Source organism: Chiloscyllium plagiosum, unplaced genomic scaffold (assembly GCF_037043375.1).
Source record: "Chiloscyllium plagiosum isolate Xiang-an unplaced genomic scaffold, Cpla_swu_hap1 HiC_scaffold_37, whole genome shotgun sequence".
NCBI lineage: Eukaryota > Metazoa > Chordata > Chondrichthyes > Orectolobiformes > Hemiscylliidae > Chiloscyllium > Chiloscyllium plagiosum.
The window spans coordinates 43,885,959-44,129,898 of NW_028270175.1; the positions used below are offsets into that span (position 1 = coordinate 43,885,959).

The window sequence follows — 243,940 nt, forward strand, 5'->3', positions numbered from 1 at the left end:
CTGCTCCGGGACTGTTTCCCTTTGTCTCCCGCCGGTCCACGACTGCTTCCCTTTGTCTACTGCTGCTCTGGGACTACTTCCTCTTGTTTACCGCTGCTCCGCGACTGCTTCCCCTTGTCTACCGCTGCTCCGCGACTGCTTCCCCTTGCCTTCCCCTGCTCCAGGACTGCTTCCCCATGTCTACAATGCTCCGGGACTGCTTCCCCTTGTCTACCGTTGCTCCAGGACTGCTACCCTTTGTCTACACCCTCCTCCGGAACAGCTACCCCTTGTCTACCCATGCTCCGGGACGGCTTTCCCTTGTCTACTGCTCTCCGGGACGGTTTCCGCTTGTCTACCCCTGCTCTGGGACTGCTTCCCATTGTCTACACCTGCTCAAGGACAGTTACCCCTTGTCTACCGCTGCTCCAGGACTGCTACCTCTTGTCTACCCCCGCTCTGGGACTGCTACTTCTTGTCTAGCCATGCTCCAGGACTGCTACCCCTTGTCTACCCATGCTCCAGGACTGCTACTCCTTGTCTACCCCCGCTCTGGGACATCTACCCCTTGTCTATCCATGCTCCAGGACGGCTTTCCCATGTCTACTGCTGTTCCGGGACTGATTCCCCTTGTCTACTGCTGTTCCGGGACTGATTCCTCTTGTCTACACTACTACGGTACTGCTTCCCCTTGTCTACCGCTGCTCCGGCATTGCTTCACCTTGTCTTCCCCTGCTCCAGGACTGCTTCCCCATGTCTACAATGCTCCGGGACTGTTTCCCCTTGTCTACCGCTGCTCCGGGACTGATTCCCCTTGTCTACTGCTGTTCCGGGACTGATTCCTCTTGTCTACACTACTACGGTACTGCTTCCCCTTGTCTACCGCTGCTCCGGCATTGCTCCACCATGTCTTCCCCTGCTCCAGGACTGCTACCCCTTGTCTACCCATGCTCCGGGATGGCTTCTACTTGTCTACCGCTGCTTCGGAACGGCTTCCCCTTGTCTACCCCTGCTCTGGGAGTGCTATCCCTTGTCTACCCATGCTCCAGGTTGGCTTCCCCATGTCTACTGCTGCTCCGGGACTGCTTCCCCTTGTCTACCACTGCTCCGGGACTGCTTCCCCTTGTCTACCACTGCTCCGGGACTCCTTCCCCTTGTCTACCACTGCTCCGGGACTGCTACCCCTTGTCTACCGCTGCTCCAGGATTGCTTCCCCTTGTCTACCCATGCTCCGGGACGGCTTCCCCTTGTCTACCCCTGCTCTGGGACTGCTTCCCATTGTCTGCGCGTGCTCCAGGACTGCTATCCCTTGTCTACCGCTGCTCCAGGGTGGCTTCCCCATGTCGACTGCTGCTCCGGGACTTCCAGCCCTTGACTACACTGCTCCAGGACTTCCAGCCCTTGTCTACACTGCTCCGGGATTGTTTCCCCTTGTCTGCACTGCTCCAGGACTGCCTACCCTTGTCTACCGCTGCTCCGGCATTGCTTCCCCTTGTCTACTGCTGCTCCGGCATTGCTCCACCATGTCATCCCCTGCTCCAGGACTGCTTCCCCTTGTGTACTCCTGCTCCAGTATTACTTCCCCTTGTGTACCGTTGGTCCAGGACTGTTACCCTTTGTCTACCCCCCGCTCCGGGACTGCTACCCCTTGTCTACCCATGCTCCGGGACGGCTTCTACCTGTCTGCCGCTGCTCCGGGACGACTTTCCCTTGTCTACCCCTGCTCTGGGACTGCTATCCCTTGTCTACCCATGCTCCAGGATGGCTTCCCCATGTCTACTGCTGCTCCGGGACTTCCAGCCCTTGTCTAAACTGCTCCAGGACTTCCAGCCCTTGTCTAAACTGCTCCGGGACTTCCAGCCCTTGTCTACACTGCTCCGGGACTGTTTCCACTTGTCGACACTGCTCCGGGACTGCTACCCCTTGTCTACCGCTGCTCCGGGACTGTTTCCACTTGTCGACACTGCTCCGGGACTGCTACCCCTTGTCTACCGCTGCTCCGGGACTGCTTCCCCTTGTCTACAGGTGCTCTGGGACTGCTACCCTTTGTCTACCACTGCTCCAGGATGGCTTCCCCATGTCTACCGCTGCTCCGGGACTGCTACCCCTTGTCTACCCATGCTCCGGGACGGCTTCCCCTTGTCTACCCCTGCTCCGGGACTGCTTCCCCTTGTCTACCCCTGCTCTGGGACTGCTTCCCATTGTCTACCCTTGTTCCAGGACTGCTACCCCTTGTCTACACCCGCTCCGCAACTGCTTCCCCTTGTCTACTGCTGTTCCGGGACAACTTCCCCTTGTCTACACCGCTCCGGGACTGTTTCCCTTTGTCTCCCGCCGGTCCACGACTGCTTCCCTTTGTCTACTGCTGCTCCAGGATGGCTTCCCCATGTCTACCGCTGCTCCGGGACTGCTACCCCTTGTCTACCCATGCTCCGGGACGGCTTCCCCTTGTCTACCCCTGCTCCGGGACTGCTTCCCCTTGTCTACCCCTGCTCTGGGACTGCTTCCCATTGTCTACCCTTGTTCCAGGACTGCTACCCCTTGTCTACACCCGCTCCGCAACTGCTTCCCCTTGTCTACTGCTGTTCCGGGACAACTTCCCCTTGTCTACACTGCTCCAGGACTGCTTCCCCATGTCTACAATGCTCCGGGACTGCTTCCCCTTGTCTACCGCTGCTCCAGGACTGCTACCCTTTGTCTACACCCTGCTCCGGAACAGCTACCCCTTGTCTACCCATGCTCCGGGACGGCTTTCCCTTGTCTACTGCTCTCCGGGACGGTTTCCGCTTGTCTACCCCTGCTCTGGGACTGCTTCCCATTGTCTACACCTGCTCAAGGACAGTTACCCCTTGTCTACCGCTGCTCCAGGACTGCTACCTCTTGTCTACCCCCGCTCTGGGACTGCTACCTCTTGTCTAGCCATGCTCCAGGACTGCTACCCCTTGTCTACCCATGCTCCAGGACTGCTACTCCTTGTCTACCCCCGCTCTGGGACATCTACCCCTTGTCTATCCATGCTCTGGGACGGCTTTCCCATGTCTACTGCTGTTCCGGGACTGATTCACCTTGTCTACTGCTGTTCCGGGACTGATTCCTCTTGTCTACACTACTACGGTACTGCTTCCCCTGTCTACCGCTGCTCTGGCACTGCTTCCCCTTGTCTACTGCTGCTCCGGGACTGCTTCCCTTTGACTACCCCCGCTCCGGGACTTCTACCCATTGTCTATAATGCTCCGGGACTGTTTCCCCTTGTCGACCACTGCTCTGTGACTGCTTCCCCTTGTCTACTCCTGCTCCGGGACTGCTTCCCCTTGTCTACTCCTGCTCCAAGATTGCTTCCCCTTTTCTACCGCTGCTCCGGGACTGCTTCCCTTTGTCTACCCCCGCTCCGGGACTTCTACCCATTGTCTATAATGCTCCGGGACTGTTTCCCCTTGTCGACCACTGCTCTGTGACTGCTTCTCCTTGTCTACTCCTGCTCCGGGACTGCTTCCCCTTGTCTACTCCTGCTCCAAGATTGCTTCCCCTTTTCTACCGCTGCTCCGGGACTGCTTCCCTTTGTCTACCGCTGTTCCAGGACTGCTACCCCTTGTCTACCACTGCTCCGGGACTGCTTCCCTTTGTCTACCGCTGCTCCGGGACTGCTTCCCTTTGTCTACATTGCTCCGGGACTGCTTCCCTTTGTCTACATTGCTCCGGGACTGCTTCCCCTTTGTCTACTGCTGCTCTGGGACTACTTCCTCTTGTTTACCGCTGCTCCGCGACTGCTTCCCCTTGTTTCCCGCTGCTCCGCGACTGCTTCCCCTTGTCTACCGCTGCTCCGCGACTGCTTCCCCTTGCCTTCCCCTGCTCCAGGACTGCTTCCCCATGTCTACAATGCTCCGGGACTGCTTCCCCTTGTCTACCGCTGCTCCAGGACTGCTACCCTTTGTCTACACCCTGCTCCGGAACAGCTACCCCTTGTCTACCCATGCTCCGGGACGGCTTTCCCTTGTCTACTGCTCTCCGGGACGGTTTCCGCTTGTCTACCCCTGCTCTGGGACTGCTTCCCATTGTCTACACCTGCTCAAGGACAGTTAGCCCTTGTCTACCGCTGCTCCAGGACTGCAACCTCTTGTCTACCCCCGCTCTGGGACTGCTACCTCTTGTCTCGCCATGCTCCAGGACTGCTACCCCTTGTCTACCCATGCTCCAGGACTGCTACTCCTTGTCTACCCCCGCTCTGGGACATCTACCCCTTGTCTATCCATGCTCCAGGACGGCTTTCCCATGTCTACTGCTGTTCCGGGACTGATTCCCCTTGTCTACTGCTGTTCCGGGACTGATTCCTCTTGTCTACACTACTACGGTACTGCTTCCCCTTGTCTACTGCTGCTCCGGGACTGCTTCCCTTTGTCTACCCCCGCTCTGGGACTGCTTCCCCTTGTCTAACCATGCTCTGGGACGGCTTTCCCTTGTCTACCGCTGCTCCGGGGTTGCTTCCCCTTGTCTACTGCTGCTCTGCGTTGCTCCACCATGTCTTCCCCTGCTCCAGGACTGCTACCCCTTGTCTACCCATGCTCCGGGACGGCTTCTACTTGTCTACCGCTGCTTCGGAACGGCTTCCCCTTGTCTACCCCTGCTCTGGGAGTGCTATCCCTTGTCTACCCATGCTCCAGGTTGGCTTCCCCATGTCTACTGCTGCTCCGGGACTGCTTCCCCTTGTCTACCACTGCTCCGGGACTGCTTCCCCTTGTCTACCACTGCTCCGGGACTGCTTCCCCTTGTCTACCACTGCTCCGGGACTGCTACCCCTTGTCTACCGCTGCTCCAGGATTGCTTCCCCTTGTCTACCCATGCTCCGGGGCGGCTTCCACTTGTCTACCGCTGTTCCGGGACGGCTTCCCCTTGTCTACCCCTGCTCTGGGACTGCTTCTCATTGTCTGCGCGTGCTCCAGGACTGCTATCCCTTGTCTACCGCTGCTCCAGGATGGCTTCCCCATGTCGACTGCTGCTCCGGGACTTCCAGCCCTTGACTACACTGCTCCAGGACTGCCAGCCCTTGTCTACACTGCTCCGGGATTGTTTCCCCTTGTCTACACTGCTCCGGGACTGCTACCCCTTGTCTACCGCTGCTCCGGCATTGCTTCCCCTTGTCTACTGCTGCTCCGGCATTGCTCCACCATGTCATCCCCTGCTCCAGGACTGCTTCCCCTTGTGTACTCCTGCTCCAGTATTACTTCCCCTTGTGTACCGTTGGTCCAGGACTGTTACCCTTTGTCTACCCCCCGCTCCGGGACTGCTACCCCTTGTCTACCCATGCTCCGGGACGGCTTCTACTTGTCTGCCGCTGCTCCGGGACGACTTTCCCTTGTCTACCCCTGCTCTGGGACTGCTATCCCTTGTCTACCCATGCTCCAGGATGGCTTCCCCATGTCTACTGCTGCTCCGGGACTTCCAGCCCTTGTCTAAACTGCTCCAGGACTTCCAGCCCTTGTCTAATCTGCTCCGGGACTTCCAGCCCTTGTCTACACTGCTCCGGGACTGTTTCCACTTGTCGACACTGCTCCGGGACTGCTACCCCTTGTCTACCGCTGCTCCGGGACTGCTTCCCCTTGTCTACAGGTGCTCTGGGACTGCTACCCTTTGTCTACCACTGCTCCAGGATGGCTTCCCCATGTCTACCGCTGCTCCGGGACTGCTACCCCTTGTCTACCCATGCTCCGGGACGGCTTCCCCTTGTCTACCCCTGCTCCGGGACTGCTTCCCCTTGTCTACCCCTGCTCTGGGACTGCTTCCCATTGTCTACCCTTGTTCCAGGACTGCTACCCCTTGTCTACACCCGCTCCGCAACTGCTTCCCCTTGTCTACTGCTGTTCCGGGACAACTTCCCCTTGTCTACACCGCTCCGGGACTGTTTCCCTTTGTCTCCCGCCGGTCCACGACTGCTTCCCTTTGTCTACTGCTGCTCCAGGATGGCTTCCCCATGTCTACCGCTGCTCCGGGACTGCTACCCCTTGTCTACCCATGCTCCGGGACGGCTTCCCCTTGTCTACCCCTGCTCCGGGACTGCTTCCCCTTGTCTACCCCTGCTCTGGGACTGCTTCCCATTGTCTACCCTTGTTCCAGGACTGCTACCCCTTGTCTACACCCGCTCCGCAACTGCTTCCCCTTGTCTACTGCTGTTCCGGGACAACTTCCCCTTGTCTACACTGCTCCGGGACTGTTTCCCTTTGTCTCCCGCCGGTCCACGACTGCTTCCCTTTGTCTACTGCTGCTCTGGGACTACTTCCTCTTGTTTACCGCTGCTCCGCGACTGCTTCCCCTTGTCTACCACTGCTCCGGGACTGCTTCCCCATGTCTACAATGCTCCGGGACTGCTTCCCCTTGTCTACCGCTGCTCCAGGACTGCTACCCTTTGTCTACAATGCTCCGGGACTGCTTCCCCTTGTCTACCCATGCTCCAGGACTGCTACCCTTTGTCTACACCCTGCTCCGGAACAGCTACCCCTTGTCTACCCATGCTCCGGGACGGCTTTCCCTTGTCTACCCCTGCTCTGGGACTGCTTCCCATTGTCTACACCTGCTCAAGGACAGTTACCCCTTGTCTACCGCTGCTCCAGGACTGCTACCCCTTGTCTACCCATGCTCCGGGACGGCTTCCCCTTGTCTACCCCTGCTCTGGGACTGCTTCCCATTGTCTACCCTTGTTCCAGGACTGCTACCCCTTGTCTACACCCGCTCCGCAACTGCTTCCCCTTGTCTACTGCTGTTCCGGGACAACTTTCCCTTGTCTACACTGCTCCGGGACTGTTTCCCTTTGTCTCCCGCCGGTCCACGACTGCTTCCCTTTGTCTACTGCTGCTCTGGGACTACTTCCTCTTGTTTACCGCTGCTCCGCGACTGCTTCCCCTTGTCTACAGCTGCTCCGTCATTGATTCACCTTGCCTTCCCCTGCTCCAGGACTGCTTCCCCATGTCTACAATGCTCCGGGACTGCTTCCCCTTGTCTACCGCTGCTCCAGGACTGCTACCCTTTGTCTACACCCTGCTCCGGAACAGCTACCCCTTGTCTACCCATGCTCCGGGACGGCTTTCCCTTGTCTACTGCCTTCCGGGACGGTTTCCGCTTGTCTACCCCTGCTCCAGGACTGCTACCCTTTGTCTACACCCTGCTCCGGAACAGCTACCCCTTGTCTACCCATGCTCCAGGTTGGCTTCCCCATGTCTACTGCTGCTCCGGGACTGCTTCCCCTTGTCTACCACTGCTCCGGGACTGCTTCCCCTTGTCTACCACTGCTCCGGGACTGCTTCCCCTTGTCTACCACTGCTCCGGGACTGCTACCCCTTGTCTACCGCTGCTCCAGGATTGCTTCCCCTTGTCTACCCATGCTCCGGGGCGGCTTCCACTTGTCTACCGCTGTTCCGGGACGGCTTCCCCTTGTCTACCCCTGCTCTGGGACTGCTTCTCATTGTCTGCGCGTGCTCCAGGACTGCTATCCCTTGTCTACCGCTGCTCCAGGATGGCTTCCCCATGTCGACTGCTGCTCCGGGACTTCCAGCCCTTGACTACACTGCTCCAGGACTGCCAGCCCTTGTCTACACTGCTCCGGGATTGTTTCCCCTTGTCTACACTGCTCCGGGACTGCTACCCCTTGTCTACCGCTGCTCCGGCATTGCTTCCCCTTGTCTACTGCTGCTCCGGCATTGCTCCACCATGTCATCCCCTGCTCCAGGACTGCTTCCCCTTGTGTACTCCTGCTCCAGTATTACTTCCCCTTGTGTACCGTTGGTCCAGGACTGTTACCCTTTGTCTACCCCCCGCTCCGGGACTGCTACCCCTTGTCTACCCATGCTCCGGGACGGCTTCTACTTGTCTGCCGCTGCTCCGGGACGACTTTCCCTTGTCTACCCCTGCTCTGGGACTGCTATCCCTTGTCTACCCATGCTCCAGGATGGCTTCCCCATGTCTACTGCTGCTCCGGGACTTCCAGCCCTTGTCTAAACTGCTCCAGGACTTCCAGCCCTTGTCTAATCTGCTCCGGGACTTCCAGCCCTTGTCTACACTGCTCCGGGACTGTTTCCACTTGTCGACACTGCTCCGGGACTGCTACCCCTTGTCTACCGCTGCTCCGGGACTGCTTCCCCTTGTCTACAGGTGCTCTGGGACTGCTACCCTTTGTCTACCACTGCTCCAGGATGGCTTCCCCATGTCTACCGCTGCTCCGGGACTGCTACCCCTTGTCTACCCATGCTCCGGGACGGCTTCCCCTTGTCTACCCCTGCTCCGGGACTGCTTCCCCTTGTCTACCCCTGCTCTGGGACTGCTTCCCATTGTCTACCCTTGTTCCAGGACTGCTACCCCTTGTCTACACCCGCTCCGCAACTGCTTCCCCTTGTCTACTGCTGTTCCGGGACAACTTCCCCTTGTCTACACCGCTCCGGGACTGTTTCCCTTTGTCTCCCGCCGGTCCACGACTGCTTCCCTTTGTCTACTGCTGCTCTGGGACTACTTCCTCTTGTTTACCGCTGCTCCGCGACTGCTTCCCCTTGTCTACCACTGCTCCGGGACTGCTTCCCCATGTCTACAATGCTCCGGGACTGCTTCCCCTTGTCTACCGCTGCTCCAGGACTGCTACCCTTTGTCTACAATGCTCCGGGACTGCTTCCCCTTGTCTACCCATGCTCCAGGACTGCTACCCTTTGTCTACACCCTGCTCCGGAACAGCTACCCCTTGTCTACCCATGCTCCGGGACGGCTTTCCCTTGTCTACCCCTGCTCTGGGACTGCTTCCCATTGTCTACCCTTGTTCCAGGACTGCTACCCCTTGTCTACACCCGCTCCGCAACTGCTTCCCCTTGTCTACTGCTGTTCCGGGACAACTTTCCCTTGTCTACACTGCTCCGGGACTGTTTCCCTTTGTCTCCCGCCGGTCCACGACTGCTTCCCTTTGTCTACTGCTGCTCTGGGACTACTTCCTCTTGTTTACCGCTGCTCCGCGACTGCTTCCCCTTGTCTACAGCTGCTCCGTCATTGATTCACCTTGCCTTCCCCTGCTCCAGGACTGCTTCCCCATGTCTACAATGCTCCGGGACTGCTTCCCCTTGTCTACCGCTGCTCCAGGACTGCTACCCTTTGTCTACACCCTGCTCCGGAACAGCTACCCCTTGTCTACCCATGCTCCGGGACGGCTTTCCCTTGTCTACTGCCTTCCGGGACGGTTTCCGCTTGTCTACCCCTGCTCTGGGACTGCTTCCCATTGTCTACACCTGCTCAAGGACAGTTACCCCTTGTCTACCGCTGCTCCAGGACTGCTACCTCTTGTCTACCCCCGCTCTGGGACTGCTACCTCTTTTCTAGCCATGCTCCAGGACTGCTACCCCTTGTCTACCCATGCTCCAGGACTGCTACTCCTTGTCCACCCCCGCTCTGGGACATCTACCCCTTGTCTATCCATGCTCTGGGACGGCTTTCCCATGTCTACTGCTGTTCCGGGACTGATTCACCTTGTCTACTGCTGTTCTGGGACTGATTCCTCTTGTCTACACTACTACGGTACTGCTTCCTCTTGTCTACCGCTGCTCTGGCACTGCTTCCCCTTGTCTACTGCTGCTCCGGGACTGCTTCCCTTTGTCTACCCCCGCTCCGGGACTTCTACCCATTGTCTATAATGCTCCGGGACTGTTTCCCCTTGTCGACCACTGCTCTGTGACTGCTTCCCCTTGTCTACTCCTGCTCCGGGACTGCTTCCCCTTGTCTACTCCTGCTCCAAGATTGCTTCCCCTTTTCTACCGCTGCTCCGGGACTGCTTCCCTTTGTCTACCGCTGTTCCAGGACTGCTACCCCTTGTCTACCGCTGCTCCGGGACTGCTTCCCTTTGTCTACATTGCTCCGGGACTGCTTCCCCTTGTCTACCGCTGCTCCGGGACTGCTTCCCTTTGTCTACATTGCTCCGGGACTGCTTCCCTTTGTCTACATTGCTCCGGGACTGCTTCCCCTTGTCTACTGCTGCTCCCGGATTGCTTCTCCTTGTCTACCGGTGCTCCGGGACTGCTTCTCCTTGTCTACCGGTGCTCCAGAACTGCTACCCATTGTCTACCCCTGCTCCGGGACTGCTTCCAATGTTTACCCCTGCTCCGGGCCTGCTTCTCCTTGTCTATCCCTGCTCTGGGACTGCTACCCCTTGTCTACCCCCACTCCGGAACTGCTACCCCTTGTCTACCCATGCTTCAGAATGGCTTCCCCTTGCCTACTGCTGCTCTGGGACTTCCAGCCCTTGTCTACACTGCTCCGGGACTGTTTCCCCTTGTCTACCGCTGTTCCGGGACTGCTTCCCCTTGTCTACACTGCTCCGGGACTGCTTCCCCTTGTCTACACTGCTCCGGGACTGCTACCCCTTGTCTACCGCTGCTCCGGGACTGCTTCCCTTTGTCTACATTGGTCCGGGACTGCTTCCCCTTGTCTACCGCTGTTCCGGGACGGCTTCCCCTTGTCTACCCCTGCTCTGGGACTGCTTCCCATTGTCTGCGCGTGCTCCAGGACTGCTATCCCTTGTCTACCGCTGCTCCAGGATGGCTACCCCATGTCGACTGCTGCTCCGGGACTTCCAGCCATTGTCTACACTGCTCCGGGACTGCTACCCCTTGTCTACCGCTGCTCCGTGACTGCTTCCCCTTGTCTGCACTGCTCCAGGACTGCTTCCCCTTGTCTACTGCTGCTCCGGCATTGCTCCACCATGTCATCCCCTGCTCCAGGACTGCTTCCCCTTGTGTACTCCTGCTCCAGTATTACTTCCCCTTGTGTACCGTTGGTCCAGGACTGTTACCCTTTGTCTACCCCCCGCTCCGGGACTGCTACCCCTTGTCTACCCATGCTCCGGGACGGCTTCTACTTGTCTGCCGCTGCTCCGGGACGACTTTCCCTTGTCTACCCCTGCTCTGGGACTGCTATCCCTTGTCTACCCATGCTCCAGGATGGCTTCCCCATGTCTACTGCTGCTCCGGGACTTCCAGCCCTTGTCTAAACTGCTCCAGGACTTCCAGCCCTTGTCTAAACTGCTCCGGGACTTCCAGCCCTTGTCTACACTGCTCCGGGACTGCTTCCCTTTGTCTACCCCCGCTCCGGGACTGCTTCCCCTTGTCTACCGCTGCTCCGGGACTGCTACCCCTTGTCTACCGCTGCTCCGGGACTGCTTCCCCTTGTCTACTGCTGCTCCGGGACTGCTTTCCCTTGTCTACCCCTGCTCCGGGACTGCTTCACCTTGTCTTCCCCTGCTCCAGTACTGCTTCCCCATGTCTACAATGCTCCAGGACTGCTTCCCCTTGTCTACCGCTGCTCCGGCATTGCTTCCCCTTGTCTACTGCTGCTCCGGCATTGCTTCACCTTTTTTGCCCCTGCTCCCGGACTGCTTCCCCTTGTGTACCTCTGCTCCAGTATTACTTCCCCTTGTGTACCGCTGCTCCAGGACTGTTACCCTTTGTCTACTCCCTGCTCCGGGACTGCTCCCCCTTGTCTACCCCTGCTCCGGGACTGCTACCCCTTGTCTACCCATGCTCCGGGATGGCTTCCACTTGTCTACTGCTGCTCCGGGACTTCTAGCCCTTGTCTACCGCTGCTCCAGGACTGCTTCCCTTTGTCGACCCCTGCACCGCGACTGCTTCCCCTTGTCTACCCCTGCTCCGGGACTGCAACCCCTTGTCTACCGCTGCTCCAGGACTGTTTCCCCTTGTTTACCGCTGCTCTGTGACTGCTTCCTCTTGTTTACCGCTGCTCCGGGACTGCTTCCTCTTGTTTACCGCTGCTCCGGGACTGCTTCCCCTTGTCTACCGCTGCTCTGTGACTGCTTCCCCTTGTCAACCTCTGCTCCGTGACTGCTTCCCCTTGTCTAACGCTGCTCCAGGACTGCTACCCTTTGTCTACCCTCCGCACCAGGACAGCTACCCCTTGTCTACCCATGCTCCGGGACGGCTTCCCCTTGTCTACTGCTGCTCCGGGATGGTTTCCGCTTGTCTACCCCTGCTCCGGGACTGCTACCCCTTGTCTACCACTGCTCCTGGACTCGACCCCTTGTCTTTCGCTGCTCCGGGACTGCTACCCATTGTCTCCCCCTGCTCCAGGAATGCTACCCCTTGTCTACCGCTGCTCCAGGACTGCTTCTCCTTGTCTACACTACTCCGGGACTGTTTCCCCTTGTCTACCACTGCTCCTGGACTCGACCCCTTGTCTTTCGCTGCTCCGGGATTGCTTCCCCTTGTCTACCGCTGCTCCGGCACTGCTTCACCTTGTCGTCCCCTGCTCCAGGACTGCTACCCATTGTCTACCCCTGCTCCAGGAATGCTACCCCTTGTCTACCGCTGCTCCAGGACTGTTTCTCCTTGTCAACACTGCTCCGGGACAGCTACCCCTTTTCTACTGCTGCTCCGGGATTGCTTCCCCTTGTCTCCCGCTGCTCCGGGACAGGTTCCCCTTGTCTACCGCTGCTCCGGGACAGGTTCCCCTTGTCTACCGCTGCTCCGGAACTGCTACCCCTTGTCTACCTCTGCTCTGTGACTGCTTCCCCTTGTCTACCGCTGCTCCGGGACTGCTTCCCCTTGTCTACCGCTGCTCCGGGACAGGTTCCCCTTGTCTACCGCTGCTCCGGGACTGCTACCCCTTGTCTACCTCTGCTCTGTGACTGCTTCCCCTTGTCTACCGCTGCTCCGGGACTGCTTCCCCTTGTCTACCCCTGCTCCGGGCCTGCTACCCCTTGTCTACCACTGCTCCGGGACTGCTTCCCCTTGTCTACCGCTGCTCCGGGACGGCTTCCCCTTGTCTACTGCTGCTCCGGGACTGCTTTCCCTTGTCTCCCCCTGCTCCGGGACTGCTTCACCTTGTCTTCCCCTGCTCCAGTACTGCTTCCCCATGTCTACAATGCTCCAGGACTGCTTCCCCTTGTCTCCCCCTGCTCCGGGACTGCTTCACCTTGTCTTCCCCTGCTCCAGTACTGCTTCCCCATGTCTACAATGCTCCAGGACTGCTTCCCCTTGTCTACCGCTGCTCCGGCATTGCTTCCCCTTGTCTACTGCTGCTCCAGCATTGCTTCACCATGTCTTCCCCTGCTCCAGGACTGCTTCCCCTTGTGTACCTCTGCTCCAGTATTACTTCCGCTTGTGTACCGTTGGTCCAGGACTGTTACCCTTTGTCTACTCCCTGCTCCGGGACTGCTCCCCCTTGTCTACCCCCGCTCCGGGACTGCTACCCCTTGTCTACCCCCGCTCCGGGACTGCTACCCCTTGTCTACCCCCGCTCCGGGACTGCTACCCCTTGTCTACCCATGCTCCGGGATGGCTTCCATTTGTCTACCGCTGCTCCGCGACAGCTTCCCATGTCTACTGCTGCTCCGGGACTTCTAGCCCTTGTCTACCGCTGCTCCAGGACTGTTTCTCCTTGTCAACACTGCTCCGGGACAGCTAACCCTTTTCTACTGCTGCTCCGGGATTGCTTCCCCTTGTCTACCCATGCTCTGGGATGGCTTCCACTTGTCTACCGCTGCTCCGGGACAGCTTCCCATGTCAACTGCTGCTCCGGGACTTCTAGCCCTTGTCTACCGCTGCTCCAGGACTGCTACCCCTTGTCTACACTGCTCCGCAACTGCTACGACTTGTCTACGGCTGCTCCGGGACTGCTTCCCCTTGTCTCCCGCTGCTCCGGGACAGGTTCCCCTTGTCTACCGCTGCTCCGGGACAGGTTCCCCTTGTCTACCGCTGCTCCGGGACTGCTACCCCTTGTCTACCTCTGCTCTGTGACTGCTTCCCCTTGTCTACCGCTGCTCCGGGACTGCTTCCCCTTGTCTACCGCTGCTCCGGGACTGCTACCCCTTGTCTACCACTGCTCCGGGAATGCTTCCCCTTGTCTACCGCTGCTCCGGGACGGCTTCCCCTTGTCTACTGCTGCTCCGGGACTGCTTTCCCTTGTCTCCCCCTGCTCCGGGACTGCTTCACCTTGTCTTCCCCTGCTCCAGTACTGCTTCCCCATGTCTACAATGCTCCAGGACTGCTTCCCCTTGTCTACCGCTGCTCCGGCATTGCTTCCCCTTGTCTACTGCTGCTCCAGCATTGCTTCACCATGTCTTCCCCTGCTCCAGGACTGCTTCCCCTTGTGTACCTCTGCTCCAGTATTACTTCCCCTTGTGTACCGTTGGTCCAGGACTGTTACCCTTTGTCCAACCCCTGCTCCGGGAATGCTCCCCCTTGTCTACCCCCGCTCCGGGACTGCTACCCCTTGTCTACCCATGCTCCGGGATGGCTTCCATTTGTCTACTGCTGCTCCGGGACTTCTAGCCCTTGTCTACCGCTGCTCCAGGACTGCTTCCCTTTGTCGACCCCTGCACCACGACTGCTTCCCCTTGTCTACCCCTGCTCCGGGACTGCAAACCCTTGTCTACCGCTGCTCCAGGACTGTTTCCCCTTGTTTACCGCTGCTCCGGGACTGCTTCCTCTTGTTTACCGCTGCTCCGGGACAGCTTCCCCTTGTCTACCGCTGCTCCGGGATTGCTACCCCTCGTCTACCACTGCTCCGGGACTGCTACGACTTGTCTACGGCTGCTCCGGGACTGCTTCCCCTTGTCTACCGCTGCTCCGGGACTGCTACCCCTTGTCTACCGCTGCTCCGGGACTGCTTCCCCTTGTCTACCGCTGCTCCGGGACTGCTTCCTCTTGTTTACCGCTGCTCCGGGACAGCTTCCCCTTGTCTACCGCTGCTCCGGGACTGCTTCCCCTTGTCTACCGCTGCTCCGGGACTGCTTCCTCTTGTTTACCGCTGCTCCGGGACAGCTTCCCCTTGTCTACCGCTGCTCCGGGATTGCTACCCCTCGTCTACCACTGCTCCGGGACTGCTACGACTTGTCTACGGCTGCTCCGGGACTGCTTCCCCTTGTCTACCGCTGCTCCGGGACAGGATCCCCTTGTCTACCGCTGCTCCGGGACTGCTACGACTTGTCTACGGCTGCTCCGGGACTGCTTCCCCTTGTCTACCGCTGCTCCGGGACTGCTTCCCCTTGTCTACCGCTGCTCCGGGACAGCTACCCCTTGTCTACCCATGCTCCGGGACGGCTTCCCCTTGTCTACCCCTGCTCCGGGACTGTTTCTCCTTGTCTACACTACTCCGGGACTGTTTCCCCTTGTCTACCACTGCTCCTGGACTCGACCCCTTGTCTATCTCTGCTCCGGGATTGTTTCCCCTTGTCTTTCGCTGCTCCAGGATTGCTTCCCCTTGTCTACCGCTGCTCCGGGTTGCTTCCCCTTGTCTACCGCTGCTCCAGGACTGCTACCCTTTGTCTACACCCTGCTCCGGAACAGCTACCCCTTGTCGACCCATGCTCCGGGACGGCTTTCCCTTGTCTACTGCTGCTCCGGGACGGTTTCCGCTTGTCTACCCCTGCTCTGGAACTGTTTCCCATTGTCTACACCTGCTCAAGGACAGTTACCCCTTGTCTACCCCTGCTCCAGGACTGCTACCCCTTGTCTACCCATGCTCCAGGACTGCTACCCCTTGTCCACCCATGCTCCAGGACTGCTACTCCTTGTCTACAGCCGCTCTGGGACAGCTACCCTTTGTCTATCCATGCTCCGTGACGGCTTCCCCATGTCTACCGCTGCTCCGGGATGGCTTCCATTTGTCTACCGCTGCTCCGCGACAGCTTCCCATGTCTACTGCTGCTCCGGGACTTCTAGCCCTTGTCTACCGCTGCTCCAGGACTGTTTCTCCTTGTCAACACTGCTCCGGGACAGCTACCCCTTTTCTACTGCTGCTCCGGGATTGCTTCCCCTTGTCTACCCATGCTCTGGGATGGCTTCCACTTGTCTACCGCTGCTCCGGGACAGCTTCCCATGTCAACTGCTGCTCCGGGACTTCTAGCCCTTGTCTACCGCTGCTCCAGGACTGCTACCCCTTGTCTACACTGCTCCGCAACTGCTACGACTTGTCTACGGCTGCTCCGGGACTGCTTCCCCTTGTCTCCCGCTGCTCCGGGACAGGTTCCCCTTGTCTACCGCTGCTCCGGGACAGGTTCCCCTTGTCTACCGCTGCTCCGGGACTGCTACCCCTTGTCTACCTCTGCTCTGTGACTGCTTCCCCTTGTCTACCGCTGCTCCGGGACTGCTTCCCCTTGTCTACCGCTGCTCCGGGACTGCTACCCCTTGTCTACCACTGCTCCGGGAATGCTTCCCCTTGTCTACCGCTGCTCCGGGACGGCTTCCCCTTGTCTACTGCTGCTCCGGGACTGCTTTCCCTTGTCTCCCCCTGCTCCGGGACTGCTTCACCTTGTCTTCCCCTGCTCCAGTACTGCTTCCCCATGTCTACAATGCTCCAGGACTGCTTCCCCTTGTCTACCGCTGCTCCGGCATTGCTTCCCCTTGTCTACTGCTGCTCCAGCATTGCTTCACCATGTGTACCTCTGCTCCAGTATTACTTCCCCTTGTGTACCGTTGGTCCAGGACTGTTACCCTTTGTCTACCCCCTGCTCCGGGAATGCTTTCCCTTGTCTACCCCCGCTCCGGGACTGCTACCCCTTGTCTACCCATGCTCCGGGATGGCTTCCATTTGTCTACTGCTGCTCCGGGACTTCTAGCCCTTGTCTACCGCTGCTCCAGGACTGCTTCCCTTTGTCGACCCCTGCACCACGACTGCTTCCCCTTGTCTACCGCTGCTCCGGGACTGCAAACCCTTGTCTACCGCTGCTCCAGGACTGTTTCCCCTTGTTTACCGCTGCTCCGGGACTGCTTCCTCTTGTTTACCGCTGCTCCGGGACAGCTTCCCCTTGTCTACCGCTGCTCCGGGATTGCTACCCCTCGTCTACCACTGCTCCGGGACTGCTACGACTTGTCTACGGCTGCTCCGGGACAGCTTCCCCTTGTCTACCGCTGCTCCGGGATTGCTACCCCTCGTCTACCACTGCTCCGGGACTGCTACGACTTGTCTACGGCTGCTCCGGGACTGCTTCCCCTTGTCTACCGCTGCTCCGGGACTGCTACCCCTTGTCTACCGCTGCTCCGGGACTGCTTCCCCTTGTCTACCGCTGCTCCGGGACTGCTTCCTCTTGTTTACCGCTGCTCCGGGACAGCTTCCCCTTGTCTACCGCTGCTCCGGGACTGCTTCCCCTTGTCTACCGCTGCTCCGGGACTGCTTCCTCTTGTTTACCGCTGCTCCGGGACAGCTTCCCCTTGTCTACCGCTGCTCCGGGATTGCTACCCCTCGTCTACCACTGCTCCGGGACTGCTACGACTTGTCTACGGCTGCTCCGGGACTGCTTCCCCTTGTCTACCGCTGCTCCGGGACAGGATCCCCTTGTCTACCGCTGCTCCGGGACTGCTACGACCTGTCTACGGCTGCTCCGGGACTGCTTCCCCTTGTCTACCGCTGCTCCGGGACTGCTTCCCCTTGTCTACCGCTGCTCCGGGACTGCTTCCCCTTGTCTACCGCTGCTCCGGGATTGCTTCCCCTTGTCTACCGCTGCTCCGGGACTGCTTCCCCTTGTCTACCGCTGCTCCGGGACTGCTTCCCCTTGTCTACTGCTGCTCCGGGACTGCTTCCCTTTGTCCACCCTCCGCACCGTGACAGCTACCCCTTGTCTACCCATGCTCCGGGACGGCTTCCCCTTGTCTACCCCTGCTCCGGGACTGCTTCTCCTTGTCTACACTACTCCGGGACTGTTTCCCCTTGTCTACCACTGCTCCTGGACTTGACCCCTTGTCTATCTCTGCTCCGGGATTGTTTCCCCTTGTCTTTCGCTGCTCCAGGATTGCTTCCCCTTGTCTACCGCTGCTCCGGGACTGCTTCCCCTTGTCTACCGCTGCTCCAGGACTGCTACCCTTTGTCTACACCCTGCTCCGGAACAGCTACCCCTTGTCGACCCATGCTCCGGGACGGCTTTCCCTTGTCTACTGCTGCTCCGGGACGGTTTCCGCTTGTCTACCCCTGCTCTGGAACTGTTTCCCATTGTCTACACCTGCTCAAGGACAGTTACCCCTTGTCTACCCCTGCTCCAGGACTGCTACCCCTTGTCTACCCATGCTCCAGGACTGCTACCCCTTGTCCACCCATGCTCCAGGACTGCTACTCCTTGTCTACACCCGCTCTGGGACAGCTACCCTTTGTCTATCCATGCTCCGTGACGGCTTCCCCATGTCTACTGCTGTTCCGGGACTGCTTCCCCTTGTCTACCGCTGCTCTGGCACTGCTTCCCTTTGTCTACCCCCGCTCCGGGACTGCTTCCCCTTGTCTACTGCTGTTCCGGGACTGCTTCCCCTTGTCTACACTACTCCGGAACTGCTTCCCTTTGTCTACCACTGCTCTGTGACTGCTCCTCTTGCCTACCGCTGCTCCGGGACTGCTTCCCCTTGTCTGCACTGCTCCTGGACTGCTTCCCCTTGTCTACTGCTGCTCCGTCATTGATTCACCTTGTCTTCCCCTGCTCCAGGACTGCTTCCCCATGTCTACAATGCTCCGGGACTGATTCCCCTTGTCTACCGCTGCTCCAGGACTGCTACCCTTTGTCTACACCCTGCTCCGGAACAGCTACCCCTTGTCTACCCATGCTCCGGGACGGCTTTCCGCTTGTCTACCCCTGCTCTGGGACTGCTTCCCATTGTCTACACCTGCTCAAGGACAGTTGGCCCTTGTCTACTGCTGTTCCAGGACTGCTACCTCTTGTCTACCCCCGCTCTGGGACTGCTACCCCTTGTCTACCCATGCTCCAGGACTGCTACCCCTTGTCTACCCATGCTCCAGGACTGCTACCCCTTGTTTACCCCCGCTCTGGGACAGCTACCCCTTGTCTATCCATGCTCCGGGATGGCTTTCCCATGTCTACGGCTGTTCCGGGACTGATTCCCCTTGTCTACTTCTGTCCCGGGACTGCTTCCCCTTGTCTACACTACTCCGGAACTGCTTCCCTTTGTCTACCCCCGCTCCGGGACTGCTACCCATTGTCTATAATGCTCCGGGACTGTTTCCCCTTGTCTACCACTGCTCTGTGACTGCTTCCCCTTGTCTAACCTTGCTCCGGGACTGCTTCTGCTTGTCTACCGCTGCTCCGGGACTGCTTCCCCTTGTCTACTGCTGCTCCGGGACTGCTTCCCCTTTGTCTACCCCCGCTCCGGGACTGCTACCCATTGTCTATAATGCTCCGGGACTGTTTCCCCTTGTCTACCACTGCTCTGTGACTGCTTCCCCTTGTCTAGCCTTGCTCCAGGACTGCTACACCTTTTCTACCGCTGCTCCGGGACTGCTTCCCTTTGTCTACCCATGCTCCAGGACTGCTACCTCTTGTCTACCCCCGCTCTGGGCGAGCTACCCCTTGTCTATCCATGCTCCGGGACGGCTTTCCCATGTCTACTGCTGTTCCGGGACTGATTCCCCTTGTCTACTGCTGTCCCGGGCCTGCTTCCCCTTGTCTACACTACTCCGGAACTGCTTCCCTTTGTCTACGGCTGCTCTGGCACTGCTTCCCCTTGTCTACCCCCGCTCTGGGACTGCTACCCATTGTCTATAATGCTCCGGGACTGTTTCCCCTTGTCTACCCCCGCTCCGCAACTGCTTCCCCTTGTCTACCGCTGCTCCGGGACTGCTTCCCCTTGTCTACCCCTGCTCCAGGATTGCTTCCCCTTGTCTACCCATGCTCCGGGACTGCTACCCCTTTTCTACCGCTGCTCCGGGACTGCTTCCCTTTGTCTCCAGCTGCTCTGGGACTGCTTCCCCTTGTCGACTGCTGCTCCAGGATTGCTTCCCTTTGTCTACCCATGCTCCAGGATGGCTTCCCCATGTCTACTGCTGCTCCGGGACTGCTTCCCCTTGTCTACCGCTGCTCTGGGACTGCTTCCCCTTGTCTACCGCTGCTCTGGGACTGCTTCCCCTTGTCTACCGCTGCTCTGGGACTGCTTCCCCATGTCTACCGCTGCTCCGGGACTGCTTCCCTTTGTCTACCCATGCTCCAGGATGGCTTCCCCATGTCTACTGCTGCTCCGGGATTGCTTCCCCTTGTCTACACTGCTCCGGGACTGCTACCCCTTGTCTACCCATGCTCCGGGACGGCTTCCCCTTGTCTACCCCTGCTCCGGGACTGCTTCCCCTTGTCTACCGCTGCTCCGGGACTGCTTCCCCTTATTTACCGCTGCTCCGGGACAGCTTCCCCTTGTCTACCGCTGCTCCGGGACAGTTTCCCCTTGTCTACCGCTGCTCCGGGACTGCTTCCCCTTATTTACCGCTGCTCCAGGACTGCTTCCCCTTGTCTACCCCTGCTCCGGCATTGCTTCACCTTGTCTTCCCCTGCTCCGGGACTGCTTCCCCTTGTCTACCGCTGCTCCGGGACTGCTACCCATTGTCATCCCCGGCTCCGGGATGGCTTCCCCATTTCTGCCTCTGCTCGGGACTGCTACCCCTTGTCTACCCTTGCTCCGGAATGGCTTCCCCTTGTCTACTGCTGCTCCGGGACGGCTTGCCCTTGTCTATCGCTGCTCCAGGACTGCTTCCCTTTGTCTACCCCTGCACCGCAACTACTTCCCCTTGTCTACCCCTGCTCCAGGATTGCAACCCCTTGTCTACAATGCTCCGGGACTGCTTCCCCTTGTGTACCGCTGCTCCGGGACAGCTTCCCCTTGTCTACCCGTGCTCTGTGACTGCTACCCCTTGTCTACCCCTGCTCCAGGACTGCAACCCCTTGTCTACAATGCTCCAGGACTGCTTCCCCTTGTATACCGCTGTTCCGGGACTGTTTCCCCTTGTCTACCGCTGCTCTGTGACTGCTTCCCCTTATCTACCGCTGTTCCGGGACAGCTTCCCCTTGTCAACCGCTGCTCCGGGACTGCTTCCCCTTGTCTACCGCTGCTCCGGGACTTCTTCCCCTTGTCTACCGCTGCTCCGGTACTGCTTCCCCTTGTCTACCGCTGCTCTGGCATTGCTTCACCTTGTCTTCCCCTGCTCCAGTACTGCTTCCCCTTATCTACTGCTGCTCCAGGACTGCTACCCCTTGTCTACCGCTGCTCCAGGACTGTTTCTCCTTGTCAACACTGCTCTGGGACTAGTTCCCCTTTTCTACTGCTGCTCCGGGACTACTTCCCCTTCTCGATAGCAGCTCCGGGATTGCTTCTCCTTGCCTGCCGCTTCTCTGGCACTGCTTCCCCTTGTCTACCCATGCTCCGGGACTGTTTTCCCTTGTCTACCACTGCACTGTGACTGCTTCCCCTTGTCTAGCCTTGCTCCGGGACTGCTTCCCCTTGTCTACCGCTGCTCCGGGACTGCTTCCCCTTGTCTACCGCTGCTCCGGGACTGCTTCCCCTTGTCTACCCCTGCTCCAGGATTGCTTCCCCTTGTCTACCGCTGCTCCGGGACTGCTTCCCCTTGCCTACCGCTGCTCCAGGACTACTACCCGTTGTCTACCCCTGCTCCAGGATTGCTTCCCCTTGTCTACCGCTGCTCCGGGACTGCTACCCCTTGTCTACTGCTGCTCCAGGATTGCTTCCCCTTGTCTACCGCTGCTCCAGGATTGCTTCCCCTTGTCTACCGCTGCTCCAGGACTGCTTCCCCTTGTCTACCGCTGCTCTGGGACTGCTATCCCTTGTCTACCGCTGCTCCAGGATGGCTTCCCCATTTCTACTGCTGCTCCGGGACTGCTTTCCCTTGTCTACCACCGCTCCGGGACTGCTTCCCCTTGTCTACTGCTGCTCTGGGACTGCTTCCCCTTGTCCACCGCTGCCCCAGGACTGCTTCCCCTTGTCAACACTGCTCCGGGACTGCTACCCCTTATCTACCCATGCTCCGGGACGGCTTCCCCTTGTCTACCGCTCTACGGGACTGCTTCCCCTTGTCTACCGCTGCTCCGGGACGGCTTCCCCTTGTCTACCGCTGCTCCGGGACTGCTTCCCTTTATCTACCGCTGCTCCGGGACAGCTTCCCCTTGTCTACCATTGCTCCGGGACTGCTTGCCCTTGTCTACCCCTGCTCCGGCATTGCTTCACCATGTCTTCCCCTGCTCCGGGACTGCTACCACTTGTCTACCGCTGCTCTGGGACAACTTCCCCCTGTCTACAATGCTCCAGGACTACTTCCCCTTGTCTAACGCTGCTCCGGGACTGTTTCCCCTTGTCTACCCCTGCTCCGGCATTGTTTCACCTTGTCTTCCCCTGCTCCAGGACTGCTTCCCCTTGTCTACCCCTGCTCCAGGAATGTTTCTCCTTGTCAACACTGCTCTGGGACTAGTTCCCCTTTTCTACCGCTGGTCCGGGATTGCTTCCCCTTGTCTACTGCAGCTCCGGGATTGTTTCCACTTGTCTACCGCTGGTCCGGAATTGTTTCCACTTGACTTCCCCTACTCCGGCATTGCTTCACCTTGTCTTCCCCTGCTCCAGGACTGCTTCCCCTCGTCTACCCCTGCTCCAGTATTACTTCCCCTTGTCTACCACTGTTCCAGGACTGCTACCCATTGTCACCCCCGGCTCCGGGATGGCTTCCCCTTGTCTACTGCTGCTCCAGGACGGCTTGCCCTTGTCTATCGCTGCTCCAGAACTGCTACCCCTTGTCTACTGCCGCTCCGGGACTGATATCCCTTGTCTACCCATGCTCCGGGACGGCTTTCCCTTGTCTACACTGCTCCGGGACTGCTTCCCTTTGTCTACCCCTGCACCGCGACTACTTCCCCTTGTCTACCCCTGCTCCAGGACTGCAACCCCTTGTCTACAATGCTCCGGGACTGCTTCCCCTTGTCTACCGCTGCTCCGGGACAGCTACCCCTTGTCTACCACTGCTCCGGAACTGCTACCACTTGTCTACCGCTGCTCTTGGATTGCTTCCCTTTGTCTACCGCTGTTCCGGGACTGCTTCCCCTTGTCTACCACTGCTGCGGGACTGCTTCCCCTTGTCGACCGCTGCTCCGGGACTGATACCCCTTGTCTACCACTGCTCCGGGACTGCTTCCCCTTGTCTACCGCTGCTCCAGTACTGCTTCCCCTTGTCTCCCGCTGCTCTAGCATTGCTTCACCATGTCTTCCCCTGCTCCAGTACTGCTTCCCCTTGTCTACCGCTGCTCCGGGATTGCTCCCCCTTGTCAACTGCTGCTCCGGCATTGCTCCACCATGTCTTCCCCTGCTCCAGGACTGCTTCCCCTTGTGTACCGTTGGTCCAGGACTGTTACCCTTTGTCTACTCCCTGCTCCGGGACGGCTACCCATTGTCTACCACTGCTCCAGGACTGTTTCTCCTTGTCAACACTGCTCTGGGACTAGTTCCCCTTTTCTACTGCTGCTCCGGGACTACTTCCCCTTCTCGATAGCAGCTCCGGGATTGCTTCCCCTTGTCTACTGCAGCTCCGGGATTGCTTCCCCTTGTCTACCGTTGCTCCGGGACTGTTTCCCCTTGACTTCCCCTACTCCGGCATTGCTTCACCTTGTCTTCCCCTGCTCCAGGACTGCTTCCCCTTGTCTACCCCTGCTCCGGGACTGCAACCCCTTGTCTACAATGCTCCGGGACTGCTTCCCCTTGTCTACTGCTGCCCCAGGACTGCTTCCCCTTGTCTACCGCTGCTCCTGGACAGCTTCCCCTTGTCTACCGCTGCTCCGGGACTGCTTCCCCTTGACTACCGCTGCTCCGGGACTGTCTCCCCTTGTCTACCGCTGCTCCGGGCTGCTTCCCCTTGTCTACCGCTGCTCCGGGACAGCTTCCCCTTGTCTACCGCTGCTCCGGGACAGCTTCCCCTTGTCTACCGCTGCTCCGGCATTGCTTCCCCTTGTCTTCCCCTGCTCCAGGACTGCTTCCCCTTGTGTACCCCTGCTCCGGTATTACTTCCCCTTGTGTACCGTTGATCCAGGACTGTTACCCTTTGTCTACTCCCTGCTCCGGGACTGCTACCCCTTGTCTACCCATGCTCCGGGACGGCTTCTACTTGACTACCGCTGCTCCGGGACGACTATCCCTTGTCTACCCCTGCTCTGGGACTGCTATCCCTTGTCTCCCATGCTCCAGGATGGCTTCCCCATGTCTACTGCTGCTCCAGGACTTCTAGCCCTTGTCTACACTGCTCCGGGACTGCTACCCCTTGTCTACCGCTGCTCCGTGACAACGACCCCTTGTCTACTGCTGCTCCGGGACTGCTACCACTTGTCTACCACTGCTCCGGGACTGCTTCCCCTTGTCTACTGCTGCTCCAGGATTGCTTCCCCTTTTCTACCCATGCTCCAGGACTGCTTCTACTTGTCTACCGCTGCTCCGGGACGGCTTCCCCTTATCTACCCCTGCTCTGAGACTGCTTCCCATTGTCTGTGCCTGCTCCAGGACTGCTATCCCTTGTCTACCGCTGCTCCAGGATGGCTTCCCCATGTCGACTGTTGCTCCGGGACTGCCTACCCTTGTCTACCGCTGCTCCGGGATTGCTTCCCCTTGTCTACTGCTGCTTCGGCGTTGCTCCACCATGTCTTCCCCTGCTCCAGGACTGCTTCCCCTTGTGTACCCCTGCTCCAGTATTACTTCCCCTTGTGTACCGTTGATCCAGGACTGTTACCCTTTGTCTACCCCCTGCTCCGGGACTGCTACCCCTTGTCTACCCATGCTCCGGGACGGCTTCTACTTGTCTGCCGCTGCTCCGGGACGACTTTCCCTTGTCTACCCCTGCTCTGGGAGTGCTATCCCTTGTCTACCCATGCTCCAGGATGGCTTCCCCATGTCTACTGCTGCTCCGGGACTTCCAGCCCTTGTCTAAACTGCTCCGGGACTTCCAGCCCTTGTCTACACCGCTACAGGACTGTTTCCACTTGTCGACACTGCTCCAGGACTGCTTCCCCTTGTCTACCGCTGCTCCGGGACTGCTTCCCCTTGTCTACAACTGCTCTGGGACTGCTACCCCTTGTCTACACTGCTCCGGGACTGCTTCCCCTTGTCTACAACTGCTCTGGGACTGCTACCCCTTGTCTACCGCTGCTCCAGGACTGCTTCCCCTTGTCTACCGTTGCTCCAGGATTGCTTCCCCTTGTCTACCGCTTCTCCAGGACTGCTACCCCATGTCTACTGCTGCTCCAGGACGTCTTCCCCTTGTCTTCCCCTGCTCTGGGACTGCTTCCCATTGTCTACCCTTGCTCCAGGACTGCTACCCCTTGTCTACCGCTGCTCCAGGACTGCTACCCCTTGTCTACACCCGCTCCGCAACTGCTTCCCCTTGTCTACACTGCTCCGGGACTGTTTCCCTTTGTCTACATTGCTCCGGACTGCTTCTCCTTGTCTATCACTGCTCCAGGACTGCTACCCCTTATCTACCCTTGTTCCAGGACTGCTACCCATTGTCTACCTCTGCTCCGGGACGGCTTCTACTTGTCTATCCCTGCTCTGGGACTGCTTCCCGTTGTCTGCCCTTGCTCCAGGACTGATACCCCTTGTCTACCACTGCTCCAGGACTGCTACCCCTTGTCTACCCCCACTCCCGAACTGCTACCCCTTGTCTACCCATGCTCCAGAATGGCTTCCCCTTGTCTACTGCTACTCCGGGACTTCCAGCCCTTGTCTACACTGCTCCGGGACTGTTTCCCTTTGTCTACACTGCTCCGGGACTGCTTTCCCTTGTCTACCGCTGCTCCGGGACTGCTTCCCCTTGTCTACACTGCTCCGGGACTGCTTCCCCTTGTCTACACTGCTCCGGGACTGCTACCCCTTGTCTACACTGCTCCGGGACAGCTTCCCCTTGTCTACCACTGCTCTGTGACTGCTTCCCCTTGTCTACCGCTGTCCGGGACAGCTTCCCCTTGTCTTCCACTGCTCTGGGACTGCTTCCCCTTGTCTACACTGCTCCTGGACTGCTACCCCTTCTCTACCGCTGTCCGGGACAGCTTCCCCTTGTCTTCCACTGCTCTGGGACTGCTTTCCCTTGTCTACACTGCTCCTGGAATGCTTCCCCTTGTCTACCGCTGCTCCGGGACAGCTTCCCCTTGTCTACTGCTACTCCAGGACTGTTTCCCCTTGTCTACCCCTGCGCCAGCATTGATTCACCTTGTCTTCCCCTGCTCCAGGACTGCTTCCCCTTATCTACCCCTTGTCTACCGCTGCTCCAGGACTGCTACCTTTTGTCTACCCTCCGCTCCGAGACTGCTACCCCTTGTCTACCCATGCTCCGGGACGGCTTCCGCTTGTCTACTGCTGCTCCGGGATGGTTTCCGCTTGTCTACCACTGCTATCGGACTATTTCCCCTTGTCTACCGCTGCCCCAGGACTGCTACCCCTTGTCTACCCATGCTCTGGGACGGCTTCCCATTGTCTACTGCTGCTCCAGGACTGATTCTCCTTGTCTACCCCTGCTCGGGGACTGCTTCTCCTTGTCTACCCTACTCCAGGACTGCTTCTCCTTGTCTACACTACTCCGGGACTGCTACCCTTTGTCTATCTCTGCTCCGGGGTTGTTTCCCCTTGTCTTTCACTGCTCCGGGATTGCTTTCCCTTGTCTACCGCTGCTCCGGCATTGATTCCCCTTGTCTACCCCTGCTCCAGCACTGCTTCACCTTGTCTTCCTTTGCTCCAGGACTGCTTCCCCCTGTCTACAATGCTCCGGGACTGTTTCCCCTTGTCGACCCCTGCTCCGGCATTGCTTCACCTTGTCTTCCCCTGCTCCAGGACTGCTACCCCTTGTCTACCGCTGCTCCAGTACTGCTTCTCCTTGTCTACCCCCACTCCGGGACAGCTACCCCTTGACTACCGCTGCTCCACGACTGTTACTCCTTGTCAACACTGCCCCAGGACTAGTTCCCCTTTTCTACTGCTGCTCCGGGAGTACTTCCCCTTGTCTATAGCAGCTCCGGGATTGCTTCCCCTTGTCTACCGCTGCTCCGGGATTGCTTCCACTTGTCTACTGCAGCTCCGGGATTGCTTCCCCTTGTCTACCACTGTCCCGGGACTGTTTCCCCTTGACTTCCCCTGCTCCGGCATTGCTTCACCTTGTCTTCCCCTGCTCCAGGACTGCTTCACCTTGTCTTCCTCTGCTCCAGGACTGCTTCCCCTTGTCTACCCCTGCTCCGGTATTACTTCCCCTTGTCTACCGCTGCTCCAGGACTGCTACACATTGTCTACCCCCGGCTCCGGGATGGCTTCCCCATGTCTGCCTCTGCTCGGGACTGCTACACCTTGTCTACCCCCGCTCCGGGATTGCTACCCCTTGTCTACCCATGCTCCGGGATGGCTTCCACTTGTCTACCGCTGCTCCGGGACAGCTTCCCCATGTCTACTGCTGCTCCGGGACTTCCAGCCCTTGTCTGCACTGCTCCGGGACTGTTTCCCCATGTCTACACTGCTCCAGGACTGCTTCCCTTTGTCTACCCCTGCACCGCGACTGCTTCCCCTTGTCTACCCCTGCTCCGGGACTGCAACCCCTTGTCGACAATGCTCCGGGACAGCTTCCCCTTGTATACCGCTGCTCCGGGACTGCTTCCCCTTGTCTACCACTGCACCATGACTGCTTCCCCTTGTCTACCGCTGCTCTGTGACTGCTTCCCTTTGTCTACCGCTGCACCACGACTGCTTGCCCTTGTCTACCGCTGCTTTGGGACTGCTTCCCCTTGTCTACCACTGCACCATGACTGCTTCCCCTTGTCTACCACTGCACCATGACTGCTTCCCCTTGTCTACCGCTGCTCCGGGACTGCTTCCCCTTGTCTACCACTGCACCATGACTGCTTCCCCTTGTCTACCGCTGCTCCGGGACTGCTTCCCCTTGTCTACCACTGCACCACGACTGCTTCCCCTTGTGTACCGCTGCTCCTGGACTGCTTCCCATTTTCTACTGCTGCTCCGGCATTGTTTCACCTTGTCTATCCCTGCTCCAGGACTGCTTCTCCTTGTCTACCCCTGCTCCGGTATTACTTCCCCTTGTCTACCGCTGCCCCAGGACTGCGACCCTTTGTCTACACCCTGCTCCGGGACAGCTACTCCTTGTCTACCCCTGCTCTGGGAATGCTTCCCATTGTCTCCACCTGCTCAAGGACAGTTACCCCTTTTCTACCGCTGCTCCAGGACTGATACCTCTTGTCTATCCCCGCTCTGGGACTGCTACCCCTTGTCTACCCATGCTCCAGGTCTGCTACCCCTAGTCTACTGCTGCTCCGGGACGGTTTCCGCTTGTCTACCCCTGTTCTGGGACTGCTACCTCTTGTCTACCCCCGCTCTGGGACTGCTACCCCTTGTCTACCCATGCTCCAGGACTGCTACCCCTTGTCTACCCTCCGCTCCGGGACAGCTACCCTTTGTCTACCCATGCTCCGGGACGGCTTGCCCTTGTCTACCACTTCTCTGGGACTGCTTCCCCTTGTCTACCGCTGCTCCAGGACTGCTATCCCTTGTCTACCCATGCTCCAGGACTGCTACCCCTTGTCTACCCATGCTCCGGGACTGCTACCCCTTGTCTATCCCCGCTCCAGGACGGCTTTCCCTTGTCTTCTGCTGCTCCAGGACTGATTCTCCTTGTCTACCGCTGCTCCGGGACTGCTTTTCCTTGTCTACACTACTCCGGGACTGTTTCCCCGTGTCTACCACTGTTCCAGGACTGCTACCCCTTGTCTACCGCTGCTCCGCGACTGCTTCCCCTTGTCTACCGCTGCTCCGACACTGCTTCACCTTGTCTTCCTTTGCTCCGACACTGCTTCACCTTGTCTTCCTTTGCTCCAGGACTGCTTCCCCATGTCTACAATGCTCCAGGACTGCTTCCCCTTGTCTACCCCTGCTCCGGGATTGCGTCCCCTTGTCTACCGCTGCTCCAGGACTGCTACCCCTTGTCTACCCATGCTCCGGGACGGCTTCCCATTGTCTACTGTTGCTCCAGGACTGATTCTCCTTGTCTACCGCTGCTCCAGGACTGATTCTCCTTGTCTACACTACTCTGGGACTGCTACCCTTTGTCTATCTCTGCTCCGGGATTGTTTCCCCTTGTCTTTCGCTGCTCCGGGATTGCTTCCCCTTGTCTACCCCTGCTCCGGCATTGCTTCACCTTGTCTTCCCCTGCTCCAGGACAGCTACCCCTTGTCTACCGCTGCTCCAGGACTGCTTCTCCTTGTCCACCCCCACTCCGGGACAGCTACCCCTTGACTACCGCTGCTCCAGGACTGTTTCTCCTTGTCAACACTGCCCCGGGACTAGTTCCCCTTTTCTACTGCTGCTCCGGGAGTACTTCCCCTTGTCTATAGCAGCTCCGGGATTGCTTCCCCTTGTCTACCGCTGGTCCGGGATTGTTTCCGCTTGTCTACTGCAGCTCCGGGATTCTTCCCCTTGTCTACCACTGTTCCGGGACTGTTTCACCTTGACTTCCCCTGCTCCGGCATTGCTTCACCTTGTCTTCCCCTGCTCCAGGACTGCTACCCCTTGTCTACCCCTGCTCCGGTATTACTTCCCCTTGTCTACCGCTGCTCCAGGACTGTTTCTCCTTGTCATCACTGCTCCGGCGGGACTGCTTCCCCTTTTCTATAGCAGCTCCGGGATTGCTTCCCCTTGTCTACCGCTGGTCCGGGACTGTTTCCCTTTGTCTACCACTGCTCTAGGACTGCTTCCCTTTGTCTACCACTGTTCCAGGACTGCTTCCCTTTGTCTACCGCTGCTCCGGGACTGCTTCCCCTTGTCTACCGCTGCTCCAGGACTGCTACCTCTTGTCTACCCCCGCTCTGGGACTGCTACCCCTTGTCTACCCATGCTCCAGAACTGCTACCCCTTGTCTACCCATGCTCCAGGACTGCTACCCCTTGTTTACCCTCCGCTCCGGGACAGCTACCCTTTGTCTACCCATGCTCTGGGACGGCTTCCCCTTGTCTACCACCGCTGTGGGACTGCTTCCCCTTGTCTACCGCTGCTCCAGGACTGCTATCCCTTGTCTACCCTTGCTCCAGGATTGCTACCCCTTGTCTACCCATGCTCCGGGACTGCTACCCCTTGTCTATCCCCGCTCCAGGACGGCTTTCCCTTGTCTTCTGCTGCTCCAGGACTGATTCTCCTTGTCTACCGCTGCTCCGGGACTGCTTCTCCTTGTCCACACAACTCCGGGACTGTTTCCCCTTGTCTACCACTGTTCCAGGACTGCTAACCCTTGTCAATCTCTGCTCCGGGATTGTTTCCACTTGTCTACCGCTGCTCCGCGACTGCTTCCCCTTGTCTACCGCTGCTCCGCGACTCTTTCCCCTTGTCTACCACTGCTCCGACACTGCTTCACCTTGTCTTCCTTTGCTCCAGGACTGCTTCCCCATGTCTACAATGCTCCAGGACTGCTTCCCCTTGTCTACCCCTGCTCCGGGATTGCGTCCCCTTGTCTACCGCTGCTCCAGGACTGCTACCCCTTGTCTACCGCTGCTCCAGGACTGCTGCCCCTTGTCTACCCTCACTCCGGGACAGCTGCCCCTTGTATACTGCTGCTCCTCGACTGCTACCCCTTGTCAACCCCCACTCCGGGACAGCTACCCCTTGTCTACCGCTGTTCCAGGACTGTTTCCCCTTTTCTACTGCTGCTCCGGGACTACTTCCCCTTGTCCATAGCAGCTCTGGGATTGCTTCCCCTTGTCTACCGCTGGTCCGGGATTCTTTCCACTTGTCTACTGCAGCTCCGGGATTGCTTCCACTTGTCTACCACTGTTCCGGGACTGTTTCCCCTTGACTTCCCCTGCTCCGGCATTGCTTCACCTTGTCATCCCCTGCTCCAGGACTGCTACCCATTGTATACCCCCGGCTCCGGGATGGCTTCCCCATGTCTGCCTCTGCTCGGGAATGCTACCCCTTGTCTACCCTTGCTCCGGAATGTCTTCCCCTTGTCTACTGCTGCTCCAGGAAGGCTTCCCCTTGTCTATCGCTGCTCCAGAACTGCTACCCCTTGTCTACCCATGCTCCGGGATGGCTTCCACTTGTCTACCCCTGCTTCGGGACTGCTTCCCTTTGTCTACCGCTGCTCCAGGACTGCTTCCCCTTGTCCACCGCTGCTCTGGGACTTCTTCCTCTTGTCTACCCCTGCTCCGGGACTGCTTCCCCTTGTCTACCGCTGCTCCAGGACTGCTACCCATTGTCTACTCCCGGCTCCGGGATGGCTTCCCCATGTCTGCCTCTGCTCGGGACTGCTACCCCTTGTCTACCCTTGCTCCGGAATGGCTTCCCCTTGTCTACTGCTGCTCCGGGATGGCTTCCCCATGTCTATCGCTGCTCCAGAACTGCTACCTCTTGTCTACCCCCGGTCCGGGACTGCTACCCCTTGTCTACCCATGCTCCGGGATGGCTTCCACTTGTCTACCGCTTCTCCAGGACTGTTTCCCCTTGTCAACACTGCTCCAGGACTGCTACCCCTTGGCTACTCATGCTCCAGGACTGCTACCCCTTGTCTACCCTCCGCTCCGGGACTGCTACCCCTTGTCTATCCCCGCTCCGGGACGGCTTTCCCTTGTCTACTGCTGCTCCAAGACTGATTGTCCTTGTCCTCCCCTGCTCCGGGACTGCTTCTCCTTGTCTACACTACTCCGGGACTGTTTCCCCTTGTCTACCACTGCTCCAGACTGCTACCCCTTGTCTATCGCTGCTCCGGGATTGTTTCCAATTGTCTACCGCTGCTCCGCGACTGCTTCCCCTTGTCTACCATTGCTCCGACACTGCTTCACCTTGTCTTCCCTGCTCCAGGACTGCTTCCCCCTGTCTACAATGCTCCAGGACTGCTTCCCCTTGTCTACCCCTCCTCCAGGATTGCGTCCCCTTGTTTACCGCTGTTCCAGTACTGTTTCCCCTTTTCTACTGTTGCTCTGGGACTACTTCTCCTTCTCTATAGCAGCTCCGGGATTGCTTCCCCTTGTCTACCACTGTTCCGGGACTGTTTCCCGTTGACTTCCCCTGCTCCAGCATTGCGTCACCTTGTCTTCCCCTGCTCCAGGACTGCTTCCCCTTGTCTACCCCTGCTCCGGTATTACTTCCCCTTGTCTACCGCTGCTCCAGGACTGCTACCCATTGTCTACCCCCGGCTCCAGGATGGCTTCCCCATGTCTACCTCTGCTCGGGACTGCTACCCCTTGTCTACCCTTGCTCCGGGATGGCTTCCCCATGTCTATCGCTGCTCCAGAACTGCTACCCCTTGTCTACCCTCTGCTCCGGGACGGCTTCCACTTGTCTACCCCTGCTTTGGAACTGCTTCCCTTTGTCTAACGCTGCTCTGGGACTTCTTCCTCTTATCTACCACTGCTGTGGGACTGCAATCCCTTGTCTACCCATGCTCCAGGACTGCTACCCCTTGTCTACCCCTGCTCCGGGACTTCTACCCCTTGTCTATCCCCGCTCCGGGTCGGCTTTCCCTTGTCTACTGTTGCTCCAGGACTGATTCTCCTTGTCTACACTACTCCGGGACTGTTTCCACTTGTCTACCGCTGCTCCGGGACAGCTTCCCCATTTCTACTGCTGCTCCCAGACTACTTCCCCTTGTCTTCCGCTGCTACGGGACAGCTTCCCCTTGTCTACTGCTTCTCCAGGACTGTTTCCCTTTGTCTACCCATGCTCCAGGACTGCTACCCCTTGTCCACCCATGCTCCGGGACGGCTTCCCCTTGTCTACCCCTGCTCCGGGACTGCTACCCCTTGTCTATCCCCGCTCCGGACGGCTTTCCCTTGTCTACTGTTGCTCCAGGACTGATTCTCCTTGTCTGCACTACTCCGGGACTGTTTCCCCTTGTCTACCACTGCTCCAGACTGCTACCCCTTGTCTATCGCTGCTCCGGGATTGTTTCCCCTTGTCTACCGCTGCTCCGACACTGCATCACCTTGTCTTCCCTGCTCCAGGACTGCTTCACTTTGTCTTTCCCTGCTCCAGAACTGCTTCCCCTTGTCTACCGTGTGTCCAGGACTGCTACCCCTTGTCTACCGCTGCTCCAGGACTGCTACCCCTTGTCTGCCGCTGCTCCAGGACTGCTACCCCTTGTCTACCGCTGCTCCAGGACTGTTTCTCCTTGTCAACACTGCTCCGGGACTGCTTCCCCTTTTCTATAGCAGCCCCGGGACTGCTTCCCCTTGTCTACCACTGCTCCGGGATTGTTTCCCCTTGTCTACCACTGCTCCGGGACTGCTTCCCTTTGTCTACCGCTGCTCCAGGACTGGTTCCCCTTGTCTACCGCTGCTCCGGGACAGCTTCCCCTTGTCTACCCCTGCTCCGGGATTGTTTCCCCTTGTCAACACTGCTCCGGGACTGCTTCCCCTTTTCTTCTGCTGCTCCCAGACTACTTCCCGTTGTCTACTGCTGCTCTGGGACTGCTACCCCTTGTCTAACGCTGCTCCAGAACTGTTTCCCCTCACTGGCCGCTGCTCTGGAATTCGTTTCCCCCTCACCCGGAGCTGCTCCAGGATTTGACTCTGGGGTTTGCCAGCTCCTCCGTTCCTCTAACTCATAAAGACGAAAGACATCAAAGAGAGAACAAGGGAGAAAAGGCACAGGTGGGGCAGAGGAACTCTGGCTGGAGTGCCTTACTCTGTCACCATCTTGCAATCCCAGTTACACAAACCCAATCCAATCACATTAATTGAATGTGCTACCCTTGTAGGTTTTGAGCCCATCTCATGAGCATTAACTCAAGCTTTTACATTGCAGATCAGTGATATTACCACAATATCACGTACATTTAAACAACTATAAATGATTTTTACAAGGCAGAACCAAAGGTACCTATAGAATGAGGACTTTAGTTGATTTCTTAGAAGGAAATGGAAAAGTATCCAAAGGTTGTAAATGTGTCTCGGAGTGTTTTTGGGCTGTGGAATACCAACCTCAATTTTAGACTCTTCTGAAAGGGTGTCAAACAATAATAATTAGTGGTAAGTCACCATGTGATAAATTTGACCTGGAGATGGGGGAGTGGCCAGCTTAGTTCAGTGCTCTGGGCAATGCTTTTTGTACCAGCGTGATGATCTTCACATCGGAGGAGTCACTGGACTCAAAACATTAACTCTGTTTCTCTCTCCACAGATGCTGCCAGTCTTGCTGAGTTTCTCCAGCATCTTATGTTTCAGTAGCAATGATCTCTTGGGGCTGTTTTGGCCAATTTGTTCTGAATTGCGAATAATAAAGCCACACAATTGGGTAGAATGCCCGAGGGCAATACGTTAATCAGTCATTTCATTCAAGGGGTTTATAAGTTACTTGGCAAGTCTATTTTGATCATACTTTAGATGATTTTTCACATGCTAATTACTGTGTTATAGATGGAGTAATAATGTAATTGATTCTTCACCTGGTTTCAGTGAATTTCTATTTTGTATTCAAACTGATTTCTGCTGTCTAAAGGTTAATAGTTTTATATCAGAGGGTTTTAATAATATATTATTTCATCACAAAGAACTGATGGGAAAATGTGACACAATGCAACATTAATTTGTGTAAAATAAATGAATTTCCATCAGCACCCCAACTCCATTTCAGATTTAATCTAAAATATTCTAATTTGGAAGTTTGAAATTCCCGGTGGTTTGCTGTGACCAGCTGCTTTAATTACTTGGTGTGGGTAGTGAGAGACTTACTAATTTTACTGATTGGAGGTTTTCAGGACAGGTTTCACAAGGGAATCAACTCCCTAATTATTTTAATATAATTTTTTATTAACGTATTAAAGGAAATGTACCCTCCTGAGAAACAAGGTACATCAAATTTACATTTATAAGATCTGGCCGAGTTGCACCTCCTCTGAAACGGTCGTCTTGCTGTGTGTATTGTCTTGTTAAATTGAGAAGCAAGGAGAAGCTTAAAGCTTGGCATATCCCACATTTAATCACCCATTCTGTCTGTAATCTGGTGAGGCTGACTACAATTACACAATTACCAGATTAGAACCTTTCATATCAACCACATTAGGTGGTATAGGTTTCTGTCCCTGCAAAAATGTCACACACTCTAGGATTGCCACAATCCTTTCATACCCATGTGATAATACTCTTCCCTCTGGTTTAGATGTTTGTAAGTTTGAGAGAAGAAAGTTGAGTCACAATGCAGTGCAGAGGGCTGCATTGTCAGAATCATTCCCTTCTGAATGAGAGATATTACATTTGAGAGTCAGCTTTCAGTACCCATGACCATTCCAGCCAAATAGAAATAACATTGCATGGACAGGACAAATTCTCTGACCATGCTTGACTCTCTCAATCCAGTGCTGGGCTAAGCTTTAGTGCTCAAAATCCAGGAATAAATCTTGAAGTCACAACCTTCTGACTCAGAGATGGAAGTAATCCCAACTCATTATCATCAAATGATGACACTGACCCATTTAGGGAGATGGTCAACCAGGTAGGTTTAAGAAGTGTCTGAAAGAGGGAGAGAGAAAGGTAGTGGGGAAGGAAGGTTTGTGGTGGCTGGGACTGGATGATGGTAATAGAATGGCTTGGGCTTACCCGTGCAGCTCTGAGAGTCAAATAGCTGTCACACAGGAAATCAAGGCCACAGTTTACTGTCAAAATAATGCCAATCTTCCAGCACAAACGTTGCAAATATTTCAGGTGAGGGGTAAAGGAATGGTTAAACTCAAATATCCACCAGTTGTTACCTGAGTCATGATGTGGGTCTGTGGCTGCCTGTCAGAAATTTAACAATTGGTCTGAAATTCTGACAGATGCAAACCATAGAATGCATCTTACAGCCAATAACAATGGCGCAGATATTCTAAAGGGAAGATCATCACACCAGTAGTGACGACTATTAAATGATTAAACTATCTCCTGGTCAGTATAGACCACTCTTCACCTACATCCCTGACACACCCTTGCCCTGACATACATTCCATTAATCTCCACACATTCCACCCCTTCCAAATTACTGACACTGTGCCCCCACCAGCTTGACATTAGCTCCTTGCAACCTAACCTAGTCCCTCGCAACCTCTTGCACATTCTCATCGATCCAACACCTCCAAATTCCTGCAAGCACTCATCCATTTACCTGTCAACTACCTGCCACACTACCCTCCTGCATCCACCTGCCATGCTACCTTGCCTCACCCACCTGCCACCCTACCATCCCTCACTCATCTGCCAGTCTACCCCTCCTCACCCACCTAACATCCTGCCCTCCCTCACCCTAATTCCACACTCCCCTTCAGCTTACCCTTCCCAGCAATTAAATGTCTGTGGTACTGGATATGTAAGCTCAGACACAGCACATTGTAAAATAGGCCATTGCTTTGACAATCATCTTTGCCCCTGTTGATTGTGAGGATTCCTGGAAACTCTCAACTGATTTGTAACAGGAGGCTCCTGTCCAAGACGTTCCAAAGTAGCAATCATCTGAACGTATCTATAATGTTTTGCCTGATCTGGTTTGGAAATAGGGTTTCTGGCCTGCATCAGAATTTCTGGACTAATGTGACATATTATTAATGAAAAATCAACCTCATTGTCACTTGCATTTAACTACTGTCAATGTGAAGTCTTATATCTTTAGGTTTTAAATATTGATGATTTTATGTACAAAAGTTTTAGCTGTTGAGTATGTTTTCCTTTTCATCTCTGTTTATTTTTCTTCCTACATCTGAACCTGATCTATCACTGAATTCACTCACATCAATTTGCGTTTCCTTCACAGCCTTTAATTCCAACAACAACACTTTGCAGTTATTTAGCACCTTTAATGTGGTAAAGCCTTCCAAGGCCTATATTAGAATTGTTTTGAATGAAAATCTAACACAAAGACTTGCATTTTTAATCAATCAGATGGTCAAGGGCTATGTGGAAAAAGTAGGAAAAAAAGAATTGACTATTATCAGATCAGCCGTGGTCTCATCGAATACTAAAGCAGACTCAATGGCCTGAAAAACACACCTTCTGCTTCTATGTCTTGTGGCTTTGTGGTCTTATGTTATGGAGATATCAGACAAATAGTCCAAATTTTGCTCCCTGAGATGGTTCTTGCAGATGATAGAAATGCAGAAATAAGTAGTGGGTCAGGGAATTCTAGAGCTTATGTTCAGTTAATGAAAGACAGAGCTGCTAGTGTGGAGTGATTAAATTGGGGATTGCTTACCAGGGCACAATTGCAAAGGGTAGATATCTTAAACAAATCCAAAATGAAAACTCTTCTTCAGAACAAAAGTCAAATTAGACTCAAAACATTGACTGTTTCTCGCTCCATGATGCTGCCAGACCTGCTGAGTTTCTCCAGTCATCTCTGTGTTTGTTTCAGATTTCCATCATCGGCAGTACTTTGCTTTTAGTTAAGAACTGATATCTGGGTGGGTTGGAAGACATTACAGAGAGGGGAGAGGATCAAGGGGATTGGAGAAATTTGAAAACACAAATGTGAATTTTAATTTCAAAGTATTGCTACATCTGGAGTCAATGTAGATCAGCTTAAAGCTGTACACAGGTTCATGCCATGTTATCACACCATACTCCCACTAACTTGCCAAGAAAAAAAAACCTAAATGAGCAAGAGCATGTTTAACTAACAGATACCGTTAAAAACCCTGGATAATAAAATATAGCTCAGCTGGTATTTGGACAATTCACAGAAAGTATTTATCAAAAGAACTGTACTCTGCAAATGAGTCAGCACCTTGTGGCAAAGTAGGGGAAAGGGTGAATTGAGAAAAACAGATGAATAATGGGTTATTGAAATGTTGGCAAAGGAACATTCAGTGAATTTGGGGTCTATCCATTATTGCATTGTAGCTGTCAAGCCATTGAACTGTGAGGTGTCAGGGAAAGACATTTAACTTTGGTCAATTTTCACAAGCCAGCATTTCTATGTTATTTGCCTCACTTTACTTCTCAAACTAATCATCACAAGCTGCCTTTCTGGTGGCAATCAGTGGTGATTTTGTACAGGTGCCATTACGAAGTATTGCACTGTTTTCTATAAATTTCTTGCGCAACTCTAATGAGATTTCTTTCAAAAAAAAACAACTGTTTCTATTTCTCTGCTATTTCACGCTTAGCAATTTCCACCTTAGAAACAAGGCAACTGTTTTTTTTAATGTCACATTTCTCATCTTGCAGTTTCTCTGCTGCTTTCAGGTGAATGGACATCCATTTTCTGTACACTGATGTGCAAATTATAAACCAGGGAGGAATATTTTGCTTGTTGAATATTTGTTTAAAAAGCAATATGACAATTTGATGATGCACTGAATGATATGTATCATATTTGGATGATTTTGTGACATTATTCCATATTTCAGGCTTCATGAAGTAGCATAAAGTGATTGAATTTTTTTAGATTAGATTAGATTAGATTACAGTGTGGAAACAGGCCATTCGGCCCAACAAGTCCACACCGACCCGCCGAAGCGAAACCCACCCATACCCCTACATTTACCCCTTACCTAACACTATGGGCAATTTAGTATGGCCAATTCACCTGACCCTGCACATCTTTGGACTGTGGGAGGAAACCGGAGCACCCGGAGGAAACCCACGCAGACACGGGGAGAACGTGCAAACTCCACACAGTCAGTCGCCTGAGGCGGGAATTGAACCCGGGTCTCTGGCGCTGTGAGGCAGCAGTGCTAACCACTGTGCCACCGTGCCACCCAATTGTATTCTTTCTGGTATCTGAAAGAATGCATCACAATGGACATGAAAGCCAGTGCAATTCAGGATGTAAAATAAACAGAGAATCTGAGGGGCTGTGGAAGGAAAAATTGAAGGGTTCAAGTAGTCAAATTCCTTATTTTCCAACTTTCAATAAACTAATCTCGCATTGTTCATCATTCCAGACATCCTACCTAAATGAAGCAATCAGCCGGACAATTGTACGGCATTCTCCTGCAGTTTCCTATGCCTCCACTGGCATTGCTCATGGTGACCAGTTAGAAAGTTTCAGTCACGGCTCAGTTGGGTATGCACTTGCTTCACAGTCAGCAATCCATGGGTTTAAACTCTGCTCACAAGGTTTGAGCACAAAACGTATCCTGACACTTGATGCAAAACCTCTCCTGACACAGGTGTAGCATTGAGCAAGTGCCATGCTGCTGGAAGTGCCAATTTTTAAATGGTGTATGAGGTTCAATGGCCTACATTGAAAAATAGCAGTGGAGATCTCATTGGGAATCAAGACAATATTTAATCTTCAACTAAGACCAAAGACCATTTGCTCGTAATCATGTTGGTCTTTGAGCAGGTCTGTTATGTGCAAATTGGCTGCTGCATTTTCCATAATGCATCAGGGTCAACCTCTTGAAAGAATTTCATTGGCGGTAAAGTGCTCTGGAACATTGTCATTACTGAAAGGCGAATTGTGAATACAGTTCTTGCAATTTTGCATTTTTCAGGTACACTGATTTTGGAAGGCAAATGTTTTTTCTGCACATATAGCATGGTGATTTGACAGGTAGTTTGAGATATAAGCTCCTATTTGGGTAATGGTACTAAGTATGTACCTGAGTTGGTGGGTCTGAAGTGTTTTGCACACTGTCTAATTTCCTTTCTAACTGCCAGAAGGTAAAACAGATATCCAATACCTGTCACTTAACTACATTTTTACTCTACTTTTGTTCAGAAAAGAAGTAGAGCTTTTCGGCCTGCTCCGCCATTCAATAAGAGTATGTCTGATCTGGTTGTGTTTTGAATTCCACATTTACATTCATTCCCCCCAGCAAAATATTTGAATCCCCTACCTGACAAGAATCTACTTAACTCTGTCCTAAAAATATTTAATAACCTTGCCTCTAACATCTCTTGAGCCAAACTCACAACATTGTCTGAGGATAATTATTCTCCTTATCTCAGTCCAAAAATGAGAATCTCTAATATATCGAGTAATCTCTCACTCTTCTAACACCGGTGGAAATAAGCCGAGTCTGTCCAACCTATCCTCATGAGACAATGCACTCAAATTGGGTATCAGTCTCGGAAACCTTTTCTGAACCATCACCAACATATTAATATACCTTATAGTTGATATATAAGTTTGTATTTTATTGGGCCATTATACTCTAAAGCACAGATCTTACAGTTTTTAGCTAATTTACACAGCTCTGTGAGAGCACCTATTCCTAGTGCACTATGTTTCTACTCACTAAACACAAAATACTGAGAATGTTGAAGTTGTGAAATAAAACAGGAAATACTGGAGAAACTCAGTGGATCTGGCAGAATCTGAGGAGAGAAAAACAGAGATAGCATTTAACCTACAGTATGATGCTTCTTTCAAGGTGAAGGGATTCTGAAGAAGCATGTTGTTGAACAGGAAGCATCATTAACTTTGGTTTCCTCTCCACAGATGTTGTGAGACCTGTTGAGTTTCTCCATCATTTTGTGATTATTTTATTTTCCATTTGCTGACATGTGAAATGTAGGATTTTATACAGGGACTAAGGATTCTGCAAGGTCATCTCAGAGCAAGGTGGAGCAAATACCAAATGTTCCTGGCTTATTCCAGAGGAGGTTTCGAATGAGAGCTGAATATATATTTGAAAGTAGTGAAGTTAGAGGGTAATGGAGATAGGGTTGGAGAGTGGAACCAGCTGTGCAGCTCTATTGGGAGCTGGTAGAGACATGATGCATTGAATAGCCTCTTTGGATTGTAAAATTCTACGTTTATATTATTCATGGATATGAACGTCACTGGCTGGGCCAGCATTTATTGTCTGTCCCTATCTACCCTTGAGAAGATGGCAATGAGCTACTTTCTTGAACTGCTGCAGTCCATGTGCTATAAGTTGACTCACAATGCCATTAGAGAGGGAATTCCAGGAGTTTGACCCAGTGACAACAAAGGAATGGTGATATTTTTCCAAGTCATGATGGTGCGTTGCTTGTAGGGGAATTTGCAGGTAGTGCTGTTTCTATGTATCTGCTGCCCCAGTCTTTCTAATTGGTAGTGGTCATGAGTTTGGAGGATGCTGTCTATGGAGCCTTGGTAAATTTCTGCAGTGCATCTTATGGATGGTATACACTGCTGCTTCTGAGCATTGGTGGGGAAGCAATAAATGTTTGTGGATGTGGTGCCAATCAAATGGACTACATTGTTCTAGATGGTGTCAAGTTTCTTGAGTGTTATTGGAGCTGCACCTATCCAGGCAAATGGGGAGTATTTAATCACTCTCCTGACTTCTGTCTGTCAGTAGTCCACAGGCTTCCGGGAGTTGAGAGGTGAGTTACTCACTGCAGCATTCCAAGCCTCTGACCTCTCTTGTAACTATTGTGTGTATATGGCGAGTCCAATTGAGTATTTGGTTAATGTTGAACCCCAGGATGATGTTAGAAACTGATTCATTTGGTATCTGTGGACAAGTGATGTTTTGGTCATCATTATCGCATTATTAAACTTATAATATAAAAAGTATCATTAAAGACTTCTTTTATTTTGGAGTTTATTTACATCTACACATTCAGGGCATTCTATATTTGACTCCATGGCTCTCTGTCCTCTCATGTCATCTCCAGTGAATCCAAATAGAAAAATAACAGCAGATTGATGATAGTGTTACTGCCACTCAAACAAGGGATAGGGAGACAGTAGGGAGAATGTAGAAGAACAGCCATGTTTGAATGATTGTATGAATAAATTATTTATTGTTGCATATATCTTGAAAATACAGTAAAAAGCATTTTGGTCATTTTGGTCAGCATGGACCAGATTGGGTCAAAGGGACTTTCTCTGTGCTGTTGGACTCTAAGACTCTAAGAATACAGGTTCTGGGCCTATCACCACCATGTAGTCCACACCATGTGACTATAGTCACACAGACCCAACTCTGGCTACCTGAGCAATTGGGTTTTTAAAAATTCATTCATGGAATGTGGGCATTTCTGGCTGGGCCAGCATCTCTTGCCTTCCCATAGTTGCCCTTGGGAAGTTGTTGAAGAGCTGCCTTCTTAAACCACTGCAGTCTATGTACTGTGGGTAGACCCGCAATGCCCTTAGAGAGGGAATTCCAGGATTTTGACACAGTGAAGGAATTGTGATATATTTCCAAATGGTGAGTGGCTTGAAGGGGAACTTGCAGGTGGTGGTGTTCCAATGCGTCTACTGCCCTTGTTCTTCTAAAATTTAATGGTCATAGGTTTGGAAGGTGCTGTGTAAGCAGCCTTGGTGAATTTCGGTCATACATCTTTGCTTTGCTTTGCTAAGTGTCAATGGTGGAGGGATTGAATATTTATGGATATGCTGCCAATGGCGTTGATTGTTTTGTCCTGGATGGTGTCAACCTTTTACAATGTTGTTGGAGCTGCACTTATCCAAGCAAATGAGGAGCATTCCCACACACTGGTGACTTATGAAGGCATGACTCCATGCATATGATTATGCCAAGCTGTTGCTTGACTCGTTGGTGAGTCAGCTCTCCCAATATTGGCACAAGCCCTCAGATGTTATTGTTTCGGTGCCTTAGCCAATACCTGATGGTTCATCAGCTTTAACTCCTACTTTGACACTTTGTCAACTGTGCGCCTCTCCAGGCCCTTTCACAGGTCAGTTAAGAGTCAACCACATCTGAGTCTGGAGTCACAAGTATGCCAAACAAGGTAAGCATAGCAGTTTTCCTTCTCAAAGGAAGAAAAATCATCCATAGTTTGTGTTCATTATTAGAGTTTTAATTCCAGACTTTTACTGACTGGATTCAAATTCCACCCTCTGCTATGGTGGGATTTAAACCTTCACTGTTACCTGAGTTTCTGGATTACTAGTCCAGTTAAATTAACATGATGTCATTGCTTCTCTCTCTTTTCTTCATTTCTCCATGTACTGCAATAACCAGGGTGTTGTGAATACAATACATTGAGATATCCGGCTATGGCCACCTGACACCCTGGAGAGAAGGCAGCTTTCTGTTCTAAATGTTATCTATTAGAGTCAAACATCTTTCCACCCACATTTGCAGAAGATCAGACATTGATAAACATCACAGTCAAAATTCTGCACCACTGATGTGTTGATAAGTTGTGTCAACTCCACATCCTGCAACTATTAATTTTGTCAGTAAGATTTGTGACAGGAGTTTCTGCCCAGATTAAAAAGAAATGGATAAGACAAATTAACTGAAACATAATTTAAAGAAAGAAAGCTAAAATAAAGGAATGTGAATAATATAGTTTTGATCAAGTTTGGAAATCCCCAGTTGCTGAGATAATCTACCTTTACTGGTCTAGATCAGATACTTCATTAACTGGTAGTGTTGTATCGATGCGCTGCACACCTGGAATGAAAAAGAGGCTTCAGCATCATAACAATATACAGCTGCCTCTTGCAGGAGTCAAGTCCTTAAAATGTAGAATGTGGGATGGCAGGATCATACCTGTCACATTAATTGTGTTTAGTTCCACCAATATTGCAGGAGAACCAATCCTGCCTGTAATGAAATTAGACATTTGAAGAATATTCGAATCAGTTCACAAAGCAAAAAAAAACAAAACTTCTCTTTGCATAACTCTCACTGATGAGGTATCAGTTATTACTTTGACTTTTCTTAATAAGTCTATTTACTAATGGAATAAGATTAAGGAGATGAGGCAACAATTCCCATTGCTTGCAATTCCTATTGACAATTGCATTGCTTCTTTGTTCCACAGAAATTCAATTCTCTTAACATAAAGGAGTTCATGTCTCTTGTGACTCAACTAATTTGTTTTATAAATTGATAGTTTGAAGCTTTATTTTATTCGAGTTTTAAAAGAAAATAAGCAAATCATTTCCTCACTTAAACCTCCTGACATTTCGCAGTGCAACTTTGCGTATTAATGCTCCCACTGTGAGCTGCGATTTAATTGTAAAAGGTTGAAGGGAGTCTCCAAATTACCTAATTACCTCACACAACATTGAAATGGTGTACCATGGAAGACTGAATTGCTAGAGAAGCTAAGGATGGAAGTTGATGCCCTTCCCTGTAATGGGTTTGGTGATGGAAGGGGACATTCAATCAGGTGGGTGGGTAGTGAATACAGATCCACTCTCCATTCTACCCTGATTACATTCATTGTATTATGTTACCCCTAACTATTAATCTAACTCTAAATCTGACCCATGCTTGGCCTCCATGTTCTGTCATCGATTAAGGTCCAGAAGTGCTCAATTAATGCTTCACCCTCATTTACTGATATTCACCTGGTGTGGGGAGGGAGCCTGAAAAGCAAAACCCTATTGAAGCAGATTGTGGGTTTCTGGTGGGGGTGGGTGTGGGGGTAGATGGAGTGGGATATGAGTCTCTGGATCAAAGTTCATGGATCAAGGAACCTGGCACTGTTACCTCCAATAGATATCATCAATAGAATAATTACAACACACTAGGAGGCCATTCAACCCATTCAGCCCATGGGCTAGCTCTCTATTGAGTAATTCAGACAGCCCAGCTCTATTCCTGTGACCCTGAAGTTTATTTCCTTCAAGTTCATATCCCAATCTATTTTGAAATTGTTCATAATTTCAGCTTTCATCGCCATCACTGACAGAGAGTTCCAGATCATTACATTTACTGTGTAAAAATATTCCTGCATTCACCACATCGCTGCCTAAATCTTAAATCCAATTCCCCTGGTCCTTGTACCATAACCCAATAGAACAGCCTTTCATTGTCAACATTATCTAAACCTGTCATAATCTTCTATACCTCTATCAAACCTCTCCTCAATCTTTTTTGTTCAAAGGAGAACAATGTCAGACTATCCAACTTAACCCCCATCCCTGGAACCATTCTGTTAAATCACCTCCGTACTCGGTCAATGGATCTCCCATCTATCCTAAAACATAAAAACCAAACTGAATGCAATGATTTAATTCAGCCCTAACCAGAGATCTATAAAGCACCATGTTCCCACTTTTAAATTATCTCTACCCCTAATCCCTTTCACAACCAAGGATGAAAACCATCTGGACCAGGTGACTTATGGATTTGAAGCATAGTCAATCTTTCCAGAACATTCTGGTTGTTACGTTTCACTCCTTTCATGACTTCTACAATCCCCACTTCTATTGATATTTTTTCAGCGGCCCCTTTCTTGGTAAACATAATATGAAATACTCAAGAAGTACTCGCCTTGTGCTGTGTCTCTATCAATCTTTTCGTCCCTACTTGGGCCCAGTCTGCCTCTTACCATCTGCTTATTATTTGTGATGGTAGAAGATTTTGGTTTCCCTTTTTAAATTGATATCTATTCTCTCCTTGCTAATCGTATTCTCCTCATCACCTTCCCTCTAAACTTGACCTACTTGTTGCAGAGTATCATTAATGTTTTGGTATTTTTGAACTGCCATACTTTATAAAATCATTAAAACCTCCACACAAAAAGATAATTCATTGCATCCTGCCTATGTGTGATTGATTTAAAAAAGGATACATTAATAACTGCCAATTCACCCATGCTAGTGTTCACAGTGCAGGAACTTTTAAGGCCTGCATTTTTTTAACTTTCATTGTAACTCTTAAACAAGGTTTAGGAAGCAGTGCCTTCATACAATACATGTTTGATTAAGTTCCTTTTGAAAGACAGAAGAAACAAGGATTTTAAATGAGTACAACATTATTTTCAAATTTCGCAGTCATGGGTTTTACATCAATGTATACATTTGTGAATCAGTTGCAAAAATGGGCATTACACATTTGTTTGAAGATTTAAGTTGAACTCAGCCCATCAAAGCTAAAAGACAGCATAGTGTTTTAGTTTGGATTCTTTTGTTTTTCAAATGTGTAGAGGCTAGACCTTCAGGTTTCTTTAACAATATTTATTGACAAGATATATATGGTGACATGGCACGCAGGCATCTCTACGTACAGCTATTCCAATTCTAGTCTATTTTAAAGTAAAAATAAGGAAGTCTTGCTAAAACTATCCAAGGCATTAGCTAGACCGCACCAAGAATACTGTGAATGGTTTTGATCTCATTATCTAAGGAGATATAAACTATCATTGGAGGCACTCCAGAGAATGTTCATTTGAATAATCTGGATTTTCCTATGAGGAGAGTTTGTGTAGGTTCGTACATTCATAGATTCATACAGGGCAGAAGAGGCCCTTCAACACATTGAGTCTGCATCAACATAACTATCACCAAACATGCGCTAATCCCAATTCCCTCTTGTCCCATATCTTTGAATGTTATGATATTTGAAGTGGTCATCCAAATAAATTTTGAAGGTTATAGATTCAGCCTGTACTCATTGGAGTTGAGAAGAATGAAAGGAGACATTATTAAAACATACAAGATTCTTAGTGGACTTGACAGGGTCGAGACTGAGAGGCTGTTTCCTACTGAGAGAGAGAGTCAAGAAGCAGAGGACATAATCTCAGAATAAGGCATCACATATTGAAGACAGAGATGACGAAGCATTTATTCTTTTCGAAGGTAGTGAATCTTTAACATAGAGGGCTTTTACGATTGGATCACATGCCTACTGAGGTGACAGTTCTCTGCAGCATACCATAAAGGCCCTTTAAATCAATGCCTAAAACTGAAACACTTATCGTTGTAATTTCAGTAACATGAATGGATGACAAAGTTCAGTTTTGTTAGAGGGGTTAGAGAAATTGTGATAGTTCTCCTTAGGCAGAGATGAGGAAATGGTTTGAATGGAAATGTTCAATATTATGTGGAGACTTACTGGAATTAATCAGGCAAAACTGTTCCACCAGCAGAAGGTCAGTAACCAAAGGCTATAGTTTAAAATAGAAATTGCTGGGAAATCTCAGCAGATCTGGCGGCTTCCCAAAGAGAATGTAGAGTTAAAAGTTTGAGTCCAGTAACTCTTATTTAGAACTGCTTATAGCTTGGAAAAATTTGGGAAGTATAGAACATAGAACATAGAACATTATAGTGCAGAACAGGCCCTTCGGCCCTTGATGTTGCGCTGACCTGTAGAACCAATCTAAAGCTTATCTAACCTACAATATTCCATTTGCATCCATATTTTTATCCAATGACCATTTAAATGCCCTTAAAGTTGGCGAGTCTACTACTGTTGCAGGCAGTGCATTCCTCACCCCTACTACTCTCTGAGTAAAGAAACTACCTCTGACATCTATCCTATATCTATCACCCCGCAATTTAAAGCTATGTCCCCTCACTCTAGCCTTCACCATTCAAAGAAAAAGGTTCTCATTGTCCACCCTATCGAACCCTCTGATTATCTTTTATGTCTCACGTAAGTCACCTCTCAACTTTCTCTCTAATGAAAACATCCTCAAGTCCCTCAGCCTTTCCTTATAAGATCTTGCCTCCATACCAGGCCACATCCTAGTGAATCTCCTCTGAACCCTTTCCAAAGCTTCCACATCCTTCCTATAATGCTGTGACCAGAACAGTACGCAATACTCCAATGCAGCTGCACCAGAGTTTTGTACAGCTGCAGCATGACCTCGTGGCTCCAAAACTCAATACCTCTACCAATAAAAACTAAAACACCATAAGCCTTATTAATAATCCTATCAACCTGGGTGGCAATTTTCAGGAATCTATGTACCTGGACACTGAGATCTTTATGCTTATCTACAATACCATAAACTTAACATTAGCCCAGTACTGTGCACTCCTTCCAAAGTGAATCACCTCACACTTTTCTGCATTAAACTCCATTCGCCACCTCGCCCAGCTCTGCAGCTTATCTATGTCCCTCTGTAATCTGCAACATTCTTCAACAATATCCACAACTCCACCGGTCTTAGTATCATCCACAAATTTACTGACTCATCCTTCCCTCATCTAGGTTATTTATAAAAATGACAAACAGCAGTGGCCCCAAAACAGATCCTTGCAGTACACCACTCGTAACTGAACTCCAGGATGAACATTTCCCATCAACCACTACCCTCTGTTTTCTTTCAGCTTGCCAATTTCTGATCCAAACTCCTAAATCACCCTCCATCCCATGCCTCCATATTTTGCGCAATAGCCTAATGTTGGGCACCTTATCAAACACTTTACAGAAATCCATATACATCACATCAACCACTTTACCCTCATCCACCTGTTTGGTCACCATCTCAAAGAACTCAATAAGGTTTGTGAGGTATGACATACCCTTCACAAAAATGGTGTTGATTATCCCTGATTAACTTATTCTTCTCTAGATGATTATAAATCCTATCTCTTATAACCTTTTCCAACACTTTACCCACAACTGAAATAAGGCTCACTGGTCTATAATCACCAGCATTGTCTCTATTACCTGGACCGTCTCAGACTCCTCCCTCCCCTTCCTAGACCTCTCCATCTCTATCTCGCACTCAACACGGATGTATACTATAAACTAACCGACTCCCACAGCTACCTAGATTACACCTCTTCCCACCTTGCCCCCTGTAAAAACGCCATCCCATATTCCCAATCCCTTCGCCTTCACCGCATCTGCTCCCAGGAGGACCAATTCCAATGCCGAACAACCCAGATGGACTCTTTCAAAGACCGCAATTTCCCCTCAGACATGGTTGACGATGCTCTCCACCACATCTCCTCCACTTCCTGCTCCTCCGCCCTTGAACCCTGCCCCTCTAATCGCCACCAGGACAGAACCCCACTGGTCCTCACCTACCACCCCACCAACCTCCAGATACATCGGATCATCCTTCGTCATTTCCGCCACCTCCAAATGGGCCCCACCACCAAGGATATATTTCCCTCCCTACCCCTATCAGTGTTCCGAAAAGACCACTCCCTCCGCGACTCCCTTGTCAGATCCACACCCCCCACCAACCCAACCTCCACTCCCGGCACCTTCCCCTGCAACCGCAAAAAATGCAAAACTTGCGCCCACACCTCCCCCCTCACCTCCCTCCAAGGCCCCAAGGGATCCTTCAATATCCATCAGAAATTCACCTGCACCTCCACACACATCATTTACTACATCCGCTGCACCCGTGGCCTCCTATACATTGGGGAGACAGGCCGCCTACTTGCGGAACGTTTCAGAGAACACCTCTGGGACACCCGCACCAACCAACCCAACCACCCCGTGGCTGAACACTTTAACCGCGTTCTTGACCTGCAATCTTCTTCCCGACCTCTCCGCCCCCACCCCCTCTCCGGCCTATCACCCTCACCTTAACCTCCTTCCACCTATCGCATTCCCAACGCCCCTCCCCCAAGTCCCTCCTCGCTACCTTTTATCTTAGCCTGCTGGACACACCCTCCTCATTCCTGAAGAAGGGCTTATGCCCGAAACATTGATTCTCCTTCTCCTTAGATGCTGCCTGACCTGCTGCACTTTTCCAGCAACACATTTTTAAGCTCTGATCTCCAGCATCTGCAGTCCTCACTTTCTCCTAGCATTGTCTCTATTCCCTTCTTGACCAAGGGAACAACATTTTCTATCCTCCATCTTCTGGCACTATTCCTGCAGACAATGACAACATAAAGATCAAAGCCAAAGACTCTGCAATCTTCTTCCTGGCTTCCCAGAGAATCTTAGGATAAATTCCATTTGGCCCAGGAGGCTTATCTATTTTCACATTTTCCACAATTGCTAATACCTCCTCCTTATGAACCTCAATCCCATCTAGTCTAGTAGCCTGTATCTCAGTATTCCCCTCAACAACATTTTCTTCTTCCAAAGTGAATACTGACAAAAAAAATTCATTCAGGTTCTTCCCCTATCTCCTCAGACTCCATGCACAACTTCCCACTAATCTCCTTAATTGGCACTAATCTTGCTCTAGTCATTCTTTTATTCCTGACATATCTATAGAAAGTTTTAGGGTTTTCCTTGATCCTCTCTGCCAATGGCTTCTCATGTCCCCTCCTGGCTCTTCTTAGCTCTCTCTTTAGGTCTTTCCTGGCTAACCTGCAACTCTCAAATGCCCTAACTGAGCCTTCATGTCTCATCCTAACATAAGCCTGCTTCTTCCTCTTGACAAGAGATTCAATGTCTTTAGTAAACCATGGTTGCCTTGTTTGACTGATTCCTCCCTGCCTGACAGGTACATACTTATCAGGAACGTGCAATAGCTATTCCTTGAATAAGCTCCACATTTCAATTGTGCCCATCCTCTGCAGTTTCCTTCCCCATCCTTATGTAACCTGAATCTTGACTAATAGCATCATAATTGCCTTTCCCCCAGCAATAACTCTTGCCCTGCGGTATATACCTATCCCTTTCTATCGCTAAAGTAAACATAACTGAATTGTGGTCACTATCACCAAAGTGTTCATTTACCTCCAAATTCAACACCCTGCCAGTTTCTTTACCCAGTACCAAATCCAATGTGGCCCCACCCCTTATTGCCCTGTCTGCATACTGTGTCAGGAAACTATCCTACACAGATTGGACAAAAACTGAACCGTCTAAAGTATTCAAACTATTTTATTTCCAGTCAATATTTGGAAAGTTAAAGGCCCCCATGACAACTACCCTGTTATTCTCACACCTATCGTGTATCATCTATGCTATCCTTTTCTCTACATCTCTGGAATTACTCAGAGACCTATAGAATACTCCCAACAGGGTGACCTCTCCTTTCCTGTTTGTAACCTCAGCCTATACTATCTCATTTTACGAGTCCTCAAAAGCCCTTTCTGCCAATGTAATAATTATGCTGGAGAAGGAGTGGAGACTGAGGGAAAGAGCAAACAAAACATTGAGATAGAGTCCAGAGAGAGAGAAAAAAGGTGGACAGACAAAAGAATGGGTAAAGGTCAGTCTGGGAGAATGAATAGCTGCAAATTGAGACCACTAGTGGCTGAGAATGAATTGTTTATGGTAGCAGCCCATGTGATGCCTGGTGTGGATATTGGATTAAGGACAAAGGAGAAGGTGCTCAGGCCCTAAAATTATTGAACTCGATATTGAATGCAGAAGGTTGCAGGGTTCCCAAGCAGAAAATGAGGTGTTGTTCTTCCAGCTTGCACTGAGCTGCACTGGAGCACTGCAGCAAGCCTGCAGCACAGATGGTGGTCAGGGATTACAGTGGTGTATTGAAATAGCAGAGAACCAGAAGCTCAGGGTGATTTTTATGGACAGAACATAAGTATTCTGCAAAACGGTGTGCGCTTTGTCTCCCCAATGTACTGGAGACCACATTATGAGCTGCGAATACAGTAGATGCATTAGTGAAATGTAAGTAACTGTTGCCCTGGATAGAGAGGAGGGAGGAGGTAAATGGGCAGATGTTATACCTTCTGCAGTTGCATGGGAAACTGTTGTGGGGGTGTGGGGAGGTGTTGGGACCAAGGTGTCCCAAAGGAAACAGTCCCTGAGGAAGGATGACAATGGAGAAATATGTGTCTGGTGTTGGCATCCTGCTGAAAGTGATGGAAATAGCAGCTAATGATCCTTTGGATGTGGATGCTGGTGGGGTGGCTGGTGAGAATGAGGGGGAATCCTATTGCTGTTGTCGGAGAGAAGGAAAGCTGAAATGTGGGAAATGGGTCAGACTTAGTTGAGACCCTTGTCAACCACGGTTGAGGAGAATCTTCAGTTGAGGAAGAAGGTGGACATTTTGAAGGCCCCCTAGTTGAAGTTGGCATCATTGGAACAGATGCGACAGAGATGGAGAAACTGAGAGATTGGAATAGCGTCTTTATAGGAAGCTAGATGTGAGGATGCATAGTCGAGGATTGTGGGAGTTAATGGGTTTGTAGTGGATATTGATGGCCACCCTAATCCCAGAAATAGAAACAGATGTCGAGGAAGGGAAGGGAGAAGTCAAAGATGGATGGCATGAATAAGAGAGGGAGATGGAAATTGGAAGCAAAATTGATAAATTTTTCCACTTCTGGAAGAGGGAGGGAAGCAAGCACTGATGATGTCATCGATGTCCCAGAGGAAGAGTTGTGGGTGAGGGCCAGAGTAGGACTGGAAAAATGAATGTCCCACGTACCCCACAAAGAGACAGGCATAAATGGGGCCAATGCAGGTATCTTGGATCTGATAGGAGAGAGAGGAGACGTTGTTCGAGTTACCTCAACACTTTTTCTACCCTTGCCCAGTCCCTTCCCACTACATCTGGGATTGTTCTGATGCTTTTAGAATTTCCAGTTTGCAAGCTTCAGCTGCATCCTCTTTACCATGGTCCTTTTACACGTCCTTTCCCCCTTCTGAATAGCCTCAGGGCTCTCCACATCTTCCTGGAAAAAAAGCCTGAACTGGCCTCATTGACCATCAACCTCTTCCCCCGGCTGAGCTTGTCACTAATTTGAACAATTTCTTTCTCAACGTAGATGCTTCAGACTTGCTGACTTTTTCCAGCAATTTCTGTTTTCTTGTTTCTGATTTTCAACATCCACAATTTTGGGGGGGCTTTTTTTATTATCTTTGAATGTCATTGATAAATGAACTACAGAAGACGTGAGGATCTCCTTTATTTTATACAGGATTATGATGATGTGGAATGCATTCTGCGAAAGTGTGATGGAAGCAGCTTTGGCAGTGAACTGGCTATAATATTGCATAAGAACAGGTGGCAGTTTGAGATCTTTCTGTCACTCAGTTACACCATTTACTGAATGTTATGAAGCTCCATGAACCAACTCTTGCCCTGTAAACTGCAACACCTTTGCTCAACAAAATTCCATCAATCTCAAATTTAAAATTAACAAATAGTGATAATAGCAGAAGAGAGTTCCAATTTTTGCAATGGTTTTCAATGCTGTTGTGTTTTCTCAATTTTCTCCTCAAATGTTTGGCTCCAGTTTTTAAATATGTTCCCCTCATGTCCTGGACTGTCCAGTGTGGAGACAGTTTCTCCTTATCTCTCTCTACCAGCCTCTTAATATCATGAAAAATTGATTCAAACCACTACCAATCTTATACATTCTAGCCTGCACGAATTGATCTTTCTAACTTTATACTTGGAGTCCCAGTATTATTTTGATACTGCACTCCCTTCGAGGTGAATGAATCCATCATAATGTGTACTAGGAAGAAATGCACAGACTAGTTTGGGTGTGGTCTAACCAGAAACTTTGTGCAGCTATCTCTTGACCGCTGGACATAAAGACCAGCAGTCCATTAGCCAGTTTGATTATTTTCATTTCCTGGTCATGGCATTTTAATGATGCATGGACATAGACCTCCAAATCTCTTTAGACGTCCATTACTTCATGCTCCACATGTTCTTAAACAATGTGTTCTGCTCATGCACATTTTGGGTTCAATCTATATTTAATGTTAGATTGATGTTCCCTCTAAAAAAAAAGTTTCTTTGAAAGACAATTATTTGAAAAAACAATATGCTTCCAGAAACTGATCATGTGACCATGTTGCTTGGAATATATATAATAGTAAAGGTAGCAAAAAGAACTTGATTATAATGGGAGAAGATTGTGAGTATGATCTGTTTAGAAACAGGATTAAATTGATAGGCTATGGACTGGCTAAAAGGATTTAAAACTCCTGATAACTCTTAATAACTGTTGGACTCTACTAACAGTGAGTTGAACTTCAAAGATAACCAAGCTGAGAAGGAAGAGAGAGCTATTATATTCAAGTCTACACTTAAAAAACATAAATAACTTTGAAATCATTACATTATTACATGGGGTCATTAATTATTAAGATGCTAGAAACACTTGAACTAAATGGAGAGTCTACAAATGTGGGACAATTAGAGAAAATTGAAGGAAAAGCCTTTCTGGAAGTAAGCAAGCAGTTCAAAATATCTAAAACCTAATATAAATCTTTGAAATAGCATTCAGAGCAAATGGTTGCATTTTTAAATTCCACTAAGTACCTCATAGAATCATAGAGTCAGAGAGTAATACAGCATGGAAACAGGCCTTTCAGCCCAAACTGGTCCATGCTGACCATGGTGCCCACTCTAAACCCTTCCCATCCGTGTGCTTATCCAAATGTTTTTTAAATGTTGCTATTATACCTGCCTGAACCATTTTCTTTGGCAGCCCATCCATTTACGCATGACTCTCTGCGTGATGAAGTTGCCCCTCAGGTCCTTCTTAAATCCTTCTCCTCGCACTTTAAAACTATGCCCTCTCATTTTCAAATCCCCATCCCTGGGAAAAAGACTATATGCATTCATTTTATCTCCACCCCTCATGATTTTATACACCTCAATAAGTTCACCCCTCATTCTCCTACATTCCAAGGAATAAAGTCCTATCTTGGCCAACATTTCCCTATAACTTCAACCCCAACTTGTCTGCGCCAACCAGACATTGCAAACTGATTTAGTCCCATTTGCCAGCATTTGACACATATCCCTCTAAATCCTTTCTATTCATATACAATTGAAATTTGTAATTGTACTAGCCTCCACCACTTCCTCTAGTGACTTGTTCCAGACATGGACATCATGTGCATGAAAAAGTTATCCCTCAAGTCCTTTTTATACCTTTCCCCTCTAACTTTAAAACTATGCCCTCTAGTTTTGGACTCCTCCACCTTAGAAAAAGACCTGGACTATTCACCTTATCCATGCATCTCATGATTTTATAACCCTTTGTAAGGTCACCCCTTAATCTCCAACGGTCCAGGGAAAAAAGCTCCAGCCTATTCAGCCTCTCACTATAGCTCAAAACCCTGCAGTTTCAGCAACATCTTTGTAAATCTTCTCTGCACCTTCTCAAGTTTAACAACATCCTTCTTATAGAAAGGCGATCAGAACAAAATGCAGTATTTCATAAGTGTCTTCACCAATGTACTGTACAGCTGCAACATGACATACCAACTCCCATATTCTATATTATGAAGGCTAGTGTGCTAAATGCCTTCCTCACCCCTGTCTACCTGTGACTCCACTTTAAATGAAGTATGCACCTGCACCCCGGGTCTCTTTGTTTGCCAACATTCCCTAGGGCCTTACCATTTACTGTCTAAGTTCTGCCCTGGTTTGCCTTACCAAAATACAACATTTCACAATTATCTAAATTAAACTCCATCTGTCACTCCTTGGCCCACTGGCCTATCAGATCAAGGTTGTACTCTGAGATAACCTTCCTCACCATCCACTACATCAGTGATTTTGGTGTCATCTGCAAACTTACTAACCCTATCTCCTATATTCACATCCAGATCATTTATACATTGTGAAAAGCAGAGGACCAGGCAGTGATCCTTGTGGCACACTGCTGGTCATAGGCCTCCAGTCTGAAAAACATCCTCCCACCACCACCCTCTGTCTCTGACCTTCATGTCAGTTCTGTGTGCAACTGGCTAGCTCCACAGGATCCCACATGATCTAACCTTACTAACCAGTCTACCATGCAGAACCTTGTTAAACATTTTCCTGAAGTTCATCCGGCAGCATCTACTCTTTGTCACCTCTTCAAAAATCTCAATCAAGTTGGTGAGACATGATTTCCCATGCACAAGGCCATGCTGACTATCCCTGATCAGTCCTTGCCTTTTCCAAATGTATGTAATTCCTGTCCCTCAGAATCCCCTCCAAAACCTTACCCACCACGGACCCCAGCTTTTCATTACCACTTTTATGGACTTGAGTTTTGGAAGGATATGGCAGATTGGTATAGAAAGGACAATGGCAAAATACTGGATGCTGGAAATCTGAACAAACACAGAGAATGCTGGAAAAACTCAGCAGGTCTGGTAACTTCTTGTGGGGAGGGAAAGAGAGTTAAACTTTCATGTTTGGTATGACTGTCCTTCAGAACTGTGTGGCCTCTGCCAGGATGATCTGATTCAATAATTTACTGCTTATTATTCACTAATTATAAGGGAAAGATCAAAGTTTGTGAGAAGATTTGTAGCTCGGGTGCTTGTTGCTGTGGTTCTGTTCGCCGAGCTGGAAGTTTTTGTTGCAAACGTTTCGTCCCCTGTCTAGGTGACATCCTCAGTGCTTGGGAGCCTCCTATGAAGCTCTTCTGTGTACAAAATCCCATGCAAGGACTGCACAAAACACTATATAGGACAAACAGGAAGACAGCTAACGATCCGCATCCACGAACATCAACTAGCCACGAAATGACATGATCAGCTATCCCTAGGAGCCACACACGCAGACGACAAGCAACATGAATTTGACTGGGACAACACTACCATTATAGGGCAAGCGAAACAAAGAACAGCCAGGGAATTCCTAGAAGCATGGCACTCATCCACAAACTCCATCAACAAACACATAGACCTGGACCCAATATACTGGCCACTACAGCGGACAGCTGAAACTGACAACCGGAAGCGGCAGGGACAGGCCACTATAAATGCCGGAGGAAACACCACAGAAGCGCTTCACAGGAGGCTCCCAAGCACTGAGGATGTCACCTAGACAGGGGACGAAATGTTTGCAACAAAAACTTCCAGCTCGGCGAACAGAACCACAGCAATAAGGGAAAGATGCTGTGATACAAAATGTTGTATTCTGCTGTTCAGTTGCTTAATCATGCTTATTGCTGTTAAAGTCATAGAGTCATACAGCATAGATACAGATTCTTCAGTCCAACTCGTCTATGTGTATCAGGGTACCCAAACTAAACTAGCCCCATTTGCTGTGTTTGGACCATGTCCCTTTAAATCTTTCCTATCCATGTACTTGTCCAAATGCCTTTTAAATGTTGTGACTGTACCTGCATCGACCATTTCATCTGACAATTCATTCTATGTATGAACTACCCTCTGTGTGAAAAACTACCCTCGATGTGCCTCAGATTCCTTCGTTCCTGATGAAGGGCTTTTGCCCGAAACGTCGATTCTCCTGCTCCTCGGATGCTGCCTGACCAGCTGCGTTTTTCCAGCACCACACTCTTTGACCCTCAGATCTCTTGTAAAGCTTTCTCCTCTCACCTTAAAATGATGCCCTCTAGTTTTGAACTCCCCCACCCTAGGGAAAAGACTATTGCTATTCACCTTATCTATACCTCTCATGATTTTATAAACCTCCATAAAGTCAATCCTTAACCTCCTGTGCTGCAGGGAAAACAGTACCAGCCTATCCAGCTTCTCCTTATAACTCAAACTCTCTGGAGGACAATTGCAAGTGGCTGATGAGGAAGGTTTGCTGATCTTCAGGCAGCTAAAAACTTTGGATCAAGGTCAAATTGGCATCTGTAGGATTGGGAGCAGGAAGCCCCAACAGGCTTCCCAGACAGCAGACCAAAGCAGAGGAGACTGAGCCCTTGCAGGAAGAAAGATTGTTGAACTTCTACCTTTATTACTTTATTTTTCCACTTAATACTAGGAAGGACAGTGAAGGTAACTTTCCAGTTTAACTAAGAACAACAATAATGTTTTACCTTTAACTTTGTTTCTCTATATTATTACTTACACTCCTTATACTACTTTGTATGTAGGTACCTTTGTACCTAAGATGTCAATCTATAATAACATAATACACTTTTGACTGTACTCCTGTACTTAAGTACATGTGTCAATAAATCTTAAATCAAATTTTTAAAATCATATTCGGCACACCAGCAACACCAGTTACCTTTAAGTTACTACTCCAAGCAATTGCACAATGAAGATTCCAATAGAACAGTACTGTGCGCAGACTGGGACACCCCTGCTGTGAGAGTCTGCTTTAAAATGGCAGTCCTGGGAGCACTAAGAGGGATTATATTTTATTTAAAGGATTAGAATTTATTATTGATTGTCCAGTGACTGCTGATGGTTTTTGACAATGAAGTTTGTCATGTTGAGTGAGTGAGTTAGCAAACAATTGGAGCATCCCATTTGCTTTTTGATTAAATATTCAACACCAATCAATAACCTGAATGAATTTAACTGAGGCAGATCAAGGAGCTAACTCTTACTTATTTCTGGAAGTGAAAATTGCCATGGAAACAGCAGGATTTTGGGCCTCCGCCAGTCAGAAGCCACTTCACAGAACTAAAAAGAGTTGCTTTATTTCACTCAATGTCAATTCAGGAAGCCAAGATTGTAGGTTAAAGGAGTAATTTGTCAAAATATCTCCAAAAAGAGAGAGAGGGGTGATGGGAAGAAGTTCCCATGCTTAGGCCCTAAGGTGATGAGATGATTGATAACGTGAGCAAAAGGAAGATTCGGATGAAACCCAAATACCTTCCACAGTCATAAGGCTGGAGGAGACAGCAGAGAAACGGAGAAAGAAGTGAAACCATAGAGGAATCAGACATGAAGAGAATTTAAATTCTGATGTATTGTTGAATCTGGAGACTATGCAAGTAATCAAGAGCAAGGACAATCAGTCAATGAGCCAGTATAATACAGGCAGCAGTGTTTTGGATGCGCTTTGCTTATGGAACTTGAGTGAGAGATCAGCCAGGGCAAGGTTGCAGTAGCTGTAATATTACATAAAATGATGGAAGTACTCATCAGATATCAGATATTAATCGAACGAGAAATTGAGTTAATGGGTTTACATCGAGTTCAATCCAATGTCAGGGATCTTGGGGAGAGGGGCAAGGCCGGACAATAACATGCTGGTTAGAATGTCTATTGTGGTCTACCATTTTCAGAACTGGTTTCTTCGGAAAGCATGGTCTCTTGGGAGATGCTATCCATCAGATGGACGGTCATTAGGTTCATGAAGAGGTGTAAATGAGGGATGAAGGAGACAGAATCGGGACTTTTGGCTTTCAGTCTCCCTCTACAATGGGAAACAGATTAACCTACAAGAGGTGGCAGCCTGCAGCAGACTATGGTGTTGACCCCTCGCAAGTCCAAAGATTAAAGCCACCAAGAAGTGTTCCGCTACCCATCTCACCTAAATGACCCTCATCCTTCCAACCTCCAATCCACAAAGGGGTGGCCTGGCTTTGTTGGTGTATTTAATTAAAGTTGTTAAAAAGTTATTGAAGACCCCTCCCAGTTATGTATCTTGTCCTGTAACTGAGAGGTTTCCTGAAGATGGTAGGCATGGGATTGTGCCCCCAACCTCGAGAGCTCACCCATCTCCATGAGATCCATGTGAAAATCTGAAACTTATCTCCTTCCCCAGCAGCTGGGTTTTGTGCCAAAAACAAATCCTCACTGGGCAAAACAAAACCCAGACTTTCAGGTACGTGACTATTCTTCAGAGCTCCGACACTGCCAGACCTGCTGAGTCTTTCCAGAACTTTCTGTCTTTATTTCATATTTCTGCAATTTGTGTTGGAGTAGCATTTTTTTGAATTTAACAACAGCCAAACAGGTTTTCAAACGTAGGGTTCAGCTGAGGTAAATGTGGGCAATATGATGGAGTAGTTTTTAAAGCTCAGAAATTTAATAACCAAAAATGAAGATATTCATGACAACTATAATCTGAGTCTAGTTCCTCGTGTACGCTGAATGGGGCTAACAAATGAGAGAACCTCTTCAATTCATCTCAGTAACTTAACAAAGTTATTAAATCAGTGAGGATTCCTGTTCCTGATATTGAATCTGATATTCCAACCTGCTAAAATCACAGAATCACAAAGCTGTTACAGCAAAGAAGTTGAAGGGCATTTGCCCGAAACATAAATTTTCCTGCTTCTTGGATGCTGCCTGACCTGCTGTGCTTTTCCAGCACCACACCAATCTTGACTTTCATCTCCAGCATCTGCAGAACCCACTTCTACCACAACAAAGAAGAAGACTACTCAACCTATCAAAGCTAAACCAGCTCGTTAAATTAGCATCATTACCTCGTGCCAAGATCCTGCTCATATATTTGCACATTATTTCTATCCAAATAATCATCCAATGGTCTACTGAATGCCTCAATGGAACCTGCCTCTACCACATTTCCAGGCAGTGCAGTCCATACCCTAACTACTCGCTGAGGGAAAAAGTTTTCTCACATCACCCTTGATCATCTGTACATCACTTTAAATCCATGCCCTATCGCTCTTGTTCCTTTTACAAGTGGGAACAGCTTCTCCCTATGTACTCTTTCTAGACTATTCATGATTTTGAAAACTTCCATTAAGTCTCCTGTCAGCCACCTTCTCTCCAAGGAGAACAGTCTTAATCATCAGAAATTAGGTCTCACAGAAAATGAATTCTTTATTTTCACAATTTCAGGATTGTTTCACAAAACGTGATGTACCATTTGAAGTGTAGTCACATTGTCTGGCTGTCATGTCACGCTTGTAAACTTAATTAGAAAGTTGACACATTATATAAAAACTTATGTTCATAAGAACTTTAAAAAAAATGAATTCTGGAAAGTCAGGTGCCTGTGTTTTGATTTCTGGATAGACAGAGATTGTCTGAGACAGAGGCTGAATTGTACTTTATTTGACTAAGGCAGAGTTGCATCATGTTTTTTGGAGGTTTTTTTCACCAGGAGCCCTCATGGATTTTCTCGCTGTATCTTACCAAACTTGTCACAGTAATGACCTACCCTGCCCCTATTGTATCCCTCATGTGTGATTCTGGATCTGTCTTCTGCACAGTCCAGGCCCTGCTTGGAGCTGTCAGATCCTAGATACTTCCCACATTAGGAGAGTCAGGCATATCACCCATCCTGACTCTTCCTGTGAGCTGTGAGCTGCTTTCCTGAGTGAGAGGCAGGAATTTGGGAGATAATAGTGACTGGCACAGCTCTTACTTCCCATCTAGGTGGTGAGTTGACCAAATGACCAAGTAGGCCATGCAGAGGCACTGTTCCTGGAACAACTTGCCACTCAGCAGATATCCTGGAATTCACCTGCATCCCTTGAATCTGAACCATCTTTAAAATCCAATTGTACGCCCAGGCTGGTATTTTCAATCCAGAGCTGCCCTGAATGATTCCTGACATTTGCCCCACATGTGGCAGATAAGGGAAATCAGTGCCCAATCTGTGGGCAGGAACCTGAAACTCCTGTTGGATGGAGTGGTGCAGATGTGGGACTTACTTCCTCCTCCCCAAAACCAGCAGCAGAGCCAAGAATACCAGACCATGACCAGCCTGGTCAGAAGGTCGCGACCCAGGTCAGTGCAGTCTTAGCTGTCTGCAGGAATGCTCAGCACCATAAGGAGAAGGTCAATGACTTCCTCCACTCTGCCAATGTGGGTGTCATCATTGTCTCTCCAATACCTCAGTCACTCTATCTCAGCTAATGTGCTCACCTCCCACCAAGGATTATGCTCTATCACTCTCACTATTGCCCACAACATCTTCCCTTACTCATTCTCACTCACCCCAACCCCCAACACAACTAACCCTGCATGGCCTCTGCATGGTCGACTCGGTCATTTGGGAAACTCACCACCTAGATGGAAAGTAAGAGCTGTACCAGTCACTATTATCTCCCAAATTCCTACCTCTTGCTCATTCTAGGAGGAAAGCAGCTCACAGAAGGACAGGAAGAGTCAGGACCGATGACATGCTACCTGCCATTTAGCTCCTCTCTCCTAATGTGGGAAGTATCCAGGCTCTGACAGCTCCAAGCAGGGCCTGGACTGGTATCAGAGGCTGCCCCTATCTCAATGTGCTAGGACCGCCTGAGCAAAGGCTACCTTCTTTACTGCACTGAGGCCTGCAGGAAATAAGCACAAGCTTTCAGGCTCTGTTTTAGTACCAACCAACATGATAAGACAGCAATAGTGTGAGCCTGACATCTTTGGCTGAGGGACAAGGTGAACAAAGGCACTGATGTGAGCATCCTGATAAGCTCAGAGTGACTGAGCACTGTGATAATGAGCAAGAGATGCAGCCTTATCAAGTCTGAGCTGAGTGTGTCTCCCCAAACACACAGTATTTAGGGACACACACTGCAGCATTACAGTGAGAGTTACTGGGGCAGTCCAAGGTGTAGCATTGAAATATCGAAATGCCCTGTCAGTGGGTTGGAGATGTGCCATGCAGGTTTATCTATGCCAGCACATATTAAATGCCAACATCTAGGGGTGAGGGATGTGTGTGGCTGGTGCTTATAGATGTGAATTGAGATGTTGATGTGTAGTGTCCAATACTGGGGCCATCCAGAGAAAGTGATGAGTGAAACTGCCAGATCCTTGTTCTGGTTTCTATGTTGAGTTTCCTCAATGACGAGCTTGTTTGCCACATTCAATGAGGTAGGAAGCTGAGTATTAATGAGGTGAGTTGGACACTTGACAAGCAACCCCCATTAATTGGCAACTCATTGCTGCTGAGTTGGAAACTGGCCTTGCTGCTTGTAGAACATGTAAAAGGTGGAGCGAGATGTTGACATGGGCCTTGCTGGACTTCTCGTCCAATTCTGTCTCAAATCCTACTGTAGCCCACATCACTCAGATGCTAATGCAATTTTGTCCATTTAGCCTGGATTGTCTCGTCACCAGATAGTCAGAGACTGAACAGAGGCTGGAAGATGCCTGTCAGGAACCTTACAAAAATGCCCCAAATAGAGCAAGAGTCTTCAGAGGTTTCCAGCTTGTTTGAACAGATTTCCAAGAAATGTTCAAAGGAGAGAAAACTGTTCTAACTTCTGGGTAATTGTAAAATTGACCCTCCTCCTCTTCCAATGAACTACTGACACCACCAACAACCAGCTAACCCAACCCAATTACCAGCACCCTTTACCACACCTACAAATCCCACTGACGTAAGCTTCACCCACTGACCTGATAGATGCCATATCTGACCAATAACCCCTGTCTCTCTGCACAACCTGACCACTCAGCACACAGTCAAACCAATACCCCACCTGTCCTGACACCCTCCCATCCAGACAACTCTCTGAACCCACATATTACCACCCACAGCTACCCTGACCCTACCAACTTAGAGTAATACAGCATGGAAACAGACCTTTCCGTCCAACCAGTCCACGCCAACCATAATCCCAAACTAATTACCCCACCTGCCTGCACTGGCTCTTATCCTTCCAAACATTTCTTATTCATCTAAGTGTCCTTTAAATGTTGTAACTGTAGCTGCATTCACCACTTGCTATAGAAATTCAATCCACATACCAACTACTTTTTGCATAAGAAATTGCCACTCATGTCTTTTTAAAATCTTTCTTCTCTCACCTTAAAAATGTGTCCCATAGTCTTGAAATTCCCCACCCTAGGGAAAAGACACCTGCCATTCATCCTGTTGATACCCACATGATTTTATAGACCTCTGTAAGGTTACCACTCAACCTCCTATGCTCTAATGGAAAACGTTCCAGCCTACCCAGCCGCTCCCTATAACTCAAACTCTCTGTTCTCGGCAAAATCTTGGTAAATCTCTTCTGAACTCTCTCCAACTTAGTAATATCCTTAATAATATCCTTCTGGAGACCAGAACTGGACACAGTAACATTACTGTGGCCTCACCAACAGCCTCAACATAACATCCCAGCTCCTACACACAAGATCTGAGAAATCAAGACAATTTGCAATGTGATAATTCCAAAGAATTTTCAATGCGATAATTTCAAAGAATTATCTCCCAAACTGACACCCAGCAAACTGCCCTCCAAGCCACCCTAACCCCTCACCCACCTACCATCTGACATCTTATGCCCCTATTCACTTTTAACAACCAAAGCTAATTTTTCTCTGCAGCTTCCCAAAGAGACTTTGGACTTTAAACTACAGAAGGAAGGGCTGATGATGTCACATACATGGACTTTAGTAAGGCATTGGATAAGATTCCCCTGGTAAACTAATGGAGAAAGTGAAGTCACATGGTGTGCAGGGTATTCTAGCTAGGTGGATAAAGAACTGGTTGAGCAATAGGAGACAGAGCGTAGTAGTTGAAGGGAGTTTCTCGAAATGGAGAAAGGTGACCAGTGGTGTTCCACAGGAATCAGTGTTGGGGCCACTGTTGTTTGTGATATACATAAATGATCTGGAAGAGGGCACTGTTGGTATGATCAGTACATTTGCAGATAACACGAATATTGATGGAGTAGCAGAAAACATAGGGGACTGTCAAAGAATACAGGAGAATATAGATAGACTGGAAAGTTGGGTGGAGAAGTGGCAGATGGAGTTCAATCCCGGCAAATGTGAGCTGTTGCATTTTGGAAGGTCTAATTCTAGAGTGAGTTATACAATGAACGGAAGAGCCTTGGGAAAAGTTGATGAGCAGAGAGATCTGGGAGTGCAGGTCCTTTATATCCTGAAGGTTGCTGCACAGGTGATTAGAGTGGTCAAGAAAGCATATGGTATGCTTGCCTTCATCAGACAGGGTATTGAGCATAAGAGCTGACAGGTCATGTTGAAATTGTACAAGAGTTTGGTTCAGCCGCATTTAGAATACTGTGTTTGCCACATTACCAAAAGGATGTGGACACTTTAGAGAGAGTGCAGTGAAGGTTTACGAGGATGTTTCCTGGTATTAAAGGTGCTAGCTATGAAGAGAGGTTGAATAGGTTAGGATTGTTTTCATTGGAAAAAAGGAGATTGAGGGAAGACCTAACTGAGGTCTACAAAATCATGAAGGGTATAGACAGGTGGATAGAGGTAAGCTTTTTCCCAGGGTGCGGCATTCAATAACGAGAGGTCACGCATTCATGGTGAGAGGTGAAAAGTTTAAAGGGGATACATGCAAAAAGTACTTTACACAGAGTGGTAGGTGCCTGGAGTGTGTTGCCAGCAGATGTGGTAGAGGCAGGCACAGTAGATTCAGTTAAGCTGTATCTGGACAGATGCACAAGTAGGTGGGGAGCAGAGGGATACAGATGCTTCGGAATTGGGCGATAGGTTTAGACAGTGGATTTGGATCGGCACTGGCTTAGAGGGCCGAAGGCCCATTCCTGGGCTGTAAATTTTCTTTGTTCTTTGTTCTAATACTGCAGTTACTGCTATAAAAAGACTTCTAGCCTCCATCCTGCAGTGTGCTGGTAGACTAAATGAACTGCACATTCTGCTGATCTGAAAATGCCCATTTCAGAAATTCGAGCCCTTACTCAACCATTACCATCAAAGCCAGGGATCAACTCTGGTTCAATAGAGCGTGCAATAGGGTCTGCCAGGTGCAGCAGCAGGCATACTGAAAATTGAGGTGTAAACCTGGTGAAGCTACCAAACAGGACTACTTCCACCGAGAGTCCTGCCCACCTTCTGAGGACCCCTTCTCATGCCTCCAACACATCCTATCCACCTGGACACCCCGTGCTGGTCTGTTACCCACCCTCGATCTCTTCATATCCATCTCCAACTACTGCCGGGACATTGACTGCCTCAACCTGTCCAAACCCTTCACACACTCCAACCTCTCACCCTCACAATGTGCAGCCCTCCACTCCCTCTACTCCAACCCCAATCTCATCATCAAACCATTGGACGGTGGGGGTGCACTGACCTCTACATCGCCAAAGCCAGGTGCCAACTCGAAGACACTTCGTCCTACTGCCCCCTTGACCATAATCTCACCCCCCTCATCAACAAACCATCATCTCCCAGTCCGTACACAACTCATCAGTTCAGGGGATCTCTCACCCACAGCTTCCAACCTTATAGTCCGTGAACCCTGCACCGCCCATTCTACCTCCTACCCAAGATTCACTAGCCTGACTAGCCTGGCCGACCCATCGTCTCGGCCTGCTCCTGCCCCACCAAAGTCATCTCCACATAACTTGACACTTTCCTATTCCCCCGGTCCTGGATCTCCCCACATACATTTGGGACACCAGTCACGGGCTCCACCTCCTCCAAGACTTTCATTTTCCTGGCTCCCAATGCCTCATCTTCACCATGGACAATCTCTATCTACCATGGCCAGGGCCTCTAAGCTTTCTGTTTCTTCACCTCCTGATGTTCCCACTAGTCCCCCTCCACAGACACTCTCATTTGTTTGGCTGAACTGATCCTCATGCTCAATAATTTCTCCTTTGAATCTTCCCACTTCCTCCAGATGAAAGGATGAATGGGCACCCGCATCGGCCCCATCTATGCCTGTCTCTTTGTCGGTTACGTGGAAAAGTCTATCTTCCACAGCGACACCAGCACCATTTCCTAACTTTTCTTCTGCTACATTGATGACTGTATCAGCCGGCGCCACCTCGTGCTCACACATTAACTTCACCAACTCGTTCCACCCTGACCTCAAGTTCACTTGAACTATCTCAGACACCTCCCTCCCCTTCCTGGACCTCTCCATCTCCATCAATGGTGACCGACTCAACATGGGCCTCTTCTACAAACTCATTGACTCCCACAGCTACCTGGACTATACCTCCTCCCACCCTGCCTCCTGTAAAAATGCTATCCCTTATTCCCAATTCCTCCAACTCTACCTCTGCCACATCTGCTCCCAGGAGGACCAATTCCACCACGAACATACAAGATGACCGCAATTTCCCCTCACACGTGGCTGATGATATTCTCCAGCGCACCTTATCCACTTGCCACACCTCCACCCTCAATTCCCACCCCTCCAACCGCAACAAGGACAGAAACCCAGGTCCTCACTTTCCACCCCACCAATCTCCATATACATCACATCATCCTCTGCCATTTCCACCACCTACAAACGGACCCCACCATCAGAGATATATTTCCCTCTTCACCCATATCCGCTTCCTGTAAGGACTGTTCCCTCTGCGACTCCCTCATCAGGTCCACGCCCCAGAACAACCCACCCTCTCCTCCCGACACCTTCCCCAGCCACCATACAAATTGCAAAATCTGCGCCCACATTCCACCCATCATCCCCCCCACACCTCCATCCAAGTCCCGAAAGGAGTCTCCCCCATCCTGCACTTCCACACATCATTTACTGTATCCGTTGCTCCCAATGTGGTCTCTTCTACATTGGGGAGACTGGACGCTACTTGCAGAGCGTGTCAGAGAACATCTCCAGGACACCCGCACCAACCACCCCACTGCCCCTTGGCTGAACATTTCAACTCCCCCTCCCAAACCACCAAGAACCAAGGGCCTCCTCCATCATCACTCCCTAACCACCTGATGCCTGGAGGAAAAACGCTTTATCTTCTGCCTCAGGACCCTCCAACCCCATGGTATGAATGTAGATTTCACCAGTTTCCTCAATTCTCCTCCCCCTACCTTATCCCAGTTCCAACCTTTAAACTCTGCACTGCTCTCATGACCTGTCCTACCTGTCCATCTTCCTTCCCACCTATCCGCTCCACCCTAGACCCCGACCTATCACCTTCATCCCCACCTCCATCTACCTATTGCACTCTCAGCTACCTTCCCCCAGCCCCAACCCCTCCCATTTCTCTCTCCACCCCTTCGGCTCACAAGCCTCATTCCTAATGAAGGGCTCTTGCCTGAAACGTCGATTCTCCTGCTCCTCAGATGCTGCCTGACCAGTTGTGCTTTTCCAACACCACACTCTTGACTCTGATCTCCAGCATCTGCAGGCCTCACTTTCTCCTAGGACTACTTGCATGACAAATTATATAAGCCACAAGCGATAGAAAGAGACAAATGATTCCACATGCAAAAGACAGCTCCAAGCTCTGAAATTTTACCACACCCAGTCGTGAATGGTGATTGTCAATTGAACAACTCAATGAAGGAGGAACCTCTACAAATATCTACCAAATACAAATGGGGGAGTTCATCATATTAAATCAAAAGATAAGGCTGAAGCATTTGCAACAAATTTCAGCCAGAAGTGCTGAGTGGATGATCCATCTCGACCTCCTCCACTGGTCCCCAGCATTACAGCTACAAGTCCTCACCCAATTCGATTCACTCCACATGATATCAAGAAATGGTTGGAGGCATTGGATACTACAAAGGCTATGGGTCCCAACAACATTCTGGCAATAGTTCTCAAGGTGTGTGCTCCAGAGCATGCCACATCCATTACCAAGCTGTTCCGTACGGTTGCAATACTGGCATCTACTGAACAATGTGAAATTGCTAGAAAATCTCAGCAGGTCTTGCAATGTTCATAAAGAGAAAGCAGAGTTAATAGCTTGGGTCTAGTAACCCTTCTTCAGCACTGTTTGTACTTTGGAAAAGGTTGGTGTATCTGCTAAAGATGAGGTATGGTGGGGGCTTGGGAGGGTTAGGAATAAATAAGAGGTGGAAATGGAGTGCAGAGAGAGAGAAAACAACACTGATTTGTTTGTGGGAACTGGCTGGTGTTTTGGGTTAGCAGACAGCCAGATGCTCTGGGACATTTCTGTCGATAGAACGTTGGTGTTCTGCAAAGTGATCACTCAGTCTGCACTTTGTTTCCTCAATGCAGAGGAGACCATATGGGGCTGCTACCAGAACCAACCCATTGTCAGCCATTAATCATCCCCAATAGCCGCTATTCATCCTTGCAGACTGACCTACATCCATTACCTTGTCTGCCCAACTGTTTCTCTCTCTCTCTGGGCTCCATCTCTCCCTATCATTTATTCCTGCCCCTCTCCTCAACCAATCTTTAACATATACACCAATCTTTTCCTAGCTACGATCAGTTCTGAAGGATCGTTACAGGACCTAAAACTCTGCTTTCCCTCCACAGATGCTGCCAGGTATGTTGGATTGCTCCAGCAATTTTTGTTTATGTTTCTGATTTTCAGCTTTCACAGTTATTTAATTTTTTTATTAATGTACACAATTGTCCAAACATATCCTGTAGATAAACAAGCAGGACAAATCCAATTCAACCAATTCCCACCCCATCAGTCTCCTCTTAACCATTAATAAAGTGATGCCGAGTTTGGGTTCCGCCAGGACCACTCAGCTCCTGATCTCATTGCCACCTTGATTCAAACAATGGGAAAATGAGCTAATTCCAGAAGTGAGGAGAGAGTGACTGCCATTGACATCAAGGCTACATTTAACCAAGTGTGGCATTAAGGAGTCCTAACAATACAGTAATCAATGGGAATTCGAAAACTATTTGCAAGTTGGAGTTATACCAGGCACATAGCAACTTGGTGATGGTTGTTGGAGATCAGTCATCACCTCAGCTCCAGGACATCTCTGCAGGGGTTCCTCAGTCAAGAATCACACAACACCAAGTTCGAGTCCAGCAGGTTCAATTGGAAGCACAAGCTTTGGGAACGCTGCTCCTTCATCAGGAGTAACCACTGCCCCTTACCATTCAATGGCAATCACTGAATCCTCCATTATCAACATGCGGAATTTACCAGAAACGTAACTAGACTTGCCATATAAATGGAGTGACTACAAGGCAGGTCAGAGTCTAGATTAGATTAGATTACTTACAGTGTGGAAACAGGCCCTTCGGCCCAACAAGTCCACACCGCCCCGCCGAAGCGCAACCCACCCATACCCCTACATTTACCCCTTACCTAACACTACGGGCAATTTAGCATGGCCAATTCACCTGACCCTGCACATCTTTGGACTGTGGGAGGAAACCGGAGCACCCGGAGGAAACCCACGCAGACACGGGGAGAACGTGCAAACTCCACACAGTCAGTCGCCTGAGTTGGGAATTGAACCCGGGTCTCTGGCGCTGTGAGGCAGCAGTGCTAACCACTGTGCCACCGTGCCGCCCACACCCCAAATGACTAGGAAGAATAGTTTTGCAAAAGTAAGCCCTTTTCTTTGCATCAAATAAATCTAAAACAGACTTGGGAAAACTGCAATGGTTTCCTAAATTTTGCGTAATCCATATCACACAGCATCAAATTATTGATCATTGCGTCTTAATTATTATTGTGTTTTACTTGTTTTGAGAAAGCCAGCACTTTGTGCTGTGTTTTTATTTTCTATGCACTGATTGATTGATTGTTTTCTGGAAATAAAAAGTAGATATTTTATCTCAACTAACCAGGTTTCTGTGGATAATGGGTTAAAGCACAAATGCTTCTGTAACAATCAAAGCAAACTGGTAATTCATAACTGTGAAAACGTACATTTAAATATCATCAAAACACAATTCTGTCTTTCTTCATGAATGAATGGATCAGTAAAAGGTATTTTGTACTTTCCTATCCTTTCATGCACCCATAAGAAAGTTCTGTAACAGTCGGATATGTGAATGTTAATATAATATTTTTAGTGTTTTGGATATTAAACTTTCTCAAAATTTGAAACCAGATCTGCTGGGACTCTGGTAAGCGAACAACCAGTTTTAAATTGTATTTTCTTATGATTTGAAAATAAAACCTATATTTTAGGTCTAGGAAGCCTGCAGCGAGTAACTCATCTCCTGACCCTCCAAATCCTGTTCGCCATCTACAAGGCACAAGTCACAAGTGTATGGAATACTCCCCACTTGCCTGGATGAGTACAGCTCCAATAACACTCATAGAGTCAGAGAGAGTCAATTATCTGGCATTCGATTTTCCGAATATCAGATTATCCGGCAAGGGCGCAAGGTCCCGATGCTTGGCTAAACTATGTTATCCAGCATTCAATTGTCCAGAATTCGATTAACCGAATGAAATATTCCCTGCCTGTGTCCTTCGGATAATCAAGGTTCCTCTGTATACAGTAGGAAAACACACTTTTTGGTCCAACTTGTCCATGTCAACCAGATACCCTAAATGAATCAAGTCTCATTTGCAAGCATTTGCCACACATCCCTCTAAACACTTTTTATTTATACACCCTTTGATTCCTTTGATAAAACCTTCCAAACTCCCAATCACTAATATTTAGAAGGACAAGGGCAGCAGATACTTGGGAAGTACTCATGTTCAAATCAAAAACAGAAATTGCTGGAAAAGCTGAACAAGCATGGCAAATTCTGTGAAGCGAAATCAGTGTTAAGGTTTCGGGTCTGGTGACTCCTCCTCAGAAGCAGCCCTGAACAGTTAACTCGGATTTCTCTTCAGAGATGCTCCAGACCTTCTGGGCTTTTCCAGCAATTTCGGTTTTAGTTTCTGATTTACAGCATGAATAGATCTTTTGGTTTTTATTTGTTCCTCTCCAAATCACTGGCCATCTTGACCTAGAGGTGTATCCGCATTTCTCAGTGTCACTGGATCAAAACCCTGGAAATTCCATCCTCATGAAATTGTCGATTTGCCAACACATGGACTACAGCAGTTCAAGAAGACACTTCACCACCACCATCGAAAGCACAAGTATGGACAGAGAATAAATGCTGCCCTAAACAGCAATGGCCACACTCTCCAAATGAATAAAGGAAAAACTGGAATGTTTATGGTATATCATTAATCATTTCATTGCGTCTGAATTCCATCGGCTCCCATTCATTGTGTGGTCAATGGGAAACAGCAATACTGCTGTCACATGACAAAAACTTGCTGGGGATGTGAGTCAACACCACATTAATCCCCAAGTCAGCCAGTAAGGCAATCTGAGATGAGTGTTGAAACTTTATTGCTGGAACAGCACAGCAGGTCAGGCAGCATCCAGGGAACAGGAGATTCGACGTTTCGGGCACAGGCCCTTCTTCCTGAAGAAGGGCCTGTGCCCGAAACGTCGAATCTCCTGTTCCCTGGATGCTGCCTGATCTGCTGTGCTGTTCCAGCAATAAAGTTTCAACTTTGATCTCCAGCATCTGCAGACCTCACTTTCTCCCCCAATCTGAGATGAGGACAAGGAAACATCATGCAGTAAACTAGAAGAACTATGCCTTGAAAGGTATGTCATCCCCAGGCAGTGCAAAGGGGCAAACTTATTCTACCAGCAAGATCATACTGCATCATTACAGAATAGTGGCCAAACTTCATCTACAAAAGTCAGAAGCTTCCAACCATCATTTTCATTAAGGAACCAAAAAGGAATCCTTCATGTCTGATAAATGTTTATAATCCTTACTTTTACGATTGGTTAACAACTGACTTTATTTCTTGTTACTGTGCAATCCAAGTTCATGTTACCTTTCGAGAAACTATCTTTTTTCTTATATGTGTGTGTGTGTGTGTGCATGTATGTGCGTGTATGCAGGTGTGCATAGGACTGTGTGTGTGTGAGAGACAGAGTGAGTCTATATGCATTTGTGTATGAGAGTCTGCATGGGCACGTGTTGTTGTCCCCCCACCCCCCCAATTCCCATTGGGGAAAAGTTCTGAGACCTACCATGGAAGCCCAAAATCGCGGTGAGAGCGAACCCATTCATTTCAATGGGAAACATAACTTCCTGGCAGCCTCCTGGTCCCTGGTTCCATAAAATTCCCTGTACAGGGCTAATATGTTCCAGCCGCGGGTAACTGAAACCGCGGAAAATGATTCTGTGGATATGGGGTTCACCCTGTAACATTCATCCATTATTTTGATTTGAACTTCAAAAAAAACCCTGTTCTTTGACACTTTTAATATGACTTAAAAGGATTAAAACACATTTCTCAAAAATCCATGTTGATGCAGTCAACTGAGAGGTGAGAGATGGACTAGTTATGTCACCATCTTATCAGTCTGTAATTGATATAAGTTTAGAAATGGCAGCTATTTTGTGCACAGCAAGCTTCCAGCTAACTAGAATAATCTGTTTCAATGGTTGAGGAATAAATATTTGCTAGCTCAACCAGGAGAAAAATCCCCAGGATTTTTGGATTCTTCTCTAACCTGTGCTGCTGACTTTTTAATCTCTTCTAAAGTTGAGTCTACTTAAATAACCTTAGTTTAACATCTTGTCCAAAACAAAACACCACTGAAAGGGCAGCCCTCCTTCTGTACTGCACTGAACATGTCACCCTGGATATCTGCTCTTGTCTCTGGTGTGAAACTTGGACCCACTGCCTATTGGCTGAACAACAAGTATGCTAAGTGAATTGACAAGATAATGAGATTTTGTTAAGAAGCTATACTATAGGTCCAGTGCACAGTCTTTGCTGAAGCATCAAACTATTCTGTGATCGTCTGGTGTTTCTCTTCAGGATTTTTTAAGCTAGTGATCACTTCTATTTTATTCCAGACAGGCCCATCTCATTGAGGCAGAAATAAACTGCACTCTGACAGTGAGAGAATGCAATGGAGAGAGAAGATTTTACATTCAGTTTTATAATAGTGGCTACCCCATGATCAAAATCGTACAAATAACAGCTACCAACAGAAAGTCTGCAATTTATCCTCTAACATTATGTGATTTGTGTAATTCCAGACAGGAGCACAAAAAATATGTGGAAAATCTATTACTGGTCAGTTAGTGAAGGCCTGAGGAAAAGAGGGAGGGAGGGAAGGTACAGGCATTGCTTTTGCTGACACAGTTTAGCAGCTATCAGGAAGTAAATCTGAGGCAAACAAGAGAAAACAGTACAGAGAGGCCCAGAGAGAGTCACCTGGGCTAACAGCAATGGGTGGCAGGTCTGGATTGGCACTCAGCACCAGAGGTCTCAAAGTCTGATCTCAAAGATAGATTGCAAAGACTAATCCCAAAGAGAAGTCCTAAAAACCACTCCACAGGATGTTCTGAAGATTGAGCTCAGGGCACCATCCTGAAGAGGTTCACTTGGAATTCCCAGAGAGACAACTCAGATACAGGCCCAAGGGAATGATCCTGGGAATATCCCAGAACGATTGATTACCTATTATAAAATGGTCCTATATCTGGTCAAAATAAATGGTTGACACTATTCATCATGTGAGCTGAACCATGGCTTCTTGGAGAGGCAAGATTTGGCTGTGGCTATAGAACCAGTGGAGTTTCCAGAAATGGTGCTTTAGGCAACAAAATAGGTTGAGATTTGGAGACTACTCACATTTTTGGACACTGGCAAAACACAGAAAGACAGGCTGACCCATTGAGCTAAACCTATGTTGAACAGTTTTTAATTATATTCAGTCAAAAAGTGTGGCACTGGAAAAGCACAGCTGGTCAGGAAAAATCCGTGGAGCAGGACTGTTTTGAGTATAAATGCTTCATCAGGAATATGGGGGTGGAGGCATCAAAAGGGGGCTAAGAGATAGATGGGAGAAGTGGGGCGGGGGGGAAGGTAGCTGGGAATGCTGTGTAGATGAAGGTGGGGCTGAGAGTGATAGGTTGGTCGGGAGGGTGGAACAGATAGGTGGGAAGGAAGATGGACAGGTAGGACTATTTAAGAGGGCTGTGCCAAATTGGAGGGTTGGATCTGGGATAAGGTTGGTGGGGGAGAAGAATGAGGAAACTGGTTAAATCGACATTGGCTCCGTGTGGGTGGAGGGTCACAAGGCGGAAGATGAAGCATTCTTTCTCTAGGCATCGGGTGGCTAGGATTTGGTGGTGGAGGAGGCCCAGGATTTGCATGTCCTTGGCAGAGTGGGGGGCAGAGTGGATCAGCCATAGGGCGGTGGGATTGCTTAGTGCATGTGTCTCAGAGATGATCTCTGAAACATTCTGTAAGTTGGCGTCATGTCTTCCCAATGTAGAGGAGACCACATCGAGAACAACGGATATGGTAGATGAGGTGTTTGGAGGTGAGGAAAATCCCTGCTGGATGTGGAGGTGAGGGAGGGAGGTGTGTATGCAGGTTTTACATCTCTTGTGGTGTCAAGGGTAGGTTCTGGGGTTGGAGGGTGGGTTGGTGGGAGGGTGTGAACCTAATGAGGGAGTCACAGAGGGAATGGTCTCTGCAAAGTACTAAAAGGGGTGGGGCGGGAAATATATCTTTGGTGGGGTTCTGACTGTAGGTGGCAGAATTGGCAGAGGATGATGTGATGTATGCGGAGGTTGGTGGGGTGGAAGCTGAGGACTGGGGTTTGGGGTGGGGGGGGGGGGTTCTGTCCTTGCTGCAGTTGGAGGGATGAGGTTCAATGGTGGAGGTGCAGGAGGTGGAGGAGATGCACTGGAGGGCATTGTTGACCACGTGGGAGGGGAAATTGCAGTCTTTGAAATAGGATGTTCTGGAGTGGAATTGCTCCTCCTGGGAACAGATGCAGTGGAGAGGAGGAATTAGGAATAAGGGATGCATTTTTACAGGAGGGCGAGTGGGAGGAGGGGTAGTCCAGGTAGCTGTGGGATTCGGTGAGCTTGAAACAGATGTCCGTGTTGAGTCGGTCTCCTAGTTTTAATCATTTTGTCAATAATTCACCATATTCCCTCTGATTGCTGTACTATATGTCGATTGTTTCCAGAGAAAGAAAAGAAAGATTTTATTTTATTTGGTTTATTATTGTCACATGTACCGAGATACAGTGAAAAGTGCTGTTTTGCATGCTAATCAGACAAATCATACCTTACATAAGTACATCAGGGTAATGGACCAGAGTGCAATGCATAGAGTTACAGCTCCAGAAAAGATGCAGAGAAAGTTCAACTTTAAGATATGAGAGGTCCATTCATAAACATTATAATGATGGGGAGAACACTGTTCTTAAATCTATTGGTACAAAACTTTGTACCTTCTGCCTCATGGAAGAGAGCATAATACAGGTGGGAGAGGTCTTTGATCATGTTGGCTGCTTTCGAAAGGCAGCAGGAAGCATAGACAAAGGCAATGGAAGGAAGGCTGGTTTTCATGGTGAATTGGGCTGTGTTCACATTTCTGGTAATTTCTTGTAGTCTTGAGCAGAGCAGTTGCCATACCAAACTGTGATGCACAGAGATAGGATGCTTTCCATGGTGCAGCAATAAAACTTGGCAAGAATCATTGTGGAGATGCCAAATTTCCTCAGCCTTCTGAGGAAGTAGAGGTGTTAGAACATAGAACATAGAACAATACAGCACAGAACAGGCCCTTCGGCCCACGATGTTGTGCCGAACTTCTAACCTAGATTAAGTACCCATCCATGTACCTATCCAAATGCCGCTTAAAGGTCGCCAATGATTCCGACTCTACCACTCCCACGGGCAGCGCATTCCATGCCCCCACCACTCTCTGGGTAAAGAACCCACCCCTGACATCTCCCCTATACCTTCCACCCTTCACCTTAAATTTATGTCCCCTTGTAACACTCTGTTGTACCCGGGGAAAAAGTTTCTGACTGTCTACTCTATCTATTCCTCTGATCATCTTATAAACCTCTATCAAGTCACCCCTCATCCTTCGCCGTTCCAACGAGAAAAGGCCGAGAACTCTCAACCTATCCTCGTACAACTTCCTCTCCATTCTAGGCAACATCCTGGTAAATCTTCTCTGCACCCTCTCCAAAGCTTCCACATCTTTCCTAAAGTGAGGCGACCAGAACTGCACACAGTACTCCAACTGTGGCCTAACCAAAGTCCTGTCTGTACAGTCCTGCAACATCACTTCACGACTCTTGAATTCAATCCCTCTGCTAATGAACGATAATACTCCATAGGCCTTCTTACAAACTCTATCCACCTGAGTGGCAACCTTCAAAGATCTATGTACATAGACCCCAAGATCCCTCTGTTCCTCCACCTGACTAAGAACCCTACCATTAACCCTGTATTCCGCATTCTTATTTGTTCTTCCAAAATGGACAACCTCACACTTGGCAGGGTTGAACTCCATCTGCCACTCCTCAGCCCAGCTCTGCATCATATCTAAGTCCCTCTGCAGCCGACAACAGCCCTCCTCACTGTCCACAACTCCACCTATCTTCGTATCATGTTAATGTGCCTTCTTGACTGTCATGTTGATGTGGATGGACCAGGGTTGATTGTTGGTGATATTTACTCCTAGAAACTTGAAGCTGTCAACCACCTCCACCTCAGCACCATTGATACACACAGGAGCGGGTCCTCCATTCCACTTCCTGAAGTCAAGTACCAGCTCTTTTGTTTTGTTGATAATGAGAGAGATTGCTGTCTTTTCACTATGCTACTGAGCTGTTTATCTATTTCTTGCATTGTCTCATCATTATTTGAAATCCGACCCACTGTGGTGACATCATCAGCAAATTTGTAAATAAAATTAGAGCTAAATTTGCCCACATAGTTGTGAGTGTGTTAGGAGTATAGTAAAAGGCTGAGTATGCAGCTTTGTGGGGCACTGGTATTGTGGATTATCGTGGAGGAGTTATTATGGCCTATCCTTATTGATTGCGGTCTGGGTCAGGAAATTGAGGATCCAGATGCAAAGGGGGGCACATAGTTTGGAGATGAGTTTTGATAGAATTATGACATTGAAGTCAGAGATAAAGTCAATAAAGTTGAATGGTAAACTTATTAAAATGGCTCCTTTCTACCCTTTACCAGGATCAAAGTATGGACAGATGGATGGCTAGAAAACAGATAGCTATACCAACAAATAAATTAGATTGATAGTAATATTTGTTTTGTTTAGAGGAAACATGGGTCAGACATAATGAATATCAGAAAACCTTTGTTTATGCTGTATTCCTATTTATCTGAAAACTAAGATATCCACAAACATTTCCAGTAGAGTGTTACAGAGCAATTATTATTTGATAGTTTGAGAAAATTATTTTAATGCAACTGGAAAAACTTTACATAATCATTGTGCTTTGAGATTATGTGATTTTAACTGTATTAGGTAATTTACCCTTTCACCACGTTGAGCTCACTAATTCTTACAGCAATTCTCCAGACAGAGTCTTTGTTCAACATAAAGGTTCAACAGAGCAATAAGAATGAATAGAAACACAAAAAAAGTGCTGATTATGTTGTTTTACATTTCAGTTTACTTTAAAGATATTAGTACATTTAAAAACAGAGCTTTATTTGAAATTTGGAATTGTGTAAGACTCTGAGCGGCACTAAATGGAGTTCTATTGAAAAGGCTAACAAGTTATTGTTCACGTGCTGTTTTATAGTCAGCTTGTAGGAGACAAGCTCCCGATATCATTGCTCTGTCATATCATGTAGGCTGAGGATATAAAGATCTTTATGAAGTTGATGTGCTGGAAATTTTGGAAAACATTAAGATTGATAAATCCCCAGGGCCAGACCAGATTTATCCTAGGCTGCTCCGGGAAGCAAGAAAGGAGGTTGCTAAGCCACTGGTGAGGATATTTGCCTCCTCACTCTCCACAGGAGTCGTACTGGAGGATTGGAAGGAGGCGAATGTTGTTCCCCTTTTCAAGAAGGTTAATAGGGAAATCCCTGGCAATTACAGACTAGTCAGTCTTACGTCTGTGGTCAGCAAAGTTTTGGAACGAATTCTAAGGGATAGGATTTATGACTTTTTGGCAAAGCATAGTGTGATTAAAGGTAGTCAGCATGGCTTTGTGAGGGGCTGGTCATGTCTCACCAATCTTATTGAGTTCTTTGAGGAGGTGTCAAGACAGGTTGATGAAGGTCAAGCAGTGGATGTGGTGTAAGGTACCTTATCAAATACCTTCAGCAAGGTATTTGATAAGGTTCCCCATGGTAGGCTCACTTATAATGTCAGGAAGTATGGGATACAGGGAGATTTGGCAATCTGGATTCAGAATTGGCTGGCTGACAGAAGGCAGAGAGTGGTTGTAGATAGAAAGTATTCTATCCCTCCAACCCTCCGAAGACTAACCCGCCCAGACACATTTTCCCTCTGACTAATGCACCTAACACTACGGGCAATTTAGCATGGCCAATTCCTGACCTGTACACCTTTGGATTGTGGGAAGAAACCGGAGCACCTGGAGGAAACTCACAGACACGGGGAGAATGTGCAGACTTCACACAGACTGTTGCTCGAGGCTGGAATTGAACCTGGGACCCTGGTACTGTGTGGCAGTAGTGCTAACCACTGTGCCATCGTGCCACCTGTTCTTGGGCCTCTGCTGTTTGTAGTTTTTATAAATGACTTGAATGAGGAGGTTGAGGAGTGGGTTAGTAAATTTGCAGATGACACAAAGGTTGGAGGTGTCATCAATAGCATAGAGGGCTACTACAAGCTGCAGCATGACATAGACAGGATACAGAGCTGGGCTGAGAAATGGCAGGTGGAGTTCAACCTGGATAAATGCGAAGTAATGTATTTTGGAAAGTCGAACACGAATGCCGAATATAGGATTAAAGACAGGATTCTTGGCAACGTGGAGGAACAGAGGGATCTGGGTGTGCAAGTACATAGATCCCTCAAAATTGCCACCCAAGTGGATAGGGTTGTTAAGAAAGCAAATGGTGTTTTGTCTTTCATTAACGGGGGATCGCGTTAAAGAGCAGCGAGGTTTTGCTACAGCTCTACAAGTCCCTGGTGAGGCCACACTTGAAATATTGTGTCCAGTTCTGGTCGCCCTACTATAGGAAAGATACAGAGGCTTTGGAGAGGGTGAAAAGAAGGTTTACCAGGATGCCACCTGGACTGGAGGGCTTGCCTTATGAAGAAAGGGTGAATAAGCTCGGATTTTTCTCTCTGGAGAGAAGGAGGAAGAGAGAAGACCTGATAGAGGTATACAAGATAATGAGAGGAATAGATAGAGTCAACAGCAGAGACTTTTCCCCAGGGCAGGATCGACTGGTACGAGGGGTCATAGTTTGAAGATATTAGGAGGAAGGGATGAAGGAGACATCAGAGGTAGCTACTTTATGCAAAGAGTTGTGAATGCATGAAAAGCGTTGCCAGCTGTGGTGGTGGAAGCAAAGTCATTAGGGACATTTAAGCGCCTGCTGATCTTGCACATGGATAGCAGTGAGTTGAGGGGTGTGTTGGTTAGGTTATTATATTTTACATTAGGATTAAACCTTGGCACAACATCGTGGGCCTAAGGGCCTGTTCTGTGCTGTACTTTTCTATGTTCTATGTTCTATCTCATGCTACATCTTACCTCAGGTCACTTGAAACATGGCACTCTTTTGGAAACATTCTACCCCCTTGTGAACTAATAGCTTACTATTAGCCCAAACACTTATATGCCTGAGGAAAGTGATTAAATATAGAATAACCAGTTGTAATAAATGTTGGATTTGTCAGTATCACAATGTCGAGTTTCTTATGTTACGGAAGGCAACACTGACATTGCTGCATCAAGTGAAAAGCATTGCTGGAAGCTATACCCTTGAGAAGGTTATGGTGAGCCAATACCTTGAACCACAGTAGTTTGACTGTGGATATCAGGGAGAGAGTTCCAGGATTTTGATCCATCAACTGTGAAAAAACAGTCCATAACTTGGAAGGGAACTTGCAGGTGGTGATGATCCTATGTATCTGCTGTTGCTGTCCTTTTAGATGGTAGAGTTTGCGCGTCTGGAAGGTGCTGTCTAAGCTGCCTTGGTGAGTTGCTACAGTGCGTCTTATAGTGTATCTTGCTGCACATTGGTATTACTGTGAAATAGTGATAGAGGCAGTGAATGTTCAAGGTGGTAGATAAGTTGCCAATTAAGTGTCAATCCATGTCACTATCTTTGTCTTGGATAGTGTTGAGCTTCCCACGTGTTTGACGTCTTTTACAACTTCTTCAGTTCTCTGCTCAAAGACAGGTCCAGTCCACAGATGTCACAATCTCCACCAAATATGGAGACAGGTGCTAGGTCCAAGCCCCACCCAGCAGGAGCAGGGGCCGAAGCCCATGCTGTTGGCACCAATCTGATTCACACTGGCCCTCCAGCTAATCAGACACAGAAGGAATCTGTGTTGCTGTGGTATCATACACATTTATGTGCACGTTACAGTCCAGTGTTATGGATAGGTTGAGGGTTCATCACAAGGCTGACCAGGAATTTCTCATGCTCCTAACTCCCGACTTTGACACGAGCTGGTAGGACTTGCAGGGTGACAGCCAACCTACTTGACCATGTTTTGGACGCACCTTCCCTGATCCTGGAATGGGACTTGAACCCAAAGATCCTGACTCAGAGATGCGGACTCTACCTTTTGTCTTTCAAGATGTTCCTTTTCTGATTATTACAAAACATGTCACAAACAGTAATGGTGGTTTTCTCACTCATATTGTACTGGAGTGGGATATTGTTTACTCTTTCATTCCAGAGGAAAAAGGCAATCAGAATCTGCAGATTCTGAAAGACTGGACATAACAAAGCTTTGGAGTTTTTACCTTCATTGCTTTATCTTCAAACCCAGACATTGTGTTGATTACTCTGCTGGTTAAACATTAGAAAGAGAAATGTTCCTATCCTACTGAACCCTGACCTTATTTGCATTTGAAAGGTAGTTGTAGATGTGGAAAAGGGGTTATTAATTGTCTGAGCTATCAGTGGAATACAGCCAAACCATTTAGAGTTGCTTAAAGATCAAGTAATTACCTTCTCTCTACCTTGGGAAAGAAAAGTTGAGGGGATCTTCTTAGGATTAAGTTGACTCCAGGAAGACTTGATTTGGAGATGCCGATGTAAGACTGGGGTGTACCAGGTTATAGTCCAACAGTGCTTCCGTTTAATTGGAAGCATTAGCTTTCAGAGCACTGCTCCTTCATCAGGTGTTTGTGGAGTACACGATTGTAACACACAGAATTTATAGCAAAAGTTTACTGTAAACTGTAAATTTTTGCTATAAATTGTGTCTTACAATCATGTACTCCTCAATAACCCTGATGAAGGAGCAGTGCTCCGAAAGCTAGTGCTTCTAATTAAACCTGTTGGACTATAACCTGGTGTTGTGTGACTTTTAACTTCCAGGAAGACTGTTAGTGATGAAATATTAGAAGGAAGGCTGCTGTAAAAGGGAATGATTCTGAAAGGGTTAAAAAAGAAGACTGTATTAAGCTCTACCCCAACTAGTTATGGCATAAGGCTAGTGAAATGCAGAAAAGGTCTGAATCTCCAGGACAGATCAAAGCCAATGCCTCTTCGTAGCGTCAATGACAATTCTCTCACACCAAAGTAACTTACACATAGTTACAATGTTGCTATGAACTTCATCCTGTTGGAGACAAGAGTCTCTTCTTGTTCAGATGACCAGGTGTTTCTCCTCTACCATAGAAGTCCAAATCTTGTAGATCCCAACTTTGAAGGTAGTGGTCGTAAATCTGCCTTATAGAACATAAAATATAGAACATAGAGCAGTACAGGCCCTTCGGCCCTTGATGTTGTGCCAACCTTTTATCCTATTCTAAGATCAGACTAACCTATATACCCTTCATTGTACTATCTTCCATGTGCCTATCCAAGAGTCACTTAAATATCCCTAATGCCTCTGGCTTTTACTACCACTGCTGGCAGTGCATTCCACACACCCACCACTCGCTGTGTAAATAATCTATCTCTGACATCTGCCCTAAACCTTCCTCTAATCACCTTAAAATTATGCCCCCTGTGATAGCCATTTCCACCATGGGAGAAAGTCTCTGGCTACCCACTCTATCTATGTCTCACATCATCTTGTACACCTCTATCAGGTCACCTCTCATCCTTCTTCGCTACAATGAGAAAAGCTCTAGCTCCCTCAACCTTTCTTCATAAGACATGCCCTCCTGGTAAATCTCATCTGTACCCTCTGTAGAACTTCCACATCCTTCCTATAATGAGGCGACTAGAACTGAACACAATATGGTAACCATGTTCTGCTCACTCATGCAATCTGGTGTCAGTAGTGGTCACTCCATTACAAGAACACCCTACAGCAGAATCACAAAATCACAGAATTGTTACAGTGCCATGCAGCTCATCTAGAATTAGGTTTAGAATTAGTTTTATTGTCACATATACTGAAGTACAGAGATATATGAGGACAGCAAAAAGTGTACAAAGTCACAATTTCAGGCACCATCTTAGGTACAAAAATACAAAAGCATAAAATCTTTGATAAATTTTAAAAATTAGGAAATAAAGTCAAAGAAAATCAGCATTACACTCCTTATAAAGCTAAGTACAAAGGTACCTAGGTACACAATTTTAGGTATAAATAAGAAAAATTAATAAATAAAAGTAAAAGTTCATCATTGCAGTCCTAAAATTGTAAAGCAGGGTATTCACACAAGGCTTCACATACAGAGCGGGGGACTGCACAGGGCTTTACCTCAACACCAAGAGTCCGTGCTGGGCTTCCTCAAAAAAAAGGGTCTGCGGGAATGTGCTGGACTTTCTCAAGAAAAGGGGTCTGCGGGTCAGTGCTGGGCTTCCTCAAGGCTAGGGGTCTGTGGGTCAGTGCTGGGCTTCCTCAAGGCTAGGGGTCTGTGGGTCAGTGCTGGGCTTCCTCAAGGCTAGGGGTCTGTGAGTCAGTGCTGGGCTTCCTCAAGGCCAGGGGTCTGTGGGTCAGTGCTGGGCTTTCTCAAGGCTAGGAGTTTGTGCTGGGCTTCCTCGAGGAGCTGGGCACATTGGGCTCCCTCATGGATGGAAGTCCATGCTGGGATTCCTTAAGGTTGGGTCTATCGAGCCTAGAGCTGAAAATGTGTTGCTGGAAAAGCGCAGCAGGTCAGGCAGCACCCAAGGAGCAGGAGAATCGACGTTTCGGGCATGAGTCCTTCTTCAGGAAACTCTATCGAGCCTATCCAGGAAATGGAAGTAAATAGAGAGACAAAAGAAAATAAGAAATAATAGAAAATAAATGAAAAAAAGATAAAGAAGAAAAGGAATGGACAGAGCAGATGAGCTTTGGCTGAAGAATCCCACTCCATCACCATCTTATTAATTATATGGAATATTTAACAGTACCTATTTCTATTCATCCTCTGCACCCGATGTGGCCTCCTCTATATTGGGGAGTCAGGCCGCATACTTGCGGAGCGTTTCAGAGAACACCTCTGGGACACCCGGACCAACCAACCCAACCACCCTGTGGCTCAACACTTCAACTCCCCCTCCCACTCCACCAAGGATATGCAGGTCTTTGGACTCCTCCATCGCCAGACCACAACAACACGACGGTTGGAGGAAGAACGCCTCATCTTCCGCCTAGGAACCCTCCAACCACAAGGGATGAACTCGGATTTCACCAGTTTCCTCATTTCCCCTCCCCCCACCTTGTCTCAGTCAAATCCATCGAACTCAGCACCGCCTTCCTAACCTGCAATCTTCTTCCTGACCTTTCTTCCCCCACCCCAGTCTGACCTATCACCCTCACCTTGACCTCTTTCCACCTATCGCATTTCCGACGCCCCTCCCCCAAGTCCCTCTTCCCTACCTTTTATCTTAGCCTGCTGGACAAACTTTCCTCATTCCTGAAGAAAGGCTTATGCCCGAAACGTCGATTCTCCTGTTCCCTGGATGCTGCCTGACCTGCTGCGCTTTTCAGCAACACATTTTCAGCTCCTATTTCTATTACCTTCTCCTAACTTTTCCCCACATCCTGCACACCATTACCATATAAATAACCATCTAATACCCTCTAGAATGCCCAGTTGAACCTGCCTCTACACCATATCCAGGCAGTACATTCCATATTCACTAGGAGAAAAAGACTTTGATGGAAAATTTCCAGCTCAGCTTCATGTATCCTTGCAATCTTAGTGGGATAAGCAATGGGCCGTATCTTCATGTACTGTATTGGATTTAATCCGACACAATTTGACATAGTTAAACCCTGTATCCTCAATGTAGCCGCTAGGTTGTTGTGAATCTGAACAATGCTACGTGTGCTAAACTGATTGGAATGTATTCCTGAGCCAGGAATGAGTGCGCTGTAGATGTTACACCAGCCAGATGGATATCTGCCCATGTGGGCTTCTCTTGCTTTGACTCGGTGTTGGTGGCTTTTAGAATGGAATAGAAAACAGGAAGAGAATAGTAATTTATTGTCACTGGTACTTTTACAAAACCTACAGTGAAAAGTGTTTAAGTTACTATATGCTGACGCCTTCATTAATGACAGAAATTAGACATTAAAAAAATTAAACATTAAGACAAAATCCATCTTTGAGGAAAATACAGGGCTCACATTCTCCATAGAGCTGACATCAAGGGCCATTGGAATTTGAGGCCTGTTCATCACGCTGATGAAACCTCTGAAACAGACCACCACTTTGCTGGACCCACCAGGACGCAATTGCAATGCCAACGAGGAATGGACCACACTGCGGTCGTCACTATAGCAGCCTCCCGAAATACCCTCCCACCACCATCCGGCTGACTCTGTAGCAGCCTCCTGAAATACCCTCACTGCCATCCGGCCAACTCTGAAGCCACCGATTTGCCACCAGTGCCAGACCTTGGACCCACAAAGGTAATGTCACTAAATCTGCCTCTGAAGCTGCCCCCAGTGCCAATTGTCTCCCTCCGGATAATGCTCTTCACCAGCTATTTCCCAGAAGGTATGTAGAAGCAAACATTCAAAGAAAATTAAAGGAAGAAGAAAATAGAAAAGAAGGTGACTGAGGTGTCGGTGGGGGAGCACTTTGGGGTCAGCGACCATATTTCTATCCGTTTTAAAATAGTGATGGAAAAGGATAGACCAGATCTAAAAGTTGAAGTTCTAAATTGGAGAAAGACCAATTTTGACGGTATTAGGCAAGAACTTTCAAAAGCTGATTGGAGGCAGATGTTCGCAGGTAAATGGACGGCTGGAAAATGGGAAGCCTTCAGAAATGGGTTAACGAGAATCCAGAGAAAGTATATTCCTGTCAGGGTGAAAGGGAAGGCTGGTAGGTACAGGGAATGCTGGATGACTAAAGAAATTGAGGGTTTGGTTAAGAAAAAGAAGGAAACATATGTCAGGTATAGACAGGATAGATCGAGTGACTCCTTGGAAGAGTATAAAGGAAGTAGGAGTATACTTAAGAGGGAAATCAGAAGGGCTAAACAGGGACATGAGTTAGCTTTGGCAAATAGAATTAAGGAGAATCCAAAGGGTTTTAACAAATATATTAAGGACAAAAGGGTAACTAGGGAGAGAATAGGGCCCCTCAAAGGTCAGCAAGGTGGCCTTTGTGTGGAACCACAGAAAATGGGGGAGATACTAAATGAGTATTTTGCATCAGTATTTACTGTGGAAAAGGATATGGAAGATATAGACTGTAGGAAAATAAATGGTGACATTTTGCAAAATGTCCAGATTACAAAGGAAGAAGTGCCGGATGTCTTGAAACGGTTAAAGGTGGATAAATCCCCAGGACCTGATCAGGTGTACCCGAGAACTCTGTGGGAAGCTAGAGAAGTGATTGCTTGGCCTCTTGCTGAGATATTTGTATCATCAATAGTCACAGGTGAGGTGCCGGAAGACTGGAGGTTGGCAAACGTGGTGCCACTGTTTAAGAAGGCTGGTAAGGACAAGCCAGGGAACTATAGACCAGTGAGCCTGACCTCGGTGGTGGACAAATTGTTGGAGGGAACCTGAGGGACAGGATGTACATGTATTTGGAAAGGCAAGGACTGATTCGGGATAGTCAACATGGCTTTGTGCATCGGAAATCATGTCTCACAAACTTGAATGAGTTTTTTGATGAAGTAACAAAGAAGATTGATGAGGGCAGAGCAGTAGATGTGATCTATATGGACTTGAGTAAGGTGTTTGACAAGGTTCCCCATGGGAGACTGATTAGCAAGGTTAGATCTCATGGAATACAGGGAGAACTAGCCATTTGGATACAGAACTGGCTCAAAGGTAGAAGACAGAGGGTGGTGGTGGAGGGTTGTTTTTCAGACTGGAGGCCTGTGACCAGTGGAGTGCCACAAGGATCGGTGCTGGGCCTCTTGCCCGATATTTGTCATTTACATAAATGATTTGGATGCGAGCATAAGAGGTACAGTTAGTAAGTTTGCAGATGACACCAATATTGGAGGTGTCGTGGACAGCGAATAGGGTTACTTCAGATTACAACAGAATCTGGACCAGATGGGCCAATAGGCTGAGAAGTGGCAGATAGAGTTTAATTCAGATAAATGTGCGGTGCTGCATTTTGGGAAAGCAAATCTTAGCAGGACTTATATAATTAATGGTAAGATCCTAGGGTGTATTGCTGAACAAAGAGACCTTGGAGTGCAGATTCATAGCTCCTTGAAAGTGGAATCGCAGGTAGATAGGATAGTGAAGAAGGCATTTGGTATGCTTTCCTTTATTGGTCAGCGTATTGAGTACAGGAGTTGGGAGGTCATGTTACGGCTGTACAGGACATTGGTTAGGCCACTGTTGGAATATTGCGTGCAATTCTGGTCTCCTCCCTATCGGAAAGATGTTGTGAAACTCGAAAGGGTTCAGAAAAGATTTACAAGGATGTTGCCAGGGTTGGAGGATCTGAGCTACAGGGAGAGGCTGAACAGGCTGGGGCTGTTTTCCCAGGAGCGTCGGAGGCTGAGGGGTGACCTTATAGAGGTTTACAAAATTATGAGGGGCATGGATAGGATAAATAGGCAAAGTCTTTTCCTTGGGGTCGGGGAGTCCAGAACTTGAGGGCATAGGTTTAGGGTGAGAGGGGAAAGATATAAAAGAGACCTAAGGGGCAACTTTTTCACGCAGAGGGTGGTACATGTATGGAATAAGCTGCCAGAGGATGTGGTGGAGGCTGGTACAATTGCAACATTTAAGAGGCATTTGGATGGGTATATGAATAGGAAGGGTTTGGAGGGTTATGGGCCGGGTGCTGACAGGTGGGACTAGATTGGGTTGGGCTATCTGGTCGGCATGGGCGGATTGGACCGAAGGTTCTGTTTCCATGCTGTACATCTCTATGACTCTATGACTCTAAAAGCAGCAGAGTGAATGAGCCCTGGCCCAACAGTTTTTTTCATGTGCTTAGCACAGCTCGCTAATGGAAACAATCCCTGAGGTGTGAGTTATAATCTTGTCCTGTTATGAAGCGACGGCACAATCAGTTGCAGGTACAGTGGCGGTGGTAACCTGCAGTCCCATACATGCTTCTTTTCATTCACAGGATGTGGGTGAAGCTGGCTAGGTGAGAATATATTGCCGAGAGGATAGTTAAGAGTCAACTATGCTGCTGTAGGTCTGGAGTCACCTGTCGGTCAGACCGGATAAGGATGGTTTCCTTCCCTGAAAGACATTAGAGAGCCATTTTCCAACCATCAATAACTGTTTCATAGTCATCATCAGACTCTTAATTCCTGATTTTTATTGAATTGAAATCCCACCATCTGCCACAGTGGGATTCAAACCCACGTCCCCAGAAAATTTAAAGAACTGCATATGCTGGACATTAGAATGAGAAGCATTAACTCTGTTTCTCACTCCACAGATGTTGCCAAACCTGCTGAGTTTTTCCAGCAATTTCTGTTTCGTCCTCAGAACATTACTCGGGTCTCTGGATTAATGGTTTAATGATAATACTAGAATGCCTTGAACAATTACTAAAGAAAAAAATCCACTCAGTCAGTCCCAGCTGATGGATCTCTTCAAATCTGTACATCATATTCACCTGAGCTGCGGCAACAAACAGTGTAAAATTTGCATTTCACTTTAGATGTTACTTCTGGTGCATTTCATTTAAAGCTAGCATGAAAAATATTTTTAAATCACATTTATTTCATGATTATTTTAATCATTTAAGTCCTGAGTTTGAGACATTGTAAAACTGATCACATTTTACAAGCTCCTGGATATTGGCTTTTTGTTCAAGTTCGGCAGCATTTGAAAATCAATTGGTGACGTGATACTGCCATCTGATGGTAAAATTTGATATTATATCCCAAACTGCTGCATTGCAGTCACATTTCAGTGTAACATTTCTATTTCCTCCACAAAACTAATCTACAGGAAATAAAATGAAGAATACTAATCATTTTAACGTCCTTCAAAGAAGGAAATATGCTGTTTTTATGTGGAGAATGGAAAAATCTTCCCAAGTGTGCAACTTTTCCCTAACCTGGGAAACTACCTCTCATCTGAGGCTGTCATCCTTGTAGAGATTCGTCATCAAATCCAATCTGTGAGAGCCATCTGTGGATGCTTAAGGATGCGAGTCTTGGACAACCGTGACATCTGTGCTGATAGTGAGATCCTTGTGTGTAAGGCAGTCATCTTTCTGACTCTTCTATATGCCTCCAAAACATGGACTATGTATAGACACCACCCAGAACCCTTGGGGAATACTGTCAATGCTGTTTGAGATGGATTCCGCATCAACTGTGAGGACAGATGTACTAACATCAATATCCTTGAAGCAGCCAATTGCACCAGCATCGAAGCCAAGACCATCAAAAACCACTTTTGCTGGGCCAGCCAAATGCTTGGGATACTTGGATAAAGATATAGATGATAATGGAATAGTGTATGTAAGAGGGCTTCAGATTAGTTTCACAAGTTGGTGCAACATCGGGAGCCTATACTGTACTGTGCTGTAATATTCTATGTTCTATGTTCGATGATGCCTGAGTTCTGACTACCATAGCAAGTCATCTTCCCCCAGCTTAAGGAAGGTACTTGAATGAGAGGAGGACAAAGGAAGTATTTCAGATAATCCCGGAAGGCTTCCCTTGAGAAATGCAACTTCGATGTCAGACACCCTCCTTGAGACGGAACTGACTTGGAGGAAGTTCCTGCGTAAAGGGATACAATTCTTTCAGAACTCCCATCAGCAAGAGGAAGGACAGGAAAGGAACCGGAGAAATGAATGCCAACAATTTAAGCCAAGGACCAAATCCACCAACTGGAAACCCTGTGAAATGTATGTTTGGAGATGTGGCTCTTGGATCAGGTTCATTAGCCACACAAGGACCTACAGAGCCATGGTCAAGTGATACAGAATTTCCTGGCTGGATAATTATACGTAATGGTGAGTGATTATTGATGACATTAAAAAACAAAAGGTGTTTCTGGATGAGCAGTGAAGGGCAGTCAACAGCCATCTAACTGCAAAGGAAATAAACAAGAGAAAAAAAAACAAAACCAGCAGAAAAGAAAAAGGGGACAATCGTTACAATTTGAACTTGTTGAATTAAATATTGAGTGCAGAAGCCTGTGGAGTAACCAGGCAGCAGGTGAGATACTAGCCTGGAGCTTGTGTTGAGCTTTATTGAAACAGTATAGTTGCCTAAGAATAGTTATCAGGCTGGAAGTAAAGTGGAGAATTGAAATAATAGGAAACTCAGGATCACTTGTGAAATGAATGAGGGGGGGTGTTCAGCAAAAATTTGCTCATGTCTGCCTTTGTTCTCCCTGGTGAGAAGATGTACTTGGATAATATTTATTAAATGAGATGGTAATGTTTAAACTGGTGACTCCAGTTTAGAATTTCAGGGTGTGATATTGTCATTTATAATGCAGACATTTGAACATTTTTGTTGTTCTGTGATTGGTTTGATGTGAAAGATTCATCAGAACTTCAAGAAGAAAATACCCTCTTGTGACGTAAGGTAAAATATTTTCAACTTTATAAAGAAACACCTGCAAAATATTTTAATTATATTATAGGGTCTGGTTGACTTGAAAGAACCTATAGCTCTGCACGATTATTTTGAAGAAAGAAAGACTTGCATTTATATAGCACCTTTCATGATTTCAGGATTTTACAAAGTTTTTCAGGTCCAGTGAAGTGTTCTAACACTGGGAACATCTCAGTAACAAGAGCAGACTTGGATATTTGAATCTTGTCTTGAATACCAAATAATCTCCTGTATTTAAGGACAAATAACACAAGTAAATCTGTATTACATTTTTAATACATGTTTAAAAACTTAACAAATTACTTTCAGAATAATAGTAAATCAATTGTAATCTTTATAAGATTTCCCAAGCCCTATTATTTTAATATAGGGAAAGTAGATAGTACTGAGGCCTGAGGAGGTGCAGGATTAGATAAACACAAAGGTCTACAGAGATCAATCTCCCACAGGCAGATTGGGTTATCATTACAGTTTGGTTCAGGGATTTCTCTGTCCGTTCTAAATCATAAATGTAATAGATTCAGGGTTTGCTTCAAGATTTAAGCATTTAATCCAGTGCAGCACTGAGGGAGAGCTGCACTGTCAGTGGTGCTATCTTTCTAGGAGCAGATTAAACTCATTCAGCCTACATTATACATGGATGCACAATTCAAAGAAGATAAGGGGAATTCTTTGTGTATCCTGATCGATATCTCCAAACCAGACTATCTGAACGTGATGCTTTTGGGACAAATTGTTTATGCATTTCCCAATATTGCAAGTGTGAGCGGCACGTTGGCACTGTGGTTAGCACTGCTGCTTCACAGCGCCAGAGACCCAGGTTCAATACCTGCCTCAGGCGACTGACTGTGTGGAGTTTGCATGTTCTCCCCGTGTCTGCGTGGGTTTCCTCCAGGTGCTCCGGTTTCCTCCCACAGTCCAAAGATGTGCAGGTCAGGTGAATTGGCCATGCTAAATTGCCCGTAGTGTTAGGAAAGGGGTAAATGTAGGGGCATGGGTGGGTTGCGCTTCGGTGGGGCGGTGTGGACTTGTTGGGCCGAAGGGCCTGTTTCCATACTGTAAGTAATCTAATCTAATGTGTCTGCATCTTGGAAATTCATTAAGTATGAAAACATTGTGATAATGTGGATGTAAAAGTCACTATATTGGAGCAAGTGTTTTTTTCGCTACATGTTTAGATCAGTGATAGCAAAAGGAACATTCAAATGAATTGTTCTGCTTACTGGAGCAGTAGTATTGATGGTCTGTGATAACACACAGGGGAAGGGTGTAATCTGGCAACAAAATTATCGATAGATTCTGGTAATCTCTCCTGAAAAGCTGCAAAGTTATACTTTTACATTGAATGCACAGTGATGTCTTGGTCACAAATGCACTTTCAATAATTTTTAACAGAAAAGAAAAGCTTCTAATAAGCCAAACAGTGAGTACAATCTACACGTTGCACTGCACTGCAGCAACTCACCAAGACTCGACTGGCAGCAAATTCTAAACCCACAACCTCTACCAATCAAAATGGCAAGGACAGCAGATACATTAGAATCACCATCATCATAAGTCCTGACCTGTAATTGGTTGTTCCTTCATTGTCGCTGGATCAAAATCCTGGAACTCCCTCCCTAATACCACTGAAGGGCTAGCAGTTCAAAGGAGTGAGAATATTGAGTTTATTCAAAAAGAGATTTACTCCAATTTTAAAGGAATGAAAATTTTCTGAATTCTATATTCAGCTGGCATGGGTAGAGTGGGGATGAGGATTTCCCAGTGTGTCTGACATGACAATATTGATTAAACTTCAAACTCACTTCATTGGCTGGTAAGTACTTTGGGACATTCTGATAAGTGCAAGATTTTCTTTCTTTATCTCAAAGGTACTTTGTCAATTGAAAAAAGAAGAGAAAATATTACACCAGCTCCAAAAAGACCAATAAACAAAAATGTACACTGACATATCAGGAGAATCCAACTACTTCAATTCAAAGTCTCTCAGACAGGGAAGAAAGACTGTCTTTAACACAAATATTCACAGCTGCTGAGGGCAAGTTACAAAGTCCAAATAAAACAAAGGAACTTAAATGGTCCCAAAACGCAGCCAGGAAAGTGCAGGTGATTTATGAGTGTCTTTTCAAATCTTTGGATTCTGCTGCAGTCTCATTGTTTACTTTGCACAATTTTGTTGCTTACTCCCCTGTAGAGTCTGTTATGAAGGTGCTGTCTTAAATATCTGTCCCAAAGGTAGGGGCAGGTTAATGTGCAGTGGCTGTTGAGTGATGATGTGAGGATTTGATTTTATTTGTTCATGGGATGTGGACATCCCTGGTTGGGTCAGTGTTTATTACTGTCCCTAGTGCCCTAGAGAAGATGATGACAAGCTGTCTTACACAACGTAACAGTCTTAGGAGCTTAGAACTGTAGCACTGTTAGGAAGGCAGTTCCAGAATTTTGACCCAGTGACAGTGATGAAGGCATTTGGCACGCTTACTTTCATTCAGTCGTTAAATGTCATGAAGAAGACATTGGTAAGGCCGTATTTGGAGTCCTGTATAAAATTCTGATTGCTGTTCTATCGGAAGGATGTTATTAAACTGGAACGGGTGCAAAAAACATTTACAATGATGTTACCGAGACTGGAGGATTTTGGTTAAAAGGAGAGACTGGGTAAACCGAGACCTTTTTTCACTGGAGCCTAGGAGGCTTAAGGGTGACCTTATTGAGGTTTATACAACCATGAGGGCCAAGGTCGTTTCCCCAGTGTAGGAGAATCCAAAATTATAGGGCATTGGTTTGAGATGAGAGGGGAAAAATTTAAAAAGGGAGAGGCACCTTCTTCACACAGAGGGTGGTGTATATATGGAATGAGCTGCCATAGGAAGTGGCAGAAATGGGTACAATTACAATATCTATAGACCATAAGACCATAAGACATAGGAGTGGAAGTAAGGCCATTCGGCCCATCGAGTCCACTCCACCATTTAATCATGGCTGATGGGCATTTCAACTCCACTTACCCGCATTCTCCCCGTAGCCCTTAATTCCTTGTGACATCAAGAATTTATCAATTTCTGCCTTGAAGACATTTAACGTCCCACTCTGTGGCAATGAATTCCACAGGCCCACCACGCTCTGGCTGAAGAAATGTCTCCGCATTTCTGTTCTGAATTTACCCCCTCTAATTCTAAGGCTGTGTCCACGGGTCCTAGTCTCCTCGCCTAACGGAAACAATTTCCTAGCGTCCACCCTCTCCAAGCCATGTATTATCTTGTAAGTTTCTATTAGATCTCCCCTTAACCTTCTAAACTCCAATGAATACAATCCCAGGATCCTCAGCCGTTCCTCATATGTTAGACCTACCATTCCAGGGATCATCTGTGTGAATTTCTGCTGGACACGCTCCAGTGCCAGTATGTCTTTCCTGAGGTGTGGGGACCAAAACTGGACACAGTACTCCAAATGGGGCCTAACCGGAGCTTTATAAAGTCTCAGGAGCATAACAGTGCTTTTATATTCCAACCCTCTTGAGATAATTGACAACATTACATCCGCTTTCTTAATCACGGACTCAACCTGCATGTTTACCTTTAGAGAATCCTCAGCTAGCACTCCCAGATCCCTCTGTACTTTGGCTTTACGAATTTTCTCACCGTTTAGAAAGTAATCTATGCTTCTATTCTTTTTCCCAAAGTGCAAGACCTCGCATTTGCTTACACTGAATTCCATCAGCCATTTCCTGGACCACTCCTCCAAACTGTCTAGATCCTTCTGCAGCCTCCCCACTTCCTCAGTACTACCTGCCTGTCCACCTAACTTCGTAACTGAACCTCAACTCCTTCATCTTTCTCTTTAGCTTTTCCTTCTTGCTATAATTTATGACAGTGGGATCCTGTTACTACGCAATCTGGAAAAATTCCAGTGTATTTTTCTTACAACTCCTCAGTTCCTTGGTTTTTCTTTGGCTTTTTCACCACAAGGGGCATTACTCCCACCTTGGATCCTGCTGGGTCGTTCCCAAGAACAAACTATATTCCTGGAACTGACACTCTGTCAATCACTCTCACTGTTACTTCTCCAACTTTGATTTGGCTCTGCAACCTGATCTTACACAAGGCAACACTAAATTTCTGTCCACCTACTTCACAGATTATCACCCTCTCAGATAACATGTCAGAAAGAGTGCAAATACTCTCCTCTCTTACTATTAGAGACTGACCAGCTCCTAGACCTTACAAAAATTGTGACTTCTTTCCCTTCTCCCCTTGTTCTTACTGAGTAAACTTTACCCACAGAGGTGAAATCTTTACAGAGATTGGGCACTAACTCATTACCCAGCCCCTGCCGACGCTGTGCAGTTACCTGCAGCACGTCAACCTTTCTTGGAGTTTCCTTTTACTACTTCCACTAATCCCACAGGCTTAGCCTCTTTTATCACATCTTCTCCCCCACCCCAATGCTCTTCTCAATAACCGAGTTTTGAGAAGATTTGATATTTTTCACAGGAAATGAACTCACCACAGGAAAAGACATCACCAACCCAAAGACACCCAAACATGTAAATAGAAAGAAGGAGTTATCAATAGTGCTTTGCCAGGAGGCCCACTGAAGATGTTACCTAGTAGGGTGACGAAATGTCTGGAAATGAACCCTCCAGCTCAGCGAGCAAACTTGCACCCAGATCTCAACAATGAGCAGTGGTACTTTACGGGTCCCACCTTAGCACAGTGAAAACAACCTGAGGCTTTTCACCCTCTTGGGCTTCATTTTTCACTTGTGATAAGCTGTTTCCAGTGAGATCTCTACTTTATAGTAAAGTATCTCCCCATCTCCCAATTTCAATTCCTCATGGAATGAAACTTCTATCTTATACACCAAGGCATATTCATCTGCCATCTCTGCAGCATTTCTCACTACTTGAACTTTCTGTTTATCCACTTGAATTCTTTTCACCCCTGGAAGTGAGTTTTTAAACTCCTCCAGCAGAATAAATCTGTTAGAGCCTCATACATCTTGTCTGTTTTTAAGGCCCGCACCCATCCATCAAAATTGCTGTTTAATTCTTTCAAACTCAACGTAAGTCTGACCTGGTTCCTCCTCAATGTTTCTGAACTGCTGTCTATCTGCTTCAGGTACCAGTTCATAGAAACTCGCTCTCCCCCCCGCCCTCGCTCTCCCCCCCCCTCGCTCTCCCCCCCCCACTCTTCCCCCCCCCACTCTTCCCCCCCCACTCTTCCCCCACTCATTCCTCCCCCACTCTCCCCCCCGACTCTGCACCCCCACTCTCCCCCCAATCTCCCCCCCCACTCTTTCCCCCCACTTCCCCCCCTTTCCTCCCCCACTCATTCCTCCCCCACTCTCCTCCCCACTCTCCTCCCCCACTCTCCTCCCCCACTCTCCTCCCCCACTCTCCCCCCAATCTCTCCCCCACTCTTCCCCCCCCACTCTTTTCCCCCACTCTTCCCCCCCCACTCTTCCCCCCCACTCTTCCCCCCCTTCCTCCCCCACTCTCCCCCCCACTCTGCCCCCCCACTCTCCTCCCCCACTCTCCCCCCCATCTCCCCCCACAATCTCCCCCCCAATCTCCCTCCCACTCTTCCCCCCACTCTTCCCCCCACTCTCCCCCCCACTCTCCCCCCCACTACCCCCCATCTCCCCCCCAATCTCCCCCCCAATCTCCCTCCCAATTTCCCCCCAATCTCCCCCAAATCTCCCCCCCACTCTTCCCCCCACTCTCCCCCCACTCTCCCCACTCTCCCCCCCACTCTCCCCCCCACTCTCCCCCCCACTCTCCCCCCACTCTCCCCCCCCACTCTCGCCCCCACTCTCCCCCCCAACTCTCTCCCCCACTCTCCCCCCCACTCTCCACCCAACCCCTCTCTCCTCCCACTCTCCCCCCCACCCCCCTCCTCCCACTCTACCCCCCACCCCTCTCTCCTCCCACTCTCCCCCCCACTTTCCCCCTACCCCCCACTCTCCTGCCCACCCCTCTCCCCCTCTCTCCCCCCCACTTAACCCCTCTCCCCTCCTTCTCTTCCCCCTCTCTATCCCCTCCTCTCACCCCCCCACCCTTCTCCTACCCCCTCCTCCCCTCTCCCTACTCTCTCTCCTCCCTCCCCCCGCTCTCTCTCACCCCGCTCTCTCTCCCCCCGCTCTCTCCGCCCCTGCGCTCTCACCCCCTGCTCTCCCCCCTCTCTCCCCCTGGCTCTCCCCCCCTCTCTCCCCCTACCCCCCACTCTCCCCGCCACCCCTCTCCCCTCCTTCTCTCCCCCCTCTCTCTCCCCTCCTCTCACCCCCCCACCCTTCTCCTACCCCCTCCACCCCTCTCCCTACTCTCGCTCCTCCCTCTACCTGCTCTCTTCCACCCCGCTCTCTCCCCCCCCCGCTCTCTCTCTCCCCCCCCGCGCTCTCCTCCCTCCCCCCGCTCTCTCTCACCCCGCTCTCTCTCCCCCCGCTCTCTCCGCCCCTGCGCTCTCACCCCCTGCTCTCCCCCCTCTCTCCCCCTGGCTCTTCCCACCTCTCACCCCCTACCCCCCACTCTCCCCGCCACCCCTCTCCCCTCCTTCTCGCCCCCCTCTCTCTCCCCTCCTCTCACCCCCCCACCCTTCTCCTACCCCCTCCACCCCTCTCCCTCTCCCCCCCGCTTTCTCCCCCCCGCTTTCTCCCCCTCGCTCCCCCCCTCGCTCCCTCCTCCCGCTCCCCCCCCTCCCCCCCCACCCCCACCCTCGCCCTCGCCCCTCTCCCTCGCCCTCCCCCCTCGCCCTCCTATCACACCCTCACCTCTCGCCCTCCCATCTCCCCCCACTCTCACCCCCACCCCCTCACCCCCACCCCCTCACCCCTCTCTACCCCCCACTCTCCCCCCTCACCCATCTCTCTCCTCTCTCCCCCACCCTTCTCCGCCCCCATAATCCTATATTCTCTCTCCTCTCTCTCCCCCCGTGCTCTCACCCCGCGCTCTCCCCCTGTGCTCTCCCCCCGTGCTCTCCCCCCGCACTCTCCCCCCACGCTCTCCCCCGCGCTCTCCCATCCGCGCTCTCCCCCGCTCTCTCCCTCCCCCTCTCTCTCCCTCCCCCTCTCTCTCCCCTCTCTCTCCCCCTCCCTCTCTCTCCCACTCCCCCTACCTCTCTCTCACCTTACCTCTCTTTCCACCTTCCCTCTCCCTCCCCCTTCTCTCTCCCTTCCCCCCTCTCTTACCCCACCCTCTGTCTCTCTCGCCTCCCTCTCCCCTCTCTCTCCCCCCTCTCTCCCCCCCCTCTCCCCCCCTCCCCCCCTCTCTCCCCCACCTCTCTCCCCCACCTCTCTCCCCCGCCCCTCCACCCCTCTCCCCCCCCCTCTCCACCCCTCTCTTCCCCCTCTCTTCCTCACTCTTTCCCCCCTCTCTCTCTTTCCCCCCTCTCTCTCTTTCTTTTTAAGACCATAAGACATAGGAGCGGAAGTAAGGCCATTCGGCCCATCGAGTCCACTCCACCATTCAATCATGGCTGATGGTCATTTCAACTCCACTTACCCGCATTCTCCCCGTAGCCCTTAATTCCTTGTGACATCAAGAATTTATCAATTTCTGCCTTGAACTCATTTAGCGTCCCAGCCTCCACTGCACTCTGCGGCAATGAATTCCACAGGCCCACCACGCTCTGGCTGAAGAAATGTCTCCGCATTTCTGTTCTGAATTTACCCCCTCTAATTCTAAGGCTGTGTCCACGGGTCCTAGTCTCCTCGCCTAACGGAAACAATTTCCCAGCGTCCACCCTCTCCAAGCCATGTATTATCTTGTAAGTTTCTATTAGATCTCCCCTTAATCTTCTGAACTCCAATGAATACAATCCCAGAATCCTCAGCCATTCCTCATATGTTAGACCTACCATTCCAGGGATCATCCGTGTGAATCTCCGCTGGACACGCTCCAGTGCCAGTATGTCCTTCCTGAGGTGTGGGGACCAAAACTGGACACAGTACTCCAAGTGGGGCCTAACCAGAGCTTTATAAAGTCTCAGTAGCACAACAGTGCTTTTATATTCCAACCCTCTTGAGATAATTGACAACATTGCATTCACTTTCTTAATCACGGACTCAACCTGCATGTTTACCTTTTAGAGAATCCTCATCTAGCACTCCCAGATCCCTCTGTACTTTGGCTTTACGAATTTTCTCACCGTTTAGAAAGTAGTCCATGCTTGTATTCTTTTTTCCAAAGTGCAAGACCTCGCATTTGCTCACATTGAATTCCATCAGCCGTGTCCTGGACCACACTTCCAAACTGCCTAGATCCTTCTGCAGCCTCCCCACTTCCTCAGTACTACCTGCCTGTCCACCTAACTTTGTATCATCGGCAAACTTGGCTAGAATGCCCCCAGTCCCTTCATCCAGATCATTAATATATAATGTGAACAGCTGCGGCCCCAACACTGAACCCTGCGGGACACCGCTTGTCACCAGCTGCCATTCCGAAAAAGAACCTTTTATCCCAACTCTCTGCCTTCTGTCAGACAGCCAATCCTCTATCCATACCAGTAGCTCACCTCGAACACCATGAGCTCTCACTTTGCTCAGCAGCCTCCCGTGTCGCACCTTATCAAAGGCCTTTTGGAAGTCTAGGTAGACCACATCCACTGGGTTTCCCCGGTCTAACCGACTTGTCACCTCTTCAAAGAACTCTAACAGGTTTGTCAGGCACGACCTCCCCTTATTAAATCCATGTTGACTTGTTCTAATCCGACCCTGCTCTTACAAGAATTTAGAAACCTCATCCTTAATGATGGATTCTAGAATTTTACCAACAACCGAGGTTAGGCTAATTGGCCTATAATTTTCCATCTTTTGCCTTGATCCTTTCTTGAACAAGGGGGTTACAACAGCGATCTTCCAATCATCCAGGACTTTCCCTGACACCAGTGACTTTTGAAAGAACTCAACCAACGCCTCCGCTATTTCCTCAGCCACCTCCCTCAGAACTCTAGGATGTAACCCATCAGGGCCAGGAGATTTATCAATTTTAAGACCTTTTAGCTTTTCTAGCACTTTCTCTTTTGTAATGGCAACCATACTCAACTCAGCCCCTGGCCTCCCTTTAATTGTTGGGATATTACTCTGTGAAGACTGACGCAAAGTACTTATTAAGTTCTCCTGCTATTTCCTTATCTCCCATCACTAGGCTTCCAGCATCAATTTGAAGTGGCCCAAAGTCTACTCTTGCCTGTCGTTTGTTTCTTAGAACATAGAACATAGAACAATACAGCACAGAACAGGCCCTTCGGCCCACGATGTTGTGCCGAACATTTGTCCTAGCTTAAGCACCCATCCATGTACCTATCCAATTGCCGCTTAAAGGTCACCAAAGATTCTGACTCTACCACTCCCACAGGCAGCGCATTCCATGCCCCCACCACTCTCTGGGTAAAGAACCAACCCCTGACATCTCCCCTATACCTTCCACTCTTCACCTTAAATTTATGTCCCCTTGTAACACTCTGTTGTACCCGGGAAAAAGTTTCTGACTGTCTACTCTATCTATTCCCCTGATCATCTTATAAACCTTTAACAAGTCACCCCTCATCCTTCGCCGTTCCAACAAGAAAAGGCCTAGCACTCTCAACCTATCCTCGTATGACCTATTCTCCATTCCAGGCAACATCCTGGTAAATCTTCTCTGCACCCTCTCCAAAGCTTCCACATCTTTCCAAAAGTGAGGCGACCAGAACTGCACACAGTACTCCAAATGTGGCCTAACCAAAGTCCTGTACAGTTGCAACATCACTTCACGACTCTTGAATTCAATCCCTCTGCTCATGAACGTTAATACACCATAGGCCTTCTGACAAGCTCTATCCACCTGAGTGGCAACTTTCAAAGATCTATGAACATAGACCCCAAGATCCCTCTGTTCCTCCACCTCACTAAGAACCCTACCGTTAACCCTGTATTCCGCATTCTTGTTGTCTTTCCAAAATGGACAACCTCACACTTGACAGGGTTGAACTCCATCTGCCACTCCTCAGCCCAGCTCTGCATCATATCTAAGTCCCTTTGCAGCCGACAACAGTCCTCCTCACTATCCACAACTCCACCAATCTTCGTATCGTCTGCAAATTTACTGACCCACCCTTCGACTCCCTCTTCCAAGTCATTAATAAAAATTACAAACAGCAGAGGACCCAGAACTGATCCCTGCAGAACTCCACTTGTAACTGGGCTCCAGGCTGAATATTTACCATCTACCAGTTTGACTTTGACCAGTTAGCCAGTTCTCTATCAAACTGGCCAAACTTCTCACTATCCCATGCCTCCTGACTTTCCGCATAAGCCTACCATGGGGAACCTTATCAAATGCCTTACTAAAATCCATGTATACTACATCCACTGCTCTACCCTCATCCACATGCTTGGTCACCTCCTCAAAGAATTCAATCAGACTTGTAAGGCAAGACCTACCCTTCACTAATCCGTGCTGGCTGTCCCTAATCAAGCAGTGCCTTTCCAGATACTCATAAATCCTATCCCTCACTACCCTTTCCATTACTTTACCTACCACCGAAGTAAGACTAACTGGCCTGTAATTCCCGGGGTTATCCATATTCCCTTTTTTGAACAGGGGCACAACATTCGGCACTCTCCAGTCCCCTGGAACCACCCCCATTGACAGTGAAGATGAAAAGATCATTGCCAATGGTACTGCAATTTCCTCTCTTGCTTCCCACATAATCCTAGGATATATCCCGTCAGGCCCGGGGGACTTGTCTATCCTCAAGTTGTTCAAAATGTCCAACACATCTTCCTTCCTAACAAGTATCTCCTCTAGCTTACCAGTCCGTTTCACACTCTCCTCTTCGTCAATATGGTCCCTCTCATTCGTAAATACTGAAGAAAAGTACTCATTCAAGACCTCTCCTATCTCTTCCGACTCAATACACAGTCTCCCACTACTGTCCTTGATTGGACCTACCCTCGTTCTCGTCATTCTCATGTTTCTCACATACGCATAAAATGCCTTTGGGTTATCCTTGATCCTATCCGCCAAACATTTTTCATGCCCTCTCTTAGCTCTCCTAATCCCTTTCTTCAGGTCCCTTCTGGCTATCCTGTATCCCTCCACTGCTCTGTCTGAACCCTGTTTCCTCAACCTTATGTAAGCCTCCTTCTTCCTCTTTACAAGACATTCAACCTCCCTCGTCAACCAAGGTTCCCTCACACGACCATTTCTTTCCTGCCTGACAGGTACATACATATCAAGGACACGTCATATCTGTTCCTTGAAAAAGTTCCACATTTCCACGACATCCTTCCCTGACAGCCTATGCTCCCAACTTATGCTCCTCAGATCCTGTCTTACAGCATCATAATTACCCTTCCCCCAATTGTAAAACCTACCCTGTTGCACGCACCTATCTCTCTCCATAACCAAGATGAAAGTCACAGAATTGTGGTCACCATCACCAAAATGTTCACCCACTAACAAGTGGGTTCATTACCGAGTACCAAATCCAAAATGGCCTCCCCTCTGGTCGGACAATCGACATACTGAGTTAGAAAAGCTTCCTGGACACACTGCACAAACTACAATCTACTTGATCTAAAGAGCTTCCAAACAATATTTGGGAAGTTGAAATCGCCCATGACTACTACCCCATGGCTTCTGCACCTTTCCAAAATCTGTTTCCCAATCTGTTTCTCCACATCTCTGCTGCTATTGGGGGGCCTATAGTAAACACCCAACAAGGTGACTGCACCTTTCCTATTTCTGATTTCAGCCCATACTACCTCTAAAGGCAGATCCCCCTCGAACTGCCTTTCTGCAGCCGTTATACCATTTCTAATTAGCAACGCCACCCCCCCCTCCTTTTTTACCACCCTCCCTAATCTTACTGAAACACCTGTAACCAGGAACCTCCAACAGCCATTCCTGTCCCACATCTATCCACGTTTCCGTGATGGCCACAACATCGTAGTCCCAGGTACCGATCCATGCCTTAAGTTCACCCACCTTATTTCTGATACTCCTTGCATTGAAGTATACGCACTTGAACCCATCTCTGTGTCCGCAAGTATTCCCTGTCAGTGCTACCTTCTTCACAGCCTCCCTACATTCTTGGACATCCTGACAAACAGCTAGCCTACTTGCTGGACTACAAGTCCGGATCCCATCCCCCTGCCAAATTAGTTTAAACCTCCCCTGAAGATTGCTCGCAAACCTACCCCCCAGGATATTGGTGCCCTTCTGGTTCAGGTGCAACCCGTCCTGTTTGTACAGGTCCCACCTTCCCCAGAATGCAGTCCAATTGTCCAAATACCTGAAGCCCTCCCTCCTACACAATCCTTGCAGCCACGTGTTCAACTGCACTCTCTCCCTATTCCTTGCCTCACTGTCACATGGCACCGGCAACAACCCAGAGATGACGACTCTGTCTGTCCTAGCTTTCAGCTTCCAGCCTAACTCCCTGAGCTCCTGAATGACCTCCCCACCCCTCTTCCTACCTATGTCGTTGGTGCCAATGTGCACCACGACTTCTGGCTGCACACCCTCCCCCTTAAGGATTCTGAAGACACGGTCCGAGACCATGGCACCCGGGAGGCAACAAACCATCCGAGAGTCTCGCCCATGTCCACAGAACCGCCTGTCCATCCCTCTAACTAGAGAGTCTCCTATAACTAGCACTCTCCTCCTCTCCCCCTTTCCCTTCTGAGTCTCAGAGCCAGACCTCACGTCACAGACCTGGTCACTGCAGCTTACCCCTGCTAGGCTGTCCCCCCCACCAGTATCCAAAGCGGTATACTTATTGTTTAGGGGAATGACTACAGGGGATCCCTGCACTGCCTGCTTCCTCCCCTTCCCACCTCTAACTGTTACCCAGCTACCTCTGTTCTCTGGCGTAACTATGTCCCTGTAGCTTCTATCTATCACCTTCTCAGCCTCTCGAATAATCCTCAGTTCATCCAACTCCAGTTCCAGTTCCCTAACTTGTTATGTGAGGAGCAGGATCTGACTGCATTTCCTGCAGACTTCATCTGCAGGAGTATCGGTGGTCACCCCTACCTCAAACATCCTGCAGGAGGAACATTCCACTGCCTGCGCTGCCATTACTCTACACTTCGTCTCCAAAGCAAGAACACTGAGTAGCTTACCTGTGAACTTTAAAGTTAGGTTAGAGGAGGAGGATGGGAGGGAGGCCCTACTGTGTAGGGCCTGGGGTCTAGAACACACCCACTCAAATATCAATCATTTACCTTCCCGACCAGCTCTGCGCTCCAACCTCACTTCCACCCAGCTCGCGCCGCTCTCTGCTGAGAAAAGACCGTTGATGTCGAGGTAAGTTCTTTATATATCACTTACCTTCCCGACCAGCTCTGCGCTCCAACCTCACTTCCGCCCAGCTCGCGCCGCTCTCTGCTGAGAAAAGAACTTACGTATTGAAAGAAACTTTTACTATCATTTCTAATATTACTGGCTAGTCTACCTTCATATTTGATCCTCTCCTTCCTTATTTCTCTCTTTGTTATCCTCTGTTCGTTTTTGTAGCCTTCCCAATCTTCTGATTTCCCAGTGCTCTTGGCCACTTTATAGGATCTCTCTTTTTCTTTGATAGATTTCCTGACTTCCTTTGTCAGCCATGGCTGTCTAATCCCTCCCCAGATAATCTTTCTCTTCTTGGGGATGAACCTCTGTACAGTGTCCTCAATTTTACCCACAAACTCCTGCCATTTTTGCTCTACTGTCTTCCCTGCTAGGCTCTGCTTCCAGTCTATTTTCGTTAGTTCCTCTCTCATGCCCTCATAATTACCTTTATTTAACTGTAACACCATTACATCCGATTTTGCCTTCTCTCTTTCAAATTGCAGACTGAACTCTACCATATTATGATCACTGCTTCCTAAGTGTTCCCTTACTTTAAGATTTTTTATAAAGTCTGGTTCATTACATAGCACTAGGTCCAGAATAGCCTGCTCCCTTGTGGGCTCCATGACAAGCTGTTCCAAAAAGCCATCCTGTAAGCATTCCATGAATTCCCTTTCTTTGGATCCACTGGCAACATTATTTACCCAGTCCACCTGCATATTGAAGTCTCCCATGATCACTGTGACCTTGCCTTTCTGACATGTCTTCTCTATTTCCCGGTACATGTTGCACCCCTAGTCCTGACCACTGTTAGGAGGTCTGAACATAACTCCCACTATGGTTTTTTTACCTTTGTGGTTCCTCAATTCCACCCACACAGACTCCACATCATCCGACGCTATGTCATTCAGCACCATAGATTTAATTTTGTTCTTAACTAACAAGGCAACCCCACCCCCTCTGCCCACCTCCCTGTCTTTTCGATAAGTTGAAAACCCTTGGATGTTTAACTGCCAGTCCTGACCCCCCTGTAACCACGTCTCTGTGATGCCTACCACATCATAATCATTCATGATGATCTGTGCCATTAGTTTGTCTGCTTTGATACGAATGCTACGAGCATTCAGGTAAAGTGCCTTAATGTTAACTCTCTTATTATTAGAGATATTGGAAGTCATAAGATGTCCGAAGTTATCCTTCCTTTTTGCTGCATTCCCAGTCTGTCTCAAGTTTAAATCCACCTGCACATATGCTATCCTGCCGCTTATCTTTCCATTTAACTCCATCCTCCCTGTCGCTTTCACTTTCCCTTCCCCCAACTCAGAAGTTTAAAGTCCTACTGACCACCCTATTTATCTTCTTCGCTAGAACATTGGTACCTGATCGGTTCAGGTGGAGACCGTCCCAACGGTACAGATCCCCCCGGTTCCAAAACTGATGCCAATGCCCCATGAAGTGGAATCCCTCTTTCCCACACCAATCCCTTAGCCACGTGTTTACTTCCCTAATTTTCTTATCCCTATGCCAATTGGCACGTGGCTCGGGCAGTAATCTGGAGATTATGACCCTTGAGGACCTGTACTTCAATTTCCTTCCTAGTGCTTGATAATCCCTAAACAGGTCCTCCACCCTAGCTTTGCCTATGTTGTTAGTCCCAACGTGGACCACAACAACTGAATCCTCCCCCTCCCGCTCCAATATCCTTTCAAGCTGGTCAGAGATGTCCCGAATCCTGGCACCGGGTAGGCAACACACCATGCGAGACTTCCGATCCGGCTTGCAAAGGATACTATCTGTCCCCCTAATTATAGAATCCCCTATGACAACTACTTGTCTTTTTGCTCCCCCCTCTTGAATGGCCTGAAAGTCATCTGAAAGACATTTGGTCAGATACATAGGTAAGAAAGTTTAAGAGAGGTATGGGCCATTACAGGCAAATGGGACGAGCTCAATTTAGGAAACCTGGTTGGCATGGACGAGTTAGACCTAACAGTCTGTTTCGGTGCTGTATGACTCTGTGACTCAATGACACAGAGGAAAAGCAATATATTTCCAAATCACGATGGTGAGTGGATTGGAGGGGAACCACCAAGTGGTGGTGTTCCCAACTGCTCCCCTTGGCCTTCCAGGTGGTAGAGGTTATGGATTTGGCAGGTTCTATTGAAGGAGACTCGGTGAGATCCTGCAGTGCACCATGTAGATAGTATACACACAGCTGCCATTGTGCATCATTGGTGAATGGGGTGCGAATCAAGTGTGCTGCTTTGTCCTGGATTGTGTCAGACTTCTTGGGTGTTGCTTGAGTTGCATCCATTCAGGCAAGTGGGGAGTATTCCATCACATTCTTGACTTCTGCCTTGTAGATAGTGGACAGTCTCTAGGGGAAGTCAGGAGATGAGTCACTCACTGCAGTATTCTGAGTGTCTGACTTGTTCTGTTAGCCATAGTACTTTTATGGTTGGTCCAGTTCAGTTTCTGGTTAATGGTAAACCTCAGGAAGGTGATAATGGGGGAATTCAGTGATTGTAATGCCATTGAACATCAAGGGGAGATGGTAGATTTCTCTCTTATTGGAGTTGCCATTGTCTGACTTAATATGGCATTAATTTAATTTGCAATTCATCAGCCTAAGTCTGGGCCTGGGAGACAAGAAGGTCAATCTTTCTCATGACAGAAAGGCACAGAAATGTTTTCTTGTTGTGGGAAATAGCATTGTAACAGTCTGTTACAAATCGGCAATAAAACATAATTAAATAGCAGATCCACTAGTAAAGAGACCATTTCTTGAGAGGCCATAAAATAATCTAGGCTTTAGGTGGCTAGTTCTAATCTATAAACTACTGTTTCAAGCATAAAGTTGAAATTTTAGTTCCTATGCATACACTTTGTAATTATATCGGTCAGTCTGATGGGAAAGTCTACATTTATTAAAAACAAAACTGCATACTTTGCTAAAATAATACAATTGTCTCTCACACAATAAATTCATCAAAGCTGTAATATTTCAGAGAACAATTATTCCCTTCTTGTATTACATGTGCTTGGTTGTTCCATTTAGAGCAGGCGATCTGACAACTTCCCAGCAGAGGCAGCAATGGCATAATGGTAATTCATCAGGGCTGGCAACAAACACAAATTATAACATTACAGCATTAACATGATTAACTGTTGCAAAATGGTGACATGTGTCACACTAGTAAAAGTGGGACATCTTAATGTTTAATGACCGTTGTGCAGTATTATTGGGTTATAAGTCATTCAATGACAATAATTCTTTGAGTCATTTCACATAAAGGAAATATTGAGTTGCTGAAGGAGATATATGGACACTCTCAATGCTTTCTGAGGAAGTAGTAGTTATCATGTGAGTGCAATGACAATCATTAGGGAATGGTTTTAACTTCAAGTGTAATGTCACACACTTGCCATTCCAGTACATAGAAAATAGAACATAGAACAGCACAGCACAGTACAGTTCAAGTCCTTCCCCTTGATGTGCTGACCTTATATCCTACTCTAAGATCAAAACCTACATACCCTACATTTTACTGCCTTCCATGTGCCTATTGAAGAGTTACTTAAATGTCCCTAATGTACTTGACTCTACCACCACTGCTGGCAGTGCATTCCATGCAACCACCACTCTGTGTAAAGAACCTATCTTTAACATCTCCCCTAAACCTTCGTCCAATCACCTTAAAATTATCCCCCCTCATGACAGCCATTTCCGCTCTTGGAAGAGATCCTTGGCTACCTATCAAGCTACCTCTCATCCTTCTTTGCTCCAGTGTGAAAAGCCATAGCTTCCTTAACCTTTCTTCATAAGACATGCCCTCCTGTCCAGGCAGCATCCTGGTAAATCTCCACTGCACCCTTTCCAAAGCTTCCACATCCTTCCGATATTGAGGTGATCAGAATGAAACACAATATTCCAAGTGATCTAAGCCAGAGCTTTATAGACATGCAGCACCTTTATAGAGAGGTAGTTTCTTTACTCAGAGAATAATAGGGGCATGGAATGCACTGCCTGCAACAGTAGTAGACTCACCAACCTTAAGGACATTTAATTGGTCATTGGTTAGGCATATGGATGATAATGGAATAGTGTAGGTTAGATGGACTTCAGATTCGTTCCACAGGTTGGCACAACATCGAGGGCTAAAGGGCCTGCACTGTGCTGTAATGTTCTATGTCTATGTTGTATGTTCTATGCTCTAAGCCTTCTTAACTGCACTATCAATTAGGATGGCAATTTTGAGGGATCTATGGATGTGGGACCCAAGATCCCTTTGTTCCTCCACACTGTACCTATCCAATTGCCGCTTAAAGGTCACCAATGATTCTGACTCTGCCACACCCACAGGCAGCGCATTCCATGCCCCCACCACTCTCTGGGTAAAGAACCTACCCCTGACATCCCCCCTATACCTGCCACCCTTCACCTTAAATTTATGTCCCCTTGTAACACTCTGTTGTACCCGGGGAAAAAGTTTCTGACTGTCTACTCTATCTATTCCCCTGATCATCCTATAAACCTCTATCTAGTCACCCCTCATCCTTCGCCGTTCCAATGAAAAAAGGCCTAGCACTCTCAACATATCCTCGTACGACCTATTCTCCATTCCAGGCAACATCCTGGTAAATCTCCTCTGCACCCTCTCCAAAGCTTCCACATCCTTCCTAAAGTGAGGCGACCAGAACTGCACACAGTACTCCAAATGTGGCCTTACCAAGGTCCTGTACAGCTGCAACATCACCTCACGACTCTTGAATTCAATCCCTCTGCTAATGAACGCTAATACACCATAGACCTTCTTACAAGCTCTATCCACCTGAGTGGCAACTTTCAAAGATCTATGAACATAGACCCCAAGATCCCTCTGCTCCTCCACCTTACTAAGAACCCTACCGTTAACCCTGTATTCTGCATTCTTATTTGTCCTTCCAAAGTGGACAACCTCACACTTGACAGGGTTGAACTCCATCTGCCACTCCTCAGCCCAGCTCTGCATCATATCTAAGTCCCTTTGCAGCCGACAACAGCCCTCCTCACTATCCACAACTCCACCAATCTTCGTATCGTCTGCAAATTTACTGACCCACCCTTCGACTCCCTCTTCCAAGTCATTAATAAAAATTACAACCAGCAGAGGACCCAAAACTGATCCCTGCGGAACTCCACTTGTAAGTGGGCTCCAGGCTGAATATTTACCATCTACCAGTTTGACTTTGACCAGTTAGCCAGTTCTCTATCCAACTGGCCAAACTTCCCACTATCCCATGCCTCCTGACTTTCCGCATAAGCCTACCATGGGGAACCTCATCAAATGCCTTACTAAAATCCATGTACACCATCCACTGCTCGACCCTCATCCACATGCTTGGTCATCTCAATTCAATAAGACTTGTAAGGCAAGACCTACCCCTCACAAATCTGTGCTGGCTGTCCCTAATCAAGCAGTGTCTTTCCAGATACTCATAAATCGTATCCCAATCCTATCACATCCTGTCAATGTCCTGTTGCAACCTGCAACAGCCCTCCACACTATCCATAACTCCATCAACCTTCGTGTCATTGGCAAACTTACTAACCCATCCTTCCACTTCCTCATCCATGTCATTTATAAAAATCTCAAAGAACAGAGGTTCCAGAAGATATCAATGCAGAACACCACTGGTCACTGAGGTCCAGACTGAGTACTTTCCATCTACTCTCTGTCTTCTATGGGCCAGCCAATTTTGTACCCAGATGGCCAGATTTCCCTGCATCCCATGTCTCCTTACTTTCTGAATGAGTCTAACATGGGAATCTTCTCAAGTGCTTTGCTAAAATCCATATACACCACATCCACTGCTCCACCCTACCTGCATCAATGTGTTTTGTCATATCCTCAAAGAATTCAATAAGGCAGTAACACAATTATGAACTATTCAACTGAATTTTCAGTCCTGATGTGTTTCTGAAACAAAACTGACACGATCCACTTTGCAAAAAAAGGCTTCTAATCAAGTTGTGCCTTTAAAGTTAGTAAACCTCACTCCCTATGACATTAGTGTGTCTGTACCCACTCAATTTATTGATCAAAGCTTCCCAAAGTGGAGGTCTGGACCCCACATGGGATCATGAGATGGAATTTTGGGGCTGCGAGCTTGATAGCAGCAATGGCCAATGTGGAGCTCTGAGTGAGTTTTAACAGCTATAACAGAGACATCAAACATTTCAAGCTTTGAGTTGGGATCACAGTGGGGAAAGGTTTGGGGAGCACTGCTCCATGTAAAAATGTGCAGCAAAATTACCAAGAGTCTATGGACAGTGTCACATGCTGAACTGTTGTGTCCCATACTTGAATATGAGGCAAACGCTTTGCAAACACTTGAATATAGGGCAAATACACAACAACCAATCTGTGTATCACAAGATTTCACAACCAAGAAGAGAATGACCAGATTATCTGTTGTTAGTGTTATTGATTGAGGGTTGGTGCCCAATGTAGCTGCAGATAAAGCCATAGGGATCCCTTACATCTGCTTTTATCGACATCCAAAGACAACTCATTTGATAATGACATGAACTATAAAGAAACAAAATTACTTGAAAGGAGGTGTGTGAGTTTGACGCAGTTGATGTCCTTCTGAACTCTATGTCAAGAGGTCTTTCATTCAATAACAACCAGAATTCAGCATATTAGCCAGGCAGATGTTTCAGTGCAGTGTTGACAGCATATGTCATTGTTGGACGTGCTGTCATTGGATAAAATGATAAAAGCAGATGTAAGGGATTCCTATGGCTTTCTCTGCAGTTACATTGAGCACCGGTCTTCAAGCAATTACAGTAACACCAGATTATCTGGTCATTCTCTTCTTGATTGTGAAGTCTTATCACAGATTGGTTGCAATGTGCTTGCCCTATATTCAAGTGTTTGCCCTTCAAGCATACTTTGTGATTTCGAGGATGTGATGGCACTATATAAATGCAAATTTGTTTTAATTTCTATAATGAATAGGTGAAAAAATGTACATACAGAAGATAGACATAACTCTCCTTGCATGAAAAATAGGAAATAACAACATGATATCTAAACTGCAATATAAACAGATCTGAATGGTGGCTCAGTGGTTAGCACTGCTACCTCACAGTAGTAGACCTATAACAGCAATGTTGGTGTGCAAACATGATGGTGTGTTGAAGTGGCAGACAACTGGAAGCTCAGGGCCATTTTTACAGACAGATTCTGTCACAGATGACAGAATCCCTACCGTGTGGAAACAGGTCATTCGGCCCATCAACTCCACATCATGCCCTCTCATCACTGTAACCCTGCATTTACCATGGTCAATTTACCTATCCTGCACATTTTTGGACTGTGGCAGGAAACCAACGCACCCAGAGGAAACACACACACACAGGGAGAATGTGCAAACTTCACACTGACAGTCACCCGATGGTGGAATTGAACCCAGGTCCTTGGTGCTGTGAGGCAGCAGTGCTAACCACTGAGCCACCGTGCCATCTGAAAATGTGCTCTGCAAAGCAGTCACCCAGTTTGCATTTCATCTCCCTAACGTAGAGAAGACCACTCTCTGAGCATTGAATACAGTAGAGTAAAATGCAGGTAAAATGATGCTTCACCTGGAAGGTGCATCTGGATCCTTGGATAGTGAGAAGGAAGGAAGTGAATGGCTTGGTGTTACACCTTCTCTAACTGCATGGGAAGATGCCAGGAGGGACTGGGGAGCTGTTACGAGTAGAGGAGGAGTAGACACATATTGCAAAGTTGTGTGTAAAATTGTAAAAATAGGAGAGGTATTGCATGATCCCTTTAAAAGATGGTGTTGTTTTCAGTGCTTAGAGCTAAAATGGATGTCCGTGAGCTACTTTAAAGTTTGCAGGAACAAAGAGAGCCCAACTTGAAATATTTTGTATCAAAATGCCAAGCAGCAGTTTTTATCAAGACAAGAGTTTTTTTTTAATTTAGCGAATCAATTTAATCCAGGCACTTAGCTACCAATAACCTATTAAATTTAAATCTGATGGTTTTGATAACATAAGACCAATCAGATTTTAAAAATATTGTTAAAAATCACAGAACACCAGGTTATAGTCCAACAGGTTTAATTGGAAGCACACTAGCTTTCAGAGCGACGCTCCTTCATCAGGTGATTGTGGAGGGCTCGATCGTAACACAGAATTTATAGCAAAAATTTACAGTGTGATGTAACTGAAATCAATCACCCAACCTTACCTGCTGTTTACCAAAGTCGATTTCTGTGTCTCTCTTGCAATTCCTAACAAACTGCAAATATCAAAAATAAGGATTTTACGTTCTATCGCTTTCTTACCCCGTTAAAACATCTAAAACTTTCTCCTTATTAATCTTAAAACATGTTCTAGGGTTTCTACAGGGTTTATTCAATCATCAGTGCTCGTGATTTTCTGCTCCAGAACTGAGAATCCCGAGGCTTGGATTTTCCCTCTTACCTTGAGCAGCTTCTGAAACATTTTTTAAAAGTTAATGATAAATTTCCTTTGTATTGTAAGATTGGAAAATATAGATTTTCTAAATATTTTACTGATACGTAAAGGTTTTGATCTCAAATCAAATTCATGCTATGATTTCTTGGGTATGCTCTGTCAGTTGAATAATGCCACACAAACATTTAAGCAGATGATCATAAAGACTTGTTCATTCAAACATTGCTTTTTGTAACTTCTCCTAAATTGCATAAAATTCAAAAATTTCCAGCTTTCTGTCCATCATGGAAGGGAAAGTTCATGAGGCAAACAAATAAGTGAAAGCTATGACCATAGCGCATATAAAGCAGCTGCCTTTTTGAGTCACTAACCTCGCAAGCGATGTCTTCTGCAGTGTTCTGCAGAATAAGTTTTCTACTTATTTCTCTTACCCCTCACCTCCCATCCCTATTCATTTCAATACATGGAAAAACAGTTGACCTAGCCATTGCATTATCAAAACTAACTTGTCTCAATGCTATGCAATTAGGTGAAACCCAATGATACATATCTGTAAAGCTTAGCTTTTCATGTCACTGTTGTCATCACTGCTTTTTTATTTGTACTTTGCTGTGACTGTTATATCATTATTTTATAGGTCTTAATATATAAAAACTGATAATGTGTTGTTTATCAGGCTTATGCCCGAAATGTCGATTCTCATGCTCCTCGGATGCTGCCTGACCTGCTGTGCTTTTCCAGCACCACACTCTCAACATACCAGAGAAGGAAATGTAGAGTAACAGGGTAGGAGAATTGGTCTGGGTATGTTATCCTTCGGAGGGTTGTTGTGGACTTGTTGGACCACACAGTAGGGATTCTATGATAGAAATTAAGCATCAACCATTTTACTAACATCAAGATAGTGGTAGTTAGCTCAGGTTGAGGTTCTAGCTGTAGGTTTGCTCCCTGAGCTGGAAGATTCATCACCATAATAGGTAACATCTTCAGTGAGCCTCCGGATGAAGCACTGGTGGCGTAGCCCGATTTCTATTTATATGTGTGGAATTCCTTAAATTGATGATGTCATTTACGGTTCTTTTTCTCATGGGGGTGGTAAATGGGATCCAAGTCAGTGTGTGTGTTGATAGAGTTCCGGTTGGAATGCCATGCTTCTAGGAATTCTCATTCGTGTTTCTGTTTGGCCTGTCCTAGGATGGATGTGTTGTCCCAGTCGAAGTGTGTCCTTCCTCACTAGTATGTAAGGATACTAGTGAGAGTGGGTCATGTCTTTTTGTGGCTAGTTGATGTTCATGTATCCTGGTGGCTAGTTTTCTGCCTGTTTGTCCAATGTAATATTTGTTACAGTTCTTGCAAGGTATTTTGTAAATGACATTAGTTTTGCTTGTTGTCTGCATAGTGACTTCCAAGTTTATTAGCTTAGAAGTGTGTTGGTGGGTTTGTGGGCTACCATGATGCCAAGGGGTCTGAGTAGTCTGGCAGTCATTTCTGAGAGGTCTTTGATGTAGGGGAGAGTGGCTAGGGTTTTTGGATGAGTTTTGTCTGCTTGTTTGGGTTTGCTGCTGAGAAATCGGCGGACTGTGTTCATTGGGTACCCATTCTTTTTGAATATATGGTGTAGATGATTTTACTTTGCTCTGTGTAGTTCCTCTGTTTTGCAACGTGTGGCAGCTTGTTGAATTCTTGTTCTAATGCAGCTTCGGTTGTGGATGTTAGGATGATTGCTTCTGTAGTTCAATATTTGGTCCACGTGTTGTTCGCGTGTCTATCCCTAAACACCCTTTAGATGATAGAGATATACCTTCTCTAATGGCTATAGTCCTTTAAGCGTAGGTCCACTCATAATGCTGTTTTAAAGAAAGGAGTTTTGGGATTTGACCCAGTGAAGGAACAACAATACATTTCCAAATCAGAATGATGTATAGCTTGGACAGGAACGTGTAAACAGTGGCAGTCCCATGTATCCACTGCCCTCGTCCTTAACATGGTTGCGATCACAGGCTTGGAAGGAAGTGTTGATGAACCTAGTGTTCAGTGGTCACTGTTCATTAAAGCTTGCACAATAGAAAGGGTCAAGCACAGCAAAGTGAGTAAATAAACTGAAGTGACAAAAAGTCTCTTTTATTGTGGTGACTTGTACCCTAGTGTTGGATTACTTGAACTAAAGTTTTTGATAAACAACGGAATAATCTTTTGCCTTCCTCAGCGTCAAAGGGTGATTAATGTCAAGTCAGTAATATGGTTTTTCTAATTTCTTCCAAATGATCTTGGATTCCTAGCCTTGATTCTGTTCTGACTCAACTGTACGGTCCAATGGCATTACAACAATTCATTTAAGATATTCGTAATATCTTTCTACCCTTTACATATTTACAGAAAGCTCCACTAGTTTAGGTCAAGGGTGCATGGCCAATGATTGGACAACACAAGATTGTGAAAACGTACATGCATTTTAACAGTAACTAACCATCAGTCAGCTTTTGGAGTCTGAAGCCTGAGCTACTTCACTTTGATGTGGAGGTGCTAGAGTTGGATTGCGGTGGATAAAGTCAGAAGTCACATGATACCATGTTATAGTCCAACAGGTGACTTTGTCCTACTCAGCTTTGTAAAGTTAGATGATTTACAGTCCTTTTTTTTCTTCTGGACTCTGCCCTCAAAAGGCAATTCAACTGAAAGTTAAGATTGGTAAGTCAATGCACCTAGCAGAACAGCATGAAAATATATTCTTAAACTAGACAATGAACACTACTGAAAGAAATACATTTGAAAATGATAATTTGTGAAAAATGGCAGCTCTACAGTGACTTCACAAACAATTGCTGGCAAACAGCCATAATATAAAGGCATGAAAACAGAAAATGGAGAAAGTCAGCAAGTCTGCCAGCATCTGTGCAAAGAGTCACTACTTCAAGTCCCACATGATGTCTGCAGAACTGAGTTGGTAGAAAATATTTTGCATACTTTAATTAATAAGTGGAAGAGGATAATTGTGAGGAACAGATATTGAGGGTGCACACAGCAGAAAGTGCTAGTGGTGAGGGTAGAGATATAAAATAAGTGCAAATGATATCACATGAAAAGAACAAAATGGGTCTTTGCCAACAAGACACGATTGTGGTGGGGGGGGGGGGGGCAATGTTTCAGAAGAGAGAAAGATATTGAGGGTTGTCTGCTGTTTTAATTTAAAACCCTTTAGGGGGCGTGGGTTGTTCAGACTGAATGGGAAGATAAATTAATGATCAAAATGTATTTAGTTTTATAGGAAGGCTTACTAAATCTTAGGTTGCATTACATGTAAAATTATTTTTATTTTTATTTAAATATTACATTTTGGAAGTACTCAGACCAGATTTCCAAAGCAGTCAGTTCTCCACGTGCAACATCATCCAAAACGCACAGCTCATTGTACTGTTTGACTCTTCTTTCCCTTTGATGCAGCAAAATATTCAAAAAAGACTGCGATTTAGATCATTTAATGGCAATAACCAGACATGTTAACACAATAGCCATTGTTTGCAATGAGCATTTAATTTAATCCAGCAAACATCACCTTGTGATTCCTTGTCCTCAGTCCCCTTCATTATGAAGGACATTAATCTCCATCTTTTTCAAAAAATAAACCTGCATTAAACATGCCTTAACTTAGTTGAAAGTTATGGTGAGAATATTTTTCAGGTTATAATGTAAACAAGTTCTCTCACATCCAGTCTACTGGTTGCATGCCTTAGCAATAGACTTTTGGATTTGTTAGTTTTACTCCAATGCAGAAATCACCATTTCTGTCTTCTATGACAAGAAAAAACAATTCTCAGTGGGGAAGGAGAATAAGGATGCAAAGGTATTTTAATAGTTCAGGCTATAAACAGCTATCTTTTCCTTTATATTATATCAATATTTGCAAGTTTGACAAGGTTAATTGAGGAAGCAGACAGAATTGCATTACTTTATCCAATGATAACATTTGTGGTTCAGAAAGTTGCAAGGTTTCATAAACTTACAACTCCTATTATAATTGCCTGTCACAATTAAATATTATTCCGTGACATCATTATAGGCCTGTCCTTTCGATTAGCGATCCAGGATTGCATCCAATAGCTTCCATTTCATGCCTTGTAAATTCAGTTGACCCCATTAAGTTTATTATTTAAGATGCTAAATTGATTGGAGAAGACATCTCCCAATTTCTATCTCAGTTTACTTTAACCATTCGTGTACTGGATCAGGTACCTCACTTTCAAATTGTTTGATAATGTTTAATATAAATCTATTCAAAAAAGGGATAAAGGGCAGTATGGAGGATGGTTTAGTTAGTAAAATCTGCTTTGAAAAATTTGTTAAAGAGAAGCTGTCAGCTGGTCAGCAAGTAATATCAATAGCTCAGCATCATTCTACTGTTATATCAAACTTTCTCAATTGAAATGTCACATCAGCATTCTACAGAGATGCACTTTCATCTTCAACACACTAGCTTTGCTGCCTCTGTGAAAAAAAACGTTCAAACAAGGAAGATTAAGGAGAATGTCTGCTGAGAACTGGGTAAAAATGTCTACGCTCAAGCCCTTTACAGACTAATCTTTCAGAAAGAAGATAGGTTTTCACAGACTGAGGGTGAAGGTTCTTACCAATTTAGTGTTCGCAGTTCATGACAACGCCTAGTTCATCAAACAAGTGTTCAGCCATCCTACTCTGCCTTTTGTAGGCTTGAGACATTGTTCCCTTGTCTAGTTACATCGGTCCACCTGATCTGGTTTGGTTTTACTTTCTCTCTTCCTGATAACACAGTAACATTGGAATTGGAGATTGGAATGTGGAGATAGGCAGAGAGAGAAAGAGAGATGGGCTGAATTATCTTGCTTTATCCTTGAATTTTCTTATAGCCTTTAGGAACGGTTCATAATTAAACCAGCTTAACTGGTTCGACCCATTTGTACTTTCAAAAGCAGATGGTTCTTATTGCTTCGGCCACAAATGGGATACAATGAACTGATAGACAGCTACTTCATTTCACCACTTGGCTGTATTTCACTTTACACAATCTTGTACTTAAAACTAAAACTAGTCTGAAATATTTAAATCCGACCTGGGCATTCAACGGGAAAGTAACATTTGATCACTACTTGCCACACGTTTAGATAGCTTTAAGTCAAAACATTTAAAATATTTTTAGAACAGCAACATTTTGACAGGATATTGAAAAAAACTGAAGTTCTGAGGAAGGGTCACTGAACCCGAAAGATTCACTCTGTTTTCTCTGCACAGATGCTGCCAGACCTGCTGAGCTTTTCCAGAACTTCTGTTTATGTTATTGAATAAAACTAGATTGGCTGACAGATTAAGAATCTAAACTGATGTTCTATAATAGATAAATTTGAAGTGGATTCTACCTGTTGAAATGGTGTTTCATAACTAATATGGAACAGAAATTACATTCTATAAAAAAACTTTTTCTTTTGCAAAGTAATTAGATACATGTGTTAATGTACAGACAATGAACAAGTCAGCAAAGACAATGGCAGTCCAACATTGATCCAAATCAAAGAAATACTGGTAGTCTTTTTCATTCATACAAACAGCATGGATTCCTCTTTATTTTATACAGGTGCAAAATAATGAGATTAGGTTGGCTATTTTACAAACAAACACAGGACTAGTGTGTTAGAAGCTTTTGAAGAACTAATTTTGATGAACTTTGAAGGGTAATTTGACAGTAAGTGATTGATAGGGATTTGCCCTTTTGCTGAGAGTGGATTTATCATAAATATCATCCTGCAATCTCTAATACTTTTGAACCAACTTTGCTACACATTTCAGCATCCATAAATGTAATAGGGTCTCTATTTAGCACCATTTCTATAAACTGGTTGTTAGCAGCAATATTACAATCTGATCAATCTCAGTCACCATTGTGCACTATCGAATTCCACCTTGCCAATTGAAATTACTATCTATATCCTTCAACCTTCTTTTGTTCTGCTGGTGGAGGCAGGCACAAACTAAAATACATTTTATGGCTGTGTTAACAGGGGCTATAGTGTTGGTTGGGTAAGTCAACACACCTTTCTCAAGACACCGAGTTTATTATTCATCCTTTAACTATGGGAATGTCAAACCCAATTCTGTGGCTCCATTACACCTCTTTTCCCAATGTGCTGCACTCCTCATATCATGAATCACTGATCAAACTTGGAACAATCCTGTTCTATGGCATTAAGGAACTGTGATCCTATGATAGGAATAAAGGAACAATCAATGGATTAAAAAGGATCATCTACTGTTGTTACTGCTAGACTCACTGCAGCTCCAGCTTAACAACTTCATTTTAAATATGATACCATGTCATGTCAGGTATTGCAGAATTACCAGATATTTATACTGATTACATTCCTAAACATATGTAAAATTGCTGCTGTAATAAAGCACTCAAAGAAGTTCTGAAGTTGGTGTGATCTGTGATCATAAACTATATTGTGAAGCAAAGGTTTTTCTTCATATCACTGAACGTCATGGGATTGTGTTGAGATTGCCTATTTTTAAACTTGCTATTTTTCATGGCGTCTCCCCACAGATGAGTGTCACAGACCCATCAAGTAAATCATTCACATTCAATGCCACAATTTCATGAGGCCCTGAGGAACAATCTTGGGAATTGGGCAAAGCCACAAACACCTGCGATCCAACATTGCTGAGATGTGTTTCCTCGAGGGATACAACCTGTTCAGTGGCAGGCATTTGTTCTGATGCTTGGATAACCTATATTAAAAAAAAACAAAGTAAGCAGCATGACAAACAGAATAATAAATTACAAGACTCAGTATTGGAAATGCTCAGTGCTTCAGACAGAATTTGTAGTGTGAAGAGGGAAGGGTTAATGCTTCAGATCCATGATCCTCCTTCAGACTTCCATCACCTTACGGGTGCAGAGTGCATAAGGAGAAAAATTGAGCCGTCCACCTGTAACATCATCTGATCCTGAAGGCTATAAACCTCAGTTAGCTGGATAGCCAGTTTTTGAAGCAAATGATGCCAACAGCATGGGTTCAATTCCCACACCAGCTGAGGTTACCATGAAGGACTCACCTTCTCAACCACTCCCCTTGCCTGAGGTGTGGTGACCCCAGGTTAAACTATCACCATTCTTTCTAATGGTCTGGCAAGATGATAGTGATTTTACCTTTAGACCTGAAACATTACTCTTTCCTTTCCACAGATGCTGCCTGTTCTGAGAAGCCAGTGAAGTATGTTCTGCTCTAACACGCATTGTGTCAGTGCGAATTGGCTATAACATGATTGGTGAACTGTGGACATTGTTTGGATAATGCAAACGTTCTACTGAATGAGTATAGCGATTTTCTATTAGCAATCTTCTACAGCAGGATTTTTTAATAGCGGTTTTCCATAGCACGATTTTCTATAGTGCAAAGTTGCAGAGGAATACAACTGTCATGTTATAGCAGAATGATCTGCATTTTATTACGATGGTTAAACAGAAATATCAACTCATCTGGAAAAGTATGAGGTGACGCTTTTTGGGAGAACTAATATATGATACTGTCTTCCCATAAATGAAACCACTTTTAAATGTTTTGATGAGTAGAAACCTTATAAACAAATCTTTAAAGGTAGCAGAGCAAATGATAAGTGGGTTAAAATAGGCACCCTGGGTTTATAATCAGAGGAATAGAACATGAAAGCAAAGAAAGTTACGTTAGAACTTCATGCATCACTGAGTCAGGCTCAGCTGAAATACTGAATGAATTAATAACTTGGGACCACAAGTTTAAAAGTTGTTAGAAGCTGTTTCTATTTTAAAATAATTTTTAAATTGTTAGCCAAGTCCTCGAGGGTATACAATTACAAGGTTACAATTAAAAGCAGGGCTAAACATGACTGTTTTGTCCAAGAGCCAGCATATCAATTCCTTATTCTTCTGTTTGGAAATCAAGTTGCAATTGGTACCATGTTACACTGCAAACTTGCAGGCAACAGGTTTGAGAATTACCTTTGGCTCCACAAGTCAAAAATCAGCACATTATCACCCAGTTCTCCCTCTCACTCAACCTTTTAACACCCGACGAAAAAAAAATCCAATGGAATTTGTTTATGCTACCTTAGTTACAATCAATAAGAGGAAAATTGATCATTTAATAAGAATCCAAGCCCATGAAGGTGTATTAGTCCTGTCCTACATTGTGTATTAGCATTTTATCTTTTACTATAATAAATCACATTCAAAGTTTGAAATAAAACCAGAATTATGGCAAGTATAATGTTACAGCTCAATGTGCTGCAAGATTCCAATGAAATTTGCTTTGAATAATTGGTGTAATAGCACTTTCATTAAATACCAATAACAGAATGGCACTGTAGATCATTTAACTTTCTAAATGATAACTGCTCCTTTGAATATAAAGTATCACATAAAATCTTTTGGTAATTAAGGAAAATAGGTTCCTTCAATTACTCTGAATGTTTCTTACTTGTTAGTCTGATTTGCAATACACTGAGCAGTGTAAACAATGGGAGTTTTGGCTCAGTGCCACTGATCCAAGATACTTACCACTGATGAAAGCCTGTGTGCTAAAGAATGAGGGAAAATAAATAAAATGTCGCCCAAATCTTTGGAGCCTAGTTGGGTGATGTTATTGAAAAGAAGGACAATGCAAGTTGCTTGCTTGATGAAAGAAAGACTGAAATGTTGAGCACACCATATTTAATACAAGGTGTGGTGGATTAGATGACTTCAGTTGGATGCTCCCCTCGACACAAGCCCTATTGTGCAGCTTTCTTTTGGTGGTAACAGCAGTGGCTGACTTTAAAACTACCCAGCTTTAAACACAACCGTATGCTGTCGAGCAGAACTTCTGCCCAGCAGGATGCCAGCTGACTATGAGGAATATATAAAACAACTCTGCAGAATTGGGAATAAGTTGGAGGAAAAACACAAAGTAATTTAAATGGTCAAATGTCTGGTTAATGTAGCAGACAGCTGAATTATTGACTCACAGAAATGACAGGTCAGCAAGGATGTTTTTGCAAAGGTAACACAAACAAGAGGCGTCACATTCAATTAAATGATAACAGTGCTTGATTGTAGTAGTGGGGTACAGTGAACTGATGTTACAGGAGAGGATGTGCCACTATAGCATTTCAAAGTAGATGAAGAGAAATGACAGGAAATGATATCACAGATAAAGTTTGTGTGGAAAAAGGCCGTTCACCATTGGGAGACAGAAAATATTACTTGTCACGTAACTTCATTTTGAAGGATTGAGACGCATTGCCTGATGGGGATACAGATTCAATAATAACTTCTGAAAAAGGAAGTTGTTAAATATTTGAGGGAGTAAAACTATCGCAGGGATTAAATAGAAAGAGCAGAGAAAGGAAATAAATGGAACACATTCAACAAATGATTATAAAATCATCAGGCTGAATGACCTTCCATTCTACTCAATCATACGAGTCTATGTGGCAAGAGCAGAGAAGTTGAATTTGTCTTCCTCAGAGAAGCGAAGCTTGGGAAAACTGTAATGGAACTATTAAAAATTATTAGTATTTAGGAATAAAACAGGCAAACTTTTTTGACTGCAGGACGGTGATCACAATATGCAGGTTTAAAAAAATCCAAGGGGAACGTAAAGAGAAGTTCATTTTTTTCTGGATGAGAGCAGTTCTGACCTGGAATGCACTTCATTGATGGAAGCAGATTCAACAGTAACTTTCAGAAGACAAATAGATACATTAAGCAAAAAAAGGTACAAGTGACACGAGTGTAGGGAAACAGTAGATTCATTAAACGTAGAAAAGGCCTTCAGCTCATCGAGTCTACACTGACATAACTACCACTAGAAATGTACTAATCCTAATCTCTTGCCCTTGTCCTATATGCCTGAATGTTATGATATTTGAAGTACTCTCACAAATATTTTTAAAAGGTTGTAAGGTTACCAGTCTCCACTATCTTTCCTGTGCATTCCGGATTCACAGCACCTGCTGAATAAGTCTTTTTCCAAATCCCCTCTGAATCTTCTGCCCACTACTCTAAAACTAGCCATATCCTGATTCAGCCTTGAGTAATGGGAACAGCTGCTTTCTATTCACCCTGTCCATATCTCTCTGTAATCTTATAAAGCTCAGTCTTCTTAGTTCTAAAAAGTACAATCTATGTATACCAAGTCTCTGCTTACGTCAATTTCTCCACTCCAGGTAACATCTTGATGAACCTCCTCTGTAACCGCTCTAGTGCTTTCACATCCTTCCAGTAATGAGGTGACTAGAACTGCCACAATACTCCAGTTGTGGCCTGACCAATGCTCTGTCATCATTATCTCCTTGCTCTTATTCTCTATGCCAAAACTGGTGAAAGCATTCCCATATGCCTTCTTAACTACCCATTCACATGATGTGCTGATTTCAGTGATCTGTGTATAATTACCCCAGATTGTTGTGGTTCTGTTCGCCGAGCTGGGAATTTGTGTTGCAGACGTTTCGTCCCCTGTCTAGGTGACATTCTCAGTGCTTGGGAGCCTCCTGTGAAGCGCTTCTGTGATGTTTCCTCTGGCATTTATAGTGGTTTGTCTCTGCCGCTTCCGGTTGTCAGTTCCAGCTGTCCGCTGCAGTGGCCGGTATATTGGGTCCAGGTTGATGTGCTTATTGATTGAATCTGTGGATGAGTGCCATGCCTCTAGGAATTCCCTGGCTGTTCTCTGTTTGGCTTGTCCTATAATAGTAGTGTTGTCCCAGTCGAACTCATGTTGCTTGTCATCTGAGTGTGTGGCTACTAAGGATAGCTGGTCATGTCGTTTCGTGGCTAGTTGGTGTTCATGGATGCGGATCGTTAGCTGTCTTCCTGTTTGTCCTACGTAGTGTTTTGTGCAGTCCTTGCTTGGGATTTTGTACACTACATTGGTTTTGCTCATGCTGGGTATCGGGTCCTTCGTTCTGGTGAGTTGTTGTCTGAGAGTGGCTGTTGGTTTGTGTGCTGTTCTGAGTCCTAGTGGTCGCAGTAGTCTGGCTGTCAGTTCAGAAATGTTTTTCATGTATGGTAGTGTGGCTAGTTCTTTGGGTTGTGGCATGTCTTTCCCTTAGGCATCTGTTGATGAAATTGCGGGGGTATCCGTTTTTGGCGAATACATTGTATAGGTGTTCTTCTTCCTCTTTTTGCAGTTCTGATGTACTGTAGTGTGTTGTGGCCCTTTTGAACAGTGTCTTGATGCAACTTCTTTTGTGTGTGTTGGGGTGGTTGCTTTTGTAGTTCAGGACTTGGTCTGTGTGTGTGACTTTCCTGTATACCTTTGTGGTGAATTCTCCATTCGGTGTTCTCTGTACCCTCACGTCTAGGAATGGGAGTTGGTTGTCCTTTTCTTCCTCTCTGGTGAATCGGATTCCTAGCCAGGGAATTTCTAGAGGCATGGCACTCATTCACAGATTCAATCAATAAGCACATCGACCCGGACCCAATATACTGGCCACTGCAGCGGACAGCTGGAACTGACAACCGGAAGCGGCAGATACAAATCACTATAAATGCCGGAGGAAACATCACAGAAGCGCTTCACGGGAGGCTCCCAAGCACTGAGGATGTCACCTAGACAGGGGACGAAACATCTGCAACACAAATTCCCAGCTCGGCGAACAGAACCACAACAACGAGCACCCGTGCTACAAATCTTCTCCCAAACTTTGTACCCCAAGATAGGCTGCACGGTAGCGCAGTGGTTAGCACTACTGCCTCACAGTGCCAGGGACCCAACCTCTGGTGACTGTCTGTGTGGAGTTTACACGTTCTCCCAGTATCTGTGTGGGTTTCCTCTGGGTGCTCCGATTTCCTCCCACAATCCAAAGATGTATAGGTTAGGTGAAAAGGCCATGCTAAATTGCACATAGTGTTCAGGGATGTGTAGGTTAGTTGCATTAGTCAGGGGTAAATATAGGATAATAGAGTAGGGGAATGGGTCTGGGTGGTTTACTCTTACAGGCTGAAGGGCCTGTTTACACACTGTAGGGATTCTAAGTTCTAATCTCTGTTCCTCTATGCTATTTAGTAAATACTCCCTCATCTTGTTTCTTCTTCCAAAGTGCATCGCCTCACACTTATCAGGGTTAAATACTGTCCATCTGACCAACCCAATCTATATCTTCCTGTAATCTACAAGTATTTTCTTAGCTATTACCACTTTGCCAATATTGCTGTTGTTTGCAAATTTGTTTTACATTCAGCCCACATTTTCATTTATATCATTTATGTATATAACAAAGAATAAAGGCCCCAGTATTGATCCTTGTGGTACATTGCTGGACACCCGCTCCCGGTTACTCAAACAGCTTTCTACCTCTGGGTCCTGTTACTAGACCAGCCTCTGATCCATCTAGCCAAGCTTCCATCAATTCCATGTGCTATAACCTTCTCAATCAGTTTCCCATGTGGGAACTTGTCAAAAGCTTTGCTAAAATCCAATAGACTATATCAACCGAACTTCCCACATCCATACACTTGATCACTTTTTCAAAAACATTTAAAAATTTATTAGGCATGACCTCCCTCTGTCAAAGCCATGCTGACGGTCCCTAATTAACCCATGCCTTTCCAAGTGGGTACTAATCTGTTCCTTCAGAATTTTCTCCAAGTTTCCCAACACTGATGTGAGACTCATCAGTCTGTAATTTCCTGGTTCATCTCTACCACAACTCATAAAAAGTAGAACTATATTAGCTGTCCTCCAGTCCTCTGGCATTTTCCCTGTGGCCACAGAAGGATTAAATATTTGTGGGGCAGCCCTTACAATTTTCTGCCTCACCTCCCACAGCAGCCTGTGATACAATTCATCTTGGCCAGGGGATTTGTTTGTTTTAAGCCCAACACTGCCTCCCATACCTCCCCTTCTCCTATGTCAAACTGCATGTTCCTCACAGACCCTTTTCCTGAATTCCATACCTACATTCTCCTTTTCCAAAGTGAAGGTCGAAGAGAAACATTCGTTAAACATCCTGCCAATGTCCTGCGGCTTCACACAAAGGTTGCCTCCCTTGGTCCCGACTTTTTTCCCAGTTACAGCATAGAACATAACAGCGTAGTACAGGCCCTTTGGCCCTCAAATGTTGCACCGATCTGTGAAGCCAATGTGAAGCCTATGTAACCAACACTATTCCATTCTCTTCCATATGCCTATCCAGTGACCCTTTAAGAGTTGGCGAGCCTACTACTGTTCCAGGCAGTGTGTTCCACGTCCCTACTACTCTGATTAACTAACTACTTCTGACATCTGTCCTATATCTATCACCCCTCAATTTAAAGCTACATCCCCTCGTGCTAGTCATTCCATCTGAGGAAAAAGGCTTTCACTGTCCACCCTATCTAACCCTCTGATTATCTTATATGTCTCAATTAAGTCACTTCTCAACCTTCTTCTCTCTAATGAAAACAGCCTAAAATCCCTCAGCCTTTCCTTCTAAGACTTTCCCTCCATACCAGGTAACATCCTAGTAAATCTCCTCCGTACCCTTTCCAAAGCTTCCACATCCTTCCTATAATGCGGTGACCAGAACTATATGCAATACACCAGAATTTTGTACAGTTGCAGCATGACCTCTTGGTTCTAAAACTCAATCCCTCTACCAATAAAAACTAACACACCATATGCCTTCTTAGCAACCCTATCAACCTGGGTGGCAACTTTCATGAATCTATGTGCATAGACACAGTGATATCTCTGTTCATCAAGTATCTTACCATTAGCCCAGTACTCTGCATTCCTGTTACTCTTTCCAAAGTGAATCACTTCACACTATTCCTCATTAAACTCCATTTGCCACTTCTCAACCCAGCTCTGCACCTTATCTACGTCCTTCTGTAACTTATAACATTTTTCGTCACTATTCACAACTCTACCGATCTCAACTGCATCTGCAAATTTACGAGTCCATCCTTCTATGCCCTCATCCAGGTCATTTATAAAAATGACAAACATCAGTGGTCCCAAAACAGATCCTTGTGGTACACCATTAGTAACTGAAATCCAGGATGGAACAGATATTACGTGTCTTTGGTAGGCAGGCAGGGAGGAAGTGATAAGGTAAGGGAACTGTGGTTTACTCCAGAAATTGCATCTCTTGTTAAGCAGAAGGAGGAGGCTTATGTGTTGATGAGGCAAGATGGTTCAGATGAGGCGATGGAGAGTTACAGATCAGCTAGGAAGGATCTAAACAGAGAGTTAAGAAGAGCAAAGAGAGAACACGAGCAGTCTTTAGCAAATAGAATAAAGGAGAACCCTAAAGCTTTCTATAGGTATGTGAGGAATAAAAGGATGACAAGGGTAGGAATAAGGCCAGTCAAAGACAGAAGTGGGAAGTTGAGTGTGGACCCTGTGGAGATCGGAGAGGTGCTAAACAAACATTTCTCGTGTTTTCACTCAGGAAAAGGAGAATATTGAAGAGGAGAAGACTGAGGTAAGAGATATTAGACTAGAAAGGATCGAGGTTAGTTACAAACAGGTGTAATCAATTCTAGAAGGGGTGAAAGTAGACAAGTCCCCTGGGCCGGATGGGATTTATCTGAGGATTCTCTGGGAAGCTAGGGAGGAGACAGCAGAGCCTATGGCTTTGATACTTGAGTTGTCATTGTCTACAGATTTAGTACCAGAGGACTGGAGGATTGCAAATGTTGTGCCCTTGTTCAAGAAGGACAGTAGAGATGACCCAGGTAATTATAGACCAGCTTTACTTTGTTGTAGGAAAGGTTTTGGAAAGGATTATAAGAGATAAAATTTATCATCTAACAAGCAACAATTTGATTTCAGATAGTCAACATGGTTTCGTCAAGGGCCGGTCATGTCTCACAAACCTCACTGAGTATCTTGAGAAGGTGACCAAGCATGTAGATGAGGGTAGGGCAGTTGATGTGGTATACATGGGCTTCAGTAAAGCCTTTGATAAGGTTCCACATGGTAGGCCATAGGAGAAAATGCAGAGGCATGGGACTGAGGATGATTTAGCAGTTTGGTTTGGAAACTGGCTTTCAGAAAGGCAGCAGCAAGTGGTGGTTGATGGAAAATATTCAGCCTGGAGTTCGGTTACTAGTGGTGTGCCACAAGGATCCGTTTTGGGATCACTGCTGTTTGTCATTTTTATAAATGACTTAGAAGTAGGCATAGGTCGGTGGATTAGTAAATTTGCAGACGACATTAAAGTCAGTGGGGTAATGGACAGTTTGGAAGAATGTTACAGGTTGCAGGGAGACTTGGATAAACTGCAGAATTGGGCTGAGAGGTGGCAATGGAGTTCAATGCAGCTAAATGGGAGGTGATGCATTTTGGGAAGAATAATAGGAAGGCAGAGTACTGGGTCAATGGAAAGATTCTTGGTAGTGTGGATGTGCAGAGGGATCTTGGAGTCCATGTACATAGATCCCTGAAAGTTGCCACCCAGGTTGATAGTGCTGTTAAGAAGGTATACGGTGTGTTAGGTTTCATTGATAGAGGGATTGAGTTCCGGAGCTGCAATATCATGCTGAAACTATACAAAATGCTGGTGTGGCCACACTTGGAATATTGTGTACAGTTCTGGTCCCCATATTTCAGAAAGAATATGGAAGCATTGGAAAAGGTGCAGAGGAGATTTACCAGGATGTTGCCTGGTCTGGAGGGAAGGTCTTATGAGGAAAGGCTGAGTGACTTGGGTCTGTTCTCATTGGAAAGAAGAAGGGGGTTTTGCTAAGGGAGGAGACATACAAGATGATCAGAGGATTAGATAGGGTAGATAGTGAAAGTCTTTTTCCTAGGATGATAACGTTAGCTTGTACGAGGGGGCATAACTACAAATTGAGGGGTGATAGTTTTAAAACAGATGTCAATGAGGCAGGTTTTTTACTCAGAGTGGTAAGGGCATGGAATGCCCTACTTGCCAATGTAGTCAACTCAGCCACATTAGGGAGATTTAAACAATCCTTAGATAAGCACATGAATGACAATGGGATACTGTAGGGGGACTAGATGAGAATAGTTCACAAGTCGGCACAACATCGATGACCGAAGGGCCTGCTCTGCGCCTGTTCTATGTTCTATCTCCCATCAACCACCACCCTCTGTCTTCTATCAGCTAGCCAATTTCTGATCCAAACTGCTAAATTGCACAAAATACGGGAGCATGGGATTGAGGATAATTTAGCGGTTTGGATGAGAAATTGACCAGCTGAAAGAAGGTAGTGGTTGATGGGAGATGTTCATCCGGAATTTCAGTTACTAGTGGTGTAGCGCAAGGATCTGTTTTGGGGCCACTGCTGTTTATCATTTTTATAAATGAGCAAGATGTGGGCGTAGAAGGATGGGTTAGTAAATTTGCAGATGACACTAAGGCCGGTGGAGTTGTGGATAGTGCTCAACGATGTTGCAGGTTGCAGAGATTTATAGATAAACTGCAGAGCTGGGTTGAGAGGTAGCAAATGGAGTTTAATGCAGAAAAGTGTGAGGTGATTCACTTTGGAAGGAGCAACAGGAATATACAGTACTCGACTAATGGTAATATTCTTGATAATGTAGATGAGCAGAGAGATCTCAGTATCCATGTACATAGATCCCTGAAAGTCAGCACCCAGGTTGATTCGGTTGTAAGGAGACATACGGCGCGTTAGCTTTTATTGGTAGAGGACTTGAGTTTCGGAGCAACGTGGTCATGCTTCAGCTGTACAAAACTCTGGTACGGCCACATGTGGAGTATTGCATACAATTCTGGTCACTGCATTATAAGAAGAATGTGGAAGCTGTGGAATGGGGTCAGAGGAGATTCACTAGGATGTTGCCTGGTATGGAGAGAAGGTCTTTTGCTGTTTGAATTCATGTATCGCTGGACATCAGAGTGCATCTGGGAAAATTAACAAACAGTGAAATTCACAACTAATCTTGGAGGAACTGTTGGGCGAAGTTCACAGCACTGAATCAGATAAGTTAATTGTTGTTTTAAGTGTGGCATCAGAGAATCTGCAGTAGTGAGTGGGTTCTTTCTTGATTGTGTTTTTGGAGATATGTTTCTTGATTTAACTTAAAATATAAGCCCTAACTATTAATTTAACCTGGGGCAGTGTTTGTAGAGGAATAAGATAGTGTTAATTTCTGGGTCTGTAGATTGTGAAGGAGCAAAAATGGCCTTTAACAGATAAGTACTTCTTGTCAGATGTGGGAATTTAAAGAGAGTTTAAGGGTTACTGCAGATTATACCTGCCATAAATGCTGCTGGCTGCGAATCTTATTAGATCGAATGGATGGTTGGAGAGACAGTTAGAAGCAATGAGGAATTTGCAACAGCAACAGTGTGTGCAGGATGGCAGTTGTAGGAAGGGGGGGGAAGTCTCAGATACAGTCAAATAGATGGGTTAACTCCAGGAAAGGTGAGAGAGGTAGGCAGCTAGTGCAGGAGTCTTTTGTGGATATACCCATTTCTAACAGGTATGCAGTTTAGGAAAATGTAGGGGGTGATGGATTCTCAGGGGAACGTAGCACGAACAGCCAAGTTTCTGGTGTTGAGACTGGCTCTAATGCAATGAGGGGTAGGTCGGGTTCCAAGAGATCAATTATGTTAGGGGATTCTGTAGTCAGAGGTACAGACAGACATTTCTGTGGCCGGGAGCAAAAAATCAGAATGGTGTGCTGTTCCCCTGGTGTGAGGATCAAGGATGTCTCAGAGAGGGTGCAGAATGTTCTCATGTGGGAGAGGGGCCAGCAATAGGTCTATGTCCACATTGGAACCAAAGACATAGGAAGGGAAAAGATTGAGATAAGTTGTTGGAGGGAATCCTGAGGGACAGGCGTACATGTATTTGGAAAGGCAAGGACTGATTCGGGATAGTCAACATGGCTTTGTGCGTGGGAAATAATGACTCTCAAACTTGATTGAGTTTTTTTGAGGAAGTAACAAAGAGGATTGATGAGGGCAGAGCGGTAGATGTGATTTATATGGATTTCAGTAAGGCATTCAGTAAGACTGATTAACAAGGTTAGTTCGCATGGAATATAGGGAGAACTAGCTATTTGGATATAGAACTTGCTCAAAGGTAGAAGGTGGTGGTGGAGGGTTGTTTTTCAGACCGGAGGCCTGTGACTAGTGGAGTGCCACAAGAATCGGTGCTGGGTCCTCTACTTTTTGACATTAACATAAATGATTTGGACGCGAGCATAAGAGGTACTGTTAGTAAGTTTGCAGATGACACCAAAATTGGAGGTGTAGTAGACAGCGAAGAGGGTTACCTCAGATTACAACAGGATCTTGACCAGATGGGCCAATGGGCTGAGAAGTGGAAGATGGAGTTTAATTCAGATAAATGCAAGGTGCTGCATTTTGGGAAAGCAAATCTTAGCAGGACTTATATACTTAATAGTAAGGTCCTAGGGAATGTTGCTGAACAAAGAGACCTTGGAGTGCAGGTTCATAGCTCCTTGAAAGTGGAGTTGCAGGTAGATAGGATAGTAAAGGCATCGTTTGGTATGCTTTCCTTTATTGGTCAGAGTATTGAGCACAGGATATTGGTTAGGCCACTGTTGGAATATTGCGTGCAATTCTGGTCTCCTTCCTATCGGAAAGATGTTGTGAAACTTGAAAGGGTTCAGTAAAAATTTACAAGGATGTTGCCAGGGTTGGAGGATTTGAGCTATGGGGAGAGGCTGAACAGGCTGCGGCTGTTTTCCCAGGAGCGTCGGAGGCTGAGGGGTGACCTTATAGAGGTTTACAAAATTATGAGGGGCATCGATAGGGTAAATGGGCAAAATCTTTTCTCTGGGGTCGGGGAGTCCAGAACTAGAGGGCATAGGTTTAGGGTGAGAGGGAAAAGATATAAAAGAGACCTAAGGGGCAACTTTTTCACGCAGAGGGTGGTATGTGTATGGAATGAGCTGCAGGAGGAAGTGGTGGAGGCTGGTACAATTGCAACATTTAAGAGGCATTTGGATGGGTGTATGAATAGGAAGGATTTGGAGGGATATGGGCCGGGCGCTGGCAGGTGGGACTAGGTTGGGTTGGGATTTCTGGTCGGCATGGACGGGTTAGACCGAAGGGTCTGTTTCCATGCTGTACATCTCTATGACTGTTGAGGGACTTGAAGCTGTTTTTGTTAGAGAGAAGAAGGTTGCGAGGTGACTTAATTGAGACATATCAAATAATCAGAGGGTTAGATAGGGTGGATAGTGAGAGATGTTTTCCTCGAATGGAGATGGTTATTACGAGGGAACCTCGCTTTAAATTGAGGGGTGATAGATATAGGACAGATGTCAGAGGCAGATTCTTTACTCAGAGAGTATTAGGGACGTGGAACGTACTACCTGGAACAGTAGTAGACTTGCCAACGTTAAGGGTATTTAAATGGTCATTGGATAAACATGTGGATGAAAATAGAATATTGTAGGATAGATATGCTTCTGATTGGTCCCACACATCGGCGCAACATCGAGGGCCGAAGGGCCTGTACTGCTCTATGTTCTGGGCTATTCTGGTCATTGAGCCTGCTCCACTATTCAAAGGTTAGACGGTTCTAATAATCCTCAACTCTAGTCTTCTGCCTTTTCTCCATAACGTTGATTCCCTGATTAAAAATCTATCTCAACCCTGAATATACTGAACAATCCAGCCTCAACAGCTCTCTGCGCTAAAGAATTCAATAGATTCACTACCCTCTGCAAGAAGAAATTCCTCTTATCTCTATCTTAGTTGGAAGATTGCTTACTCAGGTTATGTTCTCTAGTCTTAGACTATCCCACAAAAGGAAACAACCTTTTTCCAACGATTCCCGGCAAGTTTCCTAATACTCTTGTATGTTTCAATATGGTTGCTGCTAAATTCCTTCCCCCTCCGCTCTGGCGAGTTCTCCTCTCATTAATTTGTAAATCCACTTATTTACATCTGGCACAACTGTTTCTGACGCTGGTTTCTCCAACTCCAATTGGATGCTAAATTCTGCTCAGCTACCGTCAATATTTTCTCGATTATCTTTTACTCAAAACATTTATTAGATTCGCCTCCAGGTAAGAATGGCAGACATTAGTGAATCAGAATAATTTTTACAATAATCAATGGTAGTTACATGATCACAAATTGGCTAGCTTTTGATTCCAGTTTTTGTTTGTTTGTTGAATTCAAATTTCACCATCTGCCTTGGTGGGAATTCAAAGGTTCCCAGAACATTAGCCTGGGACTCTGGATTACTCTGGCCCAGTCACACTAATACTGGGAGATGGGCGTTGTGCTAATGTAATAGACTTTAACAAAACTGATTTCTGAGAACTTTTTTAAAATTATTTTTTCACAGGATGAGGGCATCACCAGCTAGGCCAGCATTTACTGCCTTTGTCTAATTGCCCAGAGAGTCACATGTGGTAAAGATGCAGTTTCATTCCCTGATGGACATTAATGAACCACATAGGATTTTTATGACAACTGACAACAGTTTCATGGTCATCATTAGACTCTTTGGATTTTTCACTGAATTTGAATTCCACTATGTGCCATGGTGGGATTCAAACCCAGGCCCCCCAGAACATTAACTCGGTCTCCGGATTAACAATCCAGTGATAATACGACAAGGCCATCAACTCCACATAATCACCAATTTCATTAGGACATAACCATACTCCAGAGAAAGAGAAAGTAGCTGAAACAAACACCTGCTAAAACACTAGGAAGGAAGATAGTAGATCACATAAAAAGAATACAGAACAGCAACCATTTAGGATGTGCATAGATTTAACACTTCAACGTCCATTAGTATTTTGCCAGTCGCAATGACTTACTGAATATTTACCATTTCAGCTGCTTCCTGCACATGAGTAAACAGGATTCCAGCATGCTTGCTCCTCTGATGTTCTTCTAAGTCCTGTTGTGAGTTGAACAGTTGGGCACAATCCCCACACACAAATGTGCTGGTTTGCTGATTTAGGTGTTCTGTGCTCAAATGATGATGCAATGCTCCAGGGAATCTGAATGTCGATGAGCAGTACGAACATTTAAATGGATGGATTCCTAATGAAAAAAAAAAATCCAGACATACTGCAAATCTGATGCAATGTGGTTCATAACTCAGTATGAAAAGATATTTAGGAAATTAAATCCTATTTGTTAAAAACTTATTTGAAAGGAAACATGACTGGACTATAGCGAAGGGTGAAACATAACAGTACACTGCAAAACAAAATTAGTAAACTCATGATCTAATGAGTTTAACTGTACGAGTAATACTATTGACAAAGTATACACTTCGTTCAAAGTTGCATTCTCCAAACAGCCTTGCTTATACAAAATTAATATAATGCGGGTGTTAAAAAAGTCACTTTTGGTCCCATCGTGTCTCTGTCAGCTGGCAAAGAGCTTTCCAGCCTAATCCATTTTCCAGTGCATAGTCTGCAGCCCTGTCAGTTAGTTTATTAAAAATGCATATCCAGGAATTTCTTTTGAATGTGCTGCCCCGAGCTATTGATTTCTCTGCCCAGGATAATAGGTCCTTCTGAGAATGTGTCAATTCATTACTTTATTCACTTCAATTAAATCTTTCCTCAGTCTCCAAAGGAAATAACTCCTTTGGAGTTATCTTCACTCATAGCTGAAATCTTCAGGTTGGTAAGAACTTCGTAAATCTTCACTGAATTCTCTTTGCTATAATCAGACCCTTCCTGTAATTCAGGGATCACAGCCTTTCAGAATACTCTAGCTAAGGTAATAATGTTTCAAACAGTTTTAGCATTATCTCGGTCTCTATGCCTCAGCTAATAAAAGGAGACTCCTTCGTGCCTTCTTCGCCACCAATCTATCAGCTCTGCTATCTTTCATTGGCTCTGCTGTCTGACCTAAACATTTCCAGAAATTGTTTTTTTTTAAACATGTTTATTTTCTGTGAACGAAGGCTCTAACAAGCATACTCACCTAGTTAAGAATTGTACAATATTCAAACATTTTTGTTATCAAAGAACACATACTGCATTGATTAGTGGGAATTAGGCTTCATAGATTGTTTAGACTTAATTTTAATGTAAAGCTCATATCGAATAACAATTTTGGAATCAGACATTCTTGACTTGAAGGCAACCATGGAGAAAATTGCCAGTTGTGAGAAACGTTCAATCACCCACTGCAGGCCTGGCTACCCCTTAATGTTTGAAATGCCTATTTATCGTATTTGAATTACGCCCTAAACGGGAATTTGGTTTTGCTCCGAATCAGCTCATAACGAAGATCTTTCAGAAACACAACCATAATTCCATATCTAAAGGAAAACAAACAGTCCAACATGTGGCTCAGCAGTTAGCACTGCTGCCTCACAGCTCTAGGGGTCTGGGTTTGATACCAGCCTCAGGTGACTGACTGTGTGGAGTCTGCACATTTGCCCCATGCCCGCATGGTTTTCCTCTGGGTGCTTTGGTTTCCTCTCACAATCGAAAGTTGGGCAGGTTAGGTGAATTGCCCAGTGTCTAGGTATATGCAGGTTAGGTGGATTAGCAATGGGAATTAAAAGGTTGCATGGATAGGATAGGTGTACGGAATGCTCCTCGGATGCTTGGTGTAGACTTGATGGGCCGAATTGCCTGTTCCTGCACTGTAGGGATTCTATGATTTTGCAACAGGGAAAAAAAAGACTAACATGTCACAACATGTTTTCCACTTTTAAGTAACACCAAGTAGCAGTGGACCAAAAATAGCACTGGGAGTGGGAATTGGGTGTCTGCAGAATGTAAATTCTGTATGTGTAAATTGACTGCCAGAGCCATCTAATATTACTCCTCACTCATTGAACATGCAATTGCAATTATTATAAATATACCTGCAAGTTTACACTGACTGACAGAATCTGCACTGAATCCCGAGACTTTTCATGATATACCAGAAACCTCTTAATTGTTGCACAGCAACTGAAAAAAGTCCGAAAAGTAAATCAAATGAAGCTGAAGGTGGAGCTATCACATGGTAAAAATCTATCACAGCCAACTTTTTGGAATACCTCAAATGTCAATTCAGGAATTGTGGAATTTCAACAGTTTTCTGCAAGAAAAGCGAATCTCAGTCGAGATTTTCAGATCCACAGCTACCAGCCAAGTTTCAAACGTATCACTTCAGGCACAACTCCTATCTTGACCTTAGACTTCACAATGTCAGAAACTCAGAGTGCTAGACACATCCATGCTCAATTCTTACTCCTAATTTGTGGTTGTATATGAAATAAAGCCACTTATCCCCAGTATTTGCATTGACCTTTCACACAGCAGAACACCTAATCTTATTTACCTGCTGTCATCTTATCAGTTTTTGCTCTTTCTCTTTAACCACATAACTTATTCTAATTTGACATGCTATTTGTTTCAATTATGCATTTAAGGTTGCGATTTTTGAGAAGATTTGTAGCTCTGGATGAGGTTCAGGTTGTAAGTTTGCTTGCTGAATTGGAATGATTGTCTTCAGACGTTTAATCACTGTGATGCCAAACAGTCAGAATAATCTGGTAGTCATCTCCAAGATGTCTTTGATATATGATGACACCTTTGTCATCACAAAACGGAACAAATTAGAGGAAACCTACAATATCATCACATCATCCTTACTGGCATAAATTTCACACAAGAGGAGAACAACAACAGACACCCCTTCAGAGATGTCACAGTGGAATGAACAGTTAATGGAGAAATGCAGACCACCGTCAACAGGAAAGCAACACACATAGACCAGCCACTTAACTACAGAAGCGATTATCTCAACATCCACAAACAGAACTGCAGCAGGTCATTATTTAAACGGGCCACCCAGCAGCACCAAGGAACTACGAGCGGCAGAAGTAAAATACTTGCATAGCGTATTCAAGAACAACAGGTACTTGGTAAAACACAGTCTGCTGATTCTTAAGCAGCAAACCCAAACAAGTAGACACAACACGCCCAAAATACCGAGCCATACAAAGACATATCAGTGATGACTACCAGACTACACCGACCCCTTTGCATCGTGGTAGCCCACAAACCTACTAACACACTGAAACAGCTACTGATGAACCTAAAGGACCCTATACCAATAACAAGCAAAATGAACGTTATTTACAAAACACCTTGCAAGGACTGTAACAAACAGACTGATGAAGGGCTTTTACCCGAAATGTCGATTTTCCTGCTCCTCGGATGCTGCCTGACTTGCTGTGCTTTTCGGCACCACTCTAATCTTGACTCTGATCTCCAGATCTGCAATACCCACTTCTGCCATATCGTTTCCTATCAATGAATTGTCTAAGTGCCTTTTAAATGTTGTTAATGTACCCGCCTCAACTGGCAGCTCTTTCCATGTGCTTACCACCCTGTATAAAAAAAAACTTGCCCCTCAGATTCCCTTTTATTCTTACCTTTCTAATCTTAAACTGATGCCCTCCCGTCCTCAATTCCCCAACCCTGGGAAAAAGACTGACTGCATTTACCTTATCCATGCCTCTCATGATCTTATACACGTCTGTCCGATTCCCCCCTCAGTCTCTTATGCTCTAAAGAAAAAAGTCCTAGCCTTGTCCAACCTCTCCCTCTCCCTAAGACTAAGGTTGTATCACAGGACACACACGTGTTCAGTGATCAAGAAAAAGATAATTTGAACTCTACATAGTTACAGTTTAGTTGTTTATGAAATAGAAAATGTCAGGTTAAAATATTGTGAAGTTGCAATACTGTAAACAGCTCAATTGATCCAGAGAACTCTTGTGTCACTACCTCTGGACCAGGGTTCCTGTCTCACCTGCTCCAGAGCAGCAAGTCATACAAAGTTTAGATTAGATTAGATTACTTACAGTGTGGAAACAGGCCCTTCGGCCCAACAAGTCCACACCGACCCTCCAAATAGCAACCCACTCAGACCCATTCCCCTACGTTTACCCCTTCACCTAACACTATGGGCAATTTAGCATGGCCAATTCACCTAACCTTCACATTTTTGGACTGTGGGAGGAAACCGGAGCACCCGGAGGAAACCCACACAGACACGGGGAGAATGTGCAAACTCCACACAGACAGTTGCCTGAGGTGGGAATTGAACCCAGGTTTCTGGGGCTGTGAGGCCACAGTGCTAACCACTGTTAGTCTTCAAAATAATGCCTTGGGATTTTTTTCATCCATCTAAGCAAGTTTAATATCGCATCTGAAAGACAGTACATCCAACATTGCAGCATTCCCCTCATACTGCACTGGATGGGACTTGAATCTAAAACACAGACAGTTGCCTGAGGCGGGAACAGGTTGACAAAAATATCCCTGCTACACATCCAATAGGAATATCTGTGTGGTGCCCAGAGATAAAGAGCTGCAAATGTGGTGTGATCAGGCCTTTCTACAATCTTGCAGAGGAGCTCTTGTGATGAAGTGGTAGCATCCTTCAGTCTGAGGACCTGGTTCAGGTCCCACTTGTTCCAGAGGTGTGTGTCTGAATAGGTTGACCTTTTTTCTAATCAACCTGTTCAGAGATGTTATGACATAATTCTGGAGTAGGTGAGACTTGAATCCAGACCTCTCGGTCCAGGGGTAGGGACATTACGGGGGGGCCCCTCTTGTGGCATGATGGTAAAGTGCAAAAATATCGAACAGCTTGACAGATAGAACATTCACTCAAACATCTGAAAATCCATAATCAGAGAGCATTTGGAATTTAAACAAGTTGATGATACCCATGTAACCACTAAATACCTGAATGTTTGGACTTCGTGTGTATGTGCAACAAGGCTTGGGTGGCAAAGGTGTCTTTACAGTTCTCACACTCCAGCATCTTGATATCTGAGAGAATAAAGGTGCAATAATTCATTAACAGAGAAAGGTAGTGGTGCTTGAATTAAATGTCAGTCACAACAGTCTGTGAGCTGCTATTATACATTAATGATAGGAAAGCCATAGATTGATTAGTGCATTCGTGGAAACCACAATGAAAAATGTACCACATTTTAAACAAGAAAATTATACACAAATATAATAATTGACCTGGACTGACTCTACACTGTTTTCCAACATATTGGTCAGAAAATGTTGAATAAGTTAGAGTGAAATACATTCAATGCAGGACCACAATTGGTTCAAGATTCATCTTGATGGCATTCTGAAACTAGCGTTTAACATTCTGAACAACTGTACAATTTACACAGCAAGCACAGGCCAATTAATCAAAATGGAAGAAAATTTATATTTCAACTCTCACAACATGCCCCTCATTAGCAGCTCATCATCACCATCTCCAGGACAATTTGGGATGGGCAATTAATGGTGGCCCAGCCAGTGACAGCAACATCCCATGAATTAATTGAAAAAATTAGACTGTTTACAAACTGACAATTGGAAGAGATAACTACACTCCTTTCATAATGAAAGAGACCCAGAAACAGGATTAAAATAGCTAAACCTGAAAGAGCGGGAAGCAGTCTAAATTCGATAAGAAATTTAATATACTGTATATTACAGTTGAGAGAATACCACTTCTGCCAGAATTATTTTAAAATCTAGTTCTGGGTAAAAAATGCAGCTTCAAACGACAAAGTTTTACTTGGATTGATGCTAAAGCCAAAGGAAACAAATAGGAAGGATGTTGCTCCACCTCTAAGTTAACCTTCACTTCTTATTCCAAGGGGCACTGTTCATTTGCAAGTCTGATTGACAGAATGATTATGTCTTATTCAACTAGGGAGATACTGTGGCTGCAGCTTGATATTTGTGATTCAACTTTGGCCAGAAGCACAAAGTATTTTGAAGCAACTTAACCAGATGTATCCAACTTGTTTTTTAACTCATCATCATCACACCCTCCATTGCCTTAAGTGAACACTGTGTACATAGAATCATAGAAATATTTACAACACAGGAGGCCATTCAGCTTGAGTTCATGATCACTTCCTGCAAAGCAATCCCTGCTCGGTCCCCATGGCCTTGTAAATTTATTTCTATCAGTGCCAATACAACTAATTTTTGAAGTTACTCTTCACTTCTTCCATTACACACATGGACAATGAGTTCCAGTTCATGACCTGTAAAGGAGGGAGTATGAATCGATAGTTTTAATGGAGACTCTCACATTAGCTTATCTAAGCCTGACATAATCATGTACGCCTCTATTAAATCTTCTTTTAGTCCACTTTGCTCAAAGGAGAACATCCACAGCCTTTCCAACTTAACCTTGCAACTAAAATCTCCCACCTCTGCAACTATCTTATTAAAGGTTTTCAGCATTCTCTTAAGAACATTCATACTTTTTGTAAGGTGACCAAATCAGATTGTAAAATGTTAGTTGGAGCCTAACCAGAGCTTACTAAAAGGTTCAGCACAGTGTTCTTGCTTTTGTACACAATGCTTCTATTTATGAAGTCCAGGATTACATCGAGAGAATGTTCAATAAAGTGTAGATGTCTTGTTACCTTCCAAGATCTGTGCACATGCACCTTCATGTCTCTGTACATTCTTTCGAACTGTGTCAGAGTTTACACATATGAGGTCAGGCTTTCATGTTCTGTGAAGTCTAACACTACTGCAATCAAATGAGAAATCATTCTGTGAAAAACATATTACCTGAATGGTCAGATCTCATATGTTTATTCAGAGATGCTGTGCTTCCAAAGGACTTTTCACATGCTGAGCACATCATAGTGGCAAACTTTGGAGAGCGGTGATTCTGTGCTGCAAAAATGTCAGGGTGGTGGGTACGATTATGATACCACAACCCAGAAAGTTGCTGCAAAAGGTAGCAGAAAAGGTGCACATTAAGCAAGGCTGGGGGCAGGGTGGCCGCCTGAGACTCCAGCTCACTTAACCTCTCTTCAAACCTGTCTTTCATTTAAACTTACCTGGTTAGTTATTCTAAAACTTAGATTAAAAAGAATGCTGGAAATTGGAAACAAAAACATATATTGCTGGAAAACTCAGGTCTGGCAGCGTCTGTGGAGAGAAAGCAGAGTTAATGCTTTGGCTTCAGTTCTGAAGGGTTACTGGACCCAAAACATTGCTTTCTCTCCACAGATGCTGCTACACCTGCTGAGTTTTTCCAGAAATTTGTGTTTTTGATTCAAAAACTTATCCTGTTTGCAAATAAATTTAATTAAAATCTAAAGAATGAATCATGTAACACCAATGTTCTGACCCTACATTAAGATAACACTAATTCACTGTTCTATAATAATAGAAACATAGGATCATTCAGCACAAATGGTAGTTGTATTGCAGATGAGTTTCGTTAGTTGAGCTACATAATTGGTCCTATTCCTTTGTCCTTCATATATTTTCAAAATCCCTTTTGTGTTAATATTTTGACCATCTTTTTACTCAATGCATACCAGATCATAATAACTCTATTGCTGGTTTCTGAGGATAGGTTGTACATGCGAGGCCTGTTTCTGCTGGAGTTTGTAACAATGAGGGCTGACATAATTAAAGTGCATAAGATCACGAATAGTATTGATCAGGTGGCAATGGAAAGGGTCTTCCCTCTTATGGGTCATAACAGAATACAAGGGTATGGTTTAAAAATGAAGAGCTGCACTACTATGACAAATGAAGAGAAATGGTTTTGAGTATTGAGAAACTTTGGAAAACTCTGCTTCTGAAAGTGGTGCAACTGGGGTCATTGAATCACTGAAGGCAGAGATTGAGAGTTTCTTCTTAGGCAAGGGAGTGAAGGTTATTGTGGGCAGTTAGAAATGTGAACTTCAAAACACTAACAGAGTAGGAATGATGTTATCGAATGCAATAAGTAGTTCAGAGGGACTCCTATTTTGTATGTTTGCACAAAAACAATTTTTTTGTGAGTCACTGATATTTCTTTTGCCTGATCACCTTAATTGTGGGCCCTCTGCAATCAGAAACATTTTCTCCTTATTTACTCAAAAACACATGACCTTGAATATCTCTATCAAAACTCCCGAATCATTATTCCATTTTCAATTATCCAGTGACTATTTAAATACCCTTAAGGTTGGCAAGTCTACTATTGTTTCGATCAGAGTAGGGCTGGAAAAATACAGCAGGTCAGGCAGCATCCAATGAGCAGGAAAATCAATGTTTCGAGCAAAAGCCCTTCATCAGGAATAGAGATAGGAGATAAATGGGGCTGGGGAGAAGGCTGAATAGAGTACAATAGGTGAATGGGGTGGGATGGAGGTGATAGGTCAGAGGAGAGGGTGGAGCAGATAGGTGGGAAGGGAGATTGGCAGGTAGGACAGGTCATGCTGAGCTGGAAGTTTGGAACTAAGCTAAGGTGGGGGGAGGGGAAATGAGGAAACTGGTGAAATCCATATTGATGCCATGGGGTTGAAGTGTTCCGAGGCGGAAGATGAGGTGTTCTTCCTCCAGGCGTCGGTTGGTGAGGGAGCGGCGATGGAGGAGGCCCAGGACCTGCGTGCCCTCGGCACAGTGGGAGGGGGAGTTGAAATCTTGGGCCGCAGGGCGGTGGGTTGATTGGTGCGGGCGTCCCGGAGATGTTCCCTAACGCGGTCTGCTCGGAGGCGTCCAGTCTCCCCAATGTAGAGGAGACCGCATCGGGAGCAACAGATATAATAAGTGACATTGGTGGATGTGCAGGTAAAACTTTGATGGATGTGAAAGGCTCCTTTGGGGCCTTGGATGGAGGTGAGGGAGGAGGTTTTGCAATTCCTGTGGTGGCAGGGGAAGTGCCAGGACGGGAGGGTGGTTTGTTGGGGGCGTGGGTCTGACCAGGTAGTCACGGAGGGAATGGTCTTTGCGGAAGGCGGAAAGGGGTGGGGAGGGAAATATATCCCTGGTGGTGGGGTCTGTTTGGAGGTGGCGGAAATGTTGTCAGATGATGTGGTTTATGTGAAGGTTGGTAGGGCGGAAAGTGAGGACCGGGGGGTTCTGTCCTTGTTACGGTTGGAGGGGTGGGGTTTGAGGGCGGAGGGATGGGATGTGGATGAGATGCATTGGAGGGCACCCTTAACCACGTGGGAAGGGAAATTGCGATCTCTAACAAAGGAGGCCACCTGGTGTGTTCTGTGGTGGAACTGGTCCTCCTGGTAGCAGATATGGCGGAGGCGGAGGAATTGGGAATATGGGATGGCATTTTTGCAGGAGGTAGGGTGGGAAGAGGTGTAATCCAGGTAACTGTGGGTATCGGTGGGTTTGTAAAAAATGTCAGTGTCAAGTCAGTCGCCATTAATGGAGATGGAGAGGTCCAGGAAGGGGAGGGAGGTGTCAGAGATGGTCTAGGTGAATTTAAGGTCGGGGTGGAATCTGTTGGTGAAGTTGATGAACTGTTCAACCTCCTCACGGGAGACAGGCATAGCTGGGGACCATACAGGTGCCCATGGCTACCCCTTTGGTCTGGAGGAAGTGGGAGAATTCGAAGGAGAAATTGTTAAGGGTGAGGACCAGTTCAGCCAAACGAATGAGAATGTCAGAGGACCATCTGGACCATCTCTGACACCTCCCTCCCCTTCCTGGACCTCTCCATCTCCATTAATGACGACCGACTGGACACTGACATGTTTTACAAACTCTCCGGTACCCACAGCTACCTGGATTACATGTCTTCCCACCCTACCTCCTGCAAAAATGCCATCCCGTATTCCCAATTCTTCCGTCTCCGCTGTATCTGCTCTCAGGAGGACCAGTTCCACCACAGAACACACAAGATGGCCTCCTTCTTTAGAGATCGCAATTTCCCTTCTCACATGGTTGAAGATGCCCTGCAACACATCTCAGCCACATCCCGCATCTCTGCCCTCAAACCCCACCCCTCCAGCCGTAACAAGGACAGAACCCCCCCGGTCCTCATTTTCCACCCGACCAAGCTTCGCTTTAACCATATCATCCACTGACATTTCCACCACCTCCAAACGGACCCCACCACCAGGGATATATTTCCCTCCCCACCCCTTTCCGCTTTCCGCAAAGACTGTTCCCTCCATGACTACCTGGTCAGGTCCACGCCCCCCCTACAACCCACCCTCCCGCCCTGGCACCTTCCCCTTCCACTGCAAGAATTGCAAAACCTGCACCCACACCTCCCCCTTCACCTCCATCCAAGGCCCCAAAGGAGCCTTCCACATCCACCAAGGTTACACCTGCACATCCACCAATATCATTTATTGTATCCGTTGCTTCTCGATGTGGTCTTCTCTACATTGGGGAGACTGGACGCCTCCTCGCAGAGCGCTTCATTGAACATCTCTGGGACACCCACACCAATCAACCCCACCGCCCCGTGGTCCAATGTTTCAACTCCCCCTCCCACTCTGCCGAAGATAGGTCCTGGGCCTCCTCCACTACCAATCCCTCACCACCCGACGCCTGGAGGAAGAACGCCTCATCTTCCTCCTCGGAACACTTCAACCCCAGGGCATCAATGTGGATTTCACCAGTTTCCTCATTTTCCCTCCCCCCACCTCACCCCAGTTCCAAACTTCCAGCTCAGCGCTGTCCTCATGACCTGTCCTACCTGCCAATCTGCCTTCCCACCGATCTGCTCCACCCCTACCCCCATTCACCTATTGTACTCTTTGCAACCTTCTCCCCAGCCTCACCCCCCCCATTTATCTCTCCACCTTCCTGCCTCTATTCCTGATAAAGGGCTTTTGCCTGAACATCGATTTTACTGCTCCTCGAATGCTGCCCAACCTACTGTGCTTTTCCAGGACCACTGTGATCCAAACTCTGTTTTCCAGCATCTGCATTCCTCACTTTTGCCGAGTCAACTGCTGTTGCAGGCAGTGCGTTCCACGCCCCTATCACTCGGAGTAAAGAAACTACCCCGGACATCATCCTATATCTATCACCCCTCAGTTTAAAGCAATATCCCCTCCTGAGAGCCATCATCATCCGAGGAAAAAAGGCTCTCACTGTCCACCCTATCGAACCCTCCGATTATCTTATATGTCTCAATTAAGTCACCTCTCAACTTTCTTCTCTCTAGTGAAAACAGCTTCAAGTCCCTCAGCCTTTGCTCATAGGACCTTCCCTCCATACCTTGCTACTTTCTCCCCACACCCAGCCCCTTCTCACTTATCTCTCCACTTTGCAGGCACCCTGCCTCTATTCCTGAAGAAGGGCTTTGCCTGAAATGTCGATATTCCTGCTCCTCGGATGCTGCCTGACCTGCTGTGCTTTTCCAGCACCACACTAATCTAGACTCTGGTTTCCAACATCTGCAGTCCTTGTTTTTATCTTGCCTCCATACCAGGCAACATCCTAGTAAATCTCCTCTGAACCCTCTCCAAAGCTTCCACATCGTTCCTATAATGCGGTGACCAGAATTGTATGCAATATGCCAAATGTGACTGGACCAGAGTCTTCTGCAGCTGCAGCATGACCTTGTGGCTCTGAAACTCAAGCCCTCTGCCAATAAGAGCTAACACACCAAATGCCTTCTTAACAACCCTATCAATCTGGGTGGCAACTTTCAAGGGATCTATGTGCATGGACACAGGTCTCTCTGCTCATCTACAATAGAAAGAATTTTACCATTAGCCCAGTATTCTGCATCCCTGTTATTCCTTCCAAAGTGAATCACCTTACACTTTTCCGCATTAAACTCCATTTGCCACCTCTCAGCACAGCTCTGCAGCTTATGTACCTCTGCAAACTGCAATATCCTTCAGTACTATCCATAATGCCACTGACCTTAGTGTCATCTGCAAGTTTACTAACCCATCCTTCTATGCCCTCACCTAGGTAATTTATAAAATGACAAACAGCAGTGGCCCCAAAACAGATCTTTGTGGTACACCACTAGTAACCGAACTCCAGGATGAACATTTCCCATCAATCACCACACTGTCTTCTTTCAGCTCACCAATTTCTGATGTAAACCACTAAATCACCCTCAATCCCATGCCTCTATATTTTGTGCAATAACCAACTGTGGGGAAGCTCATCAACGACTTACTGAAATCCATATACATCACATCAACCACTTTATCCTCAGCCACCAGTTTGGTCACCTTCTCAAAGAACTCAATAAAGATTTGTGAGGAACGACCTACCCTTCACAAAACCGTGTTGACTATCTCTAATCAACTTATTCCTCTCTCGATGATTATAAATCCTATTTCTTATAACCTTTTCCAACACTTTACTCAGAACTGAAGTAAGGCTCACTGGCCTATAATTGCCAGGATTGTCTCTACTCTCCTTGAACAAGAGGACATTTGCTATCCTCTAGTCTTCTGACACTATTCTTGTAATCAATGACAAAGATCAAAGCCAAAGTCTCTGCAATCTCCTCCCTGGCTTCCCAGAGAATCCTAGGATAAATCCCATTCAGCCCAGGCAACTTGTCTATTTTCACACTTTCCAGAATTGCTAACACCTCCTTCTTGTGAACCTCGAGCCAGTCTAGTCTAGTAGCCTGTATTTCAGTATTCTCCTCAACAACATTGTCTTTTTCTAGTGCGAATAATGATGCAAAATATTCATTTAGCGCTTCCCCTATCTCCTTGGACTCCATGCACAACTTCCCACTGCTATCCTGGATTGGCCCTAATCTTTCTTGAGCCATTCTTTTATTCCTAATATACCTACAGAAAGCTTTAGGGTTTTTCTTGATCCTATCTGCCAACGACTTCTCATGTCCCCTTCCTGGCTCTTCTTAGCTCTCTCTTTAAGTCCTTCCTGGATAACCTATAACTCTCAAGCATCCTAAGTGAGCCTTCACATCTCATCCTAATGTAAGTCTTTTTGTTCCTTCTGGCAAGAGATTCAACTTCTTTAGTAAACTATGGCTCCCTCACTCGACCACTTCCTCCCCACCTGACTGCATAGTTATCAAGGACACGTAGTAACTGTTCCTTGAATAAGCTCCACATTTCAATTGTGCTCATCCCCTGCAGTTTCTCCCCCATCCTATGCATCCTAACTCTTGCTTAATCGCATCATAATTGTCTTTCCCTCAGCAATAACTCTTGCCCTGCGGTATATACCTATCCCTGTCCATCGCAAAAGTAAACATAACTAAATTGTGGTCACTATCACCAAAGTGCTTACCTGCCTCCAAATCTAACACCTGGCTGGGTTCATTCCCCAATACCAAATCCAATGTGGCCTCGCTCCTTGCTGGCCTGTCTACATACTGTGTCAGGAAACCCTCTTGCACACTGGACAAAAACTGACCCAAGTAAAGTATTTGAACTATCGTATTTCCAATCAATATTTGGAAAGTTAAAGACCCCCAATAACAACTATCCTGTTACTCTTACTCCTATCCAGAATTATCTTTGCTATCCTTTCCTCTACATCTCTGGAATCTTTTGGAGGCCTGTAGAAAACTCCCAACAGGGTGACCTCTCCTTTCCTGTTTCTAACTTCAGCCTACACTACCTCAGTAGACAAGTCCTTTCTGTCACTGTAATAAATGCTGGCCAGCTAGCAACGGCCACATTCCAGAAATTAACAAAAAAAGCCTGTACAGATCCTCCTCCTGAGATGAAGAGTCATTGAAGAGTTTGGAGATGTAATTCTGTACCAATTGCATGGTACAGAACTTTTAAACTCTAACCTGCACTTGAAGTTGCAATATGCAAATGAGTGATCCAGTTCAGTTTCTGATCATTGGGAGTTCTCAGGATATTGACAATGGGTGATTCAGTGAATGTCAACAAATAATGGTTAAATTCTATTCTGAGTTAATCACTACTGAGCATTTGTGGGTCACAAATGTTATTTTGCACTGATTAGTCCAAGCTTGAACATCATCCAGGTCCAGCTGTACACAGACTGCTTCGGTATTTTAGGATTGGGAACAGCGATGAACATTATACAAACATCAGCAAACATCCCCACCTTTCTCAATATATATTTCAGTCGGCTGAGATTTCAACATAGTGAGGCTTTGGCATTTAATCCATGAGACCTCTGTTGGGCCCTGCATATTGCCCTTCTACATTCTGTGGTTTTATCCAATGATGAGTGCATTCTTAAGCACAGTAAATTACCCAGACTATAGTAGTACACTATAATAATCTGCAGCATCAGGCTACAGCTCCCAGTTTCTCAATTAAAGAGCAGCACTCTTCAAATGGACCAAGAACATCTGCTGCACTTCCTGACAAACATGGAAATTCTCACTGGTTCAGCAAACATTCTTAATCACAAATGAATGCCACTAAAAAAAAGACAGACTATTCCTCTCCCTCTTCTGCCACATTTAACCAAATTAGACCAACGACATAAAACATTGACTGCGAAACACAAATAATTTATGCAACATAAATAGCAATGGTATTCAAAGATTCAGTCCATAATTGTAATCAGTTGCTATAATAGTCAGCACTCAGCAAGATCAGAGGGATAAATGCTCGATATCTATATCTGTGTCAGCCTGTGCTCAGTAACAGCCCTCAGACCTCTGAGGCTCAAGGGGGTTTAAGCACATTTGAGAAGGGAGCACTCCTGGTCACTGCTCAATAATCACCGCTGAAAATTCTACGTATCAGCAGGATAAGACTGTCTCATGTCCAAAACTCCACAGTAAAAAAATAAGCGAAGCAGGCAAACAAACAGAAAACTGTTGGCCAAGTTAGCTTGATATTTGTCATGGAGAAATCAACCATTGAGGTGATTACAGCTGGCCAGAAAAAACCCACGGTAATTGGGAAGACTTAGTGTGGTTTTGTGAAAAGGAAATCACGTCTAACCAATTTACTTTTTTATTCATTTGGGTGAGACATGGAAATCACCAGCTCGCCAGCATTTATTGACTGCCCCTAGTTGCCCTTGAGGTGGTGGTGGTGAAATGCTTTCTTAAACCGCTGCAGTCCACATGACCCACAATGCCCTTAGGGAAGGAATTCCAGCAGTTTGACACAGTGACAGTGAAGGAACGGCAATTTGTTTCCAAGTCAGGATGGTAAGTGGTTTGGAGGGCAACTTGCAGGTGGTGGTGTTCCCGTGTATCTGCTGCCCTTGCCCTTCTAGATGGAATTAACTGTGGGTTAGGTAGGTGCTGTCTAAGGATTCTGGATGAATTTCTGCAGTGCATCCTGAAGACAATACACTTGCTACAGAGCGTTGATAGTGGAGGCAGTGTTTTAGATTAAGTAGCAGAGGGAATCGACTTCTGCATCATAACAGTTTGGGGGCTCGTCATCTAGAATTTGGATGGATTTGGACAGGTCTCTATTTGATTCCCTACAGCATGGAAACAGGCCATTCAGCCCAACAAGTCCACACTGAGCCTCCGAAGAGTAACCCACCCAGACCTATTCTCCTAAATTTACCCCTGACTAATGCACCTATGGGCAATTTACCTAAACTGCACATCTTTGGATTGTGGGAGGAAACCGGAGCACCCAGAGGAAACCCATGCACACACGGGGAGAATGTGCAAACTTCACACAGACAGTCGCCTGAGGCTGGAATCGAATGTGGGACCCTGGTGCTGTGAGGCAGCAGTGCTAACCACTGAGCCACTGTATGGACAAGTTTAGATGGATCTGGATGGATCAAGCCCAGGACCTCAATGGATTGGGACAGATTTGGGTTACGAACGGTCTCAGCAGATTTAAACACACTTGGCAATTAGTGTCTACAATCTTTAACTAAAACTTAGATGAGAAAAGTCTGTTTAATTTTGGCTACTTGTAGTTGGATAGAATAAAGTGAGAGAAATGGCACTTTCAGTTACTAAATGTTTTCTGAGGGTGGAAGAAGTGACTTTTGGAGTTGTACGAAAGGTGAGCAAGGAAAAGCTGCGACAAATGACAGACAAGCTGTAGCTGGAATTGTACATGTCACCGAAGAAAAGATGAGGTTATTACCGAAATAGCTGAACATTTCATTGTGCTTGAAAGGCCATTTGAATCTTTGGAAATAGCTGAAATTCAATTGCAGATGAAGTAGCAGGAGTTAGAAGATAAAGAAAGGGAGAGAAGGTTCTTAGCTGAGCAAAAGAGATTGCTACTAGGGATTGGTGTGGGAAAGAGGGATTCCACTTCATGGGATATTGGCATCAGTTTTGGAACCGGAGGGATCTGTACCGTTGGGACGGTCTCCACCTGAACCGATCAGATACCAATGTTCGAGCAAAGAGGATAAATAGGGTGGTCAGTAGGACTTTAAACTTCTGAGTTGGGGGGGGGGGGAAGGGAAAGTGAAAACGACAGGGAGTATGGAGTTAAATGGAAAGATAAGTGGCAAGATAGCATATGTGCAGGCAGATTTAAACTTGAGGCAGACTGGGAATGCAGCAAAAAGGAAGGATAACTTAGGACATCTTATGACTTCCAATATCTCTAATGATAAGAAAGTTAATATTAAGGCACTTTGCCTGAATGCTCGTAGCATTCGCAACAAAGCAGATGAACTAATGGCACAGATAATCGTGAATGATTATGATGTGGTGGCATCACAGAGACGTGGTTACAGGGGGGTCAGGACTGGCAGTTAAACATCCAAGGGTTTTCAACTTATCGAAAAGACAGGGAGGTGGGCAGAGGGGGCGGGGTTGCCTTGTTAGTTAAGAACAAAATTAAATCTATGGCACTGAATGACATAGTGTCGGATGATGTGGAGTCTGTGTGGGTAGAATTGAGGAACCACAAAGGCAAAAAAACCATAGTGGGAGTTATGTTCAGACCTCCTAACAGTGGTCAGGACTAGGGGCACAACATGTACCGGGAAATAGAGAAGGCATGTCAGAAAGGCAAGGTCACGGTGATCATGGGAGACTTCAATATGCAGGTGGACTGGGTAAATAATGTTGCCAGTGGATCCAAAGAAAGGGAATTCATGGAATGCTTACAGGGGTGAAAAGAATTCAAGTGAATAAACAGAAAGTTCAAGTAGTGAGAAATGCTGCAGAGATGGCAGATGAATATGCCTTGGTGTATAAGATAGAAGTTTCATTCCATGAGGATTTGAAATTGGGAGATGGGGAGATACTTTACTATAAAGTAGAGATCTCACTGGAAACAGCTTATCACAAGTGAAAAATGAAGCCCAAGAGGGTGAAAAGCCTCAGGTTGTTTTCACTGTGCTAAGGTGGGACCCGTAAAGTACCACTGCTCGTTGTTGAGAATCTGGGTGCAAGTTTGCTCGCTGAGCTGGAGGGTTCATTTCCAGACATTTCGTCACCCTACTAGGTAACATCTTCAGTGGGCCTCCTGGCAAAGCACTATTGATAACTCCTTCTTTCTATTTACATGTTTGGGTGTCTTTGGATTGGTGATGTCTTCTCCTGTGGTGAGTTCATTTCCTGTGAAAAATATCAAATCTTCTCAAAACTCGGTTATTGAGAAGAGCATTGTGGGGGGGGGGGGGGGGGGGGGGAGAGAAGATGTGATAAAAGAGGATAAGCCTGTGGGATTAATGGAAGTAGTAAAAGGAAACTCCAAGAAAGGCTGAAGTGCTGCAGGTAACTGCACAGCCTCGGCAGGGGCTGGGTAATGAGTTAGTGCCCAATCTCTGTAAAGATTTCACCTCTGTGGGTAAAGTTTACTCAGGAAGAACAAGGGGAGAAGGGAAAGAAGTCACAATTTTTGTAAGGTCTAGGAGCTGGTCAGTCTCTAATAGTAAGAGAGGAGAGTATTTGCACTCTTTCTGACATGTTACCTGAGAGGGTGATAATCTGTGAAGTAGGTGGACAGAAATTTAGTGTTGCCTTGTGTAAGATCAGGTTGCAGAGCCAAATCAAAGTTGGAGAAGTAACAGTGAGAGTGATTGACAGAGTGTCAGTTCCAGGAATACAGTTTGTTCTTGGGAACGACCTAGCAGGATCCAAGATGGGAGTAATGCCCCTTGTGGTGAAAAAGCCAAAGGAAAACCAGGGAACTGAGGAGTTGAAAGAAAAATACTATACAATCTGGAAAAATTCCAGTGTAACAGGATCCCACTGTCATAAATTATAGCAAGAAGGAAAAGCTAAAGAGAAAGATGAAGGAGTTGAGGTTCAGTTAGCGGACACCCTGTTTAATGTAATAGTATAGGCAAAACCTGAACAGGTGGAAGGTCAGGTAGAGGTCTGTATTCCTGAAAGGCGAATGGACTTACAATAAAAAGATGAGACAATAAAAAAACTATATCATGATGCATACTTGGATTAAAAAAAAACTCACAAGGGTTATTAACTTAAAGGTAGAATCCTAAGGCGAAAATGAAGACCATGGCAGGTCAGTGCAGCTGAGAAATGGGCGGACATGCACCAGCCTGTGTTGCCGGTTGTCTACAGACTGAAAGTGTTGTGGGTAGCACATGAATTACCAGGAGGAGGTTACCTAGGTGTAAGGAAGACTCCGGCTAAGGTACAAATGCACTTCTATTGGCCTGGACTGCACAAGGACAGGTTCAATTTTGCCGTATATGCCATACATGCCAAATAGTAGGTAAGGCACAATCAGTGATAAAACCAGCACCTTTGTTGCTAATTCCCACATTTGAAGAAACTTTCACATGGGTTAAGATTGATTGTGTAGGTCCCCTCCCTAAAACTAGAAGTGGGAACCAGTATTTGCTAACCATACTGGATATGTCTAGCACATGTCCAGAGGTAATTCCATAATGGAGTGTTAGGCAAGAAGGGTGGAGGAGGAGCTGGTAGCTTTCTTTACCTGGTATGGGCTGCTCAGGGAGATTCAGTCAGACCAAGGATCTAATTTTACTGCTAAACTACTTCAGGAAGTCATGGATAGCTTAGGCAATAGCACTTCAATCAAGTGCGTACCATCCCGAATCCCAGAGAGTCTTGAAAAGGTGGCATCAGACTCTGAAGACCATGTTAAGAGCTTACCATCAGGATTACCCGAATGATTGGGATAAAGGTATCCCATTTATATTGTTTGCCATTAGAGATGCCCCAAACAAACCTACTCAGTTTGCTCCCTTTGAATTCATAATCAGACATGAAAGTGAGAGAGCCCATGAAACTAATTAAGGAAAAATTGATAGGACCGAAGTCAGAGATCTCACACTTGGATTATGTATGAAGTGATGGAGAGATTAAACCTGGCGAATTAGCTAAACAGCACTTAGAAGGCAGAGGATAGAGTGAAGCAGGAGGCAGATGGAAAACTCAAACTCAGACGTTTTCTTGTGGGGATGACATATTAGAATTGTTACCAATGGTAGGAGGTTCCTTCAAAGCCGGGTTTAGTGGTCGCTATCAAATTGAGAAAAAAATGAGTCATTGGTTTGGCTACATCTGAAATATTGAGTACAGTTCTGGTCGCCACATTACCAAAAGGATGTGGATGCTTTGGAGAGGGTGCAGAGGAGGTTCATCGTGATGTTGCCTGGTATGGAGGGCACTAGCTATGAGGAGAGGTTAAGTGGATTAGGATTATTTTTACTGGAAAGAAGGTGGTGGCGGGGGGACCTGATTGAGGCCTACAAAATCATGAGAGATGTAGACAGGGTGGATAGCAGGAAACTTCTTCCCAGAGTGGAAGACTCAATTACTAGGGGTCATGAGTTCAAAGTGAGAGTGGAAAAGTTTAGGGATGATATACGTGGGAAGTTCTTTACGCAGAGGGTGGTGGGTGCCTGAAGTGTGTTGCCAGCTGAGGTGGTAGGAGTAGGAATGATAGCGTAATTTAAGATGTATCTAGACAGAGACATGAATGGGCAAGGAGCAAAGGGACACAGATGCTGAGAAAATAGACGGCAGATTTAGATGGAGGATATGGATCGGCGCAGGCTTGGAGGGCCGAAGGGCCTGTTCCTGCGCTGTAACATTCTTTGTTCTTAACACCCCTACAGGCTTAATCCTCTCAAAGCCGCACGGGTCTGGAAGGAACGGAATAGGATGCTCAATGGAGACCTCATCAAATCGAGTCGGAGTGAGTGGAGTTTGCCGATCATTCCAGTTCCCAAACCTGATTGAACTCAACGATTTTGTGTGGTCTATCAGAAGTCAACACTGTAACTAAATCAGACTCCTACGCGATACCAAGGTTGGAGGACTGTAGAGAGAAAGTTGGACAAATCACTTACAAAATGAAGTTGGACTTAGTGTGTGGTTGCTGGCAAGTATCTTTATCAGAGAAAGCAAAATAGGTTTTTGCGTTTGTTTGCATTTGATATAACCTCAAATGGGCTATATCAATTCAAAGTGATGCCCTTTGGAATGAAGAACACACCAGCCACATTTCAAAGACTCATGAACCAGGTTGTGGCCGGATTAAGTAAGTGTGCCATTTATCTTGATGATGCAATGATCTTTAGCTACTCATGGAGAGATAACATGGTACAACTGGCAGGGTTCTTTGAACGATTATGACAAGCAAAACTGGTAATAAACTTAAAGAAAACAGAATTCGTGAAGGCAGAGGTGACGTTCCTGGAACATAACAAACATGGAAGGATGACTTCAAGGAACGTGAAGATGAAGGCCACTGAAGAATTTCCATGACCATCCTCGAAGAAAGAGGTGCTTCAATTTTTGCAACTGAGTGGATTGTATTGGAAGTTTGTATCAAACGTCAGTAGCGTGGTAGCACCGTTGACTGATTTACTAAAGAAGAACACAAAATTTTGGGGGACAGAACAATGCCAGGAGGCATTTGAGAATTTAACAGTCTCCACACCAGTTTTAGCTACACCAAATCTTTTGAAATCCTTTAACATTGCAATCGATACGAGCACTCTTGGAGTTGGAGCTGTAATGATGCAGGTAGATCAATACAGCATCTCTTGAACAGCCAACTGGCTACTTTTCAAAGAAACGCAATATCCACCAGAGAAAATATTCCACCATTGAAAGAGTTATTGAGTTTGGTACTGGCCTTACAACATTTAAATGTTTATGTGACGAACATTGTTTCAGAGACAGTTACGCACACAGACTACAACCCCCTCACATTTTTGGAAAGATTTAAAGACAAAAATACGAGACTATTTAATTGAAGTCTTACGTCACATACTTTTACTTTACAAATTGTACATGTTGCAGGTCATAAAAATGTTATTGCAGATGTGTTATTGTGGATTTCAAAGGAAAGGTGTAGACAAGATTGGAATATACCAATTCCAAAGTTATATCGGTGTGCAGAATTAACATGAGAGGTATAATTTAGATTAATGCCATATGTATTTAATAATGGCTTTAAGATTTAGAAAAAAAATGAAGCTATAATTTTATTATGATGGTTCATTTTTTCTTAGGGGGTAGGTGTTACGAAGTTGAAAGAGTGTACCTTGTGCCTTGTGGACAGGACTTGGTGAGTCAGGAGGTGAATTACTCACTGCAGTATTCATAGCCTCTGACCTGCTCTTGTAGCCACTGCGTTTATGTGGTAAGTCCAGTTGAGTGTCTGGTCAATTTTAAGCCCAAGGACATTAATTGTGGGGTTCAGTGATGATAACACTATTCAATGTCAAGGGTGATGGTTAGATTGTCTACTGTTGGGATTTGTGTGGTGCAACTTCTTTGAAGAAATAACATGCACTGTGGATAAAAGGGAGCCTGGAGTTTGATTTACAGGATGTGATGCGTGGAGTCCCAGAGGAAGACAGCCTCAACTTTGTACAATTTATAGCAATGTCTTGTGTGAGCAGAGTGAAGACATGGTAGCAAAATTTTCAGATGACACTAAAATACAAAAGTATGTTGTGAATATGACGTAAGAAAATTGCATAAAGATAAATACTCGTTGAGAGAGCAGGTAAAAGAAATGTTATGTAATGTTAGAAAATGTGAACTTATTCACTTTGTCTTGAAGAAGAATTAAACTGAGAACAAATTCAAAATTTTGAGGTGTAGAGGGATTTAAATGTTCTATTGCACGAATCATAAAATGCTAGTTAAGGAGGTCATCTTTTCTCATGAAAGAAACATCAAAGTGAGGATGCTACACTTCAGTTATAAAAGGCATCAGTGAGGGCATTTCAAATAATGTTTTAGTGGTCTTATTTAAAGGAGGAAGTAAAAGCATTGAATGTGGTTCACAGGTTTAATAGATTGATACCTGGAATGAGCAGGTTGTCTTTTGAGGCAAGGATATACAGACTGAGCTTGCTTCACTGGAGTTTAAAAGGAGAAGGGCAACTGGATTGAAGTATGTAAAATCCAGACCGGCTTGACAAGATGTTTGTGGAAAAGATGTTTTGTTTCGTGAATGACTCAGAACTGGGATCACTGTTTAAACATGAGAGGTCACTATTTTAAGACAGAGATGAAGAGGAATTTTTTTTTCAACTCTCAGGGGGTTGTCTTTGTGACTTTGAAACATTCTGCTTCACAAGGTAGCAATGGCATTAGATTAGATTCCCTAGAGTGTGGAAACAGGCCCTTCGACCCAACCAGTCCACATCAAACCTCCGAAGAGTAATCCACCCAGTCCCATTTCCCTCTGACTAATGCACCTAACACTATGGACAATTTAGCATGGCCAATTCACCTAACTGGCTCATCTTTGGACCTTGGGAGGAAACCAGAGTACCCGGAGGAAACCCACGCAGACACGGGGACAATGTGCAAACTCCACACAGTCAGCCAAGGCTGGAATTGAACCTGGGATCCTGGTGCTGTGAGGCTGCAGTGCTAACCACTGAGCCACCGTGCCGCCCCAAACTGTCATTGCATAATTTTTAAAGGAGAGGTATATGGATTTTTGCTAGGAAACAGAATCAATAATTGTTGGGGGTAGATGGTAATATGGAATTTAAAACATAAATAGATTTGCTATGATTTTACTGAAGGTGAAACATACTTGAGGGGTTGAAGGATTACCTCTATTGCTTGGTCATATGCTTAAACAAACACACAAGCAAATAGCCAAGCCAGCTGGCTAGGATAGCACAGGGCTCCTGCTCATTATGAAGTTGTGAATTACTGACCTGAAAAATGGGGACAAAATAATAAAACACAAATCTTTCGATTGTCTTAACAATCCTACAAAACTGAAATGTAATAGTTATATTGACTATATATAAATTATAACTGGTCAATACTTACCTTCCCTAGCTCAAGGACACGAACTTCAACCATGTCTAAAAGCCACCATAACACAGTTGAGGAATAACACCTGGCACTGCTGTCACTTACAGAGCCTCAATACATTATCCACAAAAACATCAAAAGTCTTTTTATACAGTGTACTTCTTTGAAACACCATTTCTATGAGATTGACAGGTCAGTTCAGTTCTCCCATTTTGGATCTATGTATAAGGAACAATTTTACTGCTAAAACTAAAAGTCTAAAGATGTGCAGGTCAGGTGAATTGGCCACATGCTAAACTGCCCATAGTGTTAGATGTGTTCGTCAGAGGGAAATGAGTCTGGGTGGGTTACTCTGCAGAGGGTCGGTGTGGACTTGTTGGGCTGAAGGGCCTGTTTCACACTGCAAGCCATCTAATCTAATCTAAACTGAAAGATAGTTAAATTAATGTAATTTTTCCTGAGGGTTTCTAAGGACAAGGACACTTTTATTGGTCAACATAATGTGATATTGATATATCTGAGGTATTACAGTGCATTTCCAAATACTGTTGCTGTCAAATGATCAAAACACACACAATCTCAAAATGTTAGAGCCTAGTCTAATACTTGATTTTCATAATCTGTGTTCAAACTGCTCACCTGATAGGCCTTGTCACAAATGTCACAGTTATATGGCTTTCCACCAATATGCGTGACCATATGCCTTTCAAGAAGTGATGGAGCACTGAAATTCTTGCCACAAACGTCACAGGGATTGTACTCAGGTGGATGCACATCCTGGATATGCTTCTTATGCTCCTCTAGGGTTGGAAAACTCATCCGGCATTTCTGACAATCATATGGGTCTTCAACATCTGCACAGATTAGAAGAAGGGTCACTGGACTCAAAATATTAACTCTGCATTCTCTCTACAGATACTGCCAGATCTGAATTTGTCCCCATTTTGCTTGTTTTAGAAAACATCTCATTTATATTAACTATTTCTGCCATCACTATTAATCTGGAGCCAAAATAGATGGTCCCAATTTAGGAAAGTTTGCTCAACTTGCAGGAGGTCCTATTGAACAATTGATCAGTTTTGGAATGATCAAGGGGCTCCAAAATGATTATCCCATCCACCTTAAGTGATAAAGTATTTATTATGAATCACATTAAAATATTGTTACTTTATACAGCATACTTTGATTTTTGCTAACAATAAATAATGGGCCCTCATTTGCATAACTGGTTTCATGAAGATCAAAAACCTCTTAATCTCAAATAGTTAATTTCTAACTCTAAAATACATCTGCATCAACAACAGCAGCATATTAGGCCAACAAGCCAGTTGCTCAGGTGCCCATCACAATTTATATCTGTGAAGGATAAGTGAAGAAGCTTTTAATTGGAATATAAAGAATCTGAAGAAAGTGAGAAAATATGTTTTGATGCATACTGAGCTAACCATAGAGCCAAAGCTTTTAATTTTGAAGTCTTGGGCGCTCCCTTTGAAGGCGGGAGGTGGGGGGAAAGGTTGTATAGGACCAGGTTAAGGATATTGGAGTCTCCCCTTTTCTCTGCCTGGAAGTCAGTCAGACTGTTAGGCATGCATTTCAGTCAGGCAGGTAGCACACTGCCACACCCCAGATAGGCAGACAACAACTGCAAGTGTGGTGAGGTGAGGACAGATCTGCCTTAGAGTTAGGGCAGAGTGAAGGGAAAAGCAACCTAAGTGCACGTTGAAGCCTCACTTGACATGCAAACAGGGCTGGAAACATTTACTGTGTCTTCCTGAGCTGCCAGATTTTCCAGTCTCACTGATGTTTTTAAATTGTTAACAGAACCCAGTCTGCCTCTGTTAAACCCAGAAGTAGCTACATTAGAAGAGGATTGGAGACTCCTGTTTCATAATTTTAATATTCCATTTAAGCTCAATCCATATAGTGTTGGGGGGAGTCAAACTTTAGCAGTTATTAAATAAACACTTAAAATATTCTTCCTGTTTTCTTACAGCTTGAAGGCCTCTACGCCACTGCTGTTAACTAAGGAAAAGAATTTTAAATAGTTGGTAAAAACTTTTTAGTTCAGAAAAAAAAGCAACAACTGGAATTTTTGCATTTGTGACAGGATGTTCATTGTCAACTTTGACAGTCCCTTTGGGTCAACACTGTTGGAGCACACTTGAAACAAAAACCAATTATCCACAGACTGGATGGTCTGATATGGTCAGGAATTTACATGAGACTTCTCAGATTAAAGAGTTGTGGAGCATCAACACTCATCTTTCAAGTAGGGGTTCTCAGGTTTTATGTTTCTGAAGCCTCCTCCCCCAGGTTATTTAAAAAAACGGAACCTTCTAAAATCCAAACAAATTCCCTGCATAAAAATAATTATATAATATATTTCTTATTTTTGCCTTCATTGTTAAATATGTGGTCAAAATACTTTAAATAGCTTCACTTTCAGAATGTAATCACAATACTTAGATGGGTAAACTACTCAGACAAATGCAAGTTTTTCTTCTGAGTATGAAGAGTTCACTTTCGATAATGAATTTCTTTTCTGGTTAATTTTGGCAGATTTACTGAAGCCTCATCACAGATCTCCTGTTGAAGCAATGCTCTAAACCTTTTAAAACTTTTTAGACCTTGCTGCAGCTGTCTCAGATGTTCGTGACTGTGCCTAAACTATCTTTATCATCCTTAATGAGTACAGAATTTGAAACCAGAAAACATCTGACCAAATTGTACATCTTTAAAATGGGTATACTCTGCTCAGTGCTTAAAAATGTGTTGCTGGAAAAGCGCAGCAGGTCAGGCAGCATCAAAGGAACAGGAGAATCGACGTTTCAGGCATAAGCCCTTCTTCAGGAATCCTGAAGAAGGGCTTATGCCTGAAACGTCGATTCTCCTGTTCCTTTGATGCTGCCTGACCTGCTGCGCTTTTCCAGCAACACATTTTTAAGCTCTGATCTCCAGCATCGGCAGTCCTCACTTTCTCCATACTCTGCTCAGTGACAATCCAGGGACAAGGCCAGATTCCACATGTAGGCTGACATTTCGTTCTCTTCAATTCATCCCTTTTGATCTCCACTTATTCAGATTCATCATGCTGTCTGTTCAATGTTCAGTATTGAATGAACAGATTTCCTCTAATAAGATGCAAGGAAGGCTGAAACCTCCAACACCTCAGGCTGAACCAGACTCTCCCCAACTTTTTGACATGAACTGAGCTTTCAATCTCATATCCTTCCCATCACAATTGCCTACTTATAACTCCAAATCATTACCAATCACCACTCCCGCTTCAGCCCATCTGTTCCAATGCTCTCCAGCCCATTCAGTGGGACCTGCTTGTTCCAACAGGATTCTTGCTCGCCTAGCTTTCCATTTTGAGATCAAAGTCAGCATCCCAACTCACAGCGCAGGAGTTCACCTAGTGTCCATATGGTCACTGACTTAGGAACTTCGATTGAGCAACAGCACAAGTTTAAAATCATTTTTGTTTTCAGGTCTTTCAATGGCCTCGCTCCTCTCATCTCCTGAAATCTCGTCTGGACCCTGCAACTCTTGAGGTTTCAATAATCTTCAAATTCCAGTTTCTTGCGCACACCCAATTTTAACCACTCCACTATAGGGGGTCACACCTTCAGGTGCTTAGGTCCTAAGTCCTGGTACTTGCTCTCAATCTCTTCACCTCTCGGCCCTTTGTAGATGCTCCTTCAACATACTTCTTCTACAGAGTTTTATGGTGGCGTGTCAAATTTAATACTCCTGGAAATCCCCTTGAGAGACAGTTTGTGGGATTTCCTTTATTTTAGTTATTTTGGCAAAGCCAGCATTTATTGCCAGTCCCGAAATGACCCTTGAACTGAGTTCCTTGTTGGGCCATTTCAGAGGGCAGTTAAGAGTGAACCACTGTGCTGTGGATTTGGAAATGAGCAAGAACATCAGAAACTCTTAACGACTATTGATAATGTCATGATCACTTTTAGAGAGACAAACTTTACATTCCAAATATACAAATCATTTAAATTTAAATTCACAAGCTGTAGTGGTGAGATTGAAGCTATATCTGCAGATTATCAGCCTAGGCCTTTAGAGTACTAGTCCAGTGGTGTTACCATTGCACTACTATCTCCCTTCTCAAGGTGCTACATAAATGCAAGGTATTATCCTATCCATAACATGGTAAGATACAGGAGCAGAATTAGGCCATTTGGCACATGGAATGGCACAGCAGACTCAATCAAGGCTAATATGTTTCTCAACCCCATTATCCTTTTTTCCTGTAACTTTTGATTCTCTTACCAATCAAGAAACTAGCTACCTCTGTCTTAAGTACACTCAATGACTTCCACAGATTCACTACCTTCTGGGTGAAAAAAAATCCACCTCATCTCAGCTCTAAAACGTTGCCCCTTCACTGTGCAGCTGTGATCTCAGGGTCTCGTATCTCCTACAAATGGAAACATCTTTTCCATGGCCACTCTATCCAGGCCTCTCAGTATTCTGTAAACTTCAATCAGATTCCCCGCCTCATTCTTCTAAACGACCCAGAGCCCTCAAACACTCATGTGGTAAGTCCTTCAATCTCGGGATCATTTTTCTAACATTCCTCTGGACCTCGGCCAACTCCAGCACATCCATCCTTCGATGAGCGGTCCAAAACTGCTCACAATATTCCAAATGTATTCTGACCAGAGCATTTAACAGCCTTAGCAGTACATCTCTGCTCTTGTATTCTAACCTTCTTGAAATGAATGCTAGCATTGCATTTGCCTTCCTAACTGTCAAAAGAACTGATGTTAAGAGAATGCTGAAGTAGAACTCCCAAGTCCCTTTTGCGCTTCAGATTTTCAAAACCCTTCCACATTTAGAAAATAGTTTATGCCTCTATTCTTCCTATCATAGTGCATAACCACAAACTTTTCCAAATTGTATTCTAACTGCTGCTTATTTGCTAACTCCCTTAGTCTGTCCAAGTCTTCTGCAGCCTCCCCACTTCAACATGACCTGCCCACCTTTGTGTCATCTGCAAATTCAGCAACATTTCCTTCGTCCAGATTATTAAAGTGAACAGTTGTGGACCCAACACAGACCTGTGCAGTGCTTCTTAGTCACAAGCTGCCATCCTGAAAATGACTCCTTTATCCCCACTTTCTGCCTTCTGCCACTCAGCCAGTCTTCTATTCGTGCCTTTATTTAGCAGCATCCTGAATGGCACCTTGTCAAAGGCATTCCAGAGATCCAAATAGATCACATCCACTTGCTCACCTTTGTCTAACTTGCTCATTGCCTCCTCAAAGAACTCTAAAAGATTTATCAGATATTATCTCCCTTGACAAAGCTGTGCTGATTCAACCCTATTTTACCATGGCTGTCAGCAAAACATTTACTTAACCGAACTCTCATGCAGCAGTGGAACAGACATTATCTCTCTGTAAGCAAACACCAGAGGACAAGAATGTTGTCAATAACCTGGCTGAGTCCACTGTAGCAAGAAAGAGTTAGGAAAAGTGATACCAGCAGAAATCACCAAACATATGACAGCTACAAATGAGCAAAAGGTGATGGCCATGAATTTTATGAAAGCAATGAAGGTCAGAATAAACAGAGTGGCCTGAATTTATCTGTGGACAAAGTTCAACATCACAAGCTTTACACCATTGCATTTGTGTCTTTATGAGTTATCAATTTGATTATATAACTTCAAATTGAGAGTATCAATCAATTTTGCTACCTTGACTGATTGCACATGATGTGAAAGGCACACAGGGTCCTCTAGTTTATTATGTCATTCCTTAACGTATTTTATGAAAAGCACAGCAGTGAGGCAAGGATAGCAACTTTCAAACATAATGCTAATGCAGAGTACCTCATTAATACTCACTGTGAAAAGATCGGAGATGCATGGAGAGGCCATTAGCCTGGCTGAATCCTTTGCCACACTCTCGGCAGACATACGGCTTGTCCCCAGTATGAGTACGCACATGGCGCGTTAACTCGATCGACTGGGCAAACACTGCATCACAGTACTGACATCCGTACATTTTCCCTATAGAATGGTAAAAGGTTCGGAGATTAAAAGGGCCATGACAGACTCCAGAACACTATTCCTAGCAGATCGCAAAACTGTCCTAAACAAAGACAAAGAAAAACACATCAGAACCAAGATTATTATATTTTTTGAATTTTTAAAAACATTTTTAATTAACCTGTTCAGATAGGTAATGAAATACTATTGAAGCACAAGGGACTTGAACCCAGGCCTTCTGGGTCAGAGGAGAAAGTGAGGACTGCAGATGCTGGAGATCAGAGCTGAAAATGTGTTGCTGGAAAAGCGCAGCAGGTCAGGCAGCATCCAAGGAGCAGGAGAAGGGCTCATGCCCGAAACGTCGATTCTCAGCTTCTGGGTCAGAGGTAAGGACACTACCATTACACCACAACAGCCTTTATACTGAGGTCGGAGAAAAGATACTGAATATAAGAGGTCAGAATCATTTATGGAAATTCAGCTTAAATGTAAAAGATTGCAGCATCAACCTAATTTGTATCACATACAAACAAGGATGTTATATTTCTTAGAATTTTTAAAAATAGATACTTTTAAACCAACTTGTTCAGACATGTTATAACACATCTCAGATGAGGGAGATGAGGTGCTTTTCTGCAAAACTTCCACTTGTACTGTCCTACAAAAGAGTGACAAAACCCATCCCTGTCAGCCCAGGATAGAAAACCCGAAGGGATGAACGTTTGCTTATTTTCTGAAGATTCACATAGCAGATGGGTCTTGAACCCTGGCTTAAGTCCCTTCACAAAGACTTTAAATGTGTGTGCGTCTGTGTCTATCTTTATAAGGTTCGATATCTAATCTGATCAATGCTGGCGTCAGAAAAGGTGTAAGCCATTCAGCCCCTCAATCTCATTCTGCCACTTCATTAGATCATGGTTCTTCTGAATCTTAACTCCATTGACCGGTCTTTGTACTAATATCTATATTTTCAGGATCTTAAATGGAGATCAAGATAGATATACAATTACAGCTCAGGCTGAAGATTGTACAAATACCTCTTTTACACTGATGTGCTGGTTTCCCCATCTTTAAGAATGAGGATACTTGTGGAGCCCCTCCTCCTTCAATTAGCTGTTTAACATTCCCTCTCCTTTACAGCACAGTACGGAAGAACCGACGAGCTTTGATTTGATCCATTGATTCTAGGATTGATAAACTCCATCGATGACATGGTGCATTTGCAGTTTGACATGCAAAGAGTTCTGTTTTGTAAATTCACCAGGGTGACACCTCATTTCTACCTACGTCTGGTGCAATACACCCTCTTTTTTTTTTGCAAGGTCTGCGCACTGCATTGACTTCCAAAACCAGAAGTTAAACACCTCCATCAGTGCCTTAACAAGGCCAATTAACAAGTAAATCCCAGAAATCAGTCTGGTAAACCTTTGCTGGACTCCCTCAACAGCAAGGATGTCCTTCCACAACGAGGAGACCAAAACTACACACAACACTCAAGGTGTGGCCTCACCAAGCCCTGTTTAACTGCAGCAAGAATTTAATACTCAAATTCTTTTGCTATGAAGGACAGCATGCTGTTAACTTTCCTCACAGTCTGCTGCACCTGCATGCGATCCTTTAGCGACTGTTCCACCATGACACCAAGGTCTTGTTGCATCTCACCTTTTCCTGAACTGCCATCATTCAGATAATAAGCTGCCTTCCTGTTTTTGTGTCCAAACTGGATAATCTTGCATTTATCTACATTATATTGCATTTGCCAAGTATTTGCCCACTCAGCCAGTCTGTTCAAGTCACCTTGCAGCCTCTTAGCAGCCTCCACACAGCACACACTACCACTCAGCTCAGTGTCCTGTGCAAATTTGGAGATATTGCATTCAAATCCTTTGTCCAAATTGTTAACATATATTGTGAACAGCTGCGGTCCCAGCACTGAACCCTACAGTACCCTACTCATCACTGCCTGCCATTCTGGGAAGGACTTGTTCATTCCAACTCTTTGCTTCCTGCCAACCAGTTCTCTATCCATGTCAATACACTATCTCCGATACCATACCTTTAATTTTCTTCACTAATCTCTTGTGGAACCTTGTCAAAAACTTGCTAAAAGTCCAGATACACAACATCTACTGATTCACCATGGTCTTCTCTAATGGTCATATCCTCAAAACATTTCCAGAAGGTTTGTCAAGTATGATTTCCCTTTAGTAAATCCATGCCAACTAGGACGGATTCTGTCACTGCTTTCCAAATGCTCAGTTATCACATCCTTCATGATTGACTCCAGCATTTTCTCCACCACCAATGTCAGGCTAACAAGGTTATAATTCCATATTTTCTCTCTTTCTTCCTTTACTACAGAGTAGTGTTACGTTAGCTACCCTCCAGTCCATTGGAACTCTTCCAGAGTCTACAGAATGCTGGAAAATGATCACCAATGCCTCCACTATTTCTACAGCCACTTCCTCAAGTACTCTGGGATGCAAAGCATCAGGCCCTGGGGACTTAGTGGGTTTTAATCCCAATTTCCCTAATACCATTTCCTGACTAATAAAGATTCCCTTCAGTTCCTCCTTCATGCTTGACCCTCTGTTCCCTAGCATTTCCTGAAGATTATTCATCTTCTCCTTAGTGATAGATTCAAAGTATTTGCTAAGCTGGTCTGCCATCTTTGTTGTCCATTATAAATCCACCTGATTTTAACTGCAAGGGAGCGACATTTGTCTTCACCAGTACTTTTTCTTCACATATCTATAGAAACTTTTGCAGTCAGTTTTTATGTTAATACAATTGATTCCAAATGAAAAAAACACAGACAGAACTATCAAATGCACTTTGACACCATTAAAATTCAGTAAATAAAAAACAACAAAAAAACAACTTTACAGTGAAGTAATACCACAATTCAGACCTTCAGAGTGCTTTTTCTTCATGTGATAGGCCAATGCAGCAGCCTGCATAAAAGTCATATCACATTGTTTGCAGAAGAATGGCTTCTCTCCAGTGTGCAGCCTCATGTGATTCTTTAGAGTAGAATTTGCTGCGAACTTTGCTCCACACTCACTACAAGAGAAAGGCTTCTCATCGAAGTGATCAGAACGTTTATGATACTGCATTCCTGCAGAGAGATATTGGAAGAAATATAACAGAACAGAACTCTTAGCTGCCAGTTTTTCAAAGGGTATGATGGCTTAGTGGTCATGCTACAATCATTCAAGTGGTCATGAGTTAAAACTCTACCATAGCAAACTTTGAAATTGAATTTTCAAAACAGGGCAATTTTTGGGCTGACACCAATGAACAGCTGTGGAAGTTGGTGATCATTCATTGGCACCTGCTAACTGATTAGTCACAAGTTCCTCAGCCTGTGGCCTTCCTGGCCTGACCGGTCTGCAACTCCAGTTTTACTATGTGATTGTTTCTTAATATTCTTTGGGCACAAAGGGACAGGCAATAAATAGGATCTGCTGGTGTTACCTGAATCTCAAGGTGTGGTTTGGAGGGGAGAGTCATGGAACGTAAGCGAAGAAGGATGAGGGACAGCAACGGGGTAATGTGTAGGATGGGAACATGTGCAAAGTATAGTACGGAAGGATCGATGTGGGATGTAAGTGAATAACAATTCATGGTCTGAACTGCCCAGGAGTAGATTGATTATAAAATTATAATGATGAAGCAGGTTTCAAAGTCTCCCGTGCTTCTTCGAATTGCATCCCAGAGATGCTTAACAATGCTGGACAGGGTTTTGGAGTTTGAAGAGAAAATGAGGTCTGCAGATGCTGGAGATCAGAGATGGAAATGTGTTGCTGGAGAAGCGCAGCAGGTCAGGCAGCATCTAGGGAACAGGAGAATCGACGTTTCGGGCATTAGCCCTTCTTCAGGAATGAGGAAAGTTTGTCCAGCAGGCTAAGATAAAAGATAGGGAGGAGGGACTTGGGGGAGGGGCGTCGGAAATGTGATAGGTGGAAAAAGGTCAAGGTGAGGGTGATAGGACAGATTGGGGTGGGGGCGGAGAGGTCGGGATTGCAGGTTAGGGAGGCGGTGCTGAATTTGATGGATTTGACTGAGACAGGCTGGGGGGAGGGGAAATGAGGAAATGAGGGTTTTGGAGTTTACTTCGCCATTGGAATTCTTGATTGTGCACCAGGGTTAAACATATCACTTTCTTGAACGCCACTTTGAGGTTTTCAGGGACTCCTTTCAATCTCACCAAAGGATTTCATTAATTGACAGAGTAATTTAGCAACAATAATTTCAGCATTTGTGCTGATCTCTGGAGATTCTGATTCACACTGAGGCAGAATAAAATAATTCAGCAGAATCCCCAATAATAATCTTTGCTCCTTTCAACTTAACACTACAATTCACAAGGAAAGCATTATTTTCCTAGACACCACAGTTTTGAAACTGGTGCAAGATAAAAGGCATAAGTTAGCAGAAGTGCTCCAACACATAACTGACACACTTCCAGATACAAAATGGCATCATTGTAAAAACACATTTCATGGACTGATGGGGTCATGGTGAAACCATTGCATATTGGTCTTCAAAGTAGCCACTGCATCTCAAGGAGCTCATAATATGTAAATACTTAAGATGTGATAACACAAAAATGCAAATCTTTCTAAACTAGAACTGTTCAATATTAAATTATGTCATCAAGGTGTTTATTACAATCCTATTCACAACAGTTCTCTTTCCCCACCCGGCCACGTGCAATAAGTAGGTCCTGAACCCGGCCACGTGCAATAAGCAGGTTTAACCTAAAAAAACTCCAGGTGAAGTTGCAAGGAATTCATTAACTCAGTTTTCCAATTCCCAGTTAGGTGAATATTCCTTTGTTGAAAAGTCTAAAACTAGTTTCTACTCTTTGTAGCAACCCTCATTTGCTCTTTACATTTTCACCTCCCCTCACTCCTGCAGATTATTTCTCTCAACCTTGCAGCCTCACTTCCCTCTCAGCCAGCAACCTTCCTCCCAGGTTTCCTTCCCTGACCTTACTCAAGAAGTTGCTCCCCTGCCCACTTCCCATTTCTAGCCCTTTCCTCTTCAGTGAATTATCCAGGATTCGGGAATTATAGGGGCTCCTTTACCCTCCACCCCCATGCATTTTGAGCCCAGTTGTGCACAAGCTGTTGAACTTTGAGATATTAGGCTTGCGGTTGATAGGTCAGTTTCACAATATCACTGATACATTTTCTTAGTTCTGCATAATCTCTGCAACTGTCAGAAAGGTCCCTACAAGACAACAGCCAGTCCTTTGCATACTCCACCCCCAAGTCTCTGTGTCGAGCATGGGGCATAAACTAATTTGGCCCAGTTGATTTGTTAGGTCCTTATTCCCTGCTTTCACACAGACCATTAAGCCTCTCAAGATTTAATAGATATTAAATATTAGGATCCTCAAACACTGTCAAACTTTTCTTTTAGGAGTTGGAGCATTTTCTCCAACTGGCTTGTAACTGCTGACTCAACCAAATACACAAAAGAACTCTTTCTAACCTGATTGGTGAGCAAAGGATTTCCCACAGATGTCACAAGTCACAGGAAATCGCCTCTTCTTTCCCTTTGGTGCACTGCTCATTTCAACTCTGTGCTTTTCTAGATCCTTCTGGGCAGTCTGGGTCATGTTACCTTCCTCACAGTTAGTGCCTTTTAGGTGACTGATACTGCGACAGCGGGTGAGATGCAGCTCAAGGCGACATTTAAATGTAAAAGACTTGCCACATGCACTGCAGGTAAAGATTTGCTTAGTTCCTGATTTGGGTTTCACTTTCTTCTGATCTGAAAGCAGTTCGCTGCCACTATCTCTGTCATGGCCAAGGACCTCTAGGTGCTCTGCATCCTCTAGGTGCTCTGCATCATCTTCATGTGTCTCTTCCTCATTTTGCAGGTGTTCCTTTTGATCCTCATCCACGTCACTCCCTGTATCTATCATTAGTCCTGGAAATTTAGAAAATTGCATTTATTGGCTCCAGAGCTTATATTTGTAATAAAAATCCAATAAATTGTTAAACATGAGCATTGAAAAGATTAATAAAATATATTTTCACAATTCGAGAAAACTGTTACATTAGATTACTGCTTGTAATTCTATAAAGGCAATACCTAAGCATTAATGATTACTAGATTACTTCCAAGTACAGAGTCATAGAGCAGGGAAACAGGCCCTTATCTCCAACCAATCCATGTTGACCATAATCCAAAGTAAACTAGTTCCACCTGTCTGCACTTGCACCATATCCCTCCAAGCATTTCTTACCAAAATGTCTATTAACCATTGTAACTGTACCCACATCCATCACTTCCTCTGGAAGTTCATTCCCCACACAAACCATATCGTGTTTTAAAATAAATGCCCCTCATATCTTTTTTTAAATCTTTCTGCTCTCACCTTAAAAATATGCCCCTTAGCCTTGAAATCACCTACCCTAGGAAAAAGACACATGCCATTCACCTTATCTATATCCTTCATTATTTTATACACCTCTTTTAGGTCACCTCTCAATCTCCTACCCTCCAGTGAAAAAAGTCCCAGCCCATCTAGTCTACCCTTATAACTCCAACCTCCCATTCCTGGCAAGATCCTGGTAAATCTCTTCTGAACCCTCTTCAGCTTAATAATATTCCTCCAATACCAGGGACACCAGAACTAGATGCAGTACTCCAGAGGAGGCCTCACTAGCATCCTGTACAACCTCAACATAATGTCCAAACTCCTATACTCAAATATACTCTGTGCAATGAATGCAAGCATGCTAAACACCTTCTTAATCACCCTGTCTATATGTAATGCAGACTTCAAATAATTATGTACCTGAATTCCTAAATTTCTCTGCTCTACAACATTGCCCAAGTCTAATTGTACAAGTTTTGCCTTTGTTTGTTTTACCAACATGCAATACTTTGCATTTATCTAAATTAACTCCATCTGCTCCCTTCAGCCAACTGATCAAGATCAAGTTTGAGAGACATGATTGCCCTCGCACAAACCATGCTATCTCTGATCATTCCTTGCCTCTCCAAATGCATATAAGTCCTATGTTTCAGAAACACGTCTGACAACTTACCCACTGAAGTCAGACTCACAGGCCTATCCTTCCCAGGCTTCTCCTTACATGCTTTCTTAAACCAAAGGCACAACATTAGCCACTCTCCAGTCATTCGGCATTTATAGATGACACAAAGGGGCCCCACAATTTCCTTCCTAACTTCCCAAAGTCCTGGGATACACTGGATCAGATCCCAGAGATGTATTCACCTTTATATTTTCTAAGACCTCCAAACACTTCCTCTTTTGTCAAGTGAACTGTTTTCAAAGCATCAATTTTTATTTCCAAGTTCTCTAGCCTCTATGTCTTTCTCCACAGTTAAAGCTGATGTAAAATATTCATTTAGTATCTCTCCCGTTTCCTGAGGTTCAACACAAAGATGACGTCCTTAATCTTTAAAGGGCCGTACTCTCTCTCCAGCTGCTCTCTGGCTCTTAATGTACTTGTAGAATCTTTTTGGATTATCCTTAATTGTATTTGCCAAGACACTCTCATATCCTTCCTCTTGCCTTCCACATTTCCCTCTTACGCATTATACTGTTCAAAAGATTCATTTGAACCCAGTTGTTTATATCTAAATACGTGATTCATTTTTTATTCTTGACTCGAACCTCAATAACTTTATTCATCAATTGTTCTCTAATCCTATCAACCTTACCTTATATTCGTTCATGGGATAAGAGTGTTGCTTGCTCGGCTAGCATTTATTGCCCATCCCAGAAGGTGGTTAAGAGTTAACCAAATTGCTGTGGGTCTGGAGTCACATTTAGTCCAGATCAGGATGGCAGGTTCCTTCTCTAAAGGACTTAGTGAACCAGATGGGTTTTTCTGATAATCGACACTGGATTCATAGTCATCATTGGACTCTTATTTTCAGATATTTTTTATTGAATTCAAATTCCTCCATCTGTCTTGACGGCATTTGAATCAGAGTCCCTGAGACCTTTCACTCGAACAGGAACATAATGACCTTGAAGTCTCATTATCACACTTTGAAAAGCCTCACAATTATTAGACTTATTACAGCTTTGTTAAATGTTTAGTTGCAGTAAAAGAATGTAGCAAGTTAAGGGACTAGAAATCAGAGTTTAACAGATCAAAGTCTTTTCACTTCTGGGATTATGCTTGATCCAATTTAATGAAATGAAAAGCTTCAATACAAAAGAACAATATTTCAGATACTGGAAATGTGAAACCAAACCAAAAAATTGGAGAAATATTCAGGTCTGCAAGCATCTCTCTCCAAAAATGCTGCCAGATCTGAATATTTCCAACACACTTTTTGTGACAAATGAAAAGCTTTTCCTTTCTTCTAGGTGAAAAGGATTTAGTTGTAAGTCAGCATGAGTTCATTACACAAGAGTATTCAAAGTTTCAGGCTAAATTTAATGCTCACTTAGAGCCTGCTACAGGAATTGGAAAACCAGAGTGGTGCAGAAGACAGAGAAAGTTGCATTTCTTCAATTTCCCTTGCTCTTCCACTCTGACAATCTATGTTAACCAAAGTCCACCAAGTACTTTATTCAACATGTTTTTCATTAAGGGATCAACAAGAACATTTATCCATAATATCAATGAATAAATAAGTGCATATCAGCTTTACACGCAACTTCCTAAAGCTACATTTGAACTGTTCATTTTGAAGGTATAACTGTTTTCTATCGATTTTTGGCTTTCTGACATTTCACTAAAATTACTCAAAGTGATCAAGTGGTACTTTCCATTTTGAATTCGGCAAAAGACTATCCCATCTCCTGAGCAAATGTTACCGCTGATCCTGGTGGCAAGTTTTCCAGGTAAGGACATAAGGAAAATACCTTCTCTTTTTTAACAATAGCTCCTTTAATCTCTTCAATTGTTTTAAATTCAATGTTGACTGTTTCATACTATCAGGGTTGAGCAGATACATGCAAATACTTTGTCGATCAGCATCAACTTTGTTAAACCTGCATACGTTCACAATACGAAGCAGACGAGGTCAAAACCTGAAAGGTTTGATAGAAGGTTCTGCTTGCATTTGTCTCATTTTCTGTGACATCACTTCATTTTAAAAGCTTTGCTTACTCACATCACCAGTAGTAACCTTGTCTACTGTTCTATTACCAGCTCGATTCAGTTTGAAAAACATGATGTGGTGGTGCTGATGTTGGACTGGGGTGGACGAAGATAAAAATCACACAACAACAGGTTTATTTAGAAGTACAAGCTTTCGGTGTACTGCTCATTTGTTAGGTAGCTAGTGGGGCAGGATCACAGGACACAGAATTTGTAGTAAAAGATCAAAGTGCCATACAATTGTTGCAACGTGTTGAACAAACCTAGATTGCTGTTAACTATTTAATCACCTAGAATGGGGATGCAGGTTTTGATTGATTAATATTAAATCCCATAACTTCTTTCAAGTTACAGCCCCCAAGATAACTTAAGGTTTTATTTAAACAAAAAAAGGTGATAACTCACCTCAAACAGTGCATTAAAGGTGTGAGGTTAGAGTCTGTCTGTATCCCAACCTTGAGTCAGACTGCTTTTACTTCCAAAGTAGGAATTTATAAAATGCTACATGGACTGACTGCCTACAGCTTGTGTGCTTTTCGATAGCCAAGTTCAATACCTATGAGGACTGCCTCAACCGGGATCTTGGGTTCATGTCATACTACAGGTGACCCCAAATACACTCAACACTATCACACAAACACACAGTCTTGCACGCATGCTCACACTCATACCCTCTCACAGGTATATACTCTGTCAGACCAGCGCACACAGACACACACAGGTACTTTCTCTCTCTCCATCACACACACAGGTACTTTCTCTCTCTCTCCATCACACACACACACAAGACTATGGGATGAATTTGCATTTGCAGATACATTGTGTGTTTTTTGAACAAAACAATCTATAGGCAGTCAGTCCATGTGACATTTTATAAATTCTTACATTAGAAATAGAACCAGAGTCATAGAGATGTAAAGAACAGAAACAGACTCTTTGGTCCAACTCATCCATGCCAACCAAATATACTAATCTAATCTAGACCTATTCGCCAACACTTGGCCCATATCCCTCCAAAGCCTTCGTATTCAGATACCCATCCAGATGCCTTTTAAATGTTAATTTTAAAGTTGAGATACAGACAGACTCCAACCTCACACCTTTAATGCACCATCTGAGCTGAGTTGTCACTGTTTTTTAATAAAAACTTAAATTATCTCAGGGTTGTGACTTGAAAGTAGTTCTGGGATTTACATATTAATAATCAAAGCCTGCACCCCCATTTTAAGTGATTAAATAGTTAACAGCATCGAGGTTTGTTCAATATATCACATCAGTTGAATTACACTTTGATCTTTTACGATAAATTCTGTGTCCTATGGTCCTTCCCCACTTGCTACCTGATGAAGGAGCAGTGTTCCGAAAGCATGTACTTCAAAATAAACCTGTTGGACTATAACCTGGTGTTGTGAGATTTTTTAAAGAAGTTAATTTGAAAAACACCATTGCCTTCAACTTGAGATCATGACCTGTTTTAGATGATCAGGCGCTACCCCATTTGTCACTTCATTTGCCATTACACTCACTGCTCCAGTCCAAATCTGAGCCCTTGTTGATTCACCCAGCACCTCACTTAATGCCCTGTTACCCAAGCATTGGGTCAGCGCAGCAGCAGTGGGACTGTAAAGGGGGCAGCAAGTAAAGTGGTGAGGGTAGTGAACAGCAAGCAACCCGGGCACACGACAATGCCACCGATATCCTGTTCCAGTGTGGTGCATGTGCACTCGATAACATCAGTTTCATCAACATCCTGTTCCAATGCAGTTATAAGAGGTGTCTGTTTGGAATTGCAGAGGGTTTTAGGAACAGTAAGGAAGCAGTCCAACTCTTTCATCAAGAAGCACTCAAATAGAACATGGAATCAAAGAACAGAATCCCTACAGTGCAGAGAGGGAACAATTGGGCCATCATGTCGACACTAACCCTCCCAAGCATCCCATCCTATCTCTGCAACCCCACATTTACTGAAGTTGCACCTAGCCTGTATATCCCTGAACAATATAGGGCAACTTAGCATGGCCAAGGCTCCTAACCTGTATATCTGTCGGTTGTGGGCAGAAACTGGAGCACTCAGAGGAAACCCATGCAGACATGGGGAAAATTTACAAACTCCACATAGTTCAAGGCTTGAACTGAGCCTGGGTCCCTGGCAATGATGTGCTCACCATTGTGTAACCATGCCACATAACACAGAAAATCTGGGCAGCTCCCTGAAAATCATCTTGAACTTTGCAAAGGTCCAACTAACTGCCACAAATAGTGGGGACCATCTAAAACTGTCTTGTCAGAATTAACACAAAACTTAAATTCTTTTATATGGCTCTACAGGTTCATAGATATTTGTATCATCGATAGTCACAGGTGAGGTGCCAGAAGACTGGAGGTCGGCAAACGTGGTGCCACTGTTTAAGAAGGGCGGTAGAGACAAGCCAGGGAGCTATAGACCGGTGAGCCTGACCTCGGTGGTGGGTAAGTTGTTGGAGGGAATCCTAAGGGACAGGATGTACATGTATTTGGAAAGGCAAGAACTGATTAGGCTTTGTGCATGGGAAATCATGTCTCACAAACTTGATTGAGTTTTTTGAAGAAGTAACAAAGACGATTGATGAGAGCAGAGCAGTAGATGTGATCTATATGGATTTCAGAAAGGCGTTCGACAAGGTTCCCCATGGGAAACTGATTAGCAAGGTTAGATCTCATGGAATACAGGGAGAACTATTCATTTGGATACAGAACTGGCTCAAAGGTAGAAGACTGAACCATTTCAAGTTTCACAACATCCTTCCGCGAGGAAGGAGACCAGAATTGCACTCAATATTCCAACAGTAGCCTAACCAATATCCTGTACAGCCACAACATGACTTCCCAATTCCTGTACTCAGTACACCAACCAATAAAGGAAAGTTTACCAAACATCTTCTTCACTATCCTATCTACCTGCAACTCCACTTTCAAGGAGTTATAGAGTCAAAGAGTTGTACAGCATGGAAACAGACCCTTCGGTCCAACCCGTCCATGCCGACCAGATATCCCAACACAATCTAGTCCCACCTACCAGCACCCAGCCCATATCCCTCCAAACCCTTCCCATTCATATACCCATCCAAATGCCTCTTAAATGTTGCAATTGTACCAGCCTCCTCCACATCCTCTGGCAGCTCATTCCATACACGTACCACCCTTTGTGTGAAAAGGTTGCCCCTTAGGTCTCTTTTATATCTTTCCCCTCTCACCCTAAACCTATGCCCTCTAGTTCTGGACTCCCCGACCCCAGGGAAAAGACTTTGTCTATTTATCCTATTCATGACCCTGACAATTTTGTAAACCTTTAGAAGGTCAGCCCTCAGCCTCCGACGCTCCAGGGAAAACAGCCCCAGCCTGTTCAGCCTCTCCCAGTAGCTCAAATCCTTTGGCAATATCCTTGTAAATCTTTTGTGAAACCTTTCGAGTTTCACAACATCTTTCCGATAGGAAGGAGACCAGAAATGCACGCAATATTAAAACAGTGGCCTAACCAATGTCCTGCACAGCTGCAACATGACCTCCCAACTCCTCTACTCAATACTCTGACCAATACAGGAAAGCATACCAAATGCCTTCTTCACTATCCTATCTACCTGCAACTCCACTTTCAAGGAGCTATGAACCTGCACTCCAAGGACTCTTTGTTCAGCAACACTCCCTAGGACCTTACCATTAAGTGTATAAGTCCTGCTAAGATTTGCTTTCCCAAAATGTAGCACCTCGCATTTATCTGAATTAAACTCGATCTGCCACTTCTCAGCCCATTGGCCCATCTGGTCCAGATCCTGTTGTAATCGGAGGTAACCCTCTTCACTGTCCATACACCTCCAATTTTGGTGTCATCTGCGAACTTACTAACTGTACCTCTTATGCTCGCATCCAAATAATTTATGTAAATGACAAAACGTAGAGGACCCAGCACCGATTCTTGTGGCACTCCACTGGTCACAGGCCTCCAGTCTGAAAAACAACCCTCCACCACCACCCTCTGTCTTCTACCTTTGAGCCAGTTCTGTATCCAAATGGCAAGTTCTCCTTTTATTCCATGAGATCTAACCTTGCTAGTCAGTCTCCCATGGGGAACCTTGTCGAACGTCTTACTCAAGTCCATATAGATCACATCTACTGCTCTTCCCTCATCAATCTTCTTTGTTACTTCATCAAAAAACTCATTCAAGTTTGTGAGACATGATTTCCCACGCACAAAGCCATGTTGACTATCCCAAATCAGTCCTTGCCTTTCCAAATACATGTACATCTTGTCCCTCAGGATTCCCTCCAACAACTTGCCCACCACTGAGGTCAGGCTAACCGGTCTATAATTCCCTGGCTTGTCTTGACCGCCCTTCTTAAACAGTGGCACCATGTTTGCCAACCTCCAGTCTTCCGGCACCTCACCTGTGACTATCGATGATACAAATATCTCAGCAAGAGGCCCAGCAATCACTTCTCCATCTTCCCACAGAGTTCTCGGGTACATCTGATCAGGTCTGGGGATTTATCCACCTTTAACCGTTTCAAGACACCCAGCACTTCCTCCTTGGTAATCTGGGCATTTTGCAAGATGTCACCATCTATTTCCCTATAGTCTATATCTTCCATATCCTTTTCCACAGTAAATACTGATGCAAAATATTCATTTACTATCTCCCCCATTTTCTGTGGCTCTACACAAAGGCCGCGTTGCTGATCTTTGAGGGGCCCTATTCTCTCCCTCGTTACCCTTTTGTCCTTAATAGATTTGTAAAAACCCTTTGGATTCTCCTTAATTCTATTTGCCAATGCTATCTCATGTCCCCGTTTAGCCCTTCTGATTTCCCTCTTAAGTATACTCCTACTTCCTTTATACTCTTCTAAGGATTCACTCGATCTATCCTGTCTATACGTGACATATGTTTCCTTCCTTTTCTTAACCAAACCCTCAATTTCTTTAGTCATCCAGTATTCCCTATACCTACCAGCCTTTCCTTTCACCCTGTCATGAATATACTTTCTCTGGATTCTTGTTATCTCATTTCTGAAGGCTTCCCATTTGCCAGCTGTCCCTTTTCCTGCGAACATCTGCCTCCAATCAGCTTTCGAAAGTTCTTGTCTAAAACTGTCAAAATTGGCCTTTCTCCAATTTAGAACTTCAACTTTTAGATCGGGTCTATCCTTTTCCATCACTATTTTAAAACAAATAGAATTATGGTCGCTGACCCCAAAGTGCTTCACCACTGACCTCAGTCACCTGCCCTGCCTTATTTCCCAAGAGTAGGTCAAGTTTTGCACCTTCTCTAGTAGATACATCCACATACTGAATCAGAAAATTGTCTTGTACACACTTAAGAAATTCCTCTCCATCTAAATCTTTAACACTATTGCAGTCCCAGTCGATGTTTGAAAAGTTAAAATCCCCTACCATAACTACTCATTATTCTTACAGATAGCTGAGATCTCCTTACAAGTTTGTTTCTCAATTTCCTTCTGACTATTGGGGGGGTCTATACTACAATTCCAATAAGGTGATCAACCCTTTCTTATTTCTCAGTTCCACCCAAATAACTTCCCTGGATGTATTTCCAGGAATATCCTCCCTCAGCACAGCTGTAATGCTATCCCTTATCAAAAATGCCACTCCCCCTCCTCTCTTGCCCCCCTTTCTATCCTTCCGGTAGCATTTGTATCCTGGAACATTAAGCTGCCAGTCCTGCCCATCCCTGAGCCATGTTTCTGTAATTGCTATGATATCCCAGTCCCATGTTCCTAACCATGCCCTGAGTTCATCTGCCTTCCCTGTTAGGCCCCTTGCATTGAAATAAATGCAGTTTAATTTATTAGTCCTACCTTGTCCCTGCCTGCCCTGACTGTTTGACTCACTTCTGTTCTCAGCTGTACCCGTCTCAGATCGATCACTTTCCTCACTATCTCCCTGGGTCCCACACCCCCACCTTACTAGTTTAAATCCTCCCCAACAGTTCTAGCAAATTTCCCTGTCAGTATATTAGTCCCCTTCCAATTTAGGTGCAATCCGTCCTTCTTGTACAGGTCACTTCTACCCCAAAAGAGATTCCAATAATCCAAAACTTTGAATCCTTCTCCCATACACCAGCTCCTCAGCCATGCATTCATCTGCTCTATATCACCTATTCCTGCCCTCACTAGCTCGTAGCACTGGGAGTAATCCAGATATTACTACCCTTGAGGACCTCCTTTTTAAATTTCTGCCTAACTCTCTGTAATCTCCCTTCAGAATCTCAACCTTTTCCCTTCCTATGTCGTTGGCACCAATGTGGACAATAACCTCCTGCTGGCCCCTCTCCCCCGTGAGAACATTCTACACCCTCTCTGAGACATCCTTGATCCTGGCACCAGGGAAACAACACACCATTCTGCTTTTTCGCTGCTGGCCACAGAAACGTCTGTCTATACCTTGGACTACAGAATCCCCTTACGCAATTGATCTCTTGGATGCCGACGTACTCCTCGTTGCATTAGAGCCAGTCTCAATACCAGAAACTTTGCCGTTCGTGCTACGTCCCCCTGAGAATCCATCACCCCCTACATTTTCCAAAACAGCATACCTGTTTGAAATGGGTATATCCACAAAAGACTCCTGCACTAGCTGCCTACCTCTCTTCCCTTTCTTGGAGTTAACCCATCTCTGTGACTGTATCTGAGACTTTCCCCCCTTTCTATAATTGCCATCCATCACATACTGTTGCAAATTCCTCATCGCTTCTATCTGTCTCTCCGACCGATCCACTCGATCTGATACTGAACAAGGCGTATGGGACATTTATCAAGCGAGACATAGATTACAAAAGCAGGGAAGTCATGTTGGAGTTGTACAGAACTTTGGTGAGACCACGGCTAGAGTACAGTGGTTGTCATATTACAGAAAGAATGTGATTGCACTGGAGGAGGTGCAGAGAAGATTGACCAGAATGCTGTATGGGATGAAAAATTTAAACTTAAGGAAAGGTTGGATAGCCTTGGGTTGTATTCTTTAGAGCAGAGAAGAGTGAGTAATGATCTGATTGAGGTATATACAATTAAGAAAGGAATGAACAGAATGGATAATGAGCAGCTGTGCCCCTTAGTTGAAGGGTCAATCACGAGGAGACACAGGTTCAAGGTGAGGGTCAGGAGGTTTAGGGAAGATATGAGGAAAACCTTTTTTACCCAGCAGGTGGCAACAATTTGGAAGGAACTGCCTCGGAAGGTGACAGACAGAATTACCTCATCCTTAAAAAGTACCCTGGATAAGCACTTAGGCGTGTCATAACATTCAAAATTGTGGGCCAAGTGCTCTCTTTGGGTTCTAACACCAGGGGTCAAAACATTTAAGATGTTACTTAGAGTCAGAGATGTACAGCACAGAAACAGACTTGTCAGTCCAACTCGTCCATGCCAACCAGATATCGTAATCTAGTCCCACCTGCCAGCACCTGGCCCATATCCCTCTAAACCTTTCCTATTCATATACCCATCCAGATGCCTTTTAAATGTTGTAATTGTACCATCTTCCATCACTTTCTCTGGCAGGTCATTCCGTACACACATCACCCTCTGTGTGAAAAGGTTGCCCCTTAGGTCTCTTTTGTATCTTTCCCCTCTCACCCTAAACTGATTCCCTCTAGTTCTGGACTCCCTCACCCCAGGGAAAAGACCTGCCTCTTTACCCTATACATGCCCCTCATAATTTTATAAACCTCTATAAGGTCATCCTTCAGCCTCTGACACTCCAGGGAAAACAGCCCCAGCCTGTTCAGCCTCTCGCTGTAGCTCAAATCCTTCAACACTGGCAACATCCGTGTAAATCTTTTCTGAACCCTTTCAAGTTTCACAACATCTTTACTTGCACTAATGCTCATGAAGTAATCACTTCATTGATTAATAAAGTCAAAATCAAAACACTGTGGATGCTAGAAATCTGAAACATCTTTTGAACAAATTACCTGTATGTTCCATTGCCTTTGTTACTGATTCAAGGGATGGATGGGACTCACTGATCATATGCAAGAGTCTACAGAACGTCAGTGCAGGAATAAGTTTCTCTTCGAGAACTTTACCCAGAATGATTTCTAATGACTGCCTAGCAGTCTCCCTGTAACAGCAGCTCTTCAAAATCTGATAGGAAGAAGAAATATAAAACATCCAAATTACACAATATTTATAAAATGAGTTCCTTCACATCAATTTTAAATTTTAGATATTAGAAATAATCACACTCTGATTGAATTAGTCAAAATCTTTTTAAAAAAAAGGATCAGGTGAATAATTTTCCACGGAACTACTTCCATGAGTTCCCCAAACAGGAACTCCAGATACCCCTTTGCAACAAGATTTAGGAATGTTGCATCCAGTCAGCAAGATTATAAATATAGCACTGTCCTGTTAATTCTCAAGTTTAGACCGCATGGATGAACTGCTACTTGTTACATGGCATCACTTCAACTGAATGTAATGACCATTGATAATCCCTGCCTGTGTCAACATATTACAAACAGTTACACAAAGTGATTTTCTGAATTGAGAAAATATTGTTTTTCTTCTCTTTTTCTTTACTGTCCTATTTCTTAGTCATGTCGTGAACAAACTGCAGAGTCTCCAACATCACCTCCCTGCAGAGAAATCAATTTGCTGCTCACTGAAACACATCTGAACCCAGTTTCCAATGTTGATCATACAAGGAGAAGCTCCTCCACTTAAGCTTTGGTACAGACACTCCTTACTGCACTCTACAGTATTTCATCTAACAACAGTAATCCGTCAATAACACATCTGTTCTGAAGGGTCACTGGATCCAAAATGTTAACTCTTGATTTTTCTCCACAGATACTGCCAGACCTGCTGAGTTTTTCCAGCAATTTATGTTATTATTTCTGATTTCCAGCATCCATGGTTATTTTGGCTTTTTTATTCAGTAACCCATACTAAATATTTCGAATATTCAGAATTTTATCAACTAAATATAATTGAGGTGAAATCATACTGGATAGTGGTACCACACGAATGTGTCAATGTCACTGAAGAAAGATTCACTTTTGGTTCACATTTTGAATTTCTCCAGAGATATTTGCAGATGATTTGGGAAAACATTACACATAGTCAGTGAATGCTTGATTCTAGTTAACTCTTTACCACTGCCTTTTTCAAACTTAAAATTGATTTTGACTTGTTTGTTCTTCCTTAAATTGAGGAGCACCCACAAACGTAAACTTTTGCATCCAAAAATGTAGTTATTAGGTTCTGATTTTCGCTTGACAGGTTGGATTATTAAATCAACACTATTAAGTCAGCTACAAAGTGGACATGCAGGATGATCCCAAGCTCTTGTCGAAGGTGGAAATGTAATTTCACTTCAATGAAACAGAGCTGCTTGCCCAGAGCTTGACCAGAAAATGCTGTCATTGGTGATCATAGGCATTTAACTCTTGGTTTGGCATTCCAATCTGCTTTGTCATTCAACTAGTTTCTCGTGGTCTTTGGCCGAAGATACCAGGTGAGCCAAGTCTTGAATTCTCAATCTAACAGTTGTTTGACATGGCCAGGATACTAACTTTCCTTTTTATGATACTATACTGGAACAGAATTTAAAGGTTAGCAAAGTAGCAATAAAACCCTTAGAGAGAAGTGGGGGAGGATCTGGAAAAAAAGCAGCAGGTTAGGCAGAGGAGAGGACTAGAAAAAGACCAGGAGGGTGGTGCAGGGTAGGGAAGATTCCCAACTATATAGCTTCTCTCCCTACCTGCACTCGCCACCTCCCTCAAAGTCACAGTCTTTTGGGTTGGAAACCCTCCAATCCACAATCTGGACTGCCTCTTTCAGAAAAGCTTGTGCTTGCGTGTGAATAAGAGTGCCATGACTAAACCCCAACTCTGATAGAACATAAAACAGTACAACACAGGAACAGGACCTTCAGCCCACGATGTTGTGCCAAACATGATGTCAAATTAAACTAATCTCTTCTGCCTGTCCTCAGTCCATATGCCTCCATTCTTTGTATATCCATGTGCTCATCCAAAAGCCCTTTAAACGCCCCTCTTGAATATGCCTCCTCCACAACCCGGCAGCATGTTCCAGACTCCTAACACTGTAAAAAGTTAAAAATCACACAACACCTGGTTATAGTCCAACAGGCTTATTTGTAAGCTCTAGCTTTCAGAGCGCTCTGAAAGCTAGTGCTTCCAAATAAACCTGTAGGACGATAACCTGCCGTTGCTTGATATTTAACTTCGCATACCCCAGTCCATCATTGGCTCCTCTACATCATGACTCTCTGAAAAAATCTTACCCCTCAGATCTCCTTTGAACTTTCCCCCCTCACCTTAAATGCATGCCCCTCATATCAACTCTGGGAAAAAAGACTGACTGTCAATCCTATCGATGCATCGCACAAAGCATGCTGACTCCCTAATTAGGTCATGTTTTTTCAAATGCATGTAAATCTTATCTCTAAGAATTCTTTCCAATAGCTTCCCAAACACAGAGAGACTCACCAGTGTATAGTTTCCTGTGTTTTCCTTATTTCCCTTCTTGAACAGAGGAACAAGATTCCTGATGAAGGGCTTTTGCCCGAAACGTCGATGTTCCTGATCCTCAGATGCTGCCTGACCTGCTGTACTTTTCCAGTACTACACTTCGACATGAACATTAGCTACTCATCAGTCCTGTAGGCCCCCTCATGTGGCTCGTGAGGATAGAAAGACCTTTCCCTCAGCCATCGCCATTCCAGAGAAAACTCTAGATTTTTTAGCCTCTCCTTATAATTCATACCCTCTAATCCAGGCAGCATCCTGGTAAAGGAGAAAATGAGGACCTCAGATGCTAGAGATCAGAGTCAAGAGTGTGGTGCTGGAAAAGCACAGCAGGTCAGGCAGGATCAGAGGAGTAGGAGAATCGACATTTCGGGCATAAGCTCTTCATCAGGAATCCTGATGAAGGGCTTATGCCCGAAATGTTGATTTTCCTCCTCCTCGGACGCTGCCTGACCTGCTGTGCTTTTCCAGCACCACACTCGACCCAGCATCCTGGTAAACCTCTTTTGCATCCACTTCAATGCATCCACATCCTTTCTATAATGGGGCAACCAGAATTGAATGCGATCGTCTAAGTGTGGCCTAAACAAATTTTCACAAAGTTGCAATATGACATTCTGATTCTTGTACTCAACACCCAACCAACAAAGGTAAGCATGCCATACACATTTCTTACTGCCCTAGCAACATAGACATAGAAATATAGAAAAACATAGAAAAATACAGCGCAGTACAGGCCCTTTGGCCCTCGATGTTGCGCCGATTCAAGCCCACCTAACCTACACTAGCCCACTATCCTCCATATGCCTATCCAATGCCCGTTTAAATGCCCATAAAGAGGGAGAGCCCACCACTGCTACTGGCAGGGCATTCAATGAACTCAGGACTCGCTGAGTAAAGAATCTACCCCTAACATCTGTCCTATACCTACCACCCCTTAATTTAAAGCTATGCCCCCTCGTAATAGCTGACTCCATACGTGGAAAAAGGTTCTCATGGTCAACCCTATCGAAACCCCTAATCATCTTGTACACCTCTATCAAGTCACCCCTAAACCTTCTTTTCTCAAATAAAAACTGCCCCAAGTGCCTCAGCCTTTCCTCATACGATCTTCCTACCATACCAGGCAACATCCTGGTAAACCTCCTCTGCACCCATTCCAGTGCCTCCACATCCTTCCTATAGTATGGCGACCAAAACTGCACACAATACTCCAGATGCGGCCGCACCAGAGTCTTATACAACTGCAACATGATCTCAGGGCTCCGGAACTCAATTCCTCTACCAATAAAAGCCAGTACGCCATATGCCTTCTTCACCGCACTATTTACCTGGGTGGCAACTTTCAGAGATCTGTGTACATGGACACCAAGATCCCTCTGCTCATCCACACTACCAAGTATCCGACCATTAGCCCAGTACCCCATCTTTTTGTTACTCTTACCAAAGTGAATCACGTCACACTTACCTACATTGAACTCCATTTGCCACCTTTCTGCCCAGCTCTGCAGCTTATCTATATCCCGCTGTAACCTGACACATCCTTCCTCACTGTCAACAACTCCACCGACTTTCGTATCATCCGCAAACTTGCTCACCCAACCTTCTAGCCCCTCCTCCAGGTCATTTATAAAAATGACAAACAGCAATGGTCCCAAAACAGATCCTTGCGGAACACCGCTAGTAACTGCACTCCAAGATGAACCTTTACCATCAACTACTACCCTCTGTCTTCTTCCATCCAGCCAATTCCTAATCCAAACCTCCAACTCACCCTCAATGCCATACCTCCGTATTTTTTGCAGTAGCCTACCATGGGGAACCTTATCAAAAGCCTTATTAAAATCCATATACACCACATCTACCGCTTTACCCTCGTCCACCTCCTTAGTCACCTTCTCAAAGAATTCAATAAGGTTTGTGAGGCACGATCTACCCTTCACAAAACCATGCTGACTATCCTTGATCACATTATTCCTATCCAGGTGTTCATAAATCCTATCCCTTACAATTCTCTCTAAGACTTTGCCCACAACAGAAGTGAGACTCACCGGCCTATAGTTACTATGCTTATCCCTACTCCCCTTCTTGAACAAGGGAACCACATTTGCTATCCTCCAGTCTTCTGGCACTATTCCTGTAGACGAGGACATAAAAATCAAGGCCAATGGCTCTGCAATCTCCTCCCTTGCTTCCCAGAGAATCCTAGGATAAATGCCATCAGGCGCAGGGGACTTATCTATTTTCACCCTTTCCAGAATTTCCAACACCTCTTCCCTATATACCTCAAAGCCATCCATTCTAATGAATTGTGACTCAGTATTCACATCGGCAACAATGTCCTGTTCCTGAGTGAATACTCATTGAGTATTCCTGAGTGAGTATTCATTCAGTGTCTCCCCAATCTCTTCAGCCTCCACACGCAACTTCCCACTACTATCCCTGACTGGACCTATTCCTACCCTAGTCATTCTTTTATTCCTGACATACCTATAGAAAGCCTTAGGGTTTTCCCTAATCCTACCAACTAAGGACCTTTCATGTCCCCTCCTTGCTGCTCTTAGCTCTCTCTTCAGATCCTTCCTGGCTACCTTATAACTCTCAATCGCCCCAATTGAACCTTCACGCCTCATCTTTACATAGGCCGCCCTCTTCCCATTAACAAAGGATTCCAATTCCTTATTAAACCACGGCTCCCTCACACGACCCTTTCCTCCCTGCCTGACAGGTACATACTTATCAAGGACACTCAATAGTTGCTCCTTGAACAAGCTCCACATATCAATTGTGCCCTTCCCTTGAAGCCTACTTTTCCAAGCCACGCATCCTAAGTCGTGCCTCACTGCATCATAATTTCCCTGCCCCCAGCTATAACTCGTGCCCTGCAGTGCACACTTATCCCTCTCCATCACTAGAGTAAAAGTCACCGAATTGTGGTCACTGTCCCCAAAGTGCTCACCTACCCCCAATTCTAACACCTGGCCTGGTTCGTTACCCAGAACCAAATCCAGTATGGGCTCACCTCTTGTTGGCCTGTCTACATATTGTGTCAGGAAACCCTCATGTGTGGCAAATTTTCAAGGAGCTATTGACTTTAATTCCGAGAACTCTCAGTACATCAGTGCTGTTGAGTCCTGTCATTAACTATACTTTTCCATAGCATTTGCTCTCCTAAAGTGCAACACCTTATACTTATCTGGAATAAACCCCATCTGCCATTCCATCCAGCCCTGAGGACCGAACCACTTTCAGAAATGCTAATCACTTTAATACTTTCTCTCTTGTTACATTTATTTGGGATTCTTACTGGAACTACAGTATATGTATAATTTCGCCCTTTATGACGACACACTTGATATCCAATCATATCCAATCTGCCTTCAACACATGAGTTACCTTTGTAAATATTTTTTGGGTCCTTTTCTATCCTTAGTTATCCTTTTATTTGTAGTGTATTGATAAACCATCTTTTGGTTCTCTCTCATTTTAATTTATGTACTTTCATGCCGTTTCTTTGATTTCTTAATTTCCCTTTTGATTTCACCTTCTATTCTCCTCTTGGCTTTCTGCAGTATTTATTTTTGGGTGCCTGATGTAAACTTTTCTATTCTCTCCCATCCTGCCCTGTAAACCCCTTGATATCCAGAAGGCTCTAGGTTTTCTCAGCCCACCTTTTTTGGAAATATGTTTACTCTGAACTTGTTTGTTTTCCCCTTTGAATGCCCACTGCTGTGACATTGACTCATCTTTGAGGAACTGCATCCAGTTAACTTTTGCTAAATCATTCAGCTCAGTAAAACAGAATGGCTTTAACTTCAGTTAAAACTTATGTGAGACATTTGCTCTTTTCCATGATTAGGTTAAAAAATAACTGAATTATGATCAATATCATCAAAATAGGTATAGATTGGCATTTTTCAGATTGGAGACGAATTGAAAGTGGTGTTTCCCCAGGGATTGGTATTAGGACCCTTGCTTTTTCTGATGAATATAAACAATTTGGAGATGGGTCCTGACAGCAACATTTATAAACTTGGAGAAGAGTGAATTACGAGGATGACGCTGAGCAATTCCAGATGGTCACTGACAGGCTGGCCAAACAGGCAGACAGATTTCAATGTAGAGTAACGAGAGCTAATGCATTTTGGTAGAACAAACACAGAGACACAATATAGGCTTAACGGTATAACTTTGATGGGAGTACAGGGGTAGAGGGACCCTGGTGTATACATACATGATTTGTTGAAGTTGGAACAGTTAAAGCAGCTTTATAGGATCCTTGGGTTTATAAATATACGTTCTACCTCAAAGCAAGGAAGTGATGCTACCCACCCATACAAATCATTGCTCAGACCACATTGTGTTCACTTCTGAGCACCTTATTTAAGCAAAGATATTAAAGCCCTGGGAGAGTTCAAAGGCGACTTATTAGAATGATACTAGGAATGAAGAATTTTAGATATAAGGAAAGATTAGAGGATTTGGGCTCATTCTCCTTGGAACAGGGAAGATTTAAATAGACAATAGGTGCAGGAGTTGGCCATTCGACCTTTTGAGCCAGCACCACCATTCATTATGATCATGGCTGCTCAACCACAATCAGTATCCTGTTCCTGCCTTATCCCCATAACCGAGCTGAAAAATGTGTTGCTGGAAAAACGCAGGTCAAGCAGCATCAAAGGAGCAGGCGAATCGACGTTTCGGGCATAAGCCCTTCTTCAGGCTTATGTCCGAAACGTCGATTCTCCTGTTCCTTTGATGCTGCCTGACCTGCTGCGTTTTTCCAGCAACACATTTTTCAGCTCTGATCTCCAGCATCTGCAGTCCTCACTTTCTCCTAGTTATCCCCATAACCCTTGATTTCACTGTATTTAAGAGGACTATCCATTTCTTTCTTGAAAGTATGCAGAGATTTGGCCTCCACTGCCTTCTGGGGCAGAGCATTCCATATATCCACCGCTCTCTGGGTGAAGAAGTTTCTCCTCAACTCTGTTCTAAATGGCCTACCCCTTATTTTTAAACTGTGTCCTCAGGTTCTGGATTCACCTGGATTCATCAGCGGAAACATGCTTCCTGCCTCCAGAGTGTCCAATCGTTTAATAATCTTATACATCTCAATCAGATGCCCTCTCAACCTTCTAAACTCAAGTGTATACAAGCCCAGTCACTCCAATCTTTTAACATATGATAGTCCCGCCATTCCGGGAATTGACCTTGTGAACCTTCACTGTACTCCCTCAATAGCCAGAATATCCTTCCTCAAATTTGAAGACCAAAACTGCAATCAATACCCCAGGTGTGGTCTCACCAGGGCCCTGTACAGCTACAGAAGGACCTCTTTGCTCCTGTACTCAATTCCTCTTGTTATGAAGGCCAGCATGCCATTAGCTTTCTTCACCTGCCTGCTGTACCTGCATGCTTGTTTTCATTGACTGATGTACAAGAACACCTAGATCTCGTTGTACTTCCCCTTTACCTAACCTGACTCCATTTAGATAGTAATCTGCCTTCCTGTTCTTGTCACCAAAGTGGATAACCACACATTTATCCACATTGAACTGCATTTGCCAAGCATCCGTCCACTCACCTAGCCTGTCCAAGTCACCCTGTATTCTCATAACATCCTCCTCACATTTCACCCTGCCACCCACCTTTGTGTCATCAGCAAATTTGCTAATGTTACTTTTAATGCCTTCATCTTTATCATTAATGTATATTGTAAACAGTTGTGGTCCCAGCACCGAACCTTGTGGTACCTCACTTGTCACCACCTGCCATTCCGAAAAGGACCCGTTTATCACTACTCTTTGCTTCCTGTCAGTCAGCCAATTTTCAATCCAAGTCAGTATTTTGCCCTCAATACCATGTGTCCTTTTTGCTCACTAATCTCCTATGTGGGACTTTATCAAAAGCTTTCTGAAAGTCCAGGTACACTATAACCACTGGCTCTCTCTTGTCCATCTTCATAGTTACATTCTCAAAGATTTCCAGAAAATTAGCCAAGCACGATTTCCCCTTCATAAATCGATGCCGACTCTGACCTATCCTGTTACTGCTATCCAAATGAGTCGTAATTTCATCTTTTATAATTGACTCCAGCATCTTTCTCACCACTGACGTCAGGCTAACCGGTCTATAATTCCCTGTTTTCGCTCTCCCTCCCTTCTGGAAAAGTGGGACAACTTTAACCACCCTCTAATCCGCAGGAACTAATCACTGGAAAATGATTACCAAAGCGTCCACTATTTCTAAAGCTACCTCCTTACGTACCCTGGGATGCAGACCATCAGGTCTCGGGGACTTATCAGCCTTCAGACCTAACAGTCTATCCAACACCATTTCCTGCCTAATATAGATTCCCTACAGTTCATCCATTACCCTCGGTGCTTCAGCCACTATTACATCTGGGAGATTGCTTGTGTCTTCCCCAGTGAAGACAGATCCAAAGTACCTATTCAACTCTTCTGCCATTTCCTTGTTCCCCATAATAAACTCACCCCTTTCTGTCTTCAAGGGCCCATTTTTTTCTTTTCACATACCTAACAAAGCTTTTACTATCCTCCTTTATATTTTTGGCCAGTTTACCTTCGTACCTCATTTTTTTCTCCGTGTATTGCCTTTTTAGTTATCCCCTGTTGCTCTTTAAAAGTTTCCCAGTCCTCTGGCTTCTGGCTTATATTTTGTATGTTGTACATCTTCTCTTTTATCTTTATACAGTCCTTAACTTCCCTCTTCAGCCACGGCCGCCACTGCCTCCCCTTAGGATCTTTCTTCCTCTTTGGAATGAACTGATCCTGCACCTTCTGCATTATACCCAGAAATACCTGCCATTGTTGTTCCACTGCCATCCCTGCTAGGGTATTGAACCATTGAACTTTGGCCAGCTCCTCTCTCATAGCTCCATAGTTCCCTTTGTTCAACTGCAATACTGACATTTCCGATTCTCCCCCTTCTCTTTCTCCAATTGCAGATTGTAACTCATCATATTATGGTCACTATCTCCTAATGACTCCTTTATTTCGAGGTCTCTGATCAAAACCGGTTCGTTGTACAACACCAGATCCAGAATTGCCTTCTCCCTGGTAGGCTCCAGCACCAGTTGTTCTAAGAATCCACCTCAGAGGCACTCCACAAACTCCCTTTCTTCGGCTCCAGTACCATCCTGATTCTCCCAGTCCACCTGCATGTTGAAATCCTCCATAACAACTGTAGTAATACTTTTGCAACAGGCCAATTTCAACTCCTCATTCAACTTACACCCTACATCCAGACTACTGTTTAGGGGGCCTGTAGATAGGGTCTTTCTACCCTTGGAATTTCTCAGCTCTATCCATACTGACTCTACATCTCCTGATGCTATGTGGTGACCTTACGAGGTGACCTGAGATTAGATTACCTATAGTGTGGAAACAGGCCCTTCGGCCCAACAAATCCACACTGACCCTCCGAAGAGAAACCCACTTCCCCTTATATTTACCCCTGTCTAATCCACCTAACACTGCGGGCTATTTACCTAACCTGCACACCTTTGGCCAGTAGGAGGAAACCAGAGCATCTGGAGGAAACCCACACAGACACGGGGAGAATGTGCAAACTCCACAAAGATAGTTGCCCGATGCGGAAATTGAACTCTGGTCCCTGGCGTTGTGAGGCAGCAGTGCTAACCACTGAGCCACCGTGCCACTTTACTGAGATGTTCAAAAGTATGAACAATTTTGACAGGGTAAAGAAGGATCGTCTGTTTCCACCAGTTGGTATGTCAGTAACCAGGGGTCACAATTTCAATATGGTCAGCAAGAGAGCCAGGAGTGAGATGAGGAGAAACTTCTTTACTCAGAGGGTTGTTGGACTTTGGAATGTGCTATTTGGGAGAGTGGTCTCTACTATATTTTGCTGTACATAGTCACAAATTCCTGAATCTGAATAATTCAAAGTACTCTATAATGGAGACTATTAGAATATTCTATTAAGATTTAGGATAGCATTATCGCTAAATACTATATAGGCAAGGAAAACATTTAATCACTGAAAAATATGCATATCTAAATACATTGTCTGAATAAGCTTACACAACCCATTGTCAATTTTGTTTTATTCACCCATGTAACAGGGGTGTCGCTGCCTGCCAGCATTTAGTGCCTATCTGCAGCTGCCCTTGAGGTGGCGAGCTGCCTTCTTGAATCTGAAGTCCACAAAAACCACCCTGAAAATTCAGGGCCTGTACACCACATTGGGAGCAATAGGGCCCATAAAAATAACAAGATGCACAGCAAACAGGAATCCAACTCAATCCAGAGTGTAGACTCATTCTGAGATTCAAACAAATTTTCTAAATTAACTTTACAATACTGAAACCCATTTGTTAATATCATCATCCACAATACCGTAAGGGAGGGAACTCCAAGATTTTGACCCAGTGACAGTGAAGAAATATGCATTTCCAAGTCAGGATGGAAGTGGCATGGAGGGAACTTGCAGGTGTTGGTGTTCCCATGTATCTGCAGGCCTTGCCCTTCTAGATGGAAGTGGTCATGGATTTTGAAGGAACTTGTTGAATTTATATAATGCATCTTCTAAATAATACACACTGCTGTTACAGGTCATCAGTGTTGGATAAAGTACTTGCTTGCGATGTGGTGCCAATCAAATGGGCTGCTTTGTTCTGAATGGTATCAAGCTTGAGTGTTGTTGGAGCTGTATTCATCCAGGCAAGTTGGGAGTACTGACTCGTACCTTATAGATGGAGGATAGGCTTCACGGAGTTAGGAGGTGAGTTACTAGCTTACCTCTGACCTACTCCTGTTGCCACTGTGTTTATGTAGCAGGTCCAGGTATCTTTCTAGTTAATGGTGACCCCCACAATGCTGATAGTAGGAGGGTCAGTGATGGTATCACCATCGAATGTCAAAGGGTGTTGGTTAAATCATCTCTTATTGCAGGCGGTCATTGCTTGGCATTTACTGGTACGATGTAGCACAGAGCCTCAGTGGTTAGCTGCCTCACAACGCCAGGGTACCGGGTTCGATTCCAGCGTCAGGTGGCTGTCTGCATGGAGTTTACATATTCTTCCTCTAGCCGCGTGTTTCTCCTCTGGGTGCTCCTGCTTCTTCCCACAGTCCAAAGATGTGCAAGTTTGATGGATTGGCCATGGGAAATGCACGGTTACAAGGATAGGATAGATCTGGGTGTGGTATTACTAGGAGGGTCGGTGTGACCTTGATGGGCTGAATGGCTTGCTCCCACACTGTTGGGATTCTATGAATGTTACTTGCCACTTAGCAGCCCCAATCCTGGATATTTTCCAAATCTTGTTGCAATTGGACATGGACTGCTTTAATACCTGAGGAGTTGCAAATGGTGCTGAACATTTCACTGATGATTGCATAAATTCCCACTTCTAGGTTTATGATGTAGGGCAGGTCATTGAGGTAGCAGCTGAAGATGTTTGGGCCTGAGGAACTCCTGCAGAGATGTCCCAAATTGGAGATAACTGACCTCCAAAAAATCATTTTCCTACATGCCTGGTATGACTCCAACCAATGGAGGGTTTGCCCTAGATTCCGATTGATTACAGTCTTATTAGACCACCACCTCCTCCCAGATTTAACCCTCCAACTCTGTACCGCCCTCTTGACCTGACTTACTTGTCCATTTTCCTTCTCACCTATCCATGCCACCCTCCCCACCGACCTATCACAATAATCTCCCACATGCATCCACCTATTGCCATCCCACCTACCTTCCTGCACATACCCTCATACTATCTCTCAACGCCCTTCCCCCTCCACATTCCTGATGAAGGGCTTATGCCCAAAACATCAACTCTCCTGCTCCTCAAATGACCTTCTTTGCTTTTTCCAGCTCCACACTTTTCGACTCTCGACTCTTCAGCATCTGCAGTCCTCACTTTCTCCTAGATTTCCTTGATGCCACACTCGGTTGAATGCAGCTTTGATGTCAAAAGCTATCACTCTCTCCTCACCTCTGGAATTCAGTTCTTTGGTCCATATTTGAACGAAGGTTGTAATGAGATCAGAAGCAGAGTAGCCCTGGCGGAACCCAAACTATGCATCATTGAGCAGGTTATTGCTGAGCAGATGCTGCTTGGTAGCACAGTTGGTGACACCTTCCATTGATGATTGACAGTAGATTGACAGGGCAGTAATTGGCAAGTTGTATTTGTTCTTTGTTTTTACATATAGGACATGTCTGAGCAATTTTCCACATTTTTGGGAAGATGTCACTGTTTTAACTGTATTGGAAGACCTTGGCTAAGGTTGGGCAGGTTCTGGAGCACAAGCATTCACTTTCCATGCTAGAACAGTGTCAGGACCTGCAGCCTTTTCAGTATCCAGTGCTTCCAAGCAATCTTGATAACACATGGAGTGAATCAAATTTGCTGAACATTCATCCACTTGGCACTTCTGGCTGAAGATTGCTGCAAATGCTTCAGCCTTATCTTTTGCCCTGATGTTTTGAGTTCTTTCATCATTGAAGATGGGGGTATTAGTGAAGCCTCCTCCTCCAATGATTGTAAAACTGTCCACCACCATTCATGACTGGATGCAGCAGGACTGCATAGCTTAGATTTGATCTGTTGCATGTGGAATCACTTTAGCTCTATCACTTGTTGCGCATGCTGTTTGGCACACAAGGAGTCCTGTTTGGCAGCTTCACCAGACTGATGCCTCATTTTTGGGTATGCCTGCTCTGCTAACGGCATGCCATCCTGCACTCTCCATTAAACTAAAGTTGGTATCCTGTCTTGATGGCAATTATTGAGTGGGGGGATATGACAGGCAATGAGATTGCAAATGATGTGGGAGTACAATTCTGTTGCTGTTGATGGCCCAAAGTGCCTCGTCGATGCCCAGTCCGGAGTTGCAAGGTCTGTTCAAAGTCTGTCCCAATTAGCATTGTGATGGTGCCACACAACACGACAGAGGCTATTCTCAATGTGAAGTTAGACTTCATCTCCATAAGGACTGTGTGGTACTCACTCTTACCGATAATGTTATGGACAAATGCATCTGCAACTGGCAAACTGGTAAGGATAAAGTCAAGTATGCTTTACCCTTGTCAGTACCTTCACTACCTGCCACAGACCCAGTCTTGCAGTTTATGTCCTTTAGGACATGGCCAACTCGATCAGTGGTGCTGCTGCCAAGTGCGCTTGGTGGTGGATATTGAAATCCCCCATCTTGATTTTTGTGTCCTTGCTACCCTCAGTGATTGCTCCAAGTGCTGATTCCTTAGCTGAGAGGGGACAGTACATGGTAATCAGCAGGAAGCTTCCTTGTCCACGTTTAACCTGAAGCAGGAGACTTCATGGAGTCCAGAGCAAATGTTGACAGCCCTCAGGCAACTCCCTTCTGATGGTATAACATTGCGTAGCCAACTCTGCTGGTTGTGTTGTGCTGGTGGGACAAGACATATACATGAATGATGAGATGATGTCTTGAACATAGTCTGTAAGATTTGATTCTGTGAGTATGACAATGTCAGGCTATTGCTTGGTTAGTCAATGAGACAGCTCTCCCTAGTATGAACTAGCCCCCAACTGGAGGACTTTTTCTGCATTTGTCTTTTTCAGTGCCTAAGTTGGTGCTAGGTGGTCTGTCAGTTTTCATTTCTTTGGTGAGACTTCATTGTAATTGATACAACTGAGTGGCTTGCAAGGCCATTTCAGAGGGCAGTTGAGAGTCAACCACATTGCTGTGGGTCTGCAGTCACCTATTGGCCAGACCAGCTAAAGATGACAGATTTCCTTCCCTGATGGACATGAGTGAGCCAGAAGTGTTTTTCTGACAATCAACTATGGTTTCTTTGTCATCAGTAAATTCTTAATTCTCGGTATCTTTTCGAACATGAGCCCCCAGAACATTAGCTGAGTTTCTCAATTAATAGTCTCATGATAATACCCATAAGCCATGCTTCTCCTTCTTGGCACATAAGAGTTAGAATCTCTACAGTGTGGAAACAGACCCTTTGGCCTGACAAGTCCACACTCTCCCTCCGAAGAGTAACCCACCCAGACTCATTCCCCTACTTTATATTTCCCTCTGATAAATGCATCTAACCTACATGTCCCTGAACACTATCGGCAATTTAGCATTGACAATTCACCCAACCTTCACATCTTTGGAGTGGGAGGAAACCGGAGCACCTGGAGGAAACCTGGGTCCCTGGCATTGTGAGGCAGCGGTGCTAACCACTGAGCCATCGTGCTGCCCCGAAAGTGTACCAACTACTCTGTCCCAAACTCCTGCTCACATTTACAATAAGTAGCTTATATTATCTTTTCACAATGCAATGATACTTTCTCGTCAGTGCTGGTATTGCCACACTTCAGCTTTGGATATCCCAGAACCTGAATCTGCTCCAACCAACTCTACTTCTAACATTAAACCTTAAATAGCTAGGAATCTGATCACAGCCAAAGTATTTCATACTCCTTAAGCCCATTTCACCGGATGGCTACAAATACTCTTAACGTCTATGAGACAGTCCACAGAAGATTGACAAACATGAACTTCTTCTTAAGTTTGTTCAATGACACTTTCTTGAAGGAAATAACATAGATTTGCGTTAAGGCATTGAACATGTAAATGAAATACACCTCTATTGTTTCAGCTGGAAGATTCTCTACACCAGGCATCAAACAATCCAGAAGTGGACTGATATCGTCAATTCCATCAGTGATCAACTGTCTATGCTTTTTCAAAATGTCCACAGCTTTACTTTCCTCGTCACTCACTGGAAAAGATCAGGAAACAAAAGTCAGTCTGTACCTTCAGCTAAGAAGTGTATTTACTTCAAAATGAGACTGTGTATAAGATTGAAACACACAAATGTTTAAAACCACATTCATGAGAAACTTTACATCAACCAATTTTTCACATCTGTGATTCCACTGCTGTTGCTGAATTGAGCACATTGAATAACTGAGATCAGTGTGGAGCCAATTATAATTACTTCTCATACAAATTGTTCCGTAAACCTAACACAGAATCTGATGAACATTCACTATGGTAAGATTTAAATCAGAAATTTAAATGTCGCTGTCAATACCAGGATCACCTGCATATCTAAAATCTCAATTTTAGATATGCCACTGGGCAAGCTTTCATTGGAGCATGTATTGTTTCAGACGTGTGTGAATTTGTAAACAATTTTAATCAACATATTTTTGTTGTTAATGGTCATACACAGTAGGATTCTTACCTTTCCCTGAAATCACTTTTATGGTACAGAACTGTGTGCTTAAATTACTTTTGCCTGATCAACACAGGCTATATCAAAAAACAGCTGCATTCACCTGCTATCACAGCTGGTAATTTTCTTGGCTTAGTTTTGTTACCTTGTGTCAATTGATACAAGGAGAAAGTGAGGACTGCAGATGCTGGAGATCAGAGCTGAAAAATGTGTTGCTGGAAAAGCGCAGCAGGTCAGGCAGCATCCAAGGAGCAGGAGAATCAATGTTTCGGGCATAAACCCTTCTTCAGGCTGCCTGACCTGCTGCGCTTTTCCAGCAACACATTTTTCAATTGATACAAGCTTTGATAAAGGGTCAGTTAGACTCGAAACGTCAGCTCTTTTCTCTCCTTACAGATGCTGCCAGACCTGCTGAGATTTTCCAGCATTTTCTCTTTTGGATACAAGCATCAGCATTGGCCAATGGTTTATGGAGTATTCTTTCAGCTCCAAATTTCAGAATCTGCAGAGATCTTTGGCAGGCTGTACAATGTTGTTGCACCACATTAGAAATTACAGAGGCAGATATGCATCTTTAAACGCTTTCTCAAAAAGGGTAACAAATAAATCTCTGGTTTATTTTCCTGCCCATTTTGATCCAAGAACTCAAAGCAGATTCATCTGGTAAATAAGCCATAGCATGAAACAAGCCATTTTACATGAAAGATTTTTCAAGCAAGATTGAAGGGAATCCCATGAACAATAGAAACATACTCTCAATAAAATACATAATCACAATATTTATAAAAATTCAGCCAATAATTGGTCATTATAATGCATTTCATTATTATCAAATATAAGTACTTTTTCAAACATAGTAGCTCTCAACAGTCACCTTTTCCCCTTTCATCAGGTGGGTTATTTCATTAATTGACAATCTTGTTCTAGTCTCACCAGATAAAATGAGTCGGAGACTTTCCGATTCTCTTTGCAGCTTATCTAGCAGGGCATGCAGCTTTGGCATGCCTTCTTTCATTCGGATGAGCAGTTTCCAGACTGTGAGAGCTGCCAATGTTTGCTTCTCTAGTACTCCTTCCATCAAATTGCTGACACAGGCAACCACATCTTTTTCTTTAATAAGATCTTCAATACTCTGTCAGCAACAAAAATGTTAAATATTAAATCACTTCAACTCACACGTGGCACCTTTGCAACACCTCGACACAAAAGCGAAGTTGCAGTACTCACAAGTAAGTGTGTGGTGCATTTTCACTGGCTGCTGATTGTCGTACCATAGCAACTACAGCAACAAAACTGGCTGGCACTGCACTGCCAGAGTTACTGTGCCTAGCATTTAATGAAGATTAGAAAAAGAACAATAGCAATTTACTACTCCAACTTGCCAGCTGTACTTCGCTCAGAGAATCCATTGTTAATATTCAACAGAACTCCAAAAATGAATCCATTAACAAGGCAACTGAAACTGCACTGAAGTTGAATTAAAAGCTGTACATACATTACAGGTTCCACCTTTGTTAATTTTTAAAAATTTAAACCTTTTTTAAATTTCCACTGAGAAGGGTGAGGTGGTGGAATGGGTTAAAAGATAGAGTAGATGAAATTCTGATCAGCCATTATAGTAAGGAACACTTTCTCAGTTCCAACTTTGAGACTGCCTTGAAGAATTAAATGAAGAGTGTGGAATATTGCTGCACAAGATCATCTGACCACAGCCACATATATTAAATACAGAATGATTAAACTGTAATATTAACAAGATAAATGCACACGCTTAGCAGATCAAACTTGACATATATAAAAACAAAGAGAAAATGCATTAATTTGTCAGATAAAATAAGCTACAGCTGTCATGAAGCGAATGACCCATCTTCACAGTATTGTGAGCTCCAGTTCATCGTGCAACAGAACTTAGAACAGACAGCAACTTTGGATGTTCCAAAAAAATTTAAATTGAAGAAGCATTTTCAATAAGCAGAGAACTAAAGTCAAATCTGTATACTTAACTAAATTCATCATCTCATCCAATCCTCCCCAAGCTATCCTTCACATTTGTACCCATTTCTACACCTTCCCTCACCACACCACACAATCCCCATCTGTCCAAAGCCACCCTTGTTCCACTTCCATTCTAACATTGATCTTGCTTCCACACTCCTTCCAGCAGCATTTCTCAGTTACATTTTGGAAAATCAAATTAAAGTCTGGCAGAATCAGTTATTTCTCAACCAAATGGATGGAAGGAGTGACCCAAGTTACAGCAGTGAAGGGGGCAAGAGCACTTTCTCAACTTCCACACTATCCTGTTTGCTGACCTATGCCAGGATGGAACTGCTCGCTGAGCAGATAGTCATTGCCGAGAGGATTGTAGATAACATTTGCACAAGCTTGTTGACCAATTACTATATGCTAACATCATTTGCGTAAAGTATGAATCCTGGTGCTTCTCTCTGATTTACACCAACTTTCAAACCAGGATAACTACTTCACAGCTGTCAGGAAAATCTGCACAAATCTTTTCTGATGCACGCAGACAGACTCCATCTTTGCACGAGGATAGCAGCAACCACTGGCAACTGCAAGTTTTTCACATTCTCCAGTCAGGTGTGCCATACATGCACCAAACTCCATAACCTCCAAACACAAGTAACAATCACCCTACTCAGTGAAATTCCATTTTTCAGTGAGGAATTTTAAAATGAGCAGTTAGCAACTATCTCCCTGAAGATATTAGCAATACAGAGATTAGGAGGAGCTAAATGTGGTTGCAAGCAGATGATCGTACAGCTCAATCCAGTTGCCTGTATGAGTTGGATCACAAAAATGAACTACTCGTCACTGAATATTACGAAGATGTTTTAACGATCTAATTAACCAACCTGTTCCATAAGCGTAGAACAACACATGCTTTAAACTGAACAATTAAGATTAATTTCCATTGACAAACATCAACTGCTGCAGTTTTTACCAGATATTAAATGCTATATTCAGAATCCAATCACATTTGTAACCCACGGGGCTGAATTAATTTGATGCAGAAATTATTCTAAAATTATGAAGTTTCTCTAATAGCTTTAAATACAAGTCATAGATACTGATTAAAACAGTACACTTTCACTTTAAATACAGCAGAGGAAAAATACATTAGTTATAATACAGTGATACTTTTGAAACGGACTTGCATTCAACAACAGATTGTGAACAGATTGCTATCTCTTTTAAAGATAGGTGCACAGTTTCTACGAAAACTCTACCAGTCCCAAGGCAACAAAACAGTTGATACTTTAAGGGAACATAAATAATTGGAAACACATTGCAAAGAACCTACACACAATGCATTTTAAAAGAAAATGGTTCATGATACTTCATAGCATACATTGGCATTCATAGTTATGGAGTATAGTGGGATTTGAGCCAATAAGTTTTGAATTGCAAGTGTGGTAACACAGCCACTAAATTCCTGTATCCTTCTTAACATTGACATCCAATGTTATAATAGTGGGTTTCTGAGATAGGAAGGAAAGATGGCACTCTATAGAGACACCAACACAGTAAATTAGATATACAAAGCTGAGACCAGTGGAGCTTCAGATTATTAGATTAGATTAGATTAGATTAGATTAGATTAGATTACAGTGTAGAAACAGGCCCTTCGGCCCAACAAGTCCACACCGACCCGCCGAAGCGAAACCCACCCATACCCCTACATTTACCCCTTACCTAACACTACGGGCAATTTAGCATGGCCAATTCACCTGACCCTGCACATCTTTTTGGACTGTGGGAGGAAACCGGAGCACCCGGAGGAAACCCACACAGACACGGGGAGAACGTGCAAACTCCACACAGTCAGTCGCCTGAGGCGGGAATTGAACCCGGGTCTCAGGTGCTGTGAAGCAGCAGTGCTAACCACTGTGCCACGTGCCGCCCACGGTGTATGTTGTTTTCAGAAACGTTTCTTGATTTACAAACTCCATGCTCAATACTAGGGAGAGGATTCCCTCTCATAATAACCAGGGATATTCTCTGAACACATCGACTTTTTGCTGCTGCTTGACTAGAAGGTAATAGCTTTTGAAGATATGAAACATTTTTTAATTTGACTCATACAGAGGTCCTGCTCCTTACAGTTTCATTGTATGCACCTGTTGTTAACGCACAAATCAAGTCATTTGACAAATGAATTTAAAGAGTGAAACAAAAGAGTGTCCATCTCACCAATCCAGATAGCACTGTATCCAAAGAAAAACCATATTAGCTGGTATCTCAAAAAAACCCCACAATAACATTGCCTAATTTTTCGATGCTGCATGCTGCCTGGTTGGTTGTATTTTATGGTTGCTTTATAATTGTCAAATGGTGAAAATCTGCATCTCATTAAAGGGGCCACTTCTTAAGCAATCTGTTCGCTACAGCATAGCAAGTTCTGGACTGCTGCGTGGCCATGCACACAATAGCTGGTTGGAAATGCTGACGCAGACCACATCCTACCTGACCGTACAAAAATAAATTTATTTCTTACCTCTTTTTCGCCATCAGATATATCCTCGGCAACAGACAGGATGTTACGCAGAGGCTGAAGATCAGTTACTGCATCAACAATGTTATCTTGATGTCGCCTCAGCAAGTCCAACCCATAATCTTCTGGGGTCTTCGCTTCTGTGGAGAAATTTAAATATTTTTACCAGCCCAAAACTTCCTTCTCTACTCTTCGTTTCTTCCAACAAACACTCATTTCCAATGTTATGGCAAGAGCCAACTTTCAAAGATAGGAAACATTTTTCGATTTGACTCATTATTATATCCTGCTTCCTACTGTCTCATTATATAATAACACCTCGCATTTACATAGCACCTTTGAAGCTGTTTTATAAAGGCGCAAGGAAAGAGGACCACAAAACGATAACAGTAGAAACTGGGGATGAGTAAAGACCAGAAAGTTGGCCTTTTTACAGCTTAGAAAACAAAACTTAAAAATGAGCTTTACAGAGCTATATATTCAAGTGCTATTACCATGTAATTAAGGAGCTGTAGATAAGTAAAAATGGTTCAGTCTGTATCTACAGTTAGTCTGAGAGAGAATCCCTCTCCATAAGACAGGGCACAATCTACGATAACACCAGCTGTGCGCCAAGGAAGAACTAACTTTATGGACCACAAAAGGATAGGTCTGCAGGCAGAGAAAAGTTTTTTTTTGACTGGATGTAAGGGAAGATTCTAAGGGAGGAAAAGGATAGAGTGAAACTAAAATAGCTTGCACTTATACAGCACTTTTAACTTAATTAGAAGTGTGTTACAAGGTAGTAACAATCAAAACTTGACTTGAGGGTGGCACAGTGGCTCAAAGGGAAGGATGGTGGCTCAGTGGTTAGCACTGCTGCTTCACAGTGAAAGGGACCCAGATTCAATTCCTGCCGTGGGTGACCGCCTGTGTGGAGTTTGCACATTGTTCCCGTGTCCGCATGAGTTTCCTCCGTGTGTTCCGGTTTCTCCCACAGTCGTAAGAACAAAGTAGGTATGGTGAATAAGTTTGCAGATAACACCAAAACTGAAGGTGTAGTGGACAGTAAAGGAGGTTACCTCAGAGTATAACGGGATCTTGATCAGATGGGCCAATGGGCCAAGGTGTGGCAGATGGGGTTTACTTTAGATAAATGTGAAATGCTGAATTTTGGATAGGCAAATCATGGCAGAACTTATACACTTTTTGGTAAGGTCCTAAGGAGTGTGGCTGAATAAACAGACTTTTGAGTGCAGGTTCATACTTCATTGAAAGTGGAGTCACAGATCGAGACGATAGTGAAAGTGGCATTTAGTATGCGCCTTTATTCGTCAGTGCATTGAGAATAGGAGTCATGCAGTAGCTGTACAGGACATTTTGGGAATACTGTGTCAATTCTGGTCTCCCTGCTAAAGGAAAGATGTTGCGAAACTTGAAAGGGTTTAGAAAAAATTTACAATGATGTTGCCAGGGTTGGAGGGGTTGAGCTATAGGGAGAGGCTATTTTCCCTGGAGCATCAGAGGCCTTATAGAGGTTTATCAAATCAAAGGGCAAATAGACAAGGTCTTTTCCCTGCGATGGGGGAGTCCAAAACTAGAGGGCATAGGTTTAAGGTAAGAGGGGAAAGATTGAAAAGGGACCTAAGGGGCAACATTTTCATGCAGAGGGTGCTGTGTGCATGGAATGAGCAGAAGTGGTATAGCCTGGTACAATTATAACATTTAAAAGGCATCTGAATCAAGTGGGACTAGATTTATGTAGGATACCTGATCAGCTTGGATGAGTTGGATTTAAGGGTCCGTTTTCATGCTGTGTATCTCTATGGCTTTATGTGCAGATTAGGTAAATTGGCCATGCTAAATTGCCCTTAGTGTCCAGAAATGTGTAGTTAGGTAGATTAGCCATGAGAAATGTAAGGCTATGGGGATAGGGTCAGCGATGAGTCTGGATGGGATGCTCTTTGAAGGGTTGGTGCATACTTGATGGGCTAAATGGCCTTCCACACTTAAGGATTCTATGAAAAGACATCAATCAACATGAGGAAACACAAGGTCAGATTGCCAGAGGTGCAAGTACAATTTAGGGAGTAACAGCAAAAGAATCAGAGATGTTTAGGAAAAGAATCTCATATTGACCACTAATGATGAAACCTTGAAAATTAGGAATGCGCAAGAAGACAGAATTGGCAAAATGGACACTATGACAGAGGCTCAGAGATAAGAAGTGATGAGCCACGGGCACACTTGGATACAAGGATATGAATTATCATTTACATAGTGTGGATGTTGCTGACTAGGCCATCACGTATTAGCCATCCTAACTGCCATGGAGAAGACAGTGTTGAGTTAGAACAGAACAATAGAGCATAGCACAGGCCATTCAGCTGTTAATGTTGTGCCGACCTTTTATCCTCCTAAGATCAAACTAACCTATATATCCTTCATTTTACTATTATCCATGCGCCTATCCAAAAGTCGTTTAAATATCCCTAACGTATCTGACTCTTTTACTACCGCTGGCAGTGCATTCCATGCATCCACCACTCTCTGCGTAAATAACCTACTTCTGACATCCCCCCCCCTTAAACCTTCCTCCAATCACCAGAAAATTATGCCCCCTCATGATAACCATTTCCACCCTGGGAAAAAAAGTCTCAGACTATTCACATTATCTACACCTCTCATCATCTTGTACACCTCTATCAAGTCCCTCTCACCTTTCTTCATTGCAATTCGCTCCCACAACCTTTCTTCAGAAGACATGCCCTCCAGTCCACAAGCAGCATTCTGGTAAATCGCCTCTGCACCCACTCTAAAGCTTCCACATTTTTCCTATAATGAGGCAACCAGAACTGAACAGAATAGTTCAAGTGTGGTCTAACCAGAAGTCTATAGAGCTGCAGCATAATCTCGCGGCTCTTAAATTCAATCCCACCCTTCCAATGAAAGCCAACATACCATATGCCTTCTTAACAACCCTATCAACTTGGGTGGCAACTGAGAGGGATCTATGGACATGGGCCCCAAGATCCATCTTTTCCTCCATACTGCCAAGAATCCTGTAATCTCCATTCAAATTCAACCTTCCAAAGTGAATCACTTCACACTTTTCCAAGTTGAACTCCATCTGCCACGTATCAGCCCAGCTCTGTATCCTGTCAATGTCCTGTTGCAACCTGGAACAGCCCTCCACTCGATCCACCACTCCACCAACCTTTGTCATTGGCAAACGTATTTACCCACCCTTCCACTTCCTCATTCAAGTCATTTATAAAAATCATAAAACAGCAGAGGTTCCAGAACAGATCTCTATAGAACACCACGGGTCACTGAGCACCAGGCTGAATGCTTTCCATCTACTCCCACCCTCTGTTTTCTATGGGCCAGCCAATTCTGTATCCAGACAGCCAGATTTCCTGGCATCCCATGCTTCCTTACTTTCTGAATGAGCCTACCATGGGGAATCTTATCAAACACCTTGCTAAAATCCATGTACACCACATCCATTGCTCTGCCTTCATCAATGTGTTTTGTCACATCCTCAAAGTATTCAACAAAGCGTGTGAGGCATCACTTGCCATCAAAGCCATGCTAACTGTCTCTAATGAAACTATGGTTTTCTAAATAATCATAAATCTTGTGTCTCAAAATTCTCTCCAATAATTTGCCCACCACAGATGTAAGACTGACTGGTCTGTAATTCCCAGGGCTGTCGATAATCCCTTTCTTGACAAGGGAAATAATCTGACACTACCACTATGGACAGTGAGGATGCAAAGATCATCGCCAAAAGTGTAGGAGTCTCTTCCCTCAATTCCTGTAGTAACCTTGGGCATACCTCATCTGATCCAGAAGGCTTATTTTTTCCTTACCTTTTCAAAACTTTTAGTGCATCCTCCTTCTTAACATCAATGTGTTCGAGCATATCAGCCTATTTCACGCGGTCCACACAAATGACAAGGTCCCTCTCAACAGTGAATACTGAAACAAAGTACTCACTAAGGACCTCCCGACCTCCTCCGATTCCAGGTGCAAGTTCCATCCACTATTCCTGATCAGCCCGACCCTCATTCTAGCCATCCTCTTGTTCCTCATCTAAGTGTAGAATGCCTTAGGGTTTTCCTTAATCCTACCCACTAAAGCTTTTTCATGCCCCCTTCTAGCTGCCCTAAGTCCATTCTTCAGTTCCTTCCTGGCTACCTTGTAACCCTCTAGAGCCCTGTCTGATTCTTTCCTCCTCAACTTTCTTCCTCTTGACTAGATCTTGCTCATGACTAGATCTTCTACACCCCTTGTCACCCAAGATTCCTTCACCCTCTCATCCCTTCCTTGACTCAGTGGGACAAACCTGTCCAGCACTATCAGCAAATGCTCCCTAAACAACCTCCACATTTCTGTTGTGCATTTTCCTGAGAACATCTGTTCCCAATTTATGCACCCCAGTTCCTGCCTAATAGCATTCTAATTCTCCCTCCACCAATTAAATACTTTCCCATAAGATGTGCTCCTATCCATCTCCACAACTATACTAAGGGTCAGGGAGCTGTGATCACTATCATTGAAATGCTCTCCCACCAAGAGATCTGACACCTGACCTGGATCATTGCCAAGCACCAAATCCAATATGGCCTCCCCTCTAGTCAGCCTATCTACATATATTGCAGTCCATGATGTGCAGGGACATACACAATGCTGTTATTGAAGGAGTTCTAGGATTTTGACCTGGTGACAGTGAATATTTCCAAGTCAGGATGGTGAGTGTCCTGAAGGCCATCTAGTTTGTGGAGGTGTTCCCATGCATCTGCTGCCCTTGTCTCTCTTGGTAGCAGAGATTGTATGGTTGTAAAGTGATGTATGGATCATTTAAACTGAGAATTTTAAATTAAATTGAATCTTAAATTCAAAATGCCTCTTAACCTGGAGCTAATTGGCCACACTAAATTGCCCGTAGTGTTAGGTGCAGGGGTAAATGTAGGGGAATGGGTCTGGGTGGGTTGTGCTTCGGCAGGTCAGTGTGGACTTGTTGGGCCGAAGGGCCTGTTTCCACACTGTGAGTAATCTAATCTAATCTAATGTTGGTCAGTAAGCAAAAGTCAGATTAGTGAGCTTGGTCTTTTGCAAGTAAGGACTCATTCTAAATCTTGCATGTGTTGTGGTTTGCAGAGGTTGGAAGGTCAGCTGGAATAACATTGGATGAGTCAAGTCTGGAGGCAAAAGTAAAAGAGATGAGGGTCCCTTCAGCAGTGCATGGGTTGAGACAAGAGAGGATGAGTGATAAGCAAAGGCAGTGTAGGTAATCGAGAGGATATGGAATTGGAAATTTAGCTCTGGATCAAATTGAACACTATGGTTGTAAAGGGTTTCCTTCAGCCTCAGCCAAGTAGGTTTTCAGAGGAAGTATCTTCAGATAATGGAGATCAGGTGAATGGAAGAACGTCTTCCACATTGGCAAGAATTGTGGAGAAAAGTGGGAGTTTCAGAAGAAGGAATCAGAGGAAGTGTTCAGATGATTGCCCAACTGGAAAAAGACACTGCAACACAGAAGTGAGGATATAATGGAATTTAAACACAAGGAAGTGTGTTTAATTTTCAGGCATTGGGTAAAAATCCAGAAGCTACAAGGATGCCTACAACACATCTATCACCAATCTTTTGCTGTGGCTCGTCTCGCGTCCATGCACTGAAAACTGCTAATTTGGCCAAAAGTCAATTAAGCTGTTAGTAAGATTGTGAAAAGGAGTCACAATGTCGGCAAATAAGAATCAGTAACGAGAGGTCATGCTTTCAAGGTGAGAGGTGGAAAGTTTAAGGGGGATACACGCAGCAAGTACTTCACACAGAGGATGGTGGGCGTTTGGAACGCGTTGCCAGCAGACGTGGTAGAGGCAGGCATGGTAGATTCATTTAAGATGCGTCTGGACAGATGCATGAGTAGGTGAGGAGAAAAGGGATACAGATGCTTAGGAATTGACTGACAGGTTTAGACAGTACATTTGGATCGGCTCAGGCTTGGAAGGCTGAAGGGCCTGTTCCTGGGCTGTAAATTTTCTTTGTTCTTTGTTCCTCAAAAATGTAATTTTCTGCATTAATTTACATCCTTCACTAAAATGCAACATACAGCAAGAAATTTCCTAGTCTTTGCAGCCATGGCTAGAGGCAACTTTTACATTATACTGGAGATCTAACATAATCTACTGAAATTGAACGTCAATTTTTTTAAAGCAGCAAATATTTTAAAAGTCAAAAGCTTTGAGAAGAATGGGCGAGACAGGAATCAAACATGCAGAACTATTGTACATCACTACTTTGTCACTCATTCTCAAATAACAAATATCAAAGCAGCCTCTTTTGTTTACTGTAGCACCCACTCCGCTGTCTCTGCAAATCCTCCATTACATACATTCCGCATCCTCAATTAAACAACCTCGTTGCTTTGTAAATTGTGCTTCCATGTACTTCTGCTGCTTTATCAAATAAACCCTGCCTCAAATCCCTAGATTTATATTTCATTACCTCGATTAAGAAAGTGACTAAAAAGGTAAATGAATACATAAGGAATGATTACATAATGAACACATGAATACATCCGAAAAACCTTTATAAAATATTAGTTTTGGCCATAACTGGAGTTGTGTGTCCAATTGTGAGCATCACATTTTAATATAGATGTCTAGGCTTTAGACAGAGTGCAAAAAAGGCTGAATGAGAATGGTTACCAGGGGTGAGGAACTTCAGTTATATGGAGAGATTAAAAAGTTGGGACTGCTCCTCCTGAAAACAAGGGAGGACTGAGAGGTGGATTACCAAAAATCATAAGATTACAGAGAGAACAGACAGAAATTGCTCTAACTGGTGGAAGGCTGAAAATAATCAATGTACAGGGCCACAGTAAACCAGTGAGGTTCATGAACTGGTCCCAAGGTTTCAAAAAAGATTAAATACTGTGTCACTCATACCGAAATATCAAATATCAAAGGAGTCTCCCGCATATTGCCAACAGCATCCATCCTACTCCAATATCAAAAGATCCAGAAATAATGAGAGTCTTTTTTAATGCAATGAGTGGATTGGTTCGGGAAGGTACTGTTTGAAAGAGGCAGATTAAATTGTGGCTTCACAAAGTGAATTAGATCAGGACAAGGAGGAAAGATTTGGAGGGTGACAGGGGAAGGGTCAGCGGGTTGGTCTAGTTTAAATGCTACTTCAGAGAACAGTCATGAACGTGATGGACCAAATGGCACCTCTGTATATGCTGTAACCAATATTATTTTATCATCATGGTTATCTTACAATTGCTCCTTAAATTCTTTCACTGGTACAATATGTTCTGTTTCAGAATCCTGTTTTGTACCTCAGGTATTAATTCACTGCTTTGATTCCTTATCTCTGCACAAGGAAGCTAAGGTTCAAATCCCACCTAACTTGGTACTACATCTTCACTTTTGCTGGGTCAAAATCCTGGAACTCTCTCCCTAATATCGTGGAGGTTATACCTGTTCTAGGTAGACAGTACTTGTTCAAAAGGAAGCTCAGCATCATCTTTTCAGGGTAATTAGGGATGGGCAATAAAATCTTGCCTTACCAACAATGCTCACATCCTACAAAATATTGCAAAACTATTGCGGGTTTCTATTTTAGATTACAATTCCTTAATCTTTTTGAGTTTATTCGCACTTTTATCTCTTTAAAGTCGCAGGGGTCTGTTCTTGAATAAGTCTAATTTTAAGCTCAAGCACACTGTGATGCATGTGGTTTTCAAGGTTATAGTCTACTATTTAATTATCAGGGAACACTGAGGTTCCTGACCAATGTCAGGCTCTGTCGGTCTTTAAGTAGCAGAACAATTATGCACAATTCTCACACTATATCCAGTAAAATATTTACTTTCCTTTTAGGCTCTAAGCATCCCAATAACATCGCTGATAAATTGAAATATCCCTTAATCACGTATTTGATCCTTACATGCATCTTTTATTTGACCATAAAAATCAAACTAATCTAAGTAGCCTCTTTTATCTTCTAGCTTCCCTTTTATCTATTTAATCAGAATAATCTGCATTATATATGCAATGGAGCTAAAGTCATAGGTCCTAGTTTACTCTATCAACATTTAGGGTGCAAAAATGTCTCAATCACAGTCCGAGTACCATAGTCCTCTATGTGGAGAATTCAAGATATACAAACCTCTGAGTGAAGAAAGACAGACCCCTTTTACTGGGCTTAAAACCTCCTGATCCAGGTTCTTCAGCCAGGGGAAAACAGCCTCTTAGAACACTTGATGAGACTGATGCTAAGAATTTTGTACATTTCAATCAGATTATTTTAAATTCGTCTAGTGCATTTTGGTAACACACTATTTCACTACAATATTTTACACTCAGAATTCAGAGTTACCATTGTTCTCTTGAGATGCTCATGTAACTGACCTGACTTTGCAGCTGTCTCTGGTTCTGCTGAGAGGGTGTTCAGTAAGGACTGCAGCACTGGATAAGCCTCTTTCAGTGTTCGAAGAAGATTTAATGCAGTCTCAGTGCTGAGCAGTCGCTCTTCAATGACTTTGCTCAACAATTTAGCCATAGCGCCTCTTGCAGTCTCGCCCTGACAACACTCCACAATTACCTAAATATCAACATATTAACAGTAACTACATTTTTTGGTAGTAATAAGAAAATATTAAAATAGCACAAGGTCTGAACACTATACTCCTACTCTAACATACCTCAAATCATGTTTATTTAGGTGGAAACACTAACTGTTTGGTCATATTTTGAATGCAAAGGATATAGAGATGCATCGGTCAATAATGATAGCCCAAGTGGAAAAAGGATGAACAGGCTTTGGCTCCTCTTTCTAGAAGAGGTGGCTGTGGGGCAGTCTCTTAGAAGGGATGATAGGGTAGAAGTCGGGAAGGTGTTTCCACATACTTAAAGTCTGAACCTAAGAGCTGTAAATATAAGTAGTTATTTTTTAAACTATCAAATAAAATGTACAGAAGAAACTTCTTTACGCAGAGATTGCTTGGAATGTGGAATTCATTACTACATGATTGGAGGATGGGAAGTATCTGGATGCCTTACAGTGAAGCATATGAGGGAGCAGGGAATAGGAGGGCGTGTTGACAGTGAGATGATGTAGAGTGAGAGAAGAATTGTGTGACGTACACCACCAGCAGAGATCAAATAGTCAAAAGGTGTGTTTGTGTTGTAAATAAAAGCAATGAATTCAGGTTTTTATTTGCAACATTTGTTTAAAATGCTTGTTTACAATTATTTAATAGCATAATCATCGGGGGGGGGGCATGGTGGGGGCTCAGTAGTTAGCACTGCTGCCTCATAGCACCAGGGTCTCAGGTTCAACTCTAGGCACTGGCAACTGTCTGTGTCAAGTTTACATGTTCTCCCTCTGTATGCATGGATTACCTCCAGGTGCTCCAGTTTCCTTCCACAGTCCAAAGATGTGCAGGTTAGGTGGATTGGCCATGGTAAATTGCCCTATAATGTCTAGGGATGCACAGATCTAAGTGGGTTAGCTATGGTACTTGTAGAGTTATGGGGCTAGGGTGGAGGGCTGGGCCTGGGTAGATGCTCTTCAGAGAGTCAGTGCAGACCCTGAGCTGAATGGCTTCTTTCCACAATGTAGGGATTCGACGATTCTGACTTTATGATCCTATTGCCATTACATATTGTTCCTGCAACTCGTGATTTTGAGGTTTTGTGTTTATTTTACATCAAACTCACAAACGTGCTGATTTCTTGAAAAATGTTGTCTGCTACTGAGTGTGACCACTGAGCAAAATGGGCAAAACGGCCTTGGCAATATTCCATTTTTAATACATTAGTAATTTAATAACTCAGAACAACATCATGAACTGAAACCCACCAAATACATTAACAAGTTACAATAGAAAAGCTCACACATGCACAACATCATTTCAATAACACCTGCAAGAAAATGTTAAGCAAATGCAAACTCAGATGATGGTATATTTGTTCTACAGTGTGTACTACTGGACTAAGATTTGAGTCTATTCTCAGATCTATTTACGAGGAGCTAAATCTTTGTCAGCCAACTGGCTTCTGACTGTCATTTTGAAGGCTTCAGAAATTTTAGAAAAAGACACGCTGATGGATACCACAAAAACAGTGAGTGAGGTCAAATAGATTTAAGTGTACTCAGCAATGATACTTTTTTGTTTTGAACAGCACTGAAGCCACGTGAAAGGGAAATATTAAATTTATGCAAAGCAACATTTAGGCCAGAGTGAAAACATAACCTGCAACTTTTGGTATCTTAAGACCATAGATTCACTAGGATGATACACTGTCGTTATAAGGAGAGGCTTGAAATGCTGGACCACTCTCTTTAATGCAGGGAAAAATTACCACAGCCATAAGTTTTTACATCTGATAGATTTTGATTGCATGCATGGAAAAGATCATCTTATCTAATTGTTGAATTGCAACAAAGTCATGAATGAACATGGATAAAAGAGTGCAATGAGAGATTAGGAGAAAAACTTTGCAAGAGAAAATACATGAGGCAGACATAAATTGATCTTTGAATGATTCAATGGTAGAGAAAAGGGGAGATTATGGACCAGTGAGATATGCTTTAGATTGCTGTAGTAAAGAGCCTGTAATACTGTAGATTTCTGTATCTCGAAAGAGACAAGAACATCACTTTGATCTCGTCCCAGATTGCCAATGATGTAGAACTAGGTTGCCTTTCTTTTTCAATTGTGAAAATAAACATTTTAAAACTGAAAAATGACCTTTTTCTCCTGCTCGCTGAAAACCATTTCTTCAGCAGACTCCAGGCAGTCCAATAAAGGGCTCAAATCCGTCACACATTGCAGAACCTCCTCTTTGTGTAAGTAAAGGTTGAGCAAAAAATCTTCACTATCAATACGACCTAAATATTAGAAACAACCAATCCATCAGCTCCAAACAAAATAATATACAGAAACCAACCTCTGAATAAACAAGGCTCAAGTAAAAGATGAAATGAGTCCTTCACACTAAATTGAAGACAATATTATTTATGAAAAAGTCTCTAGCTGAAACATTAACTCTTGCTTTTCTCTCTCAGATACTGACAAATCTATACAGTACTTCCAGCATTTTCTTATTTCAGATTTTCAGCATCCACAATAACTGGCTTTCTTCTTCATCTCTCTACCTCAAAAGACTTCAAATTGATTCGCTAAACCATTGACATTTGTTAGATATGGCCTACGAATAACAAATTATTTGAAATTTTGCCTACTTTTTAGATATACAGCTTACACTTTATCACTGTATAGCAAAGAGCAAGTAAAACCTACATTTTTTTTGAGATCTAAATCCATATACAAACTCCAGCTTGAGGTAGTTCTCTTCCCTCAGAATCAAAGTTGTGGAGACAAATTTCACTCCAGAAACTTGAACACAACATCTAGCTGCCACTCCTAACTGAGGAACTGCTGCACTATCTGGGATACGGACTTTCAGATAAAACAAACTGAACGCATGGCAATATCCTCTCAGCTGAGCAGAAAAGATCCCACGGCAATGCAACTAAGGGCAATATTTATCCCTTAATCAATACAGAATCATAGAAAGTCAGGAAGTCCTACAGCACAGAGACAGGCCCTTTGGCCCAAACTGGTCCATGATGACCAAAATATCTATCTATGCTAACCCCATTTCCCTGCGCTTGGCCCAAAGCCTTCTAATCCTTTCCTATGCACATATTTGTCCAACTGCCTTTTAAATGTCATTAATGTAGCCAACTCAACCACTTCTGCTGGTAGTTCATTCCAAATGTATACCACCTGCTGTGTAAAAAATATGTCCCCTCAGGTTCCCTTTTATTCTTTCCCCTCTAACCTTAAACTGATGCCCTCTGGACCTCAATTCCCAACTCTGGGAAAAAGACTGAGTGCATTCACCCTATCCATTCCTCTCGTGACCTTATACACTTCTATAAAGGTCCCTTTTCCCTAATATCTCCAACAGTTTATCTGGTCATTATCACATTGCTGTTTTGTGAACTGAGCCATGCACAAAATTCGTTGATGCATATCCTACATTACAGTAATGAATGTACTTTAAAAGTTTTTAATAAACTTTAAAGCACTTTGGACTAAACTGAAGTTGTGAAAGACAGTATGAAAATTTCAGTATTTTTCCCTTCAGCTTTTGCATAAACAATCTATCTTCAAGCATATAGAGCAAAAAAATATAGTTATACCTGCAAAATGAAAGCTTGATCAATTTTAAAATTCTCACCCTTTCTTTCAAATATTCCTGTTTTCTTACCTGTTCCTACTGCTAACTCGACACCCCTCAGAGATTTCTGCCCTGCTCCAATTCTGGCCTCCAGCACATTGCTCAAGCTAATCAATTGGTGCAATACTTTTAACTATAAAGATGCAAAGCTCTGGAATTCCCATCTTAAATCTCTCTGCCTCCCTATTCTCTTTGCCCTTAAAGTTCTCCCTATAAACAACCTCCTCAAGCAAGCATTAGTCGCCGCCCTGACATCTTGTGGAGTTCAATTTCAAATTATGCAAATAACTATCCTGAGGAGGATTTGGGACTTGTCAATATTATAAGAAGTCCTATATAAATTTAAGTTGTTGTTCGTTTGAAGAGCATGACTATTAACAGACCAGAGGGCGTAGAAGGATGGGTTTAGTAAATTTGTAAGTAAGGTCGGTGGAGTTGTGGATAGTGACGAAGGATGTTGCAGGTTACAGACGGACATAGATAAGCTGAAGAACTGGGCTGAGAGGTGGCAAATGGAGTTTAATGTGGAAAAGTGTGAGGTGATTCACTTTGGAAGGACCAACAGGAATAGAGAGTACTGGGCTAATGGTAAGATTCTCGGTAATGTCGATGTGCAGAGAGATCTCAGTGTCCATGTACATAGATCCCTGAAAGGTTGATAGGGTTGTTAAGGAGGCATATGGTGTGTTAGCTTTTATTGGATTGAGTTTCAGAGCCATGAGGTCATACTGCAGCTGTACAAAACTTTGGTGTGGCTACATTTGGAGTATTGTATATAGTTCTGATCACTGCATTATAGGAAGGATGTGGAAGCTTTGGAAAGGGTGCAGAGGAGATTTACTAGGATATTGACTGGTATGGAGGGAAGGTCTTATGAGGAAAGGCTGAGGGAGTTGAGGCTGTTTTCGTAAGTGAGAAGGAGGTTGAGAGGTGACTTAATTGAGACATAAGATAATCAGAGGGTAAGATAGCTTTAAATTGAGGGGTGATAGATATAGGACACATGTCAGAGGTAGTTTCTTTAATCAAAGTAGTAGGGGCATGGAATGCATTGCCTGCACAGTAGTAGACTCGCCAACTTTAAAAGCGTTTAAATGGTCATTGGATAAACATATGGATGAAAATGGAATAATGTAGGATAGATATGCTTCAGATTGCTTCTACAGGTAGGTGCAACATTGACGGCTGAAGGGCCTATACTGCGCTGTAATGTTCTATGTAATAAGATATATAATTTGACAAATTAAGAGTTGGAGTGCATTCTCACACAGCAATGCCTCAACATTATTACAGTCATATAGTTATTCCTCAAAGTTTTTCCCTTTCTGGTTGATTATCTGCAACTAAAAAGCTGAAAAATAAACCTTTTTGTTACAGGTTCCTGTCTCACTTGGGCAATCTCTCTTCAGGACAATCCATATCCAAAAACTGCTCTGAAAATTCCACTTGCATTTTGATAAATGCACCCAGCAGGTGAAACAAACTGTAAAATTCAAATTAAATCAACTTTCTAAACGAAACACCTTCAACATTCTTTAATACAAGTCAATTTGCCTTACCTCCCAATTTTAACAGATCGTTTTAAAAGAATTCCAGGTGCTGGATCCACGTTTTTGTCAAAATCTACTGTTCTTCCTTGGGCCTCACCCTATCTGTGTATCAGGCTTTGTTGAAATGTGTCCATTAGTTTTTGTGATATACTGCTTATAGACAGAGACTGGCAAAGAGGGGCAACAACTTTACAACAGCCACTGCTAGTGGCAGAGAAAATAAAATGGATTTTGAAATTTACTCATTTTTAAGTTATACAGGAAAATTAAAAATGCAATGACTATTAATACTTAGAATTTTCTAATAGATAAACAATATATAGTCCTTTACCTTTTATTACAGGTCATCTTTGCTGCTGCCTGGTTGTCTGCAAGTAATACATCCCAAAAACTAATTTTAATAAAACTTGGTACACAGGACCAAGGGAGACCATATGCAAAGATACAGATCCAAATCCTGAAGGTTTTTTTTAAGAAAGAATGTTATAGACTGTCTCAATGTGGGATAATTTGTCAAAGAGTTACCAAAATATGAGCAGAGCTTTCGGGCGGCACTGGCACAGTGGTTAGCACTGCTGCCTCACAGCACCAGGGACCTGGGTTCAATTCCAGCCTCAGGCAACTGTCTGTGTGGAGTTTGCACATTCTCCCTGTGTCGGTTTCCTCCGGGTGCTCCGGTTTCCTACCACAGTCCAAAGATGTGCATGTTAGGTGAATTGGCCATGCTAAATTGACTGTAGTGATAGGTGAAGGGGTAAATGTAGGGGAATGGGTCTGGATGGGTTGCTCTTCGAAGGGTCGGTGTGGCCTGTTTCCACACTGTAAGTAAGTAGTCAAGTAAGTAAGTAAACAGGTGTTGAAATGATTGGCCTGAAGCCATTCCACAGTGAAATGGAATTAAAAATATTATTTTGTTCACTTTCTCAAGAGCAATTAGGGGTGAGCAAAAATGTTGGTGGAGTCAGCAACATCTGCACTGAGTGATTTTTTTTGAGAAGTTACAAAGCATCAAGGCAGGGAAAAGTGTCAAGGAAGATGTGCGTTATTGTAATACTGTTACCACAAAGTGAAAGTGTACACTGAGTATCTTCTTCACCTGTTCAAAAATATTTTTATATACTGTATAATATGCAAAATATAAGAACTATGTTCCCAATTATAGCACTTTTAAAAATTCATTCATGGGTTGTGGGCATTGCTGCATTATTGCCCATTTCTAACTGCCCAAAAGGACAGTTTTAGATTCAACTATATTGCTGTTGGCCTGGAATCACATGTACTAGGTAAGAATACTGCTTTCTTTCCCTAAAAGATATGAATGAATCAGATGGGTTATTCTTACAATCTTCATCAGTTTTATGGTCATCGTGAAATTCTTAATTCCAGATTTTTAATTGGATCCAAATTCCACCATCTGTCATGGCCAGATTCAGAACTAGGTTCCTGGATCATCACTGGAGGCTCTGGAGGTCTAGTGATAATACTGCTCTGCAGATGTCTCCCAATACATGACAAAAGAAAAGAGAGGTGGGCAGGGTATAGAAATCTTCCCAAAAGACTTTAATGATCAAATATATGCTCATTTCAAATAGAAAGAAACCATCATTTACATATTTATCTGCTAATCCACTCTGTGCAGGATCTGCTAAGAGGGTTTAAACATTTGAACTACCACCCAATATCTCTTTGTTTAGTCTGCATTACCTCCAGTTGACAATCGAGATTTTATTGCTTCAGTACTAATTGAAACAAAAGAAAAGATGTGCAATAATTCCACTTATCTGAAATAACTAAAAAAAAAATCTGTCTCAGAATTGCACTATAGTCAGACAAATTCTGGCTACAAAAATGAAATCTGTAGAACAGCAAAATTATGATAATTTAGCTTTGCTAATTTTATTCTATAATATTAATTGTAATTGATAGAATAAAGCAGTTTTCAAATAATAATTAGTACATTGCCCACAGCTGCCTCACAGCGCCAGAGACCTGGGTTCAATTCCCGACTCAGGCGACTGACTGTGTGGAGTTTGCACATTCTCCCTGTGTCTGCGTGGGTTTCCTCCGGGTGCTCCGGTTTCCTCCCACAGTCCAAAAATGTGCAGGTCAGGTGAATTGGCTATGCTAAATTGCCCATAGTGTTAGGTAAGGGGGTAAATGTAGGGGAATGGGTGGGTTGCGCTTCGGTGGGTCGGTGTGGACTTGTTGGGCCGAAGGGCCTGTTTCCACACTGTAAGTAATCTAATCTAATCTAATTCTCTTCAGAAGTGCTCTTGATGCAGTCGAGAATATAAACGAAAAACAGAACAACAGTACCACTTATTGACAGCAACCTGTAACTACAGAATACTAGCTCCTCTTTACAAATGGGTTCCTGTGAAACGTTGATTGCACAGACAAGCTTGATCTTGAGAAATGTCAAAATTCCTAAGAGGATGCCTTTTTCTTTTAAAATGGCTACTATCTTTTTTTTAAGCATAATGAACAGTAGAAAAATAGACTTGAATGATTGACTCTTTGGTGTTAAGCAGTGTTGAGCAATGTTGTTAAAACTTCAATACCTTAACCATGTCATCAAGTAAGCAAAAACAAAATAAAACTAAAGTAGCTCAAAAACAGCCAACGCTGGGTGGTACTGGAAGAAAAAACCAATTATTTTCACACAATCTCTTCAGTGACATGATTAGGTGAATTTATACTGGGTCTACATAAATGGAAACAATCACAGGAAATATGCCTGCTAATTCGGATTTGGGCTAAAGTGAGAGTTCAGATAAAACAAGCCACCTTTCTTGGCAACTTCATGGCAAGGCTCCTGGTGATATTAACGTATAATAGCTGGACAGTTACTACGTGGCAAGCAAATCCTTCAATCACCTCAACAGTGATAGCCAGCTCAAACAGCAGCTCCACATTGGGCATAGTCAGCAGTTGCACTGGACTGACCTAGGAAGGTGCCCATATTGAATGAAGCAGGGATTCTTGCTTCCCACTGAGAGTCAGCTCTGACAAGAGTCTTTTTAGGTGCAATGGATAGATAATTGTCCAGATATCAGTCAAGGAATTGCTGCTTGTAGACAGTATGGTGCATCGGGCTAAAATGGAATTTTAGGATGAGGGTGTAGGGTGTGGCATTGTATGGAGATTGAATGAGGTTATAGATCTGGAGAGGTGCTTGGGAAGATCGTGTGATTTGGAATGGGGATGGAAGAGGAAAATGGAGAGATTACGGCACTTGAAGTATTATAATTTAACATAAATGTCTTACGAATCTCTCAGTTTCAAAATAAGGAATTTTGATAGAGTAGACAGGAGAAAATTCTTTTTTTTTTTGAGTGAATGGAGGGTAACTGACCAGGCAAGACAGATTTCAGATAATTAGCTTAAAAAAATGAGGATTTTTTTAAAATGCAAGTTTTGAAATCTTTAATTCTCTGTGAATGGGAAATGGAAGCAGATTGACTGGAAACTATCCTTCAAAGATATATACTTAAAAGAGAAAGATTCGCACAGCCGTGAAGAAAGTACAGGGTTTTAATACTAATTCAATAGCTCTATGAGCCTGCCCAGGTACAATGGGCTGACAGTAGCAGTGATGGCTCTATTTCCTTCAGGCAACATCCACACACTGACAACTATGGAAATCTGCAGCAAAATGCATTTTTGGAGAGAACTGTCAAAGTCATAGCACTCTTTCTAATATGTATAAACTTGATTTTGGGGTGCTTGCTCTCCCCCAGAGGAACCCTTATCAAACAGCATTTATATTTTGTCCACCCTGTTCCGATTCAGAAACATTTGGCGAATATGAACTTTTAATCTTGGCAGGTCACAATACATATTTTACAACTGCTCAAACCCAGTATCATAAAAAGATAGGCATCTTTTGCTATCTAAAATATATTAAGCTTTTCATTCTTGGGACAATACTTGTGAATCTCGTCTGAACACACTCCAAGGCCAGTACATCCTTCCTGAAATATGTGGCCCGAGATATATGCTCACAACACTCCAAATGTGGTCCGACCAGAACCTTATTGAGCCTCAGAAGTGCATCCTGCTTTTACATTCAAGTCCTCTCAAAATAAATGTCATCATTGCCTATGCCTTCCTAACTACTGACTCATCAGCAAGTTTTCCTGAGAGAATCCTGGACAAGAACTCCTAAGTCTCTTTGCACATCAGACTTCTGAATTTTCTCCCCATTTAGAAAATAGATCGTCCCTCTGTTCTTCCTACCAAAGCACATGACCTCACACTTTCCCAAGTTGTACTCCACCTGCCACTTCTTTGTCCACTCTCCTAACCTGCCCAAATCCTTCTGCAGTCTCCCTGCCTCTTCAATGCTACGTTTCCCTCTATCTATCATTGTATCACCTGTAAACTTCCTTCATTGAGGTCATTAATGTATAAAGTGAAAAGTTGTGGTGCCAACACTGAGACTTCATTTTCCAACAGCCCAAAGTCCACTTATGCCTCTTTTTTGCTCTTTATATATTGAAAGAAACTCTGACAGTCTTCCTTTATATTACTGGCTAGTCAACTCTCATATTTAATCTTCTCCCTCCTCATTTCTTCGTTTGTTGCCCTCTGTTGGTCTTTGTAAGCTTCCCAATCCTCTGGTTTCCCACTGCCCTTCGCCACATTATGCGCTCTTTTGTTTTTATGCTATCCCTGCCTTCCCTAGTCAGCATGGTTGTTTCATCCTCTTTGTACCGTGCTTCTTTTGCCTCAGGAAGAATCTCTGCTGTGTCTCCTGAATTATTCCCAGAAACTCCAGCCATTGCTGTTCCACAGTCTTTCCTGCTAGGCTCCTCTCCCAGTCAATTCTACCAGTTCCTCACTCATGCCTCTGTATTAGCCTTTATTCAGCTGTAATAGAATCATAAGTAATTGTATCTTCTTCTTCTCAAATTTCAAAATGAAGACAATCATATTATAATCACTGCCTCCTAAGGGTTTCTGCACCTTACGTTCCCTTATCAAGTATGCCTCATTGCACAATACTAATTGCCTGTTCCCTCGTGGGCTCCACCACAAGCTACTCTAAAAAGCCATCTCATAGATATTCCACAAATACCTTTTCTTGTAAACTATTACCAACCTGATTTTCCCAGTCCACCTGCATATTGAAATCCCCCACGATCACTGTAACTTTGCCTTTCTAACATGTCTTTTCTATCTTCTGGTGTATCTTGCGCCCCAGCTCCTGACTACTATTTGGATGCCAGTACATAACTCAAACTATGATTTTTTTTAATCTTTGAGGTTCCTCAATTCTGCCCACACAGATTCTACACCATCTAACCCTACTGCATTTCTTACTATTGATTTAATTTCATTTCATACTCCCTCTGCCCACTTGCATAATGTTTCATAGGATGTATATCCTTGAATATTCAGCTCCCAATCCTGATCCCCTTGCAGCCATGTCTCCGTGATGCCCACCAGGTCATACCTGCCAGTTTCGATCTGCGCATAAGCTCATTTATCTTATTCCTTATGCTGCATGCATTCAGGCATAACTCCTTCAGTCCCATATTAACTATCCCTCTTCTCATAGTCATTCCTTTGTCCAATGTGCTTGAAGTTTGATAGAGTAATAGAGTCAGAGATGTTCAGCATGGAAACAGACCCTTCGGTCCAACCCGTCCATGCCGACCAGCTATCCCAACCCAATCTAGTCCCAGCACCTAGCCCATATTCCTCCAAACCCTTCCTATTCATATACCCATCCAAATGCCTCTTAACATGTTGCAATTGTACTAGCCTCCACCACTTCCTCTTTGTGTTTGAGCTGGAGATTTTAATAACCTCTCCCAAGTTCTGCACTCTTACCTCCTTTAATTCGGGTTTTCTACTTTCCCCTATAACTGAACCCCCCCAAACCCCCATTTAGTTTCAAGTCCTATACACGGCCCTACTAATGTGATTCGCAGAGAGACCTCACAGTTCAAGTGCATAATTCTTTGAAGGTGCCAGATGAGCTGAAACTATTATTAGGGCTTATAACCCCTTGGGTTCATAAATAGAGGTATAGAGTATAAAAGCAAAAAGTGATGCTACACCTCTATAAAGCACTGGTCAGACCACATTTGGAGTATTGTGTTCAGTTCTGCTTTTGATGATAATCCTCAACCATATTGGGTGAAAGGCTTCCGGAAATGTTTCCCCTGTAAAACAGAAGGCCCCTAATCAGGAATTTCCAGAACAGAATTTATCCAAATGCACAAGTATGTTTTTCTACCTGGGTCAGAAATAAGGTTTCCAGCTCTAATCAGACTTTCTGGACTAATGTGTCTTTGGAATAAACCTTACATGAGTTACACTTAAAACAAAAGTTGAGTAATGCAACAGCTCCAAAGTAACATGCTAATCTACTGGCTAGTGCAGAACCATTATGCCGACTGAACATTGCTGATGAAAGCACTCACCAGTTTCTATTAAACGTTCTATGGGCAGGTTTCGGTTTAAGTTCTGAAGCACAGTTTGTAGCTTGGGGTAAGCTTCTTTGCTCCGTTCAAGCACAAACAACAGGGTATCCAGTTGCAAAGTCTTTTCTTCTATGACTTTATCCAATAATCTGCAGAAAACTTCACTGCTTTCTGCTTCTTTACAGCAGTCGAGGAATACCTGAGGCAGAACATGGAAGTTCGACACAAGTTACACTTAGTCCATACTATGACTTATCTCACTCACTATTTATACTGTTGTAAATTTATATACAGGTAAAGTAGTCTACATTTGCACAGATGTAGCATGCATCTGGAGACCGAGTGGCACACCTCTAATGATAGAAATATTTACTTCACAATATACCCTGACTTTACCAGCCTCACATTGGAAATTATTCCATTCTTCAATCAAGGGAATGAGTGGAAGAAGCACATTTCATCAGGAAACAGCAACTAAGACTAAGACAAAGGTTAAAAAAAGTATCACTATTGAGGGATGAGGGAGGGTCGTAGTGAGGAAAAATGGCAGGGCAGGAGACATTTAAGAGGGGGCAGGTATTAGAGGTGTCAGTGGCCTGAAAAACAGGCAAGTCTCAAGGCTCAGATGAAACGTATCCAAGGCTGCTGGGGGAGGTAAGGGAGGAGATTGCAGAGGCCTCTGACATTCGGTAAAGATCCTCTATGGGGACAAAACAGAAAGGACTGGAGGATACAGTCAGTTCTGCTATAATGCAGTAGTTCTATTCTCATGCAATCCTGTGTCATAGGAAATTCATGTAATAGCAGCACCGTTTAAACTAATGAAGCTGGAATTGCATTATAACCAATACACACTTTAAAACTTCACAACTTAGAAACAGTGTCTCCAATTCGTCAATCATGTTATAGTGAAGTTGTGTTCACAAAATGCACGTTATAGCAGAATGACCTGTAGTTAATGTGGTAATATTATTCAAAATGGATGGAAGGAATACATTGTAGGCCATTAGTGGTGGAGAAACTATTGGAAAATTCTGAAAGACAGAACTTGGAAGGTTCAAAATAAATCATGAATAGTCAGGGGAGAGATATTGTTTGACAGGTTTGATTGAGATTTTCGAGAAGGTGTAGATGAGAGTACTGCAGCAAATGTAGCGTACATTGACTTCAGCAAGGTTTTTGACAAGGTCTGACATGGGAAATTGGTCAAGCTGCTAAAATTCCAGGAAATTCATGGCAATTTAACAAATTGGATTCAAAATTGCCTGAGTGACAGCAGGCAGAGGCGATGGCCAAAGGTTGTATTTGTAACGGGCAGCCTGTTCTCAGAGTTCGGTGCTGGGTTCCTTGCTATTGTAGTGTACATTATTGACCTAGACATGAATATAAAGATATGATCACTAAGTTTGCAGATACTATGGAAATTGGTAATGTGTTGAATAGCAAGAAGGGAGGCATTACACACTAAGAAATTAGGGATCAACTGGTCAGATGGGCATAATGATAACAAATGAAATTTAATCTAGGAATGTGATGTGTTGTATTTTCTGAGGTCCAAGAAGGTAAGGGAGTATACATTGAACAGTAGGACCCTAGAAAGTACAGAGGATCAGAGGGACCAGATGTGCCTGCCCACAGATCCCAGAAAGCAGCAGAACTGTGGGTGATGTACATCAGAAACAAAAGCAGAAGTTGCTAGAAAAGCTCAGTAGGTCTGATTTAAGTTCTGGAGGGTCTGCCTCAGGACAGGTGCATATGGTGGTTTATACAGATTATGGGAGAATTGCTTTCACTATTTGATGCACTGAATACAAGATCAGGGAAGATCATAATGGAGCTGTACAAGATATGAGATAGGACATAGCTGAAGCAGTGTGTAGTACTAGTCATCACACTATAGAAGGGATGAGACTGTCAGAGAAGTTGCAAAGGAGATTCACTAGATAGGCTGGCATTATTTTCCTTTGAGCCGTGAAGGCTGATGGTGACCTGATTGAGATGTACAAGATTATGCTGGGCATGGATTGGGTAGATAAGAAGAAACATTTCCCGAGTACAGGGATCAACAACTTTAAGATAAAGGCCAGGAGGTTTAAATGGCATTTGAGGAAGAATGTTTGCACCCAGGTGGTAGTGGTTGGGGGAGGGGTAACTCACTGACTGGTAGAAGCAAGGACCATCACAGCATTCAAGAAGTGGAGGGTTTGAGCTATATAGAGGGGCCGGGACTTTTTTCATGAAACCATGGGAAGTTGAGGGGTGACTTCATCGTGTTTTATAAATTCATGAGGGGCTTAGATAAGACGAATAGCCAATGTCTTTTCCCTAGGGTAGGGGAATTCAAAACTAGAGGGCATAATTTAAAGATGATAAGAGAAAGATTTAAAAGGGACCTGAAGGTCAACTTTTCCCAGAGGGTGGTTTGTATGTGGAATGAACTGCCAGAGGAAGTGGTAGATGCAGGTACAGTTAGAATATTTAAAAGACATTTGGACAGGTACATGATTCTCCTGCTCCTCGGATGCTGCCTGGCCTGCTGTGTTTTTCCAGCATCACATTTTTCAACTCTGGTCTCCAGCATCTGCAGTCCTCACTTTCTCCAGGTACATGAATAGGAAAGGTTTAGAGGGAATAGGGGCTAAATATAGGCAAATGGGAATAGTTTGTGCAACTTGGTCAGCATGGACGAGTTGGACCGAAGGGTCTGTTTCCGCGCTGTATGAATCTATGACTCTGAGTATTTAGATAAACACAAAGTGCCATATCATAGCTACGTAGAGTAGAATGGCATAGTGGTGTAGCTAGGTGCTCAATGACTGGCATGGACATGAGGGACCAATGGGACTCTTTCCATGCTGCAAAACACTATGGTTCTATGAGACAATCATTCAAAATATAGATATCAAACATAAATCAAAACCTTTTTCTCTTCCATTGGGATGTCATCACATTTAACCACAGAATCCACTAAAGCGTGTAAGTCCTGGACAGCCTGTGCAAGATCCTGTTTATGCTGCATGAGGAAATCTTGTTCTGAGAGATTTCTGGGCTCTTCTGCTCAAAGATACAAAAATAATACTGAAAGTTTGCAGAAACCATATTACTGTGGAAATTCAGAAACAGGTTTGATAAAACTAATTAATTTAACACATTCTCTCAAACATATACAGCTCAAAAACATGATCACCCAACACTATGGTGGCCTGGCATGGAAGGGAGTGATTGGAAACCATTAAATTGTAAATTGCAACAATCATCCTCCAAATAGTGGCATCTGATAAGTTTAGAGGAAGTAATCTAAATCACGCACAGTATGGATTGTCATACAGACCAGTGGGTCACTCACTCAAAGTCAGACCTGGGGACAACCCAAGATAGATATTTGCACCATCAACCTGCAAACGCCATCTCACAGAGATAAATACCGAGCAACCTAAAATGCCAAACTGGAACAGTATGACCTCACTGATAGTTCTACTCCAAGACACTGGGGATCACAAAGCTACAGTAATGGATAATGAGGTCATCAGACCAGCATCAAGGTTTGTTGAAAATTACAAGGAAATACACATCCGGCAGCAGTGAATAGGTTTGCTTCGAAGGTTTACCTAGCTCACCTGGCCAGCCAAGAGAAAAATCAGCCAAATGAAGCATGCAGCACCCTTCAACATTAATTGAGAAATTTCCAAAATGTCTCAAGGATCACATTTTCAGTAAAAAATTCAACTGTACTTAGATGGTGGTAACATAAGAAGCTGTTGCAATTCACCAAAATCTGGAACAGCATTACAAATCCAAAATCCTGAGAAGCGCTAATGGCAAGACACTACACAATGACATGATTATGTGTAGCACAAGCGATACTGTCATTAACCACAGAAACAATAGCCTATCAAAGAAGAACTTGATAAGAGCCCAGCTTTGGAGAAAACTGTGACAGCTATCAATCGGATTAAAGCAACAATGGCTTGGGTGATGGAAATTCCCCCCTCCAAAGACTTGAAGCATGGCAGCTCTGTTCAACATACTGTGAGCTGTTCATGACCTGCTGGGAACAGGGCAGATTTCCACGGAATGTTTGTGATGCCAATATCATCGTGTTTAAGAAACAAAGGAGAAAATTTAGACAGCTCCAACTACTGTGGGATCACATTTTTTCTATTTCAGAGAATCCTGGCTACAATACTTCTGAACCACCTTGTTACTGCTGCAGAAGAAAACTTCCCAGATGACCACAGCAATATCAGCACAGAAGCCGCACAGGTATGGTACATGTACTCAGAATATTACAGAAAACATGTTATGAGCAAAGCAAAAGTCTGCACAACATTTTCAAACATCTCACCAAGGTATTCACTACTGTGAATAGACTTGAAAGATCTTCGAAAGGGATGCCCACCCAGATTTACAGCTTTAGTGAAGTAGTTTCATGAAAATGAGTATGGACATGGCAGGCACACATTGACCTCTCAAATCCCTTTCATATCTCCAATAGCATAAGGCAGATGTGCACTGGGCCCAATTGAATTCACCACCTTCGCCAGCATGATAATGCAGTAGGCAATGGAAGACCACGAGGGGAGCTTACATACACTTCCAGAATGAGAGAGCTTTTATCAACCTCAGGCATCTTCCAGTTCACACAAAGACTCAGGAAAAACAATGAACTTCTTATCGCTAATGACTGCATTCGTCTGGCCAGCATTTATTGTCTATTCCTGATTGTTCAGATGGCAGTTAAGAGTTAATGACATTGCTGTTGGTCTGGAGTCACAGACCAAGGAAGGACAGCAGATTTCTTTTCTTAAAGGATACAAGTAAAGCAGATGGATATTCACAGTAACCAACAATGGCTACATTAGACTGGTTTTTATTCCCAGGTTTTTCAAAATTGAATTCAGATTTCACCATCTGCCATGGAGGAATAAGAATACTGAAACACAGAAATTTCAGTGGCTCATTTCTGCAAATCTAAGTGCTCACAGAAGACGAAGAGAAGTTATTTTGCTCAGAATTATTTTCAGCAATATTAGAAAGCCAGATTTTTCTCTTCCAATGAAGACCCTTCAGCTCAGATTTCAAGTGAGGTAGAACTGTCAACATGTTTTCTCATTAGCTTGCAGAAAACACAATGCACAAGTACAAAATAGTCAAGTTCTTGAGAAGTATCTCCCAGTACAGAACATAATTCATGTAAGGAATTGTGTTGCTGACATAGAATGTCAGAAACAGAAATGGTCACCAAGTCACACTACTGATTTCACAGTCACTTCCAAATGCTGCTTAGCACTGTAGCTTCCAAAAAACTGGCTACTTTCCTCCATGTTAAAGAAAATCTAACAGTGATTTTCTAAACACATGAAAACGTTCCAAGATGAGAACATTTCAAGTTTATTTTGCACTTGCTGCAGTTGTTCCTGACCCTGCGTGAGGCCCTAGCATGGCGACAATTGAACATGACTCTCCAATGTATGATTTAGCAGTCATTTCACTCCACAGTTACACTACAGCACCTGCAACAAGGTATTAGACTAAACCCCTAAATGACACTTTAGTATTAAACATTCCACAGAGAAGTAGGGCATCAGAAAAACACACTGCGCCAACCTCTAAGTCCCTTTCTCCCATTTGAATTCAAAAGGATGGAGAAAGCATTTCTGACAAAACTATCCCAAGTCCAGGACATGCCAAGAGACCTTCAAAATCAATTAAGCATTTTTAAATTCGGAATCACTTTTGGAAAGCAGACTGATATGGCAGTCAAATTGCACACAGTCATTCGATAGCAAAGGATCAGTGGGGCATTCAACAATATCGATCAGGGTACTAAACCTGTCTTGTTCTCTTTCAAATACTGCCTTGGGGTGTTTTCAAATCACTTGAGAGGTGGACAAGGCCTCGGTTAACATCTCATAGTAAAACATCATCAAATGCTTGAAGCACATCTCACCAAAATAGATTGCAACACAGCTTGTGCTGCTTAACATGTATCTTCAGTATTAGTGGTGGAGCAGAAGCCAAAACCTGTTTGCCGAAACACCTAAAGACAAACACTTTAAAGATTATCAACAGATCTGGCAGCATCTGGAGAGAGAAACCAGAATTATCATTTCAAGTCCAATCATCCTTTTTCTGTTCTGGATTTGAAATGTTAAATCTGCTTTCTCTCCACAGGTGTTGCCAGACCTGCTGAACTTCTCTAGCAATTTAAGTTTTTGTTTCAGATTTGCAGCATCCACAGTTTTGTTTTGTTCTTATTTACTTCAATGTAGTTTCAGGAACATCAGTTGAATGAGATGTTACTCCAAAGAATTACAGTCTAAGTGAAGATTCCAACCGCATCTTGTAAGGAATCAAAGTTATAATGCATTAAATGATTCATCAATTACATTTATTTATTCAAAGTTTAAAGGAAGAATGGTTCAATTCACATATTGTACGAATTGTATTCCAAAACTCAGGGCAGCATTCAGTTTATGAGATTCAATCACAGTGGTGTCAAAAGAGTAAAATTTAATAAGTACACAGTAGTTCAACTGCACAGGCAGTCTGAAGTGCCGTTTGCTTCCTGTGAGAGAACTTGCAATTTTTCTTTCATTTGTCTTGTTTCTTTATCTTTTGTCACATATCATCTCTCAGCTTGGTAAACAAGTAAGCCAATTGTTTACAAGTTTTAGCTAGTGTGTTGATTGGTTCTATGTGGAAGCACAGATTTTCATTAGTGAAGCACCAAGCTGAGGAGAGCATATCCCTCAGCTAAGGTCAACTGTTATGCTAATGTGAACAAAAAGTCATTTGAGGTCTCAAGTTTTGTTAGTCTTTGTCACCATGAAAATTCTTCCTGGTAAGTTGCTGAAAGTTTGGAGAAGATTTGGATAGGTACATGAATCGGAAAGATTTAGAGTGATATGGGCCAAATGCAGGCACGTGGGACTAGTTTAGTTTGAGAAACTCTGTCTGCGTGGACAAGTTGAACAGAAGGGTCTGCTTCCATGCTGTATGACTCTTTGTCTCTTTGACCGTATTATCCCCAGCTACTTATATTCATTATCAAATTTGTCCAATACATCCAGCTCTCCAACCTCACCAACATGTGCAAGGTGATCAGAGACTTAGTTGGCATTGTGTGAAGAGAAGAGATTTAGTTGCCTCTGTTGCTGCTTCCCTTTCCTTTTGCCTACGACACTGAACATAAACCACACACACACAGCACCCCCCTCATCCCCAAAATATCTGAGATTTGACTTTCCCTTCATCTCTTGACCGCAATTCTCTTTAATCTCTGTAACACCCTCCAAACTCTCCATACCACTGACTCTGGTCTAACAAATTCCACTCCCACACTTTCCCACCATTGTTGACTATGTCATTACCTGCCTCAATCCAGGTTCATGTATTTGCCTGAAAGATCCTCTGCCTCACCAACCTATCCGCTTCAAAATCTTTCAGAAAACCAATCAATCAATCTTCTGATGATCCCTTCTGGGACTCAAATGTCCTTTTTATTTGCTTACACAAGACTGAAGTGACTAGGGACATTTTCTATATTAAAGGCAGGATGCAAATTCATGTTTTGTTCTGAAAACAATCCTTTACTGAAGAAAATAGGCGGTGCGTACATTTAAACGCTTAAATTCTATTTAGTTGGGGAATTACTTCAAAGGGATTTACTAATCTTGACTAACCTCTAAATATTCCTGATGAAAAGCTTATACCGGAAGCGTTGATTCCCCAGCTCCTTGGATGCTGCCTAACCGGCTGTGCTCCTCCAGCACCACATTCCTGATTCTGATCTCTGCAGTCTTCACTTTCTCCTAACCTCTAAACATTGCTGCCCAGTGCCCAAAATCTATATACTAGCAGTTATTGTGGCCAGATTAAATAATCAACCAACAGTAAAACCATACTGGGGCAGCACAATGGCTCAGTGGTTAGCACTGATGCCTCACAGCACCAGGGTCCCAGGTTCGATTCCATCCTCGGGTGACTGTGTGTGGAGTTTGCACATTCTCCTTGTGTCTGCGTGGGTTTCCTCCGGGTACTCTGGTTTCCTCCCACAGTCACAAAGATGTGCAGGTTAGGTGAATTGACCATACTAAATTGCACATAGTGTTTGGTGCATTAGTCAGAGGGAAATGGATCTGGGTGGCTTACTCTTCGGAGAGTCGGTGCGGACTGGTTGGGCCGAAGGGCCTGTTTCCACACTGTAGGGAATCTAATCTAATAAATGATAAGGGCATATTAATATAACCACAGAGTTAATCTGAAATATTCAACCAGAACCAGAAATCTACCACACAGCTTTTCATATTTAAAATTATTTAATGGAATGTGGACATTGATGGCATTTGCTTGCAATCCCTAATTGACCTTGAACCTGGGCCATTTCTTAGGGCAGGTAAGAATCAAACTCAATGCTATCAGTCTGAGTAGGATTCCAAATTTCCTTTCCTTGAGAACATTAATGAGCAAGGTAGGATTCGATTATAATTCCATTAAATTAGCTTTCAATTCCAAATTTTTCTTTTAAGTTAGCGGAATTCAAGTTTCACCAGCTGTTTGAAAAGGCAGACTGGCGTGGTGACAACGGCACCAACAGGTTTGAACTCCTGCCTCTACAGCATTCCAAAGGGCCTTTTGATCACTAGTTCAGCAACATTATCACCATATCACTAACTAATTGCCGGCTCAGGACCATATCATTGGGAGAGGTTGAGATCATTCCCATCACCCCTGCTGTTTAATTGACTGAAACTCTCAAACTGACATCACTGATAATCATCTGTTGGGTTTCAGAGATAAATTGACACCAAAATGTTACAGTACTGTGTTATACCTGTTATTGAAAACTTCCCTTTCTTGCTGGGGGGCTCATTGAGAATTTCTTCACCCTCAGTACATCCTGAAGAATAACTAGCACTCTGGATGTCAGCCACGTGATTTTCTGCTGAACTTTCTTGCTCCTCAACGTCTTGTTTTGAATCATCAGCAAACAGAATAGTCTCCTCAGCAGACAGTGCAACATTGGTGCTTTCAAAGCCCTCAATATCAGTGCAGTTTATTTCTTCCAGAGAGGGGTTTTGCTTTGCTGGTCCAGTTACTTCAGTATTATTAGAAGCAGGCATATTATTGTCCATTTCTTGAGATACACAACACTGCTGCCTGATGGCCGGACTTAGTGCATCTTCGCCAATAGCAGGGCTCGAAGCCCTCATTTCATTTCCCCCAGTGTGCTTCATTAAGTTTGCCACAATGTTTTTGCAACTGACAGCAATATCAAACATTTGTAAATTGTCGGCAACAGAAACCACTTTTGTAAAGTTGTGCTTCCCTGGTGGAACTTTCCCCGCATAGACCATCTCCAGAAGAACAGCAAACTCCTCTGGGCTGACAACAGTTTGGTCAATGGAGATTGTATCTGTGTTGTCCAGTAGAGATTTGAAGAGCAAACTGGAGGCAGCCAGCACAACTTTGTGCGCTCTGAATGGAGTGTTGCCAATGAGTAACGTGCAGTCGCAAAACTGTTCTTCTTTTCTTAGGGTGTACAGCTGCTGCATGAGCTGCCTGCTATAGTTTGGCAGCTCCATAGTGTCAGGCTATCTCAAACTGTGTCTCAGGATTGTTCTTCCAGATGCTACCTTTAAACAGTAAAGAAAAATTAGGGAGTAGTCCTTCAACAAATCAGCATAATTTTTATATAAGATTAGTTGACCACATAATACAATAATTACAAATCAATATGGGTCTTGGTTTGCAAAATGCTTTATATTTTGTGAAGTTGCCCTTCACCTGTGGGATAACAGCCAGCTAATTTAGATATTTTAATCATCGTAGTATTTAGGTGCTGACTGTTCATAGATTCATACAGAACAGGAAAGGAGTTCAGCCCATCAAGTCTACACTGACATAAAGGTACGCTTATTCCAATTTCCTGCACTTCTCCCACATCCTTGAATGTTATAATATTTGAAGTACTCCTACAAATATTTAAAAGTTGTAAGGTTTCCAGCCTCCACTACCTTCCCAGGTAGTGCATTCCAGATTCCTATCACCTGGTGAGTGCAAAAGTTTTTTTCCAAATCCCCTCTACCTTACTATGCCCTCTCGTAATTCAGCCCTTGACGAAGGGGAACAGTTGCTCTCTATTCACCCTGTCCATACCCTTCACAATCCTATCCCTTCAAGCATGCCCCCACTCAGGCCTCTTGGCTCTAAGGAAAACAATCCAAGCCTATCTAGTCTCTCCTTATAGCTCAATTTCTCCATCCCAGGTATCACCCTGAAGAACCTCCTCTAGTGCTATCTCATCCTTCCAGTAGTGGATTGGCCTAAACTGCACACTGTACTCCAGTTGTGGCCTTATCAACACTCCATACAATTCCAACATTATCACCTTGCTCTTATACTCTATGCTACAACTGATGAAACCACGTGCCCCATTTGCCGCCTTAACTATCTTATTCACATGCTCTGCCGACTTCAGGAATTTGCGAATAATTACCCCAAGGTCCTTCTGTTCCTCTAAGTTACTCACTGTCCTGCCATTCATTAAATACTCCCTCACCTTCTTTCTTCTTCCAAAGTGCATCACCATCTGATCAACTCCTGTATATTGTCCTGGAACCTACAAGCATCATCTTCATTATTTACCATGCTGTCAATCTTAATGCTGTCTGCAAATTTGCTTTATTCACCCCACATTTTCATCTCTATCATTTATGTATAAAACAAATAATAAGAGTTCCAGTACTGATCCTTGTGGTACAGTACCGAACACCTACCCCCAGTCACTCAAACAGCCTTTGACCACTACCCTTTGGATCCTGTTTTGGATCTACCTTACCAAGTTTGTCTCAATTCTACGTGTGCTAACTTTCTCAATCAGTTTCCCATGTGGGACCTTGTCAAAAGCTTTGCTAAAATCCATATAAACTACATCAACTGAACTTCCCTCATCCAATGATCACATTTTCAAACCTTCCATCAAATTTGTTAGGCATGTTCTTCCTCTGACAATGCCATGCTGACTATCCCTAATTAACCTATGCTTTTCTAAGTAGGTATAAATGTGCTCCTTCAAAATTTTCTTGAATCATTTTCTTACCACTGAAGTGAAACTCACTGGTTTGTAATTTCCTGGTTCATCTCTATTCTTTTTGAAAGTGAAACCACATTACCTGTCCTCCAGTTCTCTTGCACTACCCTGGTGGCCAGAGTGGGATTAAAAATTTGTGTCAGAGGCCCTGCAATTTCCTGCCTTATCTCCCACAGTAGACTGGGATGCAACTCATCAGGCGAAGGGATCGAACTATTGCAAAGCCAGATTGAGCCTCTAATACACACCATTTCCTATGTCAAACTGTGCAAAGTCCTCAGTCCTTTTTCCTGAATTCTGTACCTACAATCGCCTTTTCCAGAGTGAAGACTGAAGAGAAGCATTCATTGAACACTTTTCCAATATCCTGTAGATTCACAAACACGTCTCTTGGTCCCTAATAGGTCCTACTCTAACTTCTCTTTAATGTATTTATAAAATATCTTAAGATTCTCCATAATCCTGTTAACAAGTCATTTTTCCAAGTGCTCTTTTTACACTTCTACTTGTTTTTTTAAAACCTCTCCTGCACTTCCTGTAGTTCTCTAGGACCACAGATGAATTGCTCCCTTTGAACTTGCTAAATGCATTTCTCCTTTTCATCATCCAGTCTGAATTGTCCTCGGCATTCAAGATTCTCTAAATGTATTGTTCCTACATTTCCCTCTAAATATGTTGGACCTGTGCTCTCCCTAGGTCCTTTTTGAATGACTCTCCCCATCTCATTGCTCCACTGTAGATTTACCCACAAGGAACAGTTCCCAGTCAACTGTAGCCAGACCCTGCTTTATTTTAATAAAATATGTCTTTCCGCACTCCAAAGTTATCTTTTGTATACCTTTTTCTCCTTGTCCAGAATAAATTGGAACTGTACCATGTTGTGATTTAGACTGGATAGAATTTTTCTCATCCATTTGACACTAAACACCTCAAATAAGATGCAAGGTCTTGAGGGGGTGGGGGAGAGAATGCATACAAGCTATAGAATGGGGTGGAGGAGTATAAGATAAATAAAACAAAAAAAAACTATGGTTGCTGGAGATCTGAAACAAAACCAGACACTGCTGGTAAAAGTCAACGTGTCTGGCAGTATCTGTGGGAAGAAAGTAGAGTTAACTTTTTAATTTTGGTGACTTGATCAGAAAAAGTGAATAGGATGAGCTGATAAAGTGGGATGCTGGAAAACGGACAACAGGTCAGGCAGCATCCGAGGTGCAAGGTAAGAGACGTTTCGGGCAGGACCGTTCTTCAGGAAGCTGAAGTAAACAGAATGTGGCAGAGAGAGAGTGAGTTAAATCAAATACCTGTGAAGGTGAATGAGAGGTTGAGGGTTGCAGAGGCTGGTAAACCATGGAAGGGTAAGAAGCGACGTGCAAGGAGGTACGCTGGCTGCTGGAAGGACAAGGGTTTCGAAGCTCAGCTCATGGCTACACAGAATGAAATATTTTGGATGAAGCCTGGCTCGAAACAGCCGAATGACTCCTGCCCTGTTGCCCACACTGACCTGCCCCAGACAACTCGCTGTCCAGTTGCCACTTCTTTCAGCTCCCCAAACACGGACATCGCCGACTGAGCAGCTGAGCGACAGTCTCACTCACACACACAGCACTTCCGGCTTCTCCACCGGAACAACAACCCGCTGTCACCCACAGCCAAGACACTGCGCAGACTCAGTGCGGCAACTTCAGCGCAGTATGCTGGTTCAGTCCCGGTCGCTTCCAGACCCTCGACCATAGTACGCACGCCCAGTCGCTGCCTCTTGACCACAGGACGCAGGCTGTGTGCCGGCCACAATACGCATGCCCAGTCCCGTCCCCTTGGCCTGCAGAGCGCAAGCTCAGTGCCGGCCGCAGCCAGGCCACTCGGCTATAGTACTCCACGCCGTTTGGTCAAAGGGCGCAGACTCAATCCCGGCCGCTTGGCGCTAGTGCGCATGCCCATTTCCAGCTGTTTACTCAGTCGTTGGTAGGCACCACACAATCTACCTGGAAGGTTAGTTTGTCAATCTGCTTTTAATTTATAATAGTTCAAATTAAACTACAGGGTGTTGCTGAAAATCGCAATTTCAAGTGAAACATCAACTTTTATTAAGTTCATTCTTTCATGGGATGTTGGAATCGCTGGTTAGGTCAATATTTATTGAAACAAAATAGAAATTGCTGGAAAGCTAAGAAGGTTTGGCGGAATGTTTCGAGAGAGGTCAGAGTGACCCTTCCTCAGGAGTGTCAATATTTATTGACAATCCCTAATTGTCCCTTGAGTTGAGTAACTCTCTTGGGCCATTTCAGAAGATAGTTAAGAGTCAAACCCATTGCTGTGGATCTGGAGTCACACGAAAGGCACGATGTGGAGATGCTGGTGTTGGATTGGGTGGACAAAATTAAAAATCACACAGCACCAGGTTACAGTCCAACAGGTTTATTTGGAAGTACTAGCTTTTGGAGCGTTGCTCTGACATCAGATAGATGTGGAGCAGGATCATAAGATACAGAATTTATAACAAATGATTAGACTTCAGTTGCATGAAATTTATCTTTTGCTATAAATTCAGTCTTCTGAACCTGCTCCACAGCTACCCAATGAAGGAACAGTGCTCTGAAAGCTAGTACTTCCAAATAAACCTGTTGGACTATAACTAGTGATGTGTGATTTTTAACATTGAAGGCAGACAGAGTAAAGATTGGCAGATTTTATTCCCATAAAGGACATTGAGTGCAAAGATGGTTTTAAGTTAAATGTTGATGAGTTTCTTAATTGAATTTGAATTCTGCCTCTGCCAAGTCCTAACTGTAACACTGGAGCCTATGCATTACTAGTCCAGTGACGTTACCATTATGTTCTTGAATTTACCTTCTGCTGTCGCAGAAATCAATGTTACAACTGGGGTTTGGTTCTGTAGGGCCTTCCTAATTACTTGTTGTATCTTCAAACCAATCTTTTGTGATTTATGCTCAAGGACACCCAGTTCCTTGCTGCAACTTTTTACCATTCAAGTAATAATCTTTTTTACTGTTGCTCCTACCAAAATGGATGACTTCACATTTAAAAACATTGTATTCCATCTGCCAGACCTTAGCTTGCTCACTCAAAATATCTACGTTCATCTGCAAAGTTTCACAGTCCTCTGCACACTTTGTTCTGTCACTCACCTTAGTGTCATCTGCAAACATTGACATACTACACGAGCTCCCCACCTCCAAATCATCTATATAAATTGTGAATAATTGTGGTCCCAACACTGTTGCCTAAAGCACACTGCTAGTCGCTGATTGTCAGTCAGAATAGCATTCATTATATACAGCAGCCTCTTGTGCATCACCTTGTCAAAGACCTTGTGGAAATCTAGGTAAGCCACATTCACCGGGTCCCCGTTGTCCACCTTACTCATAATGTCTTCAGAGAATTCCAAAAGATTTGTTAAGCATGACCTGCCCTTCATGAACCCATGCTGCGTCTGCCCAAAAGAACAATTTCTATCATGATGCCTTGCTATTTCTTCCAAACTACAGAGGTTAGGCTATCCAGTCTATAATTCGTCATCTTTTGTCTACCTCTCTTTTTAAACAGTGGCATCACATTTGCTTTTTTCTAATCTGCTAGGACTGCCCCATTGTCCAGTGAACTTTGGAAAATTATTGCCAGTGCACTTGCTATTTCTCCTGCCATCTCTTTTAGTACCCTGGGATGCATTCCATCAGGGCCAGGAGACTTGACTGTCCTTGGCTCCATAAGCATGCCCAATACTACCTCTTGCATAACAATGATTGTTTCTGGGTCCTCACCTACCTTCGTCTCTTTGTCGATTACTGGCATGTTATTAGTGTCCTCCACTGTAATGACTTAATCAAGGTTGAGGATTGCAGTGGCTGGTAAACCATGGAAGGATAAGAAGCAACTAGCCTGGAACATCTGGTCGGCATGGACGGGTTGGACCGAAGGGTCTGTTTCCATGCTGTACATCTCTATGACTGTGAAACCTCTGTGACAGATGGAGTACACCGTAGTTCTGATCATAGCATTATACTAATGATACAGTACACTCATTCACCTCATTCACTCACACATTCATTCAGACCTTCATTTGTTCATTCACTTTGCACACTCCTTTACCCCAATGTGATCAGCATACCTATCCCTTTTACCTCGCTGCTATCAGGTCATTGGACTCAAAACATTAACACCCTTTTCTCTCCTCCGTTACTGCTGAGTTTCTCCGGCAGTTTTGTTTTTGTTTGTCACAGCCTATCTACTCTGTTTTCATAGCAGAAACACTCCAACTGCATCCTCTCTCATGCAATCACATCCATTGCATTATATGGAAAGGGCGCCCAGAGAGAGAGAAAAATAAAGGTGGTCAGACAAAGGAAATGTTGATCGTAAGCTAGAGAAGAAAAGAAGTTAGATCGATGAAAATGAGGGCTGTGAGATGGTGAAACTGATTTGGCTGTACTGAAAGCAATTTATGTCATGACAGGACCTAGGGTTGAGTAGTAGATATGGAAGGATATGGTCCATGCTCTCAAATTGTTAAACTTGATTTTTGAGGCCTGGAGGCTGTAAGGCCACCAAGTGGGAGATGAGGTTTTGTTCTTCCAGCTTGCTCAACATACATTGCTTCTAGTATCTGAGGAGTTGTGAATGGTGAATGCTGTACAGTCCTCAGTGAACATCCTAGGACACTACTCTGAGGAACTCCCACAGTGATATCCTGAAACTAAGATGACTTACCTCTAACAACCACAATCATCTTCCCTTATCTCAGGTATAACTCCAATCAGTTGAGTTTGCCCTGATTCTTCTTGACTCCAGTTTTGCTTGGACTTCTTGATATCACATCTGATCAAATGTAGCCGTGATGTCACTCTCACCTCACACTGGGAATCCAGTTATTTTGGCAGGCATGGGTTATGAATGGATTCTATTCTTGGGTACATTTGTAAGTTGATTTGCACGCAAGCAGACCACAATAAAATACAGAACAATATACAAATTATCATTTTGATATACAAGCACAAATTTATATGGATCTTTAAAATTAATAAATAAAATGTAATTTACTGAAGTACTACAGGATCTCATTTGAATATACAAGCATTTCTAAGTTGATGTTTGCAAATTGGAGACTGCCTGCAATGATACTGAAGGATCAAAATAAGCCTGGTAAAATTATTTCCATCAAGGATAGAGAAATAAACTGACTGCTCCAACTGCCTTATTGTTTACAATCAATGTGGGTTTTGAGTAAGGTAGATGCATGTTTTGAAGCACCTTTCTTGTGTGACCAGCTTTAAACTCTAGCAGGAGAAAGTGAGGTCTGCAGATGCTGGAGATCAGAGCTGAAAATGTGTTGCTGGAAAAGCGCAGCAGGTCAGGCAGCATCCAGGGAACAGGAGAATCGACGTTTCGGGCATAAGCCCTTCTTCAGGAATGAGGAAAGTTTGTCCAGCAGGCTAAGATAAAAGGTAGGGAGGAGGGACTTGGGGGAGGGGCGTCGGAAATGTGATAGGTGGAAAACCTATCCACCTATCACATTTCCGACGCCCCTCCCCCAAGTCCCTCCTCCCTACCTTTTATCTTAGCCTGCTGGACAAACTTTCCTCATTCCTGAAGAAGGGCTTATGCCCGAAATGTCGATTCTCCTGTTCCCTGGATGCTGCCTGACCTGCTGCGCTTTTCCAGCAACACATTTTCAGCTTTAAACTCTAGCAGTAGACTCTTCATGGGTTTAACAATTCAGAATATTATTTATTCACTCACATACCAAAATCCCTAATGACACATCATTCACACACTACAAACTAAAGAAAGGTGCAATTAAAGATGTCAAAAAATGTTAACCAACTGAATAATTAACAGTTCCCGTATTTAGCTCCTTACAGGAGATCAGTCACTGTGGGTCCAGTAAGCAGAAGTCCTTTTCACTTTTGACTTGTGTTTCTGATGGATTCAAAATCAGATCTCTTGATAGAGGTAATTTCGCACCAAAGACACAAACTTTTAGTGGGTCACAAAGTTGGCATTGACACCATTTGTGTCAGGAGGTTAAGTTGACTTACAGATTGACTAGGAGCTTTGGAATCAGGTGGGAGGCTTTTTAAAGACCTTTACAGTCTCGCGACACTGTCATTTTCTGTTGAAGCTGCAGTTTATTTCCGGTGTCGTTTATTGCTAGCTGCCCAGGACCTTCAGATTAAAACTAGTTATCCCAAGCTAGTTTAAGTTTTCATCTGTATAAGGCCGGCTGTAAGGACCCTTCAAGCCCATTCAGCCATTCAGTAAGATCATGCCTGATCATTTTGTGGACTCAATACCACATAACCACCTTCTCACCACAACCCTTCACTCCTTTACTGATCCAAAAGTTATCAATCGTAGCTTTTAAAACATCCAATGAGGAAGCCTCAACTACTTCATTGGACAGGGAGTTCCATAGATTTACAAACCCCTAGGTGAAGACGTTCCTTCTCAATTCAGTCCTAAATTTGCTCCCCCTAATTTTAAGACTATGCACTCTTGTGCTAGTTTCATCTGCCAGTGGAAACACCCTCTTTACTTCTATCTGATCTGTTGCCTTCATAATTTTATTGTTTCTATAAGATCCCCCTCATTCTTCTAAATTCCAATGAATATAATCATAGTATTCTCAGTCTCTCCCCATAAGCCAACCCTCTCAATTCTGGAATCAACCTAGTGAACTTCTTCTGCACCCTCTCTGGTGCCAGTATATCATTTCTAAAAGAAAGAGACCAAAACAAGCAGTACTTCAGGTGTGGCCTCACCAGCACCTGAAACAGCTGCAACAAAACCTCCCTGCTTTTAAATTCAATCCCTTAAGCAATGAAGGGCAAAATTCCATTTGCCTTCCGAATTACCTGCTGCACATATAAACTAACCTTCTGTGATTCATGCGCAAGGACAACCAGATCCCTCTGCACAGCAGCATGCTGTAATTTTATCATCGAGGTAATAGTCCTTTTTACTGTCATTCCCACGAAAATCATTTACTTCACATTTATTAGCAATGTTCTCCATCTATCAGATCTTTGCCCACTCACTTAAATTATCTATGTTCCTCTGCAAACTTTCAAGTCCCATGCCACTCATCTTAGTGTCATCCCCAACCTTTGACACAATACACATGGTCCCCAATTCCAAATCACCTATGTAAATTGTGATTAAGTGCAGTCCCAACAGTGATCCCCGAGGCACACACTAGTCACTGATCGCCAGCCAGAAAAGCACTAATTTATCCCCACTCTTTGCTTCGTATTAGTTAACAAGTATTCTATACTTGCTTATATATTGCCCTGCATCTCGATCTTATGCAGCAGCCTTTTGTGCAGCACCTTGTCCAAATTCAGATACACATATCTACTGGGTTCCCATTGTCCATGGTGCTCATAATGTCTTCACAGAATTCCAGCAAATTAGTTAAGGATGACCTGCCTTTCATGAACTTTCTGTCCAATGGGACAATTTCTATCTTGGCCTTGCTATTTCTTCCTTCATAATAGATTCAAGCATTTCCCCACTACAAAAGTTAACATAACTGACCTTTCATTCCCCATCTTTTGTCTACCTCTTTTTTTTTAAAAAAAAACAGTGGTGTCACATTTTGTTTTTTCTAATCTGCTGGAACTGCTCAGGATCCAGCGAATTTCGGAAAATTACCACAAGTACTTTTGCTGTTTCTCACTCTATTTCTTCTTGTACCCTGGGATGCATTCCACCAGGGCCAGGAGACTTGACTACCTTGAGCGCCATTAGTTTGCCCAACACTATCAACACTGTTAGGGAACGTTCCCTCAAGCAGTAAATTTTTTTATAGATTCCCAACAGTGGGAACAAGCCATTTGGCCCAGCAGGTCCCCACCTTATCTCAGTCCCAACCCTCGGACTCAGCACCGCCTTCTTGACCTGCAATCTTCTTCCCAACCTCTCCGCCCCACACCCTCTCCGGCCTATCACCCTCACCTTAACCTCCTTCCACCTATCGTATTCCCAACGCCCCTCCCCCAAGTCCCTCCTCCCTACCTTTTATCTTAGCCTGCTTGGCACACCTTCCTCATTCCTGAAGAAGGGCTTATGCCCGAAATGTCGATTCTCCTGCTGCTTGGATGCTGCCTGACCTGCTGCGCTTTTCCAGCAACACATTTTTCAGCATTAAAGTGTACAAGTCCTGCTCAGATTTGCTTTTCCAAAATGCAGCACCTTGCACTTATCTAAATTAAAGTCCATCTGCCACTGCTCAGCCCATAGGCCCATTTGATCAAGATCCTGTTGTAACCTTCTTCACTGTCCACTGCACCTCCCATTTTGGTGTCATCTGCAAATGTATTGACTATACCTCTTCTGCTTACATCCAAAATCATTTATATAAATGACGAAAAGTAGTGGACCCAGCACCGATCCTTGTCGGACACCACTGGACTCCTGCGTCCAATCTGAAAAGCAACTCTGCACCACCACCCTCTGTCTTCTACCTTCGAGCCAATTCTGTATGGCTAGTTCTCCCTATATTCTATGAGATCTAACCTTGCTAACCAGTCATGAGTTAGGAGTACAGTAGGGGGGCAAGTACGCATCCTTGTGGAGGACAAATGTTGAGGATTGTCGCGAAGGAGGTGCTATTGTTTACCTCCACTGATTGCAGTCTGTGGGTCAGGAAGTCGAAGATTATAGTGTTGAAGGCAGAATTGTAGTTAATAAGTAGAAGCCTGACATGGGTGTCCTTATTTTACAGATGTTCCAGGGATGAGTATGGGGATGGAAAATGGCATCTCCTGTGGATCTGTTGCACTGGTAGGCAAATTGCAAGGGATTGAAGCAGTCTGGAAAGCTGGAGTTGATGTGAGCCATGAATAACCTCTTGAAGCATTTCATAATTATGGAGGTCAAAGCCATCGGGCTGTTGTCATTGAGGCACATTGCATTTATTTTCTTTGGTACCAGGATGATGGTGGTCTTCTTTAGGTCGGTGGGGATTTCAGATTGCAGCCAGGAGAGGTTAAAGATGTCAGCAAATAGTCCTGCCAGCTGGTGCACACAGGATCTCAGTGCACGGCTGGGGACTCCATTTGGGCCAGTGGCTTTCCATTGGTTTATGCTCAAGAAGACCCATCTGATTCCTGCTGTGACGATTGAGGGAGCAGGTGTGTCCGGGCCATTGAGGCAGGTGACTCTTTCACTGACCTGCTCAAGCTAAGTGTAAATAGCCTTGAGTGCATCAGGGAGGAATATATTTTTGTCTGCTATTTTGTTCTGCTTCATTTTAGAACTTAGTATATAGAACAGTGCAGCACAGTACAGGCCCTTCAGCACTTGATGTTGTGCTGACCTTTTATCCTACTCTAAGATTAGACTAACTTACATACCCTTCATTGTACTATCTTCCATGTGCCGATTCAAGAGTCGTTTAAGTGTCCCTAATGTATCTGACTCTGCTAGCAGTACATTCCACACACCCACTACACTCTGTGTAAAGAACCTACCTCCGACATCTCTGGCATGGTGGCTCAGTGATTAGCACTGCTGCCTCAGCGCCAGGGACCTGGGTTCGATTCCCACCTCGGGCAATTGTCTGCATGGAATTTGCATATTCTCCCCGTGTCTGCATGGGTTTCCTCCAGGTGCTCTGGTTTCTTCCTCCAATCCAAAAATGTGCGGTCAGGTGAATTGGCCATGCTAAATTGCTCATAGTATTAGGTGTCTTAGGGGTAAATATATGCGACTGGGTCGGTGTGGACTTGTTGGGCTGTAGCGCCTGTTCCACACTATAGGGAATTTAATCTAATCTCCTTTAAATCTTCTTCCAATCACCTTAAAATTATACTCCCTCATAATAGAAATTTCCATCATGGGAAGAAGTCTCTGGCTATCCACTCTATCAATGCCTCTCATCATTTTGTACACCTCTATCAAGTCACCTCGCATCCTTCTTCTCTCCAATGAGAAAAGCCCTAGTTTTCTCGACCTTTCTTCATCAGACATGCCCTCCAGTCCATGCAGCATCCTGGTAAATCTCCTCTGCACCCTCTCTGAAGCTTCCACATCTTTCTATAATGAGACGACCAGAACTGAACACAATATTCCAAGTGTGGTCTAACCAGGGCTCTATAGAGCTGCACCATAATCTCGAGGCTCTTAAACTCAATCCCCCTGCTCATGAAAGCCAACACGCCATATGCCTTCTTAACAACCCTGTCAACTTGGTTGGCAACTTTGAGGGATCTATTGACATGAACCCCAAGATCCATCTGTTCCTCCACACTGACAAGAGCCCTGTATTCTGCATTTAAATTCAACCTTCCAAAGTGAATGACTTCTCACTTTCCAGGTTGAGCTCCACCTGCCATTTATCTGCATTCTGTCAATATCCCATTGCAACCTGCAACAGCGGTCCACACTATTCACAATTCCACCAACCTTCGTGTCATTGGTAAATTTACTAACCTACCTTTCCACTTCCTCATCTAAGTTATTTATAAAAATCACAAAGATTAGCCCATTGTGTGTGTAGATCTTGCCTCAGTCAATGGGTCTTCCTGTGGTCAGATTGGGACTCTAACTTAGCCTCTTGGCATCTCCACTGGCCTTACGAAGGACATAACTGGACTTCCTATAAAGGTTCTGGTCGTCCACCTTGAACTTTCACCGCATGCCTGGTCTTCAGTAAGCAATGAATTCCCAGTGCATCCATGGTTTCTGATTGGGGACTTCCGAATTGTGTTCTTTGGTATGTATCCCTCTACTCACTTGCTAATGAAGTCCATGACAGTGGTGGTACATTAGTCTAGGTTGGCCGCTGAATTCTTGAATATAGACTAGTCCACTGATTCCATGCAGAAGCTCTTCCACTGTAGATCAACACTGCACTACTTTCTGTACTGGGTCCTCATGTTTTAACCTCTGCTTGTTCGTTGGGTGGAGGAACACAGTATTGTGATCTGACTTTTTAAAGTGTAGATGGAGTGTGGAGTGGTCGCCATCTGGGTTGTTGCTGAATTTTGCCACTGATAGCAACAAAGGGATACCTCAACAATTTACATTATCCTAAAGTATTGTAACAGTGTTGATTGCAAGGTTTGTGAAGGTTTGTAGCTCAGGTTGAGATTTAGGGTGCAGGTTTGTTCGCTGAGCTGTGTAGGTTTGATATCCAAACGTTTCATTACCTGGCTAGGTCCATAGCGACCCTCCAAAGAGTATCCCACCCAGACCCATTCCTCTACAGGATAACAAGGGGCATTTAGTTATGGGATATGATGAAATGGCCGAGGCATTGAGCAAGTATTTTTCTCTCTCTGCCACAGAGTAGAGTATTTGGAGATAGGCTTCACCCCAAACATTTCATTCTGTGTAGTCACGAGCTGAGCTTCGACACCCATGTCCCTGGCTATTTCGACTGGGACAACACATCTATCCTGGGACAGACTAAGCAAAGACATGCCAGAGAATTCCTAGAGGCCTGGCATTCCAACCACAACGCCATAAACAAACACATAGATCTAGATACCATCTATCAACCCCTCAGAAAATGAACAGGAAATGACATCACCACAAACCCCAGGAACCCCATCCAGGAGAAAGATATAAATCGAAAGCAGGAGACAACAGCTTTGCTTCAGTTGGAGGTCGCCACTGATAATGTCATCTCGCCAGGTAATGAAACGTCTGGATATCAAACCTACACCCTAACAGTGTTGAGGCTGGTTGATCATTTGCCAAATTGCAATAGATTGTGAATGATCCTGACAAAGCCAGTTTAGCAGTTCAGAGACTGTTCTGAATTAACTGGAGGAGGGAACCTATTTCCTAAGGTATTCTTTCTGCAACGTGGCAGATGATAGATCAGCAAGAGGCTGGAATGGTAACTATAGCCTCAAAGATTTGCTGTAACTCTTGTTTTAGATTGGCTGCTGCCTGAGAGGAACTGCTTAGGAGATAGTGAGGACTGCAGATACTGAAGATCAGAGTCGATAAAGTGTGGCGCAGCAGGTCAGGCAGCATCTGAGGACCAAGAGAGTTAACATTTTAGGAATAACCCTTATTCAGGGATTCCTGCAGAAGGGTTATGCCCGAAACATCGACTCTCTTGCTCCCGAGATGCTACTAGAGGAGCTGGCACCTGATCACTGGGCACATACAGTAGCAAAAGACATTACATTCATACTTGATGTTCTGAAGGCATCAGAAGGAGCATAATGAAACAGATTCATTCCTGCAGTCAGGAAAATCCATTTAAATGCACAGGCACAAAAGGTAATTATTGGTTGTCAGTTTTTTAAATCTCAAGAGGTCTCAGATTAGAATAGAAAGGATGGTACTTTGCAGTTATGCATAACCTTTAGTCCGATCCCATTCTGATCGAGGTACTGGACCTTTGGAAGAATCAAATGGCAAATGAATGCAGTGAATATTCATTAGAACAATCATTGTCTGCCCCTTGAATCAAGAATGACTTGTCTGTAGAGTGACAGGTTTTTGGCATCGGTTTTCATGTGAGTGAATAGGCCTGTTCTCAACTTGGAGCTTTGGGCACATGATGCTGGAAGTCCCTTAGGGTGTCAGAATCAGAAAGCAGGATTTAGTTCCTTTCCTTTCGTCACTGCTCTGCTTCCATTATCAGGATGTTGTGACTCAAAGCATAATGATGCTTGATGAATAAATTGTCTCCATTTTTAACAACTGGTAGAAAGCTGCTCACAGTCATTAATGACAGTGCTTCCACACTTCAGAATGTCTTTATTAAATTTTATTTGTATTTCTCTGGAAGGCTGGCCATTTCAGAATTGTGGAAACAGCACCAAGTGGGAGAGGTTATATTCAAACATTCAGACAGTGTCCAGTCCACCACAGTTGATTTTTTCCAGGAATTTTGCCTATATGTTTGTGTTGGTGGCCTCAGAAAAGTCACAAATATTTGTTTGGCAATCCTCACTTTGCATCCAAAGGGTGCAGTAAAGGCAATGCTGTTGAATTTTTTTAGTGCTGGTCACAAGTACACAATCTTGGTCTCACTGGAGCAAAGGTATGATGACAAAAGCTGCTCTGTATACTAAGACTTTAACCTTGCAGAGGCTTTTCATGTCAAACATTTGTGTTTTGCCTTGACTGTTCCAAATCTAATCTGGTCACCATAGACATAGACAATCTAAGATTTTGTGAATAATGTTGTGTCACTGCCCACTCTACAAGAGATTTGCAAGCAATTCTAGATCTCTTTAATTCAGCATTTCATATGCTTGGCATTTCATGAGTGTTGCCAAACCCCAAATCATATCAACCCTCACCTAGTCAGTCAATATTGAGGGAGATTAATTCTGATTGAGGTTATATGGAAATTATTTGACAACCTACGCATGTACAAAATATGCTGTCTGGTGGAGGAATCAGAATTAGTCATTCAGGAGTAAAATCAGAATGTACTATATCCCTCAAAAGGTAAAGGCAATCTGGAATTCTGTACTGTCCAAGGATCAATTAGAACTTTCAAGTTTGAGATGGACAGATTTTTTTTGTCAGGTGAGCGTAACAAAAGTTATTGAATGAAGAGAGGAGACTTAAAAATGAAGTACAAATCTAATGCCTATGCTGACCAACGAACACCAAACTACACTAATGCTATTTACCTGCTGAGGTCTGGCTCATCTAAACATTTCTTAAATGTTATGAGTGTACGTGTCTCTACCACCCTCTAAGCAGTGTATTGCAAATCTCTGCCAGCTTCTAAACCACTTATTCCTCGCTGTAAACCTTGAGAACCTTTTTCCCACGACAGATGTGTCCAAGATTTACCTTATGTATGCCACCCATCATTTTGTACACTGCATTCAGATTGTCCTTCGGCTCCTTTGTGTTTGCTAAAACATCTAATACCTCCTCCTTATGAATCTTAACATTCTTCTAAACCTTGGGCTCTAATGTTTAGGTTCATTCATTCCTTAACCTGATTTGATCATTGATGAAATTGCAAACTTTTGTACCTTATTCACTCACTGGATGTTGGTATTTCTGGTTGGGCAAGCATTTATTACTTATTTCTAATTATCCTTGAGATTTAATGATGAACTGTCTTGAATTTCTGAAGTTCATCTGGTGTAGAGACGGAAGTGTGTCAGTTACAGGCAACAA

General features: G+C 44.7%; 1 protein-coding gene and 1 long non-coding RNA gene across 8 annotated transcripts; one reads left to right on the forward strand and one right to left on the reverse strand.

The window, feature by feature from the left end:
* Positions 1-116,881: 116,881 nt before the first annotated feature.
* Positions 116,882-231,423, reverse strand: zbtb40 (zinc finger and BTB domain containing 40). Of its 7 annotated transcripts, none has more exons than XM_087980651.1 (18): positions 231,315-231,423; positions 227,552-228,349; positions 221,636-221,769; positions 218,716-218,914; positions 209,234-209,373; positions 206,889-207,081; positions 198,484-198,620; positions 194,898-195,096; positions 193,369-193,505; positions 178,167-178,338; positions 166,598-167,038; positions 164,007-164,213; positions 160,952-161,116; positions 155,719-155,933; positions 138,774-138,936; positions 136,914-137,000; positions 132,023-132,240; positions 116,882-117,996 (listed from the first exon to the last, which is right to left on the reverse strand). In XM_087980651.1, exons 2-18 carry the CDS (start codon positions 228,300-228,302, stop codon positions 117,793-117,795), a joined length of 3,762 nt encoding a protein of 1,253 aa, XP_087836777.1. In that variant the 5' UTR covers positions 228,303-228,349; positions 231,315-231,423; the 3' UTR covers positions 116,882-117,792. The 7 variants fall into 7 exon arrangements, with proteins under 7 accessions (XP_087836777.1, XP_087836775.1, XP_087836780.1 ...); XM_087980649.1 differs by having other exon boundaries at positions 227,552-228,353; XM_087980654.1 differs by having other exon boundaries at positions 132,012-132,240; positions 227,552-228,353.
* A 235-nt stretch (positions 231,424-231,658) lies between these two features.
* On the forward strand, positions 231,659-241,462 carry LOC148139804 (uncharacterized). The gene is made up of 3 exons (XR_015753503.1): positions 231,659-231,802; positions 238,554-238,612; positions 241,170-241,462. It is a non-coding gene; the product is annotated as an uncharacterized LOC148139804 (long non-coding RNA).
* The last annotated feature ends 2,478 nt before the right edge of the window (positions 241,463-243,940 follow it).

Bases quoted from the DNA above. Each gene is read 5' to 3' on its own strand.
- zbtb40 (XM_087980651.1), bottom strand. From the start codon at position 228,302: ATGGAGCTGCCAAACTATAGCAGGCAGCTCATGCAGCAGCTGTACACC. The intron at 198,621-206,888 runs GTCAGTTACATG...ATTTCTCCACAG, and splicing joins AGAGACAGCTGCAAAGTCAG to AAGCGAAGACCCCAGAAGAT. The intron at 137,001-138,773 runs GTAATATGTTTT...TTATTCTCTCAG, and splicing joins TATGAGATCTGACCATTCAG to ATATCAAGATGCTGGAGTGT.